General features: G+C 50.0%; 7 protein-coding genes and 1 long non-coding RNA gene across 20 annotated transcripts in view; 1 reads left to right on the top strand and 7 right to left on the bottom strand.

Moving 5' to 3' along the window:
• The window catches only part of ATP13A1 (ATPase 13A1), a 33,283-nt gene extending 1,628 nt beyond the window's left edge, over positions 1-31,655 (top strand). Inside the window, exons 2-26 of one of the 3 annotated variants that reach the window (XM_075902475.1) lie at positions 5,413-5,502; positions 5,885-6,075; positions 6,293-6,365; positions 6,930-7,085; positions 8,980-9,049; positions 10,149-10,255; positions 10,886-11,015; positions 11,267-11,322; positions 11,917-12,043; positions 12,274-12,411; positions 13,018-13,138; positions 15,509-15,666; positions 17,309-17,484; positions 17,917-18,027; positions 18,636-18,761; positions 19,216-19,324; positions 19,979-20,175; positions 20,880-20,976; positions 22,252-22,433; positions 22,913-23,027; positions 25,356-25,552; positions 27,757-27,899; positions 28,628-28,739; positions 29,139-29,282; positions 31,233-31,655. In XM_075902475.1, the coding sequence (XP_075758590.1) occupies positions 5,413-5,502; positions 5,885-6,075; positions 6,293-6,365; positions 6,930-7,085; positions 8,980-9,049; positions 10,149-10,255; positions 10,886-11,015; positions 11,267-11,322; positions 11,917-12,043; positions 12,274-12,411; positions 13,018-13,138; positions 15,509-15,666; positions 17,309-17,484; positions 17,917-18,027; positions 18,636-18,761; positions 19,216-19,324; positions 19,979-20,175; positions 20,880-20,976; positions 22,252-22,433; positions 22,913-23,027; positions 25,356-25,552; positions 27,757-27,899; positions 28,628-28,739; positions 29,139-29,282; positions 31,233-31,343 (3,237 nt within the window). In that variant the 3' untranslated portion in view covers positions 31,344-31,655. Of the gene's footprint in view, positions 1-5,412; positions 5,503-5,884; positions 6,076-6,292; positions 6,366-6,929; positions 7,086-8,979; positions 9,050-10,148; positions 10,256-10,885; positions 11,016-11,266; positions 11,323-11,916; positions 12,044-12,273; positions 12,412-13,017; positions 13,139-15,508; positions 15,667-17,308; positions 17,485-17,916; positions 18,028-18,635; positions 18,762-19,215; positions 19,325-19,978; positions 20,176-20,879; positions 20,977-22,251; positions 22,446-22,909; positions 23,028-25,355; positions 25,553-27,756; positions 27,900-28,627; positions 28,740-29,138; positions 29,283-31,232 lie in introns of all 3 variants that reach the window. The other 2 variants (XM_075902474.1, XM_075902473.1) reach the window with 2 other exon arrangements.
• On the bottom strand, positions 31,421-40,368 carry MVB12A (multivesicular body subunit 12A). Of its 3 annotated transcripts, XM_075902478.1 has the most exons (9): positions 40,066-40,280; positions 37,933-38,031; positions 37,531-37,627; positions 36,925-37,051; positions 36,711-36,842; positions 35,942-36,048; positions 34,987-35,051; positions 34,283-34,339; positions 31,421-34,179 (listed from the first exon to the last, which is right to left on the bottom strand). In XM_075902478.1, the coding sequence occupies exons 1-9, from the start codon at positions 40,138-40,140 to the stop codon at positions 34,117-34,119; spliced, it is 822 nt and encodes a 273-aa protein (XP_075758593.1). In that variant the 5' UTR covers positions 40,141-40,280; the 3' UTR covers positions 31,421-34,116. The 3 variants fall into 3 exon arrangements, with proteins under 3 accessions (XP_075758593.1, XP_075758592.1, XP_075758594.1); XM_075902477.1 differs by lacking the exon at positions 37,531-37,627 and having other exon boundaries at positions 40,066-40,368; XM_075902479.1 differs by lacking the exon at positions 37,933-38,031 and having other exon boundaries at positions 40,066-40,285.
• A 15-nt stretch (positions 40,369-40,383) lies between these two features.
• On the bottom strand, positions 40,384-56,409 carry DSN1 (DSN1 component of MIS12 kinetochore complex). The gene is made up of 12 exons (XM_075902480.1): positions 56,277-56,409; positions 53,874-53,910; positions 52,088-52,133; positions 51,204-51,566; positions 50,363-50,436; positions 49,294-49,366; positions 47,027-47,114; positions 46,390-46,449; positions 44,930-45,001; positions 44,170-44,317; positions 43,654-43,741; positions 40,384-40,560 (listed from the first exon to the last, which is right to left on the bottom strand). Exons 1-12 carry the CDS (start codon positions 56,309-56,311, stop codon positions 40,466-40,468), a joined length of 1,179 nt encoding a protein of 392 aa, XP_075758595.1. The 5' UTR covers positions 56,312-56,409; the 3' UTR covers positions 40,384-40,465.
• Positions 56,410-59,201: 2,792 nt separating this feature from the next.
• PBX4 (PBX homeobox 4) lies at positions 59,202-93,748 on the bottom strand. The gene is made up of 9 exons (XM_075902472.1): positions 93,415-93,748; positions 85,971-86,044; positions 72,432-72,673; positions 71,865-72,055; positions 70,892-71,027; positions 70,428-70,584; positions 68,294-68,400; positions 68,076-68,162; positions 59,202-60,006 (listed from the first exon to the last, which is right to left on the bottom strand). The coding sequence occupies exons 1-9, from the start codon at positions 93,633-93,635 to the stop codon at positions 59,914-59,916; spliced, it is 1,308 nt and encodes a 435-aa protein (XP_075758587.1). The 5' UTR covers positions 93,636-93,748; the 3' UTR covers positions 59,202-59,913.
• Positions 63,156-68,069, bottom strand: LOC142818970 (uncharacterized). The gene is made up of 2 exons (XR_012896669.1): positions 64,627-68,069; positions 63,156-63,685 (listed from the first exon to the last, which is right to left on the bottom strand). It is a non-coding gene; the product is annotated as an uncharacterized LOC142818970 (long non-coding RNA).
• A 13,425-nt stretch (positions 93,749-107,173) lies between the features above and the next one.
• On the bottom strand, positions 107,174-170,534 carry LPAR2 (lysophosphatidic acid receptor 2). Of its 5 annotated transcripts, none has more exons than XM_075902470.1 (4): positions 170,495-170,534; positions 143,109-143,202; positions 138,285-139,027; positions 107,174-111,143 (listed from the first exon to the last, which is right to left on the bottom strand). In XM_075902470.1, the coding sequence occupies exons 3-4, from the start codon at positions 139,015-139,017 to the stop codon at positions 110,842-110,844; spliced, it is 1,035 nt and encodes a 344-aa protein (XP_075758585.1). In that variant the 5' UTR covers positions 139,018-139,027; positions 143,109-143,202; positions 170,495-170,534; the 3' UTR covers positions 107,174-110,841. The 5 variants fall into 5 exon arrangements, with proteins under 5 accessions (XP_075758585.1, XP_075758584.1, XP_075758583.1 ...); XM_075902469.1 differs by lacking the exon at positions 170,495-170,534 and adding an exon at positions 156,728-157,039; XM_075902468.1 differs by lacking the exon at positions 170,495-170,534 and adding an exon at positions 154,251-154,508.
• A 10,262-nt stretch (positions 170,535-180,796) lies between these two features.
• Positions 180,797-242,685, bottom strand: GMIP (GEM interacting protein). 4 transcript variants are annotated; one of them, XM_075902463.1, is made up of 21 exons: positions 242,445-242,685; positions 227,435-227,753; positions 223,895-223,970; positions 220,593-220,644; positions 218,141-218,266; positions 213,495-213,559; positions 210,993-211,103; positions 209,896-209,976; positions 209,161-209,349; positions 208,266-208,403; positions 206,503-206,693; positions 204,766-204,890; positions 203,374-203,457; positions 203,110-203,208; positions 198,651-198,790; positions 196,593-196,781; positions 196,020-196,157; positions 193,338-193,534; positions 191,653-191,941; positions 186,645-186,765; positions 180,797-183,918 (listed from the first exon to the last, which is right to left on the bottom strand). In XM_075902463.1, exons 3-21 carry the CDS (start codon positions 223,958-223,960, stop codon positions 183,386-183,388), a joined length of 2,934 nt encoding a protein of 977 aa, XP_075758578.1. In that variant the 5' UTR covers positions 223,961-223,970; positions 227,435-227,753; positions 242,445-242,685; the 3' UTR covers positions 180,797-183,385. The 4 variants fall into 4 exon arrangements, with proteins under 4 accessions (XP_075758578.1, XP_075758580.1, XP_006130315.2 ...); XM_006130253.4 differs by having other exon boundaries at positions 180,798-183,918; positions 227,660-227,753; positions 242,445-242,684; XM_075902464.1 differs by lacking the exon at positions 186,645-186,765 and having other exon boundaries at positions 180,798-183,918; positions 191,667-191,941; positions 227,660-227,753; positions 242,445-242,684.
• A 12,709-nt stretch (positions 242,686-255,394) lies between these two features.
• On the bottom strand, positions 255,395-264,464 carry NXNL1 (nucleoredoxin like 1). Of its 2 annotated transcripts, XM_075902466.1 has the most exons (3): positions 264,314-264,464; positions 262,498-262,799; positions 255,395-258,084 (listed from the first exon to the last, which is right to left on the bottom strand). In XM_075902466.1, the coding sequence occupies exons 1-3, from the start codon at positions 264,380-264,382 to the stop codon at positions 257,784-257,786; spliced, it is 672 nt and encodes a 223-aa protein (XP_075758581.1). In that variant the 5' UTR covers positions 264,383-264,464; the 3' UTR covers positions 255,395-257,783. The 2 variants fall into 2 exon arrangements, with proteins under 2 accessions (XP_075758581.1, XP_006130316.2); XM_006130254.4 differs by lacking the exon at positions 264,314-264,464 and having other exon boundaries at positions 262,498-263,469.
• Between the last annotated feature and the right edge of the window lie 19,122 nt (positions 264,465-283,586).

Raw genomic sequence — 283,586 nt, 5'->3', positions numbered from 1 at the left:
GCATTTCATTTCATTTCTTAAGCTTTGAGTAGTGAGTTCTAAAATGTTTAAGCTGTCATGGCAGTAGTAATTATCCTTATGGTAATTGCCGGTCCTTGAAGTGGCTGGCATGTCCCTGCAGCCCCTGAGAAAGGCAGAACAGGGTGGGTCTCCACATGCTGTCCTTGCCTGCAGACACCGCTCCTGCAGCTCCCATTGATCAATAATGGAGAGCCATGGCTAGTAGAAGCTGTGGGCTCAGTGCCTGTAGATGAGGGGCAGCCCATGATGCCCTGGAGCCACTGCTGTACGTGCTAGCTGCTTTCAGGAGTGGTGCAGGGCCAGGGCAGGAGAATCCTGCCTTAACCCCACTGCTCCACCACCTGAAATCCATCTCAGTTAAATGGCACCCAGCCAGAGCCTGCTTCCTGAACCCCTGTCCCAATCCTGAGCCTCCTCCTGCATCCAATCTCCTGCACCAGACGTGAGTCCCCCTGCACCCAAACTCCTTCCCAGAGCTTGCATCCTGAAACCCCTCCTGGATCTCAGCTCCTGACCTTGGGCTAAGCCCGGAGCCCCTCCCACACTCCAAACCCCTTGGTCCAAGACCAGAGCCTGCATCCCAACCCTCTACCCAGCCTGGTAAAAGTGAGTGAGGATGGAGTGAGCAGGGTGAGGCCTCAAAGAAGGGGTGGGAAGGTAGTGGGGCGAGGGTACTTTGGTTTGAGATAGATCTTATATTGCACTTAAATTGAAAAAGTGATCTTGTGGTTAAAAAGGTTGGAGATCACTGTGCTAGCGTAACACTTCACGCTTGTAGGAAGAAAGTGAAACAGAATGGCAGGGGGATTATCGGTGGGGTATAAAACACTTGGTTTTATAGAAATATCTCTCCTTTGAATCTGGACTAGCCAAGCTGGTCTGGTTTTACTTGGGGATGTATGTGGCTGGGCTGGCCATGCTTGCAGGTGTGATAACTATTTTAGCACAAAAAGAATTGCACAAATATCTGGGGTGCCGCTTAGCTTTCTTTATCAGTATGCGTTGTTCCACCTGTTGCTGGGACCTGAGAGGCACTGTGGCAACTGGGCTGGTTGGTTTGCTTCATAGAATCATAGAATAATAGGACTGGAAGGGACCTCAAGAGGTCATCGAGTCCAGCCCCCCGCCCTCAAGGCAGGACCAAGCTCCACCTACACCATCCCTGACAGATGTCTATCTAACCTGTTCTTAAATATCTCCAGAGAGGGAGATTCCACCACCTCCCTTGGCAATTTATTCCAATATTTGACCACCCTGACAGTTAGGAATTTTTTCCTAATGTCCAATCTAAACCTCCCCTGCTGCACTTTAAGCCCATTACTCCTTGTCCTGTCCTCAGAAACCAAGAGGAACAAATTTTCGCCTTCCTCCTTGTGACACCCTTTTAGATATTTGAAAACCGCTATCATGTCCCCCCTTAATCTTCTTTTTTCCAAACTAAACAAGCCCAGTTCATGAAGCCTGGCTTCATAGGTCATGTTCTCTAGACCTTTAATCATTCTTGTCGCTCTTCTCTGTACCCTTTCCAATTTCTCCACATCTTTCTTGAAATGTGGCGCCCAGAACTGGACACAGTACTCCAGCTGAGGCCTAACTAGTGCAGAGTAGAGCGGCAGAATGACTTCACGAGTTTTGCTTACAACACACCTGTTGATACAACCTAGAATCATATTTGCTTTTTTCGCAACAGCATCACACTGTTGACTCATATTCAACTTGTGGTCCACTATGACCCCTAGATCCCTTTCCGCCATGCTCCTTCCTAGACAGTCGCTTCCCATCTTGTATGTATGGAACTGATTGTTCCTTCCTAAGTGGAGCACTTTGCATTTCTCTTTATTAAACCTCATCCTGTTTACCTCTGACCATTTCTCTAACTTGCTAAGGTCATTTTGAATTATGTCCCTATCCTCCAAAGAAGTCGCAACCCCACCCAGTTTGGTATCATCTGCAAACTTAATAAACGTACTCTCTATCCCAATATCTACATCATTGATGAAGATATTGAACAGTACGGGTCCCAAAACAGACCCTTGAGGAACTCCACTTGTTATCCCTTTCCAGCAGGATTTAGAACCGTTAACAACAACTCTCTGACTACGGTTATCCAGCCAATTATGCACCCACTTTATGGCTGTTCCTGTAACTGTCTGTAGCTTCCTCCTAGGAGCAGTTGCATGTCTAACTGCAAGTTGGCAAAAAAACTTCTGGTACAGTTTCATTAACTAGTCTCTAGAGTAGCTGGCATAGGTCTGCAACTGTACCCTGGACATTTATTCAGACAGTCAAGGTGTTCTCAAAGTGAAGGAGCCCTTGCAGCTGGCTGACAAAACTATGGGCCATGTCTTAATGTTTGCCTAGTATTGTGGGTAGTGTGTCTGACTAGACAACTTGTTACTGCTATGGGTTGCAGGCAGTAGCTATTCAAAACCCTCTGTAGCTGTATATGTTACAAATATAGTTATCTTTGTCAGGAGCGATAAACATCTAGAACAGAGGTGGGGAATCTGTTTTGGGTCAGGGCTGCTGACCACAGAAAAATGAGTTGGGGGCCTCACACAAGTGAAAAACAAAACAAACAAAAAAATAAAAAAAGCCAACCCTCACTGATGTGGCCCCTGACTGAGAAGCAGAAAAACAACACTACCCACATTCCCCTTGCACACCAGAGCCTAGGGGGGCCCAGGCTAGTAGAGTCTGTGTGCTCCAGCCCTGTGGAGGGGCTGGAGCACCAGCACGGGCTCCCCAATGCTGGGGGGACAGCCCAAAGCTTCAGGGGCCAGATCCAGGCAAGCCGGGGGCCACAACTGGCCTTCAGGCCTTAAGTTCCCCATCCCTGATCTAGAACTTGAGTAACAGGAATTAACAATGTAAATAGCAAGGAAACCAAAAGAATTCTTCAGGGTGGCTGAAGGTGTCCTGCATGCAAGTAACTGAGTGCAAATGAAAAATTAGGCAGGTTATTAGGCTTCCAAAAGAAGGGATTTTTCTGACATTTGGTCCAGTCTAGACAGGCCAAATGTTGGAAAAACCTCTACCTACAGAAGAATTGGGGGGGGGGGGGGAAAGCAGCAGTATAAGGGTTGGGGATAGCAAGTGATGGAGAGGAAGAATAGAGGGGGCGAGGCTTCAAGGAAGGAGCGGGGCAGTAGATCTTGGCTTGTTCTGTCATTTAAAAAGTGATCTTGGGTGTGTAAAGGTTGGAGACCACTGCCTTAGAAGATTGCATAGCATAGTGCATTTTTCTGTCAAAGTCTCTCTGCTAATACTTAGCTATCTGATGCTCATAAGGACCTGAAGGTACCATTGGATTATGTCTTCCCCACCACTACAACCTTTTCTCTCCTTTATGTCTGAAAACAAAACTCAAAAATTGGTGACAAACCTGGGAAATTTAAAAAGGGAGTCAGTTAAAATAGTGTGGAATGATGCAGGATCGTAAGTCTCCTCTCTCTGTCCCTCACTGAAAATCTTCATAGCTCATAATGATCCTCAGCTGCCTAGTGTTCCTCCATGCCAGGGTCCTCAGACTGTTGAGTGAATTCTGTCATGTTTGCCCTAATCTAGCTCAGTTGCCTCGAGTATAAGGGAGATCATATGACGCTGTTTGAACATGACTTGTGATTTTTATTAGAATGGCAGTGGTAAGCTTCTGGGAACTTCCCACATGTGCTTTGTTTTAAAGTTTTCTGATATTGCAAGGACATAGGTGTATCCACACCAGTCACTGAGAGCGTACATAATAACATTTCTGCAAAGCTAAGTTTTTCCATACTGTGAGGTGTTCAGCTCCTTCGATATAGGATGCACACAGAGGACACTTCAGCAGAGTAGTCTGGGAGCACCCTGGGTGTCTGTAGAGAAATTACCATAGCACCATGCATGTGGAGAAGGTTCGAGAGCATGCCGATGATACTTGTGTTTTTGTTGGGCATCATTAGAGCAGTCAGAAGGGGAACTCCTGGTTTGCTGAGCAGTTGTGTTGATCATATCAAAGTTAGTAGGACATCAAGCTTGCTGATCAAATCTGAGTCGTTACCAAATTTATGGGAAACTTTCTTTCTGGTGAGATGTACCTGACTTACAACGATTGCTAGTCTAGGAAGAGCTTGTGGATAATTGTTTTGTATTCAGAGTCTCAAACTGTGCAGCTATTCCCATTCCCTTTTCTGTCCTCTGCAGCATATTGCAGGGGTGGCCAACCCATGGCTCTTTGCTTAAAGAAATGTGGCTCTTGCTAGTTCTGAGCTGCATGGCGGTGTTGGCTCCGAGACCAAGGCATTGGGTTAGAGCGGGGGGACTGGGAGTGCCTGGCTCTGGGGGAGGGGTGAGGCATTGGGTTAGAGCGGGGAACTGAAGCACCTTAAACTCAAATTTCTATCACTCTTAAACTCAGAGTCTTCATGGATGCAGAATAAGGCAGCCAACACAGATGTCATATTTAAATTGCAGGACAAAAAAAGAATCAGCTTGTACCTGGTTTACACTGTGTTTCTTTAAAGAAAATTCAACGGCTATTGTTTGCCAGGCTGAAGCAATTATTCTGAGATATATGAGTCTCTCCATTATTGTTTTTGAACCTCTTATATTTGTAGTCTGGGACAGACCTAAATTTTTAGAACTATAAAAAAGCCATAATCTTCGCGAGTTTAAAAAAAAAAAAAAGGAAATCATACTAGAGATCAACAAGCTAGAGTGAAACAGGCACTTCTCAGATCAGCTTAATTTAAAAAAACTCACAGGACCTAATAGGGCAGTAGTGTAACATTTAAAATACGTGGTGGGGATGCTTTTTTTAGTATGAGAATATTACTGTATTTTTAAAGTTTTTTTTTTTTTTTAATGTTTATTCCTTGTCAAGTTCTCTGAAGATCTATGGACTGGCCATGAATTTTTTAAGTGACTAGAGACTTTTTTATTGGTTTTTGTCTGAAATGTCCTGTAATGTTATTTTTGTCACTACATTTTGTATTCTCTCTCTCTCTCAAAATAAATATATAATACGTGGCTCTTTGCACTGTATCCACAGCTATTTTGGTTCTTTGTCTCTAACTGGTTGGCCACCCCTGACATATTGGCTCAACTAAGTTCACCTGATTCCTCTGCCTCATGCCCTCTCCCTCTCATGCCTCTTTTCAAAGAACAACTAGGAACTCAGTCCTATCTTGAGAGTCAGGGTATAGGATAATTCTCATTGCATATGTTGGCCTTTCCTGGGTAGTTTTAAAATATCAATGACAAATCCAGATCATCCAGTTAGAGAGGAATGTTCTATGTGTTTGACTTGCTCACAGTCTCTCCCAGTGACTACATGGATTCCTCTTGGCTTCCACTGACCTTTAGTATCTGTAACCGGCTTTATAGAGTGCATGTTTACCTTGTGTTTTTCAGGAACCCAGCCCTAGGAAAGCTACATTAGCTAAAGTTGTGCCAACCCCAAATAATGGATCTGCAGAACTTGTGCCACTTCATCGAGACCAGGTACAGACTTAGACTCCAGCCCCTTGTAATAGCTGACAGCTGCCCAGGAATGCTGTTTTTTAGCAAATGTCCCCTTCTCCAACTTGCTTTTCACATAAACTAATTTAAATTAAAACCCCAGAGCTTGGCTGAAAGCCAGCTTTTATCCATCACATGCAGGGAATAAGAGGCTTCAGAAAATGCAACATTTGTAGCTAACACCAGTAGTCTCACAGACAGTGTTTAGGAACAAAAGATGTAAATGTCCACGTGGTCCCATCTGATACTTTCCAAGCCAGTGCATGGACTGTTCCTTATATTATATCAGAAGTGATGTGGCCCACTGTAAGGATCCTTGGGTGTGAAAGTCTATGTGCTCTTCCCTTATGCATAATCCCTTCAGGATGAAGATGGCCAGGAAGCCCTTTCCTTTGAGTTTCAGAAAATTAAGTACTCTTACGAGGTCGATGACAAGAAACAGTTTCTTCCTGTGGCTTTCCCGGTGGAGCACCCCCTCAGCTATTACCAGAGTGCCCGAGGTTACCAGGAGGACAAAGAGATCCGAGTGGCGGAAAAGAAATACGGCACGAACAAGTGAGTGTTCAGGGCCTGCCAGAAATTGTAGGTGTCAGACTGTCTCTGGGTAATCTGGTTATAGATTCAAACCCTCTGCATCTAAAAGTAAATGAAAAGAAGGGGAAGATGTTCTGGTACAAACAGGAACAGAACTTTCTATTTGTACTCCAGAGGCTGCAGTAGTTTTATGTAAGGCCAGAACACCAACATTAACCAAGGTTTGATTCTTTTCCAGAGCAGAAATGGTGGTGCCAGAATTCTTGGAGCTCTTTAAAGAGAGAGCCACAGCCCCTTTCTTTGTCTTTCAGGTAAATAAAAGCTGTAACTATTGTCCTCAGGGTGCAAAGGAGGAAATTCCCTCTAATCTGAAATCTTAGTTTGGGAATCTGGAAACAGCTAGCCAATTTCATAAGCCAAAAATGCACTTTTCGTCTACTGTAGTGTGTGTGGTAGCTGGGGGGCGGGGTGGACACTTTATGATTTTGGGGATAGGAGCTGACACATCTCTGGTCAGTCATACTGGCCAGTGTGTGGTGGATGCTATTCCAGTTCCCATCATAGCTGACGTGAACTGCCCCCTTTGTTGATAGCCTCAGCAGAGAGGCCAGAGCCTGAGGCTAGAGAACTGGTTCGGGACAGCACTTGGAGGAGGTGTTTGCCTTGTCTCTGCACAGGCTGCATCTGTTCTGTGGAGGACAAAGGAGTTCTGTCCCTGTCAAGTCAACACTCTGTTTCCTCCTGCTGAGCTGTCTCTGTGACATGCTAGTGCCAAGCTCGTGTATAGTGCAGGCACTGATGGGCTGGACTTCAGGGACATGTTAGCTTCTTTATGGGCTGAGTACTGAACTGGCTTCCACCTCCATTTTCTCCAGGTGTTCTGTGTGGGTCTCTGGTGCCTGGATGAATATTGGTACTACAGTGTCTTCACCCTGTCTATGCTGGTGGCATTTGAAGCTTCTCTGGTCCAACAGCAAATGAGAAATATGTCAGAGATCCGAAAAATGGGCAACAAGCCATACATGATTCAGGTAAGTGAGAGCAGAGGGATGATGATCAAAAACTCTGCACTGGGATGTTGAGTATAGAGTCCAGGAGCGTGCTAGGCCCATTAGACATGGCCTGTAGAAAAGAGCAGTGTTTACCTCTAAATAGGCACACCTTGGGGAGTGAACAAGCATTTCCTGTATTTCCTCTTTTCTTATGTCCAATTAGCCTTTTGACACTGTGTTGCCTTGCATGCACTTGTTTAACTCTTGCTAAGTTATTCCGAGCTTTTGGCCTCTTATTGTGAATAGTTCTAACCTTTGTTTAAAATTCAGATTTACTGTAAAACAACAGGATTATGTCACGCATGTGTGTGCTCAGCAAGGGGAAAGATGGTTCATTGGGAGCAATTCCAAAAGAGCCCAGTTCAGCTTCGAGTCCAAGGGTATGTTTACACTATAGCACTATTTCGAATTAACTTCATTCGAAATAGTTAATTCGAATTAAGCTAATTTGAAATAACACATCTAGATACAAAAACTATTTCGAAATAGCAAGTCCACACTGAGTGGACCCTGAACCGAAGTTAAAGCTGGCTGGAACCAGTGCCGTCAGGGCATCAGGTTGGGACTTAGTGTATGGGGCTGCTGCCTGAGGCTAACTGAGCTCTGTGCTTAAAGGGACCCTACTCCCGCCCCAGACAGACAGTTCTCAGGGTTCCCAGCTTGCTTGTCTACCTCGATGAGGGACAGCAAAGCAGTCCTGTCTTGGAGTGCCCTGAGTGCCCACACTCGGGACACCACAGCACTCGGCCACATGGAGCCAGAGCTGTCCCTGGGCACGCCGGTGTGTCTCGTGGGGTCATTGCCCTCAGCCTGGCTGCACTTGCTGCAGGCTGCCATCTGGGGATCTGTAAGGGGGCTGTCAAGATCCAGGAGGCCCTGAGAGAGAGCGTCCACCCCAAGGAACCCTCAGAGCCTCCCTGGTCCTCCCCACCGGGAGCTCGTGCCCCATTCCTCCCTCACGTCCTTCCACTTACCCCTCCCTAGCCCCCCTTCCTGATGTCAAATAAAAGACACGTATGTTCAAAAATAGAAACTGGGTTTATTGAATAAACCTGGGGAGGGATGGACCTCTGGGGAGACTGGGAAAAGGAGGTGGGAGAGGGGAAGAGAGAGGGTGGAAGAGGGGAGGGAGAAACCTGGGGAAAAAGGGAGAGGGGAAGCTCAGGGTTGGGGGTCTCGCCAGACCAGCTTGACTTTCATGCAAACCTGCTCCTGGGTTTGCATGTGGCCTTTGGTGGCCAGGCTGGCAGCTATCCTACCATAGACGGCTGTGTTCCTCCATCTAGGGCTGAGATCATGGAAGTTGGGGGCACCCCCCCCCAAACCTGAATAAGGTCCATGATCTCCACCCTGGACCAGGAAGGCGCCCGCCTTCTCCAGCCCCTGTCAGGCTCCTGGGAGCTGGCAGACTGCTTCTGGGGAGCAGTGGGGGGCTGGCTGCTAGTGGCTTGCTGGCTCATGTTTTGGGGCCACTGGGTCAGGGGCCCCGGTGGCCACTGCTGGCTCTGGGCTGGCAGGCGCTTGGAGCTGGCACAGGCACTGCGGCCAGGGTCTACCCCTTTAATGGCTCCAGGGCTGGGGGAGAGGAGAGTAAGTTTTCCTGGTTGTGCCCAGAGTGGCCACCAGGGCTTCGTGGGAAGGGCTGGAGGCCCCCTGTTTCGAATTAAGTGTCTACACAGCACTTAATTCGAAATAGCTATTTCAGATTTGGTGTTACTCCTCATAGAATGAGAATTATCAAATTTGAAATAAGGGCTCCACTGTTTTGAATGTATTTCGAAATAGCGGTTTGTCTGTGTAGATGCTATTAAAGTTAATTCAAAATAACTGCTGTATCCTCAGTGTTCTTTCTCTCACTGTTTTTGTTCTGCAGGTGTACAGAAACCGGAAGTGGCGTCCCATTTCCAGCGACGAGGTCATCGCAGGGGATATTGTTTCCATTGGTAACAGCCTGCATGATTGACATACTCGAAAGCCCTCGCTTCCACATGCATGTATTGACTGAGACTAATTACATTTAAAATTCAACCCAGACACCATCTTTAAATGCTCATAAAAATGTCAGCAAAGAATCTTGAAATGCCAATTGATGGCTGAAAACTCACCGGTCTGAGAGAGTCTCTCAAGTTCCAATCCCACAGATTGCAAATTTGATTCTCCAAGATAGAAGTCTAAATATTAGGACTAAAATCCACTGCAGCTGCCTTGCTTCAGGTCAGCGGTTCTAAGAGTGGAAAGCTGAGGATTGGGATGGAGGTTGAGGGGGAATGGGATGCTGTGTCTTCATCCCTGTACTGCAACAAAAATGGGGGTTTGGAATGGCTTCCATATGAAGAGAGATTAAAAAGAGTTGGACTTTTCATCTTAGAAAAGAGGAGACTAAAGGGGTATATGATAGAGGTCTATAAAATCATGACTGATGTGGAAAAAGTGGATAAGGAAAAGCTATTTACTTTTTCCCACAATATAAGAACTAGGGGTTACCAAATGAAATTAATAGGCAGCAGGTTTCAAACAAATAAAAGGAAGTCTTCTCACAGTGCAGAGTTAACGTTTGGAACTCCTTGCCAGAAGATGTTAGAAGACTAGGACTTTAACAGGGTTCAAAAAGAGCTAGGCATATTCCTAGAGGTAGGTTCTTCAATGCTATTAGCCAGGATGGGTAGGAATGGTGTTCTTAGCCTCTGTCTGGAAATGGATGACAGGAAAGGGATCAAGTGATGATTCCCTGTTGTGTCCACTCCCTCTGGGGCATCTGGCATTGGTGACTTGGCAGACAGGACACTGGGCTAGATGGACCTGTGATCTGACCCAGTACAGCCACTCTTATATTCTTATGGTTTTTTAGATTACATTGCTCCAGAATGTTGTCCCAGTCTCTAAAGTTTGAATGACAGTAAGAATTGTGCTCCTTTTAAATCCTTCTTTCAGTGCAGTCTAAAGGCCTTTATCATGCTTCTGGTCCACATCAAAGCTTGTGTTTTGGTGAAGGTCATGGGACAGATTTGGAAACCTGCAAGCATTTTACTCTCTTGATTGCAGGCCGATCTCCTCATGAGAACCTAGTGCCATGTGACGTGCTCTTGCTCCGTGGAAAGTGCATTGTGGATGAAGCCATGCTGACTGGAGAGTCTGTGCCTCAGATGAAGGTGTGAAACAGGCCCTGTGTAAAGCTTGTTACATCTTCATTGTTCATGCACCAAGTTTCATTCCAGCCACCACAGCATCTGAACTGTGCAGACTTTATAGGTGCAGATCAATCTTTGTGTAAACTCTGCCCCAGAAAATCCAGGTCTGTCTGGATGTTCTCCACCCCCATATCCAGGATTGATGAGAAACCAAATGTCTGTTTTGTCTGGCTGCAGCTACGGCTGGATTGCAATGTGTGGGCACAGCTCTGCACTCCCCCACATTCCTCAGTCTGGCCTGCTTTGAGCAGATGGGAGGGTGGAGCACAAAGAGCCTCAAGCCCAGTGAATCTCCCTCATGTTCATTCCAGTGTGTGATTCAAACATGGCAACATAACATTTCAAATAACCTCCCTGCTGAAACGCATGGGCCAAGTGTGAGCAAATCCACTGACCCCAGGATTCTCCTGGGTAACCGGCTCTGCGCTTAGGACGAAGGCAGGAGCTAGGTATCCTGTTCAAATCCAAAGTCCGTTCCTGCAGCCTGCCCACAAGGTGGCTGAAAGTGCCTCAGGGAGATGGGACCATAGAGGAGTGGTACGAATCCAGTTAACTGGAAACAAGAACTGCTTCTCTGAATTCTTTTCTCAGGAGCCCATTGAGGATCTTGATCCAGAGCATATCCTGGACATGCAGACAGATGCCAGACTTCACATTGTATTTGGGGGGACAAAGGTTGTGCAGCACATTCCCCCCCAGAAAGCCAGCACGGGACTGAAACGTACGTACTTGCCAAGCAGAAGGCGGTGGTTGATGGAATGCCATGGCTCGGCCTGCTCCGTTTAAACAATATAACTGCTGGGCAGTGGCTATGATTTTTAAATTCAGTCTTAAAATAAGTCTTTTACTGAAGGAAGCCTTGTTCTCCTGCAGGCTGAGAGGAACATGCTGCCTCAGTTTAATTGTAGCTATAATGTGTGTATAAAAAGATCTCTACTGAGCTTAATGCTGTGATTACTGCTTTTGTTCCAGCTGTGGATAATGGGTGTGTGGCGTACGTTCTGAGGACTGGTTTCAACACATCTCAGGTAAGAAGTCCATGAGAGAACACCCATTTCTGTTCTGTTTATGGGAGGTAGTTCTGACCAGTTGCTGGAGAGAAATTCAGATTATGGTGGCAAGATTATTCACCTGTTTGGAAGAGGAAAAAAGTTAGGTTGGTTCTTGGAATTCCTTTCTGGGTGGCTGATACGGTCTAGAGGATAGAACACAAGGCTCTAGTCAGCCTCCTGGCTTCTAATCCTGAGTGCCACAGAGTCACTAGGACTTTGGGCAAAGTACTGTATAGTAACAATTACTGCCCATTCGTGTAAACCCAGACAAGTGCAAGGTAACTTTTTCAAATCGAATTGGGGGAAAGTCAAGGCTGCTTACATAAAGAGTAGTGAGGGACACACATAACTGACCTACAGCTGGTTAGCATGTTAAATGCCCAGCCTGCGGGTGGCCCTGCACTGGCAGGCTCTGTGGCAGGCCCAATGAAAGGAATGTATTCTGCGCCGTGGCAGCGGAGAATCAGGATGTAGACTGTCCTCATTTTATACATTTGTCATGTATTCTACAAGAAATTGTATTGCACGCTGCAGAATAGCTTCTTGCATTGAAGGCAATTCTCCTCTCAGGGGAAGCTGCTGCGAACAATCCTCTTTGGGGTGAAGAGAGTGACAGCCAACAACTTGGAGACCTTTATTTTCATCCTTTTCCTTCTGGTGTTTGCCATTGCTGCTGCAGCGTATGTGTGGATTGAGGGTGAGCGCTCTTAACACCTCTTCCTGGGCTTGGCTTCTCTCAAGAGTGGAGGCTGAGAAGAGGGATGGCAGTTGAAGCTGGGCCGTTGCTGTGCGTGGGCATGAGCTGTGTCTCATTCCAGTTTTCTCCCACATTCCTCAGTAGTTTGTGCCCCTGATGGGCCCAACTTTTCATTGTGGGGCACCTTGTCTAGAGCGGAGAGGCAGCCTCTTTCTGGTTTTATTTTGTAGGCACCAAGGACCCCAGCAGGAATCGATACAAACTCTTTCTGGAATGCACTTTAATACTGACGTCAGTTGTTCCACCTGAACTTCCCATTGAACTGTCTCTGGCTGTCAACACCTCCCTTATTGCCCTGGCCAAGCTCTGTAAGTACTCCTCCCAGAAGCAGGTCTAGAAACAGCCTAGTGTCCAGTATCCCGGGACAACAGCACTTGGCTACATAAAATGTGTGAAATTGCTGGCTTATACACCTTGGCAACCTCCTCTCTCCAAATAGTGGTAGCTAGGTTGAGTCCCATGCCTGCTTGGTTCACCATATGTGCTGAATGTTTGGAGGATTCCTGTGTCCTCCAAAGTAGGGAAGGGTGGAGAATGGTTCACACTGTTTTGCAGCTTTGAAGTAAGCTCCTAAGTGTAGAGTATGTGGGAGAAACAGGCTCCCGCTCCAAAATCCACGTTCATTTGCTTTTACAGCAAGTGCTCCGGCCCTTCACGATAGGTGCCTGTCTAAGGACCTAGCTGGGTAAATGGCCTTCAGACTTGTCACCCCTCTTCCATGTCCCCTTGGGGTTAAATCTGACTTTAAATATCACAGGTACAGAGTGGAAGACCATTAGCAGCCATTCAGTAAATTGTGGCTGAGTGCCATGGTTTTGGATTGATTTGAGAGAGATCCTAGGTAGCTGAGGACTCCAACACGCCTTTACTGCATCTCCATGACACTTGACAGAGTCCCATCCTCCCTCTTTCAGATGTGTACTGTACAGAACCTTTCCGAATCCCATTTGCTGGGAAAGTTCAGGTTTGCTGCTTTGACAAAACCGGCACCCTCACCAGTGACCACCTGGTGGTAAGAGGTGTGGCTGGGCTCAGGTAAGCTATGGGACGGGCCCTCATAGGTAAAGTTAACCAGATTGTACGTTTGGTTCAGTGTGTGGTGGGAGGGTTCACATGCCTAGTGGGCCCTGTCAGATCTCGGAGGCATGACTGGGCGGGCCAGGGATCCAGCATGCCAAATGCTGTGTAACTAAGTAATCAGATGTTGGTGACATTTGAACAGTGGAGCCTCTGGCCCCAGTGAGAGCTTCCCTCAGCTCCTTGGGGAAGAGGATGAATCTGGGGGAGTGAAGGGCCTGAGCCGGAAGGGGGGATCCTGCAGGTTCTCTGGCTATGACATTATGCACCAGTTAGCAGCATCGGAGCTCTTGAATTTGGTTCTTTGTTTGGAATTTCAACTGAAACGCTTTCTGCCTCTCTGCACCAGCATGAAGCCCCTGTGCACCTTAATGTCAGGGTTCCTCATAGAAAATCCTCCCAGGTTTATTTCATTTTAAGTCTGATCCCTTGGGATTATGGGAATGTTGTGAGTTGTCAATGAGGAATCAGAAGACCCCTTCTGTGGAAAATAAATACACACACTCACTGTAAACAAAATTATTTCAAGGATTGGAGGAGTCTCTTTATCAAAAGAACAGCATACAGAGAGTGAGGCTGAGTGGTATCCATGCCCTCTAATCAGAGGAGTTATAGCAAATGTCAGACAAGTGCAGCTGTTGTAATTTGTGATTTCGTGCCCACTTATTCTCTGGCTTATGAATAATAGTTTTGTTTTGTGTGTTGGGAGTCTGTTATTGGCTACAGTGAAGGTGGGGCATTGTCCAGCTCACATAACTGCCCCTGCGCCCGTGTGCCTGCTGACCCAGCTACTCAGGGTGGCACGTCACACGTCTGCGCAAGCAGCTGTGTTCCCTTTAAGCTGTGCGGTCACTGTTCAAGTGCTGTGCAGAACTGTGTGCATCTGAGTGCCCTTCTTCTTGCTGCTTTGCAACCATATTGCTCTTGCAGCTGCTCCCAGGTATAGGAGAAAGAGAGAGCCCGAAGCATGGGCCTGGTGCTTGAACCAAAGTAAGCAAGACTTATACTAAGAGTAATAGACAGGCTATGTCAAAAGCAAACGTTTGCCTGCAAGTCCGTGTGTCTCAGCACTAGAACTGCTAGCATGGACAGAAGCAGCAAGTGCTTTGGAGGAAAGTACAAGGGGAGGTACCAAGCACGTCATTAATGCGTAAGATGATAAATTCAGTGAGTATCCTAGATTGTTCATTTCTGTCTATAAATGTTGGGGTACCTCGACTTAATTCTTTGGCCGGCCTAGGGGTCGATAGTAAAATCTGTACCATCAATTGAGCCATGTCCGTTGTCCCGGGTACAAATACATAGGGGCTCAAGGGTCATCAGGCTACCGACACCTATTAATATGCTTCTTTCGACAATGAACCTGAGTTGGATGCCTAGGTATCTTATCTGAATCTGTGGTCTTTCGGGGCTCTCATGAGTTTTATTCTGCTAGCTACCTGCATAGAGCTGGCATGATATACTGAGGGAGCCTACGAAAACGCACGCAGCCGAATGTTGACAGCAGGAAACCTGTCAGGACGCCACACCAGTGAATCCTGAATTTATTGTATCACTGTCCTGTACTCCTACACCACCTGGCTGTGCTGAGCAGGGAGGAGTGCTGCTATCAGGGTTTCCCCCTGTTCCCACCCTGTACCCCATCTCCACAGAGCAGGAGAGAGCTAGTGAGATTTGAACGAGCCTTCCCAGTGTTGAGCGAGTGTCCAGTCTCTGAGACTTCCCTAGCAGCCTGCGCATGCACACACACTATTTCACACTCACAAAAAGACACACACATACCACATACACACTCTCTCCCTCTCCCCGCTCATGTATCCCATCTCTGCAGAACAGGGACGGGGGACTTTCAGTGAGTACCTTAAAGAGACTGCTCATGGTGTGTCTCAGAAACTTGCCCAGCAGGCAGCGTGCATGCGCGTGCGTGGGGGTGTGTGTGTGTGTGTGTGTAAGAGATGCGCACACTGCCACTCACTTCCCAACACATACGGGTAGCATTGTTGGTATTACTTCTGGGTACTTCCTGCAGTGCCCATATATTCTCTGTATTCTGTGGTATTTGGGTTTTTTGATTGGGCATTCAGTTGCTGTGATCAGCACTAATGTTGGGTGCTCCGATTAAGGCATCTGCTCAATTGGAATTAACCAGGAGGCTGTGACAGTGGTCACTGGGGTACTGGGACAGCTTTCCACAGCTTTCATTCTTCTGTGAGAAGCTCTGACTGTTTAGGACACTGGGACAGGAGATATTTGCTTGGGGAAATTGTAGAACATGTATGGGTTTGAGAGCCTGCCCAGGCCTGTTAACGTCATCTGTCTCCAACATAGGGATGGGAAGGAAGTGACTCCGGTGTCGGACATTCCTATAGAAACCCACCGAGTGATTGCCACGTGCCATTCGTTGGTGCAGTTGGATGACGGGACGCTGGTGGGAGATCCATTGGAGAAAGCAATGCTGATGGCTGTGGATTGGACTGTGACCAAAGGTACAGACAATGGCCAAGTCCTGTGTGCACCCAGTGTACAAGCTGGGACCAGAGCCCATGTTTGTGTGTGTGTGTGTGTAGATCAGGGATCCCCAACTTTTTTACGCCCAAGATCACTCCTCCCCTTCCCAGAAGGCCTGGTTCCACTCACTCCATCTCCTGTCTTTCCATTGCTTGCTCTCCCCCACCCCCACTATCTTTCATTGGGTTGGCACAGAAAGTTGGGGTTTGGGTGGGGGCGAGGGGTGCAAGCTCTGGATCAGGCAGAGTGTTGGGGTGTAGGAGGGGAGGCAGGGTCAGGGTCAGGACTCAGGAAAGCTCTGGGCTGGGTAGGGATGTTAAATTTAGTTTAATTGACTAGTTGATGGGTTTTCCATCAATTAGTCGATAAGTGGGGCAGCTGCAGCAGGGTTAGCTCCTGGCCTTGAGAGTTAACTCCACTGTGGCTCTGCCTTTTAACTGTATTAAGAGCCAGCAGGTTCTTAATGCACTTAAAAGCTGAAGCGCAGCAGGGGTCACCCTGCATGAGCCAGGATAGCTGATTCCTGGCTCACTCTGGGTCCCCTCTTCCTCCACGCGTCTGGGCTGTCAGCTGGCCGGGCGCTCCGCGGCTTGGCTCTGCTTTGCCCGTCCCCCCCCGTCCCCCTGGTCTGCAGACCAGGGGGACGGGGGGGGGGGGGGCAAAGCAGAGCCAAGCCTCGGAGCGCGTGGGCAGCGGACAGCCCTGTCCGCTGCCCACGTGTTCCGCCGCTTTGCTTCCTGTCCCTGGTCTGCTGGAGACCAGGGAGAGGAACGGCCCCGTTCGTAACTGCGGATCCGACATAAGTCGGATCCGCGTAACTCGGGGACTGCCTGTATATAAATGATGATAAAGCTGCTCTTCCCAATTCCTTCCTATGAGTGAAATTTGCCTACCCCTCTAAGTCTTATGTGGGCTTTGTAGTAGTCCTGTGCATGGGGTGAGCTTTGTCCAACATAATCCTCGTGAGCAGGGCTGGAGACAAACTTCGCTGGGCCCTGGGCATTGTGGGGAGGCAGGGCCCAGCTCTGGGCCCCTCAGAACAGGCAGGGCTGTGGCCAGCCAGCCCTCAACGGTGCCCGGACCACACCGTGCAGAGCTCCAGCAGTGATTTAATGGGCACAGGGCTCTAGCTGCTTTCTAGCTCGCTGGGCCTGTGGCGATTTTGCTCCCCGTTGGCAGCCCTCTCACGAGTGGTCTGGCACTGCTATCAAAGTGCTGCAGGGGACCTTGCTGGTGTCACTGGCGGGACAGTCTGTACACAAGGACTTGCGTGCTAGCTCGATGAGCAGTGGGACAGCTGCAGTGGCATGGGCCTATGGGGTGCAGGCGGGTTGCACTTGGCATGACCAAGCTGTGCTGCCACAGCTCTTCTCTCTAGCCGCTCCCCAGCTCCAGAAATCCCTCCTCATCCTGCAGATGAGGCATGCTCAGAAGCAGCTCTTTGTTCTGACCCAGGCCACTCCATCTGTGAGTCAGTGTGACCAGAACATCGGTCACCACCAAGGCTTGGGTTGGGGAGCGGAGACTTGTTTGTTCTCCGTGAACGATTCGCTCCTGGGAAGAGATGCTGCATGCGATGCTGAGAAACCTTTCAGGATTTCCCGATCTGTTTGTTTCCAGATGAGAAAGTTTTCCCCAGAAGTATTAAAACTCAGGGACTGAAAATTCACCAGCGCTTTCATTTTGCCAGTGCCCTGAAAAGAATGTCCGTCTTGGCTTCCTATGAGAAGATTGGCGCAACTGATCTCTGTTACATTGCAGCTGTGAAAGGGGCCCCAGAGACCCTGCACTCCATGGTGAGCACAGCACACAGGGAGTGAGCCTGCAAGGTGTGCCCTACAATGGGAGTCCGTTCATGGGGCCTCCGCCCTGCCTGGGTTCTTGGGACTCCATCCTCACCAGTCCAGAACCGGGATTGTGGCCTGAAAAAGGGCCCGGAGGCCCCTCTTCTCACCTGAAAGCTCCACATGAATCCCAGTTCAATCCAGAGTGGCTCAGTCCACGCTGTTTGTTCTTGTGCCCGCCACTCTGAAAGGTGACAGAAGGGTGACTCAGGTACAGTTACTCTCCTGCCCTCGGTGGGGTCATTTGCTGCTCCTTGCCCCAGCTCAAGCCGGAAGTCCCGTGTGTGTCACAGTGTATTTGATGTGACACGTTGTGACCTGTATATGGTGTTTAACCCAGGGGTTTCCTCCTCTTCTCCCCCCTCCCCCCCACTTTTTCTGCAGTTCTCTCAGTGCCCGAGCAGCTACCGCACCATGCACACAGAAATCTCACGGGAAGGAGCACGGGTGCTTGCCCTTGGCTACAGAGAGCTGGGGCACCTCACTCACCAGCAGGTACACTTGGCTCCATGCCACACCCCCTCGCATGAAGCGCGAGTAATAACCAAACTCGTGATTTCCATCATCAGCACCCCGAGTCCATGCCTGGGCCCTAGAGTCAGAGCTCCCACCCAAAGGGAGGTGACCCAGTGACGGGGGCGCAGACAGCTCATGGAGAGATGGTTGTGATAAGCCACAGATGAACCTGTAACTGTTTTGGGGTTTTTACCTGAATCCTATTGTGGTGTTTTGCTTTATTTTTTTTATTTTTATTTGCTGGTTAGATAAAGGTACTGTGGCTCAGCTCTCCTGGTTTCTGTTTTCAGCTGGTAACTTGTGTATTCTTGGGCTACTTGCTTTGTCTGCCCATGCCTCGGTTTCCCTACTTATAACGCAGAGTTGCTGTGCTTATGGGAGGGAAGGTGGGGGGCTCAGAAAGGGGGTGAGGTAACTAATACTGAAGGGGACACTGCCTTTAGTGCCTCTCTGGGGCAGCAGCGGGAGAATCCAGAACCATTCCGTATACCTTTGGCATTCACATTCGGGGCAGTCCCTGGTGGATGAGGGTGTCGTTGCTTATGTGGTGGTGCATAACTCTCTGGTGTGGTTCTGTCCTTTGAAAGGTGCGAGAGTTCAAGCGGGAGGCTTTGGAATGTGACCTGAGATTTGTCGGCTTCATTGTAGTCTCCTGTCCTCTCAAAGCTGATTCCAAGCCCGTCATCCGGGAAATCCAGAATGCATCGCACCATGTAAGTGCCAGCATCAGGGGACTAGCTACTGGCTGGGATGAGCCTCTCCCAGGATAGCAGGGTGTTGGAATCATCCGCTCCTCTTAGATGGAAGTCATTGGTAGCGTCCGAGGCCACATGGGGCCACTGCGATCATCTGGTTTGAGCTCTGCAGAGCACAACCTAGAGACCTGCTCAGCGTAACTCCCAAAGCAGCTATCTCAGAAGAACAACCCGTCTTGGTGTAAACGTGACGGTGGAGGCAGTAGCTGATCACTGCCACATGCCCACCCTTGCTCTGGGGTTTGGACTCCCCGGACAAGGTGCTGTACAAAGCATCAGTGATCGTTAGCGTCTCAGATGGGACCTGGTCAATGTCTAGGAATCTCTCTGTCTTCTGTGTAGCTAGGGCTGTGTGCAGGAAGCATGACTGCCTTGGTAATGTCATGTGACTTCATCGCTTTCCCCCTCTCAGGTAGTGATGATCACAGGGGACAACCCACTCACTGCCTGCCATGTGGCCCAAGAACTCCACTTTGTTCAGAAGGAGCACACCCTCATCCTGCAGCCTCCCCACAGCAAAGGTAACCGATCCCAGCTGGGACTGGCGTCCCTGGGGTATGGAAAGGGACAACAGGCCTTCTCTAATGTATTCCCTGGCCTGGCTTCCTGTCCAGGGCATGGAGTGTAACACTGATCTCTGGCGGCAGAAAGTGTAGCGAGTGTCCCAGATACTCCAGTGCCTTCTGTGAAGCTTTCCCCTGCACATCTCAGAGCAGGGCACAAGCGGCAGCAGGCAGGAGCAGTCTGCGTGTGTGCTTGCCAGACCAGCTGAGCACCTAAGTAATAGCAGCTGGCAGGCTCCCCTGTGCGTGGAAGGGTTGGGGCAAGGCAGCGGTGGCGAGAGACCTTGGTTCTGCTGCAGACTCCCTGCATATCCTTGGGCAAATCAGCCTCTGTGCCTTCTCCCCCATTGGTAAAACAGGGACACTAGCACTGGGACTGCGAGGAGAAAGGCATTAGATGCTGAGGAGCTTGGGTTTGGTGTGGCAAGGGGTCTTGGGCGTCCTGGAGATAGCATGCGGGAAGTGCGCTGACCCTGCTGTCTGGCAATCAGGGTGGCTAGCGTGGGGTTTCAGGTGATGCGGCACTGCAGACACCTGGCTCTGTGCGCTTTCCCTGGAGTCCTACACGGCAGCGTCTGGGCTGACTCCCACCCCGCCTCCGCTCTTTTCCAGACTCCTCCTGGCAGTGGCAGTCAATTGATGGCACCATCACACTCCCCGTCTTTCCATTCTCCCTGCAACAGCTGGCACCTCATAGCCTGTGTGTTACGGGGGAAGGACTCTCCTACCTGCAGGCTGCAAGCAGACAGCAGTTGCTGAAGCTCATCCCCCACGTTCAGGTGTTTGCCAGGGTGGCACCAAAACAAAAGGTTTGTAAAATCTCAGTGCAGTTGGACCGGTGAGGTGACTGCCTGTCTGCGCATCCTAGCCACTAACAGCATGAGCCTTATCTGCAGGCACTCCCCAAGTTCAGAAGGACTCCTCCATGCCAAGGAGTCCATGGGCGCAGCACCTGCCGCTCACATGAATTGTAACTGGGCCCTGCATGCTCCGCCCCTTGCTCCTCTGCTGAATTGCTTAGTTCAGAAGATGCAGAGGGGGGTATTCAGGGCTCTGGGGGGCAAGTAGCTGCAGGGTTTCCTGTCTTGCTCTCTGAGCCATGTCCTTCGCACCAGGGCTGTGTCTACATTGGCATCCCTTTCCGGAAAAGGGATGCTAATGAGACACTTCGGAATTGCAAATCCGCGGGGGATTTAAATATCCCCCATGGCATTTGCATTTACATGGCTGCTGCTTTTTTCCGGCTCAGGGTTTTTGCCGGAGAAAAGCGCCAGTCTAGATGCGATTTTCCAGAAAATAAGCCCTTTTCCGGAGGATCCCTTATTCCTACTTGAAAGTAACCTTTTCCAGAAAGGGATGCCAATGTAGACACAGCCCAGGAGCAAAAGCCCGATGACTATAAGACTGGGGATGCCCAAAGAGGGTGCTGTGTGGAGTGTGACCAGCCAGTGGGGTGTGCAGCTCACCTGGCTCGTGCGGGTGTTGGTTTCTGACTGGGCCCTTCTCGCTGCAGGAGTTTGTCATCACAGCGTTAAAGGGGCTTGGCTTTGTCACGCTGATGTGTGGGGATGGGACCAATGACGTTGGAGCCCTGAAGCATGCAGACGTGGGTGAGTGCAAGCATGCAGTGAGGAGGAGGGTTCTGTGTGTCCCTGGGTGTGGCATGTGGAACCTGCGGCAGGTGTCTTAGGGATTTATTTACTGGGGATTTTCTCAGCTGGGATTGGTCAGTAATTCATCTGGCAGGCTCCATTGGGAGCTGCATTGTCTCACTGGGGTGAAATGAGCAGCAGGCTGGTACAATACACACACAGCTTGTACTTCTACACTACTCGCTCCAAAGCTGCTACTCTGGGAGCACTTTACAGTAGAGTGACTTCCTCCCCACTCCTTGGCCCTGATGGGGGCCCTACTCTGGACATCCTTGAGTAACCAGCCTGTGTGTTAATCTTGCTCCCTGAATTAGACTCGGCAGCAACATCCCTGAATCCAGATTAAACATTCCAGGTTCTTGTTTCAGTGCCTCCTGTGAAATCATTTGGGGAGTGCTTCTGTTGCCTCCCACCCCTTGAGTCTGTTCTGTCTTCCGTGGCGAAGTGAGGCTGAACTGAGTAAAGGGACGCACTTCTGTTTAGGCTAGGGACCTTGCAGTCAGGCCAGCTACGGTCCCTAGGATACCGGCTTTAGTGCCTTCAGCAATGACTCCTTGATCATTCTTAGCCTGTACATCAGAAGTGGCCAGGGCTTTGCCGAGGCCAGCAGGTATTACTGCACTCCTGTTTACAGACGGGAATGACTTGCTAAAGTGTTACTAAAGCTTCGGAGGGGGAGCTGAGTGAATCTGTAACAGGAAACACTTAACACACAACAAATAGTCTAGTAGCACCTTACAGACTAACACAACATGTCGATGGTGTCTTGAGCTTTCGTGGACACGGCCCACTGAGGAGATGGGTTGTGCCCACGAAAGCTCATGACACCATCGACATGTTTTGTTAGTCTGTAAGGTGCTACTAGACTATTTGTTGTGTTGTGTTTGTTTTTTAACGTGTTCCTGTGGGCATGTCAGTCCCAGGCTAGTAGAGACACCAGGTGGCTGAGGTGATTCCTTTGATTGGACCAACTTGGGTTGGAGAGAGACAAGTTTTTGCATTACACAGAGCTCTGCTTCAGCTCACCTCTCACCTTGCCTAAGGTCTCTCACAGTAAGGAGCCTGCTTTGAGTGGAGCCTTCCCCTTTGCATGCGTGCGCTGCACCGCTCTAAGCTGGGCTGTGAAAGGCGGCTGCCTGCAAGCGCTAGTGGGAGCTAAGGATTCCCGCTCCGGGAAGTTGTTTGAGTTTTTTTCATGTTTCCTTTCCTGCAGCTGATGTTTTGGTCTTACAGGGGTAGCACTTCTGGCAAATGCTCCAGAGAGACTCCCCGAGCGGAAAAAGAGAGCTCGTGATGGACCCAGCGATGGGAGACCTGCCTTGCCTGCCATGGGGAGCAGTGCTGTGAAGCCCACCTCCCGTGCTGCTAAGCAAAGGGTCATGTCCCAAAGAGAAGAGCAGCTGGCCATCCAACGGGTTGGTAACCAGGTTTGCCTTGACCCCAGCCTCTCCCCCCTTCCAGGTTTAGTGGCTGACTGTCCACACCCTTGGCACCACCCCTCCAGTTCACTGAGGTGTTTATTTTTCATTCTTGGACTGGAAATGGCTGGGTGCGATGAGGCCCTGCTCAGGCTCTTGGGGTCTCTGGCCGGAAAGGAAGCTAGAGGGAGTTGTGCCCTGTTCTTGAGCCCCACCATTACAGGCTCACTCTAGTCAGAACTGTAACCGCAGCTTGTGACCGTATTGTCCTTTCTCCTCCCTGCCCCTATCCTGACACTGGTGGGTGGTGGCTGACCCTCCTTCTGGAGGTATGTTCAGTGGGGAGAGCATTGCAGCCATCCCCTGTGGGGTGAGCCCTTCTGAGCAGGGACCAGGGCTGACTGGGATCATGCAAGTCTCCCTATTGCTCCAGCCTGTGATCATGACGTGTCTCCTCCTCCTCTCATCGGAAGCAGGAGCGGATCAGTCAGGTCCTGAAGGATTTGGAGGAAGACCATGTGCCTGTTGTGAAACTTGGTGATGCCAGCATCGCCGCGCCCTTTACCTCCAAGCTTTCCTCCATCCAGTGCAGTAAGTAGCAGGGCTGTGCTCTCTGGTGACCGCTCCTGTTTGATGAGGAGAGTGGCGTGGGTGCATCCCTGGCATGAATCCAAGCAGGCTTTCGGCAAAAGCAGGAGGCTTTGGGTAGGGTGGGGGGAAAGGGGGTTTAAACACTGACTCTTACCAGGAGGAAATGCCTGAAACGTGAGGCCCAGGAGGTTGTTTCCCATAGTCCTAGCTTTAATTTCCCTCTATGGATTTCCACGTTGGAGATGGAAACGTCTTGGAGTGACTCTGAACACCTTGCCCCAGAACTCGAGGCTCACAGCATATCTTATGCTGTGTCCCAGGGAGTGGAGCTGGCTGTGCAGATGGGGCCACAGAACTTGCTTGTGTTGCAAAAACAAATGTTAGGAAACAAAGGGTGGTTAGAAATGGGCAACTTCAGAATGGGAAAAGGTTAATAGTGCCCCCCCCCCAGGGGCTAGTACTGGGCTCAATCCTATTCAACATAGTCATAAATGATCTGGAAAAAGGGGCAAACAATGAGGTGGCAGTCACAAAAGTGAACAGAATGTTCGGAATCATTAAGAAAGGGATAGAGAATACAACAGAAAATACCTTCTTGCCTCTCTCTAAATCCATAGTACTCCCATATCTTGAATACTGTGTACAAATGTGATCACCCTGTTAGCTTAGAAGAAGCACATAGGATCTTTTTTGGGGGAAAGGCAATACAGCGTGTTTATTGAGAATACAAAGTAAAAAATGCACACATACTTCACCCTGTTGATGTTACAGTGACCAATCTGTTGCTTACATCAACCTCGTGGCCGGCCAGGGTGAATTTGAGGGAGAAGCTGGGCTTCCGTTAGTCTGGACCAATGCTCCATTCTTAGCAGGGCGATGACCCAAAGAACCAGGCAAGACACCCCATCTTTTATAGGAATCCCTTCTCATGCAAATCTATGGATTTTGCTGCATCATGTTGTAATCAATCCCCTTGCAATATATACGTATATAGACATTAAAAAACAACACATCGTCCTGCAGCACCTTAGAGACTAACAAAACATGTAGATGGTGTCATGAGTTTTCGTGGACTCAGCCCACTTCTTCAGATGACCATTATCTGGACATTGTTTTCATTGTTTACGATCAGTCTTCGGAAGATTTTTCTGTGTTGCCCTATGCTGGTTTGGATGGGATTTGTTATTTGCACATGTTGGGAGCCCTTACTTCTAACTTCAGCATCGCCAATTTGCCCCTCATCCATCACCAAATACGACAGGTGCATTCAATAGTTCTTTTGCATCCCCAAGACTCCAGCTCCTACTGAGACGATCTGCACGCTGTGCTGGCCTTCAGACTCATGTCTTTTGAAATGAGCACTCACATTCTTCACCCACACAAACAAAAATTTCATAGCTAATTCACACAAGCAAGGGTCTCACAGTTGCTTTTGTAAAAACAGATCCAGCACAAAATATTCTATGATTAAAGTAACTGCTGCTATTGCAGATTCTTCCATAATACAAAAAACACCTTACACTCTTAGAGAAGAAAACAATCCTAAGAGTAAAAGATAGTGAGTAACAAGGACCCTACTGGTCTGCTCTTCCCTTAACACCAATAACAAGCAGAAATAGCCGGCTTAATGCATCTTTACCAACAGCATTAGTCCGTTCCTTTCTACTAGTCAGCCACAGCCACTGAGGCACGTTACATCTTTTCTAAGATGGGATCATAGCCATGTGCCTTATGCAATGTATTTGAATTGGAAAAGGGTCAGAAAAGGGCAAAAATGACTAGGAATATGGAACAGCTGCCATATGAGGAGAAATTAATCAGCTTGTTACTCTTCAGCTTGGAAAAGAGATGCCTAAGGGAGGTCTGTAAGTCATGACTGGTGTGGAGAAAGAAGATAAGTGCTAGTTACTCTTAACACAAGAACTTGGGGAAACCAAAGGAAATTAATAGGCAGCTGGTTCAAAACAAACAAACTGAAGGAAGTTTTTCATTGCACAGCGCACAGTCAGCCTGTGCAGCTCCTTGCCAAAGGACATTGTGACAACCAAAACTCTTAACTGGGTTCAAAAAAGAACTAGCTGAGTTTGTGGAGGGTAGGTCCTCGATGGCTATGAGCCAGGGGTCCAACACCATGTGCTGCACATCCTTTGCCACTGTCTGCCAGAAGCTGGGAATGGGAGACAGGGGAGGGATGGTTTTCTGCTCCGTTCATTACCTGTGGGCACCTGGCATGGGCCACTGTCAAAAGACAGGACGCAGCCAGGTGGCTCTTTGCTCTGACCCAGTCTGGCAGTTCTTACATAACTGCTGTTTCTTCTTCTTCTTCAGTCTGCCATGTGATCAAGCAAGGTCGCTGCACATTGGTGACCACGCTGCAAATGTTTAAGATCCTGGCCTTAAATGCCCTGATCCTCGCATACAGCCAGAGTGTCCTTTATCTCGAAGGAGTGAAGTTCAGTGACTTCCAGGCAACACTTCAGGGTTTGTTATTGGCTGGCTGCTTCCTCTTCATCTCCAGGTCAAAGGTATGGGGCTGTTGCATGGGGCCTGCTAGACTTGAGGATGCCTCCAGGAAATGGGAAGGTTGCTAGGGAAAGCAGCTAGTCTGTTAGAACATTGAGTGTTGTCTAGACAGCTCACTGCCTGCCCACAATGTGCAGTCAGTCACTACATTCCTCCCTGGCTCCAAGGGGCCTTTCTGTGGCCAACTCTGAAGCACTTCGGGAAATGTCTAATTATTAGGGTTATCGGCTAATTGTGGTTAACTCACAAAACTTTATCGCAGTTCTAGCACACTGGTAAATAATAGACTACCAATTGAAATTCATTAAATATTTTAGATGTTTTTCTAAATACATTGCTTTCAGTTTTTCAATTTTCAAATACATTGCTTTCAGTTACAAGACAATACAAAGGGTACAGTGCTTACTTTATATTACTATTTTTGGTACAAATATTTACACTATAGAAGTGATGAAAGTATTACCTGAAAAAAAATTTGTAGTACAATTTCTTTACAGTGCAGCTTACACTTGCAGTGCAGCTTACACAGTGCAGCTTGCAGATATTTTTTTTTACATAACTATATTCAAAAACAAAACAATGTAAAACTTTAGAGCCTACAAATCCAGTGAGTCCTACTTCTTGTACAGCCAATCACGTAGGGTACGTCTAGACTCCACGCCTCTGTCGCCAGAGGCATGTAGATTAGGCTACCAGACATAGGAAAATGAAGCGGCGATTTAAATAATCGCCGCTTCATTTAAATTTACATGGCTGCCGCGCTGAGCCGACAAACAGCTGATCCGCTGTTTGTCGGCTCAGCGCGATAGTCTGGACGTGCGGGTGTCAACATCAAAGGTATTTGTCGACCACCCAGGTATACCTCATCCCAGGAGGCATACCTGGGTGGTCGACAAATACCTTTGATGTCAACACCCGCGCATCCAGACTATCGCGCTGAGCCAACAAACAGCTGATCAGCTGTTTGTCGGCTCAGCGCGACAGCCATGTAAATTTAAATGAAGCGGCGATTATTTAAATTGCCGCTTCATTTTCCTATGTCTGGTAGCCTAATCTACATGCCTCTGGCGACAGAGGCGTGGAGTCTAGACGTACCCGTAGACAAACAATTTTGATTATATTGTAAATAAGAAGCGGGCAGCAATGTCTCCTGTCAGTGTCAAGAAGGGTGGTTGAGTGGAGTTTCTAGGTTCCAAAGTTTTATTTTTGACTCAGTACATAATTCTACATTTGTAAGTTCAGCTTTCATAATAAAGAGCTTGAACTGCAAGAGATGAACTGAAAAATACTAATTTGTTTTTTACAATGGAAATATTTATAAACTATCATATGTTTGAGAGTGTTTGTCTGTTTGTTCAAGAACTCCAAAACAGTAACAGCTAGGACCACCAAATTTGGCATGCAGCTTTCTCTGATCATAATGTAAAGCAAGGTCAGGGTTTGGTTGTACCAGGACAATGGGATGTGCCTGAAATGGGATTGCTTCTCCTAAAACCAAACAGAAAAGACAATCACCAGGCAGGTGTCCCTGCACTCTCTGTCCAGGACTGCCCCAGCCCTGACCTCTCATCCCCTAAGTACCCTTTAGGGAGAGCGGGGGAGGCTGAAACTCCTCTTCCCCCCACCCCCTCGCCCCAATTCGTACAGGAACATTGTTGGCTGCCCTTCATCAGGGAGGGGAAAGTGCACATTTTGATGCATTCCTCACTCTGGCTGGGGAGTGCAGGGGACAGACAAACTTGGACCTGCTGCATCTGGGGGACATGGACCCCTCCCCTGGTTGTGCTTACTGGAGCTGCAGCAGCCATAGAGAGGCGTTTCTCACCTGGCCCCAAGCTGCTGCCTTGAGAGAGGGCTGGGGTTGTCGTCCTCTCCCTGGGGCAGTCTGCATCCTGAACCCCCTCTCCCCAGCCCCACCCCAGAGCAATGATTTCTGTGTAACACATACATTCTCATTTTTTCCCAAAAAACAAACATTAATTGAGTTTTAAGGACCTGAGCAATGCCAGGTAAAGTAAAAAAAATATATATATAAAGTGAGCACCGTACATTTCTGTGTTCTGTGTGTGATGGATATTTGAAAATGTAGAAAACACCTAAAATAAGGTTTGATCTTGCTGGCTACTTGGCCGAGGTGCCAGCTTCATCATCTTGGTACAATTCTTCCCGCTGCTAACTCTTGGTGTCTCTTTCCTTTGGTTTCCAGCCTCTGAAGACACTTTCCAGGGAGCGTCCGTTACCCAATATCTTTAATCTCTATACAGTTCTGACTGTGCTGCTGCAGTTCCTTGTCCATTTCCTTAGCCTGGTGTATCTGTACCGTGGTGCACAGGCCCGCAGCTTTTCCAAGTGAGTGTTGCTGGTTCCTGACAGGCAGAATGTTAGCATCTTTCTTCAGGCTGCGATTGAGCACCAAGCTCAAACTCGCTGGGCAAATCCCATCTGGGAAGTAAGGTGTAAGGAAACCTGCTGCTTTCCTGGTGCTTTTCCTTCATGTTTTCCCAGCAGAGCCCCTGTCTGCTTACTCTTACCCTTGGTAGGAAGAAGGGCTGCCAGAAAAGCTGGATCTGAGTTGCAAGTCTAACAAAGGCACCGCACAACTTAGCAGAACTTGGGGATCAGACTGAGAGATGCTGCACTCAAGCAGAAGTTATGGGCTTGGTGCAGAAATTACTGAGTGTGGCTCTAAGGCCTTATGTTATGCAGGTCAGACTGGATCAGTAGTCCCCACTCTAATGAGCATAGAGCAACGTTTGGGGGGCCTCGCTTGCCCTCTGGGGGTGGGAAAGAACCACTGGCCAGCCCTCCTCTGCCTCCAGCTCTGTCCCAGCCCAGCCCACATGGTGGCCTCAGCCTCCCCACAGCAGTTTCCAGCTGTGGCCCTGTTCCTGGTTGCAGCCTTCACACCCAGCCACAGCCTAATAAGAAGAAAGGCCGTGGAAAACATTTGGGGAATCACTGGACTAGATGATCACAATGGATTCCTTCTCAGCTGACCCCTGGTTCCAGTTGTTCTGAAATTCCAGAACTAGGCTTCATTGATGGGAAAGGGCTTTTTGTCTGTCTGTGTTTTGAAGGAAAGAGGAGTTTGTGGATTTGTACAAGGCGTTTGAGCCCAGCCTGGTAAACAGCACGGTTTACATTATGTCAATGGCAATGCAGATGGCCACCTTCACCATTAATTACAAGGTAAGACTTTTAAACTGTGATGTTATTGCAAAGCATTTGCACTCTGAGGAACTGCGGTGCTTGCAGATCTGAAAGGGAGCGCTGAGACCATGGCTGTAGTGAGAGACAAACGTTTTCCGAACTCTCAACATGTCTTTCCACTGAAGGGTTTATACCAGTGACCCTGCAATTAATAATGCCAAACAAATTGCTGTATGTACAAATATAGCTGATCTTACTGCATCAAGGCAAGACCCAAGTGGCATGTAAGTGTCAACCCCTGTCTGGGGCATGAATTCCTGTCCTGTGTTTATTAAACAAGCTTGTGAATTTGGCTTTGGAAACTGCCTCCCACCAGACTGCGTGAGTATGAGGAGCAGCAGCTCTTCTGGTGTTTCAATGCTGCATTTGCCATTTCAGGGCCACCCTTTTATGGAGAGCCTGCGGGAGAACAAACCTCTACTGTGGAGCATTATCCTTTCAGGACTGGCCATTGTGGGCCTTTTGACAGGTTCCTCGCCAGAGTTCAGTGAAAAGTTTGGGCTGGTGGAAATCCCCATGGAGGTGAGCGAGGATTGGATGGAGCGTTTCCACGCTGGCAGACTCTTCTGGAGTAACTGCTATGGAAACCAGCACAATGGAACTGTTGCAGCCAGGACTTTCAAAGGGGCCTAAAGAAGTTAGGTTACCAGTGATTTCAATGGGAGTCAGGCACCTAACTTAGTTTAGGCACTTGCAAAATTCCAAACATCAATTTGGGTTCTGAATTCTCCTGCATACAAACTGAATGCAGCTCACATCTAAGGGCTTAGACTGTAGGACCTTTAAGGTTGCTTCTACTCCTGGGCAAATTCTGCACCACTGCATGTGCAGAATTTGTCCTCCTAGAATGCTTTGCTTCCCTGCAGAAAAAAAATCACTCTCTGATGGGGAAGCGACGAGAGGTTAGGCAACCCTCCCCAGCAATAAGTTTTGGAGGCCTAGGATAGCTGGCAGAGGGGTAAATCAGTGTAGGTCATGGGACAGGACCCAGCTAGTAGCTGCTACCCTGTTCCTGGCTCAGCTGCTAGCTCTAACTGGAGTGGGGAAGACAGGACTTTCTCATCCCTACATGGGATCTGAGCTGGGTCAAACCCAAACTCCCCTTCTTTCTCTCCCCTTCACCCATCACTCCTCAGCTGCAGGGGTTCCCTATCTGCCCATCCCTTGTGCATCTAGGCTACCTCAGACCTAGACCTTCCTGCTGAGATGTGCCCCCCGCCCCAATACTCCCTCCACACTTGAACTGCCCAACTAGCTGCACTTGGATCCCTACCCCACTGAGCCTCACTCCCCCCATAGCTTGATCCCCCACACTGACCCTCCTGCCAAGTCCCATCCACCTTTATCTGAACCCCCCTTCCCCAGAGTTCTATTATTGTTGCACCCAGAACCCACCCACCAGGCCCTGTGCACCCAGATCTCCTGGTGAGCTGTCTGTATCCAGACTGCCCCCACACAGAGCCCTCTCAACCATGCTGAATCTCCCCACACTTGGAGCACCTGGCACAGAGGGGCAGGGCCCTCAGGTATTTCTGCACAAGGTCTGGTCCTTGTGCTGTCAGGGTTGGGTGCAGCCTCACTGAGTCATGTCCTGAGGGGAGAGGGGGAGCTGCACAGCCCAGTGCCATGCTGAAGCCAGCCAGGGGCACCCCAAGCCTCCACAGGCCCCTGGGCAAAGTGTGTGTGTGGCTCTCCATGCCCCTGAAAGAGGCAGGGGCAGCCAGCCCTGAGCGTTGCATGGCACCCCCAAAGTGTGTAGTGTGGCACTCCCTTGGCAATTTAATGGCCCTAGAGCTCCAGCTGCCCCTTTGAATTGCCCTCTTTGAACAGGCCTGACAAATAAAATGTATGGAACGTTGCACAATTGATTTTGGGGCATAGAATGTCCTGAGGGTACCCTCGGACCCTGTGGTTCTAAGGGCTATTTGTTTCAACTTCCATAATGTCGTTTGTGTTCCCAGTGTTGGAGAGAAACCAATTGTTTATCTAGTCACTGCAGCTCTTTGTTCTAAATGCCCTTCAACTGAGACCCCCTAGGTCACGTTCCCCAACTTGCTGCTGTGGCATTTCTCACGCGAGGTTCAGAAGCTCTGCATGGATAGACATGTTTGAATTCCTGACTAGCCCAGCGCTTGCTGAATTTGTCATGCTAGCCCCATGGCACCCTGGAAGTAAGCTGTCTTCCCCTACCTCCAGAAAGTCTCAATGTCTGAGTCTGGTCACACCACACGAGTTCACGTGCATCGCTGCTTCCTTTGTGGCAGTGCAGAGTTGAGAGGAGAGGACTGGACTGTCCGGTTTTGTACTTAGCGCTTACATTCACTGCTGCTCAGTCTTTGTTCATTTATTTTGCTGAAGTCCTGCTTGCCCCTTTATAAGCTCCCACTACAAATGTTAGTTCTTCTGAAACCTTCAGTAGACAAAGCCTGTTGTATAGCCAAGAATAACTTATTTGAGCTGCTTCCCTTTCAGTTTAAGATTGTGATTGCTCAAGTCTTGCTGGCTGACTTCTTTCTTGCATTGCTGGTGGACCGGATCCTTCAGTTTCTGCTGGGAAGTGCAAAACTGAAAGTGCCTTCCTGAAACAGATTCCAAGCCTCCAACATCCCATCAGTGCTGAATGAGTGGACAAGTGTGAAGGACAACACCCAGGAACACACTTCCTCATTGCAAGAAGAATCTTTATTCGTTTGACAGTGACTTAACCATGCTCTGGAGTAGGCCTGGGAAAGTTTTCTGAAGTGCTTGTTTGGAAACCACGTGGTGTAACAATCAAGGCTGCAGGGGGCACTACACTTTTAAATAACATTTCCAGGGGATAACCTGTTGGGAATTTTGTATTGCCCTGTGCTTGAAGTGTTTACAGAATTTGGTAATTAAATCAGAATCAGTGTATTTTAAAACATTTGGAATCTTTATGGGGGGGGCTAGTAAAAAGCTCAATCTTTGAGTAACTGGCTGGAGCATTGTGTCCAGAAAGGAGGTGGACACATTGGAGAGGGTCCAGTGGAGGGCAACCAAAATGATTTGGAGGCTGGAGCACATGATCTATGAGGCGAGGCTGAGGGATTTGGGCTTCTTTAGTCTGCAGAAGAGAAGAGTGAGGTTGGATTTGAGAGCAGCCGTCAACTCGCTGAAGGGGGGATTCAAAGAGGCTGAAGAGAGGATGTTCTCAGTAGTGATGGATGGCAGAACAAGGCGCAATGGTCTCAAGTTACAGTGGGAGAGGTCGAGGTTGGATATTAGGAAAAACTATTTCACTAGGAGGGTGGTGAAGCACTGGGCTGGGTTCTCTAGGGAGGGGGTGGAATCTCCATCCCAAGAGGTTTTTAAGTCTTGGCTTAACATCCCTGGCTGGGTTGATTTAGTTGGGTTTGATCCTGCTTTGGGCAGGGGGCTGGACTAGATGACCTCCTGAGGTCTCTTCCAACCCTATGATTCCCTCTACATTGGTGCTGAGGTTCAGACGTGTCCCTCAACTATGAAAGAAGCAAGGCAGGAGTAGTAATTATAACTATGCAAGAAGGGCTTAAACACAGGCTGGTTCATTAGTATGACAATAGCAGCAGCAGCCTCTTTAATCCCTGGGTTTGGTTAGTATTTCTGTAGTATAAAATGTATCAACTAAGTTACCCCATTTTTTAAAAACAGAGTAACATCTAGAACAGGGGTCTCTAACCTTTTTAAGTGTGAGGTCACTTTTTGTATTAAGTGCAATCTATGATCTACCTCAAATGTAAATACTCTTGCCCCACCTTCTTCCTGCCCCTGCTCAGTCTATTCTCCCTCTCTTGCCCATCCTCACGCACTTTCATCAGGCTGGGGCAGAGGGATGGGGTGCAGGCTGTGATCTTGGATTAAGGGATCTGGAGTGTGAGGGGCGCTGAGCTGCTCAGGGGGAGCAGTTGGGATGTAGGAAGGGGTTCTAGGCGCAGGCTCTGGAAAGCGTTTAGCTGCAGGAGTGCTCAGGGCTAGGGCAGGAGCTTGGGCTATGTCTACACTGGCATGATCTTGTGCAAAAAGTTTTTAGTGTAAGAGCTCGTGTTACAGTAGTTGTGCAAGAGTGTCTACATTGGCATGTACTTTTGTGTAAGATGTGCTTCTGCACAAGAGCATCCTTGCCAGTGTAGATGCTCTCTTGTGCAAGAAAGCTCTGATGGCCATTTTAACCATAGGGCTTTCTTGCGCAAGAAATTCATGTTGCCTGTCTACACTGGCCTCTTGCACAAGAACAGGGTAGGAGTGCAGGATGTGGGCTCCAGCTGGGTACTGCTGGTGGCTCCTGATGGGTGGTGCAGTGGGGCTAAGGCAGGCACCACCCCTGCCCTGGCCCACTTTTTAAAGCAGCCAGCAAACTTGCTCTATCCCTAGTCCTGTTGTGCCCCCTCTACTCTGGAGAAAGGATACAGAGTGGGTGGGGGCACCTTGACATCAACACCCTCCTCTCCCTCACCTGCCCTGCACAGCAAGCAGGAGGCTCCCCAAGGGGAGGGGCAGCTCCAAGGCAAAGGGCAGCAGATGAGCATCAGTGGGGGGAGGGGCAGTTGAAATGACAGCACTTGATAGCCTCTTCGTCAAACTAATCAAGATCACCTGTCAGGCTCCAAGCTCTAGAATGACCACTGATCTAGAATAAAAAGGAGTTACCAACAGTGGAGAGAGTTGGTGCTAATAGACCTAAGAAAAAGTATTGGGTCTTCATTAACCTTTAAACAGAGCCAGAACATCTTTCTTGCAGTCAGACAAGTAAAACACATATGCTCTGGAAAAAATGTGTGGCTACTTCATTAAGAAGCGAGAGAAATCATTGTCTTGCCCTCCCCCACCTGAGCTTCCATGGAGAGGTACTAGACTCTGCAGTAAAAAAGCACAACGGTGAGTTTTAAACTCCGGGTCAGTTGATGCTTGCTGCAGGTTTAAATATTGCTGTGATGATGTTTTGGGTTTGGCCTGGTGGCCTGGTTCTGCAATCTCATGACTGGGGGTGGTCTCAAAGCCCAAGGTCTAGCCCAGGCATGTCCACTGCCATTTTAGCCCACCACCAGCCCAAGACCAGTGCTATGCCCATGCCTGGGTCTTTTATTGCGGCATAGGCATAACCCTCCTTTTCTTGTGAATTTAATCTTATAAAAGCTAGCAAGCACCAAGTGACATACAGATTTAAATACTACACAATAAGGCAGAAAAATAGTTCACTTAGTTCTTCATAGGTGTGTCCTTTGGAGAATTGAGTCCATCACAGCTGTTATGAAGTTTATGCAGCTGAGGCAACAGCCAGCCTCAATGGAATGACTCAGTAGGAAGAATGCAACTTTATCTGCTAGAAGGGATATTGACTCCATGCTGCTGCTTGCTGCTAACAGATGGTGGGTGGGAGTCTGGCAGCTGCGGTCCTTTCAACTACAAAGGCATAGTCATACTGAAACAAAAAACAAGGTTTGCAGGTAGGAAATGCTACCTCACCCTCACAGTTCTTAGTACAGAGCTCATGTTCAGCCACGCCAAAACCTCAAATTACTTACCTCCTTCTCAATGTCAGCAAGAGACTTAATGTTCAAGTCCATGAAGATGGAAAAGGCCTACAACATAAAGGTAACTACAATAGATAATATATTCCTGTTTTCCTAGCAACCCCCTGGCTGCGTCTAGATTTTCCAGAAATGCTTTTGACAGAAAAGTTTTCCATTAAAAGCATTTTTGGAACAGAGCATCCAGATTGGCACGGACGCTTTTCCGCAAAAGCACTTTTTGCGGAAAAGTGTCCGTGCCAATCTAGACGCACTTTTCCGCAAAAAAGCCCCGATCGCCATTTTCGCGACTGGGGCTTTTTTGCAGAAAACAAATCTGCGCTGTCTACACTGGCCCCTTTGCGCAAAAAGGACTTTTGCCTGAATGGGAGCAGAATAGTATTTCCGCAAGAAGCACTGATTTCTTACAGTAGGAAGTCAGGGCTTTTGCAGAAATTCAAGCAGCCAGCGTAGACGGCTGGCAAGTTTTTCCGGAAAAGCTGCTGATTTTCCAGAAAAAACTGGCTAGTCTAGACACAGCCCCTTTGTTCTTTATTCTGCAGAATTGTTTGCAACGCACAGGAACCCAAAAACCTTTGCCCCATGAACATATACAAAATCGTCAACCCATGGGGGCTGCATGACTCTCACAGCTCTGAAATAGCAATTTCATTACAAGGAATTGATATAATGTCCTTGTAACCTAGACTGATACTCACATTAGTTCTAGTAGTGATGCTGCTTTCAAATTTGGGGTGTAGTGTGAAAGGTACCCCATCCATGGCTGAGAAGAGAGAGATGGTTATCAGAGAGCTACAGATGAATGACAATACTGTAAAAGCCTTGTGCTGCAGTGCACTGGCAGGCCTGCATGGGAAATCTAGGACAGTTTCTCAACTCGTGAATATTAAATTTCACCCTAATGTAAAAGTATGTGCTAACTTGTGAATTGCCAGAAGACTTGAACAGTGAGATGGACTGCCTTATCCTGTTCTTATGACAGCTCATGATGCCACACCATTTACAAGAAAGTAGTGTCCTCTGGGAAGGAGTATGTGATGGAATACCCAATCCTCTCCAAGTGGAGGAGGTTAGAAATTCCAGCCTGCTTTCTGATTGGCTATGTCTACACTGGCATGCTTTTCCGGAAATGCTTTTAACAGAAAAGTGTTCTATTAAAAGCATTTTCGGAAAAGAGCGTCTAGATTGGCAGGACGCTTTTCCACAAAAGCACTTTTTGCGGAAAAGCGTCCGTGGCCAATCTAGAAGCGCTTTTCCGCAAAAAAGCCCCGGTCGCCATTTTCACGATCGGGGCTTTTTTGCGCAAAACAGTACTGTGCTGTTTACACTGGCCCTCTTGCGCAAGAGGGCTTTTGCCCGAACGGGAGCAGCACAGTATTTCCGCAAGAACACTGACAATCTTACATGAGATCGTCAGTGTTCTTGTGGAAATTCAAGCAGCCAGTGTAGACAGCTGGCAAGTTTTTCTGCAAAAGCAGATGATTTTGCAGAAAAACTTGCCAGTCTAGACACAACCCTTATGTAGTACCTTTGACAGGCTTTCTGTAACTAAGCAGAAGAATAACACCATGACATTAAACACCTAATGTAATGTGAATTGTTTGTCCTAAGCCAACTGTCAGACTTTGTCCTCAGGAGAAAGAATTCACTTACCTGAGATGCCATAAAGATTAGCTGTATCATAAATGGAATCCACTCGCTTAGTGGATGCATATTTTGAGCCAACTCTAGTCCAAGACTTTTCTGATGGAAATTCTGTCCTGCAAGGGATTCGATAATTTGCAAATCAAGGCCTCAATGTTATACATTTGCAAAATGGCATCAAATGAAAAACTTCACCCTGAAGCAGCAGCTCCTGCTCTGTCAGGCTGCACTCCCTGCTCCAGCCATTGCCAGCTAGGACACTTGCATGCAGGAGAACTGGCCTACCATCTCTGTGATCTCTGTGCCCAAGGGACCAGCTCACAGCACCAGGAGTCAGACAGCTGAGCCCAAACAGGAAGAGATTGGTGTAGCTGTGCCACTTTCTGCAGCTTCCATTGGCAAACCACAGCCAATGGGAACTGGCAGGCTCTTTGCCTGGGGATGCTCAGATAGATAAACTGTCTCGTGGCCTGCCAGTGGCTTACCGGGATGGGTCTATGAACTTATTTTGAGAACACTGCACTAAAGAATATGCCCTTAAGGCTAAGCAAACCTTGGGCACACAGGAGCTGCCTTCCATACAATCCCTGTTCCACCATGAATGAGAGCCATTTTTCACACATAAAAACCAAAGTGCTTTGCACAATCCTTGGTGATCGCACAAGGCGAGAGCCATATGACAAAACATCAGAAGCCACTGGGTGGCACCATAAATTGGAACGTACTCCTATTTCAAGCTGGGCCCCAATAAAATCTCAGATGGTGGCTGATGACTTACTCTTTTCTATTCAGGTCTGCTGTCTCCAGTGAAAGCCCCTTCATTTCTAGACTGATGCCCCTTGGTTTTGGAAGGGGTTTAGGTTTGAGAAGCTGCCCCTTTTTACACCAAACAGCAAAGCTGCTAATTTCTCTGGGACAGAAGGAGACAAACAGATTACACTGAGCACTAACACTACACAGTTGAACATGCAGCTAGAATGGCAGTGTCTTACCCTATCTTCATATAGGAAGGAACCACTTTACTCTTATTAGTCAGCATAATGTCAAATACAACTAGTTCTGCTGCACTTAATGGGACAAGTTTCATACAGATTCGTTTCTTCTTGGAAATTGATGTTTCTAATGGAAGCAGAGAACATGGTATCACAAGAAATCCCTGCATTTGTTAGCAATAAAACTCAAGGTATGTAAAAAAAAAAAAATCAATCCCTGCTGCTGGCCTTACCTGAGCAGTGTGAATGCTGGCTTAAGAAAAAAAACAAGGTTAACACTAGTGTTCCACAAAAATTACAGATGGTAAGACAGACTGGCCTGAACAAAAAAAACCTTGTACAGTGCAGGTCTGTATCTATTGTCTGTACAGCAACAAGCTTTGTAAGGGTGACATGGCTCCCACTGCCTGGCTGTATTGCACAGAACACACCTGCCACTGGTTAGAGTTGAAGGCTCCATAAACATGCACCAGAGCCAGAAATTCTTGAGTGCCATTTTCAGCCCCTGGATGCAGCTACATAACATTTGGCTTGATGCATTCTCATTTGTAAGGAGGCAGAAACATGCTATAGCTGGGCTTAAATGGGTGGGGCATCAGGACTCACTTGGCTCTAAGAACTCCATAATGTAAACGTATCCTGGGGGGGGGAGCGTTTTCTCACTCAGGATCTGCACATCGGCTACCACATTGCCTGGGGAGGTCTGAAAGACAAACAAGCAGTCCAGGCTGAAGGGGGAGGTATACACCCACAAATGCGGGAGCAGGCTGCATTAGGCCCATAGCCACAGGGTGGGTGTGTGGCTAGATTAGGCCTAGAGCCATGCTCTTAAGTGCGGGAGGTGTCCTAGTCCATACGCACTGGGGCAAGGTCTGTAAACCCTGTTGGGTACTCTCAGGCGGGGAGGGGCAGCACTGCAAGGTGCAGCTAGTGAGGGGAGGAAGGATGTTACTTGACTTTGATCCCTCCCCCGGTTGGAACCAGCCCCTCCCCCTTCCGGTGTCCTACCTCCCTCGTCACAGCTGAGGTGATGCACAGGACGTAGCCGGACTTCTGCCCAAAGCCCTTCCCGAAGTTGGCGGCGGTGCCCTCTGGGGTGGCAGGGATCTGTGGGCGAGACGGGCTGTGAGCGGGACGGGGGGCACCGCGCCCCTTCCAAAGGGCAGTGGGCAGGCCCTTGCAGGGGACAGGGGCTGTTTCTGGGTTAGGGTTCAAGGGGCGAGGCCTGCTGGGGGGGGGGAGACCCAGCCCGCGGAGGCACGTGAGATCCCCATTCCAGGCGTATTGGGGGGGGGGGGTCACAGGGTGGAGGGGTGACGTAGCAGTGTCACAGCGCGGGGGGGGGGTAGCCAAAGGGGCGGGGCCCGTTCCCGGCGGGGGGGGGGTCACAGGGCACGGGGGGGGGTGACGTAGCCAAAGGGGCGGGGCCAGTTCCCGGTGGGGGGGTCACAGGGCGCGGGCGGGTGACGTAGCGGTGTCACGGCGCGGGGGGGGGTCACAGGGCGCGCGGGTGGGTGACGTAGCGGGGGGGGCGGGGCCCGTTCCCGGCGGTGGGGACACAGGGCGCGGGGGGTGACGTAGCGGGGGGGCGGGGCCCGTTCCGGCGGGGGGGGTCACAGGGCGCGGGGGGTGACGTAGCGCGGGGGCGGGGCCCGTTCCCGGCGGGGGGGACACAGGGCGCGGGCGGGTGACGTAGCGGGGGGGGCGGGGCCCGTTCCCGGCGGGGGGGACACAGGACGCGGGCGGGTGACGTAGCGGTGTCACGGCGCGGGGGGGTGACGTAGCGGGAGGGGCGGGGGTGACGTAGCGGGGGGGCGGGGCCCGTTCCCGGCGGAGGGGTCACAGGGCGCGCGGGTGGGTGACGTAGCGGGGGGGCGGGGCCCGTTCCCGGCGGGGGGGACACAGGGCGCGCGGGTGGGTGACGTAGCGGGGGGGCGGGGCCCGTTCCCGGCGGGGGGGACACAGGGCGCGGGGGGGTGACGTAGTGGGGGGGCGGGGCCCGTTCCCGGCGGGGGGGACACAGGGCGCGGGGGGTGACGTAGCGGGAGGGGCGGGGCCCGTTCCCGGTGGGGGGGTCACAGGGCGCGGGCGGGTGACGTAGCGGTGTCACGGCGCGGGGGGGTCACAGGGCGCGGGGGGGTGACGTAGCGGGGGGGGCGGGGCCCGTTCCCGGCGGGGGGTCACAGGGCGCAGGGGGGGTGACGTAGCGGGGGGGCGGGGCCCGTTCCCGGCGGGGGGGGTAACAGGGCACGGGGGGGGTGACGTAACGGGGGGTAGCAAAAGGGGCGGGGCCCGTTCCCGGCGGGGGGGGTCACAGGGCGCGGGCGGGTGACGTAGCGGTGTCACAGCGCGGGAGGGTCACAGGGCGCAGGGGGGGAGTGACGTAGCGGGGGGCGGGGCCCGTTCCCGGCGGGGGGGGTCACAGGGCGCAGGGGGGGTGACGTAGAGGGGGGGCGGGGCCCGTTCCCGGCGGGGGGGTAACAGGGCACGGGGGGGGTGACGTAGCGGGGGGTAGCCAAAGGGGCGGGGCCCGTTCCCGGCGGGGGGGTCACAGGGCATGGGGGGGTGACATAGCGGTGTCACGGCGCGGGGGGGTCACAGGGCGCAGGGGGGGTGACGTAGCGGGGGGGCGGGGCCAGTTCCCGGCGGGGGGGTCACAGGGCACGGGCGGGTGACATAGCGGTGTCACGGCGCGGGGGGGGTCACAGGGCGCGGGGGGGTGACGTAGCGGGGGGGCGGGGCCCGTTCCCGGCGGGGGGGGACACAGGGCGCGGGGGGGCGACGTAGCGGGGGGGCGGGGCCCGTTCCCGGCGGGGGAGGACACAGGGCGCGGGGGGGGTGACGTAGCGGGGGGGGCGGGGCCCGTTCCCGTCGGGGGGGACACAGGGCGCGGGGGGTGACGTAGCGGGAGGGGCGGGGCCCGTTCCCGGCGGGGGGGTCACAGGGCACGGGCGGGTGACATAGCGGTGTCACGGCGCGGGGGGGTCACAGGGCGCGGGGGGGTGACGTAGCGGGGGGGCGGGGCCCGTTCCCGGCGGGGGGGACACAGGGCGCGGGGGGGCGACGTAGCGGGGGGGCGGGGCCCGTTCCCGGCGGGGGGTGACGTAGCGGGGGGTAGCCAAAGGGGCGGGGCCCGCTCACCGCTGTCCAGCCGGGGGGCGCCGCGCCGGTGGCCCAGGCTACGCCGGTGAGCGGTGCCTGCTCCGGCAGCGCCATCTTGCACCCGGCACCTGCCCCTCCTCACGGCGGCGGGACACAGGGGCCTGTGGGACTGACGCACCCTTCTCCTATTGGCCGCCAGATTGGAGTCTTCAGCGAGTGACGTATTCGGAGGCCAATGATGAGTCGGCCTCAAGCACCGTCTGAACGCAGAAGCGAACCACCAGGACATGCCCAGTGCGCATGCGCGAAATGACGTTGCTCCTTCCCCCGCCCATGAACATAGCCCCCACACACACGTGACAAGAGGGGCGGCGCCCACAGCTTTATTCGCAGTTGACACGCGGCTCCGCCCCCTCAGCCAGCCCCGCCCAGCCCCGGCTCAGTCTGCTGCAGGCAGGTGGCGCCGGGCCGCGGGTGCCGCTTTCAGGAGCTTCCGGATGGGGGAGTTTTCCAGCGGCTGGAAGGTCCTGGACGCTGCAAGACAAGCCCGGGGGCCGCGTTAGGACGCGCAGCCGCAGCTGCCGCAGGAGACCTCCAAGGGGGCTCAGCTCGTCCACTTCCCACCCCTCCCGCAGGCAGGTCAGCCACACTTCTGTGTATGCTCTCCATGCAGCAGACCAAAGGGCCCTGGCACCCAATCACTTTTGCCAGTTGCCAATGCCAGAACAGAACAATTACCAAGTGATCCACACTGTTATCCATTCCCGGATGCTGACAGACAGGCTAGGATACCATCCTTACCCCTCCTAGCTAATAGACACTGATGTACCTCTCCCCCATGGATGTAGCTAGTTCTCTTTTACAAATCTATTACGATTTTGACATTAAGAGCCTCTAGCCAATAAATCTTCAGGGTGTGGTGCAGTGTTGTGTGAAAAAATACCAGACATAGGAAAATGAAGCGGCGATTTAAATAATCGGCGCTTCATTTGAATTTACACGGCTGCCGCGCTGAGCCGACAAACAGCCGATCAGCTGTTTGTCGGCTCAGCGCGATAGTCTGGACGCGCGGGTGGCGACATCAAAGGTATTTGTTGACCACCCAGGTAAACCCCATCCCAGGAGGCATACCTGGGTGGTCGACAAATACCTTTGATGTCGCCACCCGCGCGTCCAGACTATCGCGCTGAACCAACAAACAGCTGATTAGCTGTTTGTCGCCTCAGCGCGGCAGCCGTGTAAATTTAAATGAAGCGGCGATTATTTAAATCGCCGCTTCATTTTCCTATGTCTGGCAGTCTAATCTACATGCCTCTGACGACAGAGGCATGTAGTCTAGACCAGTGGTCCCCAACACCATGGCGCCTGCTGGGGCATTTATGTGCGCCCGCCTACAACTGGCGCCTGGTGCGCGGCGCTCGGGTGGCCCCGGCCCTGGGGCACATGCTGGCGCAGAGTGCAAGGGCATCCCCGCCCCTGGCGTGCCCCAGGACGCGTGGCCCTGCCCCCGGCCTGTAAAGGTTGGGGACCACTGGTCTAGACGTACCCTTCGTTTGGTGCTCACAAGTTTGTATGTTATGAGAATGAGTAAATAACTTTCTCTATTTACTTTCTCCACGCCAATCATGATTTGATAGACTTCTATCATATCTCCTGTTATGTCTTCTCTTTTCCAAGCTGAAAAAAGTGTCAATATTATTAATTTATCCTCATATGGAACATGTTCTACATGCCTAATAATTTTATTGCCCTTTTCCAATTATATCTTTTTTGAGTTGGGGTGACCACATCTGCATACAGCCGTGGTCCCCAACACGGTGCCCGCGGCATTTCAATGCGCCCGCTAGGTGCTCAGGGCTGGCCTGGCCCCGGGCACATGGGCGCTTGCGGGGAGAGTGCGCTTGGCGGGGGGAGTGCCGGCCCCGGGCGCGTGGCACTCGGCGGGGGGGAGGGGGAGCGCCGGCTCCGGGCGCTCAACACTCGGCGGGGGGGAGGGGGAGCGCCGGCTCCGGGCGCGCGGCCCTTGGAGGGGGCCCTGCCCCCGGGCGCGCGGCTAGGTGGGGCCCCGCCCCCGGGCGCTTGGATGGGGGGGGGGGCGCCCCCGGGCCCCGCCCACTGGCGCCCGGCGGGCAAACGGCCACGCCCCCTGGCGCCCGACAACCTAAAAAGGTTGGGGACCACTGGCATACAGTATTCAAGATGTGGGTGTACCATGGATTTTTATAGAGGAATATGTACATAAAAACTCAATATGGGAATGGCTTTAACAAGGTAGTAGTGGGAGGGGCTATTTGTTATATTTACTCACATGGTTATAGAATCATAGAATACTAGGACTGGAAGGGGCCTCAAGAGGTCATCGAGACCAGTCCCCTGCCCTCATGGCAGGACCAAATACTGTCTAGACCATCCCTGATAGTTAAGACTAGGTTAGATAAATGTCTATCTCCAGAGATGGAGATTTCACAACGTCCCTGGGCAATTTATTCCGGTGTTTGACTATCCTGACAGTTAGGAACTTTTTCCTAATGTCCAACCTAAACCTCCCTTGCTGCAGTTTAAGCCCATTGCTTCTTGTTCTATCCTCGGAGGCCAAGATGAACAAGTTTTCTCCCTCCTCCTTATGACACCCTTTTAGATACCTGAAAACTGCTATCATGACCCCTCTCAATCTTCTCTTTTCTAAACTAAACAAACCCAGTTTTCAGCCTTCCTTCATAGGTCATGTTCTCTAGACCTCTAAGCGTTCTTGTTGCTCTTCTCTGGACCCTCTCCAATTTCTCCAAATCCTTCTTGAAATGCAGTGTCCAGAACTGGACACAATACTCCAACTGAGGCCTAACCAGCGCAGAGTAGAGCGGAAGAATGACTTCTCGTGTCTTGCTCACAACACACCTGTTAATGCATCCCGGAATCACGTTTGCTTTTTTTGCAACAGCATCACACTGATTCATATTCAGCTTGTGGTCCGCTATAACCCCTAGATCCCTTTCTGCAGTACTCCTTCCTAGAGAGTCACTTCCCATTCTGTATGTGTGAAACTGATTGTTCCTTCCTATGTGGAGCACTTTGCATTTGTCTTTAAACTTTATCCTGTTTACCTCAGACCATTTCTCCAATTTGTCCAGATCATTCACAACCCCTCCTAGCTTGGTATCATCTGCAAACTTATACTGGGGTGTCTCAATATAATATTCAGCAAAATGTCCTCAACAGCTATACAACATACATTTCACCTGGTCTGTACTATTAGCTTAATGATGACGGGAATTCAGGATTTCCTTGTGCAATATAATAGAATGAACTGCGTACAGGCAGAACCTCAGCAATGAGGAGGATAGACTAAGCTTGAGTAAAAAAAACAATAAGCCCTTTGTCACATAACTTTCACACTATGTCATTTTTCCCTCATCAGGTTTTTTAATGCACCCTGGAGTGGTCTAAAGTATTGTGCACAGCAAATGTCACCACTTTAAAAAACCCTCCTCTAATGACAGCTTGTCAAGGCATCACCAAAGCGATTTAGAGATGAGAGAAGAAAAAAATCAATCCCCCTTTCTCTGCAGCCCTCTGGGTTTTACTACTTAACAACAAAAATTATGTATTTAATGATGAACATCTGCTTACCAAGTTGCTCCGATAGATTCCGGAGGTACTGTGTACTCTCTTCTGTGAAAGCCTGCAACAAGTTCACTGCTTGTTGTAGTTCATCCAACTGGAAAATACACAAAAGAAGGTTACAGGGAAACTTGAGAGAGAAAATGCTTTAGGAATGTAGCAAGCTGGTTGAATAAAGCAGAAGCCAAACCAAAGCATTTGGTGATGATTTCATTAGAAATGTACATTAATTTCCCTTTCATAACTCGTGATGCAGGTTTGGAGTGTAGGAGGATATTGAAATACGACAGCTGATTCTTTATGTTTATTGCTGGGAATCATTTATTAAACAATGTACTACGTTCAGTGATCTCATTGCCTTTGAGAGAGAATTCTATTCTCTATACCAAACCAGATAATTAGTCACTTTCATAGTCTGACATATCTGAAGACAAATGATTCAGACAAAATAGGTCAGCTGACACTTGTTTGACCATTAATGATTTTTAATCTCTTTAATACATTTCAGATTCTATAAAAACTCACCATGATTTCCATGCAGTCAAAGACCTCACCCTGGCTATCTAGTATTTGCTGATAGTTTGGCTTGCTGCTGAGAACTTTGGCCTGTGATGCTCCAAGATAACTAGCAGGTTCCATTTGTACTTCATTCATCTTGAACTGCTCCAGTTGTCTTGAAAACAAAAACACAGTACACATGTAACCACTGCACATGGGGAGTACCCACTTCCAATGGCATGGGCATGGTTACAAGAGGATTATTTGCATTTCTGCTATCTGCCATGGGATCTCCAAAGTGTTCCAGTAAAACACAATTTAAAACTTATCACAAATACTGTCAGGAAGTCGAATCCTGACTACATATCCCAGTTAAACATATTTCCATAATTCACTACATCTCCAAAGACAAGACCAGTGTGTACTTTTCATTTCTGAGTCCTTTGTTGAGTATTTTTAAACAAGATTTAATTCCTTTAATACATTTTCTTCCATGTGTTACTCATGCTGTCAGCCCTGAAGAACAGGAATTTCTTGAATGACCTTTGCTGCTGCTTCATTCTGCAACTGTGGGCTGATATATTTATGTTAAACTATGCATGGATCACTCTATTTACAACTGATCACGAAGTGCTGAAGTCTTTTAATGTACACAATTTGAGTTCTAGAGCTTTACAATTAAATACAATAGAGGATCAAGTTAACCAGTGTCCAGATTTAATATGGAGAATTTAATAGTGCTAATTTTTGGCTTAAAGGAACAGACAGAAAAGTATAATAATCTAACCTGGACATTTCTTCTGCACTTTTCTGGAAACTCAGTAGAAGCTGATCCCAAGTTTGAGACTCCGTAGAAAACCTTTAGAATGAATGGATGAAATATAGTTACCACATACTGTGGGAGAGGAATTGCCTTTCTTGGGCTTCACCTATGTAAGCAAACTAGAGAAATTACATCAGAACCCTAACTTTACTTTGGGCCAGAATTTTGCCTTCTGATTTATGAGACATCTAGGCCAGTGGTCCCCAACGCATTTGTGTGCGCCCGCCGACAACCTAGGCCGGCCCCGCCCGCGGCGCACGGGAGGCGCTGGCCCCAGGCGCGCGACACGCACCGGCACCGGGTGCGCGGCGCTTGGGCAGCCCTAGCCCCGGGGCACATGCGGGCGCTTGAGCGGCACCGGTGCCGGCCCCAGGCGTGCGTCTCAGGCGGCAGCATCGGGCCCATGGCACAAGGCGCTCAGGCGGCCCCAGCCCCTGGGCACATGCCGGCGCCGGGTGCAAGGGCATCCCAGTCCCCTAGCATGCCCCTGGAGGCGCGGCCCCGCCCCCGGGCGCGTGAGTGGCACCCGGGAGCCTCTAAAGGTTGGGGACCACTGATCTAGGCTATGTCTAGACTGGCATGATTTTCCGCAAATGCTTTTAACGGAAAAGTTTTCCGTTAAAAACATTTGCGGAAAAGAGCGTCTAGATCGGCACGGACGCTCTTCCGCAAAAGCACTTTTTGCGGAAAAGCGTCCGTGCCAATCTAGACACACTTTTCCACAAAAAGGCCTCGATCGCCATTTTCGCGATCGGGGCTTTTTTGCGCAAAACAAATCTGAGCTGTCTACACTGGCCCTTTTGCGCAAAAGGACTTTTGCCCGAATGGGAGCAGCATAGCATTTCTGCAAGAAGCACTGATTTCTTACATGAGATCGTCAGTGTTCTTGCGGAAATTCAAGCAGCCAGTGTAGACAGCTTTTGCGGAAAAACTTGTCAGTCTAGACACAGCCATCCAGATTCAGATGGGGACAGATTCAGCCATATAATAAACAGTGCTGACTTAAATGGAGTTAGGGCTGTTTATACTTCAGCACAGCTAGGCTCAAGATTTGTGGCTGCCACATGAATGCTAGTGAATATCTACAGAGAAGAAGATGCTTGTAATTCATACCCTGATCGTGGTTTAATTCTAGGACCAACAAAGGCTTAGAGGTTGCCCAAAGTCTCTAGAAATTTTAAAATAAACCAGCGACCTAAAGCACCAGGAAGACTGTTTGTAGAGTCTAACTCCCACTCTCAATCTCAGAGTGGGTTTCTCCTTTTAATAAAACCCAAGGTTTTATGTTAGGCTTCCCTTCACACAGCATCCTGTCACCATTTCAGATTCTCAAATCACTGTTGATTATACCACATACTGTGAGAAAAGGCCCAACTGTGTCCATTCAGCCATACAAAGCCAGACCTAGGCTCAGTTAATCTTACCTAGTTATATATTCCTTCATCTGGGCCAATGATGTGTTTAGTGCAGGGTCTGATGAAATACTAAAACACAGAAATAAAAGATCAATGAGATTCTAAGGAGATGTTTAGGGGCACTATCCACACTATGCAGGATTTGTGATGACTGTTTAGTGTTTGTGCAGTACCTCTGTGTAAATGCAGTGTATTATACTTCAATCAAAATTCTGGTTATTCCAAGATATAAATGTAAACAAGAAAACTCGGGTTGATGTGCCAAGCACTACAATAGAAACATTGGTGCCATGACTATTTAGATAAACATTCTCCTTTAGTCATCATGATTCTATGATTAGCTATTAAAGACATTAAATATAGTTTCCACATTTTTCACATGTATAGCTGAAGCATACCTGCATAACCTATTTGACTAAAGTGTGGAATTTTAGCACCCATAAACTTCAAGTTCTTATGTAAGTTTCGTAAGCAAAAATAGTGCCATTTTAGCCTACATCTGCACTGTTGTACCCAATGACCTGCAATAGGTCATTACTGTCTGCAATAGGAGTCTTGACAAATTTCATGAATTGTAATGGAAAATAATTAGGCAGGTACTGGGACAGAAATAGCAAATTCCAGCCCCATGACAGATAGTCATTACCCGGTCAGCTCTTCTGTACATTTCTTTAGCGTTCCATCTAGTTTCAATCTCTCAGTGCAACGCATCAGCTCTTCTGAAACTGAATTCACTGCAGGTGGGGACAAGACAACCAGAAAGTGTGAAGTAGTTAAGCATCGGACAGTACCTGTTCTTTCCAGAGCTTACTTAAAGACTAAAGTAAAATACATGGAACACCAGTACTCAGGCCTACTACACAACACTCCGTTTTCAGCATAACCAGTTCAGTTCCCTAACAGAGGTCATTCCAGATATCAGTCACTCTAACTTTGTTAAGAGAGAATATATATAATTAACACTTACATTGGGCATTCTCTTGGCACCACTGATGATGCACAATCTGTTATTAGAGCATTACTTTCAAGGGATTTTTTTGGCTGCTCAAGACCCTTCTCTCCCAAGATATTTAGTGAGTGACCTTTCTCCTGTGCAAGTTGAGAGCCAGAGAAAGATTAAAAATGGGATGTCTGGTCACCCCAGTAAAGGGACAGGCCCCTATTTAAGCCCTCCTGCAGGGGTCCTGACCTTTTATTAACAACAGGTAAATTGTCCCTTCTTTTCTGTTTCCCCCACTGAAGTACTGTCAGATCCTACCCCTGGCTGGATCCCTGCTCACCAGCCACCCGTCCACCAGCAATGGGCGGGGGGAAGGAGTGGAGATGTAGCACACAGTTCTGGCTCTCTTGTTGGTCCATTAGAGCATCCCATGCTAGGGCCTCAGCCCATTTCTGCTGCAGTGACTGCTGAGTGTACACTGGCACCAGGCAGTGGCCGGTTGTATGTTGCCTCTGTTGCCCACCTATAGGTCCTTTATGTGCTCTCACCTCACTGTCCTCTCCCTGCTTTGCCCCTTCACTCCCTCCCAGCACCACTGCTCCCCGGTGGGACATGTCCTGCTCAGAGCACTGTGCAGGGAACCAGCCCTTGGCCAGAGTGCTCAGGTCACCAACAGCCTACCCAGCAGGCTTCTTCCTTTCCCCACCGCCTCTGGCTGAGCTGGCACCCTGGGAAAGCCCAAGACCTTCCAGCTTGGGGTGATGTTCAGTAGAAGTCAAGCCATCTATGTGCCAAAGCTTCACACAACACTGGCATGTGGAAGCCTCTCTGCCATTCAGATAAGCTCTTGGAGTGGCAGGAGGAAGCAAACCTGTTCACACTCCGAACCTCCAGACTCCACAGCAGCCCCCAACAGAGGGGCATAGCACCCTCTTCACTGCAGTCCCTCCACCCCAGGTCCTGCCCCATCCCCTAGGCATCCTCCCCTTCTGAGTCACCTCTGGCTGGGTTCACTGAAGTCCCTACAGTTAGGTTCCTAGGCCTTGATGCACAATGCATCCTTTGGGCTTAACTCTCTCCTGCACATAACCTAGCTGCCTCCAGCTACAGCATGTCAATGGCCAGCAGCAGCCTGAAAGTGTTAGCTGCCTTTTGACATTATGCAGAAAGGAAAGGACAAGCTGCTTCCATCTACATGGTGAGATGGTGGTGGGCGAGATGAGCTCTACAAAGACACAAGCCAAATCATCCCTTCTATCCCCCCACACTTCTCATAGTTGGAAATAGCTCCTATCCCTTCCCTCCCAGACAGGTCCAAAAGGCTGCTGCTCACATTCTGGTGTGAACCTTAGCAGAAATCGAGGGAGAAGTTGGGGATGTGACTCTGTGTGTACCCCACACCATGTTGGTTCAGAAACATACTCCACCTGATAACAGGAGAGGCACGTCTGTCCCAAGAGCTCAGCCAGGCATACAGGATGAAGAATGAAGGGCAGGGAAGGTTAAGTCAGTCAACCCCCTATGAGACAGGTATATGGTACGGTGGGGGAAGAGAGGTGCAAATCACTTCTTCCCATGTGTGTGTGTGTGGGGGGGGGGGGGGGATTAGGGGCTGGAGGGTGTGTCACTTCTCTTGGTGCATGTGAAGGTAGGGGTACGTATCACCTTCCTGTGGTGGTGTGTGTGTGGGGAGGGTCACTTCTCCCCAAGTAAACCCTAAAGCCTTAAAGATAAGGTAAAAAAGAATCCCGCTACTCATTTTTTCTTGTGAATAGGGGATAAGTCAACTTGATATTAATTTAAGTGTTTTTACAGCATAGTTCTGATTGATTGCTGTTGAACTCACTTGAATACAAGTAATATTACAGGTTGTCCCATATTTAGCATATGGAAATATCACCCTAATTATTACTTTTCTCTTCTTCACATGTATAGCAGTACTCTGTCATTAAACAGACCGTATGAAGACCCACCGTTTGCTTTAAAAGCCTCAGGGCTGAAGCCATCAGTCTGCTTCAAGAAATCCTCAAGCTTCTGGGCGGAGAACTGGGAGAACAGAGAGGTTTTTGTTTTGTTTTGTTTTGTTTTTTAAGACTATTCAAAATGTCCCATCTGACACTGGGCTGCTTTTCATTAGACTACTCAGTGAGGTGAAGCTGTTAAAGTTTTGCCAACTGCAAAAGGAAGATGATTCTAGAATCTCAGCAAGTTTTATCTTCCAAGATTTTTACAGGTTGAATCTCCCTAGGCCAGCACCTTGGGATTTGACTGGTACTGAGCCAGAGAATTTGCTGAATCACGAGAAGTCAATATTGTCTAGCAGCATTTCCAAACACTTCCATTGCTTACTGGGCTCTTAGAAGACATTTAGGGCTAATTTAGAACTAAACAGCACAGAACACTGAGAGCCAGGACTGGTAGTTGTAAACAAACTTTATGACACAGCAGGAAACTTGGAACTGGGCACTGGCATCAGTGTGCAGCCAAAACTAAACAAAAGCTTTCAGTACTGTAATATTACACAGCAAGAAACAGTACCTTGGTATGAATTACATTATAAAATCCTACAAACCAAAAATCAGAGCTTACTGCACTTGAACATTTCCTGGCAACTTGGGAACCAACACATTAACATCCCATAGTTGGTGTGACAGAGTAAAATGTGTCAGTCTACAGTTCTACAAACTATTTAGATTCCCTCACGTGTTTTACAGTTCTCAGTTTATAAACAGTAAAGTTTAGCTTTTGGTATCAGTTTCAAAGTGTTTGCAATCAATTAATCTTCACAACACTTAAGAAGTTTATTCTCCCATTTTACAGAAAAGGAAAGCAAGTCACAATGAGGGGACCACCTCCCCTTACCCATGGAGGGTTTAGGAGGGACTAAAACTCAAGAGTCCTGCTATTGCCAGACCATACCTCACAACACTTGATTATTCATTTATAGACTAAAATGCAGCAAGAAAAATAAAGGATAAGAAGCAGAACAGTACACACATTGGCTGTTAGCAAAGAAGTTTCTTTGGTGACCTAGGACCTTACCTGGAAACTAGACAGCAGGAGCATGGAAAGCCTGTCAGTCTCAGGTAAATCAAGGCTGATTGATTTACTTAGCTCTAAAAATTAAACACAAACACATTTAAAAGCCACCAGTTTACCTCAAACTGTGAGCAGCTGAAATGTCCCTGAGCTGCATATTATAAGTACTAATGCATGTACACACAAGAACAGGGACAGTCTACCCAGCATCTTCATTGCCAGAAGAGCCAGTCTCAAGTCCTAAATCGGGAAGTAAAGCAGCTGCTACATGTTGCATGTCAGAGGGGTACTGAAAACTTTAACACAGAAGTAAGTTCCTTTTTAACACAAGCAGCCATTGAGAGTGTTTTTTAATTCCCTAATGTGGAGGCCTGTATTTACTTCTGCACTGGAGAACAGTCTGTCAGGCTTGAGCTGGGAGATTCCTTCTTATGCAGGCCATAGTAGATGAATCTCTCACACCATAGAACTATGGGCTGCTTTGTACAATAAAAGAAATAAAACAGGTTTACAGGGAATCAAACATAAGACTCAGTCTCTGGGCTGCCTGCATGGAATATACTCTTTGACAGGAGCTTCCAACTTTTACAGTGAAAGGTTGGATGAGGTACTGCAGATTTTTATAAAGCAGAAGCAGTGATTTGCACTTAGCCAGATGGGGCTCTTCACGTTCAGAATCTCTATACTCACTGGACGTTACAAGTGCATATATACACGTTTCCAAGCAAAGTCAGGGCCCAACTACTGTATTGGTACTTTAAACATTGTCAAAGTTCCACTTGTCCAGGATTTGACCACAGGGCTTTCAGCACAGTTTAACCACAAGGAGGTATATGGCACCCACCTGTGACATCCTGGTGAAAAGGAGGGAGTGACTTCCGGCGGTTGGTTCCCTTCAAGCTGGAGCGACACCAGGAGCGACGTGTGATTTGTGGGCTAATGGCAAGTGCCCTCGGGGACAAGTTAAATGAACTTGATGTAAGGCCTTTCTTGGGACTACCTCTCCAGGGAGAGATCCTTTTGGGACTGGGACTCTGAGCAGCTTTCTTGGGGCTAGGACTAGGACAAGATCTTTTCCTGGTAACCACTCCAACTTTGTCACTGGGACTTGAGCTCACATTAGCCTTGTTTCCAGCCCCAGGACTAATAGTTTTGTTTGGCTTTGAAAAGCATTCAGGCTCCACTTTCGTCTCACTGGGCTCACATTCTAGAAGAAATGCACACAACAGATAAAATCCACTGAAACACTAAAGCAGAGGGAATGAATTCTCATTGGATTTGGAATATGAATTCAGGGCCTTTCACCTATGCATCACTGTTTCAAATTCATTTCAGCATGATAGTGGCTGAAAGATGTTGCAATGTGATGGTTGCGTTACCTTTTTCAGGAAACTGCCAAAAGAGTCAGTGCGCAAACCATTTGAGCCCCCTGTTCCCACCTGCTCCTTCAAATCACCTTTAAACCCAGCCTCTGCAGAGTCTAGGAAGGGAGGAAGGGCAGGGCTGTAGAGATGAAACAAGATTGGGAAAGCATAATCTGGCCCAGTATGTGCACTCACAGCTTGGATTTGCAATCCAATGCTACAAAGCCCCTCACACTCTGCTGACATTATCCCCGTGTATGAAGCAGCTCTAGAAACCAAAACCAACTCTACTGCTGAGAAATGTGTCACAACACTGTCATTTATCCAGGTAACTAATAATTGATTCTTTGAAATCAAACCTTACCTTGTGTCCCATCACTGTTCTTCCCATCTTCAACACCAGGGAGGTTCTGTTGGGGGACATTTTATGAAGTAAATATTTTCTAGTTCCACAAAACAAAAATCCACATGGAGACAAGGGATGGGAAGAGATGAATAGGCAAGATGCCTGCATGGAGGCTCTTCCAGTCTAAAGCTTAAAAAGATGCATAGTGAAGGACAGTTCACCCTAAGTTCCCTAACTGATGCTCTTGGAGATGTGTTGCTCATGTCCATTCCACATTAGGCATGTGCTTGCCACATGCACTAATCCCAGAAGTTTTTGGACATCTTGTGGAGTGGCACCTGCATGACTCGCTCCACCCTCAGTTCCTTCTTCCCAGAAGCAACAACAGCGAGGAAGGAAGGCAGGTTGTGGAATGGACATGAACAACAATCTTGACCACCACTAGTTTTGGAACATGTAACTGTCTTCTTCTAAGATTGCTTGCTCATGTCCATTCCACAGTACGGGACTCCAAGCAGTATCCTTAGAGCCGGGGTGGGGAACCGTTTTTGGGTCAGGAGCCACTGATTCACAGAAAAATCAGTCGGAGTCTGCACACCACAGAAGTGAGAAACAAAAACAAAAAAAAACCCAAACATCCACACAAAAACAAAAGACCCCGTCACTGACATGGTCCTTGATTGCGAAGGGGAAAGACACTCCCTGCCTTCCACTCCCACACCAGAGCCAGGGGGCTCCTAGGTTTTTATGGTGGGACAACAAGGGGGCTTGAGCACCAGCACAGACTCCCCAATGCTGAGGGGGTTCCGAGCCTTGGGGGCCGGATCTAGGGAAGGTGAGGGTCGCATCCGGCCACAGGGCCTGAGGATCCTCACCCCTGCCTTAGAGATAGGTAAGTGTTCACAGCTGAGCAGCCTGTAGCATAGCTTTGCCAAACCCAGCATCATCTCTGGCCTGCTGAGTGATGACATAATGAGGCATGAATGTGTGGACAGAGGATCACATCACAGCCCTACAGATGTCTGGATCAGAATGTGTGCCAGGAAGGCTGCCAAGGAGGCGGCAGGTTCCGTGGGAGACAGTTTTTAAGCTAGCTCCCTCCCTCACCACTCCCCCGAGGACTGGCTCCCTCTGACCCCCTGCGCTGTAACATTAGTAAAAGTGGAGAATGTTCCGTGCTCTGTCCCTGGCAGCAAGAAGAAACAGAGTTTGGGGAGTTAGCAGCAACCTGTATACCACTCCATGCTGGCACCAGAGTTGTTCTCCTGTGGATACTGCTCAGAAGAAAACTTCCAGCACCAGTGCATGTAGACAGCACATACACCTAATGTGGAATGGACATGAGAAGCACTTGAAGAACTTTTCTTTCCCAACAACTAATCAATCAAAATGCCCATTGACAGTGGTTAGGCAGCTGGTATGCTGCAACTGCTGCTTATTATGCACATGACCAGTTCTAAGCCAACTTGTTATTTTCCATCTCCCACAACTGTTGCCATCTCTTCTCATTTGCTTAAACCAGTGATGCTCCACCTTTCCTTTCCACCTGGCAATATATGACACATAGGATGACTATGACTCCTTGATGCCCTATTTGCAACCCATGTATGGATCATGACTTCCAGACCAAGAGCCTGTGGATTAAGCTGCAAACTCCCTGGACAGGGATTGTCTCTTATTACATGTTTCTGAAGAAAATTCAACACATACAGGCCCTAATCCAGACTGGAGTCTCTAGACACTGCTTCAGTACAGATATTTAACAAAAATGCATTTTAAAGCTGGAGAAGGGGGCAGTCCTCACCTGCAGTAGCGTTTCCTGTAACCAGGCCTCTTCAGTCCTGCAACATCAAACACATGTGGAGTAATAACCTGGCCAAACCTACTGACTTCTTGCAGCCACCCAAGATTTCTCCAAAGCCATCCTATTTGAAACAATGTCAAAGATACTGCATGGATGCAGCGGCACTGGGACAGTCACCCTCTCCCTCCTGGGAAGCTCAGGGACACAGGGCCTGTTGCCTACCAGTGGTTCTCCTCTCTTCCAGACCCCTTGCAGGAGGAGTTTGATTTTCTTTGCATCCCTCAAATTTCAGCTCACTTAAAAACTACTTGCTTACAAAGTTAGACATACAAATACAGAAGTGTCACAGCACACTATTACTGAAAAACTACTTAAGTTCTTTATCACACAGTTCTAAATCAACTGGAATATATTGTATTTACATTTCAGTACAGGCAGTCCCCGGGTTACGTACAAGATAGGGACTGTAGGTTTGTTCTTAAGTTGAATCTGTATGTAAGTCGGAACTGGCGTCCAGATTCAGCCGCTGCTGAAACTGACCACCAGTTCCAACTTACATACAGAATCAACTTAAGAACCCCAAGCGTCCCCAAGTCAGCTGCTGCTGAAACTGATCAGCGGCTGATTCCAGGAAGCCCGGGGCAGAGCAACTCTGCCTCGGGCTTCCTGTAGTCAGCGCTGGCCAGTTTCAGCAGCAGCTGACTTGGGGTCGCCTGGGGCAGAGCAGCTGGGGTGCTGCTGGGTTGCTCCAGTAGCGCCGATCCAGCGCTACTGGAGCACCCCAGCTGCTCTGCCCCAGGTGTGCTGAAACTGACCAGCAGCGGCTGAATCAGGATGCCTGGGGCAGAGCAGCTGGGATGCTGCCGCGTTGGTCCAGTAGCGCCCAGAGCGGCGCTGCGGGACCAACCGGCAGCGCCCCAGCTGCTCTGCCACAGGCGACAGAGAAAAGCCTAGTCTGCTGGGGGGGGGGGGGGGGACGTACTAGCTGCACCCCCCCCAGCAGACCAGGAAGACGTGGGCGGCGGACCGAGACGCACCGCGGTCCCGCCGCCCGGGTCCTCCGCGGCTTTGCTCCCAGTCTCCCTAGTCTGCTGGAGACCAGCAGACCAGGGAGACAGGGAGCAAAGCCTCTGAGGACGCCGGCAGCAGGACAGCCGCAGCGTGCCTGGGCTGCCCCCCCGCTGGCTTCCCCCGCGGCTTTGCTCCACGTCTTCCTGGTCTGCAGACCAGTGAGATGTGGAGCAGCTTTTCTTGCCCGGGAGTACACGGGCGGCGGGACCACGCGGTCCCGCAGTCCGTGTTCGTAACTGCGGATCGGACATAAGTCGGATCCGCGTAAGTCGGGGACTGCCTGTATATGATAGAGTTATTGTCTGTATGAAATTTTAGTTTGCACCAACTTCACTAGTGCTTTTTATGTAGCTGGATATAAAAATAGGCTAATATCTAGATGAGAGGACATATCCCCAGGAAGACCTCTACATACCGCTGGCCTATAGGGTACCGGCTAGACCCAGGTCACAGGAGCACCAGGATGGAGAGGATGAGATGTGAAGGCCTGCCAAGCCCCATGGAAGAGGGAAGGGGGATTACCCATCCAGATAGGGGCAGCATCCCAGGATGGAGTCAATAGGGCCATGGGGAGGGGAGGAGGTGACCCTGGAGCAGGACCCAGGAGAGAAATTGCACTGCAGCGGAGCCAGGCTGCCCCTGCCCAGGGTAGGATCAGGTTAGATCCCAGTAGGGAAAGGCTGGACCATTCTGCCTAACACAGCCCGAGGGAGCCAGGTGCCCCCTGCCCGCCCCGGGACCCTAGTGTGGTGGGGCGGGGTGACACCAAGGAGCCCCGGGGGGGGGATGAGTGACACGGGGGCACCCCCCGCCAAGTAGCCCCGGGGGGGAAGAGGGGGTGAAATGGGGCCACCCCACCAAGGAGCCCCGGGGGGGGGATGAGTGACATGGGGGGCCCCCCCCCGCCAAGGAACCCCGGGGGGAGGGGGGTGACACTGGGGCCCTCCCCGCCAAGGAGCCCCCCCCGCCAAGGAGCCCCGGGGGGGAGGAGGGGGTGACACGGGGCCCCCCCCGCCAAGGAGCCCCGGGGGGGAGGAGGGGGTGACACGGGGCCCCTCCGCCAAGGAGCCCCGGGGGGGGTGACACGGGGCCCCCCCGCCAAGGAGCCCCGGGGGGGTGACACGGGCCCCCCCGCCAAGGAGCCCCGGGGGGAGGGGGGGTGACACGGGGCCCCCCCCGCCAAGGAGCCCCGGGGGGAGGGGGGGTGACACGGGGCCCCCCCCCGCCAAGGAGCCCCGGGGGGGTGACATAGCGGCCGCCGCCCAGAGGGACGCCCTGCCGGGGGGGGGGCGGGGTGACGCCGCGGTACAGGGGCCGCCCCCCCGCACTCACCGGCCCCGCCCCGACCCCCCCGGTTTCGCCTCCATCCTGCCGCAGGGTCCCGGTCGCGCCCCGGTCTCAAACCGCCCGGCCACTGCGCGCCAACCGCCAGCCGCAGAGCCTGCCGGGAGCTGTAGTCCGAGGGCCGCCGCGGAGCATGCGCAACAGAATCATTTCTGCGGGGGGCGGGACTGCCGAAGATTTACGCGCCGCAAGTTCTGCTGGGCGCTGGTGGCGCGGTGGGTGCTGGGAAGTGTAGTTCTGGGGTAGCAGAGCGGGGCATAGAGCGTCTGTTCGCAGCGGAGGGGCGCGGGTCTCGCCTCCCTGGCGGCTGTCGGTACGGTGCAGCCCTGGGGCTCTCGTGCTGCGCCGCTCTCTTGTTCTGCCCTATTGAGGGGAGGGGCCTCCCAGCCTGCAAGGCCCTAGGGGGAGTGCGTCCGTCCGGGGCAGAACCAGGGACTGTGCACTCATGCTGGGAGTTACAGGGATAAAGCATTTTCGGAAAAGCGCGTCTAGATTGGCAGGACACTTTTCCGCAAAAAGGCCCAGTCGCCATTTTCACAATTGGGGCTTTTTTGCAGAAAATAACTCTCTGCTGTCTACACTGGCCCTTTTGCGCAAAAGTTTCTCGGAAAAAGACTGTTGCCTGAACGGGATCAGCATAGTATTTCCGCAAAAGCACTGACAATCTTACATGAGATCACCAGTGCTTTTGCGGAAATTCAAGCGGCCAGTGTAGATAGCTGGCAAGTTTTTTCGCAAAAGCAGATGATTTTGTGGAAAAACTTGCCAGTCTAGACACAGCCACTCTGTATAAATTCATGGTAGCCACATCTTGAATGCTGCATACAGATGCAGTTGCCTCATTTAAAAAAAAAAAAAAGATACATTTTGCATGGGAAAACCACTCAGAAAAGGGCAACAAATTATTAGGACCTGGAACAGCTGCCATATTAGGTATCAGAGGGGTAGCCATGTTAGTCTGCCATATTAGGAGAGTTAATAAGACCAGAATTTTTCAGCTGGGAAAAAGATGACAAAGGTGGAAATGAGAGGTGTACACAAATCTGTAACTAGTGTGAAAAAAGTTTCAGAGGGGTAGCTGAGTTAGACAGTATCTAGAAAAATAGTCTGGCAGCACCTAAGAGGCTAACAAAAACTGTAGATGGTATCATGAGGTTGCGACCACAAAAGCTCATGAGACCATTTACATTTTTTTAGTCTAAGGTGCAAGACTTTGGGGGGGGGGGGGGGGGGGAAGAGTGAATGAAATTTTTTACTCCTAACAAGAACTAGGGAACACTAAACTAAATTAATAGGTAGCACATTTAAAGCAAACAGAACAAAGTACTTCACACACCCTGCAGAACTCCTTAAGCAAGGAGGTTATGAAGTCCAAGACTATAACAGGGTTCAAAAAAGCCAAATACAATTCATTGCCGTTAGGCCCATCTATGGCTATTAACCAGGATAGGTAGGAATGGTGTCCCCAGCTTTTGTTTGTCAGAGGATAGGAATGAGCAATAGGGGATGGATCCTTGATCACCTGTTATTCCATTTGGGCACCCAGCATTGGCCACTGTTGAAAGACAGGATACTGGGCTAGATCCATCTTTGATCTGACCATTCTTATGCCAGTTTGTCTATACACAGATGATACTTTCTCTTTAAAAGGTCATTTAAATTTTGTGAAGTTTAAAACACAGTAAGACACTAATTTAGTCCTCCAAAAGTGACTGTGTCAAGTGTTTTAAATGGTATTCAAAATAATCTCTGTATTAAGGGTTGTGATAGCTTAATCAGTAAGCATCCCCCCAGATATGATGCTTACCGGTTCTGGTTAACTGGTAGGGACTGGAGCAGCAGAAGCCTGCCATGGACAGGGGCTGCTCTCCTCCGAAGCAGCCCGTCTGTGGCAGGCCCAGAGACTGCTATCTAGTGTATATTTCAGAGAGCTTGTCTGTGTGTCCATCTGTCCCCCAGCTGTGCTGCTGTAGTGGCAATGGCCAGGTGCTTCTCATAGGGCTGGAGTTGTCCTCTCTTCACAGCGCTGCCTGCATCCAGAACCCCTCATTTCCAGCCCCACCCCAGAATAATGATTTAAATGCAGAAAAACAAAACTTGAGTTAAGGACCGGAATAAATCTTCTAGAGTATAAACAAGTGACAGTGACTCACTATGGGGCCTTTCCTTCCCCCATCTGTATTCAAGGAAACAAGATAATCTGGAAGACAAAAAAAGACTCAGTGACCTGTGAGGGGGATAGTGTGCCCAGTTAGCATGAACAACTGAAAAAAATCTGTAAATTTTTTGCTTTCAAAGCTTATTTAGCATGAAAAATAGAAATAAGCTTTCAATTCAGTCTCTCTTTTGTAAGCAATTCTGATCTTACCCACCTATAATCACTCTTTAAAACATCTTTATAGCTAAAGAATTTGTTTTAACATTTTATCTTAAACCAGTGTGGTTGATTGAAATGACTGGAAACATCTCTAACCAGGTTAAGACAGACTTTATGAGCTTATATCTTGTACTGTTGGGTTAAGTTTCCAGAATGCAAGGCTAGGACTAGATACATGTGGGTGTTACCCATATATAATTCAAGAGTGGCTGCGCATAGACCTCTGATATATATCTGCGGGGTGACTTGCATATTAGAGGCTTGAGTGAGTGTGCAGAGTGGCAGCTCACACAGCTAAGCAGGGCATAGCAAACACCAAACTGGAGAACTAATGGGGAAACAGCTGTCCTACTATCCAAACTCTACCTGGAAGAGGTGACATGTCATTTAGCATGTGTCATTGTAAGTAATGCAAAAACAACCCATGCATCATTCATGTATAGTGAGGTTTCTGCACTGTCAAAATGGCTGCACTAAGATACAACTAAGCAGCAAGCCCATATGGATGAGTAGAATCTCATTAAAAAGGCAGGAAGGAAAAAGGCTTTGGGAGTTTATTTTTGATAAAATTTCAACTGAAAACAAGGACTTTGTATTAACATTTTCATAAATGCACAAAATCTATTCACAGAGAAGTCTGAGTTTACACTAGACATTAAATTAGAACTACATGAAAAGACACAAAAGATGGAAGTTCCTATTCAAGAACAAAGTCCAATGAAAGTTTTGGTAAAGCAATGTTCTGTTCTGGTTAATTAGTTCAGAATGAATTTGAGTTAAGAAAAGCTTGTTTTCCTATACAAAATTACAATACAGAGAACGTGTACAATTACAATACAGGGGGGTTAATGGTTAGTAACTATCAACTAGAACAGAAATTTCATTATAAAAAGAATCTTATGGAAAGTAAGTCAACTTTAACTGGAAAAAAACAGACAACTGCCAAGTCTTAGAGATACTTTCAGATTCTTAGCATAAAATTGATATTTAAAAAATGAATTTGGTTAGGAAAATGAAGCAAGTTCTTTTAAAACCATTTCACATCCCAATGGGCAGAAGTAAAAAGAACTCAACTGTGTCATGCTGAGAGGTAGAGAGGTATCACTGTGATCACAATCTTCTATTGGTTCCAGGGTTTTCTGAGGTAATTAGCTGTGTCAAGTTGTATAAACAATAGTATTGGCAAGAGAGCAACACTGACAAATTACACTAATGACCTCTTTCCTCTCATCAATAGGTCCTAAAAACTTAATTGGACGCATCTGAATTAACACTTCCAGGGTCTCCAACAGGTGAAGTGATTGATGAAGGGGTGGTAGCATCCTGCCAGCTGCCATTAGCCTGAAGGGGAGAAATATCTATTGTCATTAAAAACTTAGGATATTATTTACATCAAATTTTCAGTAGAACAGTTCTGTGCTTATGGACATGAGGAATTAAACAAAATGGGGCACAGTGCAGACATGCTGCAAAATCTGCCCCTACATACGCCTCTTCTGGCCTAGTGCACCTTATCACCTGCACCATGCTGGCTGCTCTTCTACTCCAGAAGAAACTGATTGTAATGCACATGACTCAGACATAATACACCAACATTTCACTGGTGACTTATGCAGCTCCAGAAGTGAAAGACCTCTTTGCCACATCAGGTCCCTTCTCTTACTTCCAGTAAAGACCATTCCAAACACGATTTAACACACAAAAACAGAAAACGGGACACTAACATTTACAGGTTATTAGAAGTTTGTTGTGCCTGGAAAGCAGTGTTTCAGATATGAATTTCTCATAAGCCGAGCAAAATGATAGTGCTAGGCTGAGTGTGCAGCTCAGCATGCTGTTTTCTTTAGAGCCCTGTGTATATTTTCCTAAAGCAGTACAGCTTAGACCAGCAGTCCCCAAACTTTTGAGTGTTGCACCCTTTCCCTTACTCCTGTTACTCTCTCACACACACACACACACACACACACACACACACAGAGCCCTGGAGCCAGGGTTGGGAGTAGTGCCAGGGATAAAAGGTAAGTGGGCTGGAGCCAGGGGCCAAGGCTGTGCTGGGGGCTGATAGCTGGGCCAGTGACCAGCTTTGGGTCCATCCCCCATTTTGCCTACAGCCTTGTCCCCAGGCTAGGAAGAGAGCCACAGCCAAGGACAAAGGCTGGGGGCTGGTGCAGGCCCAGGTACCTCTCAGACTGGGAATAGAGCCAGGCACAATATCAGGAGACAGGGTTGTGGCTGGGGATGGGACTAGAGCTAGAGATAGTGAGAAGCTGGGTAACTCTCCTTCCCCAGTCCATGGGGGCTGGCCCAGGTCCTATCACGTCCCGCCCAGGCATTCCTTCACAACCCCTTAGGAATGTATGCCACAACCTCTAGCTTAGAGGAAACAAAAAACAGGACTGTGTAGCACTTTAAAGACTAACAAGATGGTTTATTAGGTGATGAGCTTTCGTGGCTTAGAGAACAGCCTTTCTATTGGAGTAACTCGGAGAACCTAACTAGCCCCTTTAGCTACACAGGTTATTATGGGCACATCTACACTGCAGGGCTAAACACAAAATAAGCTACACAACCTGAGCTATGCCAATTGCACAGCTTAAATCAACACAGCTTATTTCAAATTTGGGCACGTCTACACAGCACTGATTTTGAAATAGAGCACTCTTCCTCTGACTTCCCTTACTTGTCATACAATGAGGTTTACAGAAGTCAGAATAAGGAGCCTGTTATTTCAAATTTATTTTGAAATAATGGGTTTGCTGTGAAGACGTGATATCCATTATTCTGAAATAATGCTGCTGTGCAGAAATACCCTAAGTGGTGGAAGCCATGTCTACATTACAAGATAAGGTTGAATCTGAGGTCAATTTTTAGTACCTGATTTTGTAACGTCAAAGATGCATGTTCCCTCTATGCACTAGAATTCAATGTTATTTGAAGTAGTGCATCTCTAGTAGTACAGTGGTTACTGTCAACTATGAGAGCGATGCACTGTGACTAGCTATCCCACAGTACCTGTACCCCTTTGCAGTCTGGGTTTGGTCCCAGGACATGCTGGGACCAAAACTTTGCAGCAGGTGGGTTCTGGGAACATGCCATCAGCAGCCCATAATGCAGTCATTCCTTCCCTCCCCTCCAACCATGGCAAACAGTCCATTCGCACCCTTTTTTCTCTTGTTGGTTATCCGCGTGGACGCAATCGCAGCACGAACATGGACCCCATCATGTATCTTGTTCAAAGCTTCATAATGCTGAAGTTAACCTTGGTGCACCTAATGCTGGAGTATGTCCAGAGCATATCCAGGGTCTGCCAGAACAAGGAAGAATCTCAGGAGACCATGAACACACTGTTCTGTGAAGCATTTGAGTGAATTGCAAATGCCACCAGTACTCGATCCTCTGGACACAGTGGAACGCCAGCTCTGGTGCCATGAGACAAGCACAGATTGGTGGGATGGCACTGATACATATATGAAATGATTAGCAATGGCTGCAAAACTTTTGCACGAGTAAAGCCACTTTCATGGAACTTTGCAAATGGCTCTCACCTACCCTGAAGCATAAGAATACCAGAATGAAACTTGCTCTGACAGCAGAGAAGCAACTGGCAATAGCCCTGTGGACCCTTGCAACACCAGACAGCGAACAGTCAGCTGGGAATCTATTTGGAGTGGTGAAATCCACACTGGGTGCTGTTGTGATTCAAGTAGCCAGCGCAATTAGTACCCTTTTGCTACGGAGGGCAGTGACTCTGGGCAATGTGGATGACATAGTGGAGGGTTCTCTAACTGTGGTGGAGCAATAGATGGAATGCACATCCCCATCTTGTCACCAGACCATCTTGCAAAGGAGTACTTCTCAATGCTGCCGTAGGATCTGGTGAATCATGAGGATCATTTCACCGACATCAACATGAGATTGCTGAGAAAGGTGCATGAGGCGTGCATTTTTAGGTGCTCCTGCCTGTTCAGCAAGCTAGAAGCTGGAACTTTCTCCCCCTTCCCCCCAGCCAAACTGGAAAATTACAATCAGACACTGAAATGCCAGCAGTGATCTTTGGGGACTCAGACGACCCCTTGCTCCCATGGCTCATGAAACTGTACACGGGAAGTCTGGACCTCAGCAAGGAGCAGTTCAATTACAGTCTGAGCAAGTGCATAGCGGTGGTAGAATGTGCTTTTGGACGCAGTCTGTTAACTAGCTTAGACCTCAGCAAAAGCAACATTTCCATTGTGGCAGCAGCCTGCTGTGTGCGCCATAATATCTGAGACAGCAAGGGGGAAATGTATCTTCTGGATGGAATGCTGAGGCATAGCACCTAGCCAGGGATTTTTAGTAGCTAGACACCAGAGCACAACGAGAGGCAGCACTAATCAGAGATGCTTTAAAAAACAGTTTTACGAATGGCCAGTTTTGCTCTCAACAAAGTGCCCCTGTACTTGCCTGTAGCCCTCCCTCACTCCTTCAATAGAAGCAATAAAGAGACTGTTGCTCACAAATCATGCTTTTTTATTAAGGGAACACAGAGCAGTGATGGAAAAGGAGTCCAAGACGGGAGCTTGGGGGGACGGAAGGGTGAACACAAAGCTTTTTGGTTCATAATGCTTGCTGGGTGTGGAGAGGGAGGCTGCCTTTAACTCTTTGCACTCCCACTCTTCAATGTATTCTAGGGCCCCTGGAAGAGGCAGCTATAGAACGTGGGGAGAAGGGAATGTTGGTCCACAAGGGCCGAAGGGGGGGTGCCTATCCAAGAAAGAGTCCTGGAGCACTGCCATGCGGTACATCACATCCACCATGGACACCACTCTCTCTTGGCGCTTCACTTCCCATTCCCTGCACGCTCCACATGCATCTCCTCCAGCAGCGTATTCCCCCACTTGCTTATTGTGCTACCCGTGAATGATGGTGGACTGCATCTGCTCCTTGAACATCCCTTCCCTCATCCATTTTTGCATGTGAATTTGTGCCAGGTGGACAACTGGAGGGGCCAGGGAAGTGCACAGCAGGCTCACTGCTGTTCCCGCTGTAACAAAAAGTGAAGGGCTGACTTCAGACTTTACACTCTACAACGTTTCTCCTTTTATGTTAAAACAAAATGAAGGTCTTTCTAAAGACGACAGGGATGAGTTATGTACAAGGCCACAATTATACTTTTAGTGGTCACCTTGCACCTCAGAGTTCTTACGGGAGCAGCTGGACTCGGTTTGGTGGCAAGCATGGTAAGGGACAGGCCAGCGCACGAGCCTGCAGGCAGAAGGGAAATGGGTCCAGTTGTGGCGGCAGGGAGGGACTCACATGGCACCCGTGTTCTTGGCACACACCCCTTTTTGCCAGGACAGTACAATTTGCCTGGACCTGCTCACTCACTCCTACAGCAAGAGAGTGGTAGAAGGGCAATGGCTCAAGCCATGCTTCACTGGGGATAAGCAAACAAATTTACTGCAGAGGCATCAGCTAATAGATTCCCTTGCTTCATCCAGGTTGCCAAGCAAGTTATCAGCCCTTTCCAAATCACACAGAATGACAGGGAGCAGATGACGACGGAATGTGGCCAGAAATCTGGCTTCACGCTGTAATACTTTGTGCTGCAGTGACACCTGGTCACTTACTGCTAGCTTGGCATGGAAAGGTGTCCTTGGAGGATAGAGTAAGGTAGGTTGTCCCAGAAACCTTGTGAGAAGAATTGAATTCTTCTATGACAGCTTTATAGAGATGTGTAGGGAGGATTCCCGCTCCATCTCCAGACACATTAACAGGCTGTTCTGGGGAACCCCCGCTATGTAGGTACAGTGCCTGTCACAGATCATACCTGACAGGCTTAACCCACTTTTAGCAAGATAAAAAACGTAAACTTACCAGAAGTGCCCTCCTTGGGATCAGTGCCCAACTGTGAAACCCCCTGGGAGGAAGGGATTATCTCCAAACTTATGAAAAGTTCTTGGCAACCTGGGTTGCCCCACTCACCTGCTGACCATTCTCTTATTCCTCCACCATGCTGTCCGCCATGCTCCTGCCCGAGACTGCTTGAGTGTCTTGTGAGGAATCCACAGACTGGCTAAGGAAGCTGGTCAGGTCCCCCCCACAGATCACATACAGGCGGCTACTCAGAAACGGCATGTCTACAGCGATGCTAAACACAGTCCGTTTGCCGCCTTTGTCTGCAGATACGACTTTTTTTTATTTCAAAGGTTGAAAAAGCTACTGGGGGAAGCTATTCTAGGTCTGATTTTAACAAATAGGGAGGAACTGGCTGAGAATTTGAAAGTGGAAGGCAGCTTGGGTGAAAGTGATCATGAATCAGAGTTCATGATTCTAAGAAACGGTAGAAGGGAAAACAGCAAAACTGAGACAATGGATTTCAGGAAGGCGGATTTTGGTAAACTCAGAAAGCTAGTAGGTAAGGTCCCAAGGGAAGCAAGACTATGAGGAAGAACAACTGAAGAGAGTTGACAGTTTTTCAAAGAAACGTTAAGGGCTCAAAAGCAAACTATTCTGCTGCACAGGAAAGACAGAAAGTATGTCAAAAGACTGCCTTGGCTTAACCAGGAGATCCTGCACGATCTAAAAATCGAAAAGGAGTCTCATAAAAATGGAAAATAGGTCAAATTACAAAGGATGGATATAAGCAAACACCACACGTATGCAGGGGCAAGATTAGAAAGACAGGCACAAAACAAGCTCAATCAAGCTAGAGACAAAGGGTAACAGGATGACATTCTATAAAAATATTAGAAGCAAGAGGAAGATCCAAGGACAGGGTAGGCCCATTGCTCAGTGAGGAGAGAGAAACAATAATAGAAATCTTGGAAATGACAGAGGTGCTTATTGATTTCTTTGTTTCAGTCTTCTCCAAGAAGTCTGATGAAGGGATGCCTAATATAGTGATTTCTAGTGGAAATGCAGTAGGTTTAGAAGATAAAATATAAAGAACAAGTTAAAAATAACTTAGAAAAGTTAGATGTCTGCAAGTCACCAAGGCCTGATGGAATGCATCCTAGAATACTCAAGGAGCTGATAGAGGAGGTATCTGAGCCGTTAGCTAGCATCTTTGAAAAATCATGGAAGACCAGAGAGATTCCAGAAGACTGGAAAAGGGCAAATATAGTGCCCATCTATAAAAAGGAAAATAAGAACAACCCAAGAAACTACAGACCAGTCAATTTAACTTTTGTGCCAGGAAAGATAATGAAGCAAGTAATTAAGGAATTCATCTGCAAACATCTGGAAGAAAATAAGGTGATAGGTAATAGTCAGCATGGATTTGTACAGAATAAATCATGTCAAACCAATCTGATAGCATTCTTTGATAGGACAAGTTTTGTGGATAAAGGAGAAGCGGTGGACATGGTATACCCACACTTTAGTAAGGCATTTGATACGGTCTCACATGACCTTCTTATCAATAAACTAGGCAAATACAACTTAGATGGTGCTACTATGAGGTGGGCACATAACCGGTTGGATAACTGCTCTCAGAGAGTAGTTATTGACAGTTCACAATCATGCTGGTGGAAGGGCATAACAAGCAGGGTTCCACAGGGGTCTGTTTTGGGACCGGTTCTGTTCAATATCTTCATCAACTATTTAGATGATGGCATAGAAAGTACACTCATTAAGTTTGCAGATGATACCAAGCTGGGAGGGGTTGCAAGTGCTTTTGAGAATAGGGTCATAATTCAAAATGATCTGGACAAACTGGAGAAATGGTCTCAGGTAAATAGGATAAAGTTTAATAAGGAAAATGCAAATTACTCTACTTAGGAAGGAACAATCTGTTTCACACATACAGAATGGGAAGCGACTGAATAGGAGGGAGTACTGCAGAAAGGGAGCTGGGGTCACAATGGACCACAAGCTAAATAGGAGTCAAAAGTGTGACACTTGCAAAAAAAAGCAAACATAATTCTGGGATGCATTAACAGGAGTGTTGTGAGCAAGACACGAGAAGTCACTCTTCTGATAAGGCCTCAATTGGAGTAGTGTGTCCAGTTCTGGGCACCACATTTCAAGAAAGATGTGGAGAAATTGGAGAAGGTCCAGAGAAAAGCAACAAGAATGATTAAAGGTCTAGAGAACATAACCTGTGAAGGAAAACTGAAAGAGTTGGGCTTGTTTAGTTTGAAAAGGAGAAGACAGAGGGAACAGGATAGTGGTTTTCAAGTATCTAAAAGGGTGTCACAAGGAAGAGGGAGAAAAATTGTTTTCCTTGGCCTCTAAGGACAGGACAAGAAGCACTGGGCTTAAACTGCAGCAAGGGAGGTTTGGGTTGGACATTAGGAAAAGCTTCCTGCCTGTCAGAGTGGTTAAACATTGGAATAAATTGCCTAGGGAGATTGTGGAATCTCCATTTCTTGAGATATTAAGAGCAGATTAGATAGACCTCTATCAGGGATGGTCTAGGTGGAGCTTGGTCCTGCTGTGAGGGCAGGGGACTGGACTCCATGATCTCTTAAGGTTCCTTCCAGTTCCAGTGTTCTAAGATTCCATGATTCCTCAGCTCCTTTGTTTTCACGCACCACTGCTAGGCATCCCTGGCATATCCTCTCTCCTCCATGCCCTTTGCAATCTCGGCATAAATATCAGCTTCTCTTTTGCTGGTTCATAGTTCTGCAAGAACAGATTCTTCTCCCCATACAGCATGCTCCTTGCAAGTGCTCATTTGTGACCCTGGAACTCATGGAGCTCATGGAACTTGAATTCATACAACTCAAGGTTGGGTGTGCTACCTGCACACCCATGCTGCCACACAGGAAATTAATTCAAAATTTCCTGGGCTCTGCCTGTTCACCTGGAGAGCAGTAGCGTTGAAAGCCATGGCGAGACTGGTCATCACTGGGCACCGTGGGACACCATCTGGAGGCCAAGAATGTCGACTTTCACAATGCTGCATCTGTACTACCAGAAAGTTAACCATGCAAGATCCAATTTAGTGGTTAATTCTTGTGAAAGGGGGAGTACCGAAATTGACTTTTAATGGCCCTGGAAGTTGACGGAACAGCCTTGGTAGCGTGGACTCTGTTTAGAAAAATCAATCAAATGCTGCTAATTCCCAGTGTAGACAGGCCTGAGAGTAGAGCAGGAGTAGCAAAACATAAGACTGGCCATACTAGGTCAGACCAAAGGTCCATGTAGCTCAGTATCCTGTCTTCCAATAGTGGTCAATGCCAGGTGCCTCCAGAGGGAATGAAAAGAACAGGGAATCATCAAGTGATCCATCCAGTCACCCACCCATTCCAGCCTCTGACGAACAGAGGCTAGGAACACCATTACATTCTGGAATTCATCATTTTACAAACAGCAATATACAACTATGTTAAGATACAGAGAGTTTGTGTGCAATATGAGAGATGTATTCTTTCTAGTTTATACTAAAAAATTCACTCATCTACTGTAAGTGAAATCAAGCTCCTTACATCAATGCGCTGCGTTGTATACAAAGGATTCCCCACAATGGTGTCATATCTTCCTGTCTGGTGTATGACATGATGTAAAGAATCCATCTAAAACAAAAATCATATGGGATTGGATTAACAAGGGAAATAGTCTGCATCCATACAGGAGGGAAGAACCGTATCAAATGAGACATTTAGCTTTGTCAACAAGCTATGTGCCAGTTCTCCCACATGCCTACCTGTGACTGCACATTGGCTCCCACTGGGGAGTTCTGATAGGAAGTCAGTGACTGCAAGTTTATAAATGAATCTCCAGAATTTGTCATCTTAAAAGAGCCAGAGGAACCTGAGGGGAAGGGGCGGGGGGAGAAAAAAAAACAAACAACTTTAGCCAAATAATAATTTGGCTCTTTCAAAAGCAAAAATATTAAATTATCTTAAATTTGAAGGAAAACAAACGACCCTATCCTTGCAAAACAGGCAACTTTCAAACACCCTGGGCAATTATATGCCTTGAGAAAGCAAATACAGGTGAAATGAGAAAAACTGCTATAATTACTGTCTTTACCAGCGAAAGACAAGCCATCTGGTCCATGATACGTACTTCCCCGTTTGGGAAGTATTCAGGGTACACCTTTATAATGAAACCATGACCAAGATTACTAAAACATGGACTGCACCTGAGATTTTCAGAAGTATTAGGCTCTAAAGATGCAGAAAGGTGCCTGTTGGCATTTTCAGAAGCATTCAGGTGCCAAATTCACCAATGAAATCAATGGGTGGTCAGCATCAGAATGTTTCTGAAAATCCCAATAGGGCAATTATTTGCATTTTTGGATACCTAAATCATTTTCAATCTCACATTCAAATTAAGTTAATTTGCATTCAAAACAAGAGTCCAATTACCGTGAAGAGAGATTAAAAGGCCAAAACCTTGGGTCCAGCTAAGCAGCAGTCAGTGCAAGATCCAAGTTTAGGGGTAAGAGATAGAAAGGTGGTTTTATGCACATTTCTGCTCTCCAAACCTGAGACTGAGCTTCAAATGCACTTACTTCTAACTTTAACCACACATCCTCAGTGCAGACTCAGCCACCGAACCCAGGTGGGCAGAGCTACACCATATTCAGCCCTCCCACCAGAAATTAGTCAGGGGGGAACAGACCTACAAAAGGCAGGCCAGAGAACTCAGTTGAAAGACAGTCACCAGAGGAGCCAGATACCTCCTGCAAGCTCCCGAGCTGGGAGGCAACTGCAGATCCTGAGGGAGACAAGGAATGGCCAGGATTGCAAAGGCCACTTATAGACCGGAGTACAGAGGAACTACAAGCACTAGCTGAGGCCTTCAACAACCAGGATGACCCTCTATGGAGCCAGGTATGGCCTGAGGGGGAGCGAGGAAGTGGCCCAAGAATAGAGAACACCTGTCTGCAACGCTGCAGTCAGGACCACTCTGCCACTGCTAGGGCCCTGGGCTGGGACAAAGCAGAGTGGGTGGGCCTGCATCCCCCCTTCTCCTCAGCAAGAAACCTGCACTTGTTGGCCCTTCACCAGAGCTAGGAATCCTGACTGTTTTGCTGCTCAGCCTGGGTACAGGCCTGAGCCACAGCCTGTCTGCTGCCCAGCTCAGCCCAGGGATGGGGCTCTGTAATGGGGTTTGTTTGATCACAGATACAAGCTCACATGCATCCCCAGTCACCTGGGGAGTTCTCACATCAAGAGATATGTCTCTGGGAGGGATAAGTGAGGGAGGCTGGTCACCCACAGACCAGGAAGAGCCACTCCAATGGACTACATCCCCTAAGAATCATTCTGCCAGCTAGGGATTGCCGACATGCAAGCCATCGTGTCCCCTCCTCCCCTGTGGCTTTATGCCTCCTCAGAATTCCATGTGGGCAGCTTCCTGTAGAAAAAAGTAAAAGACCAAGGGATTTGGTCCCACAGATATAACACTGATGGGAAGAGGGATCCAGGTGTGTGTCAGTGCTTAATTTGGCCCAGGGCTGAGCCAGCATCTCTAGGCTGGCAGTTCACAGCCCTGGCACCTATTTGCTTGCTGCATCTATTATGAATGATGTGAAAAACCCAAGCAAACAAAAAAAAACTTGTGAGCCCTGTTATTAAGCTCTGGATACAACCCTTCATAAAACACACCTCTCATGGAAGTGTGACAGCCCAGCAAAGGGCATATTTCCATGTAGAGAGGAAAGCAGTAATGTCTTTGTTTTTAAATCACCCAGTTAAGGTGATTTTTTTCCTTTAACAATCTTCAGTAGACACATGAATGTGCACTGGCTCTGGACTAGAGAGACTTCTCAAGCAGGGATACAAGAAATACTTATTTTACAGACAGCTTTTCTTTACTGGGGTTCTTACCAGAATTTGGTGTCGATGGAGAGTTTGCCTGGTTACCCTGGGCCACCACATTTGTAGCGTCCACTGCTGTTTTTGCAGCATAAATGTTAGCCTCTTCCTGGAACTTCCCCATATTTTTTTTGTACCGGATTCTTTTGTTACCAAACCAGTTAGAGACCTAGAAAGACAGTCCTGTCAGTACCCGAGCACATTATCTTTGTTTTCTAGTAGTTATTGAGGTTGCTACCAGATGTAGCTCTTAAACTAAATGGAAAAAAAAAAAAAAACTTAGAGGTGGTGTGGCAAATTTTTCCATCTAATAAAATCTAGAATTATAAAAGCCTCTTTTCATAATGAGCCATGAGAGTATAATTGCAAGTGTCCTAGTGACAGAGGACTATTGGTATTTTGCAAAAGCCACACAAAATTTTAAAAATAAAAAAGCATCTTTACAATTACAGCAATTTGGGTAAAGCACTGTATACCTGTGAGACTGTAATGCCACCCTTCTTTGCTAGCTCTTCTTTGGCTTCTTCACTGGGGTAAGGGTTACTCAGGTGGGAATAAAAATATTCATTCAGTACTTCTGTTGCCTGTTTGCTGAAGTTACGCCGTTTACGCCTATAAATACACAATAGTTATTCTTTCTGCTAAACATAATGGCCATACTGGATCAGATCAAAGGTCCATCTAGCCCAGTATCCTGTCTACCAACAGTTGCCCATGCCAGGTGCCCCAAGACGGAGTAAACACATCAGGTAATCAACACATGATCCCTCTCCTGCCATCCATTTCCAGCCTCAGACAAACAGAGGCTAGGGACATCATTCCTACCCATCCTGAACCTAACCTCCATGAATTTATCAAGCTCTTTTTTGAACTCTGTTCTAGTCCTAGTCTTCACAATATTCTCTGGCAAGAAGTTCCACAAGTTGACTGTGCGCTGTGTGAAGAAAAACTTTTGTTTGTTTTAAACCCATCATATATTAACTTCATTTGATGACCCCTAGTGCTTATATTATGGGAACAAGTAAAAAATCTTTTCCTTATCACTTTTCCACACTAGTCATGATTTTATAGACCTCAATCATATCCCCCCTTAGTCTCCTCTTTTCTAAGCTGAAAAGTCCCAGTCTTTTTAATCTCTCTTCATATGGGACCTGTTTGTTGCCCTATGTTTGTTGCCCTATGTTAAAGTACTTATCACAAATCTCTCATCTCTGAAATCTACTCTATATTGTTTCAGCAAATACACAAGACAGACTTAATTGCTATTGAAATTCTATATTAACAAAGCATACGTCATGCACATGACATGTGGTGTATATTTAAATATATTTATACTAGTTTAAGGTTGTAAATGCAGGACTTGCAACTTATAATTACTGTCATCGAGACACATCACAAAACCTAGTTCAAGCCAATAGCTATTGCCATTGGGTCATGCTTTTTTATTACCTTGCATCAAGAAATCGTGAGCGCAGAATCATCACTGCTTCACACGTGCTCTGTTTCAGTTGCATCTGGATAGTGCTGAATTTGCCATGGATTATGTTCACCATGCGCTCAATTTCTTTGGGTGAAATTGGCCTTGTTCTACTCTGTTCTCTGAGAAGGTTCATAACGTGGGTGGTGAACTCACTGCAAGCCTAAAAATAAATCAGATTGACAAACACAATAAAGTACCCCCAAAGTTCAGTTTAATTTCCCCAATAAGCAAATAAATCCAGGATATTTTATTTCACATTTAGCTTTACTCCTCTATTTGCTCTTAAAATACTGCAACAAGTAAAATCTTTCAGTTAGTTTAGACATCAATCTAGGCAAGTTAATGAATGTCAAAAGTCCTTTCATTTTAGCCTTAATCTAACATAGCAAGCTGAAGATTTTTTAATTGAATTTGCCATCCTTGCATTCACATTAATAGATTATACTCCCTGTTCTGCACTTACAACCAACAGCAAAGGAAAAATGGTTATATTTTTTAATTGAGATGATAAAAACTCTTCCATGCAGAAAGATCACCTGTTCATATTTCTCTAGCTCAGAGTGGTATATCTGTCGGATCTGTGACAGCTTGGCCCTGTAGTCAGAGTGTTCAATGCTATTGTCATTTGGACAGCCACCTGATGTTGCTGCTACAGCCGTAGGTCCTCCTCTTCCTCTCTTCTCGGGCCCGGAGACACCCTCTGCCAGCAACATGTTATCTAGTCTCATTAGTTGAGCATCGGGGGGATCTTCCTCCTGAATACCGCGAATACTTAACACTAGATAAATATAAACAAGGATCAAAAAGTTATTTCTGAAGTAGGGTAAAAAGCTTTAATTCTGATGATTTATTTAAATTATTTTCACAGATTTTAACAGTCACATCTTCAAGTACACGGAAAAAGGGGGCAGTTAATGAAACTGAATCGCAACAAATTCAAAACTCACAAGATGCTATTGAGACCAAGAATTAACCAAAATTCAAAGAGTGTACATTTATATGTATAACAAGAAAATAGAGTTAAACTAATTAACATTAAAAAGATTTTGGAAGGGAATGAAAGCCTCATGTGTCAGGTCTTGGGGCTAATCTCTAACTATTAAAGGTTAGGATATCAAGAACAGATAACTCCCATATTGGCTCATGCAGGGCTTCACCATCTTCAGAAGCATCAGGGGCTGGCTATTGCTGGAGACAGTTCCAGTCCAGGATCCTGATTCAGTATGGTGTAGTGGCAGAAACTGCAAGGAAGTGGAGCGATGCAGCAACCTCGGGTTTGCTGCACCATCTCCTCCCAGGCCAGCCCAGTCACTCCACTTCCATATGACTACCACTACCATGGAGAATGCAGGGGGAGCCCAACACTTGCCACCAGCCCCAGCCACCTAGGGCACCACAGGCTAATATGGGCATGGGGGACCGTACTGTCCATAGGACAGTGGGGTGGCTACTGCAATGTCCCCCAAAGTGCAAGATGGTTCAGGCCAACTGTCCCAAGCCCATGAATAGGATGGCTGGGATGGCTCTGCACTAGGGATGTAAAGGGGTAACTGGTTACCTGATAAGCATTGCCTTACTAGCATGCTTACCAGGATAACCAGTTAACTGGCCCCCGCCGGCCTGGCTTAGCCGCAGTGAGCTCAAGGTGGGGGACGGCAGCTCCAGTGGCCTCCCACCTGCTAAGCAGCACGCTGGTTACTGGTTAACATTTTAAATGGGATTTTACATCCGTACTCTGCACACACCTCCCCCTGGCCACAGGGACGTACCAGCAGCAGTGTGGAGATAACAGCCAGAAACTGCTCTAGCCCCACTGTCCTGCTGGGCCCACCAGGGGAAGGAGAGAAATCACCTGGGGGTGGCAGGTGGAGTCGGGGACAGGGGTAGTACATACAACCCCAAGAAGCCTCCCATCGTTAGAGCCCTGCCAGAGAGGGATGCCCAGTGACCTATTAGGAGGGTTTAAGGATTGGCTCTGGTCTTAAGTCTCAGGAGGGTGGCCATGTTAGTCCGTATCTGCAAAAGCAACAAGGAGTCCCGTGGCACCTTAGAAACTAGCAGATTTATTAGGGCACAGGATTTTGTGGGTAAAACTGACTTCGCCAAATGAATTGGAGTGGAAGTTACAGAGGCAGGAGGATATATAAGGAAGAAGTTGATTGTGTTGTTAAAGCTAATCAAAGTCAGTGTGAAGTGGGTCATTCACAGAATTTGGTGTGGAAATGTGAATATTCAGAAAGGGGAATTTGCCTTTGTAATGCATTAACCAGTTAAGATCCTTTCAATCTTAATTCAACACTATCAATTTAGGATTGAATAAGTACAGTGACATTAATATACACTGATGATAAAATACAGAAATATACATAAAATCAAGGTTAGCTTACAATTAGAAATCCATAAGCCAACATTCGCAATTCTGAAAACACACACAAAAATTAGTCTAACTCTTGTTGCCACAATATTTTAGAGATCATATACAAATTATAAGACATGCAGACAGTAAGACGAGACTATACAATCTTACTCTAAAATGCCAATGTAGTCAAATTGTTCTCCCTCAATCCATTCTTTCTGCCTTTGCCAGAAAATAAACATAGTCCAAAGGCATGCACACAGGACTAGGGTGTCAACACAAAACGACTTTACTCCATAAAGCTTGTTCCACATAACCGCACTGGCTTTACTCAAAAATAGTTCTATTTTACCAGCTAAACACTCCCTCAGTTGCTTAACTTTTAAAAAGTTACATGTCTCCAGCAAAAGAAAATCAACTATCTTCCAACAGCTGGAAGTAATCCTGAATTCCTTTCATATCCCCTAGAGAAAACAGTTCTTAATTTTTGCATCTTATATGTACTAGGGATGTAAGCAACTAGTCGACTGTCTGATAAACGAAAGCTTATTAGATAGCAGACTAGCCCCTCGACTAGTCACTCCCCCCCCCTCCCCTAGTTGCCTCTATTAGAGGCAGCGGGGGGTGGGGGGGAAGAGAGCAGGAGCTGGCTTAAAAGCCAGTTCCCCCTAGCACCATCTCCACAGGGGGCAAGGGAGTAGCAGGGACCAGGCTCAAGTTGGGGCTCAGCTGATTCCTGGCTCATGCCCAGTCCCAGACGCTGCGACTCTGCTTTTTAAATGTATTAAGGAGCTTGCTGGCTCTTAAATCAGAAGTGCAGCCAGGAGGGCACAACTCAAGCCGGGCCAGCTGATTCCCAGCTGAGGCTGGGTACCCCTTGCTGCATTTTAGCCTTTTAAATGTATTAAGAGCCTCCAGACTCTTAATATATTTAAAAGGCTAAAGTGCAGCAGGGGGGACTCAGCGTGAGGCAGGAATCAGCTGGCCCAACTCATGCCAGGTCAGTTCTTAATACATTTCAAAGGCAGCAGGGTTAACGCACAGGGCTGGGAGCTAACCTTGCTGAGGCTTCCCTGCTTATTGTCTAATTGACTAGTTGATGGAAAATCCATCAACTTGTAGATTAGTTAATTAACTTATATTTAACATCCCTAATATGTACTACATCTTTTGCAAGAAAGCAAGAGCATCTCTAACAGACCAATATGGATTACAGGTATATCATTTTATGTACAGTATTCCTCTACTATATGTTCAGTTTTAGACAGCATACTTACTGAAGTATTTCAGACAAAATCTTGAGCAACAGCCTGGCATTACCTCCAGAGAATAGGCAAAAAGTTCTCCCCTTTTAAATGGTATTAAAATGCATGATGCATAGTGAAACACAATGCATGTAGGAAATATTGCCTTGCCTCCTATAGCTAACAGCCCCATGGTCCTTAACTTTGTTTTACTCTCTAACTTTCCAATCAATAATTCTTCCCTTACATGCCAGTCTTCTATTTTCAAATAGTTCTGAAACACAGGTGGGCATTGGGACTGTGAGCACAGGGACAAGCGAGCCCAAGGTAGTGTTCCCTGTAAGCAGAGAAGATGCATTCTCTCCCGCCAGCCACCTGAGACTCTCTCTCTTCTCCCATGAGGCGCTGTGGACAAGGGCTGGAAAAGGAGAAAATGTTTGGGACCCAAGCTTGCTGGCCACTCCTTTCGTGGTACAGCTGCCCCCCAGTGGACTGTCTGCAGGACAGCTTTACCTGGCAGGCTCAATGCCCCCAGTGGCCACTCTCAGTTTTGCGTCCCTCCAAACAGCAGCCCCTCCCTTTGCATGTTATAGAAAGAAGTCCCTTTCCCAGGGCTGCCCGTCGTCCTGGCACAACCAAATCATGATCTTGCTTTAAATTAGAAAAAATGGAAGCTACATACCACATTTGGTGGCTCTAGCTCTTACCATTTAGGAGGAGTTCTTGAACAAATGGACTCGCAGACAGAGTTAAGTCAGAGACAGAGTTAAGGTAGTAACACTTTGTAGGTTACATTTCTACACTGGTAAGTCAGAGGTTTACCGTATTTTCCGGCGTATAAGGCTACTGGGCCCCCTAATTTTTTAGTTAAAAAGATAGGTTTTCGTCTTATACCCCAGCACCCCTCCACCTCCCCGGCTTTGCTCCCGGTGTCCCTGGTCTGCTGGAGACGGTCCCCAGCAGACCAGAGGCACCAGGAGCAAAGCCGCAGCAGCGGCGGGGTCCCGCGCCTCTGAGGCTTTGCCAGAGCAAAGCCTCAGAAGCGCGGCACCCCGCCGCCACTTCGGCTTTGCTCCCGGTGCCTCTGGTCTGCTGGGGACCGTCTCCAGCAGACTAGGGACACCGGGAGCAAAGCCTCTGAGGACGCCCCGGCAGTGGGACAGCCCCGGCGCGCCTGGGCTGCCCCGCCGCAGCTTTGCAAAGCCTCGGGGGAAGCCGGCGGCGGGGCATCCCAGGCTTGCCTGGGACGTCCCGCCACCGGCTTCCCCCGAGGCTTTGCAAAGCCGCGGAGGGGCTCGCGCGCCTGGGCTGCCCCGCCGCCTGAATACCTGGCATATAAGACAACCCCCAATTTTTGGGGGATGTTTTTAAGCATCAAAAGTCGTCTTATACGCCGGAAAATATGGTATTTTCTGGCACTCTGTTGAGATGATTAGACCTAAGAAACAGAACTCAGCTCTTTTTTAAAAAAAAAAAAAAAAGATTTGCTACATAACGTATATTGTAAACTCCTCCTGGCATTACTATAATTCACTTAAATTATACACATAATTGCCCAAAGATCAAATATTTTAATAGTTAAATAAAGATATTAAACTCCTCAAAACCAGACCTTCACTGGGGCAGCTGTCATAGGTGGTCAATTTTTAGGCATAATACTTTTCAACATCTCTCTTCAATTAGTTTAATATTGAAGTTACTTTTGTTATTAATAAAAAAATCTGATTTGTTCAAACTAACCAATCTATTTGAAGAATTCATAACCAAGAATTTGCTGCAAGCAGTAGCCTGTTCAAATCAGTGAGAACAAAAGCTGCATTCATTTATATAACAACCCTCCAGAGCCTGGAATCATGAAAAAGGTTTGAACAAACAAAACCATAATTAGCACAGGCACTGTACAGGGTGGTATTAAAATCAGCTTGTGGAAGGGTATTTAGGTATCACAACTTGCCTGCAAGTTATTTTAGTCCACACCATCTTTATTTAGTACAGATTTGTCTCCCACCAAAAAAAGTGTTTGGAACAGTAGAAAAATGAGAAGCTAAGAATTCTTTAAACAAATTCTAGCCTTTGACAGAGGCAAGAGCTAAATCATTTTAGAATCTCTTAAGAAGCAGGTGAATCTCCTTATAACTTTGACCTGAATTTAAAAAAATCCAATCTCATACCTGCTACCACCATTTGCTACACCCATCTGTCTGCCTATAACTTTGTCTCCTCGAAACACCACCAGCTTTCAGGACTTGGCAAGAGAAGTAAAATGGAAGCATTAAAAACCACTAGTCAATATGCTCCTTCAAATCAGGAACATTTGCAGCACTAGGGTTGCCAGATGGTTTCAACACAAATACCGGACACACTTGACATTACATCACAATCTACATTACATCTTATTTAAAAAATACCGGACGTTTATATTTTCTCAATTGTTTCCCCAAACAGAAAGCTCAAATACTGGACTGTATGGTTCAAAACCGCCATTTTTTGCACCATTTTTGTACAAAAAACCCTCTTGTGCAAGAGCCGTTCTGCCACTTTTTTTCTGGGAGAAAAGCTCTTGCACAAGAGGGGGATTTTGTGCAAAAAGGAGCTGTGTAGATGGAGCTTGCACAAAATGGCGGCTCATTAAGTATTGCTCAACAAATCAGGCAATCGACTCGCCCATGGCAAGTATATTTTAGCCTTGAGTTGCCCCAATCTGATCTCCCAACGCTAGCAAAATGATAATCTGCTAGTCTCTCACATACATTAAAATAAAGACAAAGGAAATATCAGTGATCAAAAACTTCTAAACTAACATGGGTATCGCACACCATTTTCCCCATATAGTACTGTGCAGATTGGTTTGGTCACTTAAGTTTAGTGATGGGCTAGCAATGTATTACCTTCTGGTAGCCCACTGAACCTCTAAGCTAATTAGATCAATTTGTTCATCACTGAATTAATACCTTAATAAATGATTAGTATATCAAACTAGACAAAAAGATCAACACTTTGCAGCTACACTAGGGGAGTACTGCATTTTAAAACACTTTAAAATGTACAACAAGCAAAATTAATAACACAGGGTTGTGTATCAAGACTATTGAACAAAAGTGGGAGTAGCTGGACTTTTTCTGGCAGTTAGATATTACCATGAACAGTACCAGATGATGAATAAAAGAAAAATAAGTTACACTGGAAGATCTATCCAGTGTTGTTCGAGCCCTTAACTAAAATATTTTTTGTTTTTCTTCATTTAAATCATCGCGCTGGGGTGGGGCTGGGCGTGAGGGGTTCAGTGTGCAGGCTGCATTCGGGAGGGAGGCCTACCCCAAGCCTCTCACTGGAGCAGCTTGGAACCAACAGAGAAGCATTTCCATGGCCGCTGCAGTGGGCACAACCAGCGGAAAGGTACATGTGTCCCTGCTGGGGGACAGACCAAGACAAACTCTCTGAAATATACAGTTGATAGCTGTCCCTTTCTCCACCCCTGCCCCCTGATGTCCCAATGGGGTTATAGCTGCCTTGGTTCCCATCACTGGCCCCGGTTGCCTCCCATACTGCAGTATAACCATCCCTCCAACCAGATCACACCCTTTCCATGTAATGAGAGAAAAAAGCATTCCAGGCATATCCCATTGTCATGGAACAACCAAATCCTTGCCTGGCTTTAAGTTATGATAAGAGGAAGCTGCATGCCAAATCTGGTGGTCCTAGCTGTTACTGTTTAGGAGGAGTTCTTGAATAAATGGACTCGGATGGACAGACAGATGCAAATGCTTATCGGATAGTCAAGTAGGAACTCGACTAGTCATTTCACCCCCCTCCCTTGCTGCCCCTATCAGAGAGAGGCAGCAAGGGGGGAGCAGGAGCCGATGTTGGGGGGGAGTTGGCTTAAAAACTGGTTCCCCCCAGCACCGTCTCCACGGGTGGCAGAGAGCAGTGGGGAAAGAGCATGAGCGGGGACTGAAACAGTCCCGCTCACAGTAGCGATGTTAAATTTAGATGAACTGGCTAACCGAATAGTCGATGCAATTTTCAAAGTCGATAAGGGTGCCTCCTCCTCCGAAAGCAAAAGCACTTCAAGGAGCATGGGGCCAGCAGGGGACTACAGCAGTCTCCCATGGTGTTTCAAAGCAGCAACGCCACACAGACTGGGGTCAGCAGGAGAGTCCCCAGCTGATCCCAGGCTCCACATGACATTGCCACTTTGAAATGCCACATGCAGCTAGAGACCCAGCTGGCCCTGAGTTGCACGTGGCATTTCAAACCTGCAGACCCCGGGCTCCACACAGCACTGCCACTTTGAAGCACCCTCTTCCCCCAGCCTTTGCTGCCTCTGATAGAGGCACCTAGGGGGGGAAGCAACTAGTCAACTATCCAATAAGCTAGTTGTTCACATCCATAGCTCACACTGGTCCCAATTGCTGCTCCTCTCCCTTTGAAATGTACAAGAGCCGCCTGCAGCTCTTGTACATTTCAAAGGAAGAGGCAGAGGGGAACCCGCACCAGTGGGGACTGCTTCGGTGCCCGCTGGCACAGGTTCCCAGTGCCTCTCCCCCTTTGAATCCACTATGTTTCCCCTTTATTAATAGATTAGTCAATGGAAAGTCCATCAACTACTCGATTAGCTGATTAATCGAAATTTAACATCCCCAGTATAAACCTGGGACAAAATATAATTTAAGCCTTAATTAGTCTTTTTTTAATCTGTCCAGGAGGTAACCAGACAGATCTAAGTAAGTGTTCTGCCATTCTATTTACGTAGTTATCACATATTCAGTGTTTTAAGCATGACTCAAACTTTCCCAGGCTTAATAGTATGCCCAAATCTTTTTCTAGCCATCCATCACTTTTATGAATCCTTTTGAAAAACACCCTTCAGGACCATAATGCCTTTTACACTGGAGCTGTCACGTACACTAACAAGGTATTATACATTCCCCAGCACAACACCCACTACATATTCATCAAAACGTAAAATAATTATACTACACCAAATGTAATTCCCATCATTTCTAATTAATCCTTAATTAAAATACATCACAACCTGAGGTACCAAAACCTCACTCAGTATGCAAATACAATCATTACAATATATTTACATGTCATTAATTAAAGCTCTGCAGTTCTATAATGAACAGTATGAGATCACTGGTGCCAAAATAAAAATGGTATGCAATTTGTTTAGGCTTGTTTTCTCCTCCAGATTCTCTCTGACAAGGAAACAGAAAAGAAAAGTTAGAGGTAAACACATCTATTGCCTTCATGGCACACAAAATCAGAACCCTTACAATTTCAAGGCACTGTTAGAAGAGGGATATGAAAATGCAGGTCTGAATGGTTCACTATGGACAGGTGTAAAATGACTACAAAACGCACAAGGCATTGGGAGTCAGGAGGCTGTACAGGTGTTTGAGTAGAATTTAATAAACAAGTGATGAGACATAAGGGAATCTATGGAGTAAGAAGATTCCTTTTTAGCAATCTTTTTAAAACAGAACTGCAGAGTAATTAATTGTCTCAGCAGGAATGGGAACTAGCTAATCAGCACTAAATGCATGTAGAAACTGCCCACATTTTATTCATTTTAAGGCATGGTGCCTATCACAATGGCATTTGGTAGCCATACATTTAACAAAAAAAAAAAAAAAAAAAAACACAAATCACTTCCAGCCATCCCTTACTACTACCAGGAGAGAAACCCTTATAATCTCACAATTTAACAAATGGGCCCCTCGTTGCACCCTGACAGCTATCACTAGCCACACAAGGGAGTAAATTCCACAGCCAATGACCCTCTGCTAAGAGCAACAGCTATCAATCCCCACTCCCACCGGAGGGAAGTCCGGTTCTAAGGAATGACAAAGTTGCCTCTCCTGGTCTCAAGTGCTGTGGCAGGACACAGCTTTCTTAAAAGTCAAGCTCTGAAGGTCTTGTAGGATTCTCCACCACCAAGGGGAAGAAGAAAACAAGTTCAGAAGGAAGACAAAGGCCAGTGTGTTTCTGAATGCTAAGGAACAAGATACAGCAATGTAGGAATGTCAACAAACTCAGTGACAAAAAGAAAACATGCATTTAGCCCCCACATCACTTGCCAAGTTCTATAATAGAATGAAAAACAACAAACTGAAATAACCTACTTCAACAGCCAGGAAGGACAACGTACTGACGTGGAAGGGGAGAGGATATATGCTATACGTGGCTAAATAAAACACTTATTGATTAGACAAACAGCTATTAAGGGTGGTCTAGATCGGGGCAGACAAAATACGTCCTGCAGGCTGGATCTGGCCTGCCAAACATCAGGTCTAGAGCCCTCTTGTGCAAGGAACTATACAAAAATTTTAAGCTCCTCAGGGCAGGGGCATATATATCACAACTCGGGTGTTTGCTGCAATCAGTCAGGATAAGGAAGTCCTCAAAAGCATAATATTTGCTTTTACTTCCATTGATATAGAATCATAGAATAATAGGACTGGAAGGGACCTCGAGAGGTCATCGAGTCCAGCCCCCCGCCCTCAAGGCAGGACCAAGCTCCGTCTACACCATCCCTGACAGATGTCTATCTAACCTGTTCTTAAATATCTCCAGAGAGGGAGATTCCACCACCTCCCTTGGCAATTTATTCCAATATTTGACCACCCTGACAGTTAGGAATTTTTTCCTAATGTCCAATCTAAACCTCCCCTGCTGCACTTTAAGCCCATTACTCCTTGTCCTGTCCTCAGAAACCAAGAGGAACAAATTTTCGCCTTCCTCCTTGTGACACCCTTTTAGATATTTGAAAACCGCTATCATGTCCCCCCTTAATCTTCTTTTTTCCAAACTAAACAAGCCCAGTTCATGAAGCCTGGCTTCATAGGTCATGTTCTCTAGACCTTTAATCATTCTTGTCGCTCTTCTCTGTACCCTTTCCAATTTCTCCACAACTTTCTTGAAATGTGGCGCCCAGAACTGGACACAGTACTCCAGCTGAGGCCTAACTAGTGCAGAGTACAGCGGCAGAATGACTTCACGAGTTTTGCTTACAACACACCTGTTGATACAACCTAGAATCATATTTGCTTTTTTTGCAACAGCATCACACTGTTGACTCATATTCAACTTATGGTCCACTATGACCCCTAGATCCCTTTCCGCCATGCTCCTTCCTAGACAGTCGCTTCCCATCTTGTATGTATGGAACTGATTGTTCCTTCCTAACTGGAGCACTTTGCATTTCTCTTTATTAAACCTCATCCTGTTTACCTCTGACCATTTCTCTAACTTGCTAAGGTCATTTTGAATTATGTCCCTATCCTCCAAAGAAGTCGCAACCCCACCCAGTTTGGTATCATCTGCAAACTTAATAAGCGTACTCTCTATCCCAATATCTACATCATTGATGAAGATATTGAACAGTACGGGTCCCAAAACAGACCCTTGAGGAACTCCACTTGTTATCCCTTTCCAGCAGGATTTAGAACCGTTAACAACAACTCTCTGACTACGGTTATCCAGCCAATTATGCACCCACCTTATCGTGGCCCTATCTAAGTTATATTTGCCTAGTTTATCAATAAGAATATCGTTCGAGACCGTATCAAATGCCTTACTAAAGTCTAGGTATATGACATCCACCACTTCTCCCTTATCCACAAGGCTCATTATCTTATCAAAGAAAGCTATCAGATTAGTTTGGCATGACTTGTTCTTCACAAACCCATGCTGGCTATTCCCTATCACTTTATTACCTTCCAAGTGTTTGCATATGATTTCCTTAATTACCTGCTCCATTATCTTCCCTGGGACAGACATTAAACTGACCGGTCTGTAGTTTCCTGGGTTGTTCTTATTCCCCTTTTTATAGATGGGCACAATATTTGCCCTTTTCCAGTCTTCTGGAATCTCCCCTGTCTGCCATGATTTTTCAAAGATCATAGCTAAAGGCTCAGATACCTCCTCTATCAGCTCCTTGAGTATCCTGGGATGCATTTCATCAGGACCTGGTGACTTGCTGACATCTAACTTTCCTAAGTGATTTTTAACTTGTTCTTTGTGTATCCTATCTTCTAAACTTACCCTCTCTTTGCTTGTATTCACTACGTTAGGCACACCTCCAGACTTCTCGGTGAAGACCGAAACAAAGAAGTCATTGAGCATCTCCGCCATTTCCAAGTTCCCTGTTACTGCTTCTCCCTCCTCACTAAACAGTGGGCCTACCCTGTCCTTGGTCTTCCTCTTGCTTTTAATGTATTTATAAAAGGTCTTCTTGTTTCCCTTTATGCCTGTAGCTAGTTTGATCTCATTTTGTGCCTTTGCCTTTCTAATCTTGCCCCTGCATTCCCGTGTTGCTTGCCTATATTCATCCTTTGTTAGTTGTCCTAGTTTCCATTTTTTATATGACTCCTTTTTTATTTTGAGATCATGCACACCTGGCTCTTCAAAGTTATAAACAGCTTTTATTTTTGGACAAGCATGGCTTTCTGGAGGCAAGCATCTGACGTTCAGCTGTCATGGTCATCAAGGGGAGAGTATACTAGACAGATTTATGTGCAACCGGGTTTTTAAAATATTCTAAAGATAGAATAGCACCTTTGCAAGTTCTCAAAAAACAGTGTTACTGTGAAGGAGGCCAGTATGGACTTCAGTGGAGTAATGAGTTGCTGTGCTCCTCAAGGCAGCATCCACCCCCCCCATACATTGCGTGGGTTAAGATGCACTGTCAGTAAATGAAGATGGAGTGTGTGTATCTGGGACACGCGTGCAAGTGAAACATCTATGTCACTATTTATCCCAGTGAAGTATATAAATAAAACTGTCATTCTACAAACATATAATCCAATATAATCCAAAAATATAATTTTAGAAGTTTATAACTCAAGAGTTCAAACTGTAGTTTGAGAGAAGGCCAGATTGGGACAAATCCATTTTAAGTGACAAATAAGAATAAGACACTTGTACCACTATTTAAAAAAAAAAAAAACCCACACTTTGTGAGCAGGATTTTTCGGCTTTCCAGCTGGCCACTCAATGGAGGGGCACATGGCTTATCCTGAGCTATTGTCAGTTACACTGGCACACTAACAAAGGGAATGTGAGAGAGAGGTTTGGGGGCCAAACGTGTTTTAAACTGATTCAGAGCTAAAAGGAAGCTTGTGTGCCTGGGTCACAAAGAAAGCCTAAACCTTATGCTACAGTATGTCCAGGCTTTTATCTGCTTGAAGCCATAACATCTGCTCTCCATAATTTAAATAAGGAACAGACAGGCCATCAGACATTCAAAAACCTATGAGACCAAAACAAATCCAGCGTTACCAAGGTATTGTATCTCTTTTTACAAATATGTTTAAGTCAAATAGAAGTTCAACTTCCAGGTTGAAACAGAGCAAACAAATCCCAAGATGGAAAAAAAATTTAAAGTGTGTTGCGGCACTTGGATTTGTTTCCTTTTAGCAGCCATAAGGTTAGCCCTGGCTCAATGGAAAGAAAACCATATACTATAAACAGACATAAGAGACTATAGCATACCAGTTCACATTTCTATCCCTATAACATTTTCCTCAACTAAAGAAAATTAAGGCCACAGGAATTTCAAATATGCCAGCCATATATTCTTTTCACACAAAAGTATGAGTGTATTGCATTTCATTTGGCATCAAAGGCACTGTGTGATGCTAAAGACATCACTGAGGATAAAACTAGATGTCCTTTAGTTTGGAAATATGGTACAAAAATTAGATGAGAAAATTACAAGCTATTTTTTCAGAAAAGATTCCATATCCAGGGCAGTTTTAGCATATTATATTAAGCAACCTATATAATAATCACATTTCCTCTGGTTAAACAGGTTCTACAAGTAACTATCCTTTAATACAGCATCCTAATGCAGTAAGCTCAAAAGTTTACACAACAAAGCACAACAACACATCCAGAAATTGGTGCCCAGTTGTTTATAGTTGAGCAACTGATACACTGGGTGACCAATCAAAATCCATTTGCTCCTAACAATCCCACTCACAAAGAAAATAAATCGCATAAGCCACCTGTCAACTCAATTTCCTGCTGCTTTTGTCTTTTCCCCATCTTTCTGCTGCCTCTCCTTTTTGTGGTCTAGTCAGTTTTCTAATGTTAATCTCAGTCCCTCCACAATTTTGGAAACATTTCCTTTCAAGGAATAGCATGACATGGCCAACATACTGTTAAAGACACTGGTTATCTGGTTGTCACCCCTTTGTGTCTACCCATGTCTACTCAGATTATAATTGTAATGTTTACATTTTGTTTTTCAAGTCAGAAGCAGTGAGCAGTATTGTTTCTCTCAAACCAGGGCACTCTTGGAAGCAAGCTACAAATAATATGCAACCTACGGAAGTATGAGACAAGAAATCACCACTAAGCCTTAGGCCTTGATTGAGCAAATTATTTTTACAGCTTCTCTCAACTGCACTTGACCCAGGAGCTGTTCATTTCTGACACCCAACTTTCCGAAAATTCCATCAACACACCTGTTTTTTCCTTGATCTCACACAGCACGCTGAAAAGAGCTGGCTTCATTCTGTGGCAATTCAAGGCATGTTTTCTGAAAAGGAGAGAAAGAAAAAATGAATGCCAAATGGAAGGGGGAAGACGCAGAGTGCAAGGTTTATAAAGAACTGATTCCGTGTATTTGTAAAAACGAGCACATCACAGCACAAGATTTACACACATTTGGAAATTCTGATCTCACAGTCACTCAAGATTGCAATCAGAACTCTACGCCAGAATAATTTATAGCCTCGAAATACTTAATTGCTTGTAGTTGACAGAAGAAAAACAGAAGTTAAACTCTGCCAAAAGTATAATTCATATGATGTAGTCAACAAAGGCTTGCTTTCTGAATTACTATTCTTCCACTTGCTCCAACAAAGCAGTCCATCTAAAATGAAAGACACTCTCATTTTTACATTATACAGATTCTGAACATTAAACACAAAACAGAACTCAATTACCATTGATCAAATCAAATATAATTTCTTTTAGTTTAATCAAACTCAAAACAAGTATCAGTTTCCTAACAAAAGGAGACCATCCTAGAACAGAAATGGAAGAAACAGCACCTAGAGGATTGTCAGGATGTCTCTGCAAGAGGAACAAAAGGTAGAGATACTTTTTAAGGAGAGGCTGGCCATAATGAGTCTGGCTGTCTGTTAAGGGACACCTCTTTGCATGCAGAAGGACCTAGTGCCTGAAACTACATCATACATAACTTGCTATAAATTCATAATGTGGAATATCATGCAGAATGTATTTGACTGCATCCTTAGGATGAAATCCTAGTATATATTAACTGATTCTTTAGAGCAGTTAGTTTTGCTGTGAATATATTAAAAAGCATTATTTGCATATAATGGACTACACCTTACCTTGATGCCCCAATATAGTTGTGTCAAAGAAAGGGGTTTACAATAGAAAAGTTGACAACTGTAGCTCGAGCCCCACTAGAATGTTTATCTAATTTTCCAAACAACTAAAAAACATTCTCCTTTTCTACAAGCATGATACTTCCAATGATTGAGACAGACACTGCCTAATTTTTTGTCCTTGTTTATCCAAACAAATTATGGGGGGGTGGAGATTAATACGTATGTTATGCTTGTGGAAAGAGAGAATACATTAAATTACACCACTAGCCATGAGTAAACAATGACCTCTTTATTTCATTGTGCCCGCTGGATAAGATACCACTCCAGAATTATTTCTTATTTGTAGTTCAGTAATGCCCAACAGGCACTGGTCACAGGAAGATGCAGTAGTTGCCTCAAATAGCTTTCAATTGACATGACAAACAGATGAAAGGTATGATAAAAAGATATAAAATACAAACTAATCCGGAAGAGGACAGGCAAAAATGTCTTGTTAGTGCCATTTTTTTGTTGGATGGGTATTATTTTAAATTGGAAAGGATTCCTTTTGCATATGCAATGGAAATTAATTTTATACAAATCTCTAGGAGTCATCTATGTAAATAATCTGTGTTTTACAGAAAGCTGCTAATCATTTAAGGGGACATGGCCAACTTAAAGGAACAGTTCCATCAAAAAAGTTTTAAAATCTATTTGAATGTACTAAAACTACATTACAACATTTCTATTCTGTCAATGCTTTTATTCCTGTTTGACAGAATCTGCATAAACGGTCACATTCACTGCATAGTCAGTTTTCCCAGTATCTGTAGGCCATTCACAAGACATTTTAGAAAGCAGAACATGCGAGCATAAATCCACCAAAATTGTTAAGAAACTGAGTGGCAAGTGCAATATCTAAAACGTATTTAATTTAAAACTATTAAAACAGCAGCCAAGATATGTTGCACAAGTTAAGTATTTTCACGTTTTACTACATTTGGGACTAACATTATAATCTTGTGTACACCAACATATGCAGGGGAGTTATGCTGGCAAGTTTCATACTTTCAAGTGATTACTATAAAAAGTGAAAACATATGAAAGAATTTTGTAATCCTTTACTTTTACTTATGTACACTCTTCATATGCCTGTATATCCTACGAAGCTTGAGAGAAACTACAAAAGGAGTTTTCAAACATCCTAATGAGATATACTCTGCATCAGCAAAAATAAAGCTCTCTATCAAAATATACATGAACGCTGAAATGAATTCCTTTGCCTTTTTTCTTACGTGGCAAGTAATTTGTGCTTTCCTCCCTACCAATGGAGAAGCTCTTTCATTACCATCTCAAGCTGGTCTCTCCTCTAGTCACAGAAGGCATTAAGTTTTATTTCAGTCTCTCAAGAAGCCTTAAAAATAAGCTTGGCCAACTGTTCATGCAGCTATGGTATATTCATTTTTGTTGTCCAGACATTTGTTGTAGGATCACAATACACAGATGAATACTTACTACTTGAAAATCTCATGTACCATAGTACTTCTCTGAAGAGACAGCAAGGACATCAGCTATGGTACAACTCACCCCCAAAAAATGATGCCAATTCTCAGCTATAGTCAAATATGTACCTGCCATTCCATCTTGGTTGCTAGACAAACTGTGAACCATCATCCTCACTCGGTTAAATAAACACACACACATTTCTCTGGGGAAGATTTTTAAAGGGACAAAATGGCAACCAGGCATCTGTCTTGCACTGGAAGTTAGGTTCCTGCCATTTGTGCATTTAACTAAATAATTTTAAAATAACAAAAAAGTCATCACCTGAGGTTGTGGTGAAAAGAATGTTTAAAGTATGTTCCAAACCAGAAGTAGCCCCCCTTTTTAGATGCTTTCTTTATTAAAGAGAGATCATCCTGTTATTCCTTATATAGCGACATGCCAGCTATTGGCAAGGGGTTAAAAACACGCAATTTTCTTACAAGACCTCATCAATAACATTTACGACAGTCAGCTGAAAGCCTTGCACAAATATTCAAATAGAATATAAGAATTAAGCAAAACAGCACAAGTTGAAGTCCACTGACTTACTTCAATACATGGAGTCAAGGACGGTATAATGCACACTATCAGCTAAGTAGATCAATAGCTACCCATAGGCAAGCAGCCTGAGAACAAAGGCAGCTGAAAAGAAAGCCAAGTGGGTTCTATTGTCCTTGTTGGATGACAAAACCACCAACTCCAGGCCTTAAAACCCAGCTCTCTTAAAAACAGACCTAAAAATACTGATTTACACATTAAGGAAGCTAGATGTGCTGTAGGTTCTCAGAAATAAGCTCTCCAGAAGTTGTTACATAGCTAATATGGCCAATATTTATTCTTGTATAGAAGGATACAATTAAGGAACCCATTTGATACCAATATTAATGTAATTTTTGGCAGATAAATTTTAAATAAAACCTTCAGCTCTTCAGTTTTTAACTTGCAATCTAAAACTTAGAATATAAACACTAAAGGTTCTGAAACTCAGAGGCCCCAATGAAGTTATGAGAGTCTGAAACCCAGTACAGTACAATATGCAGGTTTTTTGAATACTGAGTAAAATTAAACTCAAGCAAACACCACATCTGGAGCTAAATCATGGCTAAGCCATCTTGCAGGTAGGTAAAGCAGAACAACAAACAAACATCCTTGACCGCATATGTGCTACTGGAGTGGTTACACACTGGCTTTTGAGGAACGTGGTTTTGCTTTCTACACAATGACTTGTAGGCTTGCTTAACAAAATTTTCAGTTTGCAAGTAAACTGCACAAATGGACCCATTATTGTCTATAATGCAAGAACCTATTTTGTGCATGCACAATCTCACATTAAAGGGCATTTTTATAAAATTTAAGCCTTCAAAAACTTTGTGCTTAAAAATTAACATTTTTTCTGAAGTTTTTGTTTTCTAAAAACAGTGAAAATAGCTAAAGCACTTCAGCCCACACAAAAAGCACTAGGATCCCGTAATTTAATTATTTTTCACAGGCAAAACAAATTGTTCAGCTCTCCTGCAGGTAAGTTTTGAAAATCCAACAGAACTACAGTGTCTTATGTGACATACATTACACTGTGCATGTATTTACTATACAGTAGCAATAAAGAGCTTTAATTGTGTGTTACAGTGACTGCTGAGGACAGCAAGCATGTTAGGGTATGGCTCATACCACCACGGGTACTGGAAAACATGTACATTTGAAATAGTAATAGCATCCTCTTCAGTAATGTTTTTCATTTTAACATGCATTATTTTAGAGCAGCAATGAGCAACCTAGACTAGTGTGTGGGTCACATGAGTGGCACTCCCTGTCAGTGGGCCATAAGATTATCATAACCAAGATGGTCTCCCAGGATAGGATACTTTTGCTAATTGTGCTTGCATACCCTGAATTTGCAGTGTGCACAAATTAAACTGTAGCAGTGCTTTGATTGGATGCAGAGGCGCTCTCCGTCAGTCAATGTTGCATGCAATCAGCACGCACCTCATTTCATATGCCCTGGCTTTACATGTGTCACTTTAGTAATATCAGTAGGAAAATAGTTACACGGACAGAAACCCATTGAATCCAGCAATCCTGCATGTGGACAAAGGTAAACAAACAGTCTTGCAGGCCACACACAAAACCCCAATGTCCCACATGTGGCCCTTGGGCCGCAAGTTGCCCATCACTGTTTCAGAAAAAACTAGGAATCCTATGGCACCTGAAAGAGAAACCTATTTGTCTATAAGCTTTTGTGGTAAACACACACACACCACCACCACCACTTCATCAGATGCATGGAGACATGCATTCCATAAAATGGTTTTTACCCACAAAAGCTTATGCCCAAATAAATCTTTTAGTCTTTAAGGTGCCATAGGACTCATCGTTTTGGCAGATACACACTAATGCAGCTACCCCTCTGTGATGACGCAGTCGGGGTTCCCCCATTCCTGCACCCCCGTAGCAGTAAGAACAGACTCCGCCAGTCGTAGAATAGAAAGAGGTTTATTGTTCCTTCAGGATACAGCACAGCACATATGTGATGTGGCTACAGGGACCAGGGCCAGGATGCCTCCGCCCTAGGGTTAGGGGTCCATGGCTCCAGCTTAGCCTCTTCTCTTCATGCTTCCCTGACAGCCACTGCCTCCCTCCCAGGCCCTGCCCCCCAGCCAGGTGCTGGTCTCCGCCTTCCTCCCTTTGTCTCTCTCCCTGGGAGGCTGAGCCTAGGTGTCTGAGTTAATCCACATTTGGGAAAGTCAGTGAGAATCTCATATCACAGCGCAGGGGGACCCCAGGCTACAGAGCAGACAGCACCCCCACTGCACCACACTTCGAGACTGATTTAGAGTCAGGGGAACACAGACGAGCACTTCCGAAGAATCCCTCTCACTCAAAGTAGTCCAAACTATCATTTGAAAAATACATAAAACAATATCTTTACTCAGTAAATGCAGTATACAAAACCAAGTTTACCACAAACTCTCTCCTAGGAGACTCCAAGATCATTTTTTAACTCAAGAGTTATATGGTAGGAATGCGCAGCTACAATTTTGCTTATCTTCAGATCATTCCAGACACATTTATGGGCCTGGGATTTATTTTCAGTAATTCTGTGTACTTAGATAAATCATTTTCATTATAGTTTCCAAAAGTGTAGTTAAAATCTGCTCTACCATTTCTGAAACAATGCAGACCACGAGGTGCCATTGCTTATATTTGCAAGTTAAACCATTTCCAGCTCCAATTCAGCTGCTGACACCAACAGGTAGTTTTCCTAGTACAAAACTTAAATGTCAGGATAAATAAACTTTTCAGAGTACATAAGTAATTTATAGTGAAGCCATCCAAACACCTAACCAAAGTCACAAATCACTGTCTGAAACCTGATGCATGGGTGTTTATTTTGCTAATTTTATAAGCCAGATACATCTCTTAACGAATGTTATTCACTGAAATTAGTTACATCCCCTGGAAGATCACAAGAGAGTACAATATGCACAAAAGACAATGTACTCAGGGAGGCTTTTTTCTTTAAATGGGTAATAAAGACATAATGGAATCAGGTGCTGTGAAAACTGCTCACACATAGCTCTGTCAAAGCACCTTACACCTGAAATGTCATCTGCCATTTAGTTCCTGTGTGCAGTGCACATGCCCCTCTCCCTACAAAACACACAGTACTCTACCATAGTGATAGAAATGTAGCCGTGTTAGTCTGGGGTAGCTGAAGCAAAATGCAGGACAATGTAGCACTTTTAAAGACTAACAAGATGGTTTATTAGATGATGAGCTTTCCTGGGCCAGACCCACTTCCTCAGATCAAATAGTGGAAGAAAATAGTACTCTACCAGACACTTAAATCCTGACCTGCTTTTACAATCTTGCCATTATTCTACTCCTAAGCCAAATCACCCAGAAGTTATGCAAGAGGCAGAAAACATTTTCTCTTGTGACTGGAGCTATGATCTGAACTCCAATCTCCAGTAGTAAAATGAAAATGCACCCATCCTCAATTAAAACATAGCTTGTAAAAATAATTAAATCAACTAACCTCTAGGGAACCATATGCAAGTGTTAAACAGTACCACAGTCTGTTATGAATGGGACAAAGATACAGAATCTCTCCACAAACATACAAAGTAACTGTTCATCTCCCACACTGAAAGCCTCCACACTTATTTCTACTGGGGTGATGATAAAGTCTAGTTAAAATTTTCCCCTGAGCAGATCTAGCAAGTGAGGCATTCAAAAATTAAATCTACATCCCCAAAACCTTTAAGAGCAGCTGAAAAAAAAAAGGAATGGCTCAGAAAAATAAAAGTGAATATAGAACTTTGGACCTTTAGGTCACTAGTGCCATTACAACTAGCGAGTCAAAGATATTCCTGTTAGCTGACTTCAGTAAGTAACCTATGCGAAATAAATTGATCTCAATTGGATTCTTAGATAAGCGTCTAGATCATAGAAAACCTCCATCACCTAACTGCTCCTGCCCCAGAAAGAGAGGATAATAGAACCAGACTGCTCCATCCATGAGACGGGACCGCTCCAGGGAGGGCAGCGGCGACCCACGCAGGAAACAGCCCGAGAAGTTTGTCTGACAGCTGACCGGACTGCGGGGCCTTCAGCCTCCAGGGGGTGGGACTGAGGACACGCGACAGTCCCGTCAGCGAGCCCACAGCCCAGGCTCGCCCCACGGCCGGGCCCCGCGCCGCTCCAGGACAGGCCCCGAGCCCGCCCGCCCGCCCGCGCAATGGGGCAGGAGCGGCCGGGGCCGGGTCCTGCGGGCCGCCCGCTGACAGCCCGAGCCAGCCAGCACCCAGCGCGGCCCGCCGGCCTCGCGCCAGCGAGCCCCGAGAGCGCGGGACCCTCCGGGCCCCTCCCCGCCCCCCCCCGTATTCCCGCCCCCGGGCCCGTATTCCCGCCGCCCCGCCCCCGGGCCCCCGAACCCCCGCCCCGCCGCCACCGGGCCCCCGCCCCCGTATTCCCGCCGCCCCGCCCCCGGGCCCCCGGACCCCCGCCCCGGGCCCCCCCGCACCTGGCCTGCGCCTCGTCCAGGCTCTGGTCGGTGATGGCCATGATCTGCTGCAGGATGTCCCCGGTGTCCTGGGGCCCGGCGGGCGGCGGGCCCGGCTGCAGCCGGTGCGGCGGCGGGGCGGCGGCGGCCGGGTCCCCGGCGGAGGGAGGCGGCGGGATGCCCCCGGGCAGGGGGACCCCCGCGCCGTGCGCCGCCGCCAGCAGCCGGGACGGGTCCTCCATGGCGGGGCGGGGCGGGGCCGGAGCAGCCTCGAGCGGGCTCCCGGGAGGGCCCGAGCGCCTCACACAACAGGCCGCAGCCCAGCGCCGCGCGGCCCCGCCCCCCGCCGGCCACGCCCCCAGCGTGCGGCCGCCGCGACGTAGCCAACGCCGCCCCCTGCCGGCCCGACGCGACCTGCCGTGCTCCGCCGGCCCCGCCCCCTGCTGGCCCCGCCCCTTCACTTTGCCCGGGGCGGGGCCCCGACCTCGGAGCAGCCTGCCCCTCCCTCCGCCCCCCCCACCGCCTGCTCCCCCCCCGCCCCCATCTATCCCCCAGCCTGCCCCCCACTGTCCCCCCACAACCCGCCCCATCTATCCCCCAGCCTGCCCCCCACTACCCCCCACAACCCGCCCCCATCTATCCCCCAGCCTGCCCCCCACTGCCCCCCCACAACCCGCCCCCATCTATCCCCCAGCCTGCCCCCCCACAACCCGCCCCCATCTATCTCCCAGCCTGCCCCCCACTGCCCCCCCACAACCCGCCCCCATCTATCCCCCAGCCTGCCCCCACTGCCCCCCACAACCCGCCCCCATCTATCCCCCAGCCTGCTCCCCACTGCCCCCCCACAACCCGCCCCATCTATCCCCCAGCCTGCTCCCCACTGCCCCCCACAACCCGCCCCCATCTATCCCCCAGCCTGCCCCCACTGCCCCCCCACAACCCGCCCCCATCTATCCCCCAGCCTGCTCCCCACTGCCCCCCACAACCCGCCCCCATCTATCCCCCAGCCTGCTCCCCACTGCCCCCCACAACCCGCCCCCATCTATCCCCCAGCCTGCTCCCCACTGCCCCCCACAACCCGCCCCCATCTATCCCCCAGCCTGCCCCCACTGCCCCCCCACAACCCGCCCCCATCTATCCCCCAGCCTGCTCCCCACTGCCCCCCCACAACCCGCCCCATCTATCCCCCAGCCTGCTCCCCACTGCCCCCCCACAACCCGCCCCATCTATCCCCCAGCCTGCTCCCCACTGCCCCCCCACAACCCGCCCCATCTATCCCCCAGCCTGCTCCCCACCCGACCCCCACAACCCGCCCCCATCTATCCCCCAGCCTGCTCCCCACTGCCCCCCCACAACCCCCCATCTATCCCCCAGCCTGCTCCCCACTGCCCCCCCACAACCCGCCCCATCTATCCCCCAGCCTGCTCCCCACTGCCCCCCCACAACCCGCCCCCATCTATCCCCCAGCCTGCTCCCCACTGCCCCCCCACAACCCGCCCCATCTATCCCACAGCCTGCCCCCCACTCCCCCCCACAACCTGACCCCCATCTATCCCCCAGCCTGCCCCCCACTGCCCCCCACAACCCGACCCACATCTATCCCCCAGCCTGCCCCCCACTGCCCCCCACAACCCGCCCCATCTATCCCCCAGCCTGCCCCCCACTGCCCCCCACAACCCGCCCCATCTATCCCCCAGCCTCCTCCCCACTGCCCCCCACTACCCGCCCCCATCTATCCCCCAGCCTGCTCCCCACCCTCCCCCCACAATCCGACCCCCATCTATCCCCCAGCCTGCTTCCCAATCGCCCCCCCACAACCTGACCCCCATCTATCCCCCAGCCTGCTCCCCACCCGCCCCCCCACAACCCGACCCCCATCTATCCCCCAGCCTGCTCCCCACTCGCCCCCCCACAACCCGACCCCCATCTATCCCCCAGCCTGCTCCCCACTGCTCCCCACCCACCCCCCACAACCTGACCCCCATCTATCCCACAGCCTGCTCCCCACTGCCCCCCCACAACCCGACCCCCATCTGTCCCACAGCCTGCTCCCCAAAGCCCGACCCCCACCACCTGCTCCCCACCCACCCCCCCACAACCTGACCCCCATCTATCCCACAGCCTGCTCCCCACAACCCGACCCCCATCTATCCCACAGCCTGCTCCCCACAGCCCGACCCCCACCCACCCCCCCAGAACCCGCCCCCCATCTATCCCACAGCCTGCTCCCCGCAGCCTGACCCCCCACCGCCTGCTTCCCACCCACTCCCCCACAACCCAAATCCCACCGTCTGCTCCCCACACCCCCCCCCACAACCCAACCCACACAGTCTGCTTCCCACCCGCCCCCCCACAACCAGACCCCCATCTATCCCCCAGTCTGCTCCCCACAACCCGACCCCCTCCACCTGCTTTCCACCCACCTCCCTGCCCCTCCGCAATCTGACCCCCATCTGTCCCCCTGCCCATCCACAGCCTGACCCCCACCTGTTCCCCCACCACTGCCCCCCAGCCTGCTCCCCACCTGCCTCTCCACAACTCTACCCCCCCTCCACTGCCCCCCAGCCTACTCGCCACCTGTCCCTCTGCCCCTCCACAATCTGATCCCCCACCACTTCCCCCCCACAGCCTGCTCTCCCCCCCCACCCATCCACGACCTGACCCCTCCACCTGTCCCCCTGCTCCTCCACAACCCAACCCCCCACTACTGCCCCCACAGCCTGTTCCCCACCTGTCCTTCCACAATCAGCTCCCCTCTGCCCCCAGGGCTTTCCCCACCCGCCCACTAACTGCACTCCACTACTCCCCAGAACTAGGGGTGTAAAACGTTAACAAAGCCTAGCAGAGACACATGCGGCAGGTTCTACAGTATACAAGCTTTACCCGCCTGGACCAGTCTATGGAGGTGCAACCTGTAGTGTCAGCATCTGTGCCTCTTCAGCAAAACAAACACAAAGCAAACGGTTCCTGCTTTACTCCTAGACAATCATCATATTCAAGATGCCAAATGGTGAATATGCTGAGAAATGATATGGAGCTTTTCTCTGGGGATTTTCTGTACAGAGTAACTGCTGCATAAGGGCAATTGTTCAGCTAATGGAATTGTGCTGTGTCAACATGAAATTGCATTTTCTCTTGCTGTAGCAAACTCACAAGTATCTATGAGCAAAAGCTATTAGAAATGACAAGCCCAGTAACTTGTCAGGCCTTCCTGTCATTGTGTGGAGAGACCTGAGCTCAGCAATAACTGCATGGCTGTAGCTTTAACAGTTCAACAACAGCGACATTCTTACACTAGCCTCCCAAGCCATGACTTTTTATTGTCAAAGAGAAATCTTGTTAATGGGATGAAAATGGATTTTTGTGCGCTGAGTGCCTCGTTGCCATTTATGTTTATGAGCAACTTCAGCTATTAATACTCATAAGCCTCAACCTCCTTCACCAGACGTAGCTGTAGAAAACCAAAAAAAATTGTGATACCATTTAGTAATCAGAAAAGCAATTTTGCTTCTATTGACATCCAATTTTTCTGCTGATTTCAGTGGGGAAGCAGGATAGGGACCCATGTTCCATTTAGCAATGCTTCAGGGTGAATTACTTGATTTACAGACAAGGCTGGGGAGGTAGGATCTTTTATTGGAAAGTGAGAAGCTTTCAAGCAACACAAAGCTTTTCAGGTTTGATGAAGATACTAATGTCCCAACCATACTTTTGCCAAACCTGAAGCAGAGCTCTGTGCAGCCCAAAGCGTTTCTTACTAACGGAAGTCAGTCTAGTAAAAGATCTCATCTAAGCTCATTTACTCATTTTTTCCCCCACCCCAGTCATTTATATGCTTGGACCTCTCCACTTCTGCTCCACCGGTACAGACTGCTGCACCATCAACTCACTCCCAGCACAGCTCCACACGACCACCATCATTTTTTCAATTCTCTCTTAAAATTCTATTCTTCCTTTTGCAGCCCATGTTCTAGCAACCAGCTTTTTAAAAACTGCTCCAAACCCTTTGTTCAGTATATGGGAAATGGGGAATTCTCCAGTCTGCTCAGGGGGATTGGCAGGGCTGAATATTTTTGTAAATCTGGCCAATTACATGTTTCTTTCCTCAGCTGCAAGATTAGGGCAGAATCCAAGTATTTTATACACAAAATACTGTGCATTTTTTGGGCATTGACCAAATAAGATAATATGCCCTTATTCAACTGCTTTTCTGTGTAGTCTGAATGATGGCCAAGATGTATTTATTTTTGCATTAGTGTCTCTGGGAGCCTGAGTTCACAAGTTGCATTCTCTGTTGTTGAAGTCAAGGTTTGACCCTTGGTAACCCCAGCTCCAGAAGATGCTACAATGCTTCTCTCTATAGAAAGCAATCTTCACTACCATGCCCTCCTAGCAGGATATGCCCTAACAGTGTAACAATGAAGCTAAGAGTAATCTCTGGTGCATGAATTTGTTATCAAGAACCCTGAAACCTGCGTACACATTTCCCCTGACCAAGCAGGACATGTTTCAACAAAACACTTTATCTGGGACTGGCACACAAGTTCATAGAGTTGTGGGAACTACTGCTCCGTTCGTTTTGCCACTTGAATTGTTCCCACTTCAATATCTGTACCCATATACAGGATGCTACATGGTCCCATTCCTACAGCGCTTGCATGACTTTATCTTTGTTTTGTACAGTGAGGGTTTTAGTGCAGAAATAACATCCTTACAGCTTACCTATATATTGCAACAGGACGATTACCCAAGGAAGAAGACAGAGAATCCCACCTCTTAGAGGATTTACAACTGACCAAGTTTTGTTATAGAACAAAAGGATGGTCTAGTGGTTAGGGCTCTAGACTGCAGCTCTGATGTAGAAAAGAAAGCCTTCCATCTACAGAAACTGATGAAATGAACAAGAAAATGCTATATTTGGGATAGGATGAGAGTTATTCCCAGAGTGCTTCTTACATGAACTAGCAGTGTTCCCTGTAAGCTGTGCGCTTATGTGGCCACTCAAGAGAGATTCCCATGCCACCTGCACATTAGCAGCGTGCCCACAGCTAGGTTTGTGTTTCTACTGGTGGTGCACAATCACACGTTTTGGTGCACATAACATTTATTCCATGGGTGGAAAACAGGAGAGGGAATGTTGATTGTAAGCATTTGCACACACCTATGCAGCCAGAATCAATATACATTCAGTCGAAACAAGACTAACACTGCACTTACTAGGAACAGTTCTTGTGTCAAAAAAATAGGCTGCCAGGTTTTGTCTGTAGAAACGGTCAAAGAACCTGCTGGTATCAGCAAATACATACACATCTGTGAGTGCCCAGAACGCTGCTGGCTTCCATGAAATCTTGTTTCCAAGCAGAGCACTACCTTCTATTAGTATTGGTGCATTTCTTGATTGAACTGACTGACGCTTTAGATCTCCAGGGCTCACAATAACCCCAGTAACACTCACAATCCATCTGAGCCTCAAATTTAGTGTTTTGGGTTTTTTTAGTCTTCTGTGCAGTGGTTGGACCAGTCTATATTGATGCTGAGAGACAGAAAAGCTTGTTCTTTCTCCCCTCCTTTACACTGTTCTACTTATAATCGATAGGAAGCTTGGGTTGCCAATGGCTTCCCCCAGTGCTCTGTTTGGATCGGACACTGCTTTATTGATGCCTGTGTTACAAAACGTCTACTTGCCTGCCAATTGTCTGTTAGGGATGTAAAATCTCATATAATCAGTTAACCAGTTAAACATTATGTTTAACCCATTAACTGCTTAAGCAGAACGGGCAGGGGGCCCAGTGCAGCCAGGCCAGAGTGCTGCTGCCTGCAGCACACTGGGCTGGGCTCACCACAGGTGGGGGTTGCTCCAGCTGGTGTGGAGGGCCCCTGCCCACAATGGGCCCCACTGGGCTGGAGCTGCCCTCTGTCTACAGCAGGTGGGAGGCTGCTGCAGTCCCCACTGGCTAACTGCAAGCGGTAAGCAATGGCATCACCCTAACCCAGGCATGTCCAAAGTCCGGCCCGCGGGCCAATTGCGGCCCGTGTTCCGGTTTAATACGGCCCCACAGGTAATTTGGCAATATCTATCTTTTATGGCCCCCAACGAATCCATATGTATTGAGATGAATACATTGTAAGTTGGTCTAAATCAGTTATAAATATATTTGGACACAACATGTATACTTGGTGTTATGTTCCTGTTCATATTTTTTGAACTTAAAAGTTGACAGACAACCTTTATTACCAATAATATGTAATGTACTTTACAATGTTCCTGACATATATTTCAGCTTCCTGGATTTTTTTTTCATCTGGCCTTCAGATATGAAAGGCAGAGTGATTTAACACCTGTTTAGATTTGTTATCCATGTGACGAAATGAAAAGTATGCCGTTTACAATAAACTTTGCATAAAATAGTTAATTTGCATTTAATTTTAATGGTTCAAAGAATGTCAGGCAAAATGGTCGGCCCTCACGCATGTTCACTTCATCAAATCTGTCCCTCTTTGAAAAAAGTTTGGACACCCCTGCCCTAACCATTCACATCCCTTATTGCTACAAGTATTTTATGGGAATGAAAAGGCAGAACAGTAGCACTATGGCTACGCCTTGCTGCCACGCACACTGAAATGTGCACACGGTACCCATTCATGCAAAGCAGGTGCAGCATAATGACTTCTTCCCAGCTTAGAGACACTCTGAGAATGCCGCGCCCACTTTACATACCATGAATGATTCCAGAAAGAGCCAGGCCTCACTCCCAGGGAGAACCAATGAATGAATGAAGTTTTGATGCCCCCTAGTGGATACACAGCTTCTTATCTTGTAAGTGCTTCACATTGCCAATGTGACCAGTGATAGCTGCCACAGGATGTTCCAGACGTGTCAGCTTGCACAATGGCCAGGAAACATCATTTAGAAACATTCCAATAAAATACATAAAGAATTCCATTGCACATCAAGTCCCAGCTTGTCACAGTAGCACATAGGAAGAAGTCCCAGGCTGCAGAGCAATTTGTGGGTTTGGGGCAGAAGCTTTTCCCGTCACGGGAGTGTCCCTGCTGCATGTCATCCTTGAGTTTCATTTTTAGACACAAATCATGTCTTGACTCCCTCCAAATGGTTTTGCCACTTGTTTCCAAGCACTACAGGAATTTGCTCACTACCCTACTTTAGTCCAGGTTTCAGAAGCCCAAGACATGCTGGAACATATGACAAACTGCACTTATCTTTTGTGTATTATCAGGAGCCTCCGTGCTTTAGCCTTGGTCTTCAAATTCCGTAAGGATTTGGACTCAGCGCCTCCTACTTTCATTCTGTGCAACCTGTGGTTAAAGTTCTGAGGACTGAGCCCCTGAATTCTTGTGATGCTACCCCAGGGGCATCGGTAGCATTGCAGATACTGTAATGGACTCACTGTTAAGGCCCATTTTCCACTAGAATTTCCAGCACAAATGTTTCCAAAGGCTACAGACCTTTGCCCCAGTTTGGAGTTTGAACACCACATTTAGGCTATGTCTACACTGGCAGCTTCTTGCACAATAAAATCTTGCACAAGGATTCTTGTGCAAGAAAATGTCTACACTGCCCTGTGCGAACTGTGCTTTTGCACAAGAGCATCCATGGCTGTGTGGACGCTCTCTTGCACAAGAAAGCTCTGATGGCCGTTTTAGCCATAGGACTTTCTTGCACAAGAAATCCCTGCCAAGCATCCACACTGCCGTCTTGTGCAAGAGCTCCTGAGAGCTGTTATAAAAGAGTGTAGCTCCTGCACAAGAAGCCCTCTCTTACCACACGGTACTGTAAGTCTTCTTGCGCAAGAGCGCGTGGGCAGTGTAGACGCTTTCCAGAAGAAAGGCCGTTCTTGCTTAATAACCCTCCAGTGTAGACATAGCCTTAGAGTTAGATGGTTTTATTTCTTTGGCCTGCCTGACACTAACAGCCTCATTATGCCCTCTAGTCTAAAAGGCCCTGTAGTCTGCAGCATCCCTAGGACTGTGTCTTTGAATGAGAAGTCTTTGCAATAAAGAAAGTGATTTCCTTTAACTGCCTAAAGGGCACCACCTCCACCCATCCTGAGAAAACCCCATTGCTGAAGAGGCATGAAAGCCATAGAAACCTAGAGAACGGGGCATGGAGACTGCGAAGGGCATCACAAGCAAGTGCCCATGGCAGTCTGTATGTACTAACACAGCTGGGTACCTGCCTACTGGCATTTCCAAACCCCCTCTGCTCTGTGCTGCTGTGTTCTCATGGCACCTGCCCTCTCCTTGGGCCTTTGACCCTCCTGAAGTTACTTAGAACTGGGCCAAGTGGGTATTAAATGCTGATTCTGTAGCCATCTATATACCCACTTAGCACTCGTGTGTAAATGGTAAGAGCAGATTTTAGAACAGACACTACCTATGCTCTGCTTTGAAAATCCCTGATTGCCCACCTGGTCTGCAAAACATCCACAGGGAGCACATTTGAAAAAACACTCCCCACCCCCTTTCCCAGACTATACTTACCTTTACCACCCAGAGCTCCAAGCCCTAGACTGAAAGGGCTTTATAACTTTAGATGGAGCAATAGATGGAAACATCCTGGTATAGCACATGGCAAAGTGCTTTGGAAAGCCTAAGCACTTTTCTTTCCTGCCCCCATTTCCTTTGCTTGGGTGCAGGTTGCGCGGACCTCACTACCCATCAGTCTCGTATGCAAAGGAACATGGAAGCTGCTGGGTCGGGAGGGCAAGTCTAGAAGAAGCACAACTCCACTGTAGAGGTCTGTGCACATAACCCGCAACTCTGAAAGGGCCAGAGGGTGCAATGTGGATGGTAGATGTCAAAGGAGCATTGACAATAGATTTTAGAACCAGTGTTTCTCAACCTTTTTTTATAAATTACCTTTTCAGAAAAAAATTATAAGTAACCCCAATACCTACAGTTTTCAGACCCACAACATTTTTTCCTACCATTGCAACACATTTGTTTAAACAACTTAATTGTGGCCAGGCAGGTGATGACATTTTGGGGTGTAAAAAGTACAAAAATAATAAAACACTGTAAAACTTTAAAACAAAAATTCAGTTCTCTCCAAATTTCCGTTTTGTTGACTAACATACGCCCCAGACGTCTCTCGAATACCCCTAAGGGTACTTGTACCACTGGTTGAGAAACACTGGACTAGACACCTCAATATCCTGAGTTCAGAGTTTTGGAGGGGCCAGTGTTGGGATGAAAGGGGGAAAGCCTTCTGCACGTGTACGTCTGTTTCATTATATATAGCACCAGAGTGGGAAGTGAGGAGATGGGGGTGTGAATTAATTTTTAATTTAAATTTCTTACCACCTTCGACATTGCTATTCACTACTGTGCTTGTTTAATCAAAACTTTGTGCCAGCTGCAGAGTTAAGTACAAAGATACATTGGGATGGATGCTCTAGTGGAGTGTAACCAATGTGCATTCTCATTGGTCTCTTTGCAGTAGGGGGCCAGGAACTTAACTTTGAAACATTTGGTTTTAAAAAAGAACAAGGCAAATCCACAAGTCCAAGGCAAATGCAGAGCTAGAACACCCAGTTCAGACCGCCACGTCTAAATGGCTGCCTGAAAGCTGGTAGAAACACAGGAAGGGGCACCCAGCTTGCCCAGTCTCAACTGCTGGCTGGTGAAGGAACACCCTCAGCCCTGCAGTGGCTGTTTGGGACAATCTGCTTGCCGGAGAGTTCCTGCCTAGCTCCCAGTGCCTGCAGGTCGACTCATGACAGCGAGCAGGGGAACAGGCATCTAAGGTTCTGCAACAGAGGCATTCCACATGAATTCTGTATTAAGAGTAAGAATTGCAGTGCAGCCGGGAACACTGCAACCTGCAGAAAAGTGTGGGGAGCTAGGCTAAGGCCATTCCTCTTATAAGCAGGGCCTCATAAGATCATCTTATTTACACCAGGTCCCTCAGCTCCTCTTACCGTGAACAGGAAGCAGGCACATGGCCATGCAGAGCAAAGCTCTTGGGCCAGTCTTTTCAAACTTGCATGCCTAAAGTCAGGCACTAAAATCTCCATGTAGGCACCCAAGTTACTGGCCTGCTTTTCAGAACCACAGGGAGCTGCATGGGTTCAGGCCATCTGAAAATGAGACCTCTTATCCACCAGCTCAGAGCCTAACTGTAGGCTGCACGTTAGAACATTTTTGTCACTGGCTAAAGGTTTCTATCACCCTCTCAATTGAACTGGTGTCATTAACCTTCCCTCCCTCCACAGCCCCAAGGTACCCCAGGCCAAACTTGGCTGCAAAGGGGCCCTGTTCACACTCACACTGTTGGAAGGTGGGCCCTTGACCATGTGCTAGATTTAAGCAAGGTGAGTCCTGGATGATCCTTTTCCCTTCTCCTCCCCATGGAGCATCCATACCCATATGCTGTGCACAAGAGCAACTATCAAATGCCTGAACCTGTGCTTTCCTGAGCAGCCTGTAGTTAGGAAATTCAGTTGAGACACGTCCCAAGCTACAAAGCAAGGGACAGCTTTTAGAGCCACTACTTTCCTATAGGCCCTGCCTCTCCTGGCCAGACAACTGCCCTCCATCTCACCTAGAGGTTGCTGTTTGTTAAAAGTTATGCTCAACTTCTATTGCTTCCAGTTCTTTGATAGTCAGCAACAACAGACGGAAGCTGAAAATACCTCCAGAGCTCCCTAAGCTGCACAGCCACACAACCTCCCATTAAGCCCTGTGCAGGGGCTCAGGGCTGTGGCAGAGATAAATGTCTCTCCCCATGCCTAAAGCTGCCAGGGCTGGCACCAGCACTGAGATGCCACAGCTGGTTAGCAGAGGGGAGATGCTCCCCACCAGCCCCAACAGGGAGCCACTCAGGTAAGCCTCAGCCTCAACCCCCCCACCCCTCCTTGAGCTCCCCAGCCCTGAGCACGCTCCTGCACCCTTCAGCCCACACCTCAGCCTGTGCCCCCTGCACCTCAGTCCTGAGTCCCTTCCCAGTCTGGAGCATCCCTCCTGTACCCCAAATCCCTCATCTCCAGCCTCACCCCAGAATCTGCAACCCCAGCCAGAGCCCTTGCACTCCAACCCTCTGCCTCAGCCCAGAGCCCCCTCCCACTCAGAACCTTTGGCCCCACTCCTGCCACAAGCATTGTGTAATATGCACCAATATGAAGGTGACGTGTCGCACATCCCTTCCATACCATGTCACCTCCACACTGGTGCACATAAGAAAATGTATTGCACTCAGGGGCGGGAACAATTCGAGAGATCCCTGCCTGCTGCGCTCTTGGAAGCGCACAGGTAGCTCTGCAGAGGTTAGATCAGTGGTCCCCAATGCGGCGCCTGCGGGTGCCATGGCGCCTGCCGGGCATTTATGCGCGCCCACGGAATGATTTGGGCCAGCCCCAGGCGCGCGTGTGGCCCTACCCCCAGATGCCCAGCAGCACCAAAAGGTTGGGGACCACTGGGTTAGATCACAGAACACTAGAACTGGAAGGGACCTCGAGAGGTCATGGAGTCCAGTCCCCTGCCCAGCACCGCGACTCTCGTACATCTCTGACAGGGGTCTGTCCAAACTGCTCTGAAATATCTGCAGAGATCGAGATTCACAGCCTCCCTAGGTTGGCCTGCAAGCGTTCTCCCTACTACAGCTGTTACACTTAGGGTATGTCTACACTGCCACCCTCGTTCGAACTAGGGTGGCTAATGTCGGCATTCAAACTTGCAAATGAAGCCCGGGATTTAAATATCCTGGGCTTTATTTGCATGTTCCTGGGTGCAGCCATTTTTAAATGCCCCATAGTTCAAACTACCTGCTCGCAGCTACACATGGCACGGACTAGGTAGTTCAAATTAAAGCTCGTAATTCGAACTACCGTTAAATCTCCTTGCAGGAGGCATAATGGTAGTTCGAATTAGGAGCTTTAATTTGAAGTACCTAGTCCGTGCCGCGTGTAGCAGGTAGTTCGAACTACGGGGCATTTAAAAATGGCTGCACCCGGGAACATGCAAATAAAGCCCAGGATATTTAAATCCCGGGCTTCATTTGCAAAGTTCGAATGCCTACATTAGCCACCCAAGTTTGAACTAGGGTGGCAGTGTAGACATACCCTTAGGGATGTTAAATTTTGCTCGATTAATCGAATAGTCCATGCAATTTGCATCGACTATTCAATTAGTCGATAAGAGCACCTCCACCTCTGAGCCACAGCAACATCCCCAGGGCTGTTGCTACACTTCAAAGGCGAAAGCGCTGCGAGGAGCACAGGGCCAGCAGGGCAGTCCCCCACTGGCCATATTCTCCCTGTGACACTTCAAAGCGGTAGCATCACGTGGAGCCCAGGGTCAGCAAGGGAGTCCCAAGCTGATCCCAGGCTCCACAGGCCACCGTCGCTTTGAAATGCTGCGAGGAGCCTGATGCCAGGCTCCCTGTGGCATTTCAAAGTGGCAATGCCACACGGAGCCTGGGGTCAGCAGGGATTCCCCAGCTGATCCCAGGCTCCATGCGACGCTGCTGCTTTGAAACGCCATGTGCAGCCTGGGGACTCCCCAGCTGGCCCCAGACTGCACGCGGTGTTTCAAAGCGGCAGCACCACATGGAGCCCAGCTCTCCACACGGTGCTGCTGCTTTGAAGCACCCCGTCCTCTTCCCCCCACACCCCTCACTGCCTCTTTCTGATAGAGACAGCAAGGGTAGGGGAAATGACTAGTCGACTAGTGTGTTGATTACCTGTTAAGCATTTGCTTATTGGACAGTCGGCTACTCGACTATTTGTTCACATCCCTAGTTATACTATCCAGACATTACTCAAGTCACTGAGTTGCAGGAAGACAGGCAAGCCTTTGGGATCTTTCCAAACAATTTCCCCTTATTAAACAATCCAACAAACAAAACTTACACCACACCTTCAATACTGGCCTCCTTTCCCAAGTGCCCTTGTATGACTTTAGGCAGTAACATGCCTTAAGGAATTCCAGCCTGCCAGGAAGGCACGACTCCTCACTCCTGGAATCATATGGCCTAGCTTTGATCAAGCTGTGTGTTCTCACATAGGAACTATTTTTAAGTGATCAAATATGTGCTACGTGTCTCTTCCTTCCTTCCACCCAATGCTCGGGGAGTCTAATAGCCACATGCATCTCTGACATTTAGAATAATACAATGCAAGCCAATTTCTGGCTACAGGGATATTTTCTTATTAGTAGCTTGAAAAAGTAGACCGACTTTCAAAGGGAGGTTCATACTTTGACATTAGAAATCCATTTTTTTCATCTTGAGATGGAGAGCAAGGGATACTAGCTCTGCTTTTTTGTCTTGCGCACTAAGAAATTAACAGTGCAGGTATAGTGCATCATGAATCTGCATTAGTGTGACACCAAAGAGCCAAACCCACATGCACTTGCCAGTATCTCATTCATGTGCAATGAGAAAGTTATTTCTGAGTCTGCAAGTTGCCTCTAGGAAGCTGACAGTGTAGCAGAGAACATCATAACCTGCTCTGCAAAGCGGGTAGCTAGACACACACAAAAAAGAATCGGGAATGGAACACGAAAGGTAACTCCTGTTCCCAAGGCTTTGTGTTTCCTGGGAAATCATTTCTTGTACAGAGTCCTGACCAGCCGCAGATCTGCATTTGATCGGTTTTGGGACCGGTTCTGTTCAATATCTTCATCAACGATTTAGATATTGGCATAGAAAGAACGCTTATTAAGTTTGCAGAGGATACCAAGCTGGGAGGGGTTGTGACTGCTCTTGAGGACAGGGTCATAACTCAAAATGATCTGGACAAATTGGAGAAATGGTCAGAGGTAAACAGGATGAAGTTTAATAAAGACAAATGCAAAGTGCTCCACATAGGAAGGAACAATCAGTTTCACACATACAGAGTGGGAAGCGATTGTCTAGGAAGGAATACGGCAGAAAGGGATCTAGGGGTTATAGCGGACCACAAGCTGAATATGAGTCAGCAGTGTGATGCTGCTGCAAAAAAAAGCAAATAGGTGTGTTGTGAACAAGACACAAGAAGTCATTCTTCCGCTCTACTCTGCGCTGGTTAGGCCTCAGTTGGAGTATTGTATCCAGTTCTGGGCACCACATTTCAAGAAAGATGGAGAAATTGGAAAGAGTCCAGAGAAGAGCAACAAGAATGCTTAAATGTCTAGAGAACATGACCTATGAAGGAAGGCTGAAAGAATTGGGTTTGTTTAGTTTAGAAAAGAGAAGATTGATGGGGGACATGAGAGCCGTTTTCAGGTATCTAAAAGGATGTCATAAGGAAGAGGGAGAAAACTTGTTCATCTTGGCCTTTGGGGATAGACCAAGAAGCAATGGGCTTAAACTACAGCAAGGGAGGTTTAGGTTGGACATTAGGAAAAAGTTCCTAACTGTCAGGGTAGTCAAACACTGGAATAAATTGCCCAGGGAGGTTGTGGAATCCCCATCTCTGGAGATATTTAAGAGCAGGTTAGATAAATGGCTATCAGGGATGGTCTAGACAGTATTTGGTCCTGCCATGAGGGCAGGGGACTGGACTCGATGACCTCTCGAGGTCCCTTCCAGTCCTAGTATTCTATGATTCTGTGACTGTGTGGATTCAATCTACACCATTTATCTCCATTGCTGCGGGTTTGTGTCTGCACCTGCCAGTCCTCTGTCTCACTGGCTCTGCCTTTCCTTTCAAATTTCCTCTGAAATAGTTTCCCACTCTTCCTTCTATGCTTATTTTCCTTCTCCTATAGCTACTGGAAATCAGCTAGATTTCTAAGGATGACATCACTTGGGAAGAGAAAACTCACTAAAACTCAAGCCACCTTCTTTCCTTTCAGAACAAGTGACAGGTTTCACTCACCGGCTTGTTTCCACAGGAGATTTGGGCTCTCTTGATATTCACTGTCTGTATTGGGTTGAGGAGGTGCATTTTTAAATGGGAGAATAAATCACAGGCTGAATTTTTGCATAGTCACCACTCAGCTCTCCGACTCCACTGTTACAGAGAAAGTGTCAACAAGCTCCAAGGCAGGACACTCAGACGGGAGTGTCTGGCTGGCACAAGCCCTTACAACCAACAAGAACTCACATATAACAATCCGTCACAGCTAACAAAGGTGTGCCTCTTGGGCTAGTTTTAAATAAACCAGTTAAGATGCAGAAAACACAAAGATTGACCTCTCTAGGATGGCAGTAAACTATCAAATAAAGGAAAATTATTAAGAGACCGCTTTTCTCACTCCACTGAGGTACCTGCTGGAAACCACTTGCAAAAGCAGACTTTCTTGCTCTTTGTAACACAGAGTAACAGCTGCAACCCAGCAGAATAGGTGAGGTCAGGCTACTCAGCCAAGCACTCTGGGAGGAATGTGCACAACTTATTAAGGCCCAATTGCACATAAAAGCCAACTGCAGTTCTCTGAAGGTGTGTGTGTCATTTCATCCACTGCAAAAATTAATTCATAACCCGCATGCAGCACAGTCAAGGTTTTTTTTCTCCCGGAAATAATTTTGATCCCAATCTCACAGCTAAACACAACTAATGTACGCTTTTAATTATCTTCCCCTTAAAAAATTGTAAGTCTGGACAAATATGTCTAAGGTAAATTTTGCTTTGCTTTAAAAACAAAGGAACTTTTATTGCTTTGCTGCTTCAGGGCTTTTGGCAGAAGCTTTAGGAAAATGGTTAGCGTTGTCCTGGGCCCAGTGCAGCATCTGTGACAAATCCCCAGGAGTCTACAAACAATGAGGATCTACTTCATTGCTAGTGAAAATTGGCCAATGGCTTCAATGCAGCTATGCCAATCTGCACCAGCGGAGAATTTAGCCCATAAAGCCCTTGGATGCAACTGTAGCTTTCTTTTTGGTAGAAAACATGTACACCACTAAAATCCTCAGCCAATCAAAGCACGGCCCATTTTCTTCCCATGGTATGAAAGTTTAAAAGGTAACAAGCTTTCCTAGCATGACCACACTGCACATGTTTGAAAGCTGTTTCTTAGTTGCATCTGGATTTCTGAGCTGCAGCATGAGACAGTCATGGAGCTAAACAGAAATAGCTATGATTGCAACACTGGCCATGAGGGAAGAAACTAAACAAAGTGTCATCGGTTTCCATATAGGCTTGGTAATCTCCCCAATTTCCCCCAGGCCCAATGGCATGTCATGAGACACGCTGATGTCACTGGGAATTGAGGGCAGTCAGTTCCAGGTTCCCCCCCACTGGAGCCAAAAGTAAACCCCCCACTCACTCCCTTGGGAGAGGGCGCAGACCACTGCTGAGAGCCTTTGCAAATCCCACTCAACAATTTTGTTCATGACATGGGAGAAACTCGGAGAATTGTTTAGTCTCTCAGCCAGTCACACACATTCTCACTCTGGCAAAATGGCTGCCTCCAGCAGGGGGCGCTGAAATGACAATCACAACTTATCACAGCGTTCACAGACATTCAAGGGTCAAACACTCTGGTGTCATAAATTCACTGAAGTCAAGGTAGCTACTCTAGCAAAGAATTTAGCCCTATGTGTATTGGTGAGAAATGCTTCTTGTTTCTGTACAGTGAAGAGACAAAAAGGGATCTTGGTTTGCCTTTAAGGGCACATTTGAATGGATGGTGTTAACATGCTATTTCAACAAGAGAAGGTTAAGCTACAAACTGCACATTAAAATCCAGGGGAAAGTGCTGATTGTCTCACGCTCCCAACACAAAGCTGTCCAAAAGAGCTCCTGGTGGTGGCACGGGTTTGCTTCATGGGAACATGACTCCATCTTCATGAATAGGCAAGGCACTTGCAGGCATGATGACCAACTACCGTGTAGCACGCTTAACAGAACAACCGTGCTCCTGAAGCTGTTAGCTGCAGCTCAACTCTCTAGCCCAGGAAAGGGATTTGTGTTCCTAGGTCATCTGGAAAACCCCACAATACTTGAACAGTCAGTAACAGACACTTCAGCAAAGCAGCAACTTCATCTCACAAAGAAACTGGATCTTCCTTACAGATGCCTTGAAGAGAACAGGACTTTCACAATCTGTGGGTCAGAAGTCATTCAGGCAAAAGCCAAGCTCCTGCTGACTGCAATAAGTAAGGGAAGATTAAGCAAAAAAGACTTTGTGCTTTGGCCCTGGAACAATCATTCTTGTAGGCAGTAATACTGAAGAACTAAGACAATACTTGTCTCACGTAGAAATACTCATACAAGCATCTCAGTTGACATGGAGCTTGCCTGTGGATGCTGCTAGATTTCAATCAAGAGTGTTGTGAAGAACAGCACCTCTTTAATGTAAATCAAAGCCTGTCTGTGTCCAACAAGGCCCTGCCTTCACAGCTGTGCGCCCCATTCTGCTCACGCTACACTTTATCCCAACATTGATGCTTTCAAACAAGTTTTGTTTTTTTAAAACATTCTTCTGCTTGGCAAACAGTCCCACCGGGACTCTGCTCTCTTGCAGCTGCTAGGGAGTGGGTCGGAGGAGCCCTGGGATATGTGCCTAGAGTGAAGAGTCCAGGACAGAGTGGCCGTTCTGAGAGAGTATCATGTGTTTTGTGACTTTGGACTTCACCGACGCGGGAGAGTATTTGGGATTCCTGTTGCAGACATAGCAGAGGATCTTCCGGAAGGTGCTGCGCATCTCATTGTCCCGATAGGAGTAGACAATGGCGTTGATGAGGGAATTGATCTCTGCCAGCAAGAGGACATACTTCTCCAGAGCCAGCACATTGCAGCTCTTACAAGCCAGCCCGTCCAGCAGGAGCAGCACCTGTCCTGGAGTCCAGCAGATCACGAAGGCACCTGGGAAAAGAAGAAAAGTCGTAAGAGGAAAGTGAAGCACCAGGACTCCTATCTCCACCACTGCCTTGCTGGGGAGCTGTGAGGGAGTCATCTGCCGCCGTAGCTGGTCAGGAAGCGTTTCCTTCACCCCTCCCCCAACAAAACAAAGAAAATGAGGTTAGCGATCTCTTCAGTTTCAGGTTTTATAGTGAAACCCCACAGAGGTGTTTAACTACAGCAGGCTAGTTCCTGGAGAACCGTCTCTTTCTTCAAAAAGGCATTTTCTGTCAAAAAGTTACTTTAGATGGAAAATTTTCAGCGAGCTCCCTTCACTGCTTTGGTCTGTTTTGCTGCCTGACTACATTGAAAAAACTGGCTTACACGCTATGGGAAGGAGAATGCATTACTAAGCTCAGTTAATTAACGCTAAGGTGACGAATGCAAAGAAAGACACATGGGAGGAAACAAGAGAACTCCTTATACATTTTCCAGGTTTCTACAGAAACTCTGAGAAACCCGCAGTGTCACTGTGTGCAGTACAATGCAGACCTTGGTGCAAACTGCAGGTTCCGTGAAAAAAAGCAAACAAAATAGTAGGCTGGCTAAGAAATAATATGAAAAATATCCCAACACCCTTATATAAATCAACAGTTCATTGCAGGAATTCCATGTGCAGTACTGATCACCTCACCTCAAAAAATAAGTTTGCAAAATTCAAGGGGGCTCAGAGAAGTGTGAGAAGCATGCTCAAAGACCTAGAGAAATTCTCTTCTGAAAAAAAGGGAAAAACTTGGCATGGTTTAACAAAGAAGAGAGGATATGATATGCCCACGCCTTGACTTCTGCATGCGGTTCTAGTCACAGGCTCTCAAAAAAAAGGATACATGTGATTTGGAAAAAGAAGCCAAGAAGGAAAATGACAATGATTATAGGTGTGGAACAGCTTCCACACGAGGAGAAATTTTTTTTTAAAGAGAAAACTGTTTAGCTTAGAAGAGACAATTAAAGGGTAAGTTGCTAGAGGTCCATGAATGATCTGGAGAAGGTGAATAGGGAAGTGTTATTTACCCCTTCACATAATACAAACTAGGAGTCCCCAATGAAATTAACAGGCAGCAGGTTTAAAAATAAACTAAACTTAAGAGAGTACTTTACACAGCACAGTGAACTTGTGAAACTTCTTGCCAGTGCGAATTTGTGAGGCCAAAAGTGTAACGGGCTTCAAAAAAAAAATGTCCATGGAGTAGAAGTCTAGCAATGGCTCTTAGCAGGGGTCGACAAATTATGGAAAACCCCACTCGCCAGACAAAAAAGGGACTCGCCACCCTCCCCCACAAAAAGTGGTTTTTTAATGGCATAAATTCCTAATAAGAACAGTAATTACTAATAAGTTATTAATAAATATCACCCAGGTTATTAATAAATATCTTATAAACCTCTGCATTTTCTCTCTGCTGCCATGTCTCCTCCCCTTGTTCCATCAGCTCCCCTGGTGCCTGCTGCCCCCCAACCCCTCACCCTCTGCTGTCCTGACTCCTGCCCTTCTCACCGCCCTCAGCCTTCCTGAGACCTGCCCCCCTCTCTCTCTGCCCTGTGACCACTCCTCCAGTAGCCCCACTCTGATCATGTGAGCTACCCCTTCTCATCCCCTCTGCTAAAACCTCCCTTGACAGACCTGCCCTGCCTCTCTCCTCTGGTGCTGGTCCCTCCCCTGCAGGTGTCTGCCCTTCTGCTTCACCTCCAGAATCCCCTGGCACCTGCACCCTCCTGGTGCCTCCCCCTTCCCTCACTGCCCCTGCCCCTTTGCTCTTTTTCCCTGATACCCACCCCCTCACCATCCTCTGCCCCCGTTCCCCTCATGCCCCTGTGTCCTAATAGATGCCTTGCTCCATCCCTGCCTTCCTCATGCCCACCCCTTCTTTCAAGCCTTCTCCCAGCACCTCCCCCTCCCCCTCTACTCCCCAGTGCCCTTACCCTCTCCTCTCCCAGCATCACCCTGTCCCCCCCCTCACTGACACCTCCCCTCCTGCCCTTTTCCTCGTTGTCTGCACTTGGCCCCCTGGCATTTGTCTCTCCTGCACCCCTGTCCCTTGGTGCCTTCCCCTTTCTTCTTATTAATTTGATGTCGTGTGGTGGAGGCACGGGGAATGAGACGCAGGGAACGGGAGGGGCAGAGGGATCGGGGTCTAGGGGCAGTGCAGGGAACAGGCAGCACAGAGCTGGGGGGGCAGGGATCGGGGGGAGCAGGGTGTGGGGGAGGCACGGAGAATGGGACATGGGGAACAGGAGGGGCAGAGGGATCGGGGTCTAGGGGCAGTTCAGGGAATGGGCAGCACAGCGCTGGGGGGGCAGGGATCGGGGGAGCAGGGTGCGGGGTGTAAGGGTGACGCAGAGCCAAAGGGTCATAGGGAAGAGGGAGAGCAGGGGGTCCAGGGGCAGTATGGGGAACAGGCGGCGCGGAGACAAAGGGGGGCTGGGGCAGGATTGGAGCCAGCAGGGCGGGCCCTGGCTGTGCCGTGCGCCGCAGCCAGCTCCCAGGGTCACGCAGCCAGAGCCGAGCTGCTTTAAGATCAGCAGGGCCAGGTCCCACCAGCATCCTGGCATCCCGCCCCGCCTCCTCGCACCGGAGCTGCACGCAGGGAGCCCAATGGGAAGAATCACCGCACTTCCCCCTCCCCAGCGGTGCTGTGCTCCTCTGCCGGCCGGCGGATTGGATGGGGCCACGCCGCTCGTAGTGCAGGCTTCGGCCAGCCCGTCACAATGGCCCACCGGGCCAGTCCGCCCCTGCACTCGCCAGCTGGAAAAAACTACTCGCCGCGGGTGAGTGCATTTGTCGAGCCCTGGCTATTACCCAAGACAACTGCATGCTCCGAGTGTCTTTAAACCTCCAACTGCCAGCTGGGACCGGACAACAGGGGCCGGATCACTCAAAAGTGCCCTAGACTGTTCATTCCCTCCGAAACACCTGGCCCCAGCCTGTGTCAGAAGCCAGGACACTGAGCTAGATGAACCATTGCTCTGACCTAGTGTGATCATTCTTATATCATTCCCACCATCAACCTTAGCCTGGATCAGTCCACATGAGAGATCCACTTCCTTGACTCTACAGCAGGGGTTCCCAAACTTTTTGACACAGGGACCAGTAAATCCATTCACGAGCTTTTGGAGGACCAGTAACATTCGTTTGCATATTTGCATATTCATTAAGAAAGTTATGAATATTCAAATAAGTTGTTTCTGGTCCTCCCAAAGCCCCCAGTGCCAGCGTTAGCAAAGCTTTTGATACAGTCACCCACAATATGCTTGCCAGCAAGTTAAGGGAATATGGACTGGTAAGATGGATAGAAAGCTGGCTAGACCAGGGTGTCCCAAACTTTCAGCAGCTGGTTCTCCCGTCCTCCTCCTCCTGATCTCCTCCAGCCAGCCCCCCCCCGCCACGGCTCCAGTCCAGCCCTGGTTCAGCTGCCCACCCCCACTCCCCATCTCCATGGGACAGCCCCACTGCCCCTAACCCTGCTTTCACCGCCTGCCCGGATTGCCACAGGACAGCCCCACTGCCCCTAACCCTGCTTTCACCGCCTGCCCGGATTGCCACAGGACAGCCCCACTGCCCCCAGCCCTGCTTTCACCGCCCGCCTGCCCGGATTGCCACAGGACAGCCCCACTGCCCCCAGCCCTGCTTTCACCTCCCGCCTGCCCGGATTGCCACAGGACAGCCCCACTGCCCCTAACCCTGCTTTCACCTCCCGCCTGCCCGGATTGCCACAGGACAGCCCCACTGCCCCTAACCCTGCTTTCACCGCCCGCCTGCCCGGATTGCCACAGGACAGCCCCACTGCCCCTAACCCTGCTTTCACCTCCCGCCTGTCCGGATTGCCACAGGACAGCCCCACTGCCCCCAGCCCTGCTTTCACCTCCCGCCTGCCCGGATTGCCACAGGACAGCCCCACTGCCCCTAACCCTGCTTTCACCTCCCGCCTGTCCGGATTGCCACGGGACAGCCCCACTGCCCCTAACCCTGCTTTCACCTCCCGCCTGCCCGGATTGCCACAGGACAGCCCCACTGCCCCTAACCCTGCTTTCACCTCCCGCCTGCCCGGATTGCCACAGGACAGCCCCACTGCCCCCAGCCCTGCTTTCACCTCCCGCCTGCCCGGATTGCCACAGGACAGCCCCACTGCCCCCAACCCTGCTTTCACCGCCCGCCTGCCCGGATTGCCACAGGACAGCCCCACTGCCCCTAACCCTGCTTTCACCGCCCGCCTGCCCGGATTGCCACAGGACAGCCCCACTGCCCCTAACCCTGCTTTCACCTCCCGCCTGCCCGGATTGCCACAGGACAGCCCCACTGCCCCTAACCCTGCTTTCACCACCCGCCTGCCCGGATTGCCACAGGACAGCCCCACTGCCCCTAACCCTGCTTTCACCGCCCGCCTGCCCGGATTGCCACAGGACAGCCCCACTGCCCCTAACCCTGCTTTCACCTCCCGCCTGCCCGGATTGCCACAGGACAGCCCCACTGCCCCCAACCCTGCTTTCACCGCCCGCCTGCCCGGATTGCCACGGGACAGCCCCACTGCCCCTAACCCTGCTTTCACCTCCCGCCTGCCCGGATTGCCACAGGACAGCCCCACTGCCCCTAACCCTGCTTTCACCTCCCGCCTGCCCGGATTGCCACAGGACAGCCCCACTGCCCCTAACCCTGCTTTCACCTCCCGCCTGCCCGGATTGCCACAGGACAGCCCCACTGCCCCTAACCCTGCTTTCACCACCCGCCTGCCCGGATTGCCACATGACAGCCCCACTGCCCCTAACCCTGCTTTCACCGCCCGCCTGTCCGGATTGCCACGGGACAGCCCCACTGCCCCTAACCCTGCTTTCACCGCCCGCCTGTCCGGATTGCCACGGGACAGCCCCACTGCCCCTAACCCTGCTTTCACCGCCCGCCTGCCCGGATTGCCACAGGACAGCCCCACTGCCCCTAACCCTGCTTTCACCACCCGCCTGCCCGGATTGCCACAGGACAGCCCCACTGCCCCCAACCCTGCTTTCACCTCCCGCCTGCCCGGATTGCCACGGGACAGCCCCACTGCCCCTAACCCTGCTTTCACCGCCCGCCTGCCCGGATTGCCACAGGACAGCCCCGCTGCCCCCAGCCCTGCTTTCACCTCCCGCCTGCCCGGATTGCCACAGGACAGCCCCACTGCCCCTAACCCTGCTTTCACCTCCCGCCTGCCCGGATTGCCACGGGACAGCCCCACTGCCCCTAACCCTGCTTTCACCTCCCGCCTGCCCGGATTGCCACAGGACAGCCCCACTGCCCCTAACCCTGCTTTCACCTCCCGCCTGCCCGGATTGCCACGGGACAGCCCCGCTGCCCCTAACCCTGCTTTCACCTCCCGCCTGCCCGGATTGCCACAGGACAGCCCCACTGCCCCTAACCCTGCTTTCACCACCCGCCTGCCCGGATTGCCACAGGACAGCCCCACTGCCCCTAACCCTGCTTTCACCTCCCGCCTGCCCGGATTGCCACAGGACAGCCCCACTGCCCCTAACCCTGCTTTCACCTCCCGCCTGCCCGGATTGCCACAGGACAGCCCCACTGCCCCTAACCCTGCTTTCACCTCCCGCCTGCCCGGATTGCCACGGGACAGCCCCGCTGCCCCCAGCCCTGCTTTCACCGCCCGCCTGCCCGGATTGCCACAGGACAGCCCCACTGCCCCCAGCCCTGCTTTCACCGCCCGCCTGCCCGGATTGCCACAGGACAGCCCCACTGCCCCTAACCCTGCTTTCACCTCCCGCCTGCCCGGATTGCCACAGGACAGCCCCACTGCCCCTAACCCTGCTTTCACCACCCGCCTGCCCGGATTGCCACAGGACAGCCCCACTGCCCCTAACCCTGCTTTCACCACCCGCCTGCCCGGATTGCCACAGGACAGCCCCACTGCCCCTAACCCTGCTTTCACCTCCCGCCTGCCCGGATTGCCACAGGACAGCCCCACTGCCCCTAACCCTGCTTTCACCGCCCGCCTGCCCGGATTGCCACGGGACAGCCCCACTGCCCCTAACCCTGCTTTCACCTCCCGCCTGCCCGGATTGCCACGGGACAGCCCCACTGCCCCTAACCCTGCTTTCACCTCCCGCCTGCCCGGATTGCCACGGGACAGCCCCACTGCCCCTAACCCTGCTTTCACCACCCGCCTGCCCGGATTGCCACAGGACAGCCCCACTGCCCCTAACCCTGCTTTCACCGCCCGCCTACCCGGATTGCCACGGGACAGCCCCACTGCCCCTAACCCTGCTTTCACCTCCCGCCTGCCCGGATTGCCACGGGACAGCCCCACTGCCCCTAACCCTGCTTTCACCTCCCGCCTGCCCGGATTGCCACGGGACAGCCCCACTGCCCCTAACCCTGCTTTCACCGCCCGCCTGCCCGGATTGCCACGGGACAGCCCCACTGCCCCTAACCCTGCTTTCACCACCCGCCTGCCCGGATTGCCACGGGACAGCCCCACTGCCCCTAACCCTGCTTTCACCGCCCGCCTGCCCGGATTGCCACAGGACAGCCCCACTGCCCCTAACCCTGCTTTCACCTCCCGCCTGCCCGGATTGCCACAGGACAGCCCCACTGCCCCTAACCCTGCTTTCACCTCCCGCCTGCCCGGATTGCCACAGGACAGCCCCACTGCCCCTAACCCTGCTTTCACCACCCGCCTGCCCGGATTGCCACGGGACAGCCCCACTGCCCCTAACCCTGCTTTCACCTCCCGCCTGCCCGGATTGCCACGGGACAGCCCACTGCCCCTAACCCTGCTTTCACCGCCCGCCTGCCCGGATTGCCACGGGACAGCCCCACTGCCCCTAACCCTGCTTTCACCGCCCGCCTGCCCGGATTGCCACGGGACAGCCCCACTGCCCCTAACCCTGCTTTCACCTCCCGCCTGCCCGGATTGCCACGGGACAGCCCCACTGCCCCTAACCCTGCTTTCACCTCCCGCCTGTCCGGATTGCCACAGGACAGCCCTACTGCCCCTAACCCTGCTTTCACCTCCCGCCTGCCCGGATTGCCACAGGACAGCCCCACTGCCCCTAACCCTGCTTTCACCACCCGCCTGCCCGGATTGCCACGGGACAGCCCCACTGCCCCTAACCCTGCTTTCACCACCCGCCTGCCCGGATTGCCACAGGACAGCCCACTGCCCCTAACCCTGCTTTCACCTCCCGCCTGCCCGGATTGCCACGGGACAGCCCCACTGCCCCTAACCCTGCTTTCACCTCCCGCCTGCCCGGATTGCCACAGGACAGCCCCACTGCCCCTAACCCTGCTTTCACCTCCCGCCTGCCCGGATTGCCACGGGACAGCCCCACTGCCCCTAACCCTGCTTTCACCTCCCGCCTGCCCGGATTGCCACAGGACAGCCCCACTGCCCCTAACCCTGCTTTCACCTCCCGCCTGCCCGGATTGCCACGGGACAGCCCCACTGCCCCTAACCCTGCTTTCACCTCCCGCCTGCCCGGATTGCCACAGGACAGCCCCACTGCCCCTAACCCTGCTTTCACCTCCCGCCTGCCCGGATTGCCACATGACAGCCCCACTGCCCCTAACCCTGCTTTCACCTCCCGCCTGCCCGGATTGCCACGGGACAGCCCCACTGCCCCTAACCCTGCTTTCACCTCCCGCCTGCCCGGATTGCCACAGGACAGCCCCACTGCCCCTAACCCTGCTTTCACCTCCCGCCTGCCCGGATTGCCACGGGACAGCCCCACTGCCCCTAACCCTGCTTTCACCTCCCGCCTGCCCGGATTGCCACGGGACAGCCCCACTGCCCCTAACCCTGCTTTCACCTCCCGCCTGCCCGGATTGCCACGGGACAGCCCCACTGCCCCTAACCCTGCTTTCACCTCCCGCCTGCCCGGATTGCCACGGGACAGCCCCACTGCCCCTAACCCTGCTTTCACCTCCCGCCTGCCCGGATTGCCACAGGACAGCCCCACTGCCCCTAACCCTGCTTTCACCTCCCGCCTGCCCGGATTGCCACAGGACAGCCCCACTGCCCCTAACCCTGCTTTCACCTCCCGCCTGCCCGGATTGCCACAGGACAGCCCCACTGCCCCTAACCCTGCTTTCACCTCCCGCCTGCCCGGATTGCCACAGGACAGCCCCACTGCCCCCAACCCTGCTTTCACCTCCCGCCTGCCCGGATTGCCACGGGACAGCCCCACTGCCCCTAACCCTGCTTTCACCTCCCGCCTGCCCGGATTGCCACGGGACAGCCCCACTGCCCCTAACCCTGCTTTCACCTCCCGCCTGCCCGGATTGCCACGGGACAGCCCCACTGCCCCTAACCCTGCTTTCACCTCCCACCTGCCCGGATTGCCACGGGACAGCCCCACTGCCCCCAGCCCTGCTTTCACCTCCCGCCTGCCCGGATTGCCACAGGACAGCCCCACTGCCCCTAACCCTGCTTTCACCTCCCGCCTGCCCGGATTGCCACAGGACAGCCCCACTGCCCCTAACCCTGCTTTCACCTCCCGCCTGCCCGGATTGCCACAGGACAGCCCCACTGCCCCTAACCCTGCTTTCACCTCCCGCCTGCCCGGATTGCCACGGGACAGCCCCACTGCCCCTAACCCTGCTTTCACCTCCCGCCTGCCCGGATTGCCACAGGACAGCCCCACTGCCCCTAACCCTGCTTTCACCTCCCGCCTGCCCGGATTGCCACGGGACAGCCCCACTGCCCCTAACCCTGCTTTCACCTCCCGCCTGCCCGGATTGCCACGGGACAGCCCCACTGCCCCTAACCCTGCTTTCACCTCCCGCCTGCCCGGATTGCCACAGGACAGCCCCACTGCTCCTAACCCTGCTTTCACCACCCGCCTGCCCGGATTGCCACGGGACAGCCCCACTGCCCCTAACCCTGCTTTCACCTCCCGCCTGTCCGGATTGCCACAGGACAGCCCCACTGCCCCTAACCCTGCTTTCACCTCCCGCCTGTCCGGATTGCCACGGGACAGCCCCACTGCCCCTAACCCTGCTTTCACCTCCCGCCTGCCCGGGTTGCCACAGGACAGCCCCACTGCCCCTAACCCTGCTTTCACCTCCCGCCTGCCCGGATTGCCACAGGACAGCCCCACTGCCTCCAGCCCTGCTTTCACCGCCCGCCTGCCCGGATTGCCACAGGACAGCCCCAGTGCCCCTAACCCTGCTTTCACCTCCCGCCTGCCCGGATTGCCACAGGACAGCCCCACTGCCCCTAACCCTGCTTTCACCGCCCGCCTGCCCGGATTGCCACAGGACAGCCCCACTGCCCCTAACCCTGCTTTCACCACCCGCCTGCCCGGATTGCCACAGGACAGCCCCACTGCCCCTAACCCTGCTTTCACCGCCCGCCTGCCCGGATTGCCACAGGACAGCCTCACTGCCCCTAACCCTGCTTTCACCACCCGCCTGCCCGGATTGCCACAGGACAGCCTCACTGCCCCTAACCCTGCTTTCACCACCCGCCTGCCCGGATTGCCACAGGACAGCCCCACTGCCCCTAACCCTGCTTTCACCACCCGCCTGCCCGGATTGCCACAGGACAGCCCCACTGCCCCCAGCCCTGCTTTCACCGCCCGCCTGCCCGGATTGCCACAGGACAGCCCCACTGCCCCTAACCCTGCTTTCACCACCTGCCTGTCCGGATTGCCACGGGACAGCCCCACTGCCCCCAGCCCTGCTTTCACCACCCGCCTGCCCGGATTGCCACGGGACAGCCCCACTGCCCCTAACCCTGCTTTCACCACCCGCCTGCCCGGATTGCCACAGGACAGCCCCACTGCCCCTAACCCTGCTTTCACCTCCCGCCTGCCCGGATTGCCACGGGACAGCCCCACTGCCCCTAACCCTGCTTTCACCTCCCGCCTGTCCGGATTGCCACAGGACAGCCCCACTGCCCCTAACCCTGCTTTCACCTCCCGCCTGCCCGGATTGCCACAGGACAGCCCCAGTGCCCCTAACCCTGCTTTCACCTCCCGCCTGCCCGGATTGCCACAGGACAGCCCCGCTGCCCCTAACCCTGCTTTCACCGCCCGCCTGCCCGGATTGCCACGGGACAGCCCCACTGCCCCTAACCCTGCTTTCACCTCCCGCCTGCCCGGATTGCCACAGGACAGCCCCACTGCCCCTAACCCTGCTTTCACCTCCCGCCTGCCCGGATTGCCACGGGACAGCCCCACTACCCCTAACCCTGCTTTCACCGCCCGCCTGCCCGGATTACCACAGGACAGCCCCACTGCCCCTAACCCTGCTTTCACCTCCCGCCTGCCCGGATTGCCACAGGACAGCCCCACTGCCCCCAGCCCTGCTTTCACCTCCCGCCTGCCCGGATTGCCACGGGACAGCCCCACTGCCCCCAGCCCTGCTTTCACCTCCCGCCTGCCCGGATTGCCACGGGACAGCCCCACTGCCCCTAACCCTGCTTTCACCTCCCGCCTGCCCGGATTGCCACAGGACAGCCCCACTGCCCCTAACCCTGCTTTCACCGCCCGCCTGCCCGGATTGCCACGGGACAGCCCCACTGCCCCTAACCCTGCTTTCACCTCCCGCCTGCCCGGATTGCCACGGGACAGCCCCACTGCCCCTAACCCTGCTTTCACCTCCCGCCTGCCCGGATTGCCACAGGACAGCCCCACTGCCCCTAACCCTGCTTTCACCTCCCGCCTGCCCGGATTGCCACAGGACAGCCCCACTGCCCCTAACCCTGCTTTCACCGCCCGCCTGCCCGGATTGCCACAGGACAGCCCCACTGCCCCTAACCCTGCTTTCACCGCCCGCCTGCCCGGATTGCCACGGGACAGCCCCACTGCCCCTAACCCTGCTTTCACCTCCCGCCTGCCCGGATTGCCACGGGACAGCCCCACTGCCCCTAACCCTGCTTTCACCTCCCGCCTGCCCGGATTGCCACAGGACAGCCCCACTGCCCCTAACCCTGCTTTCACCGCCCGCCTGCCCGGATTGCCACAGGACAGCCCCTCTGCCCCTAACCCTGCTTTCACCTCCCGCCTGCCCGGATTGCCACGGGACAGCCCCACTGCCCCTAACCCTGCTTTCAGCACCCGCCTGCCCGGATTGCCACAGGACAGCCCCACTGCCCCCAGCCCTGCTTTCACCGCCCGCCTGCCCGGATTGCCACAGGACAGCCCCACTGCCCCTAACCCTGCTTTCACCTCCCGCCTGCCCGGATTGCCACAGGACAGCCCCACTGCCCCCTAACCCTGCTTTCACCTCCCGCCTGCCCGGATTGCCACAGGACAGCCCTACTGCCCCTAACCCTGCTTTCACCTCCCGCCTGCCCGGATTGCCACAGGACAGCCCCACTGCCCCTAACCCTGCTTTCACCTCCCGCCTGCCCGGATTGCCACAGGACAGCCCCACTGCCCCTAACCCTGCTTTCACCTCCCGCCTGTCCGGATTGCCACAGGACAGCCCCACTGCCCCTAACCCTGCTTTCACCTCCCGCCTGCCCGGATTGCCACAGGACAGCCCCACTGCCCCTAACCCTGCTTTCACCTCCCGCCTGCCCGGATTGCCACAGGACAGCCCCACTGCCCCCAGCCCTGCTTTCACCTCCCGCCTGTCCGGATTGCCACAGGACAGCCCCACTGCCCCTAACCCTGCTTTCACCTCCCGCCTGCCCGGATTGCCACAGGACAGCCCCACTGCCCCTAACCCTGCTTTCACCTCCCGCCTGCCCGGATTGCCACAGGACAGCCCCACTGCCCCTAACCCTGCTTTCACCACCCGCCTGCCCGGATTGCCACAGGACAGCCCCACTGCCCCTAACCCTGCTTTCACCTCCCGCCTGCCCGGATTGCCACAGGACAGCCCCTCTGCCCCTAACCCTGCTTTCACCTCCCGCCTGCCCGGATTGCCACAGGACAGCCCCACTGCCCCTAACCCTGCTTTCACCGCCCGCCTGCCCGGATTGCCACGGGACAGCCCCACTGCCCCTAACCCTGCTTTCACCGCCCGCCTGTCCGGATTGCCACAGGACAGCCCCACTGCCCCTAACCCTGCTTTCACCGCCCGCCTGCCCGGATTGCCACGGGACAGCCCCACTGCCCCTAACCCTGCTTTCACCTCCCGCCTGCCCGGATTGCCACGGGACAGCCCCACTGCCCCTAACCCTGCTTTCACCTCCCGCCTGCCCGGATTGCCACGGGACAGCCCTACTGCCCCTAACCCTGCTTTCACCGCCCGCCTGCCCGGATTGCCACAGGACAGCCCCACTGCCCCTAACCCTGCTTTCACCTCCCGCCTGCCCGGATTGCCACAGGACAGCCCCACTGCCCCTAACCCTGCTTTCACCGCCCGCCTGCCCGGATTGCCACAGGACAGCCCCACTGCCCCTAACCCTGCTTTCACCTCCCGCCTGCCCGGATTGGCACGGGACAGCCCCACTGCCCCTAACCCTGCTTTCACCACCCGCCTGCCCGGATTGCCACAGGACAGCCCCACTGCCCCTAACCCTGCTTTCACCTCCCGCCTGTCCGGATTGCCACGGGACAGCCCCACTGCCCCTAACCCTGCTTTCACCTCCCGCCTGCCCGGATTGCCACAGGACAGCCCCACTGCCCCTAACCCTGCTTTCACCTCCCGCCTGCCCGGATTGCCACAGGACAGCCCCACTGCCCCTAACCCTGCTTTCACCTCCCGCCTGCCCGGATTGCCACGGGACAGCCCCACTGCCCCTAACCCTGCTTTCACCTCCCGCCTGCCCGGATTGCCACAGGACAGCCCCACTGCCCCTAACCCTGCTTTCACCACCCGCCTGCCCGGATTGCCACAGGACAGCCCACTGCCCCTAACCCTGCTTTCACCGCCCGCCTGTCCGGATTGCCACGGGACAGCCCCACTGCCCCTAACCCTGCTTTCACCTCCCGCCTGCCCGGATTGCCACAGGACAGCCCCACTGCCCCTAACCCTGCTTTCACCGCCCGCCTGCCCGGATTGCCACGGGACAGCCCCACTGCCCCTAACCCTGCTTTCACCTCCCGCCTGCCCGGATTGCCACGGGACAGCCCCGCTGCCCCTAACCCTGCTTTCACCTCCCGCCTGCCCGGATTGCCACAGGACAGCCCCGCTGCCCCTAACCCTGCTTTCACCTCCCGCCTGCCCGGATTGCCACGGGACAGCCCCGCTGCCCCTAACCCTGCTTTCACCTCCCGCCTGCCCGGATTGCCACGGGACAGCCCCACTGCCCCTAACCCTGCTTTCACCTCCCGCCTGCCCGGATTGCCACAGGACAGCCCCACTGCCCCTAACCCTGCTTTCACCTCCCGCCTGCCCGGATTGCCACAGGACAGCCCCACTGCCCCCAACCCTGCTTTCACCGCCCGCCTGCCCGGATTGCCACAGGACAGCCCCACTGCCCCTAACCCTGCTTTCACCTCCCGCCTGCCCGGATTGCCACGGGACAGCCCCACTGCCCCTAACCCTGCTTTCACCTCCCGCCTGCCCGGATTGCCACGGGACAGCCCCACTGCCCCTAACCCTGCTTTCACCTCCCGCCTGCCCGGATTGCCACGGGACAGCCCCACTGCCCCTAACCCTGCTTTCACCTCCCGCCTGTCCGGATTGCCACGGGACAGCCCCACTGCCCCTAACCCTGCTTTCACCTCCCGCCTGCCCGGATTGCCACGGGACAGCCCCACTGCCCCTAACCCTGCTTTCACCTCCCGCCTGCCCGGATTGCCACGGGACAGCCCCACTGCCCCTAACCCTGCTTTCACCTCCCGCCTGCCCGGATTGCCACGGGACAGCCCCACTGCCCCTAACCCTGCTTTCACCTCCCGCCTGCCCGGATTGCCACAGGACAGCCCCACTGCCCCTAACCCTGCTTTCACCTCCCGCCTGCCCGGATTGCCACAGGACAGCCCCACTGCCCCTAACCCTGCTTTCACCTCCCGCCTGCCCGGATTGCCACGGGACAGCCCCACTGCCCCTAACCCTGCTTTCACCTCCCGCCTGCCCGGATTGCCATAGGACAGCCCCACTGCCCCTAACCCTGCTTTCACCTCCCGCCTGTCCGGATTGCCACAGGACAGCCCCACTGCCCCTAACCCTGCTTTCACCACCCGCCTGCCCGGATTGCCACAGGACAGCCCCACTGCCCCTAACCCTGCTTTCACCTCCCGCCTGCCCGGATTGCCACGGGACAGCCCCACTGCCCCTAACCCTGCTTTCACCTCCCGCCTGCCCGGATTGCCACAGGACAGCCCCACTGCCCCTAACCCTGCTTTCACCTCCCGCCTGCCCGGATTGCCACAGGACAGCCCCACTGCCCCCAGCCCTGCTTTCACCTCCCGCCTGCCCGGATTGCCACGGGACAGCCCCACTGCCCCCAGCCCTGCTTTCACCTCCCGCCTGCCCGGATTGCCACGGGACAGCCCCACTGCCCCTAACCCTGCTTTCACCGCCCGCCTGCCCGGATTGCCACGGGACAGCCCCACTGCCCCTAACCCTGCTTTCACCGCCCGCCTGCCCGGATTGCCACGGGACAGCCCCACTGCCCCTAACCCTGCTTTCACCGCCCGCCTGCCCGGATTGCCACGGGACAGCCCCACTGCCCCTAACCCTGCTTTCACCTCCCGCCTGCCCGGATTGCCACGGGACAGCCCCACTGCCCCTAACCCTGCTTTCACCTCCCGCCTGCCCGGATTGCCACGGGACAGCCTCACTGCCCCTAACCCTGCTTTCACCTCCCGCCTGCCCGGATTGCCACAGGACAGCCCCACTGCCCCTAACCCTGCTTTCACCTCCCGCCTGCCCGGATTGCCACAGGACAGCCCCACTGCCCCTAACCCTGCTTTCACCTCCCGCCTGCCCGGATTGCCACAGGACAGCCCCACTGCCCCTAACCCTGCTTTCACCTCCCGCCTGCCCGGATTGCCACAGGACAGCCCCACTGCCCCTAACCCTGCTTTCACCTCCCGCCTGCCCGGATTGCCACAGGACAGCCCCACTGCCCCTAACCCTGCTTTCACCGCCCGCCTGCCCGGATTGCCACAGGACAGCCCCTCTGCCCCTAACCCTGCTTTCACCTCCCGCCTGCCCGGATTGCCACAGGACAGCCCCACTGCCCCCAACCCTGCTTTCACCACCCGCCTGCCCGGATTGCCACGGGACAGCCCCACTGCCCCTAACCCTGCTTTCACCTCCCGCCTGCCCGGATTGCCACAGGACAGCCCCACTGCCCCTAACCCTGCTTTCACCACCCGCCTGCCCGGATTGCCACAGGACAGCCCCACTGCCCCTAACCCTGCTTTCACCACCCGCCTGCCCGGATTGCCACAGGACAGCCCCACTGCCCCTAACCCTGCTTTCACCTCCCGCCTGCCCGGATTGCCACAGGACAGCCCCACTGCCCCTAACCCTGCTTTCACCTCCCGCCTGCCCGGATTGCCACGGGACAGCCCCACTGCCCCTAACCCTGCTTTCACCTCCCGCCTGCCCGGATTGCCACAGGACAGCCCCACTGCCCCTAACCCTGCTTTCACCTCCCGCCTGCCCGGATTGCCACAGGACAGCCCCACTGCCCCTAACCCTGCTTTCACCACCCGCCTGCCCGGATTGCCACGGGACAGCCCCACTGCCCCTAACCCTGCTTTCACCTCCCGCCTGCCCGGATTGCCACAGGACAGCCCCGCTGCCCCTAACCCTGCTTTCACCACCCGCCTGCCCGGATTGCCACAGGACAGCCCCACTGCCCCTAACCCTGCTTTCACCACCCGCCTGCCCGGATTGCCACAGGACAGCCCCACTGCCCCTAACCCTGCTTTCACCTCCCGCCTGCCCGGATTGCCACAGGACAGCCCCACTGCCCCCAACCCTGCTTTCACCTCCCGCCTGCCCGGATTGCCACGGGACAGCCCCACTGCCCCTAACCCTGCTTTCACCTCCCGCCTGCCCGGATTGCCACGGGACAGCCCCACTGCCCCTAACCCTGCTTTCACCGCCCGCCTGCCCGGATTGCCACGGGACAGCCCCACTGCCCCTAACCCTGCTTTCACCTCCCGCCTGCCCGGATTGCCACAGGACAGCCCCACTGCCCCCAGCCCTGCTTTCACCTCCCGCCTGCCCGGATTGCCACGGGACAGCCCCACTGCCCCTAACCCTGCTTTCACCTCCCGCCTGCCCGGATTGCCACAGGACAGCCCACTGCCCCTAACCCTGCTTTCACCTCCCGCCTGCCCGGATTGCCACGGGACAGCCCCACTGCCCCTAACCCTGCTTTCACCTCCCGCCTGCCCGGATTGCCACAGGACAGCCCCACTGCCCCCAGCCCTGCTTTCACCTCCCGCCTGCCCGGATTGCCACGGGACAGCCCCACTGCCCCTAACCCTGCTTTCACCTCCCGCCTGCCCGGATTGCCACAGGACAGCCCACTGCCCCTAACCCTGCTTTCACCTCCCGCCTGCCCGGATTGCCACGGGACAGCCCCACTGCCCCTAACCCTGCTTTCACCTCCCGCCTGTCCGGATTGCCACGGGACAGCCCCACTGCCCCTAACCCTGCTTTCACCGCCCGCCTGCCCGGATTGCCACGGGACAGCCCCACTGCCCCTAACCCTGCTTTCACCTCCCGCCTGCCCGGATTGCCACAGGACAGCCCCACTGCCCCCAGCCCTGCTTTCACCTCCCGCCTGCCCGGATTGCCACGGGACAGCCCCACTGCCCCTAACCCTGCTTTCACCGCCCGCCTGCCCGGATTGCCACAGGACAGCCCCACTGCCCCTAACCCTGCTTTCACCGCCTGCCTGTCCGGATTGCCACGGGACAGCCCCACTGCCCCTAACCCTGCTTTCACCACCCGCCTGCCCGGATTGCCACAGGACAGCCCCACTGCCCCCAGCCCTGCTTTCACCGCCCGCCTGCCCGGATTGCCACAGGACAGCCCCACTGCCCCTAACCCTGCTTTCACCACCCGCCTGCCCGGATTGCCACAGGACAGCCCCACTGCCCCTAACCCTGCTTTCACCACCCGCCTGCCCGGATTGCCACAGGACAGCCCCACTGCCCCTAACCCTGCTTTCACCTCCCGCCTGCCCGGATTGCCACAGGACAGCCCCACTGCCCCTAACCCTGCTTTCACCACCCGCCTGCCCGGATTGCCACAGGACAGCCCCACTGCCCCTAACCCTGCTTTCACCTCCCGCCTGCCCGGATTGCCACAGGACAGCCCCACTGCCCCTAACCCTGCTTTCACCACCCGCCTGCCCGGATTGCCACAGGACAGCCCCACTGCCCCTAACCCTGCTTTCACCTCCCGCCTGCCCGGATTGCCACGGGACAGCCCCACTGCCCCTAACCCTGCTTTCACCTCCCGCCTGCCCGGATTGCCACGGGACAGCCCCACTGCCCCTAACCCTGCTTTCACCGCCCGCCTGCCCGGATTGCCACGGGACAGCCCCACTGCCCCTAACCCTGCTTTCACCTCCCGCCTGCCCGGATTGCCACGGGACAGCCCCACTGCCCCTAACCCTGCTTTCACCGCCCGCCTGCCCGGATTGCCACGGGACAGCCCCACTGCCCCTAACCCTGCTTTCACCACCCGCCTGCCCGGATTGCCACAGGACAGCCCCACTGCCCCTAACCCTGCTTTCACCTCCCGCCTGCCCGGATTGCCACGGGACAGCCCCACTGCCCCTAACCCTGCTTTCACCTCCCGCCTGCCCGGATTGCCACGGGACAGCCCCACTGCCCCAACCCTGCTTTCACCGCCCGCCTGCCCGGATTGCCACGGGACAGCCCCACTGCCCCTAACCCTGCTTTCACCTCCCGCCTGCCCGGATTGCCACGGGACAGCCCCACTGCCCCTAACCCTGCTTTCACCGCCCGCCTGCCCGGATTGCCACGGGACAGCCCCACTGCCCCTAACCCTGCTTTCACCTCCCGCCTGCCCGGATTGCCACGGGACAGCCCCACTGCCCCTAACCCTGCTTTCACCACCCGCCTGCCCGGATTGCCACGGGACAGCCCCACTGCCCCTAACCCTGCTTTCACCTCCCGCCTGCCCGGATTGCCACGGGACAGCCCCACTGCCCCTAACCCTGCTTTCACCTCCCGCCTGCCCGGATTGCCACAGGACAGCCCCACTGCCCCTAACCCTGCTTTCACCACCCGCCTGTCCGGATTGCCACGGGACAGCCCCACTGCCCCTAACCCTGCTTTCACCTCCCGCCTGTCCGGATTGCCACGGGACAGCCCCACTGCCCCTAACCCTGCTTTCACCTCCCGCCTGCCCGGATTGCCACGGGACAGCCCCACTGCCCCTAACCCTGCTTTCACCACCCGCCTGCCCGGATTGCCACGGGACAGCCCCACTGCCCCTAACCCTGCTTTCACCACCCGCCTGTCCGGATTGCCACGGGACAGCCCCACTGCCCCTAACCCTGCTTTCACCTCCCGCCTGTCCGGATTGCCACAGGACAGCCCCACTGCCCCTAACCCTGCTTTCACCTCCCGCCTGTCCGGATTGCCACAGGACAGCCCCACTGCCCCTAACCCTGCTTTCACCACCCGCCTGCCCGGATTGCCACGGGACAGCCCCACTGCCCCTAACCCTGCTTTCACCACCCGCCTGTCCGGATTGCCACGGGACAGCCCCACTGCCCCTAACCCTGCTTTCACCGCCCGCCTGCCCGGATTGCCACAGGACAGCCCCACTGCCCCTAACCCTGCTTTCACCACCCGCCTGCCCGGATTGCCACGGGACAGCCCCACTGCCCCCAACCCTGCTTTCACCTCCCGCCTGCCCGGATTGCCACAGGACAGCCCCACTGCCCCCAGCCCTGCTTTCACCTCCCGCCTGCCCGGATTGCCACGGGACAGCCCCACTGCCCCTAACCCTGCTTTCACCTCCCGCCTGCCCGGATTGCCACGGGACAGCCCCACTGCCCCTAACCCTGCTTTCACCACCCGCCTGCCCGGATTGCCACAGGACAGCCCCACTGCCCCTAACCCTGCTTTCACCACCCGCCTGCCCGGATTGCCACAGGACAGCCCCACTGCCCCTAACCCTGCTTTCACCGCCCGCCTGCCCGGATTGCCACGGGACAGCCCCACTGCCCCTAACCCTGCTTTCACCGCCCGCCTGTCCGGATTGCCACAGGACAGCCCCACTGCCCCTAACCCTGCTTTCACCTCCCGCCTGCCCGGATTGCCACGGGACAGCCCCACTGCCCCTAACCCTGCTTTCACCGCCCGCCTGCCCGGATTGCCACGGGACAGCCCCACTGCCCCTAACCCTGCTTTCACCTCCCGCCTGCCCGGATTGCCACAGGACAGCCCCACTGCCCCTAACCCTGCTTTCACCACCCGCCTGCCCGGATTGCCACAGGACAGCCCCACTGCCCCTAACCCTGCTTTCACCTCCCGCCTGCCCGGATTGCCACGGGACAGCCCCACTGCCCCCAGCCCTGCTTTCACCGCCCGCCTGCCCGGATTGCCACGGGACAGCCCCACTGCCCCTAACCCTGCTTTCACCGCCCGCCTGCCCGGATTGCCACGGGACAGCCCCACTGCCCCTAACCCTGCTTTCACCTCCCGCCTGCCCGGATTGCCACGGGACAGCCCCACTGCCCCTAACCCTGCTTTCACCTCCCGCCTGCCCGGATTGCCATGGGACAGCCCCACTGCCCCTAACCCTGCTTTCACCGCCCGCCTGCCCGGATTGCCACAGGACAGCCCACTGCCCCTAACCCTGCTTTTGCCGCCCGCCTGCCCGGATTGCCATGGGACAGCCCCACTGCCCCCAGCCCTGCTTTCGTCACCCGTCTGGATCTCCACAGGACATCCCCGCTGCCCCTAACCCTGCTTCCGGGCGGCCAGTTCCCCACCTCCTCCTCCCAACTCGCCCCGCTCTGCTCCCCTCCCGGCAGCCACGCTGAGGCCTGGTATTTTTTTCCCACGGCCCATAGTTTGGGAAACGCTGCTCTACAGTACAATTGCATGATGAACGCATTTCCACCACCTTTTACTGGAAACCTATCGACCACTACGTTTACCTTCATGCCTCTAGCTTCCATGCAAGACACATTTCTCAAGCTACTGTTTACACCCAAGCCCTAAGATACAACCAGATTTGCTCCAATCCCACAGACAGACAAAACCACCTACAGGATATATAGCGCTTTCTTAAAACTGAAATACCCACCCAAAGAAGTGAAAACACAGATTGACAGAGCCAGAAGAGAACCCAGACATGAACTACTTCAATACCGGCCAAGAGGAGAGAACAGACTTCCACTTGTCATCACCCACAGCCCCCAACTTAAAACCCTCCCACAATCTACAACCTACCCTGGAAAATGACCCCTCACTCGCACAGGCCCTGGGGAAAGGCCAATCGTGACAACCCACTAACCTCCAACAAATTCTTTCCAGTAACCATGCAGCACACCTCCGTCAATCATCCCTGCCATCAGCCCAGGTGCCAGCTCTGCCCACACATCTACTCAAATGATTTCATCACTGGACCCAACCACATCAGACCCAACACATCAGGAGCTCATTTGCACATCCACTAATGTGGTTTATGTCATCAAATGCCAGCAATGCCCCTCTGCCATGTATATTGGCCAATCTGGACAGTCTCGATGGGAAAGTCTTAAGGGACACAAAACAGATATCTGAAAGGCAACACACAGAAACCTGTTGGAGAACACATTAACCTGCCTGGGCACCCATTAGTGGATCTTAAAGTTACTGTGTTGTTTCAGGCCAATTCCACAAGCCGAATACACAGGGAAGCATTGGAGCATAACTTCATTTACAAATTTGGGAGCCATCACAAAGATATGAATAAAGACATTACCTGGCTAGCACTCTACAGTCCACATCCTAAAGACTTAACCAACCAAACAATGGGTACTTCAGAACAATTTGCACCTTCTCTATTAGCTTCTTGTAACATGAACACTCTAATTTGCTATTTTCCCCCTTTCTTCCCCCCCCCCAGCCTTTTCCAGGGAAGAAACCACTTGGAAGCTATCCCCCATCCTAACCTTCTTTTTGCTTGGAGTTAGGAAAACAAAGAGAACGATGTGGTTCTGCTTCTCCCAGGTAATGTGGTTTCACTTAGGCATGTAGGTTTAAGGACACAAAAATGAACTAATATTGATTAATCAAAACAAAAAGAAAAACACTTTTATTATTAAAACAAGACTACTGTTGCAAGCATAGTAAACGATTGGGTGTTAAAAGCCATGGACTGAAATAGACTCAGGGATTTTTCTTGGGGTATAATTCTTAATTACAAAAGAACAGAGAAAAACAATTAACCAGCTCAGACATGATTTCCAAACCCCCAAACAAGGAAAACCAGATACCCTCACAAACCCGCAGATACAGAGGCAGCAATGCAGGGTGGCAGCAGCCCGTCCGAGGTGAGGGCTGAGCTCCCAGACCTGGCATAAGCTGGAACTGAGCTCGGCTGCCTGGTTCCTAATATACTTTTAAGTGCAGAGCCACAGTGGGAGTAGGTCCTGAACCCTGTATCAGCCAGGACTAAGCCGGGCTGCTGGCCAGCCTGCTAAACGTTTATTGGTGGTGGTGGGTGGGGAGAATGCGTTAAGTCTATAGCATTAACCTGTCAGCTTTTGCTTATTGGTTAATTGACTACACTTTTATGTCCCTACTTTGCAGTCCAAGCAGCTTTGAGGGCTGGCTGTCCCGGCCCCATCCTTTCCACCCAAGGCCCCACTCCTTCTGGTGGCACGGATCCAGGGCTGCCTCCACACAACAGGGGCCTGTGGAAGCTGTCGGCCCTCCTATATCCTGAGTCCCACATGGCTGCATCATCACAGCAAACTAGAGAGATAAACAGGTAACTGGTGCCTGGCCCAGCTGGCACATGCCCCACTCTGGCCCAGCCGGGTCCACCACGCTATGCTGTGGGGCTAGAGGCTGGCAGTCCCGTGGGGTCAGGAGCCAGCAACAGGCACCCAAGCCCTGTGGTTAACCATATAACCAACAGAATTCTGATTTTTACATTCTGTACATTCCTACAACAAACTACTCTTTGGGAAATAATCGTTTAGCAGAAGGATTTCGAAGAACAAAGGATGGCCATTTTGTGGATGAATGAGGTCGGCGGGGGGAGGGGGGGAGAGGGAGAGGTTTCTAGGGCGAGTCTTGTGCCTTCTGGATCCCTGCTATTTGCAGTTGTGTTTTTAGTGCAGAGGCTGCGGTAAACCGTGCACTCCCTTGGCAGCTTTCAAGGGTGCATCTTGTTACTCTGGGAGTTTGTGTCCTGGCCTGTCTCCTGGGGGAGGGTGGAAGAGAAGGCAAAGTGCTCACTGCGAGTTTTCAACTACACCCTTTACTGGAAATCAGCTGCTGGGGGCGGGGCGGTTCCAAAATGAGAGAGTGACTCTGAAACCCTCTATTAAGACCATTGCTTTGGTCCTAATTTCAAGGGGGAAGAGAAGGAAGGGAAATTCTGCACTCAGCCTTTAGAGGAGAAGTGCCCCACGGTGTCAGGAAGAGCCATGCTCCCAGCTTGTCCGACATCTACTGCCTCTCTCTGGCCCGTGCATGCCAGGCCAAATTACCCAGGGCTTAGAGCCCACAACTGGGCCCAAGTTCTTGGAAGCGTCCTTTGGACCCTAAATGATGGGGCTAGACTCTCGAAGGTGTGCTGTACCCAGGCTCTTCTGCCTGAGCACCTGCACCTGCGTTTTGGTGCCAAAACAGGAGCTAAGTTCTTCAGAAAATCTGTTTCCCCATGATGGCCTGCTGACAACCTGGCTCACCAGAGACTTGGTGGCTGCCAGGCCCCGACTTTGATCTCACTCTCACTGCCCAGTTACAAGAGCAGTGATAGAGATGCAGCCATGTTAGTCTGGTCTGGCTGAAACAAAAGAGACGACTGTGCAGCACTTTAAAGACTAACAAGATGGTTTATCAGGTGATGAGCTTTCGTGAGCCAGACCCACTTCCTCAGATCAGATTGTGGAAGAAAACTGGCATGGCCATATGTACCAAAGGGATACAATCAGAGTGAACACATATAAAATAGACAAATCAGATTTTAGAACAGAGAGGACTGAGGGGGGGAGATTAATGTCAATGAGATAATGATATTAGAGGTGATAATTGGGGAAGCTATCTTTGTAATGGGTGAGATAACTTTAAAGTGCTGCACAGGCCTGTCTTGTTTCAGTTACAAGAGGTCTGTCTAGGGGCTCACTCACAGGACAGTTACTTCAGATGACTGTAACTCACTACATCTGTTCTGGAACAGAGCTTGCCTGGGACACTGGTTCTGGAATATGAATGTTCACAGGGGAAGCTTTTCTGGAGCAGTTATCACTAACCCACGTTTTTAAGTGTCACCTAGGAGACAGAAACCCACCCACTTCAGGAAAAGTCCCTCTGTGCCATCACGGTGGGTAACTGACAGACCCATCCGTTCACTTTGCTGTTTCTTAGTCACAAGTGAAACACTTTTCCAACCCAAAAGCATCTTTCACATGCCCCATATTGTGCTTCCTGAAGAGCATCCATTCCAGAAGCTTTCCCTGGACATTACACACACGTGTATGCGCACGTCCCCCCTCCCTGACCGAGCTCCTGAACACTGACATTAACCAGATGCTTTTTGTTTCCTTTATTGAGCAATAAGCTGTCTAAATCTTGCTGTTTCCCCATGGGGGCAAAGACATTTATGGAGCCAATTCTCTGTTGATGCGATACAGCCAATACAATTAGAGCAGCAGAGAATACGGCCTGGTGTGACCCACCGGGTAGCTGCCAGCAGCTGTTGGGAACAACTGGCATGCAGTGGCTGGGCTGTCTTTGGAAGAGTAGGGGTGCACGGGGCAGGATCAGGCAATGGGATGGCCAGGAGGCCATAAACAGGCTGGCAATTAGCTCTCTGGCCCATGCACGCGATTGCGAGTGCCTCACGCCATCCACTCGCTCCAGCCTTGTGCTCAGGCCAGGGCACCCAGGGGACCGTGCTTCATGCACACACGTGCCCACAAGCCCAAACAAGAATAGGCTGTCTCGCTGTCAGCCACGCGAACGGCCTTGGCCCCTCTCTCGACTCCACTGAAACCCCCAAGGGCTCTGGCTGCACAGACTCCTGACGCTGGCTCAGTTACGACATGGCTCTCGTCCATGGTGTTTGGGAGAACATCTCCCGCTGCCTAGCTTCCCCTGGGGTGCTCGGCTTGAGCACAGCCTGGAGCCCGACCAGCGGTTCATCTGCTCTGCGGTGCAATCTGGACTCAGGGAATCCTGCTGCTGTTGTCATGGGCAGCATGACATGCCTTTCCTCACCAACATGCTGCATCTCCCCAGTCTCCGCCATCCTCCCTGCCCCTTTGCTCCCATCTTTACCATCAGTGGCCTATCTGATCCCTTACCCACAGCTGTCCAATCTTGCTTCCCCTGCGGGTCTCTAACCCTCCCACCAGCCATCACACCCTCCCCACAGGGCCGTATTATGACTTCCGTGGGCCCTAGGCACTTTTGCCTTCGTGGCCCCCTTCCTCCATAAAAAAAATATGAAAAATTATATTTGACAACTGCGTTGTTATAAAGACGACTGTAATCCAGGGTGGATTATATTCGTCTTCATACCAACGCAGTCGAAGTACGTACCTCGCTTATTGTGAGAAGTAGACTGCGCTGAGGCGGAGGGGCCTCCTATCCGCCATCATGGCCGAGTGGCCATACAGTTTACAGTCACTAAGCTTCTGATTTTAAAAGAAATTAAAACATTTTCATGGGCCCCTAAGAGTATCGCGGGTCCTAGGCACTGTGCCTACTGGATAAGTCGGCCCTGCCTCCCCAGTGCGCAAGGGGAAGATCCATCTCTGGAGAAGGCCAAGTTTGCAGAAGCCTGTGGAGCTGGGGAAGGAGAGTATCCCAGGAAATCTCTGCATTAGCCGCACTGGCAGCACGTGTTGAGCTGTGACATTAACGGGCATGTCGCGGCTCTGAGTAGTAAAGCCCCCTAGGGTCCGCCCCCACGCCCCCCTTGCTCAGATGTCTGGGTGAAGAGCTGGCTCTGTCATTTCCTTCCTGACAAGGGCAGAACCTAGCACTCCGCTATGGGATGCTAAGGGCATTGGGCAAGTCCTCTCCATCTCCTCCATACAATCCCCTTATGATGGGCAGAAGGCCCCGGTTCCTCGCAAGGAACTGATCAGCTCCTCTTAGCCACCAGCCCCAGCACGCTGCAAACCAGCACAGAGCCTCTCCTCCAGGCTCTCCCCTGCTGGTTTCCAGTTCCAGGGGCAGCGAAACGTTGGAAAGGGATCCTTGCAACAGAAAGGTGGATTAGGTCTGTGTCCCTCTCTCCCCGTATCTTAGATGATCCAGCGAAGCCGCCAGAAATCTTCCCTCCTTCCCCACATGCCAGTAATGTCCGCCCAAGGTGAACGACTGTTCTGGAGGGTGGAAAATAATCTGCCCTGTTCCTGACTGCAAAATAAACAAAACAAAACATGTCCCAGACCCGCTGAACTTGTCTATAGCTGCCGATTGATTTCTAGGCAATTATGGGCACAAGCTGGCAGCAGGCCACACGGCGGGAGGGATCTAGCATGCAAGACACAAAGCCCTAGCACCCTGCTAGCAAGTTGCAAGAGGATAAGAAGGCTCATTCTCTTCCACTACTCAAAAACAAGGAATAATTCTGCTGCACTAGGGAGACAACTGATTCCTGCTGCCCCCTCCCCCTCCGGGGCCCAGCTCTGTCAGCAGGAGTTTGCAGGGAGTAGCCTGTTTGCAGCTTGAAGGTTTCCCTGACTGAGCAAATTCTGCACTTATCAGGGGAGGTTTGCAAGCCAGGGAGTTTGACCACAGGCTCAGTCTGAGCTGGGCTGCAGAGATGCTTAACATGGTGATTCACTGCAGATGGAGTACTTTAGGTGTGGTAAATACAAAGTAATGATAAAAGAATCAACAGATTTCCTCGAAATAGACCTGCAGTTGCCAGGCACCCTGCAACAAGGTCCTGCTGGCACTGCAACAGCACCCCAGCGCTGCAGCCTGCATGGTTATAAATTATAACTAATATCCCCTTTATGGTTGATGCCTTTCACCTCAAACTCCCCAAAGACTTGTACAGACTATTACACTCCAAGACATTAACGGGCAGCTGCCGCTGGAGTGCAGGACAGCAGCAGCAGCCGCCCCCCCAATGCACATCACTGGCCAGGGAGACTAGGACAAACCTTGGGCCAGATTCTCTTGGGGTATTTTGCCAGATCTCTGTGGTGCTTCTCAATGGATAGCCACAGAGGGGCTGGCCCAGAGGCTCTCACAGAGAGCCCCTTCTGGTGGCTTTAGTGTTTACGCAGAGCAGCCAGGACCTGGACAAAAGGGACTCGAAAACCTTCAAAATCAGCACTCCAAGCTGGGAAGATGCAGCAGGTAACAGGCCACACTGTAGTCAAAGAGACTGAAGAGAGATGGCGGAAGGAGAGGAAACAAGAAAGTGCAGCAGGTCGCAAGGGCTATCAGTGCCCCAGCTCCATCCTCTGACCCTGTGCTTTACACCTGCACTATTGGTGGCAAGGACTGTCACTTGTGCACAGAACTTCCTTTGTCACTTGTGATGCTCCAGCAGGATAGAAAGGAACAAAGCTACTTTGACATCAGAACCACTGTGTACTAAAACGGACGGCTGTAGTAGACAGCTGGGGATCAGCTTCTCTCCATTACGCAGGCCATACCACTAAAACACACGCAGGACACCAGAAAAAAACAGCCTTCTTTTTACGGGCCAGAGGGCTGGATTCTTAACCCCTGCACCACCCCTTTGTGCTGAAATACAGCAGGCCTGAGGACTTTCCCAGCCTGCAGGAATCCCTCAGTGGCATACGGATAGCATAGCTGCCCCCTTGCATCTTCCAGGGTGTGTTGGTGGCACTGTGGGAGAGGACAAGGGGACATAGTTATTGCCACCTCAGTGTTGCCCTAAACACCCCCATGGGAGCCACTCCAGTTGCAGGTAGGGTAGGGGAGTCTTGAGGCTGCTCTAAGTTACACCAGAGGCAAACCATCCCCCTGGAGTCCCAGAGGAGGAGGAGGGTGGCTCAAAACACCTCCCCCAAGACCCAGGCAGACACGGGGAGGAGCCGCACTGAGCGGGAAACAACTCACTGAGAATGATGACGACGGTTTTGGTGAGATTGATCATGGTCTCCTTGTAGCGGGGGTGGAAGCTGGTGTGTTTGGACATGTGCGTTATCTTCCTCTTGACATAGATGAAGATGTGCGAGTAGACCACCACCATGATGAGGAAGATGACCAGGTTGGAGATGGCCCAGAAGATCAAGTAGCTCCTGCTGTAGAGGGGTGCCATGCGGGAGCACTTGCTCAGATCACACAGGCAGTGCCAGCCGTAGGATGGGATGAGACCAAGCAGCAGGGCGGTGACCCAAATGCAGCAGATCAGAATCACCACCCGCTGGTTGGACATTGTGCTGTGCAGCTGCATGGTGAAGACTGTCTGGTGCCGCTCCACGGCGATGGCCAGCAGGTTCACCACGGAGGCGGTCAGGCTGGTGTCCAGTAGGCTCTGCCGGATGAACCAGGTGCGGAGGGAGAGCCCTGCTGTCCGGGGCCCCGTGTGGAACATGAGGAACATGTAGGCGACGCCAGCGAAGAGATCCGCGGCCGCCAGGTTCCCCAGCAGGTAGTAGATGGGGTAGTGGAAGCGCCGGTTGATGATGATGGCGGTGATGACCAGCAGGTTGGTCAGGAGCACGATGACGCTGACTGTCAGGCCCAGAGTAACAACCAAGACATCCTTGGTCCTCCAGTAGGAGGTCAGCTCCTTCTGGCTGTTGTTGTAGAAAAACCCCACACTCTCATTGTCGAAGCAGCGGGTCATCGTCACAGTCCTGCAGGCAGGAGAAAACAGGGTTAGTTCAACCCAGCGTGGCAAGTTTATGGGCCCATAGTTCCTGGGCACCAGGAATATCCTAGGCAGCATCGCATGGAGACCCCCCCCCCCCGGGCCCTCCACATAGGAGCCGCTGCCAGAGGGGGTGCCCCAAGGTAAGCACCGCACCCTTCAGCTCCCCAATCCCCAAACACCCTCCCACAGCCTGCACCCCTCACTCCCTATTGCACCCCCATCGCTGCCCACACCCAGAGCCTGCACCCAAACTCCCTCCTAGAGTCCATAACCCTCCCCCACCTAAACTCCCTCCCACCCCGGCAGGGCCGGGAAAGGCACGTGGACCCATTCTGGGCATCACCAACAATTCTACAAATGTGCTGGCCCAGTAGCATGCAAAGTAGCCCTGTTTCCAATCCCTGAGACACCCACACTGGGACAACACTCTAAGATCTGGCCTACTTTATTGCTCAGTTGTGAAAAACTTCATCCTCCAAGTGCCATGGATAGCAGAGGTAACTGGTGAAGGGAGATATGGGGGCCACATGACCACTCCCCCAGCCTGGGGAATGGCAGGGACATCCCCCTCTTCATCCCAGGCCCTCTCTCTCCCTGCCATTGCTCTACTCCAGCCCTGCCTCTCTCCTTTAGCAAGGCTTTTGATATGGTCTCCCACAACATTTTTGCCAGCAAGTTAAGGGAATGTGGATTGGATAAATGGACAGTAAGATGGTTAGAAAGCTGGCTGGAAGGTCGGGCCCAGCGGGTAGTGATCAATGGCTCGATGTCAGGATGGCGGTTGGTTTCTAGCGGTGTGCCCCAAGGATCGGTTCTGGGACCAGTTTTGTTCAACATCTTTATTAATGACCTGGATGAAGGGATGGATTGCACCCTCAGCAAGTTTGCAGATGACCCTAAGCTAGGGGGAGAGAGAGACACGCTGGAGGACAGGGATAGAGTCCAGAATGACTTAGACAAACTGGAGGATTGGGCCACAAGAAATCTGATGAGGTTCAACAAGGACAAGTGCAGAGTACTGCACTTGGGACGGAAGAATCCCAAGCAGTTACAGGCTGGGGACCAACTGGTTAAGTAGCAGTTCTGTAGAAAAGGACCTGGGGATTACAGTGGATGAGAAGCTGGATATGAGTCAACAGTGTGCCCTTGTAGCCAAGAAGGCTAATGGCATACTAGGTTGCATTAAGAGGAGCACTGCCAGTCGATCCAGAGATGTCATTATTCCTCTTTACTCGGCTCTGGGGAGGCCACATCTGGAGTACTGTGTCCAGTTCTGGGCCTCCAATTACAGGAAGGATATGGATGCATTGGAGAGGGTCCAGCGGAGGGCAACCAAAATGATGAGGGGGCTGGAGCATATGACCTATGAGGAGAGGCTGAGGGAGTTGGGTCTGTTTAGTCTGGAGAAGAGAAGAGTGAGGGGGGATTTGAGAGCAGCCTTCAACTTCCTGAAGGGAGGTTCCAAAGAGGCAGGACAAAGGCTGTTCTCAGTAGTGAGGGATGGCAGAACAAGGAGCAATGGTCTCAAGTTGTGGTGGGTGTCATGTTACTGGATTTTAGGGAAGCAGCCAGATCACTGCTGCCCCCGTCGGGGGGTGTTGGCCCTAAAAGTGGTACAAAGGAGGCCATGTGAGGTGTCAAATAGAAGCTTACTTTCTTCTGATTCCATATATGCTATTCATGTGATTGTATAATGTCTGAGGGTATGTCTACACTACCCCGCTAGTTCGAACTAGCGGGGTAATGTATGCATACCGCACTTGCTAATGAAGCCCGGGATTTGAATTTCCCGGGCTTCATTAGCATAAGCGGGGAGCCGCCATTTTTAAATCCCCGCTGCTTCGAACCCCGTGTAGCGTGGCTACACGGGGCTCGAACTAGGTAGTTCGGACTAGGGTCCTATTCCGAACTACCGTTACTCCTCGTGAAACGAGGAGTAACGGTAGTTCGGAATAGGCACCCTAGTCCGAACTACCTAGTTCGAGCCCCGTGTAGCCGCGCTACACGGGGATCGAAGCAGCGGGGATTTAAAAATGGCGGCTCCCCGCTTATGCTAATGAAGCCCGGGAAATTCAAATCCCGGGCTTCATTAGCAAGTGCGGTATGCATACATTACCCTCCTAGTTCGAACTAGGAGGGTAGTGTAGACATACCCAGAGTGTGAAGTTATAAGCATGTACTTTATATGAGTACTGAATGGCTACGTCTAGACTGGCATGATTTTCCGCAAATGCTTTTAACGGAAAAATTTTTCCGTTAAAAGCATTGCGGAAAAGAGCATGTAGATTGGCACAGACGCTTTTCGGCAAAAGCACTTTTTGTGGAAAAGCGTCCGTGGCCAATCTAGACGAGGTTTTGTGCAAGAAAGCCCCGGTCGCCATTTTCACGATCGGGGCTCTTTTGCGCAAAACAAGACCACGTTGTCTACACTGGCCCTCTTGCGTAAAAGCATTTGCGCAAGAGGGCTTTTGCCTGAATGGGAGCAGCATAGTATTTCCACAAGAACACTGACAATCTTACATGAAATCATCAGTGTTCTTGCAGAAATTCAAGTGGCCAGTGTAGACAGCTGGCAAGTTTTTCCACAAAAGCAGCTGCTTTTGCAGAAAAACTTGCCAGTCTAGATGCAGCTAATGTGTCTCAGTATGTGGCTGAGAAATGGGCAAAGCTCAACCTATGGACATGCTAATGAGCAAGCCGCTATGGAACAATAGCCCTCCACAGGCCAAGGATACACCTCAAGTACGGTGACATATACCTAAGGGCTACCAGCAGGGAGCACAGGGATGGGCCACTGGCCAGGTGACCTCCTGATCCCAGATGCAGCCTCGCAGGGAATCTTGAGCCGGGAAGAACTGTGGACCCATCCAGACATAGGATGCACACAGCTGTAAGCCAGCAGGATGTAAGCCAGCAGCTGTGACATCTCTGCTGCAAGCCTGCATTGAGAACTGGGAGATTTGATGCATGTAATATATGATACTTTAACAACCTTGCTCTCAGGCTTTTCTTTCTTTTAGTAATAAACCTTTAGATGTTAGATTCTAAAGGATTGGCTCAGCGTGATATTGTGGGTAAGGTCCAGAGTGTAAATTGACTTGGGATCTGTGGCTGGTTTCTTGGAACCGGACAGAACTTGTTCAGGGAAGGTGAGATTGGGTTCTAAAACCCTCACCTGTGTATGAGGCCCAGGGCCATCTGGGGCACAGATATTGCTGGAGTGTTGGAGGAGTTTTGCTAGTGAGGCTTCTGGCTGGCCAGGCAGGCAGCTGAGGCGCTTGGTGGGACTGGTTTGTGGCCTATTTGGGAAAGTCCCCAGTCTGGGGGCTATAGAGAGCCCCGAATTTGAGCAATTTGCCCTGAGCAGATGCTCTCAGCTGTGCCCAGACCTGGCCTGGTCCATCACAGTGGGAGAGGTCCACGTTGGATATTAGGAAAAACTATTTCCCTAGGAGGGTGGTGAAGCACTGGAATGGGTTCCCTAGGGAAGTAGTGGAGTCTCCATCCCTAGAGGTGTTTAAGTCTCGGCTTGACAAAGCCCTGGCCGGGTTGGTTTAGTTGGGATTGGTCCTGCCTAGAGCAGGGGGCTGGACCTGATGGCCTCCTGAGGTCTCTTCCAGCTCTATGATTCCTCCTCCAAGCAGTGTGGCCCAGGGGACTACCTGGGCAACAGGGGTCCCCCCCACACTCACCAGTAGCAGCAGGGGACACAGACAACATGGTCCCAGCTTGCTTTGCTCCCTCGGCCGCATTGCTCCACTTCTCACTGGTGAGTGTGGGAGTGGAGTGCACTGGGGCCACCGTGCTCTGCTTTCCCCCCCGTTGCCAGTGAGTGCGGGGGCAAGGGGGCTAGACCCCAGCTGCAGGCACCAACCCCCCCAGCTCCTGAGCCACCCAGAGGCTCTGGTCCTGCCAGCTGCTAGTCCCTTGCCCCTCCTGGCCATGGCATTTGGGGGTATGTGCCCCTCGTGCCCCCCATGCACCACCTATAAAGGTTAGGAGCAGCAAACCCTGGAGAAGTCAAAGGCAAGTCAAAGGAAGAATTCTTCTAGTGACCTACTTACTGCTTTCTGAGCGGGGGCTACTCCAGCGATGGAAGGGCTGCTCCTGTAGACACTGGCTGAGCCGCCCCACAGCAGTGTTCTGAGAGCACCTACCCTATAAACAGAAAAGGAAAAAGCCTTGGTAGGTCAAGCCACACCCTCCAATACCACCACGAGTCTAAGAACAGGAAGCCACATGGGCTGCTAATATAGCAGCCCTTCCCCCACCCCTCCCACACCAGATGTTTGATGCTCCATGGCCTTGTACAGTCTGTGATGCAGCAGGGCCCAGAGGCAGCCAGAGGGCTACAGGGGAGTTATGTAAGCCCGTGGCTAATAAAGGCGTGGTTCCCTGTAGGCTAGGGAAGGCTTCTAGAGGCCAACTGAAGCACCTGTAGCCAATTAAGGCCCTGTGAGGAACCTAATAAACCCGTCAGGCAGATGGGGTGGAGTGAGAAAGGACTGGAGTCTGAAGGCATGTTGCTGAAAGGCCAGAGAACAAGAGGAATGGAGACCCCCCGCCCCCCCCCGCAGCATTAAGGGGTGGGGGAATCCGCACAGACTCAGAGGGGCTGGGGCTGTAACCTAGACCCCTCCCTCACCATGGCTCAAGTAGAGTGCACAATGCCCAGGAATAGAGGCAAGGGATGGCGCTCTGACCCACCTCATCAAGGGGAAGCATGGGACTCACCAGTCATGCCACGCACTTGCCACAAGGCCTTTGCGCAAGGACAAGGGAAAAGCCAATTGGGGGTCTGCCTTAGTGCCAGGGACATGCAGGGGCCCCAGAGCAGAACCAACTCCAGGAAAACTGTGCTGAGAATGCAGCACAACTCCGGAAAGAGCTCAGGCCTGATAAGGGGTTCCCCCTCGGGGTGTCTGCATCCAGACCCGGCAGCCTGTGTGGCAGACAGGGCTGCAAGGAGTGCTGTTGCTCCAGCTGCTGGGCTGCAGAAAGTTAAGAGAAAGCAGAACAAAGGCGCTTGGCAGTTGCACAGAAATCTAACTACGCCTTTGATTTCCTGCAGCTGTTCCTCAGTGCCCCAGCACTGCTGCTCCTGCTGGCCAGTGTACTGCTCTGCCTTTGCTGCTCAGTGCCCGATGGCAATCCCTGCCTGGTCCTAACTGGCCCTCCGCTCCCACGTTTTACTCATGCTGTAGAGGGGATGGGCGCTGCAAGGCTGGTCTCTCAAGGGGCAGCCCAGCACCACGCTCCACAGACTGCTCAACTGCTGCAGCACATCAGCAAAGTGGATCCTGGGGCTGGGGCACTTCTCGCCACCTGTAGCTACACAAGGCAAGGTTGACGGGGGTCTGGGTGACCTCACGCCCCACCTGGAATTTCTTCAAGCCCCCCCCAGGGGGGCACACCCCCCAGTTTGGGAACCCATGTCCTAGAGCTGTGGTCACCAACAGGTCGATCGCGAGGCCTTGACCAGTCGATCGCGAGGTGTCCTGTCCGCCCCGCCCCCATTTCCCTCCCACCCCCGAGAAGCCCCACTACCTACCTCAAGTGAAAATGGAGGTAGTGTCGGCTTCCCAGGATGGACAGAAGTCCTCTAGCTGAGCGCCACTTCTGGTGATTCCAGAAGTGCGCTAGCTCCTCTGCCGGGTGCACTGCAGGAGGGAGCATCGGCTCCCTGCACCGCACAGGAGGGGTGAGTCAGCCCTGGGGCAGGCGCATGCAGGGCTTCCCTGTGCGGGGGGAGGGGAGGAAGGTGTCGGCCTCGGGGCAGGCGCGCGTGGGGGGCTTCTCTGTGCAGCGGTGGATTTAGGGCCAGGCGAGCGGGGCGGCTGTCCCGGGCCCCGCGCATGCGCCTTGGCACCACGGCGCATGCGCTGTGTCAAAGAGGGGGCCCCATGGCACTCTCATCCGCCCCTGTCTCTGTGCAGTGGTCGGCCACGAGGAAGGTGCACGTGGGGTTTTCCTGAGCCACGGGGGGGTTGGCCCCGGAGGAGGCACACGCTGGCTTCTCTCTGAAGGGGGGGAGGAATCCTGGGAGGAGGCAGATGCAGGAGACTCTCTGCCTCCACTGGCACCCCGCCCCTTGTCCCCAGCTACAGAACTCTGTCCCTATTCCCGTCCCCACTCCCCGCACTCTGTCCCCACGGCACCCTGCCCCCTGCTGCAGAACCCTGCTCCTTCTCCTCTCCCCTGCCAGCACCCTGTTCCTTCTCCCCTGCCCCCAGCCGCAGAACTCTGTCCCCACAAAATGTATAATTATAAATGCTTCATTTTAAATGTAAATAGCATGAATAAAAACAGACCATTTATTTCATAACTATAAACCCGTGATTTTAATTTTATATATCACAATAATTTAAAAATAAACTGTTTATCAGAGTGTGTAAGTAAGGGCTGGGGATAGCAAGTGATGGACAGGAGGAGAATAGAGAGGGTGGGGCTTCAAGGAAGGGGCGGGGCTTCAAGGAAGGAGCAGGGCAGTAGATCTTTGCCTGTTCTGAGATTTAAAAAGTGATCTTGGGTGTAAAAAGGTTGGCGACCACTGTCCTAGAGAGACAGGCTCCTGCTGCCTTGCTAGTGTCAGGAAAGGCTGCTCATCTCACTTGGAAGCCTCATGCAGGGTCTGGCAGTAGCTAGGTGGCGGGTCTCTCCTAAGATTCACTTCTCAGCCACTGGGGTGAAGCTGATGGGGAATCAGGTGCCCGAGCTGAGGCAAAGTCAGACCCTAACAGTGGCAGTGGGTTTGTTTGGGAAAAATGCCGACTGGTTTAGAGAGTTCTCCCACCCACACGGCATTAGAGTGCCGACACAAACAGGGCCAGCTCTCAGCGCAGAAATGGGTCTGTAACTCAGCAGGATGTCTGCTTCTAGGGCTAGGCTAAGCAGGGCCTGGCCTGTCCTTTAATGGCGCAGTTACTACAGCTGCAGAGAAGAATCGCTCAGCTACATCTGCACTGGATTTCCCCAGCACCAGCAGGCATGCAACTGTGCATCCCACCTCCAGCGAGGCATCCCCTGCTCCCTCAGCACTGTGCAGGCGCCTGCACACAGGGACTGAGCCCCAACAACAATGGGACGCCCTGACCCCATCCCCTGCTCAGAGGGCTCCAGATCCCCAAACTGTTCTCAAAGCCTTGATTTAAATCCCTTCGGCCACAGGCTACACGTGGGGGCATGTGTGTCACATGCCGTGGCCAGGGACCAGCCAGCAGCTGGGGAGGAGACTGGGGAGGAGTCTGATGCCCACAGCAGGGGCCGGGGCCCCCACCCTCCCAGCAGCAGCAGGACAAGCAGATCAATGACACCAGCTTGCTCTGCTCCCCCAGCTGCATTGCTCAGAGGAGGGGTGGGACCACCTCACACTCACCACTGGAAAGCGCAGAGAAGCAGCCTGGGGAGCAGAGCCAGCTGGGACCACCTTGCTCTGCTCCCCACATCATTGGTGGTGAGTGTGCGTGGGGAGCTGGAACTCTGGCCCCACGAGTCATCACCTGGGGGTGGGGGAAGAGGCAGAGAAAGGGCAGAGCAAGGGTGGTGAGTGGGGAAAGGGCAGAACAGGGTCAGGCGGGGTTGTCCTGGCACACAAGTACTGAAAGAGGCTTATCTTCTCATTTTTAGCACATTTTAAAATAAATCACTTGACTAGAAATATTGTACTTGCATTTCATTGTGCAGTAGACAGTAGCGGGAGTCAGAAACTTTAGTTTGTAGTGGCTTTGCTAGGGTTTTTAAGCTGCCTCTCGTGAACTAGGCAAGTATCTAGAGGAGCTGATGTACCCTCTGTAACATCTCTGGGGGTACTCATGCATCTGGCTGAACCTCAAGCCACAGGGAGTTCAGCAGACCTCACAGGCCTTCTTACTCCCTTTCTCTGCCTATTACCCTCCCTTGCACAGCATCTACTCTCCCTCACCACTGTGCAAGAGCCTTCTCCACTGCAGCTACAGTGCTCCAGAGCAACCTCCCTGCCTCTCCTCCGTGACTTGCCAGAACAAATATGAACTGTCACGTGCCTTCACTGAAACCTCTTTCCTCCTCTCCCCTCCCTGTTACTCGCTGCTATTTTGCTGTCTGAAATATTGTGTTGCAGTCTGCATGGGAGAAGCTGTACAAGATGAAGGTGCCTGTCATCCAGTGTAATTTCAAGCCCCATCATCATTTCCTTCTGCAGCCAACATCCCACATGGAGTGGCACAAAACTGTTTGTATGGAGAAACCAGGGTTTGTGTTTTGCAACCTTTCAGCTGCTCTCCCCTGACACCTGCCTGCTCGGCTTGAGATCAGGATAATGAGGAGTTAATTAAGAATTCTCTCCTCATTAAAAGACTATGAAAGAACAGTCCCAGAAACAAGCAAATGAGATGAGGAGAAGCCTATTACACACACAACCCTACCAGCATCTTGGTTCTCTAAGGTGACAAAGCAGAGGTAAACTCAGCTCAGAGCCAGTGAACAACAGCTGACAATTTTTGTATGTATTTTTCCTTCTTTAGTACTAGCTGCCCCAAACCTGTAAGGCCGGGCTTCACAGAACTCGTCAATCCTCATTGCTCTCTTAAGGTATTGGTTTCCGCATTTTGTGGATGAGGGTTATGGAAACACAAAGGTAAAATGGCTCAGTTACAACCAAAGGGCCAGCCTGATAGAGAAGAGAACAGAACCTCATCCCCAGCCATGAACTGACTTGTAGCTCCCTAGTTGAGTTGATGAGGCTGCTGCCCAGGACTGAAAGCAGAACAAAGTCCAGGAGCATCCCATCCACTCCAGCTAGTAAGCAACACTTCCTCCTTTTCCAGGATGTTCAGAGTCTACCAGTGCAGGGAGCAGAATTTGCCCTGCTCACAATATTGTTAGTAACCCAGTAATGAGGTCACTACAGGCAGTCCCCAACTTACGAATGCGTTACGTTCCAAACACTTGGTCATAACTCTATTTGGTTGTAATTCGGAAATACCCTTAAACGCGTTGCCCGCGCTGTTCGAAAAACTTGACGTACATGGTTCTCAACTCGAAAATATTATAATGGGGTTAATGGGAGGTTGGTCGTAAGTACAGATGGGCATCATAAGTCAGTGTGTTAGTAAGTTGCGGAGTGGCTGTATAGCCAGTCCAACCTGGTTATCAGCTGTGCCCCACCCGCCTCTCCCCACACACCCAGCTAATTGTGCAAACATGCAGAGCAGCTTTTGGAAGCATAGGCACAACACAAAAGAAGCCGGGTTCGAAAGCTCAGCTAAAGACAATCTCTTCACTTACACATATAGCTCGATCACCAGAGAGTCTGGTTGCAGCACAAGCATTTGGGAATTTAACTTAGCACACCTCAGGGAGGTAGGAATGTATCATCATCCACATTTTTACAGATGGTAAACTGAGGCACAGAGCTGTGGTCTGGCCTTTCTAAGCCAGCTACCTTCTAAGCCAGCAGCATGAAGCTGCCCTGGGTTAACTACACCTAGCCAGGTAGAGCGGCCAATGGGAATGTAGGTAGGAATTTCACCAGGACAAAGGAATTGTTCTGGTTTTTCCCTGCTTTTGGGGAGTTCCTTCCAGCTATTGAGGGAGACAGACATGTCTGTCTCTCCAAGAAACAATTCTTCACTTTCTGTAAGTAGGGTGAAGTTTAGATAAATCCATTAGGTTTGATTGTTTTATGGTTTGGGAAATAGGATCTGATGTTTTGGCTTTCTTTTGTAACTAAGTTCTAGGCCCACGGAGTTTCTCCATGAGTATATTATTGTGTTACTTTTCCATCTGGTCATTATGCTAGCACCAAGAATATTGTGATGACAATAAACGTTCTTTCTCTTTTCTTTTTATGAACCTGGGATTGGTTAATGGTGGTGTCCTGGTTTGTACTTTAGGGCTGAGATTTCCCAAGGGATCTCTCCCCTGATTTTTCACATCAATATTTGAGTGGTGACAACGGAGATTTTATCCCCCCAAATCTAGGGTTTTAAGATTTTGGGGGAAATTTTATACCAAAGCCTGGTAGATAAGGTTTTGGGTTACGTTTGCTGGCCCCCACTTCTGCATTTATCGTGCCAGAGTGGGGAAGGAGCCAATGACAGCCGCCCTTGAGCTTCCGCTACCAGTGCATCCTCTGGCCCCACCTGGCCTCCCCCATGCTCCCCGCCAAGCTTGGTAACCTCAAGTCCCTGCAATGCTGTAACCACAAACCCATGCTTGCTCTGCCTTCTAAGCCAGCAGCATGAAGCTGTCCTGTAAGCGTACCTTACACGCTACCATGCAGCTGCTCCAACCACAGCTTGCTTGAGGGTGGGAGCCCGTTTTACAATCTGCAAGGGTGGGGAAACTTAAGACAACTAGCTGACCAGCAATAGGAGGGAATGATAGGAAGAAAGATTAGGGACAGACAGTGAGGGTGCAAGCAGGGCTTAGCTCAATTTGCGTAGATCAGTGGTCCCCAACCTTTTGGGGCTGCAAGGCACCCAGGGGCAGGGCTGCACATGCGCTGCGCACCCAGGGGCAGGGCCGCCCATGCGCCATGCACCTTGCACCCGGGGCCAGCACAGCGCACACGCAGCAGGCCTGGGGCAGGGGCCACGCACGCGCCGCGCAACCGGGGGCAGGGCCTCACATGCGCCATGCACCCGGGGCCGGCACAGCACACACGCAGCACACTTGGGGCAGGGGCCACGCACGCGCCGCGCAACCGGGGGCAGGAGCTGCCCATGTGCCACACGCCCGGGGGCAGGCCCGAAAATGCCCCGGTGGGCGCCATGGCGGGCACCGCATTGGGCACCAGTGGCCTAGATTATTTTGAGTTATGTCAATTGCGTATGTAAACAGGGTCTGAGCTTATTTCAAAATTGGGAGCATCTACACAGCACTTACTGTGAAATAGAGCACTCTTCCTCCGACTCCCCTTACTCCTCCTACAGGAGGCAAAGAAAGAAGTCCTCCAGCTTGACAGTATTTCAACATGGTTTGGAAATGACACCCACTGTGTAGACGTGAAGTGATTTCAAAATAACGTTGCTATGTAGACTACCCTGAGAGGAAACCACTGGGAGAAACAGACAGCCAGGGAGCCCCCGGGGATGTCTCTTTGGGAAAGGAATTGGTTAGGAGCTCCCATATCTTCACACACCAGCAAGGACGGGCCTATATAAGCAGCTCCCTTGTCAGCCATTTGCAAAATCTTAAACCAGCCAAAACAAAGAGGGAGACTTTAGCAGAAGAAACAACAATACACTTCTCTGCAGAGTGCCCTGGGGAGGGGGAAAGAAGGGCACACCGTACTTTGTACATCGGCCAGCTGCACACACGGAAAGCAGGGTTTAAATGCATTCGTTTCCATGGAATTTTGCTATGAAAGGGTTTCAATCTACCCATATTTTTTCCACTGTGTACAACATAAATGCTTACATACTGTGAGGAGTTCAAGAGAGAGAGAGAGATACATCTTTCAACAGTATTCTCTGAAACACCAACTCACACACCTCATGCAAATTTTGTATTATTTCTGTCAAAAGGATACTGAAAATAACAAAACCACATGGGTGTTAATGCGTATGGCATCCAGACCTCAATCAGACAAAAAGTATACTGAGACAACATTGTCTTGAACTTCCACCAGATAATGGAGACCAATCATATTTTGTCCAGAGAATTAAGATTTTGGCCACTATCTATAAGCCATGCTCTTATAGCCCTATTGCTCCCAGGCAGGGATAGTCAATTATTTTTTGTCAACGTCCAAATTTCTTGGTCAAGATCCTGACTACAGAGAAAATGCAGTAAATGTTTCAGGGTGTGTTCAAAAACAGCGGGTGATCTGGGTCCACATATTGATTAACCTGGTCCCAGGCTATTAGAGAGCCAAACTGGGTGAGGTGACACCTTTTATTGGACCAACTTGTGCAGATGGAAAAGCTTGTCTCCAATAAGATATATCCCCTTAGCCAGCCTGTCTCTTCAGAAACTCTCTGACAAGCCCAATAAACTTTGCTATGCACACCGCATGCTTTCATAGTTCCCTGGGTAACTGCAATGCCCAAAGCGACCGGGCAACAAAATGGCAAATTAAATTTCATGTTGATAAATGTAAAGTAATGCACATTGGAAAAAATAATCCCAACTATACATACAGTATAATGGGGATTAATTTAGCTACTCAAAAGAGAGATCTTGGAGTCATTGTGAATAGTTCTCTGAAAACATCCACTCAGTGTGAAGCAGCAATCAAAAAAGTAAACAATGTTAGGAATCATTAAAAAGGGGATAGAGACTAAGATGGAGAATATCTTATTGCCTCGGTACAAATCCATGGTACGCATACATATTTGTTCACCTCATCTCAAAAAAGATAGGTTGGCATTGAAAAAGGTTCAGAGAAGGACAACAAAAATGGGTAGGAGTTTGGAGCAGGTCCCATATTAAGAGAGATTAAAAAGACTGGGACTTTTCATTTTAGAAAAAACAGAAATCCTGTGGCACCTTAAAGACTAACCAGGGGCGACCCTAGACTAGCTGCCAGCAAGTGGCACCCTAGGAGAACCATGCAATCAGCGCTCCCACCTCCAAACCCCTCAATGATATTGCGTCACCATTGGCGCTCCGTTTAACTTGGCGCCCCAGGTGACCGCCTATATGGACGGGCCACCCCTGGGACTAACAGATGTATTGGAGCATAAGCTTTTGTGGGCAAAGACCCACTGCATCAGATGCATCTGTTAGTCTATAAGGTGCCACAGGACTTCTTGTTCTTGCAGATTTAGACTAACACGGCTCCCCCTGATACTTTTCCATCTTAGAAAAGAGGAGACTAAGGTCTATGATCGAGGTCTACAAAATCATGACTGGTGTGGAAAAAGTGAATAAGGAAAAGTTATTTATTTGTTCCCATAACAACTAAGGGTCGCCATATGAAATTAATAGGTGGCGGGTTTAAACCAAATAAAGGGAAATATTTCTTCACACAGCGCACAGTCACCTTGCCAGAGGATGTTGTGAAGACCAGGACTTTAACAGAGTTCAAAGAAAAACAAGATAAATTCATGGAGGTTAGGTCCATCAATGGCTATTAGCAGGATGGGTAGAAATGGTGTCCCTAGCCTCTATTTGTCAGAGACTGGAAATGGATGACAGGAGAGGGAAGACTTGATTCCCTACTCCCCCTGGGGCATCTGGCATTGGCCACTGTTCGAAGACAGGATACTGGGCTAGATGGTCGTTCTTGCCTCAACTTCCCCCTCACTGAGAGCAAAGCCCTGTTTTCTCTTTACCCAGCTGCATAAGAAGAAAAGAGCCCTGGTCTGCATGCATTGTATCCAAGTACGGAAAACCAGTTCTTTAGCATTCACCTAAATGACAGGGCCTTAAGCCTGGCGTCAGGGCTGTAACAAGTGTGGAGCAAGCAAGGTACTCGCCTTGGGCACATCATAAATTGGGGCGCAAAGACGCAGTCAATAAAAATAATAAGCTGCAAAAGTAAAAAGTGCAATGGGTGCTAACCTAAGGAGAGGCGGCACATAATTAATATTTTGCCCAGGCACAGAAATACCTAGTTAAGGTACTGCATGGTGTTAGACCAGGGCTGGACAAAAGGGCTTCTACACAGCCCTGCCCACAGGCCAATCAGGGCTTGCGGACGCCCTGCAAGCAGCTCAGCACTTAGGCACTCCCTTGCAGGGCAGGGTCAGGGAGCAAGAGACTTCAGTGCTTTCCCCCTCCCCAGGCCCTGACTGACCTGGGGGCAGCAGGGGGAAGCACACAAAGTTTCCTCCCATTGCCAGGGACCTGGGTATCTAGAGGGAACCGCCAGCTGGTGGTTCTCTGGGGGGGGGGGGGGGGAGTCAAAGAATTTGCACGCTCCCCCACCCCCAGGCCAATCAGGGTGGGGAAACATGGAAGTGTCCTGATCCCGCCCCTTCTGGGGTGACTTGGGGCCACTTCAAAAATTTCTGAAGTGGTTCGTGGTCAAAAATTATTGCCCACCCCTACTTTAGACAAACACACGCTGGAGAATATGGCAAGATTCACAGAGTGTTGCCAACTTTCTCTAACACGCAAGGAAGCTACAGCCTAAACCTCTGCAAGCTGGTGACCTGGGTGGAGTCCCAGGTGTTGACAAGTAATTGCTTATGTTCCTGGGAGCTTCCCTGACATCTCAAGCACAGCTCTGCAATTAGGAAACCAGCCTTGGAGAGCAGGCTCCAGGGTGGAGATCACCACAACCCATCATTACACACAACAGACTAAACAAAAGGCTTCCATTTGCTTGCAGCTGGTGCCACGAGGAGACACGGGTTTCCTGGTTTCCGTGGATGGCCATTCCCTTTCTAGGCAAGGCCTTGCAAAGCTTGGTGTTCACTGGCCGGCACTTATTTGGTAAAATCAGTGGCAGCTGACCACCATACAGTCCCAAACTCTCTTCGCCATCATATCACCTAGAATTCATGTGGTTTTCTCCCTTTACCCAACTGTGGCTAGTAATAGACAGAAATTCTCCCTTCGCACACTCTCCTGCGGCTATCACTGTTAAGAGGTCCTCTCCAGAGCTGCTAGCCCCATACATGTTTCCTCCTCTTCTACGCTCACAACTCTGACGCATTCACAGCAAGTTCAGACTCATTCTTTTAACAGAAAATAAAAATGCCCACACCTCCTGGCTTTTAATACTGGAAGGAGCAGCCTATCTCCTTCGGGTTTGGGAAGGCATGGGGTGCACATGGCTGGACCAGTGCTAGCCAGTGTAGTCTGGAAATGATCAGGGATGACTTGCTCCTGCTAATAATCACAGTCAGTACTGCTCAAACCAGAACCAGTTCCCTTCTCACACGGGTCAGGCCAGCTTTCTGAATAGCGTCTGCTGCAATGCAAACAGAAATTCAAAACTCTGTTGTTTTAAAAAGAGCTCTTCATCACTACAGCATTTCACTCCAAAGCGTAATCTTACCTGAAAGCACAACCGCTGCACCCCAGAGAGTTAGCACTGGCCTCCCCACCACAGCAAGCCAGAGCTGCTACGGAGCAAGGAGATCCCTGGGGGAGACCGCCCCATCCTTGGGAGACAGAGGCTCCTCCAAGCAGAGGCAGCTGGTGCCAATAGGAAAGTTTAAGAGAAATGTTCGAGCTCCGCAGTCTCTCAGGCAGCTTTGAAACACGGACTTCTGAGAGGGGACTTTGCAAGAGCCCATCCTTCTTTGTGCCCTCCCCTAGGCGGGTCTTACCAGGCGCAGGCATCCGCCAAGCTGGAGACCTGATCCACCCCGTAATCCGAGTCTTTTACTGCTTCACGCAGGCTGCAGATCACGTTCCCCGCACCTCCACGAGAGCAGGGACAAGCCGCTCTACGCTCTCGGCTCCGCGTTTCTGCTCCCTGCATGGGTGGGCGCAGCTCACGGGAAATGTGTATCGGGGCGCCGGAGATGGAGTTCTCTCCGCTCCCACCCTCAGAGCCTCACCGCGCGGTAACCTTAATGCCAGGGCTGGACTCCGATCTCTCCAAAGTCAGGCGTGGTGCAGATTGTCCTCAGCAGAGCTTCCTCTAGAGCTGCGTTCCCGTGCGGGGGCGTGAAGAAATTCCAGGGGGGGCCGCCAGGCGACCCAGACCCCCCAGTTTTGCTGCTATTTTTGTTTTTCAGCCTGGGTTCTTTTTTTGGTGGGGGGGGCTCAAGTTTTGCTGCTGGGGGAGGGGGCGTGAGAGTTTCTCAAAAATCGAAAAGGGGACGTGATGCCAAAAAGTTTGGGAACCACAGCTCTAGAGACACCAGCCTTTGCCCCAAAGCCTGACCTGGGACTGCTCCTTCCTAGGGAATGTGCTCTGCTACAGCCCCAATAGTCACCTCCACATCCAGGCTGCATGTGGGAATCTGGCCCTCCCACCCCTTCATGCTGTAATTCCACTAAGGGGTGAGAAGACACAGGGGAAGGGGGAAATGCACATCCTGGGGCAGGGGGGACTAACAAGGGACCTCTCCCCTTTGCACCTCTCAGAGGGAAGCTCCCACGGGGGCGGGGCAGACCCTTTGCATACTAAAATCACCTCACTTCTTAATGTCAGGAGATCTGAGAGCGATTTGTGTAAAGCCAAGACAGAAAGAACCCTGAGACTGTGTGATGGACCCCCCCCCCCCCATGCTGTATGAAATGGACTCATGGACATGAATATACATAACTCAAAGGTGGTTTGAGCAAATTATTTCGTGTAACCCATCCATCTTCATGACATGATCTGCTGGTTTGGTTTATCTTACTCTGTTGTATGTACCATTTGTGTGTGTAAAATTAGACATGAGGGCTGCGTCTAGACTGGCAAGTTTTTCCGCAAAAGCAGCTGCTTTTGCGGAAAAACTTGCCAGCTGTCTACACTGGCTGCTTGAATTTCCACAAGAACACTGACGATCTCATGTAAGATTGTCAGTGTTCTTGCGGAAATACTATGCTGTTCCCGTTTGGGCAAAAGCCCTCTGGCACAAATGCTTTTGCGCAAGAGGGCCAGTGTAGACAACGCGGTATTGTTTTGCGCAAAAAAGCCCCGATCACGAAAATGGTGATCGGGGCTTTCTTGCGCAAAACTGCGTCTAGATTGGCACGGACGCTTTTCTGCAAAAAGTGTCATGCCAATCTAGACGCTCTTCCGCAAATGCTTTTAACGGAAAAACTTTTCCATTAAAAGCATTTGCAGAAAATCATGCCAGTCTAGACGTAGCCAGGGAGTGGGGAATAATTTGTGAGTTTCAAATGTGAATGAGAGACATGGAGGGTGTTACCCTCATCTGTTAAACTCTCTCTTTTGTCCTTCACTCTAAGCAATGGTTGGTAGGGAGGGGCCTCAATTCTTTAACAAAAAGAATAGGAGAGGGGAAGCCTGGGTCTTTTGGCTCGGCTGCACCTGAAAAAAGGGGCCAGGGACCTCAGGGCGTGGAAGACAGCTCCGGTTTAGAGTGGCAGCCGGAAAAGAGGTTTTAGGGTGAGTTTAAGTTTGCACTGAGGTTTCAGTGGAGAATTAGCCAAAGCAGTTTTGTTTCTTTTGATTTGTAACTTACTTTGCGCTGCCTATTTTCACTTATTACCTCTTAAATCCTACTGCTTCAACTTAGTAAAACCATTTTTCTTTTCAAACCCAGTGTAAGGGATTGTTACCGGGAGGGGGGGGGGGGCAACCAGTGTGCACATTCCCTCTTTCATTGCTAAAGGGGGCTCACCTAATCCTTTGGGGTCTGATCCCATCTGGGGGGTGCTCTCTCAGGAGGCTGAGCCCTAAACTGCACTCTCCTTGGACCTGAAGTGGTTCAGTGTCTGTGCTGCTTCTTGGTGGGGGCAGGGACCTCAGCTCGGGGCTGTCAGCACCCCAGGAGGTACCCCAAGGGGTTGTCTGTGACCGCCCCCCATCACACTGTGTGTGTCTTCCCCTGGAACAGCTACCCCGGAAATCATTTGCCTTGAGAGTCCTAATGAGACCTCGCACTTCTGATAAGCTTTTCCAGAGCTGTTGGGGTGTCTGCAGAATGAAATTCTACACATGCTGGCTCTGCAAAGGTTTTCTTTCTTTAAAGCACTGTAAGTGCTGCATTTCATAAACAGTTTAAAAAACCAAGGAAGAGGTTGGGTGAATTTAACCAAATGCACAAATTCAGGAATCCTACCAATTATAAATGCGCTGCCCCAACACAGCATAGAGAATCCAGTTTTACTAAGTGTTTACCTGTTGGAGATACATCTGGAAATCTGCTGCTTTCTTCTAGACAGCTGTACATCGTAGGTGATTGCCTTGTTGTTTCTAATAATTTTTTAATCTGGTCCTTCCCAAATTGGCCTTTCACAGAAGCCATATTTACCCTGCTAGCAATCCTGCTTTGCATACTGAAGCACAATAAAAATAAAAGTCAGAAAGGCGTGCGAAAGCTATTGCAAATTTCTCCCAGTCCAAGACAATGGAGATGAGCCAGGCTCTGGAGTTGAAGGGAGGAAATCCACAAGCAAGCAGCTAGAGAAAGAACAGCTGTATATGCTGAGCATGGGCTGCTCTGGAGAAAACATCACAGCTTGGAATCCCAATGTGAGACCCTGGATAGTTGTAGAAGTGAGCTCTGATTACATGAAAGGTAGGGGGAGGGGTGGGAGCAGGTCTTGTAAGTTCCACTCTAATCAGCACAACTGGTTTTAGATGACTTGTTAGTGTCTCATTCTAAAAGAGCCACACCTGGGACACAGACCAGATGAGTATATAAGGCCGTGAGGGGTCTTTTGGGGCTGGAAACCCACAGAACAAAAATCAGTTGGGGGGGGGGGGGGGCGGCGCCCAGGCAAAAGTGAGATAAACAACCTCCCCTCACTGACATGGCCCCCAACTGAGAAGCAGAAGCACACTCCCCCCATTCTCCTTGCATGCCAGAGCCTGGTTTTATGGGCCTCCTGAAGCTCGGGGGTGAGGCCAAAAATGAGGGGCTCAGTGTGTGGGAGGGTCTGGACAGGAAGGTGAGTGGAGGAGCGGCTGGGGGTTGGAGGTAGGGTGCAGGAGCAGAGTGTGGGGTCTGGGTGGGAAGGGGGGCAGGAGCAGGGAGGGGTGAAGGGTTTGGACAGGAGGGAGTACAGGAGCTGGCTAAGGTGAGAGGTAGGGTGCAGGAAGAGGCTGGGGGGGGTCTGGGTGATGCTGAGTGCAGGAGTGGGGTGGGGATGGGAGGCCTGGGCAATGGGGGGCACTTACCTGGTGCAGCTCTCCAGGGATGCACATGGCTGTGTCCCCCGCTGCTCCCAGACACCGCCTCCTGGTGCTCATATTGGCCGCAATTACAACCACACTGAGTGGTAGCTTGCCTGACTCTGGCCCACAAGGCTTGGGGCTCTCCCCCTCCTCCGCAGCTGGGAGCTGGCACTAGTGCTCCAGACCCACAGAGGGGTTGCGGATGCAGGGCTGGAGCATCACCACTGGCTCCCTGATGCTAGGGGGGCAAGCCCTGAGCCTCAGGGGTTGGATCCAACCCCCAGGCCTTATATTAGGGTGGGGAACCTAAGGGATGAAGAGTGGGGCTGTTCCCAGGTACCAGTTAACCATTAACCTATCTTAGATGCCGATCCCTCACTCTCCCAGTAGTCCTCTCACGTGCCAGCAATGCCCCTCCATGCGCATAGAACAAACTGGACTGTCTCTGTGCAGAGAATAAATGAACAAATCAGACATGAATGGTAACACACAAAAACAGGAGGGGGGAGCATTTTAATCTCCCTGGACATACAGTTACTGACTTGCGAATTGCCATTCTTAGGCAAAAAAAGTAAAAAACAGACTGCAACTTGAACCTGCTGACCTGGAATTCAGTTGCAAACTTGATGCCATCAAAAAGGGTCTGAATAAAGACATGGCATGGCTCTCTCATTACAAGTAAGTTCCCCTTCTGGTACTTTCACCTTCTCATCACTGTTGGAGGTAAACTACAACCACCCTGAGATAATTAGCACTAATGTTGCACTCCCATAGAAATTCCCATCTCTGTATCCCTGCCTTTGTTTTGCTTCACGTATCTGAGGAAGTGAGTTTTATCTCACAAAAGATTACGCCTTAACCACCTGCATTCTGCTACAAAGACCTTTTACATCTGCACTTGAAAGGGAATCCTCTGAACTGTCATTCATGTTAAAATTCGACACTCTCCGGGAAGGAATGAACAAATATGCAAACTATCTTACCCATTACCAAGATAGCTTCCCCAATTATCACCTCTAATACCATTAGCTCACAGACGTCCCACTCTCCCCACCTCTAATATCATCAATTCACAGACACTTACCTTCCTTCCTCCCCCCCCCCCCCCCCCCCCGCATCTCCCTCCTGTTCTGAAATGTGATTTGTCCTTTTCATATGTGTTCATTTTTTTAAATTGTATCCTTTGGTATATATGGTTGTGACTATTTTCTTCCACTATTTGATCTGAGGAAGTGGGTCTGTCCCACGAAAGCTCATCATCTAATAAACCATCTTGTTAGTCTTTAAAGTGCTACATTGTCCTGCATTTTGCTTCAGCTACCCCAGACTAACACGGCTACATTTCTATCACTGCCCTAATAGTGTCAGTCTTTAAGGTGCCACTGGATTCCATGTTGTTTTTGCTGAAACAGACTAACCTGGCTACCCCACTGAAACCTGTGAGAAAGAGAAGTATATTACTCTCACTTTGCAAGATGGGAGTGTTGGGATTTTCAAAAGGAACCTGACTCTTGAAAATCCCACTTGAAGAAACTGAGGCATGATGAACTCCAGTCAGTTACCCAAGTAAAGGTCTATGACAGACCCAGGAAAGAAGGCAGGTCTCCTGCCTCCCAAATCTGAACCTGAAGGCCACCCTTCTTCCCAAGGGCTGCATTTGAAAAAATCTTTATCCAGTTGCCCATCATCTGGGAAAGTCGTAATACATTCAGGGCTCTGCCATTTGCAGAGCACACCTGAGATCCTTGTTTGCGCCACTGCCAAAAAAAAATGGACAAAATAATTTCATGTAGACAAGGCCAAGGAGACGAGAAGAACATCACAGATTGCACTATTTTAGGTGGAGGGCTTATTCCAGTTTCACTGGCTCAGGGAAGGTTTTTAGCATGTTGTGTCATCTGCCCCCCCAGCCTACATCAGCAAAGTTGCTCAGTCCAAAAGTGATCAGTAACCCAATCTCGGAGTGGACGGCAGAAGTGATCACATTCTGGTGTCCAACAGAGAACCGGTGGAAAAACATTTCCAAAAATAACAGAAGTTTGTATCTTTTTATTACTCTCGTATTTTTCAAAGCAAAGCTAGTTGCTTTAACAGATTTTCAAACAACCTTCAAGCCAAGATTTTGTTCAAGCCTCACAGCTGGGATTGTTCCTGTTCATGGCACACTGCAGTTACCTACCACTGCCACCCCTTTCCTGGAATCCTAGAAATGTTGGAAATCTCCTGGAAGAGACCCTTCCCCACACACATGCCCGACAACTCTCTACAAACAACAACTTGGCTCAAATGAAAGCTTCCAAAAGTCCAATAGCACCCACTTCCATTTAAATTCAGCTACTTCTGGGGTGGAACACAGCAACTATCTGCCAGCATTCAACGGCGCAACATGACAGTTTAGGATGAGAAGTGGCAAAGAATGCTATGCCCAACTGTAATCTTGTCTGCAATGAAATTTTGCTTCAGTTCTAGCAATCAATAGCCATCCGCTGCTGTAGTTACTCCAGGACAAAATCCCAAGATTGATTAGAAATTGCCTTGCCTGCATTTGCACTGCTGTAGCTGCATCAGTGATTGGCTTTTGATGGCTAGAATCAGGACCAATTCCCACTGTAGACAAGGCTTAAAATTCCAGGGGGGCTGGGGAGTTAAGTTCAGCAGAACATGATCAGCCCAGACTGGAATCAGGTAAAGATAACTACATCAGAGAATCTGTTGAGAGCACAAGGAATAAGTAAGCATGAGAATGGACTGGACGAGGGTGACTCAAATGCAGATGGGTTACTGAGCCAGCGTCTTGGGACCTCCCTTAGGTAACCACCCTGGGAATGGATTTTAAAATGTGCAGCAATTTCATAGTTCCTGGACATTCCAGCACCAGTATTCACAGAAAGCTGTGCGCCTGTGTAGTTGCTCAGGAGAGATTTAAATACTAACTGGCTGAGTAGCAGAGTACCCACAGCTAGGCTGTGTTTCTACTGTTGGTGCACAATCGCACATGTCCTGATGCACATACAAATTATTCTGTACATGGATGGAAAAACCTGAACATGCATGGAGAAGATTAGAGGGACTCTCTAAGCCAGAGGTGGACAAACACCAGCCTGTGGGCCTCATCTGGCCCACCAGGGTTAGCTCCACCACCGCTATTTTTACCTGTTGTGGGAAGCAGCATCCCAGTCCGTGCTGCTGCCATAGGTCACAAATGGCAATCCGCAGCCAGCGGGAGCTGTGATTGCCACCACCTGAGGCTGTGCAGGGGCTAAGCCTCATGAACCACCTGCCTCTGTGGTATTGCCCACCCCTCTAAGCAGAAAGCATTTGTGCTGCAGCAGTTTAAAAGAAACAACCGGGAAGAGAGGATTGTTAGTGACACTGTTTTGTTCGGAGACAGGATGGTCTGGGGCCCTGGATCTCTCCTCCTAATTCACACAGGAAAAAGACAGAGTAGCCTTGAAGGAGACAGGCATTTTTGCAGGCAGAAGCAGCCCTTTGGAGAAAGAGGGTAGCCTGGTCTCTGCGTGATGTCATATTATGGGAAGTAACATGAAGGTTGAGCTCAAGTTGGGTCACTGTGTTTATGAAACCGGATTTGGCCTCATTTTTAACTGCAGAGAATTTTATCTGGCGCTTTGCACTATTGTCAATACAAACAAAACAAGGTGGAAGTCTCCTCCCTGTGAGCAGCATGTGGGCAGCCTAGCTCTGGCTGCTTTCCGAGGGAGGCCGACTCTGCTTCGCTCGGGACTTGGCTGCAGCCCTGGAAGATGAAGGCTCCCCATTTTATTGGCACTGGCTGGAAAGGAAGGAACCCTTACAGGGACTCAGATTCTATATGCCTTTGCTTTTATAAGAATTTGCTCTGAAAACCCATTTCCCCAGGTCTCTGTTCAGTTTGGTGTCAGATTCCTGCAAGAGAGGCCGGAGAGTCACAAACATCTTTTAGCAGCATGCCTTTCTGCTTCAGCCTGGAAACCAACAACAAAATGAATTCCCAAAGGCCTCTGGCCCAGCAGCTTCAGCCAGACTGCAGCTTTATCCCGAGCAAAGCACCTGGGAGATGGATGATGGCAGGGTCCCCTACATCAAAGTTACTTCTTACACCTCCTAACTCAGGCAAAGCTCCTAGGGAAGCCAGCAGGATCTTTGCTCCATAATAACAATCTCGAATTCCTATAGAGCACGTTCCATCAGTCGCTCTCAAATCAGGTTACAAAGTGCCATTACCCTGCCCCCCTTTTATAGGTGGGGAAACAGACTCAGAGAGATGAAATTGACTCACCCCAGGTCATCCAACAGAACTGTAGCAGAGCCAGAAATAAAACCCTATCTCCTGAGTTGGACTCATGCCCTAGCCACTAGACCACACTGCTTAGAATTCAGAATCCATTCCCCAAAGTGGCAGGTTTCACTAACACGTATTAAAAAATGTTACAGTGATGCCAGCAGGAGAGAAAGCAGCTGGCTGCAGTGTGAGAGAGACTTCACCACACCTGCCTAGAAGCAAACATTGACTCCAATCCCTTTTGAAAATCATGAACATTCCTCACTGGGGTCGCCAACCCTCCAGGATTGTCCTGGAGCCACCAAGAATTAAAGATCCATCTTTAATTAAAGATTAAGCCATTTGATGAAACCTCCAGAAATTCATCAAACACAAACTGGCAACCCTCTGGGGTCCTCCTGATCCTGTAACTGGATCCTAAGGCTTGGTACAGGGGTCTACTCTAGCAGATCCAAATCCGGGTTGTGAAAAACAGCCTTGGGCTCTCAAGACAAGATTTCCCGGGAGCAGTTTCTGATCCCTACCATGTGTAGAGTTGCATTAGCTTCAATCGTGGAGTCACTCCACTGAGATCCCATCCCAGTGACATTTTGGGGTTTGGTTTGTTAGACTCTCCCATTCATATGTACACATCTGATTCTTTTTTGTGCCATTTGTTAGCTTTATACTTAGAGTTACCAGCTGGTTTCAAAAAAATACCAGACACACTTGATCTCAGTTGGTGGGAGGGAGGGGAGATCGGCTGGGAGGGGAGCAGGGCTGGCTGGGGGCGATGGGGAGGGGAGGGGGAAACCGGCCGGTGGGGAGCGGAGCTGGCTGGGAGGGGGTCGGGAGGGGCGGGGCTGGCCAGGAGGAGATTGGGGGGAGGAGACCAGCTAGCAGGAATCAAGGCTGGTCGGGAGAGGGTTGGGGGGAGCAGGCCTGGCTGGGAGGGAACCGGCCAGCGGGGAGCGGAGCTGTCCAGGAGGAGACGACGGGGAGGGGAAACCAACCAGCGGGGAGCGGGGCTGGCCCAGGTGCACGCAGATCCCAGGCATCCTGCCTGTCCTGCACACAGTCCTGGCAGGATGCACAGGTGAGTCCGACCCCAGGGATTCCGTCCCTGCCCGGCCCTGCTCCCTCTCCTCTCTACTATGTAGCTGCGTACTGCCTGGCTGGAAGATGTGCTCACGCAGTGTGAACGTGTCTACCAGCCAGGCAATTCGCAACTATGTACTGATACTCATGTTCAGGGCTCACCAAGTGGCGGTGAGCCTCGCTCACCAGCCGTGCGGTTCTGCGCTCTGCGCATGCGCAGATCACTCTGCACCGGCTCTTCCGGGTTGTAATCTGCGAGTAGATTACATTATTTGTCGAGCCCTGCTCAGGATAATAATAAAACTTACTTAATTAGAAAATACTGGACATTTATATTTTTTCAATTTGTTTCCCGGACAGAAAACTCAAATACCAGACTATCCGGTTCAAAACTGGACACCTGGCAACCCTATTTATACTCCTCCTAGAAACTACACTAGCATTTAGCCCTTTAGTTTCCCTTTAAAAACAAACATTATTAAAACAGACCAAGACATTTTCCTTTCTTTTAATTTTTTTTCCTTTTTGTGCTACGACAGAACTCTGACTTTTCCCCTGACAAACACTCAGCCTTACTTAGAACTAGGCCCTGGACGTCTGGAGAGTAGGAAGTCTGCCAGTTGCATATACAGAACTGTTCTATATTCAAAACATTTAAATGTCTTTTAAATGAGTTTAAAGGGCAACAAACTGATGATTACTCAGCCCTCCCAGCTCAGTATCTCAATTTGACCATTTAAGCACCAACTGAACTACAGCTCCACGCGGTTTTTTTTTAAATAAAAGATAGAGAAGGCAGCCAGTGCTCAGACAGGATTCCAGCCACAGACAGTTGATCCAAATGCACAGACTTGCACATATAATCTGATTTGTTCCAAGTGTTCTCTGTTGCGTGCACTGGACTTGTGTACATTAAGGTGTGCAACAAGCACAGGCATGTCTGTGCCATGGTGCAAATGAAAGGGCAGAAGCAGATTGTCACCCACTCTCTGAGCATTTAGTCTAGTGAGAACAACATTCTTCTAATGCTTGAAATATGCAGGGCTTGGCAAAACATTTGATCTTCGTATATCCAGCTAAATGATGCCCCTGCTCTCTGTTGTTACAAGCGCCGCTGGCTCCATGTGTCCACAAAAGAGGAATAAATCACTGTAACATAAAACTTAAAAGAAACAAAAACAAGAATAGGAACCACATCATTCATTTCTGCTCCTGATACGTTTTTTTAGACCCAACATGAAATTCAGAGAAGCACTCACTTTCCACCCAACACACTTCCTCCTCTGGTCTGCAAGCAGATTGTTAAATGTTCTAATCAATACAAAAATAAAACAATAATGCTGTCAATAGACTACATTTACCCTGCAACATCCCAAAGCTGTTTGCAAGCTCATATACAAACCAAAATGCAGGACAATGTAGCACTTTAAAGACTAACAAGATGGTTTATTAGATGATGAGCTTTCGTGGGCCAGACCCACTTCCTCAGATCAAATAGTGGAAGAAAGTAGTCACAACCATATATACCAAAGGATACAATTAAAAAAAATGAACAAATATGAAAAGGACAAATCACATTGCAGAACAGAAGGGGGATGCGGGGGGGTGGGAAGGGGGAGGAAGGAAGGTAAGTGTCTGAATTGCTGATATTAAAGGTAGGGAGAGTGGGATGTTTGTGAGTTAATGGTATTACAGGTGATAATTGGGGAAACTGTCTTGGTAATGGGTGAGAAAGTTCAAAGTCTTGTTAAGTCCTTGTTGGCAAGTGTCGAATTTTAACATGAATGACAGTTCAGAGGATTCCCTTTCAAGTGCAGATGTAAAAGGTCTTTGTAGCAGAATGCAGGTGGCTAAGTCATTTAGAGAGTGTCCTTCCTGGTTAAAGTGGCAAGAAACTGTTTTCTCTTTGTGATCTTGTCTGATATCTGTTTTGTGGGCATTAATCCTTTGGCGAAGTGTCTGAGATGTTTGTCCAATGTACATAGCAGACGGATACATATACAAACCATAGCTACAAATCTCCTCACCCACCACTGACAATATACAGCCACCTCAGGTGTGAACTGAGGTCAACTTGCTAAACTCAAGGCTGCAGCAAGAAGCCTTTTGAAGTTTATTACGCTCATTTCAAACCAGTCAAATACAGTTTAACATCAAATAGAAAGTATCTGGCAACAGCATGGGAGCATTTTTAAAAGAGGGGGTGCTGAGCCCTCTTACCCCTGCCAATCTCCACCCACAGCTGAGGCCCCCAGCACAGGGGTTGAACTGGGACCGTAGCACCTGGGGCTGGCAGCAGAGTCCATGGTGTGCAGGGTGGCAGTCAGGAACTCAGCATGCAGAGTCACCAGCTGGGAACCCGGGTGGGAGGCCAGAAGTCTGGGGTGGGGCAGCATGCCCTGCACTCCTAGTTCCCACACCTACGGCATCTGGATTGATGCATTTTACAATTGTAACAACTTCTCAGAACCCCAATTTCTTTCTTTTATCTCCATTGTTGACATCTTTAAACTGCAGAGACCAACGTGGCCCTGTCTCTTGAGGAAGTTGGGTTAATTTAGTTCACATTTGCAGAAGGCTTTAAGTGCCTCAGCTGGGTGGGGCTAAGTGACTGCATCATCCCGGAATCTGACTCTGCAGTAGCTGCACTGAGATGGGAGAACTCTCCCTTAGCTTTTCTTCACACCTGCAGGGAAAATGAACCTGGAGCATGTTGGTACATTTCCCAGGGAGACCAACTCCAAGCAGCACCCAGCTTCTCTGCATGCCAGCTCCAAGTTGGGCACAGATAGCTGACACAGAACAACTCATTGCAGAAACTAGAGCTAGCAAAACAATACAAAGGGTTCAATGTGTCAAGCTGGCAGGTCCAGGGCTACTGTGGCATTTGTAGCTTGAGAGGGTTTGACCACTGGCTGGGTATTGGGGAAAAATGCTTGTGAACCCTGAAAGTTAATTATCTGGGGGGAAATGATTATTTAGAGAACTGTCACTGGGGTCACCAAGACCATGATGTCAGGAAGGACTGAACCCAGAGCATTCATGAGCATGGATAAAAGTCACTCCTAGCCAGCACAAGCCTCCAAAACCTTACTTGCGTGCTATGGAATCCAGCCTATTAATACATCATCATAATCCTCCTCACTCCATCACTGGGCCCAGTGGAGACACCATTAGAGATGGATTTATGCTGGCCAGCCAAGGGGACACAGTTAAGGTTGCTGGATGTAAGTGAAAAGTCCAAACATAGCCGTTCAGTGAAAAGAGCAACAGATAGCTATGAGCAGGTCTGATCCTCACTGGGTCTGCTAAAGGAAACCCTCAATGCATGCACTCGACCAGGGCATTACAATTATTTATCCAAAACGCATTTTGGAAGTGAGCTGTATGTTATCCATAACCCCAGTTTCAAACATGTTAGTCATGCACTCAGGAAGCAGAGCCATACCCCATAATTCAGTGGGCCAGTCACGCATCAAGCGCATCATGATTTGTCAGAAAACAATTTCACAGCGCTGGAAGCTGTTTTCATGAACTACCTGGCAAAGTATGAATAAGAAAGTCTGGAGCAAATTGTAAATGGCTTGCAAAGAGAAAAAAGCACATTCAGCCTGATGCTGTATCTTTGAAGCCAGTGGGAGGTTTGCCATGTATTTCAATAGGAGCAGGATTGCTATTCAACAGCAAATAATTCAACCAGCTCCTACAATAACCACTTCATGTTGCTCCCAGACTTGAAGCTGGAGTTGGAATCAAGTATCCCCGGGAAGAAGAGTGTTCGTTCCTGCCATTCTAATGGGGTTCTGGGTGGTCTAAAGGTCTTATAAAGCCTTTTATGGTCCTCTGTTTTGTGGTGACAGGACAAGAGATGAATCCACTCTTGCCAGACTCCTGCTTTGTCTCTACAACAAAACAAAGAGGATGCTGCAGTTGGTATCTTAGCTGAGGATCTACCATCAATTTAGCATTTAGAAGTCTTAGCCAGGGCTGACATGAGTCCTTGCCAGACCCCAGGGGGCCGTGACTCTGGGCCCCAGAAGGGGCGGGGCCTCAGGAGCAAGGGGTGAGGTTGGGGGCTAGCCTCCCCCAGACAGCCCTTCAGCACTGCTCAGGCCAGAGGGCACGCACTGTCGGAGCTCCGGTGGCTATTTAAAGGGCACAGTGCTCCAACTGAGATCGCTGTATTGGGGGTGGGAGCCCCCAGCCCAGGCCCACTGTCAAGGAGGGGCAAAGGGACCAGCAATTCTAAAGGATCTATGGCTCCTGGCTGCTGCTGATCATTGCCACTACTGCCTGGAGCCCCAAGTCCTTTAAATTGCCAATAGAGCATCATGCAGCACATCCTGGGCAGCTCTAAGAGCTAGGGGAGGACTTGTGCAGCATGCTCTGGGCAAGCCTGAGGGCTGGCTACCTTGGCCCTACCCCTTCTGGGAACGTGGAGAGCCAGGAGGACAGGGGAGCTGGGCCCCTGGGCTCCCCAACCCTCCTTGCCCAGGGGCCCGGCTCCCCTGTCCTGGCCCTTGTAAATTGCCATGCCCCATTTGCCCTCCCCCTCAGTCTCAGCTGTGATTTTCTAAGTTTACCTTTATTGCAAGAAGAAAACCTTCTGGGCCATAATGTTGCATTAATGCCTCATTGTTAGATGTTTTTTGCATGACATTCCCATAGGAGTTACTTTGGAGGAAGATGGGGGAGGAGGACTCCCCACATTTCTTGGTCTTTATCCCCTGAGGAGGTGGCTTAGGGGAAAGGGTGGAGTGCAGGTGGAATGGAGGCAGAGAAGGGGTGGAGCATGGGGGGGGGGGGTTGTTCTAGGCCCCGCATCCCATCAGGGATGGCCCTGCTGGGCACAGCCAGTAGGAGGGGGCGCTGGAGCTAGCGCTACCCCATATGCAGCACCTAGGGGACCATGGAATTTGGTGCCCAAAATTTTGTGGTGCTCTTTATGGCTGCATATTTTGCATATATTGGTAGAGATAGTCATGATGTGGGGTGGGGGTGGCCAGAGTGTGGGCGGGGCCACACCTTAGAGTTTGGGAAGGCATTGCCTTCTCCTGCCTCTGATTCCCTCCACCCATGCTGATCAGAGAAGAAATACAGACGTTCTGGTAGTGGTGCACAGCTGACTGGGAAACTTCACTCAGTAGTTATCAAAGATACACAGTCCAACTGGAAGGGCATACGATTGGGGTGCCACGAGAGGTCTAGTTCCATTCAGTATCTTCATAAATTATTTGAATAGTGGCATAGCGAGGACAGTGTTAAAGCTGCAGACATAGCAAGCTAGGGGAGGGTACAAACACTTTGCAGCATAGGATTCAAGTCACCTTGAGAAACTGAAGAAACTGTCTGAAATAAAATAGGATAAAAATAACTAAGTACAAATGCAAAATGTTGTGTTCAGGAAGGAATAATCGATGGCACACGCACAAAGTGGGAAGTTCTGCCTACGAAGCAGTACAGCAGAAAAGGATGGGAGGGTTAATGCTGATCATATATTAAACAAGAGTCAACTATGTAACAGAGTTGCAAAAATAGCAAACCTCATTCCAGGATGTATTAGCAGACAAACAAAAGAGGTAATTCTTCCACTCTACTCTGCACTGAAGTAATGTGTCCAGTTCTGGAAATCACTTTTTGGGAAAGATGTGGTCAAATTGGAGAAAAATCCAGAGGAGAGCAACACACATGATTAAAGGTCTAGAAAACAGGATCTGCAAGGACAGATTGAAACAGCTGGGTTTGTTTAGTCTGGAGACTAGAAGACTGAAGAGGGACATGATAACAGGCTTCAAGTACCTAAAAGTTTGTTGTTTTTTTGTTTAAAAAAGAGGGTGATAGATTGTTCTCCTTAACAACTGAAGACAAGACAAGAAGCAAAGAAGAATGGATTTGAATTGCAGCCAGGGAGGTTTAGGTTGGACATTAGGAAAAACTCACTGTCAGAGTAATTAAGCTCCGGAACAAACAGCTGGGTTATTGGGGAATCTCTGCGTCTGGGGGGTTTTAAGACTAGGTTAGATAAACAGCTGCTGGGGGAGGGGAGAAGTTTACTAGATATGGGGTTCTTAATCTTTTACCTTCTGAGCACCCCACGCTCCCCTGACATGTTGCCCAGCTGTGCCACAAGAACTGTTTCACTGCATAGAAAAGCCAGCGGTGCAGTGAGGGAGTAGCAAGGTGGACAAGTGCCCGGGGTTCCACGCTACAGGGTGGCACCACAAAGCTATTACTTAGGGTTCCTCTTCAACCCCTAGTGGTGGGGCTTGGAGCCCCTGGCTGCAATCCTATGCAGCAGGGCTCTGGCTTTCTGCCCTGGGCCCTACAAAGTCTGATGCCAGTCATTCTTGGCAGCCCCCCTGAAACCTGCTGGTGGCCCCATTGGAGGCCATAAGCCCCCAGTGGAACATTCATGCTGTGGCTCCTGGCAAGAAAATGGAATTTCTACTGAGCCTAATGGATTTAGGTGCCTAATTTAATGAAAGTGGGCAACTAAGGCTTCTTTGAAAAAACCCAGCCTATGCTCCCTGTTAAGGGCCTTCTCATCTAGCTCTGGTTTCTACAGGATTCTGTTATTCGTTCGGTGTAAGTGACTCCAAGTCCAGTGATTTTCATCCTGGAGTCCCTGCACCCTAGGGGTGCGCAGACTCTGCCTAAGAGTCCCAAGGGAGTCCGCACACACATTTGGCATTTTTTAGGTGCCCACAAATGAAAAGCACGAGAGCCCCTTCTTTCATTGATGTTCACAGAAGATGGAAACGTGTGAACTGAAAGGAGGATTTGGCCCATCATCCAACTGCTCAAGGAGTATTAAGCTTAAAATAACAAGCTTCAATAAATTGTACATCACAAAAGCACTGATCCCAAAGTCAAATACAGACACAGGCCCAGGCTCTGCCCCTATAGATTGGGAGTTGCTTCAGATTTACACTGGGTCTCAATGAGACGGATTTTGGCCATTTGGGTAGGGGAAACAGAATTAGGGCCTGATCTTAGACCCATTAGAACCAACGGAGGGAGTCCTATTTATTCAGGGGGCATTTAATCCAGGCCTCTACTGCACAGAGTCAATGGTACAAGGGAGGGGGGAGAAAACTCAGGTTTCCAAGTGTGACACATAAAGAGAGGGAGCCAGGGTGTCCGAGGAGCATGGGAAGTTATCCCCAGCAATATGGGCTTACATGGGCAATTACCTTTATCTGAGACAGTTACTAGCCACTGTTCCTTTCATTGAAGGATTTAATTAACATTTGCTGAACATGACAAGCCATAACTATGTAACAGGGTTTGGGGAGAGGAAGGGAAGGAGAACTGTGCCAGGCAGAAATGAAAAAAAGCCTCCCTCCCATTAGAGCAGGAATCAGTAGGCAGGAATAGGAGCCCACCACCAGGAATCAGAGCCAGGTTACCTGGAACAAGCAGCTAGTGGCCAGGAACAAAGACTTTGCAGAGCACCCACTGCTCCAGTCACTGGGTGTAACTGTAAGCTGATCTGTGGACTCTTCCTACCAATCAGGCCAGGTATCCAATCACAAAGCCCACTACAGGCCAGCTGTGCTGGTTAGTTTGCTGGGAGATCATCTGCATTTCCTGGTTGCTGATACAGAGTCCCAGCTCTTTGGGGGTCACTACTCACCTTATATTTAACCGTACAATTTTCATGGGTAGTTGAGTTTTCCTGTTTCCTCAGGGTTCAGTTTCTTACCAATTGCTGCCTCCTCAGGATGGTGCCAGGAGGCACCCAGCTGGGAATCAAGGTCGCCAAGTGTGAAACCCTCTGGCTTTTCATTCTTTCTGTGATAAGAGGGTTATTAAGCAGTGCTGAGGCTCAGAAGTGCTGGATTAGGTGGTTGCATTATCCTGAATTAATATTGACTGTGGAAAAGAAGCTTGAAACAAGAGGTTTGTTTCTTGATGGCCTGGCTGATAAAATAACCCATTCATTTAGGCATAAGCTTTTGTGGGCTGGGAAGGAGCTTATGCTCAAGTAAATTTGTTAGTCTTTAAGGTGCCCGGGGCCTCATTGTTTTGGCTGATAAAAGTCTCCTTCTCAGACAGGTGGCCGCGTCACTCTGTATCTGCATCTCTTTGTTAAGGTTACGAGGGCCTTACCTCCCAGTCATCTATAATAACTCTATGGCTACGTCTACATTGGCATGATCTTGTGCAAGAACTCTTCCAGAAGAGAGCGTCTACATTGGCATGTGCCTTTGCGCAAGAGATGTGCTTTTGCGCAAGAGCATCCTTGCCAGTGTAGACGCTCTCTTGCACAAGAAAGCTCTGATGGCCATTTTAACCATAGGGCTTTCTTGTGCAAGAAATTCATGTTGCCTGGCTACACTGGCCTCTTGCGCAAGAACAGTTGCACAAGAGGGCTTCTTCCTGAGCAGGAGCGTCATAGTTCTTGTGCAAGAAGCCCTGATTTCATACATTAGAACGTCAGTGTTCTTGCACCAAAACTCGAGGCCAGTGTAGATAGGCAGCAAGTTTTGGCACAAAAGCGGCTGCTTTTGCGCAAGATCATGCCAATGTAGACACAGCCTATGGGAAATATATTCTCTAGGAATCAGCACAGAGAGCAGCTGCCATGAAAACAGTGAGGCCCAGAGAAACAAGCGCAGTAGATAGAAAATCCCTTGCCTTTTGGCCTTCCCCTGCTTTGAAGTGGGAAGTGAGAGCCCAGACCTAGAGACAATTCCACTTCACAGACTTACCCCGACTGTGAGTTAGTCCCTGCAATACACACTTGAGAACCAGTTCTTTGAAGTGGAAACAGGGCCCCAAAGACATGGGAAGTCTGGGGGCACAAAGCTTCCCGTGTGAATTAGTATGATCTCTCACATTTCAACTTCCAAGAACAAAATAAATAAAACATTAACTGCATCTGAAAACACAGAGGCTACGTCTACACTGGCATGATCTTGCGCAAAAACTCTTTAGTGCAAGAGTTCTTGCGTTAAAGTAATTGTGCAAGAGAACATCTACACTGGCATGTGCTTTTGCACAAGAGCATCCATGCCAGTGTAGACGCTCTCTTGCGCAAGAAAGCTCTGATGACCATTTTAACCATAGGGCTTTCTTGTGCAAGAAATTCATGTTGCCTGTCTACACTGGCCTCTTGTGCAAAAACAGTTGCGCAAAAGGGCTTATTCCTGAGTGGGAGCATCATAGTTCTTGCTCAAGAAGCCCTGATTTCATACAGTAGAACGTCAGTTTACTTGCGCAATAACACATGGCCAGTGTAGACAGGCAGCAGTGTAAACAGGCAACTGCTTTTGCGGAAAAACTTGCCAGCTGTCTACACTGTCCGCTTGAATTTCTGCAAGAACGCTGACGATCTCATGTAAGATTGTCAGTGTTCCTGCGGAAATAATATGCTGCTCCCGTTCGGGCAAAAGCCCTTTTGTGCAAATGCTTTTGCGCAAGAGGGCCAGTGTAGACAACGCGGTATTGTTTTGCGCAAAAAAGCCCCAATTGCGAAAATGGCGATTGGGGCTTTCTTGCACAAAACCGCGTCTAGATTGTTTTTGCGGAAAAGTGTCCGTGCCAATCTAGATGCTCTTTTCTGCAAATGCTTTTAATGGAAATTTTCCGTTAAAAGCATTTGCGGAAAATCATGCCAGTCTATATATAGCCCTATGGCAATGTCTACACTGGCAGGTTCTTGCGCAAGAATGGCCATTCTTCCACAGTGTCTGCACTGCCCGCCTGCTCTTGCACAAGAAGATTTACAGTACGGCGTCGGAAGAGAGGGCTTCTTGCGCAGGAGCTATGCTCTTTTCTAACAGGTGTAAGCCCTCTTGTGCAGGAGCTCTTGCGCAAGAGGGCAGTGTGGACACAGATCACAGGTTTCTTGTGCAAGAAAGCCCTATGGCTAAAATGACCATCAGAGCTTTCTTGCACAAGAGAGCGTCCACACTGCCATGGATGCTCTTGCGCAAAAGCACATGGCCATGTGGACAAGTTCTTGTGCAGGAGTGCTTGTGTAGAAACTCTTGCGCAAGAACCCGCCAGTGTAGACATAGCCCTGGTGTCCTGTTCTCGAGTCTATTGTTAAAACCAGACTTTCCAGGTGAGGGCAGATACTTTAAGGAGTAGACCTTGTCATAGACCCCTTTGAAAATCCCCCTTCCTAGAAAAAAAACAAACAGAACCAACCAACCAACACAACACTCCCCAAAGCCCAGCTCTTCTAAGCAGTGGATCTCAAAGCACTTTCTCATGAGATGAATTCAAGGTTGGTCTGTTCTCTGAAGCCTTGTTTCAGAGGGGTGGCCGTGTAAGTCTGTTTCAGCAAAAACAGGAAGGCTGGTGGTACCTTAAAATAAGTTTATTGGGAGCAATATGCAGTGCTGTGACTGCTCATTTTTAGTGTTACATGGCTACCCCTCTGAAATGTTATCGTGAGCTACAGCTCACTTCCTCAGATGCTTGAAAGAAAGGGAGGGATATAGCGATGGGAGTGTAACGTCAGTGCTGAGTCACTCAGGGTGAATATGGTTCATCTCCAGCCATGATGAGAAGGTGAGTACCTGAAGGGGAAATGACTCCTTGTAAAGAGAGCCTTGCCATAGAATAAGCTTTAAGAAATTTCCCTTTTAGGTACTCTCACCACCTTATCATGGCTGGAAGTGAGCCACGTCCACCTTGCTTTTACACTCCCATCTCTCTATCCCAGCCGTTCTTCCATTTCAAGCGTCTGAGAAGAAGTGAGCTATATCTCACAATTAGCTCACCCTTATCATTTGTAAGTCTTTAAAGGTGCCACTGGACTCCTTGTTGTTTTCTCTGAAATCATTTACCCAGGTTTAGGCTAGTCTAAGTTTTAGATGACCCAGTGTGCGCAGTAGCTGATATTCTATTTGTTGAGGGACGTGTCCAGGATAGAAGAGAAGACCATAGTGCCTGCAAGTGACAGTGGGTTGCCATTTCTGTGTTACGTAATATATTTAAAAAAATTAAGTGGTTACTAGAGACAAAAATCTTCTTGCCTCACTCAGAACTCCACCCCCGGGGAGGAGGGGAGGGCTTTCCAAAACCTCCCTCAGATTGGAAGACTGTTCTCTAGAGAGCTCAAGTCTCACTGCTAGAAAACGGTGCCTGATTTCTGACTCAGCCTAGATTTCTAATTGCTCACGTTCAAAAGCAGCAGCCAAAGAAAAGCTATTCACAGTCTCTGCTGGGGTCCTGCGAGAGGTAACTCAGGGCAGCAGATGGGCCTAAGTGGTAAAGGCAAAGAACTACATGCCGCCTGCTCTCCCTCCTCCTAGTCAGGCTGTAATAAAAGTGTGACTCACCGGAAAGCTGTGGAAGATGGAAATGTGTTGCTTGGACACAGTCACCTGACCTGGGTCAAAGTCCCATGGCAGGGTCAGTTAAGTACCCCCCCAGTCAAGGAGGCCTAACCCTGAAATATAAGCACATGGCTACCCCCATGACAGGAATGAATGGGTAGAGGAGAGGAGCTAGCAAGATTCTGGCCAGCTCTTTCTGTCTGGGAGTCTGTCCAACTGTGTTCAGGCGCTCTCAGCTCCCCAGCAAGCGAGGCAGTGAAGTTTAATTAGAAAACCCTTCTCTGTAGCAACATATTTAAACGGAGTGACTCACGCTGTGAGGGGGGCACAGGGGAAACTGCCTGCATGTGGCAGTGATTACAGCTAACTGGTTTAAATTACTTGGCCTCCAGCAGGCAGTTCAGGGGAATGCACAGCATCTTCAGGCTGCCTTGAGTAAAGCTTTCCACTTCCTGTCTGCCCTGGCAAATGGACTGCAATTAAGGCAGTAATCTGCTGGTTTGTTAGCGCAGAGCAATGCTGGGGGGGATTGCAAGGCTCACACTATGGGATGAAGAGGCAAATACAGCCCTTTTAGGTGTTTCACTTGTTTGTCAGAAGGGCTTTGGCAGTCCCAGAGCAGGGCAATTTGGGAAGGAGGAATTTTTTTTGTAGCTTATGATTTAAGATGGAAACCTTGAATTTAGATTAATTTGTCCCCATGGAACTAAAGCCAAATCCTCGCAGCATCCCTCCCCCCCACATACTGCAGCAGTCATGGGTCATTTGCAGCTTGTTAGTCTTTAAAGTGCTACATAGTCCTGTATTTTGTTTCCTGGTTACACTGACATAAGGAAGATATGCAGATGAACTGTATTTTTGCCCCAAAGCCCAAGGGACTGGCAGGCCTTTGCTTGTGATCTCTATTAATTTCATACAACCCTGAGGGAAATCATGACTGCTGTGGAGACAGTGACTACAGGAGTGATATTTCCCCCTTCACATAGCCACAAGAACCAGCAGGTTTAAAATAAGCACAGGGAAGACCTTCACTACAGGGCTGGATTACCAAATAGGCAGACTAAGCACCTGCTTAAGGCACCAGCAAAGCAGGGGCACCCCCAAAAAAAAGATTTTATGGTATAGTATCGTTTTTATTTTGAATTACATGGGGGGGCCACCATATTGTTTTCAGTGCTTAAGCCTCTAAAGGTCTTAATCTGGCCCTGCTTCACATAAAGCACAGTCAGCCTGAAAAATTCATTGCTGGGGCTGTGGTGAAGGTCAAAAATATCCCTGTTGAAAAGAGAATAAGAGTGGTTCAGGGAGGTTGGCTGACCTATGGTTATTAGCCAGGATGGGCCGGACTGCAGCCCTATGCTCTAGGTGTCCCGCATTTCAGAATGCCCAAAACAGGGACTGGAGGAGACAGCATGGATCCTGTTCCGGTCATTCCCTCTGAAGCATCAAGTACCAGTCACTGTCCAAAGACAGGCTACTGAGCTAACTGGACCATTGGTCTGACTAGTGTGGCCACTCTTGTGTTCTGAGGGGTCATTTCTCTTTATTGCTGTTATTTTATGAGCCTGGGGACATTTGTTTGAGGAAACATATCAGAGTAGACACATCACAATAAGAACCGACTGCATCCCCATGGATGCTAACTGGGACAGCTCAAGTAAAGGAGACCAAAACATCACAGAGTAAATAGCTTTTGAAATGTTTCAGACTAAAGCACATAGTAGCAGCCCCCTGGCACAAGCAGGAAAGATTTGCCTGACCATCCCTCATACGAAGGATTTGCCCTCTGTGTGTGAGTGGCGTGGCGGTGCTGGAGCTCTGGCAGGAGAGACAGCTATTACACTGAGTAAATGCCAGCCCCACAGAAAGCAGTGAGTAATGTGAATTTACTAAAGAACAGTGCGCACATTCTCCCAAGCAGCACTTCTGTACTTATTGGATTGTCTGAAGGAAAAGCAGAGCATAGCTAGATGGCAGGAGTCATGCTGTTTTGATTAAGCAAAGATTTCAAAGCCTCCCCCACAATGCTCCTCCAGTAGCATATGCTTTTTTAACACAATGCCCAAGTAGCTTGTGGAACTCACTGCCACATGATATTTCTGAGGCCAAGAGTTTATTAATTGATCCATTAAGAATATATGCTGATGAGTTATGCTAGTGTAATCCACACACCTTCTGGGTGTGGTGTACTATCCCATGTAGTGGCCATAGACCACTTAAGAGAAAGAATGTGTTTGTTCTACAGCCTTAGCTGAGAGGGATCTGGCTTTTAGCTTAAGCTGTAGAGGTTCATGCACAGAGCTCCAGAGATCCCAGGTTTAGTTTCACCTGTCAGTGTTATACGAGACCAGGGCTACTCCACATGCAGCCCGTGGCCTGTTTGTTTGCAGTCTGTGGTACAGTTTGGGTTTACTTGGGGCTTAACACGTGGCCCACGGGTGGGATTCTTTGAACATGGCCTCCACTGAGAACACGCTCCATAACAGTGAGTCAATATAATGGTCTTCTGTTGATATGCGTTTTAGTAGTTAAATTCCTGGACTGTCATTGCTATTAAAAGTGCTGTCACATGGGTGGAAATGGGGGTAAATATTGAACTTCATTAATATCAGCAGAACTGACTTAAATGGGGCCTGCATGTTGTGTAGTCTTTCCTTAATCTTTGTATTCATGCCCATCAATGTGAAAGAAGCTGTTTGCATATATTTGCATATATATTTACATGTACATGCAACCACACTTAAATTGCAGCTCTCGGAGACAAGGTGAGCGAGGGGGTATCTTTTATTGGACTAAATTCTGTTGGTGAGAAAGGTAAGCGTCCAAGTTACACAGAGCTCTTCCTCAGGGCTGAGAGAGGCACTCAGTGTTACAGTTAAAGACAAGATAACACTGGCTAGTGCAGGGCTACTCCACTTTGGAAGCCCCCAGGGCCTCACTGATACTCACAGCACATGCCGAGGCCTGGGGGCTTCCAAAGTGGAGTAGCCCTGCACTAGCCCGTGTTATCTGTTCGATCTTGTCTTTAACTGTAACACTGAGAACCTCTCAGCCCTGAGGACGAGCTCTGTGTAACTTGGACGCTTACCTTTCTCACCAACAGAAGTTAGTCCGATAAAAGATACCCCCTCGCTCACCTTGTCTCCTAGACTGTGTCTCCACTGGCGGGTTCTTGCACAAGAATGGCTGTTCTTGCACAAGGACCCGCAGAGCGTCCACACGGCCCACCCGCTCTTACGCAAAAAGATTTACAATAAAGCGCGGGAAGAGAGGGCTTCTTGCACAAGTGTATGCTCTTTTCTACCAAGTGTAAGCTCCCTTGCTCAAGAGCTCTTGTGCAAGAGGGCAGTGTGGACACGTGGCAGGGGTTTCTTGTGCAAGAAAGCCCTATGGCTAAAATGGCCATCAGAGCTTTCTTTCGCAAGAGAGTGTCCACACTGCTATGGATGCTCTTGTGCAAAAGCACATGGCCATGTGGATGTGTTCTTGCGCAAGAGTTCTTGCACAAGAACCCATGCACAAGATGTTCTTGTGCAAGAACCCACCAGTGTAGACATAGCCCAGGTCTGGCAAGTCCCAGAAAGAGTGAATCTTCAAACGCTGTTACAGGATTCTAGGCTGTATTACTGTTAGGGAGTCTGCTGAGATGGTTTATCTTCCTGGATCTAGCTTTGGGTGTGCCTTAAATTACCCATCTGTAAAATGGGTTAAATTTGACTGACCTGCTTTTGAAAACCACTTTTGGATTCTTGAATGGAAAGTGCAAAACAGAATAATTTCATTTGTTAAAAATATCCTCAAACAATCCCAATGAGGTAAATGCTGCAGTCAGAAGGGCTGCTCAGCATGAAGTAGTGCAGTAGAAAGGCCGCATTTGGTCAGAGCAGCACAGCTAGGGTTACCATCTGTCAGGTTTTTCCCCAGACATGTCCTCCTTTTCGCTTCTTAAATCTCTGTCTGGCTGGGTTTTTTAAATGACTAAAAATGTCCAGGATTTTGCTTTGTAAAGGGGAACGAGGAAGAGAGGGGGCATGTGTTTGGCAAATTGAATGTTCAGAGCCACATGCCCAGACCGTTAATGGCCGCTCTGCGCATGCACCCCAGTGCCTGGCCGGAAAAGCATGTGGCTGCAGCAGTGGCAGCTCAGGTGAGACCCAGGGCAGGTCCGATATGGGGGGGGGGGTGGCTCTTCCCGCAGAGTCACCACATTACCCTCCACCTCTCTAGGTTATGGCCCTGACTCTGTGGAAGGGGAAGGGCATTGCGTTAAAGTGGAGGGGGAGGACTGGGGGGGCCTGTCTCTGATGGAGGGATGGGTGCCCTGGGTTACAGCAGGGCGGGTTAGGGGTGTGGCTGGTTCTGGGGAAGGGCAGGGGCATTGGGTTACAGCAGGGAACTGGGTGTTAGAACTTCTGGCTTCTTTCCTTCCCTGTAGGTGGGCAGTGGGTCTGTGGGTTAGATTTGGGGGTTCCAGTCTCAGCTCTGTGAAGACTGTGGGAGCTGGTGCTTGGTGGGGTGAACAGGGGAAAAGAAGGGATTCTGGGAAGCAGGATTCCTGGGTTTCTTTTCTAGACATGCCACTTCTTCCCTTGGTGCTTTTAACTTCATGCCCCACGATGGGCCCCAGCCAGCAGCCTCTCTGGCCCCCCACTCTCTCCTCCTGGCCCCGCAGCGGCCCGAGCTGCTGGCTGGTTGGCAGTGTCACTGGAGCCCGTGCTGCTGCACGTCTCGGGGCAGTGCAGCCAGGAAGCAGGAGCCTGGCATGCGGCGCCCCTCGCTCCATGAGAGCCAGCGGGGGCCGCCACAGCCCTGACAGCAGCAGCCAGCTCCCGAGTCAGGCTCCCGAGTTTGGCCTCCTGTGCGAGTGGAGCAGCTGCACCAGCAGGCACCAGGTGTCCTCTTTTTTGAAAGTTCAGAGATGGCAACCCTAAGCACAGGAAACCAGTAGGAACGGTAGCAACAGCAGGAGCAGGTCAATGGTCCTGGGGACTCTTAGGTGCCATCTGGTGGACACATATGGGCAGTTCTGTGGCTGGAATTGGTCTCACACCATTGAAGTCAACATAGTGATGCTAGTTTACACTGGCAGAGGAACTGTTCCACAGAGCCCATGCAAAATTTGGTCAGAGGCATATTTTCTGGATTTAAATCCTACCACAAACAAAATGGTATTAATATATTTAAAAAATGAGCAGTCCCATGGCACCTTAGCAACTAACACAAACATCATCTGGAATATATATTTACTGGAATCCAGCTGACAGCTTTGCAAAGTACCAAATTCATAAGGTGCAGCCTGAACGCTGCCCGTACGTGCCAGCAGGGGATCAGCGCTCAGGCTTGCTCTCGGGATGATGGTCTAGCACGGGGTGGGGAAACTTTTTTGGGTCAGGAGCCACCCACCCACAAAAAAATCAGTTGGGGGCTGCACACAAGTGAGAAGCAAAAAAACAAAAACAAACCCTCCCTGATGTGGCCTCTGACTGAGGAGAAAGACACTCCCCACATTCCCCTCGCACACCAGAGCCTAGGAGCGCCCAGCCTAATAGATTTTGTGTGCTCCAGCCTTGCAGTGAGGTAGCGGGAGTGGGGGGTGGAGTATCAGTGTGGGCTCCCCAATGCTGGGGAGGGGCAGGAGATGAGCCTTGAGGGCTGGATCCAGGCAAACCAGGGGCCACATCTGGCCCCTGGGTCTAAGATTCCCCACTCCGGTCTAGGAGAGATGTATAGGCAGCACCTGATCCTATAAAACTCAATTCAAACATGAGACAAGAAAGGAAAATCTGAGTTACCTTCCTCTTCCAGGTCTTGCAGATGCCTTATCTTAGTCTGGCCCTTAGATGGTGAGTTCTTCAGCACAGGGACTGTCTTTCATTTTTGTTCTATAAAAGGTTGAGGGCACTGTTGGCAAGAGCGGCCTGAGGCCGGCTGCGGCAGCTGGCGCCCTAGGTGGAAGGCGTGATCGGCACCCCCCACCTGCACAGCCATCAATGGCTGCAATGTAATCACGGGGCGCCCGGGCCGGTGGCACCCTAGGCAACTGCCTAGTTTGCCTAGGCTCACAGGCCGCCCCTGACTGTTGGCATATTTTCTTCTTCCTATGTATTTTAGAAATGTGCATTTGTCTGTCTGTCCGTCCCTCTGTGGCTGTGTCTAGACTGGCAAGTTTTTCCGCAAAAGCAGCTGCTTTTGCAGAAAGACTTGCCAGCTGTCTACACTGGTCGCTTGAATTTCCGCAAGAACACTGACTTCCTACTGTCTGAAATCAGTGCTTCTTGCAGAAATACTATGCTGCTCCCGTTTGGGCAAAAGTCCTTTTGCGCAAAAGGGCCAGTGTAGACAGCTCAGATTTGTTTTGCGCAAAAAAGCCCCGATTGCAAAAATGGCGATCGGGGCTTTTTTTGCGCAACATCGTGTCTGGATTGGCACGGATGCTTTTCTGCAAAAAGTGCTTTTGTGGAAAAGTGTCCGTGCCAATCTAGACGCTCTTTTCCGAAAATGCTTTTAACGGAAAACTTTTCTGTTAAAAGCATTTGTGGAAAATCATGCCAGTCGAGACGTAGCCTGTGAGTCTATTTGTTCAAGAACATCTCCTAAACCATAAGAGTTAGGACAAAATTTGGGATGCAGCTTCTTCTTATCATAACTTAAAGCAAGGTCAGGCTTTGATTGTGCCAAGACAATGGGATGTGCCTGGAATTTAATTGTTTTTCATAAAATGGGAAAGGAAGGATCTGGTAGGAGAGATAGTTATACTGCAGAATGAACACCAGGGCAGCAAGGGGCCAGACGTGGGAACTGGGACAGCTATAACCCCATTGGGCCAGCAGGGGGCAGGGTGGAGAAATGGATAGCTATCTAATGTATGTTTCAGAGCGTTTGTCTGTGTGTCTGTCTATACCTGTCTCCCAGTCGGAGGACATGCACCCTTCCCCCAGCTGTGCCCACTGCAGCTGCAGTGGCCATGGACAGGTGCTTCTAACCTGGCCCCAGGCAGCTCTGGTGAGGGAGGACTGAGAAGATCTTCTTTCCCTGGGCCAACCTGCATAATGAACTCCTCATCCCCAGCCACCTCCCAGAACAATGAAGAAAACCAAAACTTATTTGAAAGTTAAAGACCCAAGCAATGCTAGGTAAATATTCTACCTCTCTAGAAATACTGAACCTCTGTAGTCTGACATCCTCAGGACCTGACCAGTGCTGAACCAGACAATTTGCTGAACCACAGGAGGTCAGTAATGTCTAGCAGCATTACCAACACTTCCATTGCAAACTCTGCTCTTAGAGGATATTTAGGGATAAATTAGCTAAATAAGAGCACGGAACACCGAGAGGCAGGACTGGGGGCTGTAAAACTTTATGGGACTGCAGGAAACTTGGCCATACCCATGAAAAGAGGACATCTGGCTAACTAAAATCACACCGGACCACGGATGTTGCTGAACTAGAAGGTGCCAGACTAGAGTGGTTCAACATGCAGTACCAAATAATGACAACTGGGCAACGAACATCCAATCAGGGATTTCACAAAGGCTCATTTAACAAGCAAGCAGGACACAAAAACTTGTAACAAAGCTCCCACACACTTACCACAGAAACTCATTTTGTTAAAAGATAATTTAATATCCAAGAACACAAAGCCACATGTTTTAACATTAAATACACATCTTCTGAGGCATACTGTGGAATGAATGGGTGATATTCCCCATTTTTTGGCCCAAGCTCTACAACTGCTGGAAATAAATCCTTAGAGTTTCTGTTAGGATCTTGTTAAGAAACAGGAACAAACACAAAGATGATGGACAAGGCTAGAGAAAAAAGAAGGTGGCCAACTTTACCAAAAGAAAGAGGAGCTCTTGAACAGAATTAGAGATGTAACACCAAGGCTTTAATCATCTGCCTAGGGCGTCCTGGCTTACAGTTGCTCACTGCTGGAGAAATTCACCCCTCTTAAATGGGTGGCTAGTCCTTACACTGCCATCTCCCCAGGGGTGTATTTCACCCAGTGCATAACCAGAAACCAAGAAAATCCACTGCAGTTGATCACAGTGCACATTCCTATGACCTGAATTACTCCAGGTTAGCGACCCATCATTTTAGCTCACACATTTCAGTGTTAGCTCACTACATGTATTCATTGGAGGCCCAATCCTGAGGTTTTCCTCACACAAAAGTCCCAGGGGCATAGTTTGATCCTGACACTACCAGAAGAGGGCTCCGTGATGAATGATCGCAGTGCATGGGAGTGGGGAAAGGTGTGATCCAGGCATGGAAAATGCTGAACACCACAGAAAGCCTTTCTGCAATGGGTTCAGGGGATTGTGGTTGCAACAGCTGTTCAAGAGATGCTAGAGATGGAGGGGTCTGTTGGAAAAGCAGAGAGATGGGATTAAGATAAAGTAGCACGCTGATACTGCTCACTGGGTGGCACAGTCTCTTCTTCTCAAAATGACTTATGCTTTTATCTGTGTTTATAGAAAACAGAAATTCCAGCAGTGGAAGCCCCGGGAACAGACCATGTCAACACACTCTACGTCCCTGGATTTATGCTGAAAAATGAGGGATGCTTTGAATGGAACAAATCAGTGGAGGCTTGTAGCTTCAAGAAAGTGACCATTTATGAGTGTTTCCTCTCCAGCTCCCCAATTCTCACAGTCACTTCCTCTCTGCATAGATATTGGCAGCCATGTAAATGCTTTCTCTGTCCAGATATCACAGAGCCCACCCCTTGCAGGAAAACACCTGGTGCCAGAAGCAGATGTTTGCTTTCCATGAACAGAGCCTCTGCACTTATTTCTTAAAGGGCGCTTGGAGTTTGCTAACCAGTAAAAAAGCTAAGTCTGGGCTGCCCCACAGCTTGCCTGCTGAGGCATAACAGATGTTTCCTGCAGTCTTCCACCCTAGCAGAGATGCTGGGATCAGGGCCTTATCACCTCCCTTCCTTTGTCGCCGTCAATTAGTAGGTAGCACTTGTGGCAGCGCAGCTCTGTCTCCAGCAGGGCTGCCTCACTGTTCACACAGGTTTCCCTGGGATGGTGTCCCCAAGTCAGGGCCTAGTTTGGGTTCAATGCAGTCCGTGCTTGTCCTTTCCAAGGAAGCCTGAGAGAACTCTGTGGAAGGGTCGCTGGTTTGAACCTTGGAGATGATCCTGGCAGTTTCCTGGGTGATCTCGAAATGTCTGAGCTGCTGTTTGCCTCCAGGATGGCGGTGCAGCATGCTGGTCTCTGGGGAGCTACTCCTGCTGCTTCCACCTTTCTTCTCCAGGGTTTCCTTTGCCACGGAGCTGCAGTCTGCAGGCCTGCCTTCCACTTCAGCCTCCCTCCCTGCGCTAGACAGAACAGCAGCCATCAAGGACAAACTGGAAGGGTTGGGAATGATTGGCCTCGTATAGACCTGTGCTGGTCGAGGATACTTCACTGGCTGCCGGCTGAAGTGCCCCCGGGGTTGGGTGCCTAGAACTGAATCCGAGTCTGGGGCTGGCTTTTCATGCACTGATTCCTCAGGCTCCTCCAGCTCCGAGCTGTTGCTTCTGTTTACAGCTGAGCAAAAAGTGAGATAGAGTTACTATAAAATGAGGTCCCCTCCCAGCCTGACACGCGGGCCTGACTCATGCGACAAAGGGGACACGTAGGAATCCCTGGACAAACACATAAGTAGAGGCCATTACCCCTCCTCCCCCCATCTCCATCCCCTCCCTGTTCAGTGCTGGGGACTGAGCCTCCTCTCTTCACCCTATTGCAAATCAGGAGTCATGTCAGAGACATCAGTGGTGTGAAATGGGTTACAGTGAAGGAAGAATCAGGCTCTTTATTCTCAAAGCTGTGAATCCTGCCAGGAGGGGGTATGTCTACACTACAAAGTTAATTCGAACTAACAGCCATTAGTTCGAATTAACTTTCATAGGAGCTACACATACAAACCGCTAGTTCAAACTTAATTCGAACTAGCAGAGTGCTTAATTCGAACTAGGTAAACCTCATTCCTCGAGGACTAACGCCTAGTTCGAATTAAGGGCTATGTAGCCACTTAATTTGAACTAGTTGGAGGCTAGCCCTTCCCAGCTTGCCCTGGTGTCCACTCTGGGCCAAGCCAGGGAAACTCTTCTGCCCCCCTCCTGGCCCCGGAACCCTTAAAGGGCCACGGTCTGGCTACGGTGCCCGTGCCAGGTGCAAGCCTGCCAGCACCCAGCCAGCAGACCCTGCACCTGACACGGCATGAGCCAGCCACCTGCTGCCACCCAGCCCTCTGCCTCTTCCCAGGACCAGGCTGACGGCTCCCAGGAGCCTGCCCGGGGCTGCAGGAGGCAGGCGCCTGCCTGGTTTAGTGCGAAGATCGTGGACTTCATCCAGATTTGGGGGGAGACCTCCAACGTCCACAATCTCTGCACTAGGCACAGGAAAGTGGCCATCTAGGGCAAGATAGCTGCCAGCCTGGCCACCAAAGGCCACATGAGAACCCAGGAGCAGGTTTGCATGAAAATCAAGTTGGTCCAGTGAGACCCCCGACCCTGAGCTTAGAACATAAGATTGGCCATACTGGGTCAGACCAAAGGTCCATCTAGCCCAGTAGCCTGTCTGCTGACAGTGGATAACACCAGCTACCCCGGAGGGGATGGACCAAAGATAATGACCAAGCCATTTGTCTCGTGCCATCCATCTCCAGCCTTCCACAAACAGAGGCCAGGGACACCGTTCCTACCCCCTGGCTAATATCACTCCATGGACCCAACCTCCATGACTTTATCTAACTTCTTTTTAAACTCTGTTATAGTTCTAGCCTTCACAGCCTCCTGTGGCAAGGAGTTCCACAGGTTGACTATTTGCTTTGTGAAAAACTTTCTTTTATTAGTTTGAAGCCTGCTACCCATTCATTTCATTTGGTGTCCTTTAGTCCTTATATTATGGGAACTAATGAAGAACTTTTCTTTATGCACCCTCTCTACACCACTCATGATTTTATAGACCTCTATCATATCCCCCCCTTAGTCTCCTCTTTGCAAAGCTGAAAAGTCCCAGTCTCTTTAGCCTCTCTTCATATGGGATCTGTTCCAAATCCCTAATCATTTTAGTTGCCCTTTTCTGAACCCTTTCCAAGGCCAAAACATCTTTTTTGAGGTGAGGAGACCACGTCTGTACACTGTACTGAAGATATGGCGTATCATAGTTTTATACTTCCCCTCCTCCTCCTTCCCCTGGCTTCCCCCTTCCAGCTCCCTCCTCCCAGGTTTCCTCCTCCCCTCACCCACCCTCTCTCTTCCCCTCTCCCACGTCCTTTTCCCAGTCTCCCCAGAGGTTAATCCCCCTCCCTCCCAGTTTTGTTAAATAAAGAGAGTTTCTATTTTTGAACACACGTGTCCTTTATTTTTTACATCATGAAGGGGGGGCTAGGGAGGGGGTAAATGGAAGGAGGTGAGGGAGGAATGGGGCACAAGCCCCCAATGGGGAGGACTGGGGTGGCTCTGCGGGTTCTTCAGGCTCTCCTGCAGGGCCTCCTGGATCCTGACAGCCCCCCAATTAACCCCCCCACCAGATGGCAGCCTGTGGCAAGTGCAGCCGGGCTGATGGCCGAGTGCTATGATGTGCCGAGTGCGGGCACTCAGGGCACTCCAAGACAGAACTGCTTTGCTGTCCCTCATCGAGGTAGACAAGCAAGCGGGGAACCCTGAGAACTGTCTGTCCGGGGTGGGGGTCTGGTCCCTTTAAGCACAGAGCTCAGCTAGCCTGAGGCAGCAGCTCCATACTCTAAGTGCTAACCTGATGCCCTGCTGGCACTGGTTCCGACCAGCCTTAACCTCGGTTCAGGGTCCACTCAATGTGGACATGCTAGTTTGAATCAGCAAAACGCTAATTCAAATTAGTTTTTAGGTCTAGATGCACTAGTTTGAATTAGCTTAGTTCGAATTAACTAATTGAAATTAAGTTAGTATGAATTAGTGCTGTAGTGTAGACATACCCTTAGAGAATTTGCTCTAGTGAGTCACTTGGGGCCCCGGGGTCTTTAGCAGCAGGGCTTGCACAGAGGGAAAGAAAATTCTTCCTGAGAAGGGCTTGTCATAGACCAACACCTGGTGACAAGTTAGCCCAATGGCTGCACTAGACTAGAGGGGGCTGGCTAGATAGAAAACAGAGGCCGGGTGATGCCATGACCCCATACACAGAGACTCGTACAGAGACAGGCAGACACAGAAGCGGTGAAAGTTCAGTAAACACATATCAAGCCCATCCAAAACCTGCCCCAGGAACACATGCCCCTGCATGACATTTACCTAGGGGGTCTGTGCTCAGGGGGCTGTGGGCTCCCTCCATTGTCAGCTCATTGACGGCTTCACTGGAAGACGACTTATCAGACACGGAGCCCTCACTTGAATCATGCTTGAAGGAGAAACTCTGTTGGAAAAAGCCAGGACAGCAAACCTGTTTAGACAGGGCTCTCCTTTCAGATAATGACTGGACTCAGTCCCCTGAATGCTGCAGTAGCCAAGGGAACAAAGAAAATCGCCTAATGACAAATACAGCTTCATCTCGTTTCCAGCTTGCCCAATGCAAAACTGCAGAGATGAAGGTGGCAGGCTCAGAAAGAGAGAGAGAGAGAGAGAGAGAGAGAGAGAGAGGCATCTTAGAGCTGGGGTTAGGACTAATGTTCCCTCTATTTTTTTCCACCCATGTGCAGAATAAATTTTGTTACGTACACTGGTGCATGTGTGGATATGCACCACCAGTAGAAATATATGCTGCCAGCTTGTGAGATCTGTGATAATCAGCTGGGCAGCATGTGAATCTCTCCGGGATGGCCACCAAAGTGCCGAGCTTACAGGAAACATTGGTTAGGACCCTGTTGTACTGGGTGCTGAATGACCTCAGCTCATTTCTCCAGTTTGTCCAGATCATTTTGAATTATGACCCTATCCTCAAAAGCACTTGCAACCCCTCCTAGCTTGGTATCATCTGGAAACTTAATAAGTGTACTCTCCATCATCTAAATCATTGATGAAGATATTGAACAGAACCGGTCCCAAAACAAACCCCTGCAGAACACCACTTGTTATGCCCTTCCAGCATGACTGTGAACCATTAATAACTACTTTCTGAGAATGGTTATCCAGCCAGTTATGCACCCACCTTATAGTAGCCCCATCTCAGTTGTATTCGGCTAGTTTATTGTTAAGAAGGTAATGCGAGACCGTATCAAATGCCTTACTAAAGTCTAGGTATACCACATTCACCACTTCTCCCTTATCCACAAGACTTGTTATCCTATCAAAGAAAGCTATCAGATTGGTTTGGCATTAATTTTTCTTTACAATCCATGCTGGCTGTTACCTCTGACCTTATTTTCTTCCAGATGTTTGCAGGTAAATTTCTTAATTACTTGCTTCATTATCTTTCCTGGCACAGAAGTTAAACTGACTGGTCTGTAGTTTCCTGGGTTGTTCTTATTTCCCTTTTTATAGATGGGCACTAGATTTGGCCTTTTCCAGTCTTCTGGAATCTCTCCTGTCTTCTATGATTTTTCAAAGATGCTAGCTAAAGGCTCAGATACCTCCTCTATCAGCTCCTTGAATATTCTAGGATGCGTTTAATCAGGCCCTGGTGACTTGAACACATCTTAACTTTTCTAAGTAATTTTTAACTTGATCTTTTTTTATTTTAACTTCTAAACCTACCTAATTTCCACTATCATTCCCTATATTAGGCATCCCTTCATCATCAGACTTCTTGGTGAAGACCGAAACAAAGAAGTCATTAAGCACCTCTGCCATTTCCAAGTTTTCTGTTATTGTTGCTCCCTCCTCACTGAGCAATGGGCCTACCCTGTCCTTGGGTCTTCCTCTTGCTTCTAATATTTTTATAGAATGTCATTCTGTTACCCTTTATGTCTCTAGCTTGATTGAGCTTATTTTGTGCCTTTGCCTTCCTAATCTTGCCCCTGCATACGTGTGTTGTTTGCTTATATTCATCCTTTGTAATCTGACTTAGTTTCCACGTTTTATAGGACTCCTTTTTTATTTTTAGATCATGCAAGATCTCCTGGTTAAGCCAAGGCGTTTTTTTGCCATATTGTCTATTAGGCATGTTAAATATTGACTAATTGACTAATCAAATAGTCAATGCATTTTGCATCAACTATTCGATTAGTCGATAGGGTGCCTCCACCTTTGAAGTGTAGCAACAGCTCTCGGGCTGTTGCCACACTTCAAAGGTGAAAGCACTGCATGAAGCCCAGGGACTCCTCCGCTGATCCCGTGCTCCATGCAGTGCTGCCGTATTGAAACTCCACGAGGAGTCTGACACCGGGCTTTCCTTGGTGTTTCAAAGTGGCAGCACCACAAGGAGCCCAGGGATCAGTGGCAGAGTCTCCAGCTGATCCCAGGTTCCACATGGTGCCACCACTTTGAAATGCTGCGAGGAGCCTGACACTGGGCTCCCTGCGGCATTTCAAAGCAGCAGTGCCACAAGAAGCCCAGGGTTAGTCCCCAGCTGATCCTGGGCTCCAAGCAGCGCTGCTGCTTTGAAACACTGCATTGCAGCCAGGGGACACTCCAGCTGGCCCTGAGCTGCACACAGCATTTCAAAGTGGCAGCACAATGTGGAGCCCGGGGTCTGGCCCCAGGCTTCAAGAGGCGCTGCCACTTTCAAGTACCCTCTTCTCTTCCCCCCTCTTGCTGTCTCTTTCTGATAGAGGCAGCAATGGGGGAGTGGGGAAAGCGACTAGTCAACTAGTCCTTCACATCGGAATAGTTTGCTTTTGGGCCCTTAATAATGTCCCTTTGAAAAACTGCCAACTCTCTTCAGCTGTTCTTCCTCTTAGTCTTGCCTACCAGATCTTTGAATTTACTAAAATCTACCTTCCTGAAATCCATTGTCTCAATTTGGCTCTTCTCCCTTCTACCATTCCTTAGTATCATGAACTCTTTGATTTCATGATCACTTTCACAAGTTAATTAGGAAGTTTTTCCTAATTTCCAACCTAAACTGCAATTATGCAATTTATGCCCATTGCTTCTTATCCTATCACCAGAGGTTAAGGAGAATAATTTTTCTCCCTCTTCCTTGTAACAACCTGTTAGGTACTTGAAATCTAAATGTCCCCTTTCAGTCTTTTCTGAATAAGGAAAAGTTGTTTACTTGTTCCCATAATATAAGAACTAGGGGCCACCAAATGAAATTAATGGGAAGCAGGTTTAAAACAAATAAAAGGAAGTTCTTCACACAGCACACAGTCAATCTGTGGAACTCCTTGCCTGAGGAGGTTGTGAAGGCTAGGACTGTAACAGGGTTTAAAAGAGAACTAGATAAGCTCCATGAATTTAAGTCCATTAATGGCTATTAGCCATGATGGGTAAGGAACGGTGTCCCTAGCCTCTGTTTGTCAGAGGGTGGAGATGGATGGCAGGAGAGAGATGGCTTGATCTTTACCTATTCAGTTCACTCCCTCTGGGGCACCTGGCATTGGCCACTGTGGGCAGACAGAGTACTGGGCTGGATGGGCCTTTGGTCTGACCCAGTCTGGCCGTTCTTATGTTCTCTTTTCCAGACTAAACAAACCCAGTTCTTTCAATCTTCCCTCATAGATCATGGTTTCTAGACGTTTAATCATTTTTGTTGCTCTTCTCTGGACCTTCTCCAATTTCTCCACATCTTTCCTGAAATGTGGCACCCAGAACTGGACACAGTACTCCAGTTGAGGCCTGTGCTGAGGTTTGTGTCCATGTGCCCTGCGCACTAGTAAAACAGGCTGTTACAGAATGTGGGGACCCTCATTCTGCCTTGGAGTTATGCAGAGCCGAGGTTCATTCCCTGGGTTTATGGCACCTTCAGAACACTCTGCGTGGACGTGTAACCCCATAACCTAGAACTACCTGTTCTTTATGCTCAGTATAAGTCAGGAATAAGCCAGCCAATAACCTCCCTGGGTCTCTTGGAACAGGTCATAATGCACAGCTTTAATGGGCAGCAGCCACTTTATCTGTCATGCTGCAGCCTCGCTCAGTGATTCCTTTGCCTGTCCTTCCGCAGGCAGAGAAAGTGGGGGCAGCAACAGAAACATCATTAATTACTGCAAAGTAATTACTGTTAGAAACTAAAGAGAGCCTATAGTGGGGCTTGAACATCATAATTCTTATGAGCCCAGCTCCCCAGGGAAGTCAGCAGGCATTTGTACAGAGACTGATCAGCATCTGAGCAGGGGCTTCATTCTTATATGGAGAATTCCTAAAGAACTTAGTTCCCTCCATGTGTAATTTTTGACCATTCCTGAAGAATTTAATAGCCAACCCTGCAGTAGTATTATAGAGGGTGGCTTTAAAACCCCTGAACTATGAAAAGGGGATAATTCCTTATTGTAGCCTGTTAGTTTCATCCCTATTAAATTATACGGGACTTTTCCATATGGGGAATGGCAGATTAACATCTGCTTTCAGCTGAAATCACAGGCAGTATAGTTTTCTTATGCTTCAGTGGCTGGGAACCCCAGGAAAGCCAGGTTGCTGCCCAGACGTGAATGTGACTATTAAGAAAAGGAAGCAAGGTGCGTGTACACACACACACACACACACACACACACACACACACACACACCCTCACCCCCCCCCCCCCCCCCACACACACACCCTCAGTGGCCTGGACAGGACTGGGAGACAGATACTGATCATCCAGGCTTTGACTCCCCCTGTGACCTTGGGAAGGTCACTTTTCCTTTTTCTATCTCAGTTAATTCAGCTTTAAAATGGGAGTAACATTCCTACCTAGCTTCCAGTGGGGTGGTGCCAATTACCTCAAGTTTTAAAGTGCTCTGAAGAGGAAAGTTGCTAAGTATTCTTGTGAGAGAAGTGTCAGGAAGATGGAAAGGGCTGAGAGAGGTGCTTAGCAGCACAGAAATGTATCCCAGCTAGCTACAGCCAACTACGCCTCTGAGTCACACCCATCTGGGCTGGGGATCCTGCTATATCATTTGCTATTTATATAACCATCCATTCCACAAGCTGTAAAACTATGTATCTACTGAGAGACACAGCAACATTCTGACATCTCTTCTCTAGGAATTGGACTATTTAAAACATGCAGCAAAACATTCTCTGGAGCTGCCTGGGCAGCTGCGGAGGGATCTGCAGCCTGGAATTTCTTCCAGTTCTCCTATTCCATGGGAATCACCCCGCTGAATAACCCCCGGATGCCAAGTGGCTTCACTCTCTGTAAGATCCTGTTTTCCTGGCTAATCCCTGTGGGTGACTATAACAGGGTGCTGGGGCCCAGTTCTGTGTTTCTGAGCTGTACCTCTGTGGTCTCACCCTGGGCTCTCTCAGGGCTGTGCTGCTCCTCTTTGTCCTTTTCCACCAGGGTCTCTTGTGAAGTGTTTTCGTACAGGGACGGAGGCAAGTCATCCATCCCAAAGACCCTCTCGTAGTTCAGAATGAGAAACTCCACAATATGGGCCTGGTACCCAGAGTCTACGAGGCACGACATGGAGACATCGTACCCTGAGCCAGGCCGGATCAGTGTTGGCCCGAAAATTATGCCCAAGTTGTTGGGGGACATCTTGTTCTCTTCGTATCTTTCAGCCACCCTGAGCAAGGGAAACATCCTGGTTAGAGGCCTATCAGTTCTCAGCCGCACTGCAGTGAGTAGGAGGGATGTCGTGAGTGGGGGAGCTGGTAGAGAGGTACAGCCCGGCACGGGCAGGAGGGGAGACAAGACCCTGGTTTCCAACACTCATACCCCACTGTGAGCCAAGAAGTTGCATTGCAGTGGTGAAAAGTGCAACTCTGAGGGAAGGTGCTTGGTCAGCGCTGGCTGAAAGGAGGCTGGCCCGTCTCCCACTGGCCTAATGGGAATTCTGGCTCTGTACCTGCTTTAGCTCCAAGTGACAACAGTAAAGGAGAGGCCAGACAGCCCATCTGGGAGCAGAGCCTTTTCCGTCTCCCTTGCTGGGAGCTGCAAGGGCCTGGCCTTTCTCCTCCCCGCTGTCCCTTGTGGTGTAATCCTGCCTTCTCGCTGGGGAAGGAGGCTACAGGCATGTCTGCTTGGTGAGCTGAGGGGCCAGTTCTAGTGTGACCTGTGGGTGTGTTGCATGAGCAACTGTGCAAAGGGCTGTCCTAGCCCAACACCCTCATGCAGCTGGCCCCTCCCACCACTTGCATTGCTCTGGCTACGCTCGGTTTTTCACATGCTACTGGAGTATGTTTCTCAAGCTGGACGTTATACTGCAGCGGAAGTGCTGACATGCTCTAAGAGCCTTTTCTGGTACCGACCTGCCTCTGTGCCAGATGCTCCTCTGGGGAGCCAGAGAGAATCACAGAATTCTAGAATGGACTGGCATGGGCCTTGAGAGGTCAAGTCCAGGCCCTGGCCTCCCAGCAGGACCAAGCACCTCAGAATCTGAGACGATGAGGGATGGAAGAGACCTCAGGAGGTCACCCAGTGTCCTAGTCCAACCCCCTGCTCAAAGCAGGACTGATCCCAACTCTGTAGCAACACGGTGGTCCTAAGGAATTATGGGGCCCTCCACAGTACTACTGAACTGGTGCCCCTGTGCCCGATGGCAGCCTGGGAGGGGGATGACTTTTTAGATTTTATAATCTTCAGCAACACACTGGTGCAATATTTTTAAAAGCACTAACACAGTCAATTCAGAAGCTGACTATATAGACCTGGGATTGGCAAATGCCTGCTAAATGGCTTCATTACCACTTGAATAGCTCTTTCATAGGTTCACTGCTAATAGGCCTCGCAGGCTTTTTCACTTGTAAGCTAACAAGATCCTCTCCAGAGGAAGCAGACACATGGAACAGGAATAGGAAGAGGCAAGTGGGTGGACATAAAGACCCAGTGGTGCCCCACATTTTCGGGTGCCCTACGCCACGGGATGTTCTGAGTATGGGTAAGGATGGCCTTGGGCAGGAATCTCTTTGCAGCACTAGCATCTAACAGACCCATTTTCCACAGTCACTCGTCCCTGTTACCTGTACAGATGTGCAATGAGATGTCGCAGGGTGTTGTAGTTAGTCCCAGGCAGTTTGCTCAGCAAGTCCTTCATGCTCTGGATGGGATCTGCTGAGAACTCGGAGCTGTCTCTCTTCCTTTCCCCAGGTCTCTGCAGGTCTTTGGCAAGCATGATTAATTCATCATAGAGCCGAGACAAGAGCACTGGCCCTGAGAGCTGTGGTGAGATGAAGGAGCTAGTGTTACTGCAGCCTGCCTGTTTGATGCTCTGGGGAAAGATTAGGGTTAGGGTTCTGGCCCTGCAGCCCTGGCCAGCTTCAGCCTCATGTTCCCAGGCTCAGACCATCTCTTATATCCATGATGTATAGGCCAGTGATTGGCTCCCTGGTTTCTCATGAACTTCTAGGGCCTGCAGAAAAGGCCCAGGCCTCCCCAGAATTGCCATTCACACCGAGTTAATATTTGGGGACGGTCTGAAATAGCCCAGGGCTGCTACTGCTCAGGGAAGCTTTGGGTCTCATCTGTCTTTTATCAGTGACTGCAAGCCACGAGCCATGACACCCATGAAGACAGATGTTAGGAGACCAGAGCCTGGAATTAATCCCTGATTCTACAGTAAACAAGGAGATGTCAACACACCTCAGTGCCTCAGAAACCCATCCAAGAGCGAGCCAGCAACACGAGTTGCCATGCTCCCACAGATGCACCCAGGAGTGAAAGGAAAATTAATTCTTTCTGGTACAGGGGCACACGAGCAGAGGGGCATGTGACCTCCCCATGAGACCCCCCCCAACTTGACTTCTTCACACAGCGCATAGTCAACCTGTGGAACTCCTTGCCACAGGAGGCTGTGAAGGCTAGGACTATAACAGAGTTTAAAGAGAAGCTAGATAATTTCATGGAGGTTAGGTCCATAAAAGGCTATTAGCCAGGGGACAGAAATGGTGTCCTTGGCCTCTGTTTGTCAGAGGCTGGAGAGGGATGGCAGGGGACAAATCGCTTGATCACTGTCCTCGGTCCACCCTCTCTGGGGCACCTGGTGCTGGCCACTGTCGGCAGACAGGATACTGGGCTAGATGGACCTTTGCTCTGACCCAGTACGGCCGTTCTTATGACCACATTACCTGGGGTGGGGGGGTCGATACAGCAACTGTCAGTCAGAATCATAGAGCTGGAAAAGACCTCAGGAGGTCAAGTCCAGCCCCCTGCCCAAAGCAGGACCAGTCCCAACTAAATCAACCCAGCCAGGGCTTTGTCAAGCCGAGACTTAAAAATCTCTAGGGATGGAGATTTCACCACCTCCCTAGGTAACCCATTCTAGTACTTCACCATTCACCTAGGGAAATAGTTTTTCTTAATATCCAACCTAGACCCCCCCACTGTAACTTGAGCCCATTGCTCCTTGTTCTGCCATCCATCACTACTGAGAACAGCCTCTCTCCAGCCTCTTTGGAACCTCCCTTCAGGAAGTTGAAGGCTGCTATCAAATCCCCCCTCACTCTTCTCTTCTGCAGACAAAACAGACCCAACTCCCTCAGCCTCTCCTTGTAGGTCATATGCTCCAGCTCCCTAATCATTTTGGTTGCCCTCCGCTGGACCCTCTCCAATGCATCCACAACCTTTCTATAGTGGGGGGCCCAGAACTGGACACAATACTCCAGATGTGGCCTCACCAGAGCCGAATAAAGGGGAATAATCACTTCTCTAGATTGCTGGCAATGCTCCTCCTAATGCAGCCTAATATGCCATTAGCCTTCTTAGGGTATGTCTACACTACAAAGTTAATTTGAACGAACAGACGTTAGTTTGAATTAACTTTGATAGGCGCTACACATACAAACCGCTAGTTCGAACTTAATTCGAACTACCGGAGCGCTTAATTCGAACTAGGTAAACCTCATTCTACGAGGAATGATGCCTAGTTCGAATTAAGCAGTTCAAATTAAGGCCTGTGTGGCCACTTAAATTTGAACTAGTGGGAAGCTAGCCCTCCCCAGCTTTCCCTGGTGGCCACTCTGGGCACCACCAGGGAAACTCGTCTGCCCCCCTCCCGGCCCAGGAGCCCTTAAAGGGGCATGGGCTGGCTACGGTGCCCGTGCCAGGTGCAAGCCTGCCAGCACCCAGCCAGCAGACCCTGCACCTGGCACGGCACGAACCAGCCATCCGCTGCCACCCAGCCCTCCGCCTCTTCCCGGGACCAGGCTGGTGGCTCCCGGGAGCCTGCCGAGGTCCGCAAGAGGCGGGCGCCCGCCTGGTCTAGTGCAGACATTGTGGACCTCATCCACGACGTCCGCACTAGGCACAGGAAAGTGGCTGTCTAGGGCAGGATACTATGCTACTTCTGTTCAGGCAAAAGTCCCTTTTGCGCAAAACTTTTGCGCAAAAGGGCCAGTGGAGACAGCTGAGATTTGTTTTCTGCAAAAAAAGCCCCGATTGCGAAAATGGCAATCAGGGCTTTTTTGCGGAAAAGCGCGTCTAGATTGGCCACAGATGCTTTTCCGCAAAAAGTGCTTTTGCGGAAAAGCGTCCGTGCCAATCTAGATGCTCTTTTCCGAAAATGCTTTTAACTGAAAACTTTTCCGTTAAAAGCATTTCCGGAAAATCATGCCAGTGTAGACGTAGCCACTAGGTGTGTGGGTCACACCTGCAAGTGGCCAGGACCAGAGACTGAGCCTGGCTCCTTCTAGCAATTTGCTACCCACCTCTTTCAGGAAATGCTTCAGGACACCAGTGATGTCGTGGGGAGAATGTTCCGAGAGCTCCACCAGCTCCCTCCCATTTTCAAATGCCTGGCAGAGCTTCTCCATCCGGGCCTTGGCCCCACTTATCCGATAGATCCCCTGCATTGTCAAAAAGGGGAAAGGTTCAGGGATCCTGGTCAGGGGAGGGGAGGGAGGAGGAGGAGAAGGATGGGGCCAGGCAGTAACAGGGCAGCTGAATTTCTGCAGCTGAGGCCAAGAAGGGAGGTGACATTGTCTCATTCCTGGTGTGGACAGGCACCAAAGTGTGAGCTGCAGAGATGCAGAACCCAGCTACCCTCATGGCAGGACAATACACTAAAGCTAGAGGGAATCAGAGAGAATTTTTAATTAGCCTCTCTGGGAGCCAGGTGACCTGTTCAGCAGCCAGGACAACCGTCAGTGGTTTACTGGGGTTTGTGAAATGCCTGGTGACAAAAGGCGCCAAGCAAGGGCCTGATATGGCCCGTCACAGTTGAATGGTGTGCAGTCCTGGCCCCCAGCGGGAGTAGGAACAGGTCCTGCATGGCTACTCACCTGCACTCCGAGGGCACGCGCCTCGATCTCTGCGGTGCACTTCACAACCAGGAACGGGACCTCTTCAGGAAAATCCCGAGGGACCTGTGTGAAGTCGATGCCAAAGAGAGGCACTCGGCTGGGCAGCTTCTTGTGGCCACAAGTGATCAGGAGGTTCTCCAGGCACTTCCGGTGGCAGGTCAGATAGCACTGCAATGGCAAGACAATACTGGGTTAGGCACTAACTACAGCTTGGCAAGGCCACTCCAGAGGCTGGGCAAAGTGTCTCCCCTTGGAGCACATCACAGGTGTAGCCTGATCTAAGATTATGTTTAAATTCTAATGACCCACCTTAGGGTTGACAGGTTCTTTGTCCCAGGATCAGGCCCAGTATTCAATTATACTACGATTGGGAACCCTGATGTGCATGGTTGCAACACTCACACTATAGAAACTCTTGTATATGTACAAATAGAGTTTACTAATATGGTTAGCACAGTCACAAACACCCCAGTTTCATAAGATATGGAAATATGGATGGATGTTCCCTACCATACTGACATCATTCCTTCTAGAACAATCTTAGGTATTAGCCCATCGTCTCTCTCATTACCTTCCCCTTCCCCATCATCACCAGGGGACATCATTCTGGCCCTTCCAAGGACGACATCTTCTCCTCCCCATCGCCTCACTTTTATATTACGTGACGCTGACGATAACATGTTTCATGCATATTCAATAGGGGATGTTTCTAATGCTGAAATGTTCTTTTCCTATTGGTCAATGTATCATTGCTCTTAATTTATTATCATATTGTCAATTCGTTACCATGGGCCTTTGTGGTCATCTATCACATCCTGTGTCCTGATTACTCAACTCAGCCAGAACCAATTATTTTGGGACTTTTATATAATGATGCATCTACTGAGTCTGAGGGTATTTTTCCTACCATCCTGTGTGGGGAAAAGGTCCAGATCTAAGTTCCCTTTTTCAGTCCCAGGAAACCATAAATAAACCATGATCTGTATCTGGTGAGACTATGTCTCAACCACGGAAGTCTGCTAACCTCAGCTTCTGCTGAGTTTTAAATGGCCTGTTGCAGCATGGACATAAGATAAAATATAGCCCCATATTACTTGACCTGTGAGCTTATGTGTGTTCTTTCATTCAAGTGCAACCTGCCCTCTAACTGGCTGTAATGCTGACATGGCATTCACTGGAAAGTGCATTCAGAGGCTGAACCATCTTGTTATACCCTAGAGCAGGAGCCACTGCACTGCAGGGAACCCGACTCACCAGGCAGCCTCGGCTGGGCTGTCCTGCACCCATGCTGCTCCTATGCCCAATGGCATCTGGATAGCCACACAGCCCAGCCAGTGCACAGCACCAACAGGCTTGTGGTTGGCTGTGTGGGGGAAGGAAGCAGCATCTGCCCACAGACAGGTACAAGCAGCAGGCCACTAACTGGGGCTCTTGCTAGACTCTTATATACCAACATGTCCTGGCCCCAAATAAGAAGGGGCATGGACCTGTACCCATGTGGGTCAATGGCAAAGCCCCCCCAAGGAGTTGAGTGCCTATGTGCTAGTATTCAGTGGGCCTTCACAAACTGCAATGGGCAGACACAAGGCCTAGTGTATTACACCTGCACCCAGACATCAGTCAAGCTAACACAAAGGGCCTGAGGGAATGCTGAGAGCAGCTTTACAAGACTTGCCTCCCACTCCTCCGAGTGTAGCCCTCTGGCCAGGTAGATATGCCACCCCCCTGTTGCTCCAGTCTGAGGCACTGGGCAGGCAGGGCACATTGTGCTGCAGACCAGCCTTTAGCAGATTTCTTGCATTACAGCTCTTAACTATTACCTAATTAATCTAAATTAACACACACATTATAATTATTAACATGATAGGCAAGGAAACGGATAGGCTTCCCAGGCTCTCCCTCATCCTGTTTCCGCCACTCACTCAGAGGGGGCCCCTTCACATAGTTTTGCAGGGGGACATGCCTGCAGCAAGGTAACCAGCTCTCCCTGCCCCCATGCAAGGTATCTACAGTCCAGGATGTGCTGAGCTCTCTTACCTCTTCACACTCCGTGCCACTGACCATAAAGGTTTCACATTCCCTGCACTTGGATGGACCCCGCAACTTCCGCAGCCGATGGGTCTGTGCTGCGCTTGACAGAGAGATGTTCTTAAACTGACACTGCGACGATCCATTTTCTGGTTCAGCAACCATGTGAATATAACAGGGAGACTTTTCAGAGAGCCGCTCATGCCATTGAAAAATGTAAAAGAATGACCAACCCCTTTCTCTCAACAGCGGGGTAGCGCTTTTGTAGCCCTGTCTGCTCAGAGTGGTCAATATCATGACTGACAGTTACTGGAGGGACTGGAGGGGCCTTGCGATAGAATTTGGAGACCAGTCATAACCAAGCAGCAGTAGCTCAAGTGTCCTGATGCTCGGGGCTGGAATACCACGGGACGTTAGGGATTGGAAGAGCCATCAACAGAGCTGCTGGGGGAAGCCTAGGTTTGGAACAGCCGGGGCTTGTGGTTTGGGGCTGAGGGCAGAGCTGTGTATGTTGGAATAGCAGTAGGGGCTGGCGGTCCAAACTCAAGGGCAACAGCAGAGGTCTATGGGGTCCAGAACTGAACTGCAGGTTGGAAGTTAGATGCATTTTCAGGGCTGTGTATGGAGATCTCCCTTTTATAAGCGTAACAGGGTGCATAAGCCCAGGGGTGGACGATAATTTTTGTAGGGGGGCCACTTCACAGATTTTAGTACATGGTTGTAGGCTGGCCTCAGGTGGAAGGAGTGGGGGTAAGGAGAGAGAGAGAGAGAGAGAGAGAGAGAGAGAGAGAGAGAGTGTGTGTGTGTGTTTTTCATCTGAAGAAGTGGGTTGTGCCCATGAAAGCTCATGATACCATCTACATTTTTTGTTAGTCTCTAAGGGTATATCTACACTTGCACCCTAGTTCGAATGAGGGATGCAAATGCAGGCATTCGAAATTGCTAATGAAGAGGGGATTCAAATATCCCGCGCTTCATTAGCATGCTCTCGCCGGCGCACTTGTCTGAATCACAGCTGATTTGAACCAGGAAGTACATGCTGGGACGCATTAGTTCGAACCAAACCCCTTGGTTCGAACTAACGTTAGTTCGAACCAAGGGGTTAGGATCGAATTAATGTGTCTCAGTGCTCACTTCTTGGTTCGAATCAGCTGTGATTTGAACTAGCGCGCTGGCAAGATCATGCTAATGAAGCGCGGGATATTTAAATCCCCGCTTCATTAGCAATTTCGAATGCCTGCATGTGCATCCCTCGTTCGAACTAGGGTGCAAGTGTAGACACACCCTATGGCAATGGTTCTCAAACTTTTTGGCCCATAAACCACCTGGCTCAATGTAAACTTTTCTGCAGACCACCAGTTGCTAATGGAAACTTTCTGTTAATTACGGAATTATGCCTGAGGCATTTTGCTAGTGCTGCAGCTAGGGAGACTGGTTTAATTTTAACAGATTAAGCATTTTAACTTTCTCATTTTAGTTTATCAAACTTCATTTTAAAGAAAGTAAAATATTAATTTATGTTGAACAAAAAGGTTTCAATGCTTTCTTTCTTTATGGCAGGTGTGGGAACATTTTTTGTTGGGGCCACTGACCCACAGAAAAATCAGTTGGGGACCACACAAATGAGAAGAAAATAAATTCCTCTAACCCCCTCCAATCCTCACTGATGAGGCCCCCAACTGAGACACTGCACTCCTCCAGCACTCCAACCCCCACAAGGTGAGGGCAAGAGAAGGGACCGAGAGGACTGAAGTTTGGGGCTTCCCATAGGCCAGATTTACTTTTCTGGGGTCCCGGAGTTAGTGGATTTCATGGACTCCCTTAGGCTCTGGGGTGGGGACAAAAATGAAGGGTTCAATGTGTGGGATAGGGTTGCCAGTGAGTGGGATAGGAACTGAGTGCAGGAACTGGGAGGAAGGTGGGGTGCAGAAGGGGGTGAGGGTACAAGGTCTGGGTCGGGGGTAGGGTGCAGAAGCAGGCTGGGAATAGGGTTTGTGGACAGGGGGAGTGAGCAGGAGCAAGGGAGAGTGAGCAGGAGCAAGCATGGATGTAGGAGCAGGATGGGGGTCGAGTGTCTGGCCACAGGGAGGGCACAAGTATGACCAGGAAGGAGGGTGCAGAAATGGACGGGGGAGGGGGGGGGTGTTGCCAGGAGGGAGGATCAGAGGGGCAGTTGCCCCCGGGTGCCATGCTAGGATGAACGCAGGAAGAATGTCGTGGGCAGGTCTAACATGGCTGCAAATTAATGGAGATTGCCTATCTCCTAGAGCTGGAAGGGACCTTGAAAGGTCATTGAGTCCAGTCCCCTGCCTTCACAGCAGGACCAAGTACCATCCCTGACAAATTTTTGCCCCAAATCCCTAAATGGCCTCTGCAAGGATTGAACTCATAACCCTGGGTTCAGCAGGCCAATGCTCAAACCACTGAGCTATCCCTCCCCACAAGTGCTTGCCCTGCACTTGCCCAAGCATGGCGCCTGGGGGCAACTGCCCTCCCTGCCCCCTCCTCACTACACCACTGGGGCGGGTGTCTGGCTAGGAGGGAGGCTAGGAGCAGACTGAGGCTAGGATGTCTGGCCAGGGGCAGGGAGATGGGGGCAGAGTGGCTGAGAGGGCTCAGGGAGATGGGGGGCAGCGTGCCCCTGAGAATAGGGCTGGGGTCAAGGTGGCTGGGGGGGATTGAGAGAAATGGAGGGGCAGGGGGCAAGGAGGATGGAATGGCTCAGTAAGGTGGGGGTGGGCAAGTAGGTGACCTCGGGGTGTCCTGTCCTGCAGGGATTGAGGTCTCACAGGAGTCCAGTCCATGGCACCCTCAGGGGTGGGTGCTGAGATGGCTTGGTCCCTCTCCCCAGACCAAGTCCCCATGAATGCAAAGCCCCGAAGGGCCCTGAGCCCCCACCTGCCTCCTGTATGTGCAGGGTCCTCAGGCCCAGCATCATCTCCTCCCACTGCTGCTGGGCACGGTGCAGCTCAACCTGCTGCTGGGGAAGGGGAGGCGCCGGCAACTTGCGCACCACAACAGCTGACCCCGCCCAGCTGAGCCCCATGCAGCCCAACCTGCTGCCTGCCCCGCTGGACCAACCGATGGATGTGCTGCTCTTACCATGGTGATGGGGCTCCTCCGTGTGCAGCTCCACAGCCTGCGCAGGGTGTGTGTTTGTGAGTTTGCTTTCTTCACCTCCCCGCCTGCTGGCTGGAGCTAGTGCTGTGGCTGTGCACTGACCGTGAGGCTGCAGCGGCAGCACAGGCTCCCTGCTGTACAGGGGTGGGTGGGTGAGCTCCTGCTGCAGACCACCTGGGTCTGGGAGGTGGCAGTCCGTGGACCACACTTTGAGAACCACTGCTCTAAGGTGCTGCAGAACTATTTGTTGTTTCTTAAGCTTTTTGGGTGTGTCTAGACTACATGGCTCCATCAATGGAGCCATGTAGATTAGACAGATCGGCAAAGGGAAATGAAGCCACGATTTAAATAATCGCGGCTTCATTTAAATTTACATGGCTGCCGCGCTGAGCCGACAAACAGCTGATTAGCTGTTTGTCAGCTCAGCACGCTAGTCTGGACGCTCCGCGCCGACCTGAAAGCCTTTTATCGACATCCCCGTTATGCCTTGTAGGATGAGGTTTACCGGGGATGTTGATAAAAGGCTTTCATTTCGACAGGGGAGTGTCCAGACTAGCGCGCTGAGCTGACAAACAGCTGATCAGCTGTTTGTCGGCTCAGCGCGGCAGCCATGTAAATTTAAATGAAGCCGCGATTATTTAAATCACGGCTTCATTTCCCTTTGCCAAACAAACAAATCTACATTGCTCCGTCGACGGAGCCATGTAGTTTAGACGTACCCTTTATGTGAAAGAGAGAGTGAGACAGTCTTTGTGACACAGATTGAGTGTGTGTGGCACCGAGATAGGAGAGTGTGTGTGTCACAGTGTATGTGACTGTCTGTGCCACACACACACACAGTCACTGTATGGCACAGACTGTGTGTGTGTGCTGGCTATGTTTCTGAGAGGAGACATGATCTGCCCTGCTCTCGTCTCTTCTCTTCTCCCCCTCGGCACTCCTCTGACTCTCTGAGTCACATACTTTAGACTGGAGCAGCTCTGCTAACTGCGTGTCTCCCTCTGGGACCCTTACTCATAGGAGATGGGGCATAGGGGCAAGGGAACACCCTGACTTCAGCACTCCCCCCTCCCCTCCATCCCCAGGTTTGCACAGCTAGCAGAAGAATCCTGGGAGAAGCTCTGCTACAGGATGAAGCAAGGTCGGGAGGGAGAGCTGAACACAGGCTGCCAGCTGTAAGTATGCACCTCTGCTAATCAGCTGTGTGGGCTGGAGAGAAATGCTTGGTGGGCCTGACCCAGCCCCCGGGCCTGAGTTTGTCACCTCTGCAGAAGCTTAAGCATTAGGGGTGCAGGACAGCCTCCTACTGTTTTATTTATCAGTCATTGAGGGTTTTTTTATTGCTCACCATTTTCATATGTTTGAGAAGAATCTCTCTCTTCAAAATCATCGGACGAGGACATGGTGCCTGTGGATGAAGCTTTTAGCAACTTCCTAGACTGGTGCCCTGAAGACAAGGAGGAAAGGTTTTACATTTTACAAAATACAAGATGTAATTTACTTACGTGTTTATGTTTTCTATAAAGTACAAAAAAGCTCCAAATCAACATTTAATTTCCATCGATGCTTTTTGTTGGTATGAATAGTAGGCAGAAGGTGCCATTCTTCTCACCTGGACTGGAGGTGGGAGAGTCCAGGGACCGGGATTCCCAGCTCCCACCCAGGCTCTCTGTGTCACTGTAGGATTTGTTTGCACCTGTAAAAGGCAAAGGAGAGTAGACAGATCATCTCAATACACTGACTCAGTTCTCAACAGCAGTCGCTAAATGACCCCGTCCATATCTGCCAGGGTCTTTGCCCTTCCTGACAGTGCCTCAGAACAACAGATCTTCCTGCTAATATCTTTTAAAATAGAAACACAGGCAGGACGAGAGCCTGATAATCCAAAGAGTAATCTGGAGGCATTTTGCTTTTTAAAGACCGTTAGGAAATGTCCTCTTGTGCCGGAAAATGGTTAAGGACAATTATTTCCTACCATAGTGAGATTGTTTCCAAAATGTCCTTGAGAGAAATTGTAAGAGGTTGAAATGGGGTGTTAAACCTGCAATGAAACCTGATGATTTAGGGGAGAAGAATGTAACACTTGAGAACACACTGTACCACTCGGGGGCTGGACTGAAGGAATGCCAAGAGAAGACTTGAGTCTGAGTGTGTGGGAGGAAGGTGTTGCCCCTCCTCTTGGTGTGTTTTAGTAGATTTTATGCCCTCTCTTGGCGTCTTTTCGTTTATTCTACTATTTTGATTTTTATGTTATGTTCTAAAATTTTGTAAGCTGCCTTGAATATTTTAAATAGAGAAGCGGGATAAAAATATTTTAAAATAAATAAATGCAATAACTATTGATGACACTGCCTATCCCAGCCCACTCTAAGGCGGTTTGCATAGAGATATAGCCAGGCATGACATCAAAAATGGAGTTATAAAAGCCATACTACAATAAAGGGGTCTGATAGCAAACAGGATGTTCCCAACCCCCAAATTGCCAGAAAATCCATAATGTTTTCACAGAACAGAATCTCCATTTCAGGTCACACACCACATGGACATGAGCTTCCAAGGTACATAGGCCATGAAACAGCAGGTCTGTACCTTTATTAAAATGCTGTAAGGTTTATGAACTGTGCAAAAAGATTACATTCAGTGTGACAGTCGGGCACCTGCCTTGTCCAGGACAGCATCTCCTGATTACACTCGGAATGACATTCACGTTGAGATTTTTTTTTGGAATACACCTGGTGTCTAACATGCATGTGGGCGGGGAGTGAATAAAACTGGATACTTTGTGACATAAAAGTACAATTTTCTGATTCAATCAGGGATCATATTTTCATGAACCTAAATCTCTTTCTATAAAATTGCAGCAGCCAAACCACACAGTCCCAGCCTGGAGTGAGCCCTGGGCTCCAACTCCAGAAGTTATAGGCTAACTGGTCCTTGCTCTTCTTGGCTATACACACGTGACTCAAGCAGCAGTGAACAAAGTTTATTTTTTAAAGAAACCTACTTTGTTCACTGTTTGTGGAAAACTGCTTTCCTGATGCATCTTCAGTGAAGCTGCTCTGATCGGTTGCAAAGGACGAGATGCAGGAATATTGCACAGCATTCTTTTTTCTGCCACTAGGAGGAGACCTAAGAATGAAATACAGAGAAACAAGGTAGCTGAGGGAATTTCTTTTACTAGACCAACTTCTGATTGTGAAAGAGGCAAACTTTTGAGCTATACAAAAAAAGGCTGGGACCAACATAACCACAACTATGCTTCAAATGAAATGAACAAGCAGGGGGTATTTTGTGTTTTAATTTTTTAAAATGGCTTTCATTAGTTAGCAATAAAATAATACAACAAATATTGCACCATAGAGGTACGTATGGCGTTAGAGACATATGAGATGACCAGATCCTTGCATTTGGGATTTTATAGGTAGTTTTATAGGTAGGCTGGATTTTTCAAAGACACCTAGAGCAAAAGAACACCAGATTGACAGTTAATACTAAGGCCATCAGAATGGCCACACTGGGTCAGAGCAATTGTCCATCTAGACCAGTATCCTGTCTTCTTAGAGGTAGGGATGTAAGCGATTAGTTGTGTACTCAACTACCCAGTAAGGCTAAGCTTATCGGGTAGTCAAGAAGGGGAAAAACTGGCTTAAAAGCTGGTCCCGTCCAGCCCCCAGTGCTGCCTGACCCTTTACCCTGCTGCCTCTATCAGAAGTGGGGGGAGGGAAGATGGGGGGTGGCCGGAGCTCCGGCTCCAGAAACCACCTGTGCTGTGGCTCTGCACTTTAAATGTAGTAAGAGCCTGGAGTATCTTACTACAGTTAAAATGTAGAGCCACAGTGGTCCAGAGTTGGCACAAGTTGGGTCTGCTCAGTCCCGGCTCATGATGGCTCTAGGAGGTATCACTGCTGAGGTTCTGCAGAGTGGCTCCCTTTATTGACTAATCATGTAGTCAACACAAATTGTATCAACTACATGATTAGCCAAATATCCTCGCAGAGAGGCTTATGAGAGAATGAACAGAACAAGGCAATTACTGAGTGATCTATCCACTGTTGTCCAGGACCTGCTTCTAACAATCAAAAGTTTAGGGACACGAGAGCATGGGGTTGCATCTCTGACAATCTAAGCTAATAACTATTGATGGATCTAGCCTCCATGCACATACCTTACTCTGTTTTGAATCTAGTTATACTTTTGGCCTCCACAATATCCCCTGGCAATGAGTTCCATAGCTGACTGTGCATTGTGTGAAGAAGTACTTCCTTATGTTTGTAATAAACATGTTTCCTATTAATTTCAATATAACTAAATTTAATATAATTTCCCTCATTTTTTTCTACAGGAAATACATAGAGATAGGTAGTTTGGAAATCAAACATCCTACATCTGAGATAGTGAGGATCAATTCATTACAAAAGTGAGAGAAATGACTTGGGGTACACAGCTGGGCCAAATCATCCTACTGTGGGCTCTAAGACTTATTGACCATCACAAGGAAACCAAGTAATCCATTGGGGTTTGTTCTCTGCTTATGTTAGTGGAAGCCATGTAGAGCCCTCAAGGGAAGAATACAGCCTTCTGCATTCTGGCTTGTGGTACTTGTTAAAATCTTATTATTATTAATAACCCTGAAGTATCACAAGTGACTTTACAGCCTAAAATGTTCTAAACGAGTCTTTTTAGTCAGCATATTATACATTTCAAGCCATGGAGCCACCAGCTCTGGTTCTGCATTTTTTACCTCCTCCCTGCAGGAATAAATGCTTCAAATTCAAACACCTCCATGGGGATCTCTTTCTTTTTCAGCTTCTGAATGAATTCCAGGTACTTCTCACCCACTTTGTAGGGCTTGCAGTACTCAGTCATGTTCTCGTACCCCTCTGGAATCTTCTCCGTCTGGTTCTGCTGCAACTTGAACATCCTCAAGGTGACCTTATGGGAATCCCAAAAAGCATGAAACACCTTTGGCCCAAGTGACCCTCTCTTCCCTGGTGTACTCAGTTCAGATTGTGAGCAAGGCTCCTGCACAGCCCCTGAAGTTACTCACACTTTTGTACTTATTGATACATCTGCCTAGCCTTTTAGTTTCACTTTATTAATTAAATTACACAAAGAACTGAACTTAATTTAAATAAGTCTTCATATAAGCCAGTCAAAACACAGGCCCCTTCCCCATTGACAGCTGCTGTTGGGACTGTATTTTAGACTAAGGATGTAAGGGAGTAGACGACTTCCTGATAAACCAATGCTTATTGGGTAGTCGAGTTGACTACTCTTTCCCCTGCTTGGCTGCCTCTGTGTCAGAGGCAGCAATGGGGAGGAAGGGAAGCAGGACCGGTGTTGGGGGGAGCTGGCCTAAAAGCCATTTTCCACCCCCAGCACCGTCTCTGCCTTGTGGAGGATGGGCAGGGGAGGCAGAGCCGCAGTGGTCCCCGAGCCGGGGCAAGCCGGGACTGCTCTAGCCCTCGAAGCTACTCTGGCCGCAATGGACTCTTACTACATTTAAAATTCAGAGGTGCAGTGGGGGTAGCTTCCGGGGCTCATGCAAGCCAAGACTAAGTGGACCCAGCTCACGTCAGCTTCCGGATGGCTGCAGCTCTGCCTTTTAAATATAGCAAGAGCCCACTAGGGCTCTTACTACATTTAAAATACAGAGCCGCAGCAGGGTTGGCTCCTGGGGGTGGCACAAGCGAGGACTGCCTAGTCCCAGGAGCTAACCCTGCTGTGGCTCTGCATTTTTAATGTAGTAGGATCCGGGATGACTGCGCGCCCAGCTCCTACTACATTAAACTGCACAGCCACAGCAGGGGTAGCGTACACTCTCCCATCAACTAATAGATTAGTTGATGGAAATTCCATCAACTACTCAATTAGCAAATTCATTGCAACTTAACATCCCTATTTTAGTCACAATCATGGTGAAGCTGGTGAGGGCTTCTCTGGGCAAGCCAAGAGAGGGCTTCACCCACTAGATACAGGATGAGCCTGCTCTCTAGTTTCTGTTTTTGTCTCCATCATCTGTCACCAGATTCAGCCTTGTCCCACAGACTCCTCTGATGATGCAGGAGGTCTGTGGTCACTACTGCTATGTATGAAACCACGGATCCTTGCAAAGTCAGCATGAAAAGGTATGAACTCAGTTCTGATAATGCTCTCAAACCACCATTTGAAGGGTTATCATCTGCAAAGTAGAGAAGGACCAGATGACCTGTCCTGACTGATCAAGTATCAGAGGGGTAGCCGTGTTAGTCTGAATCTGCAAAAGCGACGAGGAGTCCTGTGGCACCTTATAGACTAACTGAAGTGTAGGAGCATAAGCTTTCGTGGGCAAAGACCCACTTCGTCAGATGCATGTCATGCATCTGACGAAGTGGGTCTTTGCCCACGAAAGCTTATGCTCCTACACTTCAGTTAGTCTATAAGGTGCCACAGGACTCCTCGTCGCTTGTCCTGACTGATGACTTCCTATGCCTGTGGCAAGTGGCAGAGCAGTGTCATACGCACCCGTTTCAGCACCTCATCCCCTTGATAAATGAGTTTCCGGATGTGGGAGATAATCCTCTCCCGCACCTTCTCCAACTCCTGCCGACGAAAGTTGGTATCATTGATGCACATCTTGTAAGAAGCTTCGGTTTCCTGAACCTGGGTATAGCAAAATAAAGAATGAAGAAGCAATGACAGGTCAGGAACCCTGGGAATGATGGGCCAGAGACCACAGTGCAGCCACAAGTGGAGGTGACATGAGATAATGCAGAACACAACGGGAGATGAGTGAGATGGAGCTACAGGGTTGTTTATGAAGCATTTATATTAAATCTCAGTGCTGATTTTCAATATTTTTGTTGAAAACAATCATAAGATAGGAAAATATTTTCAAAAAAATTAAAAAATTCAGCAATAGCAAACAATTTTTCATGAAAAAGTTTGTTTTTTGGGAAAAAAGGCTATTTTTAGACAAAATAAAACTTTGGATTCAAAAACTGTTTGTCATCTCTAATTAACAGGCTAGTGACTTCAAGACCCATCTGTGCCACTGGAGCTTTCTGCATTCCTCTGCGGCACATTCAGTAGTAACACTAGCTGTTCAGCTTGCCGGGTCTCTACCGAGCACTGAATGTCCCTCTTTACATGAGAAATAAGCTTCTTCGGGGTCACAAACTCTTCTGGACTCAGTTGCCTTTGTAGATCCCCAAAATGGGAACAAGCAAAGGGTATCCAGAATGATGAAAGGCTGAAAACTCAAGTCCAAGCCCTGCTTAACAATACAGCCCAGCAGCAAAGGATGAACCCAATAGCCTCACGATATTTTACTTAGTACCCAACATTGCAAGTGCCTTCTAAGTGTGTTGTGTTTGTTCCCCAGTATGAGACAGCAGGCTCTGTGATACAAGCCCCTCACCTTCAGTTGTGCCTCCTCACGTGAGCGGCGCCGTTTCTCCAGCTGCTTGTTGGCACTGCCAGTGTGGGTTGCTGCTGTGCTCTGGTACTCATCCTCCGCCTTGGCGCTCAGCAGCTTTGCTTTCTCCAGCTCCTCACAGCGCTGTATGTAATGCAGGCGGGATTTGCGCAAGGATGACAGGGAATCATTCTGGAAGCAGAGAAGGAGGGTGGGATCACAAATCATAAAAGCATCTGGTTCCTGGGTGCCTAGTGTCACTTACCCTAAGGCTCTTGATAGCCAGGAGTCAGACTGTAGAGTGGACTCTATGCAAACATCACTTACAAACCCAAGGAGTAGGGCTAGAAATTAGCATTGCCTGACCCCTAGCCCTGTGCTCACCCCTCCTGATAATGCAGCTCTGATGCAGCACCATTCTCATTGTACACCTCCAGCTATTTACATATTAATGACGCTTGCCACTGGGCTTCAGAGCATGTGAGTCTGGCTAGCCTGCAGTTAGACAGCTGTGGCTGGCAGGATCATGGGGCTCAGATTAAGGGGATGTTTAATTGTAGGGCTCAGGCTGCAGCTCCAGCTCTGGGACCCTGCCACCTGGCAGCACAGTAGAGCAGGATGAAGAGATCCTGGTAAGGCTGCTGGCAGCATTTCTCCCTACAGGCTCTTAAAGGGCCCATGTTCTCAATGTTCTGGGCCTGCAACTGTCACTGGCTTTGCTCTCTCTCAGGCTCTTACCATTCTTTTCAGTTCCTTTAGCCATTGCTCTTTGAATTCTTTCCGCCACTTCTCAATTTCATTCCTCTTGGCTGCAAGTGGCTGCAAGGGAACAGGTACAAGTGAAAGCCACTGACCTACATGCTAGCGTAGTCACAAGCTGCAGAGTTTGATGCAGGCACTCCAGAGCCCTCTGGCCTATGTGAGATAGGAAGTCACACTTGAAGTAGACACCCATGGCTGGCCTACGCCACTTGACTTGAGCTTCCAGACCTTGGACTGTGGGGCTGTTTAATTGTGACAGATGTTCTGGCTGGGACCCAGCCTGAGCCTGGACATCTGCACTGAGATGAAACAGCCCAAGCCCGAGCCCCCCAAACTCGAGTCAGTGAGCCCAGGCCAGCTGCAGTGCAGACACACTCTAACTGCCACTGCAGCCTAAAGCTCAAACTAGTTCCAGACTGTGGGTGGGTCTCTCTCTCCCCCTTGCACATGCACACCAGAGAGAGGAATAGTGGAGTAGGGACAGACCCTCCTAGCCCGTTTCTCTCTCAGTGAGCTACTACACACAGATGTGCCTGGGACCCTGCAGAGTGAAGCACCAAGCTATGGAGTGTGTGATCCCCCTTGCCAAGGTCTGGCCATCCTGGATGCATGGAATAATGCGTGGGCTGGGCTGCCATGAAGTTCAGCTCTGGAAAGGGACTGTGAATAGGTCCTGGATTTGTTGCCTTCCAGTCACTCCAGTGCAAATGCCTGCAGTTCTCTAGCAAGAAGGCACTGCAGAGTCCACCTAGCCGCGAGAGACAAGCTGAGGCTCTCTCACTGTCACTGTTGAGCTGAGACAGCTGAGATACCATATGGATAGTAGTCATGGGAAGGTAAAGAGAGAGACAGTGTAAGGTTACCACCAGCTCTGGCAGCCAATGCTGTGAGATCAGAAACCAAAGCTCCCCAGATGCTGCCCTGCTGGGAAGTAACTTCCCTTTCCCCAAAGCTGAATGTGAACTTCCTTCCTGTTTCTTGGGTCAGATCAGAGCATCTAGTTCCCACAAGATCAGTGGGCCCTTGAGCACCAGTGAGCTTAGACTGTCTGCCCTGAGCAGGAGACACAGTACCTGGTAATATTCTCTCAGCTGCAAAGCCCCTGCGGTCTCCATCTCTGAACTCCCAACCTTGATGTCATGTTCCAGGACCAAACTGTAGAGTAGCTGGAGTGGCATGCAGACCTGGAGAGGCAGGGAGTGTACATACCAGGTAGTCACCACAGCTTTTCCAGGTGAAAGAGCTTTTGCTTTTTAGGAATAGAAATGGTTGTCCATGTTGCTTACAGCTATAGCAAACCTCCACTGTTCATCACAAAGGAGCAGCAAAAGAAATTTTTATTTCTGCTTCTTTCACTTGTTACAAATGCACCCTTTTGTCTGTTAGAACAATCTTTATTCCCTTCAGAGCCACTGGGGAGGAGTCAAAGAGGATAGCTGCACTGGGGCCCAGTGATTTAAAAGAGCCTGGAGCTTCTGGCTGCTGCCACTACAACTACAGTCATGACAGCACCCAGAGCTCAGAGTCCTTTAAAATTGCTGCTGGACCCCCTGGCTGCGTGGGGTGGCTAGAGCAGAGCTAGTCCTCCCATCCCCTCTCTCAGGGGCTTGGCATTTCTGTCCTCAGCCCTGGTTCCCTTTATAACTATATGGAAGAGAAAAGGAATTGCCCCAGCATTGTGGGTATTATCAACTATGACAGTTAATGCTAGAAAGAAGTTTTGGAAGGGATATAAAACCTCTTTCTTCAGGATTTAAACTAATCTCTAATTGGGATGTTACGGAGTAGCTCCCTATAGTATTTCAGCCATGCTTCCAAGCACCGTTTCAAAGGGGCAGCGCCGCACAGCTGAGCCGGGGATCAGCTATGCAGCAGCTGCCCCTTTGAAATGCCTTCTCCGCACGTTTCAAAGGGGCAGCTGTGGCATCCGAGGTCAGCCGGGGGACTCCCCAGCTGGTCCCAGGCTCCGTGCGGCATTTTCCCAGAACCCGGAGTCAGATGAAGAGTCCCCAGCTGATCCCAGGTTCTGCTGAAATGCCACGTGGAACTAGGGTCAGGGATGCGTAAGTGCCTATCCATTAGTCCAGCGTTTCTCAAACTGTGGGTCCCGAGCAATTTAAAGGGGGGCGTGAACAACTGAGAGGGTGGTTGCAGCAGTGGAGAGGGAGGTTGCGAGCAACTGAGAGGGGGGTCGCGATATCACAAGTTTGAGAACCCCATGACTAGACAATTAACCGAAATTCCATCAACTACTCAACTAGTCAATTAACTGCATTTTAACATCCCTAATCTCTAATAGGGATGTTTAATCAACTAATTGACTAGTTGATGGAATTTCCATCGACTAGTCAATTAGTTGATAATCAGGGGAGCTGCAGCAGGATCAGCTCCTGGCCCCAGGAGCTAACCCTGTTGCGCTTCTGCCTTTTAAATGTATTAAGAGCCGGTAGAAGCTCAGCGAGGGGTGGGAGGGAAGGGACCTGCCACAAGCCACGATAGCTGATTCCTGGCTTGCACCAGGTCTCCCCGCAGCACACCAACCTTTTGAATGCATTAAGAGTGGCAGGCTCTTAATACGTTTTAAAAGCAGAAGTGCAGTATCTGGGACTGGGTGTGAGCTCGGAATCAGCCGATTCCTGGTTCCCGCTACCCCCCTGCCTCTTCCCTCCCCCCCCCAAAGACAGTGCTTGGGGGAACTGGCTTTTAAGATGGCTCCCCCCAGCACTGGCTCCTGCTTCCCCCCTTGCTGCCTGTGATAGAGGTACCAAGGAGGGAGTGACTAATTGAGGATCTAGTCGCTTACATCCCTACTCTCTAACTAGTAGGAGTTAGGATGAAATCTTATAGGAAGCAGATTACCATATAGCTGCCAAATTAGCTTCCTAGTGTGGAGTTTCTTGCACTTTCTTCTGAGGCTTCTGGTGCTGGCTACTAGCAGAGACAGGATACTGGACTAGATGGATAATGGGTCTGATCCAGTCTGGCAAGTCCCATGTTCTTATGCTATGTCAGCATTTGGAACATCCCTAATGCCAGTGGCGGACAACAAACAGCTGATGGGCTGGACATGAGTCAACAGGTTTAGCTCCTGGATTTCCACCGCTGCTGTACTTACCTACTCCTCCACAGGTACAGCCATTTCCAGCTCCCATTGACCGAAGATCGCAGTTTTCAGCTCATGGGAGCTGTGGGAAGCAGTGTTCTGGTTGGTGTCGCTTCCCGCAGCTCCCATTGAGCAGAAACAGTGCTCTGTAGACAACAGGAGCTGCAAATATCTATATCTGTGGAGGCGCAGACACATAAAGTGGTGGTGGGCCACAGGGACTAGCCATGGCAAACCGCCACCATCTTATTGCCCGCCTCCTACCTAACGCCCTTGCTCAGACCTCTATGCAGGAAATGACTGAACTTTGCAGCATTTGTACTTTTAACAAAATAGAAATCATGTGCTACAGGCCTCAGCATGCTTCAAAACAGAGCTGATGTGGCTCTGTGAGTGATGTATACACAGTGTCACAATAGGCCTTCTTTACAGTGAAAGCAATCCAAGAAGGAAAATCCCAAAGAAATTATACCTGTTGGTTAATGGCATATCGGCCTGATTCTGCTATCTTCACAATGCTTTTGGCAAACTCTATTTCTGCAAAAGGGAAGAACAGGTTAGTTTCTTGATCTATAGTGGCAGGGGGTTGGCTCCCAAGAACAGAGGTGTTGCTCAGCTAGGTGTTGTGAATGAGCGTCATTCTAAACTAGGCAGAGGCACCATTTCAGAATTTGGTGGATGGGGGCAACTTTAAGCATGATTCCTGCAGCAATTTTCTACTGTGTCAATAGTCCACAGTAACTTATAAACTAGTCCCAATGTAGCTCAATCTATTTAAACTATTTTTTAATTAACACTAGGGTCTATACCTTTAATAAGAATCGCTATCTTGAGTAGGGATGGGGAAACCTACAGCCCCTGGGAATGTACGGTGTCTCTCTTTCTGCTTCTCAGAGGGGAGCCACATCGGGGAGAGCTTTTTTTCTCCTCACTTGGAGGTCAGGTCAATGAGGTGGCCCAAAGTTGAGTGTGAGTGAGATGAGTCTCTCTCTCTCTCTCTCTCTCTTTTTGCTTCTCATTTGTGTGTGGCCCCAACTGATTTTTTTCTGGCTTTATTTTCCGAAAGATCCCTGTCTAGACTGGTGCTTTTTTCCGGCAAAGCTCCGAGCTGGAAAAAAGCGGCAGCCATGTTTCTGCAACTGAAGCGGGGGGAGGGGGGGGGGATTTAAATCCCCGCTTCATTTGCAATTGCGATGTGTCTCATTTGCATCCCTTTTACGGAAAAGGGATGCAGTCTAGACACAGCCATATAGGACCTTAGTATGAAATTCCTTTAAATATTACATTAGTTTGTTGCTGAAGATTATAAAAATCCTTGCATAGATTTTAGATACACAGTCTGGCTATGTCCACACTACGAGTTTTCTCAGCAAAAAATATGCTAATGATGAGGGCTCGGTAAACCTCCTTTTTTGAGGAATAATGATCTTGCAGGAAAAGAGGTTTTTGCTCAAAAAGGAAACATCCACACTGCATGTTTTTGCGCAAAAACCCCAGCAAAAAAAGGGATCGGCAGAAAATATGCAAATGAGATTGTGACTCATTCAAATGAGGCCCTCATTAGCATATTTTTTGCCAAGAAAACTCATTGTGTAGACAGCCTCGGAGTATTCATCTTTAGGCTTAAATGCATGGATCTTCAGACAGGACTTAGGGCAGGGCCTTGGGGATGTGGGGAGGGTGTGCAGTGAGAGTGAGAGTAGGGGTAAGGAGGGGCTCAGGCTAGGACATGGGTTCTCAAACTGGGGGACACGCCCCCCTGGGGGGCATAAAGAAATTTCTGGGGGGGCATGAGGTGACCCAGTCCCCCCTGTCAAGTCCCTCCCCCCCCCCCAAGAAAGAGCCTGGTCTGTCCATCTGCTCAACGAGTTTTGCTGCTATTTTTCGCTGCTATTTTTGGCGTGATGCCAAAAAGTTTGGGAGCCACTGGGCTAGGAGGTCCCATCCGGCACAGGCATTTTTTCTCACTGCAGCCTCCCTGGCTACCAGGGGCATTTTCTCTCCCTCCAGTCCTCCCTAGCCACCAGGAGTGTTTTCTCTGCCCCCAGCTGACCCCCTGGCCACCAGGAGCATTTTCTCTCCCCACAGCAATCCCATGGCTGCCAAAGGTGTTTTCTCTCCCCTGATCCTCCTCTGGCTGCCAGGGGCCTTTTCTCTCTCCCTAGCCCTCATACCCCAGCCACCAGGGCCCTTTTTTCTCCCTCCCTCCTTCCTGTGCTGAAAAGGGTTTGGAGTATATATCTGAAGTTTCCACTTCATGCATCTGACCAAGAGGGCTCCTTCCCACGAAAGAGTATGCTCAAATAAATGCGTTAGTCTTTAAGGTGCCTCAGGACTCCTAGTTGTTTTTGCTGAAACAGACTAACCTCTGAAATTTATAAATATGTCTATTCTTATGGCGATCACACACAGAATAACTTAGTGTTCCCTTTTTCTAAAAGCAATGAACATTGTTGTGAATACACTAACCTGCTTGTCTGATTTATTTAAAACCATGTCTTTGTTTCAGTGCGTTAAATATGTATTAATCTGGAATGACTACTTTATTAAGGCTTAAGAACACATTTAAAACATCAGCTTAGAAATACTGATTAAGAAAATCAGAGAAGAGCTGCATCATGCGTTCCATAGTATTTAATGTTGTATTCAGCAGGACAGCTGACTTGCCCGTACTACAAAGAAATCTCTGACAAACTTCAGGGTATATAAACAAAAATCTGAGACATTTTTTATTCCCAAATTTAGTGCTTTTAATTAGGTATCTTCTACATGAGCAGTCTTCACAATCTGGCCTGCAGTGGAAAACATGCTCCATTTTCTTTAGAAAGAAATTGTAGAAGACTCGTTTTTACAAATGCCATTTGCTACATTTGGGTTCAGGGATTGGCTGGAAGGGGGTGAGCAGCAAGGAGGAGCAAAGAGAGAAGGGAGACAGTGGGATGCAGACAGGGATTGGGATTGATCGGGGTACAGGATAGGTGGGGCCACAAGATGGGGAGCTTGCCTCCCCAGGCATCAGCTTTACCCACTGGCCTTATAAATGGTAGAATAAATGACCACACTGGGGTACTGCCCTTCACCAGAAAATTAGAGAATTGGAAAAAACTGCCACCTGTGGAGGTGGCAGATCATACTTCTTTCTTCAGAGTAAGGAAAAGTTACAAGTGTTCTCTTCTGCAGCACTGCTCTTGCAGCCTGGCTGTGCTTTACTTCTCCATTTATGCAAGTGTAGAACTGAAACCCTGCCCTGCCTTCCCAGTAATATAACTTTAATTCATTTCACTTGCACCTATCACTAGTCCTATTGTTCCAATGTATGGGTTTCAAACACTACCCAGGAGTCTTGGTCTAAGAACTATTTTCAGTCAGATACATAGCCTTTTGAAAAGGCTTTGGAATCTTTTTTGTAGTTTATGATATTAAACTTTTTTTAAAGTGAATTATATATGTTGGAACTGGGGATGCTAGGGAGCAGTGTGAGGATAAGGCCTTTTTCAGAAGCCTAAATTCCCTCTTGGCTGCATGCTTGCATGGGCATGCAGAAAGCATTTTAAGAAATTGAAGAATGTTAAGCTCTTAAGCAGAGCTATGCAGCAGCATGCCAGTGCAAGCAGGTTAGCCGCTGGTGGTGGTGTGATAGAGGTGGGGTTAGTGGGTACCGGGGGCTCAGCCAGGCAGCTCTCTGCTATCTCCTATTCCCCAGGGCTAGAGCTGGGGCCAGGGCCATGTGATAGCCGCCCCAGATGCTCCTGAGGTGGGCTGCATGGTGGGCGGCTGCTGGAGCAGGGGCTGTGCAGTGTGGCTGCTCCTGGGGCTGGGGCCGGGGCATGGCTGTCCCAGTAGGGACAGCTGGGGCCTCAATTTACAATCTTAACATCTGCTGAGAATTGTTTTCATTTATTCAATTTCCTAGATTTCAGCCCACAAAAGACCTCCTCTTTCCCTCCCCACCAAAGACGCCTCCAGTATGTAAAGGACCTTTCTTCCCCGCCTCCACTGAAGAAGCCGCTAGCATGGAAGAATTTGCAATGAATAGCAGGCAATTCTGCTCAGCACAAGATGCACATCACATTGAAGGGGATGTAAACTTGGGGATTCAGGGCCCAATTCAGAAAGGGGACAATCTTGGTTAAAGCCCTAGTTGAGGACTACAAACCTAAAAGCAATTCCTGGCTCTGACACAGACTGAATGACCTTGGGAAAGTCATTTAGGCCCAGATCTTGATCTACTGAAGCCAATGGGAGCTTTCCTATTGAGCTCAAGGAGCACAGGATCAAATCTTAAATCTTTTTAAACAGCCGCACTGCACAGCTCCTGCTCTTGCAGCCACCCACCATGCAGCTAACCTGCTTGCACTGACATGCTGCTGCATGGCTCTGCTTAAGAGCTTAACATTCTTCAATTTCTTAAAATGCTTTCTACACCATCACCAGCAGCTTTAGATGTATAATCAGTACTTTTTTTTTTTTTTTTTTAAACAAAAGAAGGTGCCAGTACTCCAGGGGAAAAGTTGTTGAGCTCTGACTGGAGGTGCCGGTACTGCATACCAGGCAGTACCATCACAAAAAAAGCACTGTGTATAATGTCCGAATGGCAACCAATATCACCAGATAAAGAAACAGAACTCAGGAAGGGTAAAGAAAACTTAGTTTAACAGCATCTTATTTGGCAAAAACTACATATCAATGGCTGGGGCTGGGAAATCCTCATTCTATAATTATGGTCCTCAGTTTCCTATTGCTTGTCTGTGGGATCTCTGTCTCTTTTTTAATTGTCTCTGTATGCTGTATAATTAATTTTGCTGGGTATAAATCAATTGAGGTGATGGGGTATGAGAAAAACTTGTAGCCTGGCCTTGTCTGTAAAGAATATGAGTCTGCATTTTAAACTCTAGTTTAGACCCAAGCTAGAAAAGCAACCACTTAACCAACTCCTTGTTAGCTTTTATAAATCCACTACTGCTTGCAGTAACCCTCCAGCTGGCTCTACAGAGAAATACCAAGCTCTGTGTGTACGGAGTCTTAAAGCTGGTCCTATTTCACTCTTCTACACTGAGAGAATTTGGTAGCATAAATGGAATCAGAGGAAAGATTATGGATTCCATTAACAGGACTCACCATAATTCAGGCGTTTGTCAATCCAGTTCAGCAGTTCTTTGATATATTTACACCACATTTTGGCATATTCCAGGGCTGCATCAACACCACCTTCACATTTTATCAGCATCTCATCAGCCTCTTCAACTGAAAAAAAATTCAGATTCACAAGGGCTTCAGAAGACAGGCAGAGGCAATATGAGTTTTAGGCAATTTTGCTGCATTAGGTCCCCAATAAAATGCTTTTAAAATTGAATTTTTATGAAATTATTTTTTGTGAATTAGAGGCCAGAGCCCATTGTGTAGTGATGCCAAGAGTGGTGAATTGCAGTTATGTTCCCTGTCCACTTCTGAGGATGCTGAGACAGATTCTCAGCACTGAAATCAGCAATTCTGAAAGAACATCAAGCCAAAAGCAGCCATCACACAATTTAGAAAATGGCCTTTCTTCAATGGAAGGGTCTCATGAAGGGAAATGTAGTTTTACGTGGGACTTTATGATGAAAACACAGAACTGACAGGTCAATGAAAAGTGAGCAACAGCAGCATTTCAAATACTGTAATTGATTTTAATTATTGGGCAAATATTTATTGTACTAAAATTGGCAGATAGCTCTAGTAATGCAGTGAATTAGTGTCTTGGTGCTCGGAAGTCAAAGTCAGTATAAGAAAGTGGCTGATAGTGGGATAACAGGTGAAAACATGTAAACAGAGCTCAGAGGCAATGTTCCACTAATCTTTTCCATTCACATGAACATGCAGAGTTTTTCCTTCCAAGACTGGCCAGGCCCTTTAAATCACTGCAGGAGCCTCATGCTCTGGGCAGTTCTGAAGGTTTCTGGGTGTGTGTGTGTGCGTGTGTGGGGAGGGGCAGCACTGAGGGATGGCTGCCCCAGGTCCCATCCCTTCTAGGAGTACCAAACCAGGTCCCCCTTCCACCTTGTCCAGGGGCCCAGCAAGTCTGTTAGGCCTCCTGTGTGCCCTAAGGCATGTATGGATGTGCACCACCAGCAGTAACACAAACCTAGTTACTGTGGGTGCTCTGTTAATCAGCTGGGCAGAATTGGAATCTCCTCATAGCAGCTACATAAGTGCATGGCTTACAGGGAACACTGCTCAGAGGAGCGTGTGCACCCCGTGTTTGCTCTGAAAGGTTAACATAGAGAGAGAATGGGGCTAATTAACCGAACAGGCTGCCTCTGAGTGGAATCAGGCAGCTAAGTAATTTCCTCATTGAGTGGAGGAGCCCGTCCGAGGAGGAAGGAAGAGAGTGGTCTCTAAAAGACGAGCAGCCCACAGTTACTTCTTGGGAGTAGACTGTCAAGAGACTGACAAAGTCAGAGGGAAGGTGGGAGAAGGTTCAGGGACAGGTAGTAAGGTCTAGGAGGGAACAGACCCTAGGTGCTGATTAGAGGGTCTGAGCTGGAACCCAGAGAAAAGGGCGGGCCTGGTGGTTCCCCTATCAGACATTGATGGAGTGGCACCAGGGTGCCCACACTGAACTGAGACAGCCAATGAGAAGGGACTTTGTTACAGAAGCCTGAAAAGTACAGGCTGGAGAACTGAGTCATGAAGGGGTAATTGCTGGAGCAAGAGCGGCTGCAGACCAGTGGGAGAGGCTGAAGAGATGGCATGCAAGTGCAGGAAGGAGTGTCAGCCTTGCAAAGCTAGTCCCTAGAGTGGCCAAGAGGAGGTGCCATGCTGGTGGTAAGAAGAACCCCCCATGACATGGGGCAGTGTGAATACTGAGCTGACCCCCACAAGACAGATATGATTATAGTGATCGCTACTGGAATCTGCCATGGCCATATAAGCTAATGGCAACCATGTGACATCTGAACTGTACATTCTTGTGACTACAGGTTGAACTGCTCTAGTCTGGCACCCTCAGGACCTGACTGGCACCAAACCAGAGAATTTGCCAAACCATGAGGTCAATATTGTAGTGAAAGGACCTCTTTATTTTTGTTTCACTGAGGCAAATAAATAGAAAAGCACTTGGAGTACTGCTTAATAATGTATGACTGTACTGATAGATTCTGTATGAGCCTACACCTAACCACGGCTTATCACTAACAAAGCGTTAGTGTTATTAAACAATTTTACTGCATAGGCACAAGTAGTCAAAGCATAAAAAACATACTTACGCTTAGCATCATTACCAGTACTTCCACAGCTTGCTGGTCTCTTAGAAGACATTTAGGGGTAAACTAGGGCTAAATAACAGCACAGAACACTGAGAACCAGGACTGGGGGCTGCAATAAACTTTATGGAATTATGGGAAACGTAGCCTCATCCACGATGAGAGGACAACTGACTAACTAAAATTAGGCCGGACCATGGATGTTGCTGGGCCAGAGTATGCTGGACTAGAGAGGTCCAACCTATAGATGGAGTACAAGTACCAATGACAGAAATGGATCAACTATTCTTGAGTCATCTCTATATTTTAGTTTGCTTCTCTTAAGTTACCTGTGATGTTTGTCTGCATATACTCCTCCAAATTGCTTTTGCTTTCCTCCACCTATGGGAAAAAAGAGGAAAAATAGTATCCAGATGTTTAGAGGAATTTACCAAGAGCTGGTCTTGGAGTCTTTGTTCCTGGGAAGTTGAATGTAGTGCGGAAGATGTCCCAAAACTTGACAGAAGCTAGTGGCATAATATAAAACTCCACAACTTACAGAAATGTGAGGGACAAATAAGCTTCTAGCCCTCTTGACTCTGGAGAAAAGCCTAAAATCATGACATGAGTGCAGCTGTTAGCTCCATGCCGCTGCCGACATGTCCCTATGGCCTGGTGGGCATAGCCATTCCATCCATAGGTGTAAGCTGTGAAACTATTCATTCATTTTGTGAAACTGACTGGATATCAGTGATTCCAACTCTCCTGATTTGATCACAAGCCTCCTGATAATTGGGGCTTTTTATTTTCTTGGAAAACCCCAGCCCCTTATTAGAATTAAGCCAGAGCTGGGAACTTTGCTACCTGATGCCGCATGCACCATTATCAATTGTGATCGCTCGGACTTAGTATTCTTGTTTGTTGGTGCATGATATTGGAAGAGAATCCCTGCCTTATTTTTTCTAAAGGCAGACTTTAGGTCTCATGGTTTGTGGAGAAAAGCGAGAGACCCTGTCCCAAGCTCAGCCAAAGGCCTCAAGCACTAAATTCCAAATAAAAAGATCCCCAACTGTATTTTAGCTGTGGTTCCAAGAAGCTATTCTCTTTTTTTAGGGGTTCAGATGGAGGCTGATTCATGCATTTTGAACGCTTGGGGTTGGCAATTCAGTACATGCAAGTTGCTAGTGTCTTCCACTATGTCCAGGAGCCCAGACAGAAACCAGGATCCTACAAAAGACCTGAAACTGAGTCCGCGCCCTGACACCCCCATGTCCTTGGGCTGGGATGCCCCCCCCCCAACATCCATACCCTCGCATTGGGATCCTGCCTCCCCCTCCCCACTAACATCCATGTCTTCATGCCAGAATCCTGGCCTGGGGTAACTGAAAGTCAAACCCAACATCTCCATTCCGCTGGCTGCAGAACCACTTCAGCTTGGGCAGCTCCCTGACTAGAGCAGTTCACATCATGGCAGAGGTTTCCCAGATCAAGTGGCATCCTCTGAAAGCTGGACTATGTGGCTGCTGGGGGCCTGAATGCTTCTGGAAGCCGTATCCATGAGTGAGTCCCAGCACACCTCAGCCACACATGCCTGATTTAATAACTTTTAATTTTAAATATTTAAAATATTTTGCAGGCTAGATTGGGGAAGTGCTTGGGCCATAAATGTTTGCATTTGAGACCTCTGCCCTACTTTACCTACTGATTCTTACCATAGAGAAAATTACTTCTCCTGAGTTGGCAAGAATGACTCCAAACGGCATGCATCTGAAAATGTCATGAAGTACAGGCAGTCCCCGAGTTACGCGGATCCGACTTATGTCGGATCCGCAGTTATGAACAGGGCTTTTCTTGCCCCGGAGGACGGGAGCGGCGGGACGCCCAGATGCGCCGCGATCCGCCGCCCACATCCTCCGGGGCGAGAAAAGCTGCTCCCCGTCTCCCTGGTCTGCAGGGAGACGGGGAGCAAAGCCTTGGAGCACGCCCGCAGCGGGACAGCCCGGGCGCACTTGAGCTGTCCCCCTGCGAGCATGCTCCGCGGCTTTGCTCCCCATCTCCCAACCAGCAGACCAGGGAGATGGGGAGCAAAGCCTCGGAGCACGCCCGCAGTGGGACAGCCGCGGCGCACCTGGGCTGTCCCGCTGCGGGTGTGCTCCAAGGCTTTGCTCTCCGTCTCCCTGCAGACCAGGGAGATGGGGAACAAAGCAGCGGAGCACGCCCGCAGGGGGACAGCTCAAGTGCGCCCGGGCTGTCCCGCTGCGGGCATGCCCCGCAGCTTTGCTCCCCGTCTCCCTGCAGACCAGGGAGACGGGGAGCAAAGCTGCGGAGCACGCCCTCAGGGGGACAGCTCAAGCGCGCCCGGGCTGTCCCGCTGCGGGCGTGCTCCGCGGCTTTGCTCCCCGTCTCCCTGGTCTGCAGGGAGACGGGGAGCAAAGCCTTGGAGCACACCCGCAGCTCCAAGCTCTTGCTCTGCCCCAGGCTTCCTGGAATCAGCCGCTGATCAGTTTCAGCAGCAGCTGACTTGGGGACGCCTGGGTTTCTTAAGTTGAATCTGTATGTACCGTATATTCCGGCGTACAAGACGACCTCTGAAGTTAAAAAACATCCCCCAAAAATCGGGGGTCGTCTTGTACGCCGGATGCCCCGCCGCCGGAGCCCCTCCGCGGCTTTGAAAGCCTCGGGGGAAGCCGGCGAGGGGGAATCCCAGGCGCGCATGGGCTGCCCCCCCTCCGGAGCCCCTCCGCGGCTTTGAAAGCCTCGGGGGAAGCCGGCGGCGGGGCATCCCAGGCGCGCATGGGCTGCCCCCCCTCCGGAGCCCCTCCGCGGCTTTGAAAGCCTCGGGGGAAGCCGGCGGCGGGGCATCCCAGGCGCGCATGGGCTGCCCCCCCTCCGGAGCCCCTCCGCGGCGGCGCGGAGGGGCTCCGGCGGGGGGGCAGCCCATGCGCGCCTGGGATGCCCCGCCGCCGGCTTCCCCCGAGGCTTTCAAAGCCGCGGAGGGGCTCCGGAGGGGGGGCAGCCCATGCGTGCCTGGGATGCCCCGCCGCCGGCTTCCCCCGAGGCTTTCAAAGCCGCGGAGGGGCTCCGGCGGGGGGGGGGGGGGGCAGCCCAGGCGCTCCTGGCGGCTTTGCTCCCGGTGCCTCTGGTCTGCTGGGGACCATCTCCAGCAGACCAGGGACACCGGGAGCAAAGGAGGCGGAGGGGCGCTGGGGTATAAGATGAAACCCTATCTTTTAATTAAAAAGATAGGGGGTCGTCTTATACGCCCAGTCGCCCTATACGCCGGAAAATACGGTAAGTCAGAACTGGCGTCCAGATTCAGCCGCGGTTGAAACTGATCAGTTTCAGCAGCGGCTGACGCCAGTTCTGACTTACATACAGATTCAACTTAAGAACAAACCTACAGTCCCTATCTTGTACGTAACCCAGGGACTGCCTGTAATGTCTCTTCTTTAGCCACCAAAGTAAAGTTAGCCATGCTAACTCTTTCATTTTCTATTTTGTACAGGTTCTTATGACCACTGTATCTGTGCACCTAGCATCTCTCTTTCTCTCCTGTGGTAAGAACCCTAACCAAAACAACTTAGTTTCCCTTGCTAGAACAAATGCTACTCAATCATATCTCTATTGAAAAGAGTTCTCTCTTAGGACTTACTAGGAGCACCTTGCTCTCTGGGGTCAGGTCTGTGGTGTCAGTGCTCTCTGAGTCACCAATGAACATGTCAGCTGTCCTGTAAAGTAAATACGCTGATTAAATAATGCAAACTTAAAGCTATATTGGAAGCTGCAAAATGCAGGACTATAGCATAAGAAGCAATGAGCTTAAATTGCAGCAAGAGAAGTTTAGGTTTGTTATTAGGAAAAACTTCCTAACTGTCAGGGTGGTAAAGCTCTGGAATACATTGCCTAGGGAGGTTATGGAATCTCCATCACTGGAGGTATTTAAGAGCATGTTAGACACACTGCTGTAAAGGATGATCTAAATGGTGCTTGGTCCTGCCATGAGTGTAGGGCACTGGACTTGACCTCTCAAAGTCTCTTCCAGTTCTAGAATGCTATGAGTCTATTACCCAGCCTCAATTACTTCATTGAATTTCGTGGATGTAACTAAGACTATGTTTATGGAGTATACACAGAGGACGGCTTATAGTGCAACCAAGGCTGACTCTCCCTAAACCAGGACTCTGTTGTCCGGCAAAACCATGGATTTTCTTGGACCAGAGAGCCCCAGTGGCTGGGAGTCCAGTGTAGGAAGGCCGGTGACTGGGAACCCTTCCAGGGCTAGGAGCCCTGCCAGGATGGTGACAGCAGGGCTGGTGGCAGCGAGGCTGGAAGCCCAACTAAGTTGGCAGCAGGGAGTCCAGGGGCCAGCAGTAATGGGGCTGGCAGTCCAGCTGGACTGGTGGAAGTCTGGATAAGCAGCCCTGCCAGGGCCGGGAGCCCAGCATGACTGAGATTAAAGGGGGGCAACTTAGTCCTCCCCTGCTCTGGCAAACTTCCTTGTTTGGGATTTGCCAGGTCCCGAGGGTGCTGACGGGAGGTCCGACCTGAACAGCTCTAAGGGGGTGTCTGCGTCTATCCCAGAGCTAACTAGAGCAACAGAACAAACATACGCAGCAGAATGAACACTCCGTCTTTTATCTGTTTGAATTCTAGCTGAACCGTTGGGCTACGTATACACTGGCCGCGAGTACTTGCGCAAGAACACTGACGTTCTAATGTATAAAATCAGGGCTTCTTGTGCAAATACTCTGACGCTCCCACTCAGGGATAAGCCCTCTTGTGCAACTGTTCTTGCGCAAGAGGCCAGTGTAGCCAGGCAACATCAATTTCTTGTGCAAGAAAGCCCGACGTTTAAAATGGCCATCGGAGCTTTCTTGAGCAAGAGAGCGTCTACACTGGCAAGGATGCTCTTGCGCAAAAGCACATCTCTTGCGCAAAGGCACATGCCAGTGTAGACGCTCTCTTACTCAAATACTCTAACACAAAAACTCTTGCACAAAACCTTGACAATATAGACGTAGCCTTGTTGTTCCTGTAATCCCCATCATTTACCATTTAATACTCTACAAAGCAATAGAGATTATTTAAATCATCACTTCTCTGACATTTTATTGGCTTTTGTAATGGGCCTCCCTTTATGATTTCATATATACTTTTTTCTTTTGCAAGTTAAATAGCTTTATTTGAGATGGCATGCTTTAGCGGGCAAACATAAAACACTGGAGAGAAAACAAGTGTTTCATTATATAATATAGGGCCAGGTAGGAAGCTTACGGTAGTGAGCACTGAGTCACGCAAATAGACCTATTCATTTAAGTGGTCACCATCACGTGAGGATCCCACAGTCAGGCTCAGAATGTGTGTGGATTAAGGCTGAAAGACAAGATTTTCAGAGCAGAGACAGTCACTCACTCTGTACTAGGGATGTTAAATATCGGTTAACTGAATAGTCGATTAACCTCACGATTTCCTACGGGTTAGTCCCTAGGAGGGAGTGAGGCCGGCAGCCATTGCACTCTGGCCTCACTCCCAAGGAGCCCCCTGCCACTACACACTGCTGCCTTTGGGGTGCCAGGAGGGAGCTGGTCCACGAGGGGAGTCATTTTTAAAACTAGCTTCCCTTGCAGACTGGCTGCTTGTCACACTGTGCTGCTGCCCCTGTTTGGGGGTGGTCTGCGTTCCCAGACCTGGTGTGAGCCAGAACTGAGCCGGGCTGCTTGCCTGCCTGGCTCCTAATACACCTTAAATGCAGAGATGCAGTGGGGGTAGGTCCCAGACCCAGCATGAACCAGGACTGAGCCAGTCCACTGGCCAGCCTGCTAAAAAATGTATTGGTGCGGTGGAGGGAGGGAAATGTGTGTAGTCTACAGCATTAACTTATAGGCTTTTGGTTACTGGTTAATCGATTAATCGACTACACTATTACATCCCTTACAGCGCCTAGTGCAATGGGGCCCTGAATCAGGTTGGTCTCTGGGTGCTACTATAACACACATATTAAGTATTGACAACAACAATAATAATGGAGCAGATTCTGCTCTCACTGTCACTGGTGTAAATCCAGGGCTCCCTGAAAGCATCCTCTCGCTATTAAGGAACTGCAAAGTTCAGAAGAAAAGAAAATGATTGACTAGCCTAGGAAGCCTGGAAGATGATAGTTAGTTAAGTACAGGCAGTCCCCGGGTTACATGGATCCGACTTACATTGGATCCCTACTTACAAACGGGGTGAGGCAACCCCGCACTAGCTGCTTCCCCCCAGCAGACCAGGGAGACGCGAAGCTAGCACCCCCCCAGCAGACTAGGGAGACGCGGAGCGGCTTTTCTCAGCAGACACCTCAGCCTGAGAATAAAGGACTGAGGGAAGTGAGGTGTGGGAGAATAAAACTGAGCTCTGGAGAAATGTTTGGCTAGAGTTTCCCCTACAATATGTACCAGTTCCGACTTACAGACAAATTCAACTTAAGAACAAACCTACAGTCCCTATCTTGTACGTAACCCGGGGACTGCCTGTAAATCCAAATTATAGGCAGAAAGTCTGAGAGAAAAAGCAGTAGGGAAGGGATTCTCATTTTTCTAAACATGAAAAGGTTACTAGTAAGCAATGGAGGTAATGAGTCTCAAAGAGTGACAGTACTGTGGCACATCTCTCTCTGTCCCGAGGGTCCTGTACATCTAGGTGGTTACTATATGCCTCAGAGGCTCACTGTGACCCTCCATACTGCCTCTTATCTTTTTCTAAAGGTCAGGGTCACAGCTTACTGAGCCATTTTCATCACTGGCAAAGTCAATAAATTGGGGGGGGGAGACCCCCCTCCTTAAACCTGGGCCTCCTTTTTCCAGAATCAGACTTTCTAGTGGTGTGGGGAGAATTGGAGGGACCCCAGGCATAGCCACTACTTGGGGTTCTGGCCCAGGGAACCTAAGTAGCAGCAACTGTTGGGAGGGTTTTCCCTCTAGCCCCAATACAGCAGCCTTTTCCCTGGGCCACTTCCCCAAATGCTCCCCTAGCATCTTCCTCATGGAACTTGAGGGAATCTTTCCTTTCTCGACAACAGACTTCCTCCTCTCAGTCCTTCACTCTTTTCCTTTCCCCTCCTTTATCTAGGGAAGCCCCACAGGTCTTAATTAGCTGCAGGTATCTAATTAGTCTGCTGCTTCAGGCAAGTTCTTAATTAGCCTCGGGTGCCTGCCTTGATTACATGGAAGCAGTCTCTGGCAGTTCACTCCGGAAACAAAAAGCCATTCACTCAGCTCCCAGCATATCTGCCCTCCATCAAACTATTGCAGCCAGCTGCCCAGGGTCTGTCACAGTGCACACAGTGATTGTGTAAATTCTGTAAAAGAAGGAAAGGGAAAAAGTAGATATGGATGGTTAAAGCTCCATGGAACTAGTCCCATGCTGCTTCTATACATACGCATTTCCGATCGAGATTTCTAAAGCATCCAAACTTCGGAAAATCTCACTGTACCGCTTCTTGTTTTCAGATCCTCTCACTTGATGGTTGAGACCTGGAAGTAAGTAGGAATGAGAAATAATTTTGCTAAGAAATCCCAATTGGCCTAATCCAGTGTCCACTGTGCATTGCAGTGGGCCTTGGGTCAAGTCCAGTGTTCCCTCTAAACTGCACAGCAGCACAGCTTCGCAAGTGATTAATCAGCCCCGCCTAGTCAGAGAATCAGGACTCTATGCACGATTCGTTATGTACATTGGCAGAGTTGTGAGAGTGTGTTGCACTGCAGATTGGGACGGAGGTTCACGGGCAGGGCTGAGTTGTGGAAGTTGCCATTGCTTGAATAACACATGCTATCTTCTGTTGCAATGTGTTGTGTGTAGTAACCATTTCTCAATACCATACATGCTTATTTCTGTTGATACTTTAGCTGAAGAAATATCATATCTGCTTCATTCCATAACAAGCATTAGTAACACAGCAATAAATTCCGGCCATTGATCTTCCAAAGGACTGAGTATTTTCTGCCCCAAATTGCACAAACCCATGGGTTGTGGTGAGCTCGTGTTTTATGCATGATGTACAGTATGCAGACATTCAGTTATTTCTATGGACAGAAACTAGACCTGTCTCACTGCCGAACAGCAAGGGCATTTTAAAAACAGAATTAGGCATATTTGCTATAAACAGATGTAAACGTCACTCTTTTGTGTCGTCCCCCGGACATTCCAGGAAACAGGATGTGGTTGACCTAAATCAAGAGTTGCCTCATGTGTAGCTCAGAGATGCAGTCGGAGAGCAAGTACTTGCAAATGTCACTTAATGGTGCTTGCTGGAAAAGTCAGTGTCTTGTTTTGTTAATCTCAAACTGGACTGTTGTGTCACAACTGAAATATGCAGATTTCCGAGTCCTGTTTTTATTGGAAGGTTGGCTGCCTTGGCAACTCCTCAGTGAGGTGTGGACTGTGGAACCCACACATAGCCCGAGTTGTCCCTGGGGAGTCAAGGGAGTGGGGAATTCTGCCCAGTGTGCTGGGAGAAGGCACCTACTCGTATGCCCCTTCAGTGGGTGTGCTGTGTACTCTCCACTGCAAACTAGGGATGTAAAATCCCAATTAATCATTTAAGTGGCTAAACGTTAGGTTAATCTAACATTTAATCAGTTCACTAAGCAGGATCCTGGGCCAGAGACTGTTCCAACTGGCTGTAGCAGCTCGAGCCCATGGGGCTTCTACTCCTAGTCCCATATGGGGACTGGCTGCTGGGTCCCAGTTCTCAGCCCTAACCTCGTGGGACTGACTGCTGGCTGCCAGCTGCCAGCCCCAGCAGTGCAGGGCAGGCTGCTGGCTCCTAGCTCCAGCTGCGCGGGGCGGCCTATTGGCTGGTGTCCCTAGGCTGGAGCAGCCCTCCACCTGCAGCAGGCTGTGGGTGGGGAGCTACTGCCAGGGAACTGGTTAGCTATTACCTGGTAAGCCTCATCCAGTAAGGGTGAGGCTTACCAGGTAACCAGTTAACTGGTTACCCATTCACATCCCTACTGCAAACCAGCCTTTTCCCCTCAGGATCATGATGCAAAAGGAGATGCTGTCATGGACTCTTCCTCTCCTCTCACTCTTCAGGGTGACCTGTGCCCACAATATTATAGATAAAGGACACCTATTCTCACAACCTTTCCTTAAAATAGGAAATCAAATTGTCTGGCAGAAAGTGAGCAGGCTTGGGAGGTTCTGGAGAGAGGCTCACGGTGAAGCAGAGAACAAACAGCTTTGCAGACAATCTAGTTTCCATATTCTAATACAGCTTCTGGGTGAGGGTCAGGTGAGAGTGAAACTCTCTCTCTGTCATGTTGGGTCAGAGGTCAATTCACTTTGAAAAAGCATCATGAAGAATAAAGGAAAAGGGCCAATGTAGCCCATCCAAATCCCAACACTCCCCAAAAAGGGATAGAGAATGAGAGAGAGAATGTTTTATTGCTGCTATATAAATCCATGGTACGTCCACATCTTGCATACTTCATGCAGATACAATCACCTCATCACAAAAAAGATATCTTGGCATTGGAAAAAGTTCAGAAAAAGGCAACAAAAATTATTAGGGGTTTGGAATGGCTGCCATATGAGGAAAGATTAATAAGACTGGGAATTTTCATCTTAGAAAATTGAGGGCATGTCTACTCAGCAAGGCTAAAGCCAAAATAAGCTATGCAACCTGAGCTATGTCAATTGTGTAGTTTAAGTCGAAATAGCTTATTTCGGCTTTTGGCGCTATCTACACAGCAGGAAGTCAGAGTTAGAGCATTCTCCCTCCGACTTCCTTTACTCCTCGTAAAATGAGGACGACAGGAGTTGGAGTAAGAAGTCTTCCAGCTTGACATTATTTCAACATTATGTCGAAATAACTCCTTGGTGTGGAGACGCGGACTGTGTTATTTCAGAATAACATCGGTTATTTCAAAACAATGCTGCTATGTAGACATAGCTCGAACGGGGTGTGGCGGTGTGGCGGGGTTCCCTCGCCTCTGCACCCCCGTAGTGGCACGAACAGACTCTACCAGCCGGCAGAATAGAGGGAGTTTATTGCTTCTCCAGGATACAGCACAGCACAGATGTAATCTGGTTACAGGCCCATGCCTAGGATGCCTCAGCCCCCTTGAGATGGGGGAGACTGGGCTCCTAAATCCCAGCCCCTTGCTTAGGCTGCTTTATCCATGATTCCAGACAGAAACTAAAACTCTCTTCCAGCCCTGCCCCCCAGCCAGGTTTCGGTCTCAGCCCTCCTTTCTTTGTCTCCCTCCCTGGGAGGCTGAGCCTGTGTGTCTGGGTTAATACACATTTGGGAGAGTCAGTGAGAATCTCCCATCACAGTGCAGGGGGACACCGGGTCACAGAGCAGACAGCACCCCAACTATGCCACAAGGGGATATGATAGAGATTAATAAAAACATGACTGGTATGGAGAAACTAAATAAGGAAAAGTTATTTACTTGTTCTCATAACAAGAACTAGGGGTCACCAAATGAGATTAATAGGTAGCAGGTTTAAAACTAACAAAAGGAAGTATTTCAACTTAATGCAAAGTTAACCTGTGGAACTCCTTGCGAGAGGATGTTGTGAAGACCAGGATTTTAACTGGGTTCAAAAAAGAACTAGATAAATACATGGACTATAGGTCCAGCAATGGCTATTAGTCAGCATGGGTAGGAATCGTGTCTATAGTCTCTGTTTGTCAGAGCTGAGAATGGGCAACAGGGGATGGATCATTGGTGATTACCTGTTCTGTTCATTCCCTTTCAGGCACCGGGCACTGGCCATAGTCAGAAGACAGAGAACTGGGCTAGATGTACCTTTGGTCTGACCCAGTCTGGCCGTTCCTATGTTCTTATGTACTCGTGGGCCATGGAATGGTCTGGATTAAAGAAGCATGGCCTGTTTCTGAGCTGTGATGAAATTCAACACAAAGATGGGAATGTACATAACTTCTTTGCTTTTGCTGATGAAATCATTCTTTAGTAGTCTGAGGATGGGAAAATGGGGTAGGTTTAGAAGTTAAAATAAAAAAAGAACAAGTTAAAATCACTTAGAAAAGTTAGATGTCTGCAAGTCACCAGGGCCTCATGAAATGCATCCTAGAAAACTCAAGGAGCTGACAAAGAAGGTCTCTGAGCTGTTAGCTATCATTTTTGAAAAATCATGGATGTAAGAATAGATTTCCCAGATGACTGGGAAAAGGCAAATATAGTGCCCATCTATAAAAAGGGAAATAAGAACAGCCCAGGAAACTACAGACCAGTCAATTTAACTACAGACCAGCCAAGAAAGAAAATGGAGCAGGTAATTAAGGAAGAAAATAAGGTGATGGGTAACAGCCAGCATGGATTTGTAAAGAACAAATCATATCAAACCAATCTGTTAGCTTTCTTTGATAGGATAACGAGTCTTGTGGATAAGGGAGAAGAGGTGGATGTGGTATACCTAGACTTTAGTAATGCATTTGATATGGTCTTGCATGATCTTCTTAACAATAAACTAGGCAAATACAACTTAGATGGGGCTACTATATGGTGGGTGCATAACTGGCTAGATAACCATTCTTAGAGAGTAGTTATTAACAGTTCATAGTCATGCTGGAAGGGCATAACAAGTGGGATTCTGCAGGGCACTGTTTTGGGACCAGTTCTGTTCAATATCTTCATCAACAATTTAGATATTGGCATAGAGAGTACGCTTATTAATTTTGCAGATGATCCCAAGCTAGGAGGGGTTGCAACTGCTTTGGAGAATAGGGTCATAATTCAAAATGATCTGGACAAACTGGAGAAATGATCTCAGGTATATAGGATGAAGTTTCAATAAGGACAAATGCAAAGTACACCACTTAGGAAGGAACAATCTGTTTCACACATACAGAATGGGAAGTGACTGTCTAGGAGAGTACTGCAGAAAGGGATTTAGGGGTCATAGCGGACCACAAGCTAAATATGAGTCAACAACGTGACACTGTTGCAAAAGAACCAAACATGATTCTCAGCTGTATTAACAGGAGTGTTGTGAGCAAGACTAGGGTTACCAGGTAGTCTAAAAAAAAATACCAGACACACTCGATTGGGGCAGAGGGGGGCAGAGACCGGCCAGGACGGGAGCGGGGCTGGACTGGAGGAAGGGGAAGCAGAGCTGGGGAGAGGGGTCGGGGGCAGCGGGGATGGCCGGAGAGGGATCGGGGGAGGGGCGGCTGGCCGGAGCAGGGCTGGCCGGGGAGGGGGGAATCGGGGGCAGCGGGGCTGGCCGGGGGAGATTGGGCGAAAGGTTGCCGATAGGAAGCAGAGCTGGGGGGGGAGGTCGGGCAGAGTGGGGATGGCTAGGGTGGGAGCGAATCAGCTGGCGGGGAGCAGGACTGACCCTGGAACGTGCAGATTCCAGGGCACTGCCCGTCCTGCGCATGGTCCTGGCGAAGCGAGTCCGGCTGCGGCTCCACCACGCACTTGACCAGCGCTCAGGAGCAGGGACAGCGCTCCCCCTCCTCCTCCTCCTCAGATGCAACTAGAGGCTCCCAGCGCTGATCAAGCCCCGCCTCCTAGCCACTCCCCCCGCCCCCACCAGGCTTCCGTCTGGCGCCCTGCCGGAAAACCAGAAAATACTGGACATTACACATGTCTGGTATTTTGTAAATTTTTTTATTGGACAGAGGCCCCAAATACCGGACACCTAGCAACCCTAAGCAAGACAAAAGGAGTCATTCTTCCACTCTACTCTGCACTCATTAGGCCTCAATTGGAGTAGTGTGTCCAGTTCTGGGCTCCACATTTCAAGAAAGATGTGGAGAAATTGGAGACGGTCCAGAGAAGAGCAACAAGAATGATTAAAGATCTAGAAAACATGACCTATGAGGGAAGGATAAAGGAATTGGGCTTGTTTAGTTTGGAAAAGAGAAGACTGAGAGGGAACATGATAGCAGTTTTCAGGTATCTAAAAAGGGGGGGAGGATTGTTCTTCTTGGCCTCTGAGAATTGGACAAGAAACAATGATTCTTTCCAAGCATAATTTGTTCACCTCGGTGACTAATGATTTTATTTACTTCAACTTTGACAAATTTTCCTAGCACTGAAGTTAATTGTAGGGTATGATTACACTAGAGTTTTGTCGGAAAAACGGCCATTTTTCCGACAAAACTTGAGGAACGTCTACACTGCAATTGTGTTCTTCTGCAAGAAAATTGAAAGAACACAGGTTTTTTTCTGGCATTGGTAATCCTTATTCTACAAGGACGAAGCTTTTTTGCGAAAGAGCTCTTTCGTAAAAAGGCATGTGTGGACAGGGAAGGGGGAGTTCTTTTGGAAGAAAAGGGAAGAGGAAAAAGCAGAGGTGCCCTGGTGGCCATTCTGTCCACAGCAATCACAGCTTACATGCGAGAGAGTGTCCATCCAGTCTGGCCTCTCTCTTTTGAAAAAGCAGATCGCTTTTTCGATGCACTTTTACAATGTGGATGCTCTCTTTCTGAAGAAGTTTTGCCAGAAGATCTCTTCCACAAAAAGCTTCTTGTGAAAGAAGCCTGCAATCTAGACATAGCGTTAGTGGCCTGTAACTGCTAGAATTGCCTCTTGAACCTTTTTGAAAAAATCAGCAACACATTAGGAGTCCACCAGTCATCTGGTCCAGAGGCTGATTTCAGTGGCAGATTACAGACCACAGTTAGCTCTTTTGCAACTTCATATTCAAGTTCCTTCAGAACTTTTGGGTGAATGCTTTCTGGTCCTGGTGACTTATTACTGTTTGATTTATCAATTTGTTCGGAAACCTCCTCTGGCCCTCAATTGAGGACAGTTCCTCAGATTTCTCACCTAAAAAGAATGGCCCAGATGTGAGTCTCCCTCATTTCCTTTGCAATGAAGACCTATGCATATAATTCACTTAGCTTCTCTGCTATAACCTTGTCTTCCTTGAGTGCTCCTTTAGCACCTCAATAGTCCAATAGCTCCACTGATTGTTAGGCAGGCTCCCTGCTTCTGATGGACTTAACAAAATTTTGCTGTTTATTTGTATCTTACTGGTTGCTCTTCAAAAAAATTTGTGGCCTTCCTTATTATAGTTGACTTGCCAGCGTTTACGCTTCTTTCTACTTTCCTGATCACGATTTGACTTTCACTTTTTAAAGGGCGTATTTCTGTCTATAGTTACCTCTTTTCTCTGTTTAGCCAGGGTAGCATTTTTGGTCCACTTTAGCAGTATAAGTTAATCCGAGATTCTATTGTAATGTTTTGAAATAGTGTCCATACAGCTTGCAGGCATTTCAATCTTGTGATTGTTTCTTTTAATTCTCACTTTGACGTGATGCCTTCTTTTTGCATAGTTCCCCTTTTAAAATGAAATGTTGCTGGCGTGGGTTTCGTTGGTATTTTCCCCTCTATAAGGAAGTTACATTTAATGACTTTATGGATGTTATTTCTGAGCACTTCAGCTATAGTCACCTCTTAGGCTAAATCCTGTATGTCCAGACCTGCCAAGAGGGGGTGTAAGGAGGCCAATTGCTCTGGGGATTCTAAAGGGCTAAGGGTTCTGGCTGCTGCCACTGCTAAGGCACCAACAACAGTGCCTAGGGCCATGAGCCCTTTAAATTGCTGCAAGAGCACTGGGAGCAGCATGCTGTTGTCTGGCAGGGCCCCTTCTGCCTGAGGCCACACCCCTTTCAGGAGCATGCCCAAGGGCCCAGTGTGGCTGTTGGCTCCCCTGTGTGTGCCACTTACGAATAAATCAAGAATTGCCTCCTACCCTGGTGTCTTTCAGAACCAGCTGCTCCAAGAAGCAGTCATTAATGCTGTCTAGAGTTTTTCTCTGTCTCATCCTAAGATGACATGATCCCAGTCAATATGGAGACAGTTGAAACCCTCCTTTATGATTGGATTTATGGTTTTTGTAGCTTCTCTACAGCACCCAGGCATTTTACAATCACTATCACCATCGTAGTCTATTCCTACTGCTATACTTTTGCTGTTCATGCATGAAATTTCTATCCATAGAGATTCTATGGACTTGTGACTGAGTGCGGTAACAGACGACCCTTTGGGGTGCCTCCCAGGGGTGCTGACACAGCCACTGCCACTGTCTTCCCACTCTCTGGGGCTCCTCACCACCTGGTTCTGCTGGGCCCGCCCCACTGGTCTCCCCCAGCCAAGGCCCCGAGCTGAGATCCCTGGTCCCCCACCAAGAAGCAGTAAAGACACTGAACCTCTTCATGTCTGAAGAGAGTGCAGTTTAGGGCCCAGCTTCCTGGGGTATTACTTCCCAAATGGGATCAAACCCCCAAAAATTAGGTAAGGGTAAGCCACCTTTAACAATGAAAGGGGGGATGTACACATTGGTTGCCCCCTCCCCCCCAGATAATAATTACTTACCCTGGGTTTGATAGAAAATAAAAGTGATTTTATTAAGTGCATGCACTAGGATTCAAATAGTAATAAATGAGAACAGGCAGAGAAAAGTAGGTAACAAATAAAAGAAACAAAAACATTTAGCTAATTCTACACTGAAACTTCAGTATAAACTTATTCAAATTCACTCTAAAACCTCTTTTCCAGCTGCCCCTCCAAACCAGCGTTGTCTACCCCCCCCCCCCCCGGGGTCTTCAGCTCCTTCCTTCAGATGCAGTCCAGCCAAAAGACCAAGGCCTCTGCTTTCCTGTTCTTTTTGGAGTTGGAATTGAGGGCACGCCCTACCAATCACTGTTCAGACTTAATGACAAAAGAGACTGTTTAACAATTGTTCATCAAGACTTTGAGGGTAACATCCTCCATGTCCCTCCACGTCTACACTACCCAGTTTTTTTGGGAAAAGGTACGCAAATTGTGCTCCACAATTTGTGTACCTTTTTCTAGTAGTTTTTTTGGAAGAGGCTTTTCCGAAATTTGGCCCGTCTACACGCTTTTGGAAAAAAAACCCCTCTTTTGGGAAAGCCCTTCTTCCTCGTGGGAGGAGGAAGACAGGGCTTCCGAAAGAGTGTGTCTGCTCTTCCACAAAAAAAAGCGGACACATTCCCTGGATGCAGCGGAGGATTTCCAGGATACCAGAGGTAGTCTACACATAGCCTCAGTCACACATTCAAAACCCACAAAGTATTCCCTACTCCCTATGTCTAATTTTACATACAAAAATGCTGCATACATCAAGGTAAGATAAACAGAACCAGCAGATCATGACATGAAAATTGGTGGGTTCACAAAATAATTTGTTCAAAGCACCTTTGAGTTACATAAATTCATGTCCATAAGTCCATTTCATAAAGCATGGGGGGAGGGGGTCTGTCTGTCTGTCACAGTACTGTTAGATTCATTTTAAGGTTTTTATTATTTTAACTGTTTTTTCACAAAAAATAGTGCAACTCTTCTACCAGTGCAACCTACTCTCAATCCTATCTATTCTGTACCATGGTATTACCACGATTGATTGATTATCAAAATTCCACCAAGTTTCTGTGGTGCCTGGTAAATCATTATTATACTTTAATAACAGGAAGTTAAACCCATCCATTTTAGTATTTAGACTTCTAGCATGTGTACACAAATACATCTAAAACTTGTCAATATTAAGTTGTCTGCCTTCATGTGATATAATTGAAGGGGACTCATATTTGACTGTCACCTCACTTCCTATCTGCACTTTATCAACTTCTAGCCTCGCCTTTTTACAAGGATATGGAGTGTTCCCTTTAATAAATCCTGCCTTCAGGGATGTGTCTGTTCAAACTGTGTGTTTCTTTGTTACCTGTTCACTTTCCTCCAGCCCTTAGTTTAAAAACCCCTTTGCAACCTTTTAATTTTACATGCCAGTAATCTGGTTCCACTTTGGTTTAAGAAGTCAAGCCTGTGCTTCCAGGATTGGCTCTTCCTTTCCCAAAAGGTTCCCCAATTCCTAATAACCCTAAATCCCTTCTCTGAACACCATCTCATCCAAGCATTGAGAACCAGCAGTTCTGCCTGTTTAACAGGGCATGAACTAGAAGCAGCAGATGATACTATTAAAATCATAGACAAATTAAAAGGCCTATTCTCTGATTTTGGCATTCTGGGAGAAAGTCACACCATAAACTGAAGTACATTAGAACAAGAAGCAATGGGCTTAAACTGCAGCAAGGGAGGTTTAGGTTGGATGTTAGAAAAAATGTCCTAATTGTCAGGGTGGTTAATCACAGGGATAAATTGCCTAGGGAGCAGGGCCGGCCTTCCCATGAGGTGAACTGAGGCGGCCACCTCAGGTGCCAGACTGTGGGGGGGAAGGGGCCACTAGGACCCAGAGTGTAGAAAATTGTGTCTGCTGCTGGTGCAGATGTATTCTCTCTGCTCTAAATCCACAGAGATGGTGGCATGCTATGCTGGAGGAAGGAGGCAGAATTGAGACCTTTCAAAGTTTTGGCACAAGCGAGTGGGCATGGGGGCGTCATTTGAGCGCCTCACCTCAGGTGCCAAAATGTTGTTGACCGGCCCTGCTAGGGAGATTGTGGAATCTCCATCACTGGAGATATTTAAGAGCAGTGGATAGACAATGGCGGACAGCCACCAGTCAGAGGGCAGGGGACCCCTCCTGCTGTAGCTGTAGGGAACTAGACTTGATGACCTCTTGGGGCCCCTTCCAGTTCCAGTATTCTATGATAGCTAACAAATCAACCGAAACTGGAAAACTTAAAGAGTCAGAAGCTGCCTTTAGGAATCTTGCTAAATGTTTTGCTTTCTTTTTTCAGTGGTCACCTTCCTTGCTCCTTTATTTACAGAGGTGTAGAAATAAATGATATTGTAAAACAGGAGAAAGTGATTCATTAGTGTGTTATCTACTTAGCAGCAAAGGTGATGGGCAAAATGATAGATTATGCTTTTGAACATTAGGATTAACTGAGAGGGAATACAAGTGACCTCAGACACCCAGGTTCCTTCACTGTATTTTTCATTAAATGTCAACTGAATATCAATTGAAAGTGGAAAAAACTAGGTTTAAGACATTTTCCTGTCCTAGAAAATGCCAGCTCTATTAAGCATCTTGTTCTGTACTCAACCTTTGCATTAATAAGCGTCGCTGTTGGATAAGAAAGGGACTGTCTGTCCTGACCTGTTTCAAGTAGCCTTTCAGCACATTCAGGTCCAGACTAAACTGTTCATATGCCTCGAGGATCTTTGATAAAACAAATTGTGATTTGAAGTGGGGATGTAATAATATAGTAGATTAACTGATTAACAGATAAGCAAAAGCTTATAGCTATAGACTACATGCATTTCCCCACCCGCCACCCTCAAGTAAATTTTTTAACAGGCTAACCAGCAACTTGGCTCAGTCCTGACTTGCAATGGGTCCAGGACCTACCTCTGCTGTGGCTCTGCATTTAAAGTGTATTAGGAGGTAGGCTGGCAGGCTCACGTTGGGTCCAGGAGCACAGACTCCTCTCCCCCGGAAAGGGGCTGCTGCCACCCTGTGCTGCTGCCTCTTTATCCAAGGCAGCAGCATGGGGCAACAGGCAGCCAGTCCGCATGGGGAGCTGGTTTTTAAACTGGCTCCCCTCGCAGACCAGCTCCTGCCTGGCAGCAGCAAGGAGTGGCAGGGGGTAACTCGGAAGTGGGACCAGAGTGCACTGGCTGCCGACCCCGGCTCCATCCCCCGAGTACTGTAGAGTAGTCGACTAACCGATAAGAATTTATGAGGTTACTCAACTATTTGATTAACCAATATTTAGCATCCCTAATTTGAAGTAGCTCCTCAAACATCTACAAATCACTCCTTAAAACTCTCCTTTGCAGTAAGCTTACAAAAAACTTGACAAGGTTAAGCAATGGGTTTGTTGAGGGTGTTGCCCAATAGTGTCTTATTGTTTTCTTGCACATCTCTGTTTTTATTCACCATTTGTAAATTCTTTGGGGGCAGAGACTGCTTAGTTCTGTGTTTGCACAGTACATCATACAGTGGATTACCTGCAACTTCTAGGAATTGGCACATTAACTTGTGCAGCCATAAACTACCTTCAGTCTTATGAGAGGGCTTGCCACTATATAAGTAAACACACACACTGGTCAGCATTAAAAAGTACACTTGCTCTGGGAAAAAGTGGACTAAAGGTGAAAGAGAATAACTGTCATTTAGATATTATAGTACTAATAGGTTGCTCTTCTGTGGCACCCCAAAACCGTTCACAAACATTACTTAATACACATAATCCTTATGTGAAGCAGGGTAATATTATTATCCTTATTTTACAGATGAGAAACAAAGACCCCACGTGGATAATCAGGGAGTGCAGGAGTCTGATACCGGAGTGATCATGGTTCAGTGAGGGCCTTCAGGGAGAACTTAAATCAGTTTCTGAAGAAGAAAGGTTTTTTCATGCCTACTGCAGAAGGCTGAAGTTGATTATTTGTCTCTAGCAACGCAGAACATCCTTGAACATTGTTTCTCACTTGTTTGTCTCTGGCCTTTATGCCCATATGGGCTTGGCTTTAAAAATCAGGAAACAGCCATATTGAACAACATCATTTTAAGAAGGTTCCCCATTTTTAATCCTCTTTGCTGAGCAGGCTTTTATTCCCTGCCTGTAAAAGTTCGCTCCGGCTCGGTCCCAGGTGCAGTGACAGAGCAGTAATGAAACCCTTCCAGCAGCAGCTATGTGTATTGCTTTACAACAGGGGCAGGGAAACTTTTTTGGGTCGGGGCCACTGACGCACAGAAAAATCAGTCAGAGGTTGCACACAGGTGAGAAGCAAACACGTTCCTGTCACTCTCCTGGCCTCCGTGGATAACTAGACTAAGAGTCATGTGATCCATGTCTACCCTACAAGAAGCCCACTAGCCTTATTTCCCATTTGCTGCGGTTGCAGGAAAGGCAGGCTCCCTCAGCAGAGAGTGTGCAGAGCAGGGTGGATATTTTTAGAGGGAGAAGTTGTTGCTCTGCAGAATGGCAGAAGCTCCACTTCCCTTTCAGCTGCACCGTCGCCTCATTTCACAGTGCATGTATAATCTTAAATCCTAGCAGAGTCGACTCTTCAGAGTCTCAGGCTGCTCCAGGCACTCCCAGTGGTGCCTGCCTCGCACCCTGCTCCTGGTCCTGGTCACAGACAAAAAGAATCCCTTCTCGCTTTGGCTGCAGTACCGTCTGCGGAGTGGGCCCAAGTGCCCTGCCTACTCAGGGCCTCAGTTCTCAGTCCATGTTCATCTCTGAGAACTTAATCGGTTCTCCACAGAAGGACACACGACTCTCATGGCAGCAACTCCAAATCCACTCTTTGCACTGAAGACTAACCCAATTAGACCCAGTAAACTAGCCTGAACTGAAGTGCTCTCAAGCCCAGCTACTCTACTCTTGAAGGCTTTTCTCCTTTCCTTAACCAAGACATCGCCTCACATCATCTCTTCCTATTGCTAACAGAAGGAAAAACATCTCATATTGCCAGGTGGGAGAGGGAAGACTGAGATGAACTTCTGAGAGGTGATGACAAAGGTAGCAGGAACAAGCGATCTGCTCATAGCACAGTGCCTGCCAGTGGGTGAGATGTGGGTTTTACAACACAATGCTTCATAGATTTCTTGGAAAAGTCAGAACCAAACTGTTTTACAGATGCACAGCCATTTCTTATAATCTCCTCCATATTTCTCACATTCACCACCTACTTTCATGTGTGCGTCACCCCAAGCAGAAGCACTAAAGCAAAATGAAATTTTAGTCTACTTAAAGCTTGAAGAGTTTAAAATTCTTCACTGCAACACCTAATCTTACATAATTGATAGGAAAAAGAGGTCTGGCAAAGTCAAACTTTCTCATTAAGGGGTGGGATACCTGAAATGAGTATAATATAGCAAAAGTAGATTAGACAAAATTTTATTTCAGTCCCGGGAAATAGACAGCTCTTGTAAGATACCCTTATGTCCCAAGCCTCTGGGGAGAAGCCACAGGACAGATAAGGGTGTAAGACAGAAATATTGAAAGTTCTGCAGAAATTCAAAAAGCAGGCAACATTAGAAAAATATAGGTAACACTGCTAATGTGCAGAGTCCAGGGTAATGTCAACACTATATCACAATGCTCTGCCCTTTACTGAGGTGTTCATAGTGCTTTGTGAATGTTAATTAACTTAGACTCACATCCTTCAATGAGGCCTTACCTATGGAGGTACCTATATGGCTATTAGTGGTCAGTATAATTATCCCAGTTTTGCAAAATGGGAAGATGAGGCACAGAGAGAGGTGACATGAGATGGTTCAAGGCATTACAGAGTCCATTGTAGATAATGAAATAGAATTTAGGAGTCCTAACACCCCACCTCATGTGGTAACCACTAAATCCCACCTCTTTCCAAAACTACCTGGGTCAGAAATACAGTTGCATGAAATGACACTGGGCGGCTGGCTAATGTTTATTCAAATATTTAGTGACAGACTTGGTATTTCCAGCCTATTTTCCATCAGGCAGAGCTGTTCCTTTCTAGTGGAAGCATCACACACTCACATCTCACCTCCAAATCACAACAATCAGGAATACTATCGCATTACATTACAAAGTGCATTTTTTTCACTCTAAAGTTCTCTGCATACTATGAACAGTCAAAAAGTCCCTACAGCTCAAAGTGCTACTGAGATCTTTAACAATGGAAACAGAGTATATGTGCATAGCCTATTTGCAAAAAAAGTAATTGTTCTGATCTGTTTTTCTCCTTACAATTGGCACAGCTTTGTCTCCCTGAAGGGGAAGTCACCTGGAATGTTGCATCTGGTAAACAAAGCTAGCTTTTTCTTAGTTAGAAAACCATGTGAAACCATGGACTGGTTATTGCTGCTCTATTGAAAATGGGAAAATGCCATAGGGGGCTGGGGAAGCTGATGGTTGAGGAAGAGATTCTTAAAAATAGGGGTCATAACCAGAAAGGTTTAAAGAACCCCACAACCCCAGAAAAGTGGAAGTACTGAGTACTGCAGGAGACACAACCACATTCTCAAAACACTGGAGCCTGTGGCTCCTGACAATGGAGTCTCTGTATTTGTTTCTCTTGCAAGATGAGTCCTAGCTTCCTACAGACTAACCCACAGTTGCATCTAGCGAAGAGAAAAAGATGCAGTAAAGTGCAGAGAGCGGGCAGTATTTTCATGAAAAGGCAAAGATGCTGGCCCGGTAGTTTACCATTGCTCTACCCATAGCCTGCTAGGCATCTCAGACTGACAAAGGAGGTGGCCCCTGTACCATGGAGCTTATATTACAAACAGTTCACAAGGTTATTTCAAATGCCATCACATACCACTTGGTTCAGGGTCTCCCATGACTGGGTCTTCCGTGTTTTAGTCTGAAAGCAGCAGGGTTCCTATTTATCCGGCTCTGAATTGCAGCCAAGGTGAGTAAAACACAAATCCTTGATCAATTCTGATGTTATGAGGTTAGTCCAGGGAGTTCATATGAGTCGTATGTTAAGGGAATTGACAGAGAAGCCCTAGTATAAGTGTTCACCAAGCTACTTCCTGCACACACATTTCCGTGTCAGGAAACTGTGCGCAGTGTACGTTTGTTTGATCATGCAAGTTGCATAAATTCAGCTCTCGCTACAAATAAGAGAGAGAGGTCCATTTTACAAATCCATTGGCATTAGTGCCTGCAGTTGCCTATAGCTGCACAAAGTCTCACTGTTCTGAGTTCTTGTATCCAGGTAACCTTCACTGTCACCCCAGAAAAACATAACCCACAGTTCCAAATTTCTGGGGTATGAAAGTCTATTTTATGTATATTTGTGTGGGCACCTGCAAATGGTGCTTCTATGGAGGCTAGATTTTCCCATAATTATAAAATATATTACAATAGATGTATTGTAAATGTGGTAATTGTTTTAAAAGACTCTTAAAATATTTCACTAGAGCACCAGTAGCAGCACTTGTTCCAGAATAACATGTTCAGTCCTATCAAGAGAAGATGGTTTGGGATAGGGATGTTAAATATAGGTTAATTGAATTGTCGAATTCAATTCTCATGAATTTTTATCGGTTAGTCGACTATTCTATAGTTCCCGGGGGTGGGGCCGGCAGCCACTGTATCAGAGGCAGCAGTGCAGCACGCCAGGCGGAAGTTGGTCCACCAGGGGAGCCAGTTTAAAAACTGATAAAGAGGCAGCATGTGACATAATGGGGGGGCGGGGAGGGGGAGGTTGTTACGTTCAGTCTTTGCTGTATTGTTCTGTGAGTGTGTGCACATGTACCTCATTCGCCCCCCCCGCCCCCCCTTGCAGCACTCTCTGCATGAGGAATAGTGATAGAAATGTAGCCGTGTTAGTCTGGTGTAGAGGCTGTTGATGACTCACTCTAGATATGTATTGGGTCAGACACCTGAGGAGAGACAGGAGATTAAGGACAAAAGATATAGGAGGGGGCTGTAATCAGGCTGGGAACTAGGCTTGGGTCCGTCTGGTCTGGGCTAGCAGGAGGGAAGAGGCTGGGAGCAGGGAAAAGAGGGTGAGGGGCCCAGGAGCCCTTTTCCTTGGGAGGAATAAAGCTGTCTGCCCTCGATGCCTGTGCTAGCATTGAGCCTATGCTACAGTGTGTCCCTGTGACCCAATGAAACCATCTACTCTACTGGCCGTCTGAGCGTCACATCAGGGCTGTGGATGGGGGGTGCAAAGTCTGGGACCCCCTCATGTGCCATCACACGGCAGTGTGGTGTGGCAGCAGCATCTGTCTAAGGTGTGGTCTGTGCTCCTGGACCCTGCATGAGCCAGAACTGAGCCAGGCTGCTGGCCAGCCAGCTAAAACATTTACTGGCAAGGGTGGGGGAAGGGAAATGCATGTAGTCTATAGCTACGGTGACCATAGGTCCCTTCTTTTCCTGGGACAGTCCTGGATGTAAGGGGCCTGTCCCGTGTCCCAATAAAGGCAGCAAATGTCCTGGAAAACCCGTTGGCATCTGGCTACAAACAGCACTGCCATTTTCCCCCCTCGCAGACACCCAGCACTAGCGCAGCAACAACGCCCCATCTCCACCCAGCACGTAAGTGGCTCCCTTGCTGCTTTGCACAGGCACCCAGGGCCACTGCCGGTGGCGCGCAGTGTCCGGAATGCCAAGCTCCCCTGCAGCATGCACCAGCATTCGGCACGCCCTCCGTGGCCCTTCCAGCCTGCTGTGGGACTGTCTCTGCTGTGCGCAGCCTCCAGCCCGGCCTCCTCCATCCACAGGCGGCCACTGCTGCTGCCAGAGTAGAAGGGGCGCTGGTCAGAGCCGGTGAGCCGCTGCCAGAGTCCCAGCAGAGACTGTGCAGAGCCCGGCTGGAGCACTGCAGAGTGGGGTACATTCGGGCTCTGCCGGTGTGCTCTGTGCATGGCCCTTTCTCCCCCTGCCCCTTCTCATTCCGCTGGGGGAGCGGCAGTGCACAGACCCGCTCACACAGCCGCACTCCGCAAGCCAGGTCTGGGGGCTTTCCCCCCTCTCCCCCACGCTCCTGCTAACGTGAGCCAAAGCTGGTGCAGGGACTGCAGTAAAATTAGCACCGCAGGCGGCCCAGCTTCAGGCCTGCCCTGGAAGCAGCTGGGTCTGGAGCAGCAGGGATTTCTGGGGCCTGACCACAGACTCCAGCCCCACAAACTAGAAGGCAGAAGGTGGGGGAGGGGCAGGGAGAAAACTAGGAGGAAGGGGGGGGGGAAGAGGAAGGGGCTTGGACTGAGGGGAGGGGGTCAGGGCAGGAGAAGAAAGGGGAAGGCACCAAGGGGCAGGGTGAAAGAGACAAATGACAGGGGGCCAAGTGGAGACAATGAGGAAAAGGGCAGGAGGAGGGAGAGGTGTCATCAGTGGAGGTGGGAGGGTGGAGGGGACAGGGTGATGCTAGGAGAGGAGAGGAGCGGAGCATTGGGGGTAAAGGGAAGGTCCTGGGAGAAGGCTTGAAAGGAGGGGTGGGCATAAGAAAGGTGGGGATGGAGCAAGTAATGTGTGAGGGCGTAGAGGGGCATGAGGGGAACTGGGGAAGAGGATGGTGAGGGGGTGGGCATCAGGGAAAAAGAGGGCAAGGGCAGTGAGGGAAGGGGGAGGCACCAGGAGAGTGCAGGGGTAAGGGAAGGTGCAGGTGCCAGGGGATTCTGGGAGTGAAGCAGAAGGGCAGACACCTGCAGGGGAAGGACCAGCACCAGAGGAGAGAGGCAGGGCAGGAGAGAGGAGTGTAGAGGGAAGTGTTAGCTCACATGATCAGAGTAGGGCTTCTGGAGGCATGGGCACATGGGGGAGAGAAGGGCTGGTGGAGGAGGGCAGGTCTCAGGAAGGCTGAGAGCAGTGAGAAGGGCAGGAGTCAGGACAGCAGAGAAGGCTGAAGGTGTTGGGAGGCAGCAGGCACTAGGGGAGCTGATGGAGCAAGGGGAGACACGGCAATGGAGAGAAAAGGTAGAGGTTTATAAGATATTTATTATTAACTTGGGTGCCACAATGGCACATCCAAACAAGCCACATGAACTCAGTACTAGTGCACAACACAACATTCATTCTATTCACAGGAGGAAACTCTTAGAGGAAACACTTCCCCCAGCCTCAGCCTCCCCCCCCCCCCCCCCCCCGAGTTAATGAGACACAAATTGGGTTAATGCAATTGCAGGATAGTTGCATGAGGGAGATTTGGTGGGGGCCAAATTCATCCCTATTGGTAGGAGGATGGTGGGAAAAGTGCTTGGGGGGTATCACATGACCCCTTTTACTTCTGGTCATGTGTTCCTCTTGACCCCGAGAGTGTTACCTCCAGAGGCGTGGCTAATGGGGGGTGAGGAGCGTGGCTAATGGGGGCCAGGAGGTGTGGCTAATGTGTCCCTAATCTTGGTTCAGAAAATATGGTCACCATATCTATAGCATTAACCTATAAGCTTTTGCTTATTGGTTAATCGGTCAATCAACTATATTATTAGATCCCTAGTTTGGGACAGTCCAAGAACAGTAGATATTGACCAAAAACCCAACACTTATCTGAACTTCTTGTTCCATGGATTGGTGGTTTGGACAAACTGGAACTGAGACCCCCTCCCTCCAGATTTTGGTTTTGCAAAACCCAAACCTGACCAAAGTTTTTCAAAGCTGAACTCTGGTTTCCCTAGCTCACCTCTAATATGACACTCTGCTCCTCGCTAGAATCAGTATTTCTTAAGGTATGTGTGATGTGTTTGGCCACAGAGATCTCCTTGAGACTGTCACCTGATATGTTAAAATACCATTGAGCCTGCCCACCCATTCCATGGAGCACCCCACTATCCTGTCCTGCTGAGCCAGGCCCTCCAGCCTGTCCAGCTATGATATAGAGACGTGGATCACAGACCATAACAGCACAACACAGATATTCAGAGTATCTCTACACTGCAGAGTTTTTCCAGAAAAACTACACTTCTATCTGCACTGCAATTGCATTCTTTTGACAGTCAAAAAGAACACAGGGGTTTTTCCGACAGTGGTAAACCTCTTTCTATGAGGAAGAAGCCTTTTTCTGACAGAGCGTTTTTGGAAAAAGGAATGTGGGGGTGGGGAAGAGGGTGGTTTTTGGTGGGGTTTTTTGTTTTTTGTTTTTTTAAAGAGACCTCCAGGAAAAAGCACAGGTGCCCTGGTGACTACTCTGCCCATAGTAATCACAACTTAAATTCGAGATAGCATCCAGTCAATGTGGACGCTATCTTTTGAAAAAGCAGTTCACTTTTTTGATGAGCTTTTGCTGTGTGAATGCTCTTTTGAAAGATTTTTTTGAAAGATCTCTTCCAGAAAAGCTTCTTCTGAAAGAAGCCTGAAGTCTAGACATAGCCTGAGATCAGCTAAAAAGGCTCAGTCAAAGCACCTAGGTGCACAGCCCTGATGAGACCAGAAACCTAGATAAAGCCATCTTACTCTATATAAAGTTTTATATAGAGCAAGCTCATAAAATGTCCATGCATTTTATCAATAAAAGAGAGAGATGCACAGCTATTATCCTCCCTAGTAACAATTATTCACAGAGTGTATTAATAAACAGTTTTATTAAGAATAAAAATGGGATTTAAGTAGTCATAGGAGATATCAGACTGATCAAAGTAAGTTAAACAAAACACACAAGCTAAACCTAATACACTAAAACTTGTTACAAGCAATTTCTTAGCCTAAGGCTATGTCTACAGTGGCGGCTTCTTGTGTGAGAAATATGTAAATGAGGCTAAGCGTGGCATATCGCCAAGCCTGATTTGCATACCTAATGAGCCGCCATTTTTGCAGAAGAGACTCTTGCACCAGAAGGAGCTATCTACACTGCCCCTTCTTGCTCAAGAAAACCTCTTGCGCAATGCTGTTATTCCTGAAAATAATCGGCATAATGGCATTGCGCAAGAGGGTTTTCTTGTGCAAGAAGGCGCAGTGTAGATAGCGCCTTCTGGTGCAAGAGCCACTTTTGCAAAAATGGTGGCTCATTAGTTATGCAAATGAGGCTTGGCAATATTCATGCTTAGCCTCATTTGCATATTTATCACGCAAGAAGCCTCCAGTGTAGACATAGCCTAACAGTAGTTCTAATCATCTTTTCTTACCAGCTGGAAAGATGCCGAGCCTGGCCTTGAATTGTCCCCCTGTTCAGTCTTAGATATTTCCAACAGTCATCTTGGGTGGCAAGCAGGTGTGTCCTGGAGTCTGGTAGCTCCCCCTATTGTTTGGTTTCCCATCTTTATATAGATTTTGTCCAAGACAGGAAACCAGTGGCTACGTCTAGACTGGCATGATTTTCCGCAAATGCTTTTAACAGAAAAGTTTTCCATTAAAAGCATTTGCGGAAAAGAGCATCTAGATTGGCATGGACGCTTTTCCGCAAAAGCACTTTTTGCGGAAAAGCGTCCGTTCCAATCTAGACATGGTTTTGTGCAAGAAAGCCTAGATCGCCATTTTCGTGATTGGGGCTTTTTTGCACAAAACAAATCTGAGCTGTCTACACTGGCCCTTTTGCGCAAAAGGACTTTTGCCCAAACAGGAGCAGCATAGTATTTCTGCAAGAAGCACTGATTTCTTACATGAGATCGTCAGTGTTCTTGCGGAAATTCAAGCAGCTAGTGTAGATAGCTGGCAAGTTTTTCCGCAAAAGCAACTGCTTTTGCGGAAAAACTTGCTAGTCTAGACACAGCCTTTGAATTTACTTTAAACTTTCTCACCTTTAGTGGAAAAAGTACAGTTACGGAGATAAATTCCAGTATCAGATGACATGGCCCCATGTCTTTGTAGCACCCAAGAGTACGCAAGTCAGTATCAGTATAGCAAGTTCTTCTCCAGTCAATGTCTTTTGCTCTGTGTCTGGTTTCTTCCTGGTGGGCAGGTAATAGGCTTTTCTCACCACAAATACGTTGATAGTAAATCTACAGTCAATAGTTCTAATTTCAGATACGGAAATGGCACAATCACACAAATAGAATAGACATTCATTAAATTACAAGCTTTCCGGTCATCTCTCACAATTATTTTCCATGATTCATTTTCCAGTTATGAAAATATGCTTATGAATATGTATAAAGCACAGGGAAGGCTCTGTCACAGTATGTTTACACTGCAAGCTGGGGGTGTGATTCCCAGGTCCAAGAGACATATTCTCACTAACTCCCATTGAGCTAGCACTCTAAAAATAGGGTAGCCACTCTGGCTCTAGTGGCAGGAAGGGATAACCAACCCAAGTACGTACCTGAGCAAGAACCTGGGCATGTACTCGGAGGACATCCTGCTGCTCGTGCCACTGTAGCCATGCTCTATTTTTAGCATAGTTGCTCAGTTGGAGCCAGTCTGCCTACTCGAATGTAATTCCCAGCTCAAAGTGTAGACACGCCTGAAGACTCATGAAGAAATTTCTCAGACTGAAGCTATCTTGAAGACAACTAAGCTTCACTTAAAGTCTTTACATGCAGAGTGGATGCTTTCCTGAAAGAGATGTACTAGACTTTTAGCAAGCTATTGGGCTTCATGCAGGAGTTATGGGTTGTAATTCTATGGCCTGTGTGATGCAGGAGGTCAGACAGATGATCACAAAAGGCCTTCTGATCTCAAAACCTATTAATTTCACTCTCAGCGTAGAAACATTTAGGCTGTATCTACATTGCACTTTCAGTGCTAAAACTTTAGTTGTTTAGGTGCGAAAAAACACCCTCCCTGAGCGATAAAAGTTTTAGTGCTGAAAAGCTTCAATGTAGAGAGTTCTTTATTGCCAGGAGCCCCTGCAATTGCCGATTGTAATATTATGGAAAGTGTTTTAACAAATTCTTATAATCCAAGTCAGGTGAACCTATTCATAGCATAAACACAGGTCTCTTTTGCTCAGCAGTGAAACTCTTTCTTTGACTTGCAAATAATGATTTATAAAAGTGCTGTTTGCTTCATACAACTGGAGAGAGGCTGAACTTACGAGCAAGGCCCTGTGTCAGGTGCCAGAGGTCTTAAAGCCAGGTGTGCAGCGTTGTTGAGTGAGTCATACTTTCACACACTGCAAGTTTGAACAAGAGAACTGCAGCTGATATTTCACACACAGAGCCTACATCTGCGAACTCAATGGGGTCAGATGACTAGCAGCAGACTGACTGGACATGGAGACCGAGCTTGTACTGTCCAAGCTTGTACTTCGGATCACCTTGCCATGCCTACTACCTACACTAACCAGGCTACTCCTGCACATTGCCTATGCACTGCTTACTCTTCTCCCATCCTCTAATATCCTGACTGTTGTATTTGTTGTGCCATGGAATATGAAGCTACACCACATGCTGTCTCAGCAAGGTCAGCAGCACATGATCAGCAGCCTGGACCTCAAACCCTGTGGCTCTGCTTGCTCACAGCAGGCCATGACAGCATCCCAAGGTCAAATGTGTTTGAATCATGATAATAAATGCCCTATTTTTTTAACTTTCCCCATGAATATGAAATGAGACCTGAATCTCAAAACTCTAGGGTTGTCAGGCTAGGGAAGTTAGAGGGCTCATTACTTGCTCCCATGAGTAATACATGCTAAAACTTACCACTTCTCCACTTTCCACAATAGGCAGGATATGCCACCTGTGCGATGATGTAACCGGATCTGGTGATGAAGCTCAGAGCTGCTCTTTTACTTCTATTTGTGTGGCTGTTTCCGGGTGGGTATAGGGCAGATCCCCAACTATGAGCAAGAACATTATTGGTTGAACATTAGGGTAAGTGGTGTTGACAAGTTTCTGTGGTTAAAAATGCAGAACTGTGGACCCAAAACATTTCATTTCCTCTAACTTATCAGCCTTCTTCCCCTTTCTGACTAAATCTTGCAATCCCGCTCTCATTGGGCTGACTCTTCAAGACGAATACAGTAACTAAATTCCTGGGTGGGAAACTTGAGCCAGAGTCATGGTGACAAAGTACAATGCTGGTTGGAAAAGCAGCTGTTGCAGTGACTCCAGAATTTTTGTGGCTTGTGGTTCACAAAAGCCACAAAAAGCATGATTTCCCTTTCACCCTTCTCTGACAGTTGCTATGGTAATATAGTCCGTTAGAATTCTCACTGCAGCTGCACCACTGTTCCTGCGGCAGCCTCTTACCCACACGTACAGAACCCTGACTCTCCTACCACATACGCTGCCTACAGAGAGTCAGGGTTATAGCATTGCTGGAGGGCTTATGAGAGTTCAGGATGCGGTAGCATCTCCAGTCTACAGCTATCTCTACACTACAAGATTTTTGTGCAAAAACAGCCATTTTTGCGCAAAAGCCGGCGGAGTGTCCACGCCTCAAGCACGTTTTTGCGCAAAAAATACAGTAAGTCGACAGGACAGAGGGCTTTTGGCGGTAGTTATTCCTCTCCCCACAAGGAATAACTCCTTTTTGCTCTACAGCTCTTGTGCAAAAAGGCTTGTATGGATGCTCCGCAGTGGTTTCTTGTGCAAAAAGAGCCTATCAGAAAAAGCACAGGTTCTCGGATGGCCATTCTATTAATGGCAGTCAGAGCTTTCTTGTGCAAGAGTCTCCATGCAGTGTGGACGCTCTCTTGCACAAAAGCACATTGCTTTTGCAATGCGCTTTTGAGGTGTGGACGCGCTTTTGTGCAATAAGTTTTTGCAGAAGATTTCTTCCACAAAAAACCTCTTGTGCAAAAACCCTGCAATGTAGACAAAGCCTCAGTGTCTACCTTTTATAAACACAGACCCTAAAAATGAAAATTACCTTTTTGCTATCTGTTCAGAGCCAGGGCAGCACGCAGAGAGAGTTCACACACACAGCCAAATAGTTAACATTTGACAAAACAAGACAACTGTCAGGACACTGAATTGGCGGTGTCTGATGACAATAATATTAAGCTTCTGTAATAAAATACATGAAGTATTCAATGAGTGCCTTATAAATATGAATATGCTTCATATTCTATCCCTCTAACTTTCTACTGCTCTATTTTTTTTACTTCGCTCATCACAATTCTAGATCACAATACTGTATTTTAAAAATGTAGACATTTAGATCTATTTGTACAAAGTGCTATGCCAGGGTTGAAGGACTTATCCAAATAACACTCAGTCTTAGTTGTACAATTATTTCATACAGTGACAAATATCAGAGGGATAGCCGTGTTAGTCTAAATCTGCATAAAAAAACTATATGCATTTGACGAAGTGGGTCTTTGCCCCTGAAAGCGTATGCTCCAGTGAATTGGTTTGTCTATAAGGTGCTACAGGACTTCTTGTTAGTTATTTCACACAGCATTCTTCATCATTTATCTTATTATATAGTTTAGAAACGCTGTCTGTCTGTTAGTCCATCTGTGAGTGTGTTTGTTCAAGAATGCCTCCAAAATGGTAAGAAGTAGGACCTCCAAATTTGGGATGCAGCTTCCTCTTCTCATAACGTAAAGTAAGGTAAGGTTTTGGTTGTGCCAGGACAATTGGATGTGCCTGGAATTTGACTGTTTATCATAAAATGGAAAGGGAAGGGTCTAATACAGGGGTTCCCAAACTGGGGGGGCATGAAGAAATTCCAGGAGGGGAGCAAGGCGATCCAACCCCGCCCTTTAACACCCTCTCTAAATTTTGCTGCTATTTTTGTTTTTTAGCCCCAGTCAGTTCTTTTTTTTGTTGTTGTTCAACAAGTTTTGCTGCTGGGGGGAGGGGTGGGCGGCGTGAGGGTTTCTCAAAAATCAAAAAGGGGCATGATGCCAAATAATATAATAGATGGGAAAGTTATACTGTAGAATGACCACCAGGGGGCAGCAAGGAGCCGGAGATGGGGACCAGGACAGCTATAACCCCATTAGGCCAGTAGTGGGCAGTAGTCGAGAATGGGACAGCTATCTACTATATATTTCAGAGAGTTTGTCTGTCTGTTTCACATGCACCCCACCCCCTGCTGAGCCCACCGCAGTGGCCATGGACAGGTGCGGCCCCAAGCTGCTTCATGAGAGAGCACTGAGATTGACCTCTCTCCCCAGGGCAGCCTGCATACTGAACCCCTCCTCCCCAGCCCCACTCCAGAACAATGATTTAAATGAAGAAAAATAAAATGTATTTGAGTTAAGGACCTGATCAATGCCAGGTAAATCTTCTGGTATTACCACTAATTAGGGATGTTAAATATTGGTTAATTTAATAGTTGAATAACCTTGTGAATTCTTACTGGTTAGTCAACTATTCTATAGTCCCCAGGGGGTGGGGCTGGCAAGTCCCTCTGTCATTCTATGTGGGAGCTGGTCCACAAGGAGAGCCAGTTTAAAAACTAGCTCCCCTCATGGACCAGCTGCCTGTCACCCTGTGTTCCTGCCTCTGATAAAAAGGCAGCAGTGCAGGGTGGCAGCAGTCTGTCGGGGGCAAGGGGGGGGGGGGAGAGAAGAGGAGGGAAAGGGGAAGAAGACAGAAATGCGTGTAGTATATAGCATTAACCTATAAGCTTTTGCTTATCGGATAATGGGTTAATTGACTACACTATTACATCCCTACCGCTAATAGAAAAAGCCTTTCAAATGGGTGCACTTTAACTCTGAGGATGTGGTCTGATCTGTGTTGCATCCTCAGTAAATGGTGCTGGTAGGACACAAGCTTCTTTTTGACCCTCTGTGGAACACAGAACCAGACAGTACTGGGTCTGACAGCTGTATACAGCTGGCAACTTCCTTCATAATGTTTTTGTACCCTTGCAGTTTTTTGGGATTCTGAATAGCTTAACTGAGGAATCAGATAGTTGGATGTTGACATCACTTGCAGTCACTCCATTGCCCTGGAATTCCCCCATTGGCCATACTTAGCATTAATGTGTCTTTCCTAGTAACCTGTATGAGCTGAACCCTAATTATCCCAAAACGACCTTGCACAACAAACCTGTGCTTATGCCCTTGAGGCTCAACTATTATAATCATGTTTTAGCAGGATTTGTAGCAAGGCATCTCTGCTGTTTAGGAGTGGGCACGTGGTGCAAAAGCATGTTTGCTCAATAGGTGGAACATCCACAGTCGATTCTGTACCTCAGTTGGTGACTAGAAAGTGACAGGTAGATTAAAAGTTGGGCATATCTAGGGTTGCAAACAGTCCCTTGATTTCAACTCTGTACAACAAGATTGCTGCAAAAAGCAGCAATAAATACTCCAAACGTCGGTGAGTTGTTCCTCTTCAGAATAATAATGGTAATGTCAGGAGGTGGGATGGGGCAGAGGCGCTAAGAAACAGTCCCATATTTTTGAAATACACTTTTGGCAACCCTGCGCTGTGCCAGAAGTTGTGTGAGGATTCAGTAATTAAGGTAACCCTGTTCACTTAAATTACTCTGTCTGAAACCTATGTCCCTGCTATTGTCACAAGTAACACCGCAGAACCTGTAACAGAAACAAAGGACTTGCCTCTATTTTTTAGTATGCCAGGACTTTGCCTTTTGTCTGATCCACTTTTATTTTGTGTAGCTGTTCAGTTTCCCCTGTTGTAGTTGTGGCTCTTTCAAACAGTAACAAAGGAAAGAAACATTTTTTGAAAACAAAAAAACATGATTGTAAAGCCACACACAAAAACCAGCAGAAGGAGACATGTGGGGATGGCACTGAAAATAATTTACTTTTTTTTTTAAGTTGACAAATTCAAGTGGACAGTGTCCTTTCTATACTTTGATTTGAGTACGGGAAGCGCTATAAGTGCTAATGAGTAGCCATCAATGCCAATACTGATATATCTCACACACATAAAACATGTAGATGGTATCACGAGCTTTTGTGGGCACAGCCCACTTCTTCAGATGACCGAGTTGACCATCTGAAGAAGTGGGCTGTGCCCACAAAAGCTCATGATACCATCTACATGTTTTGTTAGTCTATAAAGTGCTACCAGACCATTCGTTGTTTTTTCCCCTGTACAGACTACCTCAACTATCCCCTGAAGCTTTTATTAGATATAGAGTGTGTGTAAAACCATTATCCTTTTCCTTCTCCCATACAGTGATGATTTTGTTTGATTTTTTAGAGTCTTTAAAAACTATACAGGCAGTCCCCGACTTATGTCGGATCCGCACTTACGAACCGGGCTTTTCTCGCCCCGGAGCTCATGGGCGGTGGATCGCCACCCGTGTCCTCCGGGGCAAGAAAAGCTTCTCCCAGTCTCCCTGGTCTGCTGGGAGGGGGGGGGGTCCAGCAAAGCCGCTGGACCCCCCCCCAGCAGACCAGGGACACCCGAGCAAAGCCACCCAGGTGGGGGGACGCCCGCTGCCTGGGCAGCTTTGCTCGTTTGCCCCGGAGCAAAGCCGCCCAGGCAGCGGGACTCCCCCCGCCTGGGCAGCTTTGCTCCTGTCCCCCTGGTCTGCTGGGGGGGTCCAGCAAAGCCGCTGGACCCCCCCAGCAGACCAGGGACACCCGAGCAAAGCCGCCCAGGCGGGGGGAGTCCCCCCTCCTGGGCAGCTTTGCTCCTGTCCCCCTGGTCTGCTGGGGGGGGTCCAGCAAAGCCGCTGGACCCCCCCAGCAGACCAGGGACACCCGAGCAAAGCCGCCGCGTGCGCGGCTTTACGAGTAAAGCCGCCCAGGCGGTGGCTTTGCTCGGGTGTCCCTGGTCTTCTGGGGGGGGGGGGTCCAGCGGCTTTGCTGGATCCCCCCAGCAGACCAGGGAGACAGGAGCAAAGCCGCACAGGCAGCGGGGTCCCTCCGCCTGTGCGGCTTTGCTCGGGTCTCCCTGGTGTGCCGGGGGGAAGGGGGTGCAGCTAGTGCCCCCCCCCCCCCCCCCCAGCAGACCAGGCTTTTGTTGCGGGATGCCTCAGGTAGAGCAGCTGGGGTACTGCCGGGTTGGTCCTGTGGGAACCTACTGGGCAGCGCCCCAGCTGTTCTGTCCCAGGCTCCAGATTCAGCAGCTGTTGAAACTGATCAGGCTGATTCCAGGAAGCTGGGGGCAGAGCAACTCTGCCTCTGGCTTCCTGTAGTCAGCCCCTGGTCAGTTTCAGTGGCAGCAGCTGAATCTGGAGCCAGTTCCGACTTACATACAAGTTCAACTTATGAACAAACCTATAGTCCCTATCTTGTATGTAACCCGGGGACTGCCTGTATTGGGATAATCAACTGTTGTACAGGATCTTGGTACATTGCTTTGAGACTAAGTGGGGAAGTCCAGTATCTCTTATCCAAAGGCTACTTCATCCCAAATCATTGTCTTCTGTTTATTTTTTAATCTATTAAGCCCCAAAGTGATATACAAAATACAGAAAATGTCCCCAAAAGAGCTGCTACATAGTGTTCTCTCAAGTAACCTTTAATTACACTCTGAAGTGGTTTCCTTTTCAGATACATTGAGAGATCCTCTGTCCCCTCTGAGCACACAGTTCAAAAATAATATTTAACAGGCCATTTACACAGAATGTCAAAACTCACTTGATATTCTGTACCATTATTTTTTCCATTTTGTATCCTCGAGCAGTGTCTCTCAACCAGTGGTACAAGTACTCTTAGGGGTACTTGTGTTGATGTACCCCCCCCCCCCCCGACTTCACTCAAGTGAAGTTTGGAAAAAAACTGAATTCGCTTTATTATGTTTGTACTTAACACCCAAAAATTCCATCAACTGCTCAGCTACAATTAAGTTGTTTAAACAAATGTGTTACAATGGCAGAAACAAATTTGTGTGTCTGAAAACTGTAGGTGTTGGGGGTACTTTTTTTTTTTTTTTTTAAAAAGGGGTGTCATAGGGCAGACTTACCACCATAGCACCTCCAGCCGGCTGTCCTGGGAATTAGCTTGTTTCACTCGCTGGATGCCTCCCTCTAGCTGGTGTCTCCCCACATTTCTTTTTGTCTACACCATCCTCTTCAGGACACTGCCCACTTCCAGGGGATTGTGTGTGTTGTTTACTCCACTGCACACTCCAGGGTCCTCCCCTCCCCAGGGGCTCCCAGTTCTTCTCCCAGGGAACACCCAGTTCCCCTGTACTCACCTTGCCTCAGTGACCAACTGTCAGTCTTCATCTAGCCCTGGCCTCAGGGGCAAACTGCATGGCCATTCATCACTAGCAAAGGGGTGTGGACATGCTGCCCCTACCTACCACTAGCAGCCCCAGTAGCTTCAGGCCTTGCTTTAGGCCCTGCAGCCTGGAAGCTTGCATGGCCAGAGCTTCCCCAGACCTGCATTCCTTCCCTAGCACTGCTCTAGCTCCAGGAAGCCTCCCACTTCTCTGACAGTCAGGTCCCTACTGCTCTCTTTCTCCAGAGCAGCAGCAGCCAAGTTTTTCTCTGCTAGGAGGCCTTCTTTATATAGCCCCCAGCTGCATCCTCATTAGCATGAACTGCCTCTGCTGGGTTGCTCTCACTCAGGGCTGGGGTTTTTCCCTTAAAGGGCCATTGCAGGGCAAATGCCCTATCACAGGGTCCTTTATAAAAAAAGGTTGAGAAACACTGTCCTAGAGTACCAGAAATATAGCAAGTCTATGGATGCACTTCTTTTATAGACCTGGCAGGCCTAATGCCAGTGTTGGAGCTGAGGGTGACATTGCATCTCTCACAGCCATTCAGTATACATTATTGCTCCTGCTCTCCTTTGCCCCTTCTATTTATCAGGCTTTGTCTACACTAAGGCTACGTCTACACTGGCGCGTTCTCACGCAAAAACTCTTTTGCAGAAAAGTTCTGCAAAAACTCTTCCAGAAGAGAGCGTCTACACTGGCATGTGCTTTTGCTCAAGAGATTTGCTTTTGCGCAAGAACATCCATACCAGTGTAGACGCTCTTTTGCGCAAGAAAGCTCTGATGGCCATTTTAACCATAGTGAGTCCTCCAGTTGCACAGAGATCCTGAGACTTTGTGAAGATACAAATGTCTGGAGCAGGGATGTAGAACCTGTTTTCAGTCTGAGGTCATTGACCCATAGAAAAAAATCAGTCTGGGCCACACACACGAAAAGAGAGAGAGAGAGAGAGAGAGAGAGAGAGACCTCGCTCACACTCACCACTGGTCCATTGGGGCCAAGGGCTTCCTCCAGCTGCTGGATGAACAGGTGCTCATGCTCCAGCTCTGGGGGAGGGGGATTGTGCCAAGGCTCAGAGACTTGCCTGCAGGCTGTAGGTTCCCCACCTCTTGTCTAAAGATACTAATTAATAGTCTAGCAAAGCTAACCTGTTGGACCTGGAAACTGACTCTCTGGGCTCCTGTTTCAGGATCATCACAAACCTAGCAAGCATTAGTAAAGCTGGAATGTGTCATAATTCAATATCAGGACTGAGCACTTCCTCTTTTGCTTCCTTTTTCCTTTTCTTCTTGTCCAGCTTGTACTTGAGGCAGCGGATGGGATCCATGATGCTCCTCTTGGCCAAGTTATCAAAATCCTCTGCCAAGAGAAAGCTCCTGTCAATCAGCTCAGCGGCTTCCTTCCAGTTTCCAAAACAGGCAGTTCCTAAGCACCTGATCTCTTCCACAGCATTCCCAGAAATCACCTCTCCATTCGGTTTCAGCACCACCACTGCAGGCGTGTGGGACACAGCAAACCTCAACTCCAGCTCCCTAAAAACCAACAAGGGAAGAAAACTTAAATCACAAAGTCCAGAGTTCCACAGGGAAGGCACTGAAGCATAGAATCACAGAACACTAGAACTGAAAGGGACTTTGAAAGGTCATTGAGTCCAGTCCCCTGCCCTCACGGCAGGACCCAGTACTGTCTACCCAGTACCCGCAGCCCATTTGTTTGCGTCCCGTGGTGCAGTTTGGGTTTATGAGGGGCTCAAAACACAGCTCATGGGTGGGATCCTTTGAACATGGTCTCCACTGGGATCATGCTCCACAAAGGCGAGGCATCTCTCAGGCAGGGTGAGCACTGAAAGATGCAAGCAGATGGGCTGGCTGGAACACATGGGTGTCAGCGTTTCTAGCTCTCAGGGAGGAAGTACTGGACGTCTCTTCTGCAAAAGTTTATGCAAATGAAACACGGATTAGCATATTGCTGCACTTCATTTGCATAACTAATTAGGGGCCATTTTTGCGCAAAAGCCACGTGCGCAAAAATGTCCCCTAATTAATTATGCAAACGAAGTGCAGCAATATGCTAATCTGCACTTCATTAGCATAAGCTTTTGCGGAAGAGAGATGCAGTGTAGACATAGCCCTCCTTGTGATACCCTTTTAGATGCCAGAAAACTGCTATCATGTCCCCTCTCAGTTGTCTCCTTTCCAAACTAAACAAGTCCAATTCTGTCAGTCTTCCTTCATAGGTCATGTTCTCTAGATGTTTAATCATTCTTGTTGCTCTTCCCTGGACCCTCTCCAATTTCTCCACATCTTTCTTGAAATGTGGTGCCCACAACTGTACACAATACTCCAACTGAGGCCTGATTAGTGCAGAGTAGAATGGAAGAATAACTTCTTGTGTCTTGCTCACAACACTTCCGTTAATGCATCCCAGAATCATGTTTGCCTTTTTTGCAACAGCATCACACTGTTTACTCACATTTAGCTTGTGGTCCACTATGAGCTCTAGATCCCTTTCTGCAGTACTCCTTCCTAGACAGTCACTTCCCATTCTGTACGTGTGAAACAGATTGTTCCTTCCTAATTGGAGTACTTCGCATTTGTCCTTATTGAACTTCATCCTGTTTACTTCAGACCATTTCTCCAGTTTGTCCAGATCATTTTGAATTACGACCCTATCCTTCAAAGCAGTGGCAACCCCTCCCAGCTTGGTATCATCTGCAAACTTAATAAGCATCTTCTCTATGCCAATATCTAAATAGTTGATGAAGATATTGAACAGAACCGGTTCCAAAACAGACCCCTGCAGAACCCCCCTTGTTATGTCCTTTCAGCATGATTGTGAACTGTTAATAATTACTCTGAGAATGTATCAGAGGGATAGCTGCGTTAGTCAGAATCTGCCTAAACAACTAGAAGTCCTGTGGCACCTTATAGTCAGGAATGATGTGGCCCACTTCTAGCAGCTGATGTGGAGTGCCTCTGGAATTTCCACCACATGCATCTGACAAAGTGGATCTTTGCCCATGAAAGCTTATGCTCCAATAAATCTGTTAGTCTATAAGGTGCCACAAGACTTCTCGTTGTCTCTGAGAATGGTTCTCCAGCCAGTTATGCACCCACCTTATAGTAGCCCCATCTAAGTTGTATTTGCCTAGTTTATTGTTAAGAAGGTCATGCGAGACCATATCAAATGCCTTACTAAAGTCTAGGTATACCACATCCACCGCTTCTCCCTTATCCACAAGACTCATTATCTTATCAAAGAAAGCTATCAGCTTTGGTTTGACATGATTTGTTCTTTACAAATCCATGCTGGCTGTTACCTATCACCTTATTATCTTCCAGGTGTTTGCAGATGAATTCCTTAATTACTTGCTCCATATCCATCCTGGCACAGAAGTTAAACTGACTGGTTGTAGTTTCCTGGGTTGTTCTTATTTCCCTTTTTATAGATGAGCACTATATTTGCCTTTTCCCAGTCTTCTGGAATCTCTCCTGTCTTCAATGATTTTTCAAAGATGCTAGCTAAAGGCTCAGATACCTCCTCTATCAGCTCCTTGAGTATTGTAGGATGCATTTCATCAGGCCCTGGTAACTTGCAGACATCTAACTTTCTAAGTGATTTTAACTTGTTCTTTTTTTATTTTATCTTTTAAACCTACCCCATTCCCACTAGGATTCACTATGCTAGGCATTCATTCATCATCAGACTTCTTGGTGAAGACCAAAACAAAGAAGTCATTAAGCACCTCTGGCATTTCCAAGTTTCCTGTTACTGTTTCTGTCTCCCCACTGAGCAATGGGCCTACCCTGTGCTTGGTCTTCCTCCTGCTTCTAATATATGGAAGATATACTGAGGGAAGATGGTCTACCACGTCTATTTGGAAAAGTGATGGGAATATCCATGTTGCTGCTGCCCCTACTCTTAGGCTACGTCTACACTGGCATGATTTTCTGGAAATGCTTTTAACGGAAAAGTGCGTCTAGATTGGCAGGACGCTTTTCCAGAAAAGCACTTTTTCCGGAAAAGCGTCCATTGCCAATCTAGACGCGCTTTTCCGCAAAAAAGCCCCAATCGTCATTTTTGCGATTGGGGCTTTTTTGCGGAAAACACTACTGTGCTGTCTACACTGGCCCTTTTCCAGAACAGTTTTCCGGAAAAAGACTTTTGCCCGAACAGGAGCAGCATAGTTTTCCGGAAAAGCACTGATGATTTTACATTAGATCGTCAGTGCTTTTCCGGAAATTCAAGCGGCCAGTGTAGACAGCTGGCAAGTTTTTCCAGAAAAGCGGCTGATTTTCCGGAATAACTTGCCAGTGTAGACACAGCCTTACTGTTTTGTAGGTGAGTTTCCAAACCTCCATTGTAGGTGGTTAATTGCATGATGAATATCTTCTCTGTGAAAGAAAACACTCTGAGGCAACATGGGAGCAGTGCATGGACTGGAAGTTGAGCTAAAATTCCTGCTGTTTTGTCCTACTTCTGTACAACGCTACCTTTCACAGGTAACAGCTTATATTGAATTTAGACAAACTGCCTTGGGGCTGATCCAGCTTAACATCTATTCATGCTGTCTGTACTTTTCCAAAGCCTCCCTCCTCATTAACCCCACACTGTACTCTTTTCTCTCTTACAAATGGAATGTGTCCCTAGTTATCCTCTTAGCTGATCTTTCTTTGTTCAAGCCACCCTTAAAACTCACTCACCCACCCCTCTGACTTTTTAAATACATGTGCTCCCATGAGTCTGGAGCCTCAGCGCAGGGACAGCTCAATCTAACAGACTGGTCTTGGGACTGGAGTTCTGCCCCTGTGACTCATCATGTGGCCTTAGACAAATTACTTTCCCTTGATTAGTACCAGTTCTCCCATCTGAAATAACTGGGACCATCTTAAGGTTGCCAGGTGTCCAATTTTTGACCAGAATGCCTGGTCACAAACTGATCCTGATGGCTCCGGTCAGCACTACGGACTGGGCCATTAAATGTTTGGTTGGTGACACAGCAGGGCTAAGGCAAACTGCCTCCCTGGCTCTGTGAGGCTCATGGAAGTAGAAAGCATCTCCCTCCAGCTCCTATGTGGAGGCATGGCCCCAGGGACTCTGCTGCTGCCCTCAACCTGAGCACCATCTGCAGCTGGGAACTGTGGCCAATGGGAGCTGCAGGGGCAGCAACTGTGGATTGCGTAGCATGCAGTACTGCCTGACCATGCCTCCACCTAGGAACGAGAGAGAAATGCTGGCCAATTCCAGGAGTGCCTGAGGTAAGCGCCATCTTGAACCTGCACCCCGAGTAAGTGGCAGAAGGAGGGGGGATGGATGGAGTGAGCGGAGGGGACTCAGAGAAGGGAAAGGGCCAGGCTTTAGGAAGGGGCAGGGTAGGAGCATTTGGTTTTCTGCAACTGGGAAGCTGGCAACCCTAAATCACCTTCTTCTACTGACAGCTTACTAGGTAAGTGCACAAGCAGGGCCGGACGGAGGCATAGGCGAGTCGGGCAGCTGCCCAGGGTGCCAACCAATGGGGGGCACCTGATGGTAGCTGTAAGGGCATGCGGTGTCCCTTACAACTGCCATCAGGCGCCGCACAACTGGCTCTTGCAGCGCCGGCCCGCCCTCATCCCCATGGCGCCGGCCAGCAATGCCCTTCACCCCATGGCCGCGATGCCTTACACGGTCCGGCGCGTGTGCCAGCAGTGACAGCCTGGCCGGACTGGGCTGCACTTGCGCTGTACGCTCCAGGGGCAGGCCCCGGGCTGCACGCCAGCGGCCATAGCCGGGCTGCGCATGCGCCGTGCACCCCGGGGGTTGGCCTGCCCCTAACCGTAGCTCGGGGCGCCAGAATACCTCGGGCCGGCCCTGTGCACAAGTTCTCATCAGTGTGTCATTTGTAAACTGCTATCTGTGTCTGATTAGATTAAATTATCTGTCTTGTCGGTTTATTAAGATCTTACCTTTTGAACTTATCCTGGAAGGGTAAGAACAGCCACCTTTTTGGCATGGTCTTCAGGAATTTTTCTTGCTTCTCTTCTGTCTCATCCTGAGACACATACACCACAGCCAGCTGGGAAGCCCTGTCAACATAAAACTCATCAGTGAGTCTCACAAAGAAATCTTTGAGAACTGGTGAAAACTTCCGGCATTGCATGCATTCACCAGATCCAAAATACAGCAGTAGCACTTTGTTCTCCAGTCTCTGGCTAAGTTCACGCTCCGTGTCCACTTCATCACAGTCCTTGTTGTTTGTAAGCAGCATCTGCCCAGTAAAAAGGGAAACCATGGCTTAGGTTTAAAAAAGATTAGGCTGGTAAAAGGCAAATTAATGAGCAATTAGAAACTCTTTTGCAATGAAGGCAGGTTTACATCCCTATGTCTGGGTGTTCAGTGAGAGGACAGACTGCACAACTTCTTCAGGGAACCTCTGCCCTGTTGTGTCCCTTCATGACACAGCCTCCTGTGTTGTGTCCCCCTTGTTTGTCGGTAAAGTCATTCCTTCTATATACTTTTCCCTTCACAGTGCTGTCAGCAATGCACCAATCCTGCTGCTGCATGGCTTTATAGTAAATCCAACAGTCCTCCTGTTGTGTTTTAGCTCCCAGCCTATTAATAGTATCTGTCAAATCAAACTCTGCAAAGCTATCTTTAATCTTCTTTAAACTGGGGACCTGGATACAGTGGGGCTATTCAGCACAGCTGTTAAACTATTACAGAGATAGAACAGGATCTGTCATTGGTATAAGTTGTAACAATTCCCTGATAGGAGAGCCATTGGGGGCAGGAAGGGGGAGTATTATTGCTAAATGAAGCTGGAGAAACAGGGAGCCTCTTCACACCCTCTGCTATGCCCGAAGGATATTCGAAGATGAAGCTATTCAGTGACAACCCTGTGCATTGCTTTTGCACAAAACATGTTTTCATATAGTATGAGATGAGTCTTATAAGGATGATGATGTTTCTCTGATTTCTATCAATTGTGCTTTAATATAAACTCTCTTCAAGAGGACTGAAAAATGTCTTGTCTTTAAAAAGGGGGGTTACGACGTTTGGGTCCAATAGGCTCATGATCTTTAAAGAGGAACTAGAGTTAACATGAAAAACTGCTTTGAGATCTCAAATCAATAGCATAACTAGTCTTGTAAAATTATACAATATTATATATAGTAGGTGAGCTCCAGCTATGTTCAGTGCTATATGATTTATGCTTCCACGAGGAGTAACGGTAGTTCGGAATAGGAAGCCTAATCCGAACTACCTAGTCCGTGCCGCATGTAGCCGCGGGCAGGGAGTCCGAACTAGCGGACATTAAAAATGGCGGCGCCCGGCAATATGCAAATGAAGCCCGGGAAATTCAAATCCTGGGCTTCATTTGCAACTTCGGTTGCCTACATTAACCACCCTAGTTCGAACTAGGGTGGTAGTGTAGACATACCCCCAGAGAGTAAACAGAAAATTAAAGGAGAATAAATACATTGCAAAGAAGCTAAGGATATGTATACACTACAAAGTTAATTCAAAATAACAGCATTTATTTTGAATTAACTTTTAATAGCGTCTACACATACAAACCGCTATTTCTAATTTTGAAATAAATTCAAAATAGTGGAGCCCTTATTTCGAATGAGGTAAACCTCATTCTACCAGGAATAACACCTAATTCGAAATAGCTTATTCGAAATAAGTGCTGTGTAGACACTTAATTCAAAATAGGGGGTCTCCAGCCCTTGCCAGGGAGCCCTGGTGGTCACTCTGGGCACAACCAGGAAAACTTACTCTCCTCTCCCCCAGCCCCGGAACCATTAAAGGGGTAGACCCTGGCCACAGTGCCTGTGCCAGCTCCATGCCTACCAGCTCAGACCAGCAGTGGCCACCATTCTCTTCTATCCCAGCCCCATTCTCTATGCTCCTGGCCCCAACTCCTCTATCTCAGCCCCATTCTCTATGCTCCTCGTCCCAACCCCTCTATCCCAGCCCCATTCTCTATGTCCTGGTCCCAACCCCTCTATCCCAGCCCCATTCTCTATGCTCCTCGTCCCAACCCCTCTATCCCAGCCCCATTCTCTATCCTGGTCCCAACCCCTCTATCCCAGCCCCATTCTCTATGCTCCTCGTCCCAACCCCTCTATCCCAGCCCCATTCTCTATGCTCCTGGTCCCAACCCCTCTATCCCCAGCCCCATTCTCCCAACCCCTCTATCCCAGCCCCATTCTCTATGTTCTTCGTCCCAACCCCTCTATCCCAGCCCCATTCTCTATGTCCTGGTCCCAACCCCTCTATCCCCAGCCCCATTCTCTATGTCCTGGTCCCAACCCCTCTATCCCAGCCCCATTCTCTATGTCCTGGTCCCAACTCCTCTATCCCCAGCCCCATTCTCTAAGCTCCTCGTCCCAACCCCTCTATCCCAGCCCCATTCTCTATGTCCTGGTCCCAACCCCTCTATCCCAGCCCCATTCTCTATGTCCTGGTCCCAACCCCTCTATCCCAGCCCCATTCTCTATGTCCTGGTCCCAACACCTCTATCCCAGCCCCATTCTCTATGTCCTGGTCCCAACCCCTCTATCCCAGCCCCATTCTCTATGTCCTGGTCCCAACCCCTCTATCCCAGCCCCATTCTCTATGCTCCTGGCCCCAACCCCTCTATCTCAGCCCCATTCTCTAAGCTCCTGGTCCCAACTCCTCTATCCCAGCACCATTCTCTCTGCTCCTCGTCCCAACCCCTCTATACCAGCCCCATTCCTAAGCTCCTGGTCCCAACCCCTCTATCCCCAACCCCATTCTCTATGTCCTGGTCCCAACCCCTCTATCCCAGCCCCATTCTCTATGCTCCTGGTCCCAACCCCTCTATCCCAGCCCCATTCTCTAAGCTCCTGGTCCCAACCCCTCTATCCCAGCCCCATTCTCTATGTCCTGGTCCCAACTCCTCTATCCCAGCCCCATTCTCTATGCTACTGGTCCCAACCCCTCTATCCCAGCCCCATTCTCTATGCTCCTGGTCCCTACCCCTCTATCCCAGCCCCATTGTCTATGCTCCTGGTCCCAACCCCTCTATCCCAGCCACATTCCCTATGTCCTGGTCCCAACCCCTCTATCCCAGCCCCAATCTCTATGTCCTGGTCCCAACTCCTCTATCCCAGGCCCATTATCTATGTCCTAGTTCCAACTCCTCTATCCCAGCCCCATTCTCTATGTCCTGGTCCCAACTCCTCTATCCCAGCCCCATTCTCTATGCTCCTCGTCCCAACTCCTCTATCCCAGGCCCATTCTCTATGTCCTGGTCCCAACCTCTCTATCCCAGCCCCATTCTCTATGTCCTGGTCCCAACCACTCTATCCCAGGCCCATTCTCTATGCTCCTGGTCCCAACCCCTCTATCCCAGCCCCATTCTCTAAAATCCTGGTCCCAACACCTCTATCCCAGCCCCATTCTCTATGTCCTGGTCCCAACTCCTCTATCCCAGCCCCATTCTCTATGCTCCTGGTCCCAACTCCTCTATCCCAGCCCTATTCTCTATGTCCTGGTCCCAACCCCTCTATCCCAGCCCCATTCTCTATGTCCTGGTCCCAACCCCTCTATCCCAGCCCCATTCTCTATGTCCTGGTCCCAACTCCTCTATCCCAGCCCCATTCTCTATGTCCTGGTCCCAACCCTTCTATCCCAGCCCCATTCTCTATGCTCCTCGTCCCAACCCCTCTACCCCAACCCCATTCTCTATCCTGGTCCCAACCCCTCTATCCCAGCCCCATTCTCTATGCTCCTCGTCCCAACCCCTCTATCCCAGCCCCATTCTCTGTGCTCCTCGTCCCAACCCCTCTATCCCAGCCCCATTCTCTATGCTCCTGGTCCCAACTCCTCTATCTCAGCCCCATTCTCTATGCTCCTGGTCCCAACCCCTCTATCCCAGCCCCATTCTCTATGTCCTGGTCCCAACCCCTCTATCCCAGCCCCATTCTCTATGCTCCTGGTCCCAACCCCTCTATCCCAGCCCCATTCTCTATGCTCCTGGTCCCAACCGCTCTATCCAAGGCCCATTATCTATGCTCCTGGTCCCAACCCCTCTATCCCAGCCCCATTCTCTATGTCCTGGTCCCAACCCCTCTATCCCAGCCCCATTGTCTATGCTCCTGGTCCCAACCCCTATATCCCAGCCCCATTCTCTATGTTCTGGTCCCAACCCCTCTATCCCAGCCCCATTCTCTATGCTCCTCGTCCCAACTCCTCTATCCCAGCCCCATTCTCTATGTCCTGGTCTCAACCCCTCTATCCCAGCCCCATTCTCTATGCTTCTGGTCCCAACCCCTCAATCCCAGGCCCATTCTCTATGCTCCTGGTCCCAACCCCTCTATACAAGCCCCATTATCTATGTCCTGGTCCCAACCCCTCTATCCCAGCCCCATTCTCTATGCTCCTCGCCCCAACTCCTCTATCCCAGCCCCATTCTCTATGTCCTGGTCCCAACCCCTCTATCCCAGCCCCATTCTCTATGCTCCTCGTCCCAACCCCTCTATCCCAGCCCCATTCTCTATCCTGGTCCCAACCCCTCTATCCCAGCCCCATTCTCTATGCTCCTCGTCCCAACCCCTCTATCCCAGCCCCATTCTCTATCCTGGTCCCAACCCCTCTATCCCAGCCCCATTCTCTATGCTCCTCATCCCAACCCCTCTATCCCAGCCCCATTCTCTATGCTCCTGGTCCCAACTCCTCTATCTCAGCCCCATCCTCTATGCTCCTGGTCCCAACACCTCTATCCCAGCCCCATTCTCTATGTCCTGGTCCCAACCCCTCTATCCCATCCCCATTCTCTATGCTCCTCGTCCCAACTCTTCTATCCCAGCCCCATTCTCTATGTCCTGGTCCCAACCCCTGTATCCCAGCCCCATTCTCTATGCTCCTCGTCCCAACCCCTCTATCCCAGCCCCATTCTCAATGTCCTGGTCCCAACCCCTCTATCCCAGCTCCATTCTCTATGTCCTGGTCCCAACCCCTGTACCCCAACCCCATTCTCTATCCTGGTCCCAACCCCTCTATCCCAGCCCCATTCTCTATGTCCTGGTCCCAACCCCTCTATCCCAGCCCCATTCTCTATGTCCTGGTCCCAACCCTTCTATCCCAGCCCCATTCTCTATGCTCCTCGTCCCAACCCCTCTACCCCAACCCCATTCTCTATCCTGGTCCCAACCCCTCTATCCCAGCCCCATTCTCTATGCTCCTCGTCCCAACCCCTCTATCCCAGCCCCATTCTCTATGTCCTGGTCCCAACCCCTCTATCCGAGCCCCATTCTCTATGCTCCTCGTCCCAACCCCTCTATCCCAGCCCCATTCTCTATGTCCTGGTCCCAACCCCTCTATCCCAGCCCCATTCTCTATGTCCTGGTCCCAGCCCCTCTATCCCAGCCCCATTCTCTATGTCCTGGTCCCAACCCATCTATCCCAGCCCCATTCTCTATGTACTGGTCCCAACCCCTCTATCCCAGCCCCATTCTCTATGCTCCTGGTCCCAACCCCTCTATCCCAGCCCCATTCTCTATGTCCTGGTCCCAACCCCTCTATCCCAGCCCCATTCTCTATGTCCTGGTCCCAACCCCTCTATCCCAGCCCCATTCTCTATGCTCCTGGTCCCAACCCCTCTATCCCAGCCCCATTCTCTATGCTCCTGGTACCAGCCCCTCTATCCCAGCCCCATTCTCAATGTCCTGGTCCCAACCCATCTATCCCACCCCATTCTCTATGTCCTGGTCCCAACCCCTCTATCCCAGCCCCATTCTCTATGTCCTGGTCCCAACCCATCTATCCCAGCCCCATTCTCTATGTACTGGTCCCAATCCCTCTATCCCAGCCCCATTCTGTATGTCCTGGTCCCAACCCCTCTATCCCCAGCCCCATTCTCTAAGCTCCTCGTCCCAACCCCTCTATCCCTGCCCCATTCTCTATGCTCCTGGTCCCAACCCCTCTATCCCAGCCCCATTCTCTATGCTCCTTGTCCCAACCCCTCTATCCCAGCCCCATTCTCTATGTCCTGGTCCCAACTCCTCTATCCCAGCCCCATTCTCTATGTCCTGGTCCCAACCCCTCTATCCCAGCCCCATTCTCTATGTCCTGGTCCCAAATCCTCTATCCCAGCCCCATTCTCTATGTCCTGGTCCCAACCCCTCTATCCCAGCCCCATTCTCTATGTCCTGGTCCCAGCCCCTCTATCCCAGCCCCATTCTCTATGTCCTGGTCCCAGCCCCTCTATCCCAGCCCCATTCTCTATGCTCCTGGTACCAACCCCTCTATCCCAGCCCCATTCTCTATGTCCTGGTCCCAACCCCTCTATCCCAGCCCCATTCTCTATGTCCTGGTCCCAACCCCTCTATCCCAGCCCCATTCTCTATGTCCTGGTCCCAACCCCTCTATCCCAGCCCCATTCTCTATGTCCTGGTCCCAACTCCTCTATCCCAGCCCCATTCTCTATGTACGGGTCCCAACCCCTCTATCCCAGCCCCATTCTCTATGCTCCTTGTCCCAACCCCTCTATTCCAGCCCCATTCTCTATGCTCCTCGTCCCAACCCCTCTATCCCAGCCCCATTCTCTATGTCCTGGTCCCAACTCCTCTATCCCAGCCCCATTCTCTATGTACTGGTCCCAACCCCTCTATCCCAGCCCCATTCTCTATGCTCCTCGTCCCAAACCCTCTATCCCAGCCCCATTCTCTATGTCCTGGTCCCAACCCCTCTATCGCAGCCCCATTCTCTATCCTGGTCCCAGCCCCTCTATCCCCAGCCCCATTCTCTATGCTCCTGGTACCAACCCCTCTATCCCAGCCCTATTCTCTATGTCCTGGTCCCAGCCCCTCTATCCCAGCCCCATTCTCTATGCTCCTGGTCCCAGCCCCTCTATCCCAGCCCCATTCTCTATGCTCCTGGTACCAACCCCTCTATCCCAGCCCTATTCTCTATGTCCTGGTCCCAGCCCCTCTATCCCAGCCCCATTCTCTATGTCCTGGTCCCAGCCCCTCTATCCCCAGCCCCATTCTCTATGCTCCTGGTACCAACCCCTCTATCCCAGCCCTATTCTCTATGTCCTGGTCCCAGCCCCTCTATCCCAGCCCCATTCTCTATGCTCCTGGTCCCAGCCCCTCTATCCCCAGCCCCATTCTCTATGCTCCTGGTACCAACCCCTCTATCCCAGCCCCATTCTCTATGTCCTGGTCCCAACCCCTCTATCCCAGCCCCATTCTCTATGTACGGGTCCCAACCCCTCTATCCCAGCCCCATTCTCTATGCTCCTTGTCCCAACCCCTCTATTCCAGCCCCATTCTCTATGCTCCTCGTCCCAACCCCTCTATCCCAGCCCCATTCTCTATGTCCTGGTCCCAACCCCTCTATCCCAGCCCCATTCTCTATGCTCCTCGTCCCAAACCCTCTATCCCAGCCCCATTCTCTATGTCCTGGTCCCAACCCCTCTATCCCAGCCCCATTCTCTATCCTGGTCCCAGCCCCTCTATCCCCAGCCCCATTCCCTATGCTCCTGGTACCAACCCCTCTATCCCAGCCCTATTCTCTATGTCCTGGTCCCAGCCCCTCTATCCCAGCCCCATTCTCTATGCTCCTGGTCCCAGCCCCTCTATCCCAGCCCCATTCTCTATGCTCCTGGTACCAACCCCTCTATCCCAGCCCTATTCTCTATGTCCTGGTCCCAGCCCCTCTATCCCAGCCCCATTCTCTATGTCCTGGTCCCAGCCCCTCTATCCCCAGCCCCATTCTCTATGCTCCTGGTGCCAACCCCTCTATCCCAGCCCTATTCTCTATGTCCTGGTCCCAGCCCCTCTATCCCAGCCCCATTCTCTATGCTCCTGGTCCCAACCCCTCTATCCCAGCCCCATTCTCTATGCTCCTGGTCCCAACCGCTCTATCCAAGGCCCATTATCTATGCTCCTGGTCCCAACCCCTCTATCCCAGCCCCATTCTCTATGTCCTGGTCCCAACCCCTCTATCCCAGCCCCATTGTCTATGCTCCTGGTCCCAACCCCTATATCCCAGCCCCATTCTCTATGTTCTGGTCCCAACCCCTCTATCCCAGCCCCATTCTCTATGCTCCTCGTCCCAACTCCTCTATCCCAGCCCCATTCTCTATGTCCTGGTCTCAACCCCTCTATCCCAGCCCCATTCTCTATGCTTCTGGTCCCAACCCCTCAATCCCAGGCCCATTCTCTATGCTCCTGGTCCCAACCCCTCTATACAAGCCCCATTATCTATGTCCTGGTCCCAACCCCTCTATCCCAGCCCCATTCTCTATGCTCCTCGCCCCAACTCCTCTATCCCAGCCCCATTCTCTATGTCCTGGTCCCAACCCCTCTATCCCAGCCCCATTCTCTATGCTCCTCGTCCCAACCCCTCTATCCCAGCCCCATTCTCTATCCTGGTCCCAACCCCTCTATCCCAGCCCCATTCTCTATGCTCCTCGTCCCAACCCCTCTATCCCAGCCCCATTCTCTATCCTGGTCCCAACCCCTCTATCCCAGCCCCATTCTCTATGCTCCTCATCCCAACCCCTCTATCCCAGCCCCATTCTCTATGCTCCTGGTCCCAACTCCTCTATCTCAGCCCCATCCTCTATGCTCCTGGTCCCAACACCTCTATCCCAGCCCCATTCTCTATGTCCTGGTCCCAACCCCTCTATCCCATCCCCATTCTCTATGCTCCTCGTCCCAACTCTTCTATCCCAGCCCCATTCTCTATGTCCTGGTCCCAACCCCTGTATCCCAGCCCCATTCTCTATGCTCCTCGTCCCAACCCCTCTATCCCAGCCCCATTCTCAATGTCCTGGTCCCAACCCCTCTATCCCAGCTCCATTCTCTATGTCCTGGTCCCAACCCCTGTACCCCAACCCCATTCTCTATCCTGGTCCCAACCCCTCTATCCCAGCCCCATTCTCTATGTCCTGGTCCCAACCCCTCTATCCCAGCCCCATTCTCTATGTCCTGGTCCCAACCCTTCTATCCCAGCCCCATTCTCTATGCTCCTCGTCCCAACCCCTCTACCCCAACCCCATTCTCTATCCTGGTCCCAACCCCTCTATCCCAGCCCCATTCTCTATGCTCCTCGTCCCAACCCCTCTATCCCAGCCCCATTCTCTATGTCCTGGTCCCAACCCCTCTATCCCAGCCCCATTCTCTATGCTCCTCGTCCCAACCCCTCTATCCCAGCCCCATTCTCTATGTCCTGGTCCCAACCCCTCTATCCCAGCCCCATTCTCTATGTCCTGGTCCCAGCCCCTCTATCCCAGCCCCATTCTCTATGTCCTGGTCCCAACCCATCTATCCCAGCCCCATTCTCTATGTACTGGTCCCAACCCCTCTATCCCAGCCCCATTCTCTATGCTCCTGGTCCCAACCCCTCTATCCCAGCCCCATTCTCTATGTCCTGGTCCCAACCCCTCTATCCCAGCCCCATTCTCTATGTCCTGGTCCCAACCCCTCTATCCCAGCCCCATTCTCTATGCTCCTGGTCCCAACCCCTCTATCCCAGCCCCATTCTCTATGCTCCTGGTACCAGCCCCTCTATCCCAGCCCCATTCTCAATGTCCTGGTCCCAACCCATCTATCCCACCCCATTCTCTATGTCCTGGTCCCAACCCCTCTATCCCAGCCCCATTCTCTATGTCCTGGTCCCAACCCATCTATCCCAGCCCCATTCTCTATGTACTGGTCCCAATCCCTCTATCCCAGCCCCATTCTGTATGTCCTGGTCCCAACCCCTCTATCCCCAGCCCCATTCTCTAAGCTCCTCGTCCCAACCCCTCTATCCCTGCCCCATTCTCTATGCTCCTGGTCCCAACCCCTCTATCCCAGCCCCATTCTCTATGCTCCTTGTCCCAACCCCTCTATCCCAGCCCCATTCTCTATGTCCTGGTCCCAACTCCTCTATCCCAGCCCCATTCTCTATGTCCTGGTCCCAACCCCTCTATCCCAGCCCCATTCTCTATGTCCTGGTCCCAAATCCTCTATCCCAGCCCCATTCTCTATGTCCTGGTCCCAACCCCTCTATCCCAGCCCCATTCTCTATGTCCTGGTCCCAGCCCCTCTATCCCAGCCCCATTCTCTATGTCCTGGTCCCAGCCCCTCTATCCCAGCCCCATTCTCTATGCTCCTGGTACCAACCCCTCTATCCCAGCCCCATTCTCTATGTCCTGGTCCCAACCCCTCTATCCCAGCCCCATTCTCTATGTCCTGGTCCCAACCCCTCTATCCCAGCCTGTGACGGGGCGGCCCCGCCCCGCACTCAAGCCCAGGGAAACCACCTGGGGCCGGGGGCGGAGAGGGCCCCACCCACACAGCCCTACTGGGCATGCTCCAAAGGGAGCCAAGGTATAAAAGGCCGCTGGCCTGCTCAGAAAGGGGAGACTACGACCCGAGCAGGAGCTAGCGGCCACTGGGCAGAGAGGGAGTCGCCGGGGGAGCTGAGCGTGCTGCTGCCGGGCCTCTGCAGGGCTCGGCCCCAACGCCGGAGCCGCCGACCGACCACCCGCGACCCGAGTGCTGGACCGGACTCCGCCAACTCTGCAGCTGCCAGGGGGAGGACCACTACAGCTCGTCGACCGACGCCGACAGGTGGGACCGCGGCAGGCTGCGAGCAGGGGGTAGGAAGCGACCCAGGGCAGGGAGCTGTAGAAGCCCCTGAGGGCTCGGGGCGTTGCGGGGAGGAGCCCCCGCCGAGCCAGTGGTGGGAACCACCCGAAACTACTAGGGCCCTGGGTCGGGGTCCGGTGGAGAGGGAGGGCCCGGACCCCCCTACCCCTGCTGCCTGAGACCCTGGCACGTGGGAGCAGGGTAACAAACTGCAAACTGTGGACTAGGCCTCTGGGCCTGCAAACTGTGGACTAGGCCTCTGGGCCTGCAAACTGTGGACTAGGCCTCTGGGCCTGCAAACTGTGGACTAGGCCTCCGGGCCTGCAAACTGAGAACTAGGCCGGGAGGCCGTATTTCCCCTAGCACAGGGGCATTGTACTTTGGGGCTAGGCCGGGCCGTATTTCCCCTACGAGAGGGGCAGTGTACTTTGAGGGCTAGGCCCAGATGGGCCGAGCTAGGCCCCGGATGGGGGTGGCAACCCCAAGACAGGGGCGAGCCCCCCGACACATGGTGGAGAATGTGGGCGGGCGACCCTGCCCCTGGACAGAGGGGCTGGTAAAGGGGATTGGTAGATGCGGGCCGCGAGGACCCCGGGGACAGAAACCGGGGTTGCTGACCTGGCGGCAGCGGTATGAAGGGGACCTGACCGAACTGCGGAGGCAGTTGGCAGGCCTACAAGAGCGACAGGACCGATGGGAGCGGGAGGTCGCGAGTCAATTGGGGGCCCAGGGAAGGGCGGTGCCCCCCGGGGTCTGCCCCTTTGGGCAAGCGCCGATTGCCGAGCCTGGTAGGGGGCCAACGGACCCTGCTAAAATGGTGGTGAGACTTAGAGTAGAAGGGAACCCCACGGTGGCACTGGTGGACTCAGGGTGCAGCCAGACCCTAGTTAGGGCCGACCTAATAGCTGAGCCAGAGCCAGCCGGGGGCCCCATCCGGTTGCTGTGCGTACACGGGGACGTACGGGCGTACCCGACAGCATGGGTGCGGCTAGATGATGGCCAGGAGGTGGGGGTCTACAGCGTGGGGTTGGTCCCGACGCTCGCCTACCCCGTGATATTAGGCCGCGATTGGAGAGGCCTAAGCCGGGTGTTGCGGGAGTGGGGCCAGCAGTCAGTGCCAGGGCGGGGCCCCTCCCCACACGACCTGGAGGAAGCCGCCCAAGGCAAGAGTCTAAGGGGGGAGGAGAGGCCGAACCCAGGAACAGCGGCGGGCCTGCCACCGAACCAGGGAGACCACCCCGCCTGGGAGGAGGAAGTCGAAACCCTAGAAGTAGAGGGCGACTTTATGAGAGAGCAAAGGGAAGACCAGACCCTGAGTCGAGCTTGGGAGCAGGTACAGGACCCAGGGGAGGGGACCAGCCAAGATCCCCGTAAGCCCCAAGGCCCTCGGTTCTGTGTGAAGGCAGATCGGCTATATAGGGTGGTCCGGGAACCCCAGACGGGGGAAGACATCTGGCAGCTCCTGGTCCCCCACAGGTTTAGGAATGCCGTACTCCGGCTGGCGCACCGGCTGCCTTGGGCTGGCCACCTCGGGCGAGAAAAGACCCTGCAACGGATAGGGATGAGGTTTTTTTGGCCGGGCATACACTACGCCGTGAGAGCCTTCTGTGAATCCTGCCCCGAGTGCCAACTCACCAGTAGAAAGGGGGTGCCGAAAGCCCCCCTGGTGGCCCTGCCCGTGATAGGGGTCCCCTTTGAAAGGATCGGGTTGGACCTGGTGGGACCCCTAGATAAGGCCAGCTCAGGCTGTCAATACATCATGGTGGTGGTGGACTATGCCACCCGTTACCCAGAAGCGGTTCCCCTACGTAATACCACCGCCCGCACTCTTGCCGAAGAACTTTTTAAGCTGTTTGCTCGAGTAGGGATACCGAAGGAGATCCTGACCGACCAGGGGACCAATGTGTCGTCCCGGCTGATGGCAGAACTATCGCGGCTACTGAACATCCACCCTCTGAGGACGACGGTTTACCATCCCCAGACAGACGGCCTGGTGGAGCGTTTTAACCAAACGCTAAAGACGATGCTGCGTAAGTTCGTGGCTGAGGACCCTCGACACTGGGACAAGCTCCTACCAGCCTTGTTATTTGCCATTCGGGAGGTCCCCCAGGCGTCGACGGGTTTCTCCCCATTCGAGCTCCTGTATGGGCGACAGCCGAGGGGGATACTCGACCTTTTACGAGAAAGCTGGGAAGAACAAGAATCGCGGGTACAAGGGACAGTACCCTACATCTTACAGCTGCGGGAACGCCTGCGGAAGGTAGGGGAAGTTGCCAGAGCTAACCTCCTACAGGCGCAGGAGGCCCAAGCCCGATATTACAACCGAGGGGCCAAACTCCGCTCTTTTGAACCGGGGGACCACGTCCTCGTCCTACTGCCATCCCGAGAGTCCAAGCTACTGGCCCGATGGCAAGGCCCGTTCGAGGTGGTCCGGCGAATAGGGACGGTGGACTACGAAGTGAGGCTGCCGGGGAGGAGGAGAGAGGTACGACTATACCATATCAACCTCTTGAAGGAGTGGAAGACCGCCGAAGGACTACTGGTCACCCCATATCCCCCGGAGCCAGAGCTCGGGCCAGCCGTAGAGGACCTCCAGGGGGAGGCTCAGGTAACGATGGGGCCCGAGTTGAGTCCAGTACAGCGGGGAGAACTACAGCGAGTGGCCCAGAGGTTCGCGCCATTTTTCTCCACTCAACCCGGCCGCGTCCATACCACGCATCACCACATCGCTACCCGGCCAGGCCATAAGGTGCGAGACCAACACAGGCCCCTCCCTAGGAAGATGTGGGAAACAGTCCAGCGGGAACTCCAGACCATGCTAGAGATGGGAGTGGTGGAAGAATCTCATAGTGAGTGGAAGAGTCCCATAGTTCTAGTCCCGAAGCCAGACGGCACGACGCGATTTTGCATCGATTTTCGGAAAGTGAATGCCATCTCGCGGTTCGATGCCTACCCGATGCCCCGAACCGAGGAGCTCTTGGAACGGCTCGGCCAAGCGGAATACTTCTCCATCCTGGACATGACGAAAGGGTATTGGCAGATCCCACTGACACCAGCCTCTAAGGAGAAGACGGCCTTCCCTACACCATGGGGCCTGTTTCAATTCGTGACCATGCCATTCGGGCTGCATGGGGCAGCGGCCACGTTCCAACGATTAATGGACCGATTGTTACAGCCCCACCACGCCTACGCAGCCGCATATATAGATGACGTGGTGATCTATAGCCCAACGTGGACGGCCCATCTGCAGCACTTAGAAGCCGTATTGAAGTCCCTGAAGGAGGCCGGCCTCACAGCCAACCCGCGAAAATGCCAGCTGGGACGCCGGGAAGTAACCTACTTGGGGTACACGGTCGGGCAAGGGACAGTACGACCGCTGGTGGACAAAGTGAAAGCCGTGCAGGAGTGCAAGACACCCGCAACCAAAAAGCAGGTACGCCAGTTCTTGGGGCTTGCGGGGTACTACCGCCGGTTTATCCCCGGTTTTGCGGACATTGCAGCCCCTCTATCTGACCTCACGAAAAGTACCCAGCCGAACAAGGTACAATGGTCAGCGGACTGTGAGGTGGCTTTCAGGACACTGAAGGACCAGCTTACTAAAGCCCCGGTCCTGTTCCACCCAGATTTTTCAAAGCCCTTCCTACTGCAAACGGATGCATCAGAAAGAGGCTTGGGGGCAGTGCTGTCCCAACAGGCAGAGGGAGGGGAGCACCCGATAGTTTATTTGAGCCGCAAGCTCTTCCCACGAGAACAGAACTACGCTACCATAGAAAAGGAGGCACTGGCAATAAAGTGGGCTATTGACGCCCTAAGATATTATTTATTGGGCAACACGTTTCAGGTGGTGACAGACCATGCCCCCCTGAAATGGTTAAATAGCATGAAAGAGACGAACCCCCGTTTAATGCGGTGGTATCTATCTTTACAGCCGTACAATTTCAGTATAACCCATCGCCCAGGGAAGGCACACACGAATGCTGATTTCCTTTCCAGAGTGGGGGAAGAAGAGACGGGAACGGACAAGGGGATAGGTACCCACTTAAGGGGGGGGGTGTGTGACGGGGCGGCCCCGCCCCGCACTCAAGCCCAGGGAAACCACCTGGGGCCGGGGGCGGAGAGGGCCCCACCCACACAGCCCTACTGGGCATGCTCCAAAGGGAGCCAAGGTATAAAAGGCCGCTGGCCTGCTCAGAAAGGGGAGACTACGACCCGAGCAGGAGCTAGCGGCCACTGGGCAGAGAGGGAGTCGCCGGGGGAGCTGAGCGTGCTGCTGCCGGGCCTCTGCAGGGCTCGGCCCCAACGCCGGAGCCGCCGACCGACCACCCGCGACCCGAGTGCTGGACCGGACTCCGCCAACTCTGCAGCTGCCAGGGGGAGGACCACTACAGCTCGTCGACCGACGCCGACAGGTGGGACCGCGGCAGGCTGCGAGCAGGGGGTAGGAAGCGACCCAGGGCAGGGAGCTGTAGAAGCCCCTGAGGGCTCGGGGCGTTGCGGGGAGGAGCCCCCGCCGAGCCAGTGGTGGGAACCACCCGAAACTACTAGGGCCCTGGGTCGGGGTCCGGTGGAGAGGGAGGGCCCGGACCCCCCTACCCCTGCTGCCTGAGACCCTGGCACGTGGGAGCAGGGTAACAAACTGCAAACTGTGGACTAGGCCTCTGGGCCTGCAAACTGTGGACTAGGCCTCTGGGCCTGCAAACTGTGGACTAGGCCTCCGGGCCTGCAAACTGAGAACTAGGCCGGGAGGCCGTATTTCCCCTAGCACAGGGGCATTGTACTTTGGGGCTAGGCCGGGCCGTATTTCCCCTACGAGAGGGGCAGTGTACTTTGAGGGCTAGGCCCAGATGGGCCGAGCTAGGCCCCGGATGGGGGTGGCAACCCCAAGACAGGGGCGAGCCCCCCGACACAGCCCCATTCTCTATGTCCTGGTCCCAACCCCTCTATCCCAGCCCCATTCTCTATGTCCTGGTCCCAACTCCTCTATCCCAGCCCCATTCTCTATGTACGGGTCCCAACCCCTCTATCCCAGCCCCATTCTCTATGCTCCTTGTCCCAACCCCTCTATTCCAGCCCCATTCTCTATGCTCCTCGTCCCAACCCCTCTATCCCAGCCCCATTCTCTATGTCCTGGTCCCAACTCCTCTATCCCAGCCCCATTCTCTATGTACTGGTCCCAACCCCTCTATCCCAGCCCCATTCTCTATGCTCCTCGTCCCAAACCCTCTATCCCAGCCCCATTCTCTATGTCCTGGTCCCAACCCCTCTATCGCAGCCCCATTCTCTATCCTGGTCCCAGCCCCTCTATCCCCAGCCCCATTCTCTATGCTCCTGGTACCAACCCCTCTATCCCAGCCCTATTCTCTATGTCCTGGTCCCAGCCCCTCTATCCCAGCCCCATTCTCTATGCTCCTGGTCCCAGCCCCTCTATCCCAGCCCCATTCTCTATGCTCCTGGTACCAACCCCTCTATCCCAGCCCTATTCTCTATGTCCTGGTCCCAGCCCCTCTATCCCAGCCCCATTCTCTATGTCCTGGTCCCAGCCCCTCTATCCCCAGCCCCATTCTCTATGCTCCTGGTACCAACCCCTCTATCCCAGCCCTATTCTCTATGTCCTGGTCCCAGCCCCTCTATCCCAGCCCCATTCTCTATGCTCCTGGTCCCAGCCCCTCTATCCCCAGCCCCATTCTCTATGCTCCTGGTACCAACCCCTCTATCCCAGCCCCATTCTCTATGTCCTGGTCCCAACCCCTCTATCCCAGCCCCATTCTCTATGTACGGGTCCCAACCCCTCTATCCCAGCCCCATTCTCTATGCTCCTTGTCCCAACCCCTCTATTCCAGCCCCATTCTCTATGCTCCTCGTCCCAACCCCTCTATCCCAGCCCCATTCTCTATGTCCTGGTCCCAACCCCTCTATCCCAGCCCCATTCTCTATGCTCCTCGTCCCAAACCCTCTATCCCAGCCCCATTCTCTATGTCCTGGTCCCAACCCCTCTATCCCAGCCCCATTCTCTATCCTGGTCCCAGCCCCTCTATCCCCAGCCCCATTCCCTATGCTCCTGGTACCAACCCCTCTATCCCAGCCCTATTCTCTATGTCCTGGTCCCAGCCCCTCTATCCCAGCCCCATTCTCTATGCTCCTGGTCCCAGCCCCTCTATCCCAGCCCCATTCTCTATGCTCCTGGTACCAACCCCTCTATCCCAGCCCTATTCTCTATGTCCTGGTCCCAGCCCCTCTATCCCAGCCCCATTCTCTATGTCCTGGTCCCAGCCCCTCTATCCCCAGCCCCATTCTCTATGCTCCTGGTACCAACCCCTCTATCCCAGCCCTATTCTCTATGTCCTGGTCCCAGCCCCTCTATCCCAGCCCCATTCTCTATGCTCCTGGTCCCAACCCCTCTATCCCAGCCCCATTCTCTATGCTCCTGGTCCCAACCGCTCTATCCAAGGCCCATTATCTATGCTCCTGGTCCCAACCCCTCTATCCCAGCCCCATTCTCTATGTCCTGGTCCCAACCCCTCTATCCCAGCCCCATTGTCTATGCTCCTGGTCCCAACCCCTATATCCCAGCCCCATTCTCTATGTTCTGGTCCCAACCCCTCTATCCCAGCCCCATTCTCTATGCTCCTCGTCCCAACTCCTCTATCCCAGCCCCATTCTCTATGTCCTGGTCTCAACCCCTCTATCCCAGCCCCATTCTCTATGCTTCTGGTCCCAACCCCTCAATCCCAGGCCCATTCTCTATGCTCCTGGTCCCAACCCCTCTATACAAGCCCCATTATCTATGTCCTGGTCCCAACCCCTCTATCCCAGCCCCATTCTCTATGCTCCTCGCCCCAACTCCTCTATCCCAGCCCCATTCTCTATGTCCTGGTCCCAACCCCTCTATCCCAGCCCCATTCTCTATGCTCCTCGTCCCAACCCCTCTATCCCAGCCCCATTCTCTATCCTGGTCCCAACCCCTCTATCCCAGCCCCATTCTCTATGCTCCTCGTCCCAACCCCTCTATCCCAGCCCCATTCTCTATCCTGGTCCCAACCCCTCTATCCCAGCCCCATTCTCTATGCTCCTCATCCCAACTCCTCTATCTCAGCCCCATCCTCTATGCTCCTGGTCCCAACACCTCTATCCCAGCCCCATTCTCTATGTCCTGGTCCCAACCCCTCTATCCCATCCCCATTCTCTATGCTCCTCGTCCCAACTCTTCTATCCCAGCCCCATTCTCTATGTCCTGGTCCCAACCCCTGTATCCCAGCCCCATTCTCTATGCTCCTCGTCCCAACCCCTCTATCCCAGCCCCATTCTCAATGTCCTGGTCCCAACCCCTCTATCCCAGCTCCATTCTCTATCCTGGTCCCAACCCCTCTATCCCAGCCCCATTCTCTATGTCCTGGTCCCAACCCCTCTATCCCAGCCCCATTCTCTATGTCCTGGTCCCAACCCTTCTATCCCAGCCCCATTCTCTATGCTCCTCGTCCCAACCCCTCTACCCCAACCCCATTCTCTATCCTGGTCCCAACCCCTCTATCCCAGCCCCATTCTCTATGCTCCTCGTCCCAACCCCTCTATCCCAGCCCCATTCTCTATGTCCTGGTCCCAACCCCTCTATCCCAGCCCCATTCTCTATGCTCCTCGTCCCAACCCCTCTATCCCAGCCCCATTCTCTATGTCCTGGTCCCAACCCCTCTATCCCAGCCCCATTCTCTATGTCCTGGTCCCAGCCCCTCTATCCCAGCCCCATTCTCTATGTCCTGGTCCCAACCCATCTATCCCAGCCCCATTCTCTATGTACTGGTCCCAACCCCTCTATCCCAGCCCCATTCTCTATGCTCCTGGTCCCAACCCCTCTATCCCAGCCCCATTCTCTATGTCCTGGTCCCAACCCCTCTATCCCAGCCCCATTCTCTATGTCCTGGTCCCAACCCCTCTATCCCAGCCCCATTCTCTATGCTCCTGGTCCCAACCCCTCTATCCCAGCCCCATTCTCTATGCTCCTGGTACCAGCCCCTCTATCCCAGCCCCATTCTCAATGTCCTGGTCCCAACCCATCTATCCCACCCCATTCTCTATGTCCTGGTCCCAACCCCTCTATCCCAGCCCCATTCTCTATGTCCTGGTCCCAACCCATCTATCCCAGCCCCATTCTCTATGTACTGGTCCCAATCCCTCTATCCCAGCCCCATTCTGTATGTCCTGGTCCCAACCCCTCTATCCCCAGCCCCATTCTCTAAGCTCCTCGTCCCAACCCCTCTATCCCTGCCCCATTCTCTATGCTCCTGGTCCCAACCCCTCTATCCCAGCCCCATTCTCTATGCTCCTTGTCCCAACCCCTCTATCCCAGCCCCATTCTCTATGTCCTGGTCCCAACTCCTCTATCCCAGCCCCATTCTCTATGTCCTGGTCCCAACCCCTCTATCCCAGCCCCATTCTCTATGTCCTGGTCCCAAATCCTCTATCCCAGCCCCATTCTCTATGTCCTGGTCCCAACCCCTCTATCCCAGCCCCATTCTCTATGTCCTGGTCCCAGCCCCTCTATCCCAGCCCCATTCTCTATGTCCTGGTCCCAGCCCCTCTATCCCAGCCCCATTCTCTATGCTCCTGGTACCAACCCCTCTATCCCAGCCCCATTCTCTATGTCCTGGTCCCAACCCCTCTATCCCAGCCCCATTCTCTATGTCCTGGTCCCAACCCCTCTATCCCAGCCCCATTCTCTATGTCCTGGTCCCAACCCCTCTATCCCAGCCCCATTCTCTATGTCCTGGTCCCAACTCCTCTATCCCAGCCCCATTCTCTATGTACGGGTCCCAACCCCTCTATCCCAGCCCCATTCTCTATGCTCCTTGTCCCAACCCCTCTATTCCAGCCCCATTCTCTATGCTCCTCGTCCCAACCCCTCTATCCCAGCCCCATTCTCTATGTCCTGGTCCCAACTCCTCTATCCCAGCCCCATTCTCTATGTACTGGTCCCAACCCCTCTATCCCAGCCCCATTCTCTATGCTCCTCGTCCCAAACCCTCTATCCCAGCCCCATTCTCTATGTCCTGGTCCCAACCCCTCTATCGCAGCCCCATTCTCTATCCTGGTCCCAGCCCCTCTATCCCCAGCCCCATTCTCTATGCTCCTGGTACCAACCCCTCTATCCCAGCCCTATTCTCTATGTCCTGGTCCCAGCCCCTCTATCCCAGCCCCATTCTCTATGCTCCTGGTCCCAGCCCCTCTATCCCAGCCCCATTCTCTATGCTCCTGGTACCAACCCCTCTATCCCAGCCCTATTCTCTATGTCCTGGTCCCAGCCCCTCTATCCCAGCCCCATTCTCTATGTCCTGGTCCCAGCCCCTCTATCCCCAGCCCCATTCTCTATGCTCCTGGTACCAACCCCTCTATCCCAGCCCTATTCTCTATGTCCTGGTCCCAGCCCCTCTATCCCAGCCCCATTCTCTATGCTCCTGGTCCCAGCCCCTCTATCCCCAGCCCCATTCTCTATGCTCCTGGTACCAACCCCTCTATCCCAGCCCCATTCTCTATGTCCTGGTCCCAACCCCTCTATCCCAGCCCCATTCTCTATGTACGGGTCCCAACCCCTCTATCCCAGCCCCATTCTCTATGCTCCTTGTCCCAACCCCTCTATTCCAGCCCCATTCTCTATGCTCCTCGTCCCAACCCCTCTATCCCAGCCCCATTCTCTATGTCCTGGTCCCAACTCCTCTATCCCAGCCCCATTCTCTATGTACTGGTCCCAACCCCTCTATCCCAGCCCCATTCTCTATGCTCCTCGTCCCAAACCCTCTATCCCAGCCCCATTCTCTATGTCCTGGTCCCAACCCCTCTATCCCAGCCCCATTCTCTATCCTGGTCCCAGCCCCTCTATCCCCAGCCCCATTCCCTATGCTCCTGGTACCAACCCCTCTATCCCAGCCCTATTCTCTATGTCCTGGTCCCAGCCCCTCTATCCCAGCCCCATTCTCTATGCTCCTGGTCCCAGCCCCTCTATCCCAGCCCCATTCTCTATGCTCCTGGTACCAACCCCTCTATCCCAGCCCTATTCTCTATGTCCTGGTCCCAGCCCCTCTATCCCAGCCCCATTCTCTATGTCCTGGTCCCAGCCCCTCTATCCCCAGCCCCATTCTCTATGCTCCTGGTACCAACCCCTCTATCCCAGCCCTATTCTCTATGTCCTGGTCCCAGCCCCTCTATCCCAGCCCCATTCTCTATGCTCCTGGTCCCAGCCCCTCTATCCCCAGCCCCATTCTCTATGCTCCTGGTACCAACCCCTCTATCCCAGCCCCATTCTCTATGTCCTGGTCCCAACCCCTCTATCCCAGCCCCATTCTCTATGCTCCTCGTCCCAGCCCCTCTATCCCAGCCCCATTCTCTATGTCCTGGTACCAACCCCTCTATCCCAGCCCCATTCTCTATGTCCTGGTACCAACCCCTCTATC

The sequence above is a fragment of the Pelodiscus sinensis genome, chromosome 19, assembly GCF_049634645.1.
Source record: "Pelodiscus sinensis isolate JC-2024 chromosome 19, ASM4963464v1, whole genome shotgun sequence".
Classification (NCBI taxonomy): domain Eukaryota; kingdom Metazoa; phylum Chordata; order Testudines; family Trionychidae; genus Pelodiscus; species Pelodiscus sinensis.
The sequence above is the reverse complement of the archived record's forward strand: the minus strand, read 5'-3'. Positions and strand labels throughout refer to the sequence as shown.

What these genes read in the sequence shown, in the direction of transcription:
- DSN1 (XM_075902480.1), bottom strand. Translation starts at nt 56,311, where the DNA reads ATGGAGGCGAAACCGGGGGGGTCGGGGCGGGGCCG. An exon ending in TTTTCACCAGGATGTCACAG is followed by an intron (nt 50,437 to 51,203) that starts GTGGGTGCCATA and finishes TTTAATTTTTAG; the next exon opens with AGCTAAGTAAATCAATCAGC. An exon ending in TTGACTGCATGGAAATCATG is followed by an intron (nt 43,742 to 44,169) that starts GTGAGTTTTTAT and finishes TGTATTTTCCAG; the next exon opens with TTGGATGAACTACAACAAGC.
- LPAR2 (XM_075902470.1), bottom strand. Translation starts at nt 139,017, where the DNA reads ATGACCCGCTGCTTCGACAATGAGAGTGTGGGGTTTTTCTACAACAAC. An exon ending in AACCGTCGTCATCATTCTCA is followed by an intron (nt 111,144 to 138,284) that starts GTGAGTTGTTTC and finishes TTCTTTTCCCAG; the next exon opens with GTGCCTTCGTGATCTGCTGG.
- PBX4 (XM_075902472.1), bottom strand. Translation starts at nt 93,635, where the DNA reads ATGGAGGACCCGTCCCGGCTGCTGGCGGCGGCGCACGGCGCGGGGGTC. An exon ending in TCACGATTTCTTGATGCAAG is followed by an intron (nt 71,028 to 71,864) that starts GTAATAAAAAAG and finishes GTGTATTTATAG; the next exon opens with GCGTAAACGGCGTAACTTCA. An exon ending in GTGGCATTACAGTCTCACAG is followed by an intron (nt 70,585 to 70,891) that starts GTATACAGTGCT and finishes CTGTCTTTCTAG; the next exon opens with GTCTCTAACTGGTTTGGTAA.
- MVB12A (XM_075902477.1), bottom strand. Translation starts at nt 40,315, where the DNA reads ATGTCCTGGTGGTTCGCTTCTGCGTTCAGACGGTGCTTGAGGCCGACT. An exon ending in TAATCTTTATGGCATCTCAG is followed by an intron (nt 35,052 to 35,941) that starts GTAAGTGAATTC and finishes CTCTCTTCTCAG; the next exon opens with CCATGGATGGGGTACCTTTC. An exon ending in TTGCTGACATTGAGAAGGAG is followed by an intron (nt 34,180 to 34,282) that starts GTAAGTAATTTG and finishes TTTTTGTTTCAG; the next exon opens with TATGACTATGCCTTTGTAGT.
- NXNL1 (XM_075902466.1), bottom strand. Translation starts at nt 264,382, where the DNA reads ATGGAGCTGGCACAGGCACTGTGGCCAGGGTCTACCCCTTTAATGGTT. An exon ending in CGGGGCTGGGGGAGAGGAGA is followed by an intron (nt 262,800 to 264,313) that starts GTAAGTTTTCCT and finishes TTTACTGGGCAG; the next exon opens with ATGCTGCTTACAAACAACAA. An exon ending in TTCCAGGATAAGTTCAAAAG is followed by an intron (nt 258,085 to 262,497) that starts GTAAGATCTTAA and finishes GTTGGTTTTTAG; the next exon opens with GGAGCTGGAGTTGAGGTTTG.
- GMIP (XM_006130253.4), bottom strand. Translation starts at nt 242,466, where the DNA reads ATGGGAGACCCTGAACCAAGTG. An exon ending in GGGAGACCCTGAACCAAGTG is followed by an intron (nt 227,754 to 242,444) that starts GTATGTGATGGC and finishes ACTTACTTCCAG; the next exon opens with GTCTCAACCATCAAGTGAGA. An exon ending in TTCCACAAACAGTGAACAAA is followed by an intron (nt 203,458 to 204,765) that starts GTAGGTTTCTTT and finishes TGCCTTTTACAG; the next exon opens with GTGCAAACAAATCCTACAGT.